Source organism: Pleurodeles waltl, chromosome 7 (genome assembly GCF_031143425.1).
Source record: "Pleurodeles waltl isolate 20211129_DDA chromosome 7, aPleWal1.hap1.20221129, whole genome shotgun sequence".
NCBI classification, from domain to species: domain Eukaryota; kingdom Metazoa; phylum Chordata; class Amphibia; order Caudata; family Salamandridae; genus Pleurodeles; species Pleurodeles waltl.
This window is the reverse complement of record NC_090446.1, coordinates 1,479,119,192-1,479,407,549: the sequence shown is the minus strand read 5'-3', so window position 1 is coordinate 1,479,407,549 and position 288,358 is coordinate 1,479,119,192. Positions and strand designations below refer to the sequence as shown.

The 288,358-nt window shown below is 45.3% G+C and overlaps 1 protein-coding gene across 2 annotated transcripts; it reads right to left on the bottom strand.

Annotated features, from left to right (window-relative positions):
- Positions 1-74,440: 74,440 nt before the first annotated feature.
- On the bottom strand, positions 74,441-219,823 carry LOC138246544 (lens fiber membrane intrinsic protein-like). 2 transcript variants are annotated; one of them, XM_069201209.1, is made up of 6 exons: positions 219,719-219,789; positions 200,658-200,720; positions 162,674-162,898; positions 115,862-116,008; positions 79,092-79,226; positions 74,441-76,570 (listed from the first exon to the last, which is right to left on the bottom strand). In XM_069201209.1, the coding sequence occupies exons 3-6, from the start codon at positions 162,840-162,842 to the stop codon at positions 76,512-76,514; spliced, it is 510 nt and encodes a 169-aa protein (XP_069057310.1). In that variant the 5' UTR covers positions 162,843-162,898; positions 200,658-200,720; positions 219,719-219,789; the 3' UTR covers positions 74,441-76,511. The 2 variants fall into 2 exon arrangements, with proteins under 2 accessions (XP_069057310.1, XP_069057311.1); XM_069201210.1 differs by lacking the exon at positions 200,658-200,720 and having other exon boundaries at positions 219,719-219,823.
- Positions 219,824-288,358: the final 68,535 nt, after the last annotated feature.

Genomic DNA, 288,358 nt, shown 5'->3' with positions numbered 1-288,358 from the left:
CCTCTAGGCATCTCATTCCTTAATCCAACTACCAGTCATCACACAGGAGCAACATGCAGAATTGGATGAACCCATTACACTTCTCGAAATACGTGAAGCCATTAGAATCTTAGCCATGGGCAAGATCCCGGGGCAAGATGTCCTTCTGGCTGAACATTACAAAGCCTGCACCCCTGTTTTGGTTCCCCAGCTGCCCTTTCAGCTTCCTGTCTTCCCAAGTTTCTATGTGAAACTCTGCTTGTTCCCTACCCAACCTGACAGAGACCCCACAGTGCTAGGTTCCTACACCCTCTAGCCCTACTTAATACTGATTATAAAATATTAGCTAAAATACTAGCCACCAGACTGGCACCCCTGCTCCCTTCTTTGATCCATGCTGACTAGAATGGATTTCCCCAGCACTCAGGACCTCACTGAACTTGCACCACTTCTTCTGAGCCTCCAAATACTTAGCATTGCGCTGGCCCCGCTCTGGATGCCTGGCACTAGATCTTGAAAAGGCCTTTGATTCGCTAGAATGGGGTTACTTGTTTGACATCTTGTCTAGATATGGTATTGGGACCTGTTTTCTTTGCCTGATACAGCTGCTATACACAACACCATCTGTTAGAATTAAGACTGGTTCCTATATATAGGATTCCATAGCGATCTGCAGGGGCATCCGTTAAGGATGCCCCTTATCTCCTTTACTTTTCTTTTTAGCCATACAACCACTAGCCACAGCTATCCGTCCCAAAAGTGCAGACTGGAGCATCAGTTTGGGAGATGAAACACGTGATCTCTCCATATGCTGATGACTTACACTTGTACATTCATAATATTCGATCAGCTCCTGATACACTAGCTCAAATAGACACCCACTTTGCTGCCCTTTCTGGACTACATGTAAACTGGGCCAAGTCCTGCCTCAGTCCGTTTGTCCCATCCTACCCCTATCCAAACTCTGTATTAAGCGGCACCCTTGTGCTCTGGCAACCTAACACATTTCGCTGTCTCGGAGTAGAGTATACCACCAACCAACTGACTTGTTAGATGGCAATCTAGGGAAAGCAATAACAGCAATCCAATCCAAGACGTCCTTCTGGCACACAATTCCGCTGAGAGTTATGGGCGGCACAGCACTTTTCAAAGTGGTGGTCCTCCTTTGTTTGCTCAATTTATTTACCAATCTACCCCCAATATCAGGTCCCCCTTTTTTCTATTCTTTTGAGAGGATAATTAGGGAAGTTATTTGGAACACGCCCCTTTGCAGAGTGGCACTGTCTAAACAATATTTACTTACAAACTAGGGTGGGCTTGTGAGGCAGAACATGGAACAATGTTACTTCACCTCTTTCATTCCTGCTCCTGGGAGAAGCCGCGGGAGCCACTTCTCCCTGGAGTCGCGTATCGGTGCTATCGCCATAGCCTATATCTTACACGTAACACCATACCATACATGCTACTGCTGCCCCTACTGGGTAAACCTAGAAATACCAGTATCACCTCGTCCGCAGAGATCTCAACCTGGCACACTGCTGACTTCCATACCCTAGGGGACCTCTATTGTGAGGGATCATTAATGCCTTATGATACACTCATTAAGGAAGAGGGCCTGGCTGCAGGCCAATTTCTTTTACACACTTCACTAATTGCGGTGTTGGGTAACAGATGGGGAGACATGTCGAGGGGGCGTTCGATACACCTTACAGTCCAATATTGCACGTTAACGGAAAGGCGGGCACCTTATAAAGTGATTTGCAGCATCATTACGCTAACACACAGCAGTATCACTTGAATCCCTGAAGCGACGTTGGGAGGCTGACCTGACCTGAACTTGCACGGACAAAGAGTGGGCAGCCATACTGTAAAGCCCTATCTACATTCCCCACAATGCTCGCTTCCATCTCATACAATACTACATCACCCAAAGAGCCTATCTCACCCCTGATAAGACAAAATCGCTACTTCGCCGTACCAATGCTCAATGTCCCAGATGTCATTTATTAAGTGCTGATTTCCTACATATGTTATTGGCCTGTCCACTTCTAACAGTCTATTGGTGTGGCATAATAACACAGTTGGCAGAATGTACACTTTTTACCATCTGGGAATTATGCATTTTCGGCCTCTTTCGCAGGAGTAAGAGTCACAAAGTCACTTACCACTTCCTCGATTTAGGTCTGCTGACAGCTAAATGATTGATGACAAAATGTTGGAAATCACCTGCGCCGCCTTCCCTCACAGCCTGGAAACAACCTCTACTAGTTTGGGGCCAAGCAGAAAGTATAGCACTACATAAAGAAGACTCATTGGGTCTCCCCAAATTCCCTGTAGCTGCAACTGGGATGCCATCCTACACGACTTCCAACAAGTGTCGTGCCCAGACTCGGACACAGAGGGCGGTCTAGGCATGGCACTGACAACAACTAGCAAAAAAAAGGGCCCCTGAAAATAAGTACCATGAAGGCAGTGAACCAGGGGATATATCAAAACCAAAATCACATAAACTACCTTCAGACTATCAACAAATAAGGAACTTAATTCCTCCTTAGAAATGATATCCCTCATTGCACCAACCAATGTAAGATTAGGGGCAAACATGGATAACACAAAATTGTATTAAATACATAGGGCCTGATTACAACTTTGGAGGAGGTGTTAATCCGTCCCAAAAGTGACGGTAAAGTGACAGATATACCACCAGCCGTATTATGAGTCAATTATATCCTATGGAACTCGTAATACAGCTGGTGGTATATCCGTCACTTTACGTCACTTTTGGGATGGATTAAAACCTCCTCCAAAGTTGTAATCGGCCCATAGTCTCATTACAAAAATCAAACTATATATTCACACAATGAATAATCTTTTACAAAGTTTAATTACATGAATGTATAGACATACGTTTGAGATAATCAAACTCATTCTTACAAATGATGTCCTTATACAAGGCTTCAAAGCTAATGGTTAGAATGTAAGGTTTCAGTTTCAAAGTACCCTTTAGAATTACCGCTTATAACATATGGTAACATGCAGAAGGTAGAGATCTCAGAGGTTTTACTTGACCATCTTGTTCAACATTGCCAAATACTGCCTGCTGGAAAAAAACATTCCTTGGACACCGACCCCTGTATTGTATGTGACTGGCTGTGTGCGTCTGAGGAAAGGGATCTATCTTGAGACTTCAGCACCGATGACACCTTTAACATAAGGCTAACTGATGCATAGGGCAGCAAACGCTGCTTTGGATCTTCATTCTACATTTGAAGACATGATGTTACGTGTGCAACATATAATAAGACTAGAGTGGCTATCTTGGCATCATGAGAACTGCTGCAAGGGCAGCGTGTGGGATGATGACATTAGTATGTTCTAATGTAAAACACTCCATGTTGGGTGTTCCACTCTGCACAAAGGAATGTGAGGAAGTTCTAAGTGTGCAGTTGCTGTGGAGAGTTGCTGATGGATGAGGTGCGATAAAGACCTTCTCTAACTGAATCCCTTGAAGTGTGTCTCCTTTGGATGGTATCAGACACCACAATCTGACGTCGGCGATGGGATGCTCTAATTCTGGTTACTTGCACCTTAACATCATAACCTGCCACCTAAGTTGGCACGCTCTATCATCTGTTAAAGAGATGAGTTGGTTTGAAAACAACTTCTACCCCCTCAAGTGAACAGCCCTGGCATGTGTATGACAATGCACAGTAGTCATGTTTGCTGTTTTGAAGTACAAACTTGATTGTCTTAAAAAAAAATCTATTAGTGTTGTGCAATGCATGTCAGACATTTTAGCGAGCTGGGGTAACTCGCATTGATTTCCATGGTGATATGAGTTCCAGTCAGAGGAGCTGCGTGGCTGTCACATGTTAAGATAGAAACAGTCTAACAAGCTCAGTGTCTGGACATTCGGTGACAGGTACACCAAGTGCTTTAGCTGTGCAAAGTTATCCTGGCACATGAAGTGAATTTTTCTCACAGAGTAATAGAGAGTGAGAGATGGTCTTCTTACATCGGTGACATGGACACAGCATGTTTACAAAATTTCTACAAGTGAGGTAAATTATGCTGAAAGTAACAATTTACCTGCGGCAAATTTGAACATGATTCTGTTGTTTGAGGAGCAGAGTATTACAATTTTCATAAGTATGGGCAGTGACAGCATTGAAAATTCCAAGGGGCTAGTTGGCAAATCGTATAAGGTTAAAGAAACAGACATGCATGTTGGTGTGATATTGAGTAACCCAGGGATCAGGAAATGCAGACTGTCACACCACCTCCATTTTTCTTATGCAATCCAGGAGAACCAGTAATCAAATGTCAGAAATGGAAAATAATATTTGGAAATTATGCAGGGGGTTGTAGCACAAATGTAAGAGCAGAGCGCATTGCATTGTGTTAAAATGAAGTTTGCTTCTTGCTCACACCTCTCTATGAGTTCAAAAAACATGTTTGGTATACACTGTAAAGATAGAGTAAAACTGTGCAAAATGGATATAGCTCTAATAATGGGTTATGGTGGAATGCCTATTGAAAAGTTGAGCTTTTTCATGGCTTACAGTGAATTTGGAGGGAGTATATGTCTCAAAAGGGAGATGGTAATCTGGTTTCACCACATCAAATACTGTTGGGTGTGACTTTCAGTCCCAATGCTGTGCCACAAGTTAAGGTGCAAGAAAAAAGCAACAAAACAGCGTAGTTTGGGATAGAATTTGAGGAGGTGTTCCGTAATGAGTTGGGATGTTGTAAAGGATAGAAACATCACATCAAGATGAAAGTTGGGTCGTAACCTGTTACTTCCAAGGTACGAACTATACCACTCAATGTAGAAAAAGGGGTAAAAAAGGAGATAGAAAGTTTGGTTAAGTTATAGATACAGTGGAAGTGACAGACTTGTTACCTCCAAAGTTAGTGGCAAAGAAAGTGAATGGAGACATTTGTTTATGCATTGACCTGAAAGCACTAAACAGAGAGGTTATGGTGGACAGGTTTCTACTTCCTAACATTGATGAGATTATTTCAATCTTAGAAGGAGACAGTTATTTTTACAAGGTTACATCTAGCATCAGCCTATCATCAAGTTGGGCTAGATAGGGAGTCACACAATTTAACTGCATTTATAACACCCATGGGAACATAACAATTATTAAAAATGTCTTTCAGATTATTCTTTGCAGCCTCTTTATTGCAGAGAATCATAAACATTGTATTAAAGGGTGTCTCAGGGGTGCAATGCTATCAAGATGATCTGCTATTTTTGGTGGTACAAAAGAAGAGCATGACTCTAGAATAAGATATGTATTGAAAAAAATGTGGAAAACAGAATTAACACTAAGGAAAGACAGGTGTAAATTTGGAGTGAGAGAGATGAATTATTTAGGTCATCAGATCTTGGGGAAAGGTGTGTCTCCCATTAAAGAGTTAGTTGAAATGATTGAGAAATGTAAGCAGATGTGCAACAGGAAGAACTTGTTTTTGGTTCCTAGAGGGGGTTGAGTATTATTGCAAGTTCATACCTTCATATACAAGCAAAGCCTCACATTTGAGAATGTTACTGGGAAAAAACTGTGAATTTGTATGGGATGACAATGGTCAGAGGGAATTTATGTTGGTGAAAAGTGATCTTAGGAACACTCCTTATTTACAAGTGTTTATACCTGGAAAAGAATCAAGTATTGTAACAGATGCCACTGCTAAGGGTGTTGAAGCTGTCTTGATTCAAAAGGGAGTTAGTGTAGAACAATTGATTGCTTATGTCTTTAGGTGGGTAAGGGGATCTGAATTAAATTACTCAGTCACTGGGAAAGGAGCATTGTCAATCTTTTGGGCATTAAGTAAATTCAGGATTATGAGTTGGGGTAGTTAAGTTACTGTCAGATCCTAAACCTTTATAGAGAGTTAAAAAAAAAAGTTTTGGATGCCATTTCTTCATGACTAAGAAGATAGGTTATTTTGCTAGAGGAGTATGATTTTGTAATGGAATATACACCTAAAGTGAACAGCTGGTCAGCAGATTGTTTGCCCTGTCTGGTGGATGTAGCTGTAATTAAGAAAGGTTCGGATTCACTGGTGGATGATGAAGTGAGTGTAAGTGAGGTTACTTTGGGTACCATACAGGGAAAGAATGGAAGGATACAGTTGATATAGGCCAACAGATCTAGGAACAGAATGTGTGCCACAAAATAGCTTATATAGGAGACTTCTGGATTTTTCACAGAAAGGTCACATAGGAAAAGTCAAAATGAAGGAAAGGCTAAGATTACATTTTTGATGACGGGGAATGGATAAAGAAGTAGAAAAATTGATGAGAGATTGTCTGCTGTGTAAAGCAAGTGATACAATTTCAGTTAGTAGACAAATGCCATGGTTTATACGGAGCTCTCAAAATTTCCTTGGGATGAGATTGAAATTGACATAATAGGAACTGTACATGGTGAACATCATGCGCCTTTTCTTATTGTATGTTTGGCCCATACTCTAGGTGGATAGAGGTTTATTGCGTTAGAAATATTACATCTTCAAGTGTGATTACATTTCTGGATGAAATTTTCAAGGGGGAAATTTTGCCTAATTAAATTTTATTGGACAGTGGTCCACAATTTTGCTCCAAGGAAATGGAGGATTATTTGATGAACTGTGGAGTTATCGACAAAAAGAGCTCTGTGTACCACCCAGAAATAAATGGTGCCATTGAAAGGATCAACAAAAAACTAAAAGAAAGCATTGGCAAGAGCTAACAGTATTAATTGAAAGATATTTCAACAAGACAGAATATCAGCCTATCATATGTACCCACTTGCCTCTACTGATAAGACACCTTTTCAACTTTTTAAAGGAAGCTCAGCAAATTCAAAGTTCTGCCCAGGATCGATGATGTCGGGCAAAAGTATAATAGATAATGGAATTGGGGGGTGGAAAAAAAGAACTCTGATTACAAGAGTACAAGAAAAAGATATTTAACCAAAGAAAACGTGTTGCAGACAACCAGGTTGCTCTAGGGGATGTCATAAAGATAAGAGCATCAATAGGATGTCAACAAAGATCTAAGTATTCAAGGGAGGCGAAAGTGGTGACAATGTTCTGAAATGTCATTAAGACAGATGATGACAAGATCTAAAACAAAATTCATGTTGTTCTTCTGCCACAGAGCAAAAAAATGGAGAATCAAAAGAGGGGTGTTAGTGTTGCATCCCAGTCTCCCAATGCTGGTTCTGATGCAGCTCATGGGAATTTGTATCAGACTTCCACAAAGGACAACAGAAAGAAAATACATAAAACACCAGTGTATATGAAGGACTATGTGTATAAAGTATAATTAATATTTCCTAGAGCAGAAGAAGTTAACACCCATGTGCACACAAAAAAGGACTATGGTTGTAAAGTATTATCCATATATAGTAGCATAATCTAAGTAAGGTGCACTATAAAATTAATATTTTAATGCATATTTTTGTTGTAAAGGGGGAGAAGTTGATGACATAACAATGTTCTAAGTTTGAATACTCCATGTTGGGTGTTAAACTCTATGTACAAAGGAATGTGAGGAAGTTCTAAGACTGTCAGTTGCTGTGGAAAGTGGCTGATGTATGAGGTGCAATTACAACCTTCTCTACCCTGAATCCCTTGAAGTGTGGCTCCTTTGAATGGTATCAGACACCACACAGTATGTATATTTCTTCATCAACATCTACTAATTAAGTACATGTGGGCAAGTTATTGGAATTACTCTGTCAGCAGTAAGCTTCTTTTAATCTATATTTATTAACATATATTTGGCGAACTGTGTGACTGCTTCAATTTTACCAAGACACATTTGAGATTTATGTTGCCTGTACTGTGACTTTTTGGCTCAAGCATTAGAGGCAGTACTTTCGATCTACATTGGTCAGCATGGCTACTAGTGGTTATGTACAACAACCAGCTTATTTTCTACAAATTCCAGGTAAACCTCCACCCAAGTACAAACATTAGTGTAGACATTTCCAGAATTATTTACTAGCTATTGATGAAACAAAGTTTACACCAGCCAGGAGACTTGCACTCTTGTTCCATTTTTCGGGTTCACAAGCACAGAAGTTCTTTGATACCCACAGAAGCAAAATCTGGAGATGCCAGAAATTGGAATCTCTATAATGAAGGTGTCAAACTTCTTGAATATCACTTTTGAGATGAACCCAGTATTGTTCTGGAATGTTTCAATGTTTACTCTAGGAAGCAGTCTACAGTGGAAAGCATTGATCAATATGTTGCATCATTGAGAGTTTTAGCGTGTACATTTAATTCAGGGATCATATTGTTCTGAATTGTGTTTCAAATAAAGTGCAGGAGCATGTAGTTTGTTGTACCAATCCAACTTTAGAAGAAACTATTTAGATAGCTAAAGGATTTTAAAGATCTGTGGAGTCTGTGTAATTCATTGCTGGTGAAAACACTGACCACATGGGTGTGAATGTTGTGAATAAAGTACACAAGCATGGTAACAGTAGTAAATCAGTAAAATATTTACTAAGAATTGTTTTAGGTGTGGGTCTAATGCGTATTTAGGGAGCAGTGTGAATTGTCCAGCCTAAGGTAAAAATGCAATAAGTGTAAAAAGGTTGGGCATTTCAGGCGTGCATGTAGAGGTGGCAATTCTACAAAAATTAAGCATGTACATCAATCTGAGGTACAGGATATGTTTGAGGATTTCAGTGGTGTTAATGGTTGATGTTGAAGAAAAAAAGGTGTCAGTGGCCAGCACGAAAGGTCCATTTTGTTCAGACATCATTGGTGACACTGAGATAAAGATGATGTCTGATTTTGGATCTTCTGTTACTAGTTAAGTGAGCCCGCATTTAAGTCCTATTGGTCTATCAAAAACCTCACACAGACAGATATCAGAGCAGTGGCTTATTGAGATTCCGAAATAGAAACTTTGTGATTTTTTAAAGACATTTTGAATTTTGCTGGGAGAGTTATAGTCACCAAAATCTTTGCAACTGTTAATGGCAAAGATATTATGGGATGAGTTTATCAAGAAAGGCTGGGGATTATATTAAGATCTGGTACTAACACACCCATAATGCTATCTGAATGAAAGATTGATGATATTGAAGGTATTTATAGAAATTGTGAGAAGATCAGAGAAGGGAAAGGATTTTAATAACAGATAGTACTGAAGGAGAATTCTGTGGCTGTGGCTGATAAAGTAAGTGAGGGATGATTTAAAGAATGACATGGAGGAGTTGTGTACAGATATAATTATTGAACTAATACATGCTGCAGAGTGGGTTAGTACTGTTGTGAAAGCCAAGAAAAAAGGAGGCCAAATAGGAATTTGTGCTGATTTATGTTCTTTACACAAGAACATCGTGTTGGACTGTCACCCGTTACCTAAGATTCAGGAACTACTGACAACGATTGGGGGAGCTTCATTTTTCAGCAACATTAATTTGAGGGCATTGTATCACCAAGTAGTTTGGGAAAATAAATCTCAAATGTTGACCAAATCTGTTTCTCCTTTTGGTGTTTTTAAGTATTTAAGGCTGCAGTTCAGGTTAGCGTCAGTGGCTAGTGTCTTCCAAAAGCTCATGTTTTGCTTATTTAAAGAGGTAAGTGGAGTACAGGCCTTCCAAGATGATATCTTCTTTTTGCAAAAACAGTGGATAAACCTAATGTAATTTTAAACAAAGTACTGAGTATTTTGAAAGACATGTTATGACTGTAACAGAAGATAACTTCAAATTTCTCACAGATTCTGTTGAATATCCTGGACACAGAATAATTTCTGGGGGCATCAAGCCAAATGTGGATCTTCCTAAGACATTGATGAATATGCATTTACCCAAGGATAAAGATGAGGTAAAGTCATTTGTGGGGCTGTGAAATTATTATTCGAGGTTTGTGGGGAGTGGGGTGGTTATGTAGTCATCATGGAACCCCTTAGGAAAATGTTAAGAAAGAGAGAAAGGTTTGTCTAGGGTGATGTGGAAAAATGGTCTTTGTTGACATAAAAAACACATCAATAAAAGTTTGAACCTTAAAAACTTACATTTCAGGTGCTGAATATACCATTGCTGTTGATGCAAGTACAATTGGTATTGGTGCTATTTTCTGTCAAACGGTGGATGGAATTCAACAGACCATTGCATTCGCATCAAGAGCACCTGGGGATGTAGAAGAAGGTATGGCAGAATTGAGTGAGAAGTGTCGGCATGTGCTGGGATATTGAGAAATGTAAGACTTCTTTGTGGGGAACTCATTTTATTTTTTGCATGGATCACAAGCCTTTGACATATTTGTTCAATGAAAAAGGAATGTTAGGAGCATCTTCTGGGCTTATTTGAATTTTATCCAAATTGTAAGAGTAGACTTTTGAAGCGTGCTATATTGTAGGATCATCAAACTATCATGCAGATTGTTTATATCGTCTTCCAGTTGACGGAGAAACAGAAGACTTGGATAGTTTCATTGATGAATGTGTAGTAGCTGGTATAGATGTTTCGAGGCAGTGTTAAGGTATGATAGATCAGATGGAATGGTCAAAAGCATGTCGAGAGGATAGTTAGTTGAAGAACGTGTATGAGAATTGTGAGAAGGGTTGGACTCATCAAGCATTTGCAAGGGGAACTTGAACAATTTTGTTTAAATGTCAAATGAAAACAATATTTTGCTCAGATCGGAAAAGTTTGTCCACCTAATAAGTTATGAATTAGAATAATTTAATTGGCTCATACTGGTAATTTAGGATCCTCTTCTACTACAAAAGTTCAGAGACATTCATTCTAGTGGCCCAGAATGGATATTGATGTGGATGAGGTGGTAAAGAGATGTGACAAGTGTTTATTATCTAATAAGCATTGAAAAGTTTGTAACACACTGATGGTACCAGTAGCATTGCCACACACACCATGGAAAAAATGGTGTTAGACTTCGCGGGATCAATATTTTCCTTACCATATGATCAACATTATATGATTGTGCTGGTTGATTATTTTTCCAAATAGGTATATTATGATTTTAGTTGGTAGTATGACTACTCAGGTGGTGATGGATTTTCTTGTGAATGTCTTTGCTTTAGAAGATATTCCTTTAGAACTGGTTACAGATAATGGTATGCAACTGGTGTCTGACAAGATGGAGTTGTTCCTAAAAGATAAGGGTGTTAAACCTTATTCAGTTTTGTTGTATAGTCCACAATCTAATGTAGCTGTTGAGAAGGTGAACAGGTTGCTGAAAGAGGGTGTACAGACTGCTTTGACATGTGTAATGGATGTGGTTGAGTTGGTTAGAGAGAAAATGTGGGTTTATCAGAACACTCCACATTCAGTAACTGGTGTATCTCCTTTTGTGTTGCTGAGAGGGAGATGTCCTTGTACAAATCTCATTCCGAGTTGGTTGGAAGAAAAGAAAAGTGGTTTGTGTCACAGGAGACTGGTGTGGATAAAGCAGAAGTTCATTCTAGAGTGAGTGAAATGGAGTCCCACCATAATGTAAATAGGAGATTATTTGCTGACTGCTTGGAGGTTGGTACATGGGTCATGTTAAGGAACATGGGGGGAAAAGGCAGTAAAACTGAATTTTATTTCATAAGAATTGCTCAAGTCGAAAGGTATTCTGTAAAACTTGCTGATGGTAGGTGGTGGGCTGTTAGGAACTTAGGGGCACATGCACGTACCATTTTTCCTGTTGCACATGGTCCGATTCGCAGAATCGGACTGTTTGCGACATGAAAAAACCATTTTGGTATGTACAAAGGCTATTTTGCGATTTGGTAATCTATTTACAGAATCGCAAAATAGGTTTGCTAGTCGCAATTAGGAAGGGGTGTTCCCTACCTACTTGCGAGTCACAGAGCTATGTAGCATTGTTTTGTGACCGTGAATGTGGTCACAAAACAATCGCAGTCACCACAAGTTTCAAACTGGTGCTAACCCATTCGCAAACGGGAAGGGGTCTCCATGGGATCCCTTCCCCTTTGTGAATGGCAGAGAAATATTTTTTCGGGGGGAGGGGGAGGGAGGAGAGAGAGAGAGAGTCAGAAAGTCAGAGTGAGAATCATTGCCATTGCAATGGTCTCCCCATGCAAATACTTCACACAGTCAGACTAACAAGTTGTTTGATACGAATGCTTCAGTTACGTTTTGATTTTGAGCACAACAGAGTCACTTCTGGCCTAATGGTCAAGGTCTTGTGTTGTCACTCAGTGGGCTGAAGGTTCAAATCATAGTATTGCTTGGCAGTGTGTTTGTTTATTTTCTAGTGTTTTCACTGTTAAACATTCCTAGGGAATGGAGCATTTGAGTCTTTTTCCCCTCAAAAATATTTGGTTTAATGGCATAGCTACATCTGGACACTGCATAATATGGAGTCACCTCTTGCCAATTGGTTAAGGCCTCAAACATGCAAACTAAAGGCTAAGGGTTCTCGTCTAGGTGAGTCTGTGGTCATTTCCTGCTTTAGTTTAGTTTCAACTATAAATATTTAAGTTACATACCAAAAAGTGATCTCATTCTTTTTAATTGACACATTTTTCTTTTCAATTTGTCTGGAAATATCTCATTTATGTATATCATTAATTAAAGCCTAAATCTCTCTCTCTCTCTCTCTCTCTCTCTCTCTCTCTCTCTCTCTCTCTCTCTCTCTCAATCTGTCACTCTCCCTCTCTCTCTCTCTCTCAGGGTTGGGTGGTTAGGGGAGTTGGTCACAGGGACTGGCCGCAGACCAGGCCCTGCGGCCAACTCCACCATGCACGGCCGAAGGCCATGTGTGGTGCAAGGTTGGGTGGTTTTAGGGGGTTGGGTACAGGGCCTGCGGCCAAGCACCACTGTGCACAGCCAAAGGTCGTGCACAGTGGTGGTTGCAATTAGTGTACAGTAATGAAAATTACTTTATGTTAAAAAAAAACATAGACATTCTCTGAAAAAAATAAAGGTTACAGGGATGTTATAGTTAGGAAACAGAATGAAAAAATCATAGAAATTAACTTAAAAAAATAAACATTACAGGGACATTATAGTTAGGCCCACATTTTAATCGTACAAAACCATAGAAATTCACCTGTTATAGGTGGAGTTATCTCAAGTAACTATAACTCGTACCCTAAGGTAACTGTTAGACCTGGCAGCTTTTTGGCGTGTCTCCCGTGTCTTTTTGCCTTCTGACCTCATGTTTTTATGATCTACTGGACTCTGTTTACGCTGCTTTATTGTCTCTGCACACTTTACCACTGCTGATCAGTGCTAAAGTGAAAGTGCTCCCTAGGTTAAAAAAAATTGTACTGTCAATTGGTTTATCCATCATTGCCATATTTGATTTACTGGTAAGTCCCTAGTAAAGTGTACCAGAGGTGCCCAGGGCCTGTAAATCAAATGCTGCTAATGGGCCTGCAGCACTGTTTGTGCCACCCACACAAGTAGCCGTAGCCCTGTAAAAACGTCTCAGACCTGCCACTGAAATGTCTGTGTGTGCAGTTTTAAACTGCCAATTTGACCTGACAAGCGGGCTCAAACCTTCCCTTTTTGTACACGTAAAGCACCCCTAAGGTAGCCCCTAGGTAGCTCCATGGGCAGGATGCAGTGTATTTAAAAGGTAGGAATGTACCAGTGTGTTTTACATGTCCTAACAGTAAAATACTGCCAAACTCGGGTTTCACTGTTGCAAATCCTATCTCTCTCATAGGTGAACAGGGAGGCTGCTTTTAAATCACTTTAAAGCGAAGATTCCCTTTGAGAGTAGATAGAAATATGGAGATTAGGGTCTCTTAACTCACAATTCAAAAATAAATCTTTTAGTGAAGTTGGTTTTCGGATTGTGTGTTTGAAAATGCCAGTTTTAGAAAGTAGGCATTTTCTTGCTTAAACAATTCTGTGACTCTGCCTGTTTGTGGATTCCTCGTCTGGGACAGTTTGACAGTTGGGATGTTTACACCTCTCCTCTAGACAGTGACACAAAGGGATCTGGGGTGTAGCCTGCATATCTTGATGAGCCATCTGAGATAGAGTAGAGGGAGGAGTGGTCGCTTGCACCTGAAAGGACTGTGCCTGCCTTCACACAATGCAGTCTCGAACCTCCTGGTGTGTGTCTGGGGCCTGGCCTGGACAAGGCAGGATCGTGCAAATACTTGAGACTTTGCTTTGAAGTTTGCCAACCTCAAAGACATAAAGTGGTATGAGAAGAGGACCCAAAACCCCAGAATTTTAGAATTTTTCTGGAATCAAGAGGAACCTCTGCCAAGGAGAAGAGCTGAAGAACTGGAGGAGTAGTACTGTCCCTTTGCTGTGTTGCTTTGCTGGATGGCCTGCAGTTGCTGCTTCTGCCTTAAAAGAGAGAAAAGGGTGAACTTTGCTGTGTATCCTGCTTGAGAAAGTTCTCCAAGGGCTTGGAGTAGAGCTTGCCTCCTGTTAGAAGTCTCAGGGACACCAAAGACTTCAGTTTCCTTGACCTGCAGCACTGAGAACTGTGTGTTTTGTGCTGTTCAAGAGGAGATAGCACTGTGACGCCGCCAACAATGCCGCTGGCCTGCACCGTGACCTACCGTCGCTGCACGGAGTTGCACTGCCCCGCTTCACACCACAACCCTGGTCTCACCGAATGAGCCGCTGCTCGCACCATGATCTGTGGGCCCCACACTCCAACATTGCCTTGCTCACATCGCAACCTGGGTATCCCCGAGCCACGACCCTGGTCTCACCAACGCCATCATCATACAACTTCAATGAGCCGCTGCTCGCACCACGATCTGTGTGCCCCGCACTCCAACATTGCCTTGCCCACACCGCAACCTGGGTATCCCCTACGACACTGCTCCTGCTGACACTGGCGCCGCTGCCTGCACCGTGGCCTGTGGACATCACTTGTGAGGTACACGAAGCACCGTCCCGCACCGCAGCCCCGGTCCACCGACACCAGCACCATCGACAACTTCCACACTTACTCCAGAACTGACACCACGATGCCAGCGACGCCACTCTCCACAGCTCACCGTGAGGATCACAACGCCCTGCAATACCAAAGGTACTGTTTGTGTGTCTTCCCGTGGCTGGTCGGCGATGCCGCGGCTGGCCTGAACTGTTGGTTTTGTTGATCACGACACCGTGATAGTCCCAGGTGGAGCTATCAACTTCAAGGAACTGTATTTTTGAGAAAATTGTGCAGAATTTATATATTTATTAATGTATGCTGGATTTTTATTGTATTTGGTCTTGTTTTATGTAGATAAATATTGGCCATTTTTCCAAAACTGGTGTGGAGTCCTTTTGTAGCGTTTTCACTGTGTTACTGTGTGTTATGTGCAAATGCTTTACACATTACTTCTGAGATAAGCCTGACTGCTTGTGCCAAGCTAACAAGGGAGTGAGCAGGGGTTATCTGTGCGGGTATCTCCCTTATCCTGACTAGAGTGAGGGTCCCTACTTGGACAGGGTGAAAACCGACTGCCAACTAGAGACCCAATTTCTAACAGGAACTATAACTTGTCCCCTTGCCATGCACTTCCAATTACCCCACAAATTACGGCACACATGACATCTTTGATAACATTATTGATAATATCAATGTAATATTTGCAGTAAAGTTTTTGACAAAAAACTGTGCATGGTGGGGGCGTGAGTTATAGTTACTTTAGGGCACGAGTTATAGTTACTTGAGATAACTCTAACAATAACAGGTGAATTTCTATGATTTTGTATGTTTAAAAGGTGAGCCTAACTAATACGTCTCTGGTCTTTTAAGTAAATATATACATGTATATATTCACTTAAAAAAACAAAGGTTACAGGGACGTTATAGTTAGGAAATTGAATTAAAAAAAACAGAAATTCACTTAAAAAATCAAAGGTTACAGGGACGTTATAGCTAGGCTCACATTTTAAATGTGCCAAACCATAGAAATGTACCATAAAAGATGTCATGATTGCTGTAATACCTGGGATAGTTAGCAGTGCATGACAAGGGTGTGACTTATAGTTACCTTAGGGCATGAATTATAGTTACTTTAGATAACTCAAACTATAACAGGGGAATTTCTGTGGTTTGGTACGTTTAAATTGTGAGCCTAACTATAACGTCTCTGTAACGTTTGGTGAAATTCCTTCCAGTGGTTCGGGTACCATCACTTTTAAAAATCCCTATGGAAAAATTAATGAAGAAAAGGTGTTTTGGGACCCTCCTTTTTTCTCAGCCCCCACTTAACGGTTCACACCAAAACTTTCCAGACAGCAGCTGAAGTGACTGCTGTTTTTTGGGGGAAATTGTGTGAAGATTCATCAAATAACGCCAAAGTTATCAGCAAAACAAAAAATTATTTTCGCATAGGAACTACGTCCAAACTATAATTACCTAGTGGCGACCATCACTAGGTAATATATTTATAAGTTATGCAGGTTTGTTGTATTGAAAGTTTTGTGTTTCGTTTGACCAGTTGCACAAGCACGCTCTATTTGTGTTATATACAGCTCCAGATGAGCTCCACTGTGCCTATACTGAATTTCTTCAATAACCCCCCTTTACTATATTCTACAAAGTGTTCCTGCACCTATTCTGAATTGTGCTTATAATAGTGAGGTTGGTTTCCATGATAAATGCAAGTGACTTGGCAATGGATGAAAGTTGGATTTTGAAGGCATCAAAGTGTATGCCATTGAGGCACATTTTTACATTTTCTTAGTTCTTGTTCTTGGTAAATAATAGGCATTCTTTCATGGTGAGTTTGAGCTTCAGATAGGTGATGGACATCGAAGTCCGAATGAGGTGCAGGAAGAGTTTGAGGCAGTGTGTTTCTTTGGTATGGGAAACCTTTAAATATTGTTGTGTATCACTGGCATATTGGTGAATACTAATACTGTTATTGAATAGGGAGTTTCAACAGGCTCTGTGGGGAGGTTGAAGGTAACTGGGAACAAGCTGGAACCAAAGGGTACTCTGCTGGTAGTATTCATCATGTGGAGGTGGCCATGTCAATGAACTAATGTCAAATGGAAAGGTAGGAGGAGAACCAGTGAATGATGTTGGTGGTTGATCCTATTCAGAACTTTATGGTGTGGATGAGGGTGTGGTGGGTTGGCAGTGTTGAAGGTGGCTGAGAGTTCAGCAATATCAGGAGCCAAACACACAGACACACAAACACTTTCTCTCTGTGTCTCTCCCTCCTGCACATTATCTTCCCCCTTCCAGCTGCCAGTGACCGGTTAACAGCCCTGTACTGCTTATCTGCTTTTAGCACTCACCCACCATGCTGAGTTAGGCAGGAATAGCAAGGTATCCCAATCTCCTATACAGTAGGCCATGTGCTCCTACTTGTAAATGTGACTGACTGTGAGGTCTCTGCAATATATGGCCAGTCACAATGTGGTCACACGTTGTAGGCCCTGCTCCGACAACCACGCTCTGCCTGTAACCACAGGGCTTATTTGCCTTGTGGTGGTAGTGCAAACTACCCCTTTACACAAATGATGTCTATAGAACCACTATTTGCTCTCTACATGTAAAACATTTTATCATGTAGATGCAGATCATCAAATACCAATGCAAGATGCACACTAAATGTGCTGCAGCAGTAAGCACTGTCCTGAATTCCAACAGTGATAACATTAGCCCCTTTTCAACAATAAGATTCAACACAATAGATAATGGTTATGTACTAAAGAATGTGTATTGTGGGTGTTTTTTGGATGTGTAAAAGCCTCTTTTTGTTTCTGGCAGACTTGCAGTTGTGTAGTTTTGGGAGGCATTGGGTCTGCTTAAAACGCAGAGTGCAGCTCTCAAAAGAACCCAGACCTTCCTGTCTCACAGCTAGCCAGCTGCCCACTCACTTCCGCTCTATAAATCAGCATCTGTGCTCAACGTTGTGATGGGTGATGCACCTATCCTGTCCCCAATGATGGAAGATGCACATGATCCTGTTCCCTGTGCCACAACAATGGTGGTGCAGCCGATTTGAAGACACCCAGCAAGCCATGCTGAGCTTTCAAACGTTAGTAGGACCTTGAAGGAATTCAGTCTAGGTCTGATTCCAGGGTTTCCATTGCAGGTCTGGCCTCATTCAAATCCCACCAAAATTGAGTCAGCACCCTCTTGAGAGGGCACATTTTTTTCTTCTCGTAAGGAAGACTCACTTCTCTGACTTTGTACAAGTCAGCATGAGGTCATGAGCCCCCAAATCAGGCTAGTAGGTGTGCAGGCACTTCCTGCATCCTCCTTTGTACTGCGCCAGACCTGGCTCAGGGTTAGTTAAAGAGTCACAGTGCAGATGTTTGAGCCTTACCAGAGCTCCACACAAAAGCATCCATTAAGGAATCCTGGTAAGCAACCGTTTCTGGCGTAGATGTTAACAAGGCCGGCTTTTGTGCTGGTGGCGCTCAGTGCAACAGTCTTTGTTGATGCACCAACCCCCAAAAAACATCCTCTATGAATTCCCTCACTGCTACACTCAACCAGAGCCCCTCATCTGGCCATAGGCCCTCTCTCACGTGCATTTCATTTGTTTTATAGTACTACTCATATAAGTACAGGATGTCAGAGCACTTGACATCACACACACATATACAGAGCCAATGATTCATACATGTGTAAATCAGTCTATGGCAAATGTTACATAAGGCAATGAGAGTTACAAGGTCTAGGAGTCAGAATACGAGTAGGCAATACATTTTAAGAGTGTGATCTGGAGAAGCACAAACTCAGAATTTAAAACCTACCTCAGTGGTTAGCTTTACTAATAAGAAAGTACTTCTACCCAAATGAATAATTTTTTAGCAAAAGTAGTATAATGAAAGACTGGGAAAGGTACTGTTCTAACCTATGCCATATAGTTTACATGCAGCTCTTTTGTGACAGTTCATATGTCACTCTGCTATATTAGGGTTGTAACTTATGAACTGCAAGTAACAAGAGGATCTCTGTGACAAAAGCATTAACCTACTGAGCGATCCACACAACATATAGTTCAGTGATTTGCAGGATATTTGTTCTTTGCAGCAGGCATCTTTACCTTCTGCACTACCTTAGCATAAGTGGAAAATGTCACTAGACAATACTCTGATCTCTCTCCAAGTGGAACATTAATCACCAGAGTTATCTTGATATTTTTATTGTTGTCCAAAAAAATCTGGACACACAAGGTATTCTGCAAGCGGTGCTTTTGAAAATCCCTGTTATTTTCAAACCGGTTCAAGGTCAGCTGCACCCGTCGCACCAACCCTAGAACTGGCCCTGGATGTTATTCCTAAACAGTTCATCTAAAATAAGAAACTCAGCGGACCACTGTTTATGGTCCATGGTCTCTGACAGTGGCTGGATCAGGTGGTGCCATTCCAAGCAGTGTCGAAAAGGCAGTGCCTCTTAATTCCAATCCCTATGACTGTCACGTGGGATTTCAGGTTGGGCTGTTCCCTGATGTCCCTGTAAATGAACTGGCACTTAGGCCCTGATTTATACTTTTTTGTGCAAAACTGAACTAACGCAGTTTTGCACCAAAACGTTTAGCACCGGCTTGCACCATTTCTGTGCACCAGCCGGGCACCATATTTATGGAATGGTGCAAGCCGGTGCAAAGGGTAGGCTAGCATAAAAAAAAGGATGTTAGTCGGGTAGGACTGGCTGTATGTAAAAAGGGGGTTTTGCACCAAAAAATGACATTAGGCAGATTAGAGTAAAAAAAAAAAATGACTCTAACCTGCCTAGAGTCATTTTCTGACGCAAAACCATCCATACAAAATGACTCCTGTCGTAGAAAAGACAGGAGTCATGCCCACCACCCCAGTGGCCAGCACAGGGGACCAGGGTCCCCTGGGCATGGCCATTGAACCCAGTGCCACGTAGAGGGGCCCATTTAAGGACCCCCAATTGCACTTTTAAAAAAAATACTTACCTGTACTTACCTATACTTACCTGGGATGGGGTCCCCCATCCTCCGCTGTCCCTCTGGTGTGAGTGGGGGTGTCCCTGGGGCATAGGGAGGGCACCTGTGGGCTTATTCCATGGTGTCCCACCATGAAAATAGGCCCCCAGGTCCCCTAACGCCTGCCCTGACCCAAGCGTTAAAAAATGGGGCAAAGCAAGCTTTGCACCATTTTTTGACACGTCCTCCCTCCAGTGCACCATGTTTGTACGGGAGTATAGATATGGCGTTAAGGCCATAGAGTCATTTTTTGCATGGGAACGCCTACCTTGCATCTCATTAAGGCAAGGTGGGTTTCCACGTAAAAAAAAAGACTTTAACTCCATAAATTTGGCGCTAGACTGGTCTAGCGCCAAAGTATAAATATGGAGTTAGTTTTGCACCAAATTAGAGTAAAACAAAATGATGCTAATTCGGTGCAAACAGAGAATGAATATGCCCCAAAGAGCTTTCAGAGCAGAATCCAGGAATGTAAGTAGTCCGATGAAAGGTGAATAAAAAATTATGGGTCTTTAGCTTTCCCTGAAATGAAGTAGAGAGGTAAGTAGTACAATGTGGCAGAGAAGATGATGCCAAAGCATTGGTCGAAATACGGAAAAGAAGTGGCTGTGACCAATGAATGCTGTGCAGGGATATTCATTTCTTGCCTCCCTGAATCTGTGCCCTACCTGTGTGGGAGACAGAAGCAGCTTTGGAGTATGATGCTTGGCTGTAGGGTTCTTCACTCATGATGTCATGTTAATCTTTTGAAATACTTCTTTGAACAAGAAGGTTCTGTGCCTTCACAGTTTGCTTCTGGTGGCAGAGAGGTAGTGGTGTTTTTTTAAGTTTCAATAAAACCAATATTAAAGGCCTAGATGTCTATGACTTTTCATTGACATTTGTAATAGCAGCAAAAACCAACCACTATTTCATAAACATTAAAAACAGATCCTCCAATGTGCTGTAGTCTTGCAGAATCAACAGATTGGCAATGGATGTCTAAAAATAAAGACTAAAAGCTCTGACATATCTTCAGCTTCTAAAATGTGGGATTCTAATTGCCTGATTCAGAGTTGCAGGCTAATCTTTTAACTTCTGTAGAAGAAGCTAGTTCTGGAAGAGATTGCTTTGGTGGGATTTTCTTCACCCAACTCAACTGGTCTGTTGTTAAAGTGTCTCAGTCTGAATGAAACAGTTGAAAGGGAAGCCCAGGATTTCTGTGGGGCAGACATTCCTTCAAACAAATCTGTATCCTAATCCATTGTTATTTTCCACACCATGACACCTCAGTTTGGGTCTAGCCACGTGCAGAAGTTCCCTTTAACTAAGAAAACTTTCTCCAGGCATAAAGAAGTCTTTACCAGCAACGTGTATAATAAAAATCCACATTGGAGAGGTGTTCCTCTGAACCGTAAAAATCTTCCCAGTACAGCTGTTCCTCAGACATGAGCAACCTTAATCCAGATCAGAGAATAGTGTCTCTCTCTCTCTGCTGATGAACATTTTCCGGAGATAAGTCAAGTGTTCCCTATTCTGTGACCAGAGTTTTTTTCAAATCTTAAGTACTTTTACAGCACTTTAACCCCTTTGCTGCCAAGGCTTTTCCCCTCCTGTGCCGAGACTTATTTTGGCTATTTCGGGCAGTGAGCACTTAGGCCCTCCAAACCTTTTCTCCACATAAGCTACCCAGGCCAAATTTGCGTCCTTTTTTCCCAACATCCTAGGGATTCTAGAGGTACCCAGACTTTGTGGGTTCCCCTGAAGGCGACCAAGAAATTTGCCAAAATACAGCAAAAATGTTGTTTGTTTAAATAAAATGGGAAAAAAGGGCTGCAGAAGAAGACTCGTGGATTTCTCCCTGAAAATGGCATCAACAAAGAATTTATGGTGGTAAAATCACCATCATCCCAGCTTTCAGGAACAGGCAGACTTGAATTAGAAAACCCAATTTTTCAACACAATTTTGACATTTTACAGGGGCATACCCCATTTTTTATATTTTTTGTGCTTTCAGCCGCCTGCCAGTTAGTGACGTAAATGGGTAAGAAAGCAATGCTGGATCGCAGAAAGTTAAACATTTCTGAAAAGTAGATAAAATTCTTAATTCAGCAAGGGGTCATTTGTGTAGATCCTACAAGTGTTTCCTACAGAAAATAACAGCTGAAATAAAAGAATATTGAAATTGAGGTGAAAAAATAGCCCTTTTTCTCCACGTTTTACTCTGTAACTTTTACCTGCGATGTCACATGTTTGAAAGCAATATACCGTTACGTCAGTTGGACTTTTCTGGTTACAGGGTTATATAGGGCTTGTAGGTTCATCAAGAACCCTAGGTACCCAGAGCCAATAAATGAGCTGTACCTTGCAATGGGTTTTCATTCTATACCGGGTATATAGCAATTCATTTGCTGAAATATAAAAAGTGAAAAATAGGTATCAAGAAAACCTTTGTATTTCCAAAATGGCCACAAAATAAGGTGTTGAGAAGCAGTGGTTATTTGCACATCTCTGAATTCCTGGGTGCCCATACTAGCATGTGAATTACAGGGCATTTCTCAAATAGACGACTTTTTTACACACTGTCTTACATTTGGAAGGCAAAAATGTAGAGAAAGACAAGGGGCAATAACACTTGTTTTGCTATTCTGTGTTCCCCCAAGTCTCCACTTGCGTGGGTAGGCCTAACACCGTGACAGGAAATGCCCCAAAACAGAACGTGGACACATCACATTTTCACAAAGAAAACAGAGCTGTTTTTTGCGAAGTGCCTAGCTGTGGATTTTGGCCTCTAGCTCAGCTGGCACCTAGGGAAAACTAGAAAACCTGTGCATTTTTAAAAGCCAGACACCTAGGGGAATCCAAGATGGGGTGACTTGTGAGAATCTGACCAGGTTCTGTTACCCAGAATCCTTTGCAAACCTCAAACTTTGGCCAAAAAAACACTTTTTCCTCTGATTTCGGTGACAGAAAGTTCTTGAATCAGAGAGGAGCAACAAATTTCCTTCCACCCAGCGTTCCCCCAAGTCTCCCAATAAAAATTGCACCTCACTTGTGGATCCCCCAATGTTTTCTTACCCAGAATCCTCAGCAAACCTCAAATGTAGCTAAAAAATCTAAATTTTCCCACATTTTTGTGTGGCATCACCGCACCAGGACAAATTTAATACCACCCATCGTTCCCCTCAGTCTCCCTGGTAAAAATGATTCCTCATTTGTGTAGGTGGGCTAAGTGCTTGTGACAGGGAAGAGCCAAAAACATGTCGAAATTGAGGGGGAACCAAAGCGAGTCCAAAAGGGCAGTTTGAAAAAAAATAATTTTAGGCTGACAAGTGGAGCAGAATTTTTATCGGTATAGATGAGACAATGCTGGGTGGTAGGAATTTTGTGGATTCCTGCAGATTCCGGAAGGTTCCATCACAAAAATGTGGGAAAAATTTATGATTTCCATCAAAGTTGGAGGTTTGCAGGGCATTGCGGGTACGAAAATGGTGCGTGGTGCATGTGAAACACACCACCCTGGAATCACCCAGATGTTTAGTTTTCAGATGTGTCTAGGTCTTGTGGATTTTTCTACATGGCAGCGTCCCAAAGTCCATAAAGTGAAGCCTTCACCATTCCAAGTGGGACGAATTTGAGAGTTAGCCAACCTCTCATGGCCCAAATGTAAAACCAAAACCCAAAATAATCAAATGTCTTCTTACTTGCTGTGGGATAAGATGTTTTAGAGTGCAGAGAGAGCTAAAAGACTGTTACCCCCTTCAGTTGGGGTGGGGGCATAACCAGGCCCATACTGGTTGGTAGCCACCACCCCACTATTTTGTTTTTTAATTCCCTGGTATCTAGTAGACTTTCTGCTCCCCCCCCCCTCCCCAGGGTGTGGATCAGGGGTGATTGCCCCATCTGTCCAGTGGTGAGCAGAACAACTTTGGCCCCATTTATTTGGGGTGGGGATATGGCCATACCCCCACCCTCTTACTTTTGAAAAAGAAACTTCCTTGGTCTCTGGTGGGCTTTCTGCTCCCCCTTGGGGGCAGATGGGCCTTCCAAAAATAGGCCAATCTGCCCCCAAGGGGGGCAGATATGGCCAACAGTAATGTGCCCCCATGGGGAGCGACCCTTACCCAAGGGGCTGCCCCCCTAAAGAAAACACACACATACACACACACACCAATCCCTTGTGCCTAAGTGGTTTCTGCCCCCCCGGCCTAATAGAAATACACCGATCTGCCCCCAAGGGGAGCAGAAATGTCCAAAAATAAATTTGCCCTCCTAAGGGGTCGCTTCCCACCTCTAAAAAGCTGAACCAAAAAATGATCACTGGTGTCAAGAGGTTTTTGCCCCCCCGGGGGCAGATCAGACTATTTTTATTAGAAATGGCCTAAAATAAATTTGCACCCCCCCGAAGAGCGACCCTTGCCTAAGGGGTCGTTCCACTTGAGAACTTGGCGCAAAAATAAATTCCACGGTGCCTAGTGGTTTCTGTCCCCTTTGGGGGCAGATTGGCCTAACACAAATCGGCCGATCTGCCCCCAGGGGGAGCAGAAATGGTCTAAATACAATTTCCCCCCCAGGGGAGCGACACTTGCCTAATGGGTCGCTCCCCACGTCTAAAAAACAAAAAAAATTATCCCTGGTAAATTTGCCCCCCCACCACCGGGGAGCGACCCTTGCCTAAGGGGTCGCTCCCCACCTCTAAAAAACAAAACAAAAAACAAAAAAAACAAAAAAATGAATTATCCCTGGTAAATTTGCCCCACCACCCCCTGGGAGCGACCCTTGCCTAAGGGGTCGCTCCCCTTCCATGAATTCGCCATAAAAGAAAATCCCCGGTGCCTAGTGGTTCCTGCCCGCCTTGAGGGCAGATTGGCCTAACAAAAATCTGCCAATCTACCCCCGAGGGGGGCAGAAAGAGCCTAAATAAATTTTGCCCCCTACGGGAGCGACCCTTTCCTAAGGGGTCGCTCCCCAACTCTAAAAAACAAAAAAAACACACACAAAAAAAAAAGATCCCTGGTGCCTAGTGGTTTCTGCCCCCCCCCCCCCGGGGCAGATTGGCCTAATAGAAATACACTGATCTGCCCCCAAGGGGAGCAGAAATGGCCTAACATAAATGTGCCCCCCCTGAGGAGCGACCCTTGCCTAAAGGGTCGCTCCCTATGAGTGAAATTGGTGAGAAAAAAAATCCCAGGTGCCTAGTGGTTTCTGCCCCCCTTGGAGGCAGATTGGCCTAACAAAAATCGGCTGATCTGCCCCCAAGGGGGGCAGAAATGGTCTAAATACAATTTGCCCCTTGCCTAAGGGGTCGCTCCCCACCTCTAAAAAAAAAACAATAGGCCATTCTGCCCCCAGGGGGGGAGGGGGCAGAAAAGGCCTTGAAAAATATTGCACCCCTGGGGAGTGACCCTTGCCCAAGGGGTCGCTCCCCTTATGCCAATTTAATTTTTTAGAAATGAATCCCTGGTGTCTAGTGGGCATTTCAGAAGCATTTTAGAAGGGCTTTATGATCCGGCTTCTTAAATGCTCTGAGGGACTTCAAAGGTAAGGAAATTCCTTTCCTTCCCTTTGAAGCCTCTTAGGCCACTTCCCCATCACATGATCGGAAGAGAAATGCTTTGCATTTCTCTTCCGATCACTGTGATGGGGAAGTGGCCTCTGATGAGGTCAGCTCGCAGTCAGACGTCACTGGGGGGGTCGGGTGTGCAAGGGGAAGGTCTTCCATCCCTGCCTTGGTGGGGTGGGAGGGAAGCCCACAGAGGGAGCGCTAGCACTCCCTCGGAGCTCCGTGCCGAGGACGTAATGGTTACGTCCTCGGCACATGAGCACTGTGCCGGTGTACGTAACCATTATGACGGCACGACACAGAAGGGGTTAAAGAAAGTGTTTTCTCCCACCTGTAAAAAACTTCCCCACAGTGAAAAACAGAATAGCTTTGTATGTGAAATGCAAACAGTAAAAATGTGTTGCAAGCTTTGGTGTCTATATGTAGACATTTTGATTTTGCAAGCAGCGTTTTACAAATTGACTTGAGTTTCAATCAATCATCTATCAATCAGTGCTTGTAAAGCGCAACTACTCACCCGTTAGGGTCTCAAGGCGCTGGGAGGGGGAAAGAGTAGCGTATACCGAATTTCTACCTGAGAGAATGTAACTTAGAGTCATGTTCTGCTGTGGAGCCTGTTGCTAGGCCCAGAGGTGCCTGCACTAGAAAGGCCTTCTGCTTACTAGATGGAGCCCTACATGATTAGCGAAGTACTGGGAGATCTGTGGGATATGTTGGAGAGAGTGCAGAGATCCCCATACAACTGTTTTTGATTTGGACTGTGCATGGTGGCAGAAGCACAGAACGTGGCAGTGGATCCTAATGCAAGCATGTAAAAGGGCCCCATGTCCTCAATTGGGTGGTGAGATACAGTCATAGTTGAAGTGCATAGGGCCAGCAACCCCGTGGACCCCAGTAAAACTGCACCTGCCACACCACTGGTAGCTACCATCTGTTTGTTGCACGTAGTACAGGAGAATCAGAATAACCTCTGATGTTAAAACAGCCACCCTCTGGAAATCTCTTTTGTGTGGTCCGAAGGTGTGCTCCAGCAGCATCCATCAATGCTCCTAGGTAAAGTCCCTTCACCAGGGAAATGTTTCTCACTAAAGCTACTTGTTCTTAGAAAGAATGTGCAAGTATCCACACTCATGATTGCCACCCTCTTTGTCTGATCCGGGTGGACTGATTTGACCTCCAGAAAATGTTCAAAGCCAGAAGGTAAAATCCTTGGCTGAGCAGTTGCCAGCATCTATTTAACCAAGTGCACTTGCTGAGTGGCCTCACTTTGTGTCTTGGACCTGCCAGGGCTTCCGTATGGAGATTTCACCATTTATTTGGCTGTTGACAAATAGTCAATTGGCTTATTTTGTATTGCTCCTTACACTAATAATTTTTGAAGCTTAATAAATCCTAAAATACTTTCATGTTTATGCACTTTTTATGCCATTTATTTTATTAAATAACGTATATTTTAATTCAGTTTATCTGACATATAGGTGTTTCGTTAGTTTCACTGTACTGTCACTTGTTTGGTTTGTCACACATCATACCCTACACACATTTTTCAGGAGGTCTTCCTTATTGCTCAGGCCAAACTTGCAAGCTACCTATATTTGTGGGTCCCTAAGTTTAAGCAGTGTGGGGGCTCAGTCATAGCTTACATCAAGGCTTATGTGATCTCTGCCCCATAGAATGTGGTGCAGTGCCCTGAATTACCACAACTTTTTGGGGACGTAGTTCTCATTTTGGCTGAAGCCTGCTAGAAATAATGGTCTCTTTGGCTTAGATCAATGGTTCCCTATACATATAATACTGCAGAACACACGACAATGTAGGCTAACAAAAAGAACAAGCATTGGCAAAGCCAAAAGGTCTGGCATCTTCCGCCAGCCTTTTGGCAGTTCTTGTTTTGTTTAGTCATGGCTTCTGCAAACCTTTATAGTTTGGGAAGCAGCCAGGCATTTGCCAATCTAAAAACAAAAAAAACATTGAATAAAGATGCTGTAAGTGGTAGTGGAGTCAGCCAGTGGTGAAGTGGTGTGACACGTTGCCCCTTGATTAATGCTTTAGTGGGTTGGAGAAAGGTGTGAATGACACAATCACAGACAAATGGATAAAGTGTGGCTGAAAACCTCTATAAGTAATTATGTCACACACATACTTTTAGTAAAATCAAATGGTATTTGTTGGAAAATGGGTTATTGGTAGGGCAGGTAGGTACCTACACCTAGCAACAAGCCACAAACCTCCACATAAGTACAGTTAGGTCTCAGTAAATTAATCCCAGCTCTACCCTTGGTAGCTTGGCATCGAGCGTCAAGGCTTAACTTAGGAGACAAAGTGTAAAGCATTCAAATATCACAAAACAGTAATTAAATAAAACACAGGAAACAGTTTAAAAATCCAAAACCAATTTATAAAAATAGCTTATATTTTTAGCTTTAAAATGACACAAAAACGATTAAAATCGGTTCAGGGGAACCGGAGATATGAATTTTTAAAGTATTATTATTTTCTAGCGCTTAGAAACAAAAAGCGCCAATCGGGTCATCTGGTTGCACCAGGACCGGGGCAAAGTCAAACTTTCAGGCCGACCGCGATGGAGCCCTGCTCGGCTACAAGTCGCGGGAGGCCTCGGTTAAAAAGTTACCTTCTGACTTAGTCTCTTTTTTGATGTTTTTCTTCCCCGGGACGAACCTGCCAGTTGAATCCGACCTCCTGGAGACCTTGTCCGGATACGCGAAGTCGGTTTCCTCGGTGGTGATTTTTACCTTCGGACTTAGTCGTTTTTTCGAGATGAAAATCCTTCGACCGGGGTAAACCTGGATCTTGATCCGACGTCCGTGGAGCCCTTCTCGGATACGATGGCTGGAAGGTCCCGGTCAACTTTTTACGTTCGGACTTAGTCTCTTTTTTGGATGTTTTTCTTTACCGGGACAAACCACGAAGTCAGGCCGGGTCGCGGTTGAGGCAGGCCGGCTAGAATTTCCGCGTCGGGTCGGTCACTTTATGGAGCTTTTTTTCAAAAATTCTCCAATCTTTTCCAAACTTCTGGGGCTTCACCCAGATGTTCTTTTAAGGTTCTTTTGGGGTCCACAGCTCACCCCAAGGGTCCAGAAGTTCTGTGATGGTCCTTGGGAAGTGCGGACTTCAACTCCCAGAATGCACCTGGCGCAAACTCCTTTTTGGCCACTGGACAGTGGTCAGCTGGTCACTTTTTCAGGAGTTGGTGCAGGGGACTCTGGATAGCAATTTTTCACCTGTAGCAAACAGGGAGTCCCTCCTTGAACCAGTTGAAGCCAGGCAAAGTCCTTCTTGTGGTGAAGCCCAAGTGTGCAGCTGGTGCAGTCCTTCTGAGTGCAGGTTCCAGGTGCAGGCCAGGGGTCCAGCAGGGCAGTCCTTCTTCTCCTTAAGTTCCTTTCTTGTTGAAATCTGGTAGGGATCTGAGGCGTGGGTGCAGGTCTGCCAGTTTTATCCTTGCTCCTGGGTGAAAAGCAGGGGGGCCCTGGTTCTCCAATCAGGGACAGGGTCGTCCCCCTGTGATGACCACTTCCTGGGAAGTGTGGCAAAAATCCATCCCAGAAGGCAACAGTCTCTAAAAATCCAAAATGGATGAATCTGATTTTTGGAGGAGAGATCTGGCTGAGCCCACCCACTGGTGTGGCTAAAAATCATAAACACACCCCTCTCCTGCCCTCTCATAATCTAATCAAGGGGGCACCTAGCTGTCTGGGGTTGCAGGATGTGGGGTTGTTGCTGGGTGCTCCAGATGTCCTTCTCTGCCTTTGAAGATCAGTTTGGCAGCCCTCCCCCTTCCTGCCTCACCATCTGCTGAGGGGAGATTCTCTCCCCCAAGCACATTCCTTTGTGTGAAGCCAGGCCACTTCACACCTCATTAAAGTAGCCTGGCAGAAGCTGCTGCAGGCTGGCCAATCAGAGCACAGCAGCAAAAACAATGCAGAGCTGAAATTGGCAACTTTTTAGGTAAAGTCTAAACTTTTTACCTGAACTGGTTATATTAAATCCAACAACTGGAAGTTGTGGGATTTATTATAACAATCAATTTGATACCAAATTCTTGGTATGTAACATTTAAGGAGACTTTAAAATTTAAAATAAAGTCTGCCCATTCTAGCCTATGAAGGCCATTTACTTCAATGAGGGAAAAACGAATTTGGCTGTTTTTACCTCACCAGGGCTTATAAATCTATTTTTATAATGTCCCTGCTTATAGTTACATGGCACCCAGCCCTAGGGGCACATAGGGCACACCTTAGGGGTGACTTATATGTAAAAATAAGGTAGTTTAAGACTTTGGAAGTACCTTTAATTCCAAAGTCGAATTTGCATATAACTTTAATTTAAAAGCAGCCAGCAAGGCAGGCTTGCTTTTAAAATGACACTGGGCACCTCAGCAATGCACCTAGGTGTGCACCACCTATGCTGTGGTCCCTAAACCTACATGCCCTACCATATACTAGGGACTTATAGGTAGGTTAACTTAGCCAATTATAATTAGCCTAATTTGCATATCCATTTTACACAGAGCACTGGCCCTGGGACTGGTAAGCAGTACCCAGGGCACAGCCAAGAGTCAGTAACCACCAGTACCTATCCAGAAAGAGTGGGGGTGATCAGGCAAAAAAAAGGACTTTCCTACAGTATTGACTAACACAGACCTAAAAAAGCAAATTGCTGTGCCATTGACTGTCAGCCTCTTGCCTTTGAGAAAGAAAGGAAGAAGGAAAGAAAGACAGAAAAAAATAAAAAGGAAAGATAGAAGGATAATACTAAAGAAAGAAGTCAATAAGGAATAAAAAGAAGGTACGAAAGCAGGCATAAATAAAGAAACAAAAAAGACAGAAAGAAATAAGACAAGGAAGAAGGAAAGAAGGAAGGAAAGAAAGCAGAATGAAAAGAAAGGAAGTCAAGAAAAAAGAAAGGATGCTAGAAAGAAGGAACAAAGACCGAAAGAAGGAAAGAAAGGATAGAAAGACAGAATGAAGGAAGGGAAGAAGGAAAGAAAGACAGATGACAAGAATGAAGGAATGCAAGAAAGAAAAAAGAAATTAAAGCAGGAGAGATGGAAAGAGAAATAATGGAAGAAAAAAGAGATAGAAAAAGAAATAACATGAGAAAGAAAGCAAGAAAAAGAAAGAAAGACAATAATTAAGGAAGCAAAGAAGGGAAGAAGAAAAGCAAGAAATACGGATGGAATGAAACCAAGAAAAAAATAATGAAAGAAAACAAGAATGGCAGAAGAAATGAAGGCAAGAAAGAAAGGCAAAAAAGCAAAAGACAGCTAGAAAGAAGGAAAGAAAGAAGGCAAGAGAGAAAGAAAGCAGCATAAAAGGAACGAAAGAAAAAAGAAAGCATGAAAGAAGGAATGAAAGAAAAAAGGAAGACAAGAAAGGAGAAAGATAGTTATAAAAGAAAGTATGACAGCAAGAGCAAAAGAAAGAAGGAATTAAGGAAGAAAGGAAAGGAAAGGAAGAAAGAAGGAAAAGAAAGAAAAAAGAAAGAAGAAGGAATGAAAGCATGGAAGAAGATGTGAATAAAGAATGGAAGAAAAAGGAAGGAGAGGTAAAGAGGAATAAAAGAATAAAAGAAAACAAGAAAGGAGGAAAGAAAAAAATAACAAAGAACAAAGGCAATAAAAAGTGATACAAGTGCTGCTAAAAAACACAATAAAGGCTGATTTTATTCCTGGCCAAAGTTTATTAAACAACCATTAGTGAAACTGAGACCAGAATAAGGGTGTTCTGAAGAATTACCCTCTTAGAAATTCACATGTATAACACTGAATAACACTGAAGCTTTCAGTAACTTAATACAGAATAGTTTCAAAGGGACACAATCTGTTATGCTGTGAAATATCAGCATTCCAACAGTAAACAAGACACTTGAAAAGTAAGTTGCACCAGCATTGGCAGGAGACAGGAACTGATAAAGCATGGGATGTGTCCTGTGCTCACATCTCCAATAGTGTCCTGTCAAATCAGACTCTAAACATGGAGGGTGTGATTCACAAAGGTAACTTACACATTTCCGTAAATTTGCACTTTTTCGCTATTCACAAAACTGCATTTAATAGTATCTACAAACAATGAAGTCAGTCAAACTACGGAACACACTAGAAACATCTTATACTGCTTACATTGCACAGTGACCTTGCAGCTGCTTCTACATGAGTCCAGCGGAGGCCACTAAATACACATTTAATTCTACCATTTATTTTAGTTAAGAATCGCACTCTCTTATAAAGACAAAATAATTTCATCAGCTTAAGTTAGCTTGGACAAAATATAGGCCTTACATGAAATGGTGGCCATTCAGTTACTCACACTTTTCGTAAACACAGTATTATCATTAAATTAATTCACACATTAATCTGTAAGTATAACTATGTAAACACTAAACATTCATCAAGAAAATCTCATCTCTCACACTACTGCCCAACAAGATCACACTGCTTACGAAATAGAGAGAAAAAGTAGTCCAGAAACCATACGGAAAACATGGAGCCTCGTATGTTTTCAGTAGTTGCAGGTTCAGGTGCGTTGGAGGAGGGCTAAACACCGGAAAAGGCATGACGTATGCATACATTTCGCTAATGAAGTAAAGAGAATTTTAAAAGGCAAGCCCACAAACCAACCAAACTGATGAGCATGACATGGGTGTGGTTAAAAGCCCACAGAGAGATTACAACAGGGACGGGGCACTTGCATGCTCGACCCTAAAAACATTGGCACGAGTGGGAACTAGCTTGTGTGTGGATGTGCACCCTTGAAAAGAGCAAAATGCATTTTCTCAAAGTGAAATTATCCAGTGTCTGAAGTGGGCTGATCCCCTGCCCCTTGCTGTATGCAAACCAAAATGTGAATGACTAACAGTCCAATGAATTAAGAAAGCTGACTCAACAGCTCCCTCTAAAAAATACACATATTTTTTTTTTTAATCAAAGAATGCAGGAACAGCCTCGATAAAGGCCAACTCCCAGCATGCACTGCTGTTACAACTACAGCTCTTATGTGGCATTCCATGAATAATTCGAATCTCCCACCAGGGCCATTGCATCAATGTCTTTGTCTCCCTACAGCCTTCAAGGCGCCATTTAGTACCTCTGGCTTGCGTCTTCCATAGGAGAGCCCTCTCTCCCCAGAGGACACATCCACCGCAGCGTAACTGTTAATAAACAGCATCAGGAGGCCGAGCCCTGCAATGAGCATTGCGCCCCAGGGATCCACGATTTCCATCGTCAAACAGGAATTATTGGCGCGCGCAAACATCCCTGCTCGTCAGTATTAAATCGCAATGGATTAGATCAAAAGGGACTACGCTCCCCTCCTCTGCCCTTACCACCCTCAGATCGCTGAGCCGGGGCTTCCGTCTCCCTTGGTAGCAGATTCAGGTATGAATAATCCATGCTGGCCCCACGCAGCCCCTGTGTTTTCGGATGCATTTGACTTAACATGAATTTTTGAAAGCACATTGGTAATTTAGAGTTATCTTGCCGGAAGCGCGTTCATTTCTGATTTAACCATTTCCTTGCATCAGAAAGAACTGTCTGCGCGATTTTTAGGGTCAAGCAAAGCCCTCTGTCCCTGGTGTAATCTCTCTATGGGCTTTTACCAATGCCCATTAGTTTGGTTGGTTTGTGGGCTTGTCTTTTAAAATTCCCTTGATTTCATTACTGAAAGGCATGTACACGTCATGTCTTTTTTGGTGTTTAGCCCTCCTCCAGCGCACCGGCCTACTGAAAACATACCAGGATCAATGTTTTCCGTATGGTTTCTGTACTACTGGGCAGTAATCAAGGACTTTCAATAACATCAATCCTGTTACATGGATAATTGCACTTTTGCCGGTTACATGGATAATTTGTATGTCTGCTTCGTGCTCATGGGGGCCTACGGCTCGCTTATGTGAAACTGTTTTACTTTTCAGTCTATGTGGCAAGAAAAGTTTGATTAGGAGTTAAAACTTTAATAGCTCTAACTCGAGCACACACAAGACCCATTGCATTGCAAATGCTTGTTTTGAGTTCTCACGATGCCATACACCTAGGCAAAGATGACCAGCTTAGTGGTTGCTCAGGAAGGATATTCCCTCATAGTACCCTAAAGGGTTAACGACTAATCACACTATACCAACTAAAGCGGGGGTCCTACTGGAGCCGATTACATTGTTTATGTCCCTTTTTAGAAAGCTAGAAAAAGGACAGATGAAATGAGAGAAGAGAAGACAGAAGGAAAGAAAATTGAAAAAAGAACTACAGGGAGTGCAGAATTATTAGGCAAATGAGTATTTTGACCACATCATCCTCTTTATGCATGTTGTCTTACTCCAAGCTGTATAGGCTCGAAAGCCTACTACCAATTAAGCATATTAGGTGATGTGCATCTCTGTAATGAGAAGGGGTGTGGTCTAATGACATCAACACCCTATATCAGGTGTGCATAATTATTAGGCAACTTAACAAAAAACAAATATATACCCATTTCAATTATTTATTATTACCAGTGAAACCAATATAACATCTCAACATTCACAAATATACATTTCTGGCATTCAAAAACAAAACAAAAACAAATCAGTGACCAATATAGCCACCTTACTTTGCAAGGACACTCAAAAGCCTGCCATCCATGGATTCTGTCAGTGTTTTGATCTGTTCACCATCAACATTGCGTGCAGCAGCAACCACAGCCTCCCAGACACTGTTCAGAGAGGTGTACTGTTTTCCCTCCTTGTACATCTCACATTTGATGATGGACCACAGGTTCTCAATGGGGTTCAGATCAGGTGAACAAGGAGGCCATGTCATTAGATTTCCTTCTTTTATACCCTTTCTTGCCAGCCACGCTGTGGAGTACTTGGACGCGTGTGATGGAGCATTGTCCTGCATGAAAATCATGTTTTTCTTGAAGGATGCAGACTTCTTCCTGTACCACTGCTTGAAGAAGGTGTCTTCCAGGAACTGGCAGTAGGACTGGGAGTTGAGCTTGACTCCATCCTCAACCCGAAAAGGCCCCACAAGCTCATCTTTGATGATACCAGCCCAAACCAGTACTCCACCTCCACCTTGCTGGCGTCTGAGTCGGACTGGAGCTCTCTGCCCTTTACCAATCCAGCCACGGGCCCATCCATCTGGCCCATCAAGACTCACTCTCATTTCATCAGTCCATAAAACCTTAGAAAAATCAGTCCTGAGATATTTCTTGGCCCAGTCTTGACGTTTCAGCTTGTGTGTCTTGTTCAGTGGTGGTCGTCTTTCAGCCTTTCTTACCTTGGCCATGTCTCTGAGTATTGCACACCTTGTGCTTTTGGGCACTCCAGTGATGTTGCAGCTCTGAAATATGGCCAAACTGGTGGCAAGTGGCATCGTGGCAGCTGCACGCTTGACTTTTCTCAGTTCATGGGCAGTTATTTTGCGCCTTGGTTTTTCCACACGCTTCTTGCGACCCTGTTGACTATTTTGAATGAAACGCTTGATTGTTCGATGATAACGCTTCAGAAGCTTTGCAATTTTAAGAGTGCTGCATCCCTCTGCAAGATATCTCACTATTTTTGACTTTTCTGAGCCTGTCAAGTCCTTCTTTTGACCCATTTTGCCAAAGGAAAGGAAGTTGCCTAATAATTATGCACACCTGATATAGGGTGTTGATGTCATTAGACCACACCCCTTCTCATTACAGAGATGCACATCACCTAATATGCTTAATTGGTAGTAGGCTTTTGAGCCTATACAGCTTGGAGTAAGACAACATGCATAAAGAAGATGATGTGGTCAAAATACTCATTTGCCTAATAATTCTGCACTCCCTGTAAGTATATATAAAAACAAAAGAAAGCATTTATGAATAAACATAAACGGAAAGAAAGAAGATGGAAAGAAGGAGCAAGGGGATAGAAACAGTGGCGGCCCTCCGCTATGGTGGAGGAGCGTCACCCCACTGCTGAAAGGCAGAAAAATAAAATGATACTAAAGGTATTTTATTATCATTTTATTTATCTCCTTATGGAGGGCAAGCCGGGCCAGCAACCACCACATCACCAGGAAGGAGTAGTGGTGGTGCGCTCTAAGTGCCCTATGTCAGTTTGGCCAGCCGTCTGAGACCGACCAAGTTGACATTCACACTTAGAACTCTCCACCGAGCTGTATTCACAGGTGGGTGGAGACAAAGCGCAGGGTCCCGCTTCCTCCCTGAGTGGCATTTCAGCACGCTTAGGCCAATCCCAGCTCTTGTCCCATGCTGTGTAACAGCATGAGAGAAGCGTCTGGAGGGAGGGGAGCAGAAAAGCACTGAGGCGGCAGGAGCACAGAGGCGGCGTCCGGCAGAGCAGGGAAGTATGTTTTTTTGTAAATTTAATATTCCTAACCCCCTTGCCACCCACCGCTCTGCGCGCTGCCCCTCTGGCCATCCCTGGCAGCGGCCGCCACTGGATAGAAATATAGAAAAAAGGACAGATGAAATAAGAGGAAACTAGGCAGAAGGAAAGAAAGTTGGAAAGAAAATTTGAAATAAATAAAAACAAAAGATGATAGAAAGCAGGAAAAGAAAGAAGATGGAAAGGATGAATGAGAGAAATAAGTCAATAAAGGTAAATTAGTAGTTTTGGACCAAATTCCTTTAAAGTCATCCCATAGTAAAATGGGGGGTATTTTATTTTTATGGCCACTCCCTTGCATTTGATTTGTCGTTCAGTGAGATTAAATGTTGCATAAAATACAATTTGGCCCCTAAAATATGTTTTTGTGCATTTTTTATAAGTGCTTTATTAGGCACTGGCTAAAAAAGTCTGATTATTATTATTATTATTATTTTGTGAAATACATGCCTGCACAGGCCAGACACCGTCATTTCACAGGTGGGACCATCCTTTCATATAGATTTGTGAGGCATCTTGAGGTACTGCATCTTTTGCTAAACTGGGCAGTGGCGACCTCTTTATTAGGGCCGAAGTGTGCCGTCCCCCTGCTGCCAGCACCACAAAGATGAAAAAAAATGGTATTAAATTGAATTTATTGTCATTTTATTATTCCCTTTCCCCAGCCGAGACGTGTTTCGGGGCGGGCTGCTGCTGCTGACTGCGAGCAGAGGAGTGGTTTTCACTCCACTAGCTTAAAGGGCGCATGTCACTTTAGCTAGCCATTTTGCGACAGCCAGCCTGACAGGTGCACTTTAAACCTCTCCGCCCGGCTATCTTAATTGGGTGGAGAGCATGCACAGGCTCCCAGTGCCTCAGTGAGCATGGAGTCAGTTTGCTCCAGCCAATCCTGGTGCTTCTGTCATGCTGCCTGTGGAGTATGAGAGCAGCGTCTTGATTGGAAGAGGGGAGTTGGCTGATGCTCTGTGCTGGTGGAGCCACTGACGATGAGACAGAGAGGAGCACTGAGGGCAGAGGCAGAAGGTAAGTGAATCTTTTCAATATTTTTTAAAATATGCCAGGCACTGTGGAAAGTTCGCAGTGACTTCACCCTCAACACCAGAGCTCACAATCGTGCCCCGTTAAAAACATTGCTTAAAACAGACTGTTAGACTTTTAATTCTGGGCGTGATCTCCCTTAACTTTTTTCCTCTGTTTCCCAAGTTGTTGATGTGTGCTGGACTCTGTTTTTGCTGTTTTTGTTACTCTGGGCACTTTACCACTGCTAACAAGTGCTAAAGTGCAAGTGCTCATATACAAAATGTGTATGTAATTGGCTTAGTCATGAGTGACATACTTGATTTACTAGTGAGTCCCTAGTAAAGTGCTCTAGAGGTGCCCAGGGCCTGTAAATCAAATGCTACTAGTGGGTCTGCAGCACTGGTTGTGCCACTAACATAAGTAGCTCTGTAATGATGTCTCAGACCTGCCACTGCAGTGTCTGTGTGTGCAGTTTTTAACTGTAAATTCGACTTGGCAAGTGTACCCACTTGCCAGGTCTAAAACTTCCCTTTTCCTACATGTAAGGCACCCCTAAGGTAGGCCCTAGGTAGCCCCAGGGGCAGGGTGCAGTGTATGGTTAAGGTGTGACATATAGTAATGTGTTTTATATGTCCTGACAGTGAAATACTGCTAAATCCGTTTTTCACTGTTGCAAGGCCTGTCCCTCTCATAGGTTAACATGGGGGCTACCTTTAAATATGATTAAAGCGTAGATTCCATTTGGGAGCAGATAGACGTGGAGTTGATTTTAAGATTGTGTGTTTGAAAATGCCACTTTTAGAAAGTGAGCATTGTTTTGCTTAAACCATTTCTGTGACTCTGCCTGTTTGTGGATTCCCTGTCTGGGTCAGTTTGACAGTTGGGCTGGTGGCACCTCTCACTAGACAGTGACACAAAGGGAGCTGGGGTGTAGTCTGCATTTCCTGATGAGCCATCTGTGCTAGGAAGGAGGGAAGGAGTGGTCACTTACACCTGAAAGGGCTGTGCCTGCCCTCACACAATGCAGTCTCCGACCCCTTGGTGAGTGTCTGGGGCCTGGCCTGGGCAAGGCAGGATTTCACATTCAAAAGAGACTTTACTTTGAAGTAGGCCTACTTCAAAGGGCAAAATGGGTATAAGAAGGGCACCCAAAACCACAGACTTTAGAACAATTCTGGAAACCAAGAGGAACCTCTGCCTGGAGAAGAGCTGAAGAGCTGAGGAAGAAGAGCTGCCGTGCCTGTGACTGTGCTTTGTGGAGCTATCCTGCAGTTGCTTCTTCTGCCTGTGAAAGAGGACAAAGACTGGACTTTGTGTGCCTTCCATCTTGTGAAGAACTCTCAAAGGGCTTTATTTAGAGCTTGCCTCCTGTTGTTTGAAGTCTCAGGGACAACAAAGACTTCTCTCTGCCAACACCTGGAGCCTCTGCTGAGACTCCTACTCTGCCAAGCGGAGCACATCCAGTTCCTGGGACCCTGAAAGGAGAAGTTGGCAGCCCAAGAGTGAGAAATCCACGCACCGACCGCTGTGCAGGGAAAAGATCGACGCAACTCGGATCTGTGGCTGAAAAATCAACGCGCTGCTGGCTTCATGGCTGAAAATTGATGCTCGTCTGCAACGCGACCGGAAGACGACACCCGTAGCTGGAGAAACGACACGCACCATCGCTGACGGCAACCGGTGAGATCGCAACCCGTGCTGCGTGGTTTTCGGATCATCGTGTGGCAGGATTTCTGATGCAAACATTGCTGGGCGTGCAAAAATGATGCAAGGCCTGCCCGGACCTGAGAGTGCTGACCGGATCGACGCATCGCTCTCCTGCGGAGAGAAGAAATGGCGCACGCCGACCCGACTGAAGGAGAAATGGCGCATGGTCACACTCGTGAATGAAACTGACGCATCACAAAACCTTTTTGATGCACACTCACCCGTGCGGTTTTATTTTTGATGCGCCCAAGGTACATTTTCACGCTAACAGTGTTAGCGTTGTGTTTAAAATTACATGAAGACTCTTTTTGCATTTTTAGTGAGAACTTGACTTGTGTATTTGGTCTTGTTTTGTTTAGATAAATATCCTCTATTTTTATAGACCTGTGTTGTGTCATTTTGTAGAGTTTTCATTAAGTTACTGTGTGTGTTGGTACAAATACGTTACACCTAGCACTCTGAAGTTAAGCCTACTGCTCGTGCCAAGCTACCAAGCTACCAAGGGGGCAAGTAGGGGTTAGCTGAGGGTGATTCTCTTTTACCTTGACTAGAGTGAGGGTCCTTGCTTGGACAGGGGGTAACCTGCCTCCCAACCAAAGACCCCATTTCTAACACAGACCATGATTGAGGGCTTTGGCTTTAAGGCTATGGGCACTGCTGCTTTGTTTTAAGTGCCATGGCCTGGCAGTGCCTTAAATGTTCACCCCATCAGTTCTATTGGTCAGGAGCCGCCACTGAAACTTGAAGCTGATTAATAAGCCATACTGCGCACACAAACACAAATTAAGACACCTGAGGCCAGATGTACTATTTACAACCCGCCACAATTTGCAACCCGTGAAGAATTTTAAAAATCAATGTATGCATTTATAGGTCGGTTTGGTTCTGAAAATTTCAGATCGTAGTAGTTCATGATCTGACCTACCTCATCAGTATGACTGAGGTAGGTATTAAATGGCAACTCATTATGATTGGAGTTCATTCCAGTGGACCACTGTCTCTATTTACAACAAACATTCATTTACATTTACTAAGTGGAAGGGTCCTAAGGAGACCGCTACCCTTTTGCAAGTGCATTATTTAAATGCAGATTAGGCCGGCATTATTTGCGTAGGTTTGCGAATGTGGTGTTCTACTTGTTCCGCAACATTTCTGAAATGATGTCATTATGTCACTTTGCATAATTACATGCCATTTGTGGTAAAAATGTACACACTGGAGCAAGTGTAGTCTGCTGTTGTTTATGGTGTTTTTTTGCACAATTCTTTTAGTGTGAAATGTGCTCTCGAGTCAAGAAGGATGTATTGCTATAAAACGGTGACTGGCAGATTTGTGTTTTGCGTAATTATGTCACTTTACAAAATGTTGCCTTATTGTGTGAAAGCAAAATACTCCTTTGATGCTCCGTAAAATATCAATGTTTTGTGACCAGACAGATTGATAAATAAGATATTGATTCGGTATTCGGAAGAGATGCCTAGAACATGCCCGTAACAAACACGAAATCAGTATCCATTTGAAACCCATTTTAGCAGTCAGATACATATTCTGACTCCTAAACTGGGATTAGTACATAAGAAAATACATTTTAAAGGTCACAAATGCCGAACTGGAGCCTTTCCGACTGTTTAAATTCTTAGTACAGCGGACCCTAAAAGTTCCTTGTTTTGCCCTACCAAATCAGGATTTACTGAATTGTATAATCCTAAAGTACAGTTATGATGGTGTAAAATCTGGCAATATGCTTGATTTTTGTGGGGTGCATTTTTTATTTGTGTCCCTAGCATGGCACAGACCTTGCTGTGGGGCAGTGGAGCGCTCTACAGCGATGGCGATGGGAGGAGTATGTGGAGAACCCGGGCCCTTTGTGCTGTGTACACTGTTTAACTTGTTAATTTGACCAGACAGCAAATGATGCTGGTTACTTTAGGTGAATCTTTTCATAGAGCAGTTAGAATGAGATACATCTTTTCACAAGCATCTAGTTTTCAATCATGGAAACACTTGGAAAACTAATCTAAAAGTGAGAACTAAGTGCCTCTCGAGTATCAAAGGGAAGGAAACACTCATGTTCAATGAGGATGTGCAGGGACAGAAGAAAAATAGGTTACATGTGCACATTTCCCATCATTTACTCTTTCAAATTTATTACAGACTGAAAATTTCAATATAATGCACTTGTGTAATTAGGAATAGTCTCAGAAACCATTGATTGTTAAATATTTCCTGGAGTACTGCTATGGTTATTTGTGTGTAGCCAAACGTTTGAAAATGTACCCCAAATGTAGGAATAGAACTACAGGAGTAGATCTCCTCCATTTTAAGTCTTGTTTGATAATCTCGTCATCAGTGAGTGACATATTTGTAATGAGACTTAGCCCTACTGTGTGCATTGCATCCACACATGATATTATTAAGCTTGAAATATTTTGGACTTCTGCGGTAGTCATGAGTGTGTCTTTGTTATGTTGTATCTATGACAACAGCAGTACTCACCAAAGGGCCATCAGTGGTAGGATGCTGTAGAAAGGATGACCATGATGTAAACTTTTGCCGGTTTGCCATGGATACAATACTTCCATAAGTCATTGGGATACACAATATTGGTGGTGATATTAAAGCTCTTTACAATGGTACTTACCCAACACAAAGTACTGGTAAAATGTTTTTTTACCTAGGACCAGTGATTGGTTACTGGAAAGTTTCCCCCTACAGATTGTACATACACTCAATAAAACCAGACCCCAATTTATAAACCACTTGTAAACCTTAGTTATAATTTGGTGCTAAAATAGCTTAATCTATGAGTAAACATACATTGTTTAGATGTTCAAAACGTGATTTACACCAGTTAAAAGATGTATTCTTACTTACTTATTTTTGTGAGTAAATCTTCTCCAAAGGGCTTAGAGTGGGTGCTCAGTGTAGTTTCTGGGACGTTTCACCAAAACATTTATGTATCATAAGCCTTTTCACGGTTCTTTCTCAATGTGGGCACATTTACATAAGTAAATCCATGCCCAATGTAGAAATGAGAAGAAAGCACAATTTGTTTCTTTTTAGCCATGGAGAAACAATTTCTCAAACTTTTGGCAGTTCAATTAAAGTACTGCATTATATTTGTACATGTATTCATGTGCACAAAGGTGGTAATCAGGTACAACCTATATAATCTGGCCAAAAATGCATCAGGCCCTTTCAATATGGCAGCGTTGTATGTTTTGTCAAGGAGCATAAGGACTTTTGCTTGTACACGAGGAGATGACAGGAGAAGATTTGTAGGCTTAAGGTAGCCCTATTTGATGAGGAGGAGATATTTGAGAAATACTGGCTCAGTAGTCAGGTCATTTCAGAATTGATTACTGATTTAATCAATCAGGGAATTTGTAGAGCGCACTACTCACCCAAGAGGTTCTCAAGGCGCTGAGGGGGATGAGGGGGCTGTCCGAACAGCCAAGTCTTGAGAAGTCTCCTGAAGGTAAGGAGGTCCTTGGTCTGGTGCAGGTGGGTGGGAAGAGATTTCCACGTCTTGGCGGCAAGGTGCGAGAATGATCTGCCACCGGTGTTTTTTCTGCGGATGCGTGGGACGGTGGCGAGGGCAAGGTCGGCGAAGCAAAGCAGTGGGGTCTGGGTGTAGAAGGAGAGCCGTCTGCTGAGGTATTCTGGTCCAGTGTTGTGCAGTGCCTTGTGAGTGTGGGTGAGGAGTTTGAAGGTGATTCTCTTTTTCATGGGGAGCTAATGCAGGTCTCTTAGATGGGCTGTGATGTGGCAGTGGCAGGTGATGTCCAGGATGAGGCATGCGTATGCGTTCTGGAGGTGTTGCAGCCTTTTCTGGATTTTGGCCGTGGTTCCTGCGTAGAGGGCATTGCCGTAGTACAGACCCCACAGATAGAAGCAATGCTATTCCACCAGATGTGCAGGTACTGTGTTGCCCACACCTTTTAGCATCTGGAAGTTACCCGGGAGTGACAGCAGTAGCAGGTGGAGTGTCCCAAAGTACTTTATCATGTTTTTTTCCCATAGTTTTCTTGATTTTATGGTGTCATTACAGTATACAAAACTATAATTTTATCATCTGACACATTTTCCTAATGTCATAGGGTGTGTTGATGGTACACATATTGCTATTTGTCCACCATGCGTTAATGAATGTATTTGTTTAAAACACAAAAATACTCACTGCCGCAATTTCCAGGTTGTATGTGATGCATCCTGTATAATAACAGTCATTGTACCCTGATTTCCAGCCAGCACTCATGATTCATATATGTTCCGCCACAGTGGGATGTATAATAGGCTGTCTCGAGTTGATTTTGGTGATAGTTTTCTACTTGGTAAGCCCATATAAAGTATTCTACACCCAGTTTAGCATGCAAGCTAAAAAGCCATACTAATGTCAGCTTTCGTAACGTTTTAGGAGACAGTGAATATGCATTACAACCTTGGATCTTGACATTTATTTAAATCCAAGTACAAGGCGAAGATACAACCGTGCTCACAAAACTACACATTCAGTTATAGGGATGACATTTGGAATCCTAAAAGAATGCCTCAGGTGTCTGCACAAGAGTGGTTAAGCCCTCCAGTATCATCGCCAAACATGTTGCCAAAGCCTATCTACATGTGCAATACTGCACAATCTTGCTCTTGGGGGAGTCTGCAAAATGTGGAGATTGAATCAGGTACTGATGATGGAAAACCACCAATACAACACCAAAAGGATTGAACGGCTAGTAAGATGAGGACCCACATACATCAATTGCGACAGAAATGTCTTTAATTAATACTCCATAAGTCCAATTGAATTACGATCACTGACTTGCATGACCTTCTTGCATGCCCAGACTTCTACTATCTGAAATAAATTAGAGCTCACAGGTCTACTAGTGACCTCATTATATTTTTTCTTAATTTTGTTTTCAGCCTTGAAAAGGCCCCAGGTGAAATAACCATAGGGGGCGAAACACATGTTGGCTGTTCTCATTCGATCCTATGTATTGTGATTTTATTGGATCTACCTTATTACATTTCTTATCATTCGACGTGTCTTTGTGTCCTTTGCCTTCAATTGGACTTATGGAGCATTAATTAAAGACATTTCTGTCAGAATTGATGTATGTGGGTCCTCATCTTTCTAGCTGTTCAATTATTTCATGAAAGGGGTTTTGGTCCATACCCCTTAATTCGTGAGCACCACTTAATTTAATTTGTCTCTCTAAATTGGGCATTCAACATGAAGGGAATATTTTGGACCTAACGATAGAGGAACACCAAAAGGATGCCTCTCGTGCTGCAGAGGAAAAAGCACATCCTACAGAGATCACTGCTAATCATTTTTAATGTAAGTAAAAATGGAATATTGAAAATGAAAACAATATCACATGTTTGATTATGCTTTTAAATCAATCACTGTCCCTAACCCTACTTCTGCAGGCCATGATATTATACTGATTTGAATATTTTTTAAGGCAGATGTAACCTGCACTAAGCCACGGGCTACATGACTAAAGCAGTGACCCATCTGAGTTTTATGTTACCAGCGTACCCAGATAAACTGCTACTAGCTTTTTCCAGACAGTTTATGGATCAGTTTAATGTATCAAACCTCAGCAGGTGCTGGTGATGTCTACGCCTTTGTGTTGAGTGGTCATGTTGCATTGTTGTAACAAGTTTATCTGTAGATCGGCAGATTCAGTGAGTCTAGAAGAGTTGGTATGCATCATGATCCCACCATCCGTAACTGTTTTGCTGGAACGTTCTTGCCCATCAAGCAATTGTAACATTGTGCAATTCATATACTTTAGTTGGTGAATTATAGTTTTTTTTTTTTTGTGCAGCTGCTACAGACAGCATAGATGCCTCAAATACCCCAAACAATTGAGATGTCTCAGAGTGTGAGGCATTTTCCGCTGCAAGAAGACCAGCATTACAAGAAGCTGTGGCATGACGAGGACACTTCAAGAACCTGTGACGCATCTCTCAAAGATGTTGCAGTGCTTTCCATGAGTGGGGTTGGTTCATCTCCTATATCTGGGAAACCAGGTAGTGGTAAAACTGTAGTTCTTCTTCCAGTTGTTACTTGCTCTGTCTCTGTGGCAGGTATGTCTGTGGATTGCTCAGTTTCACAAGGACTTCCATCAGTGTCATCTAGCAATGTGTCTTGCTCTATCTGTTGAGATGCATCTGAGAAAAATATATAGATGCACTTCAGTATACTCTTTCTTTTCCCATAAAAATTAAAGATATTTGGTAACTATAAATTCACTTCTCTCATTCTTAGTTTCTTGTCATACCAATGTTTTTAAGGGCAAACTATTTTACTTGTTTACTTGTAAATTAATGATTATTGTTACTACAACTCCAATAATGCATTTGAAACTTAAAACAAAAATTAAAATGGAGTGCAGTTTCTAAAATACATTAATGTAAGATCTGTATTTTTTATACTATCATAATTTAATGAAAATCTTATGAAACCTTCCAATGTAGATGGTGGACTTGAAGTATCCATGTTATACACACTAACAACACTCTCTGACTGAATTGTTGCCTTAATCATGGTTCCATTGGATGTTGGTGGTGGTTGCTGAGATGTTCCTCCGCCTGACCTACATGCTTCCACCAAGCTACTTGCTACCTTCTCATTTATACACAATTTTAATTCATACCATATTTTCCTGATTTCTGGGATGGTACATTGCATAACTCCAAGGGAATTGATTTTCAGTCAGTCCAGATTTTAAACAGCTTCTCATTATGGGCAACTAAATAATCGGTGAGGACCTCCAGCTCCTTCTCCAAAAACTTCAGCTTGCGCTTTCTAGCAGCAACATTGTATATGCCTCTTCCCTGGACACATTTGTAATTTTTTTGCAGCCAAACATTCCCACAAGGGGTCTTAGATAAACTCCTGCAACAGTAGTCACTTTCTCTGTGTTACAGAACATTAGGAGGGACACGCATGTAAACACGTCCTCATAGTGATGTTGCTAGAAATGGGGTTTCTGGTTGACTAAGCTTTGCACCCCAGCCAGGCAGGACACACCACACTAGTCAGTGTAAGTGAGATACACACCCAAGATAACCTGTGCTCACCCTCTGGCAGCTTGGCGCAGAGCAGACAGGCTTATCTACAGAGGCAATGTGTAAAGCATTAGTGTGACACACTCATACAGCAACACAATGAATACACCACAAAAGAGACTCCATACAGGGTTATATAAAAATATCTTTCTATGTTTTGAATAACACCATAAGTAGATCAAAACAACACGAATCATACATATACTTTTGGAGATATGCTGATATCAGTTTAAATGCACCTAACATATAAGTAATTCCTCAGGTATGCAATTACAACGTATCCCATTAGATGCAGCAAGCAAATGTTGCATAAATATCACTTTACATGCACATAGCACATAAGTACTTTCCCAGGTATGCAATTTTAAAGTACAACATTTGAAGTATGAAGTAAACATCGGGAACAGAAGCACCTGCACTTCTATTAGAACCTTTACAATAATGTCTGTCCCCTGAAGCAGTTCAGATTCTGCTGGCAGGCCTATGCCACTCTTGGGGTCCTTCCGCAGAGGTTTTACCCCACAATGCAGGAAATAACATCTCCCTCAAGCTCCTGTACAAGGTAAAAAGGAAGGGCACAAGCTTAAGGACACACAAGAGACCTCACTCGGTCCCTCATTACCGTATGCCCAATCCAGCTGCTTGCAAGCACGTGGAGCAGCTACAGAGTTCTAATACCTGGGTAATCCGGCGCTAGTCGGGTGATGATGGCCATGCTCCTGTAATCCTCTCCACGGAGGGGCTTCTAAAAGGAGCAGGCAGTGTGCTATCGGGCCATACGGGCTAGTCAGAAGTGTTGTCTCCTCACGCACAGGCAAGAGAGTAACACCACCACACAGTTTAGGATTGGCTGGTGCGTCGGCTCGAAAATCTACCTCTGGCGGCCGGGCCCCACCCACAGCATGACATCAGCAGAGTTTCTTCACATCACTGGACAACCTTCTGGCCCATGAAGTCAGAACTTTCCTCATTGCTGCAGCATCTCTCTCCCATTGGAGAGTGCGGCGCTGGGGAAGCACAAAACACTGGAGGCACTTGTTGCTCTAGCGAAAGATGAAGCGCTCACCATGCACGAATGAAAGGCAAGATGCCTCACACACGCTGGCTTTGGAAATAGGGAAAGCAAGGAGTGGTCAGACACGGCTCCTTAGACTGTGGCTGCCAGACTACCAAGTGATGGAGTCCCAGGTGCTGAGGGGCGCAAAATCCAGTAGCAGGCAGCAGACTAGCTCATTCAGATAAGGTGCAGAGTGGTAGTCCCTCGTGTGGCCCAGCAATCAGCAGGCAGCAGGGGAACACAGCAAAGCAGTTAGCAGGAATGGTGGTTTCCCCTGGCAGCACAGCAGTCCTCCTGGCAATGTGAAGATACCATATCCAAGAACACATTATATTTCATTTTTTGATATAGTTTTATATACATCAGTATTAGTCCATATTGACTTAGATTACACATGCATGTAAATATGCTGACATGAACACACAAACCAAAACACCTACAGCTGCACCATGCACATAAATCTGGAAGTATGAATGTATGGGTGTCCAGTTAAAACTTAAACCCTTTGCTGACAAAATCACATTAGAGGTAGAACAAAGGTTGCTTTGAATGTCTAATCAATTCTTAGCCTTTCATACTATATTCACTTTTACTGGGGGATGTATTAACTCAGTCTTTATGCACACTTAAGCACTACTCTCTTAAAAATGATCACATCATGAACATGCATATTTAGCATGCATACATATTTAGACCTAGAACTGAGTACCTTAATTTCTAAATTTCAAACTTATGACACGCATACATATATCTGACCATTCCATCGTCATCAAATGTGTATGCAGTCCTGGACTTTTCCTTTCAAAACAGTTTTATCAAATTACTTGTTTTTATTATAGCACATAAAGACTACAAATCCCAGAATGTACTAAATTGCTGAATAGAATACCAGGGCCAAGAACATAGTACCCATCATACATTATACAAGGTGTCTGAAAATCTTTTTTTTTCATATTTATGATTCCAAATTGAATGTGTCTTGTCATTTTCCAATGAAAAAATGCAAACAATTGCTACGCATTAATTTGGGAGTTTTGAATGTGCTAGATAAAAGATTTGGGAGTTATCATATCTTATTTTTTAGTTCATGCTTTGATTTGAATGATGATGCTTTTTTCAACCACTTGAAGAGTTTGTGTGTATGCTTTTGCAATGCCCAACTGGCTGTATCTCTTTATTTTACTTGTGGATGACTGCTTTCAAATGATTTAGCAATCAGACTTCAAAATGAGAGTCAAGTCTGCTCTGCAAAGGAAGAGTTATCATGATCCAACCACACCATGATATGACTTGAAAGTTCTCTCTATGCAATCTCACTTTCTTCCTTCTAACGCTAGCCTGCCACCAACAAAAATAACAGATAATGAATGATCATATTAGAGATATAGGCTTCCTCTACAAGCCTTGAAGCTGGGATATGTCATTCCCCTAACCATTGAGAGGGGACCATCAGCCCCTCTAGTCCCTTATCTTTTCACATTGCATGCAAATGTTTGCCACAGATTTCACATTATGACGTTACGTCTTAGCTAAAAAGGCTATGGTGGCACCTTCTCGGGCTGATGCACAACCTAAAAAACTATTGAGTTCTCATGCACTGCAGAACCAAACAACCTGGTCCCATAACCAGCATTACTCTAGCAGTGACTCATTTACCGGTTGAACACATTGTGATCACTGGCTCGGAGGTTATAAGTGACCAGAGATCTTAGTGAATGCGGCTGAGGTGCCATCTACAAAGGTATATGTATCTATCTTCATACATTACATCTGTCCTCTCTATGTGTTTCTCAAGCATTTGAGGGAAAGGTTGGACAACTCAATACATTTGCACAAGCATGACTGGGCTTCGAATGAAAGCAGTCTGAACAAACCAGTAAGCTCCATCCATCCTCCACCCAAACTGAAATACGGATCCCCAAAAACTGAAAGTAAAACAAGGAGTCGAAGTCCAGTATATGAATGATTCAATTTCCTGCTCTCCTACCTACCTTAGATATTTCAGTAAATTTCCACGCAAGATGCAGTACGACAGAGACCAGTTAGCGGCACAGATGATCAGAACGTAGTAAAGAATAAGGGCTTTAGTTGGGCTATCACCCATAGGAATGCCAACCAGGTTTTCCATATTCCAGGGTTCCTGTTTCAGAAGAGATCAATGGCAGTCAATACTGGTTTGCAACATGCCGTCCATCCAGTGGCCCTCACGGGTGACAAAGTGTTGATCAGTATCCGGGACTGATCCCCCTTTAATGCCCCCAAAAGGAGTCTCCACATGTCCCCTGTCTGAGCAAAACACATTTATATCCTTATTTATGTGAGCCTCCAATTAAAGTAATGTGCATATTTTGGGAACGTTGAGCCATATGTACGAACACATTTTCCCATAGACACAGAATGGGCAAAACTGCTTGCTACATCTGGCCCTTTGTGGCCAGGTCTACAAGGTTTAGCTTCCCAAGCCACGGGTGCCGAGACACTGAGATCAGTGCATCTTCACTTGAGCAGGGAATTCCAGGTTTCTGTAGCCCCATACAAAACACTGAGCATACCTGCCGATAAGAGTATTTGCATTCTGGGATACTAACGGTCCCTTAAAAGGTTCAGGGACGCAGTGGTAATACACACTCAAGGATCACTAGAAACGGAATATGCATTTTGACATATTTCTTGTAAAATAGTTATTTTAAAACTCCTGCTTCCAGTGCACATACTATTCTTTGGTAACATCATAGAAGCTGTCATGTAGCTTGTAGCATACTTGTGACGCCTCATGTGTTAGCAAAGTCATTGTTTAGATGACTTGACAGTCACAAGTCCTGTGAAACATAATGACATGCTGAATTTGGACCAGAGTGCAGGCAGGCCAACTAAAATGGAAACTGCAGCTAAAATGGGACCTGTCCTGTCTGTGTTTAAGAACCTAAAGAAAGAAGCCTAAAAACAAGTGATTAATATAAAAAAAAGAATTATGAAGAAGAAAGTTCATAGTGTTTATAATATTCCTGGAATAGCTTCTAAACTAAACAGTCACTGTGTTTTTTCATGATCTTGTTTATCATAACTTCATGACATGTTTACGGACCATAAGCATGTGCTAGAAATGTGCATTTGATGGAATCAGAGTTTCTCACTTGCTGCATGTTGAATAACACATGATTTCATACTGAAATGAAACAGGTGTCTGGATTGGAAGACATGAGTTTATGACAGTAGTTTAGCCTCAAGTGCTGGTGTTCATTTAGAAGGGATGCATGAAAAGTGAAGCTCACTTGTAGACTAAGAAACAAGCTTTACTAACACGTCAAAGATTTGAAACCCTAGGCACATTTTCCAGCTCTATTTAACATCTACCTTTCAGCCTGCATTTTGAGTGTATTAAGTTTCAATTTAACTCAACTTTTGGCTCTCTGTAGAAGTAGTTTGGGTTGTAAAGTTTCATGTATAGTTAAATGATTAGGTATATATATATTTTATAAAATAATTGTATTTTCTACCCAAAGTAGAAAATGTGTTCACAGATACATATCCAATATCTGAGTTACATAATGAATACAGAACAACTGAACATCAATTAGAAACATGGTAAGACACTTCATTAACACTGTTAAGCAGCAATGATCACCCTTGTAATGGTAACATATTTCACGTGCACAGCATTAAATTACAAACATTTGTTTACTATCATTCACTATCAGGTGTTTTTCCAACCAGTCTTTAGTGAGCCCTATTTGACTTGCCTGCAGTTTTTTAAATTCTGCACAGATGCTATGACCCAGATTTACTAACATTTTGCGTCTTGGTTGTGCAACATTTTTGGTGCAGTCATGATGCAATATCCTGGCCGGCATTCACAAAGCCACACTAAGGGCTATTTGCATTGCCGTCTGTGGCTTTGCATAAAAAGGTAACACAGCCCAAAACACTTCTTCAGATCGTTGTTCCCATGCATCCATCCATGTATTTTTGTGCAAATCCAGATTTACAAAGGGCATTAAACCTAGCTTTGCGCCAAAATAGTGTGCCTACCCCAGAAAGGTGTAAGGAGAAGCAATATATTCATTTCTACTAATTACTTCATCTTTCCATATGTGCTGCTTTCCTTCCTGCACAAAACCAATCCTGTGCGTAACAGGAAGCCGTACACAAGAGTGCCTGCATTGGTGCCAGGTTGCCTGAAGTGCACCAGCGGAGTGACGGAGTAGAAATGTGTCATATCTTGGTAGATGTGGCACTGCTCTCTCCCTTTTACACCCTAACGAGGGCAGAACTGATCTCAGATTGTTTGTGTTTCGGTTCAGGTAAGATCTAGCCTAGCAGTTCAGGCTGGACTTCTCCAATTTGAGCTGGGTCAAGACTGATTTGCATATGGTTGGATCCAAACTGAGGAAGAATAGTGAGCAAACGAATAATAGGTTGGAATGGTACCCCAAGCAATTGCTTGTATTTAGACTTATTACAAGCATTTCTCCCTTCACCTTTTGAGTGTCTGATGTACCACCCTAAGTGGGATGTATATGCCCAGGTATGTGTTCTGTGCTCCCTGTGCCACCCGAACCAAGCTACTTTTGACTGATGAGCCACCATTAGTACAAGCCAGTCTTGGACTGCTTGTATAATGGATCAGGAAGGGCTCGGCCTCACAGTTTGGGCTGGATTGTTCCTATTGGAGCAGGGTCAAGACTGATTTGCATATGGCTGGGTCCAAACTGAGATGGCCTGTTGGACAAAACATCGATGTTTTGGAATGCTACTCCGGTGTTAGCCTTATTGCAAGCATTCCTCCCATCACCTTTGGTGTGCTACCTGATTGTGTACATTGAATGCTAGATGCCACCAGAAAGCTCCCACTGGCATTTACAGTGCCCTGCGTGGTTGGCATTTCTTCTCAAGGCCATCTCTTGAGCCTGGCTGTCAGCCTACAGGATGCATCAAAACTCAATGGCATGTCTGCTTTGCTGAATGCTTAAAGCTGAGCCACATTATTACATTTATTTGCTATGCTACATGTCAGGTCATCTGTTTTCCTCATGAAACATTGATGGCATGTGTCATTTGTTAATTGGTTGGCTGTGGATGTTGGAAAATGTTCACTTTTCATTCAAGCATTCTCAGTAGGGAACATCATCAATAGATCCTCAGCTTTGATCTATAGGTTCTCAGCTTGGGGTATCATGAAAAGACTTCTAGAATTTTTCTTTTAGCTCGAATGATACATCTGCTTTCAGGCCAGTTGTCCAGGGTCTGGACAACTCAAGGGCAGATGAACAATGTTTATTACAAGTGTTGTCACGCTCGCTTCAAATGCAAACAGCTGATACTAAAAGATACCATGGGAGAGCAATCTTGAACCCTCAAAGCTTACTCTTGCAGGGGTGTTTGGAGTAAGAACTTATAGTTCATGCGGCACACGTGTACCCCACAATAATTAGTGTGTTACTGGCTGTGAAAAGATGTATGGAATACACTACCTTAAAGAAAGGTACTCTGTAATGTATCTTCTGGAGCAGTTTCTTGGAATACTCTGTAACTGGGTTGCATCTGTGCTTTACAAACAAGCATCTATAGTTTATATTTACTACTGGCCAACCTTCTCTTATAGTAAAATCCCGGTTCAACACTTTTGTCTATGTCAAATGTATTTTATTACTCGACATGCTGCCATGTTCATATGGTGTTGTTGTCAGCGATCAGCAAAAGTACCATTTTTTTTTTCTTTTTTCTAGTGTTGCCCCTTGAACATTTGCAGGTTTTTCACTTTTCCACTGATTTTCCACGAGGAGTTTAAAGTAAATGGCAGAAATTAACGAGGATAACAGAACCCCTCGTAGTCCCTCTAGCTATAACTGGGGCTCTTGATTTACTCTGTGTTTTACATACCATTCATTAGAGAAAAAAACACTGCAATTGATTAAATAGGCTTCATGCATTCATGGCAGAAGCACTCAATGAGATTCTTTGTTGAACATTTTAATTTGAACTTCCTATCCTGTGTTGACTAAGACAACTGACACAGAACTCTTTTTACTATGATCAACTAAGTACAAATTCGTATAAATCGTTCAGCTCTCAGAGCCACCTTGCTAGAACCTTTGTGAATGTTTTCATCTGTATTTATTAAAGATATTGGGTTGTAGGATCTGGAGTGCAGTCAATGTCTTATTTCTGAGTAATTGTTTGAACCCACAGTTAGAAACATCCCCAGTCCCTACATAGGTCCAAAGCAAAGACAGCATACTTCTAGCCACACACCCACACGGTGCAGCGTGTTCTCCATGTGGATGAGCGCTTCAGCGCCCCACATAGTTGTAGTAAGCCTTATACCAATGCTAGAAAATACTGTCTCAAATACAAATAATGTTTACTTGTTTAGATTCCATGCTATCTGAAAAAACTCCCCCCTCTATATTTTTTAAATGTGGCATGAAATATTGCCCTTGACTTAAAACCATCGATTATTCTCATCTCTTTCAAATGATCCTCTCCTTGGCTATCATCCTCTGGACGACTCTTCTCTCTGAGTACAGCCACCTCTAACTCACATGGCTGTCTTCCCTATTTTCTACTACTGTATCTCTAAAAATGGTCCAAACCTTCTTTCATAGATCACAACTTATCCTTCATTAAAAACATATCCCTGCAACCTAGCAATATATATTTTACTGTAGCCTATTCATTCCACAAACTCTCATATCACCCACTAATGATTGCACCTAACTCCTATTAACATAATCTACCACAAACTGAAAAAAAAATGCCTGGGATGGTTTCCCTGGGACTGCAAGAGTAATTGCAATAACTTAATAACCACTGGATTTACCACTAACCTTAGATTCCAGAGCAATGTGCTGCCCCACGTAAAACATTTCAGCACATGGTTAGAAGTAATACGTGCTATATAAAACCAATCATAATGCAACACATCGTTTGGTCTTTATGTACCAGTGTCTTTAGTTGAGCTGCTCTGACCGGTATCAAACCAAAGACTCTGAGTTTTATACTTGCGATAATACTGCCACCCAGCGGCGTGTCATGAGAACACATGTAACACCGAAGTTCTACTGAAAGGGTACTTTGCTGTTACTTAAAAGGTGGTACACATTTTGCTTCCTACGACTTGAGTTCGTAGTTGTCCCCAGACAAGTATGTCAGAATAACCAAGAGGGCGGCTTTGGCTGCACCCAAATGTTGGGAGCAAGGGGTAAGTGTTTCAATTAGGCAGAAATTGTGTGCTAGCACAAAGAAAGTGTGTGCCTTCAGCACAGCTACGATCATTTTGTTTATTTATCTAGCTGTCTGAGCTTGAACATTCAGGGGCACACACATGGCACTGTAATGCTATTCAAGTGACTTAGATAACTGGATAATTTAGTGTTTCATTTTCTCTGGCAGCAGCACCGATGGGAGAGGAGTAGTCATTAACCTAAATGTACTTTTAGGTCTGATGTACAGTGCAGCTGTCACTTGATCTTATATGACCAACAAAAAAGAGCTTCAATAGTCCTATTGGTAGAGGAGTTTAGGCTCCACCCACTTGATAAAGTGCCTCTGATCATGACATCCTGGAGGGGCGCTCAGACCCAGTGGTGGCTGGTGACCTTGGAAAGTGGTGGAGCGCAATTCTTTCCTTAGTCTGGAACAAGTAAGCTAGAGGAGTAAGTGAGCCTGAACCCCTTGTAGCATGTTTGGAAGTGAGCGTAGTTCTGCCCTGATAATATTTGAAAAGAAACAGAACACAATGGGATATTCACACACACATTTTTGTAAAAAACAGCTCAGTGGTTGTCAACGGGATCCTTGGTGTTTTGTCAAGTAAGCCTTACTTTCACTAAGGGGTCTTGAAACTCCCCAACACAAGCATCACGCAATGGAGGCAAAAGAATGAGCTTTGTAATGTAATTTCAAATAAAACTAGGTTACAGCAATGTTCATTCCAGGCAGTAGAGACAAACAGTGTATGGAAAGTCACCCCGGCCTATCGATTTTCAAAAGGATCTTTCTCCACTACATTTCCCCATCCAATCCCTTTGAAGCAGGTTATATTATGGCTGAGATTCTACTCCTCCTGTCCCTTCCACGCCTGCCCTCTAGCTCAGTCATCCTCATGTCTGTCTTTCCCAGTCTTCCGTGGAAGCGGGTAGGGTGGCCAAGTCAAAAGTTGTTAAAATCTCAAGATGAAAGTCCATAGATAAATCAGCTACTACCATGATCAGACAGCAAAAATATTACATCACACATACAGGCTCATGACTCACAGAGTGGTGCTGATAAAATAAAACAAAACCTTTATCAATAAAGATAGTAAAGTGCTTCTACCCAAAATGTCATGAATAGGCCACAAAGGTGAGTCCACTTACCAGTGATCAAATACATACATACAAGTGCACATACATTAACACCTAGGCATTTACAAACCGAGATTCACATCCACTCACGTTTGAGCAGAATTATGGAAATCATATAGCTAATCAACAAAATAACATGGGTCCTATATGAGACAGAGGTTTCTATTACTTTACTCAGTGATAGGTAGCTCTCTCAGAAATATGAAAAGGTTGAGTGGTCTGCTGGCATTCTAAGCTAGGGACTGCACATAGTTCTATACAGCAACAGCTACCTTATTCTTACTAGGTCCATAGGATAATTTCACTACTTTGGTTTACTTTGGCTGCACCTACAATGGAATTGTTATAGGTTAAAATATCACACTCAAATTCTTTATCAAGCAGATAGCCATAAAATCCGCCAAAGCTATTTCAGGCGGAGATGCAAATCTGAGGCCTGGAATGAGTCTAAATATCACACCAAGAGCTGTGTGCCTCCACGCTTTGCACTCTCACACTTTAATTTTTTCACATGAAGCACACACATTATGAAGAGTTAGGAATGTATACATATTGGAAAAGTGACATGATATTATAAAGGCCAAATGTAATTCTAAAACCTTATTTTTGCAGCACAGTGTGCTTATTCTTCTCAAACACACTGGCAGACAGTGTAGGCAATCAGGCATTTAGATGCGGCCCACAGTACAGTCAGCTCAACAACAGTTGTGTGTGTGTGCATGTGTGTGTGTTGGTATGAGAGTGAGATGGGGCTTTGCTGCCTCTTCAGTAATTTTAATGAATTAAAAACTTAGTTTTGCTGCTATTGTTAAGAGGCATGCAAAGTTGAAACTAAATAACTTCATAGAAGCAAGTGCCAACAGCCACAAAGCACTGTTCAATTACAGAGGCTTTTCCTCTTTGGAAATCAGATCTGCTTTGTTTCTGGGCTACCTTTTCCAATACGTTACTTCCTGCTGTCTAAAGTCTTACCTGGGACAGCTCTGGTAATGTATCCTCTGTCATCAAACTAGGGGCCATATTTATACTTTTTGATGCAAAACTGCGCCGGTGCAGTTTTGCGTCAAAAATATTACCGCCGGCTAACGCCATTTTGGTGCGCCGTGCGGGCTTCAAATTTATACTTTGACGCACGGCGGCGCAAACCACAGGTGGGAGTCATTATTTTTGACGCACACCACAGCGTCAAGTCGTAAAGCAAAATGACGTTAACCTGGCGGAAATGAATGTGGGTTGATTTACGACCCCGCAAACCGGACATGCACCATTTTTTAAAAATCAATAGCGTCAAAAAACCCCGCGAACACTACCATTTCACCAGAGGAGAGCCAAAATGGACCCCAGATGCCATTACAGACCCCAGGAAGATGACAACAGACCAGGAACCAGCCAGGAGGACCCACACAAGAACCAGGACACTTATAAGAAGAAAAGAAAGTGTTGCTTCAGTGCAGAGGAGCAGGAAATTCTGGTTAAAGAGGTGACGGAACATCAGCACCAACTGTTTGTCACCTCAAAGTTGCCAATCAGTAGGAGAGAGGCTATATGGCAACAAATTGTTGACAAGATTAACAGTGTGGCAGAAGTACGCAGAACTCTCATCGAATGCAAGAAACGCTGGCATGACTGCAAGCGCAGGACCAATGAAAAGATGGCCAGGAACAGGAAGGCAGCACTGCAGACTGGAGGGGGGAGTCCAGCACATCAGGAGGCCCTGGACCACAAGGAGGAGATGGTCGCAGCCGTCATCCCTGAGGAGATCGTCACAGGGATTCAAGGACAGGACAGCGCAGACTACCAGGAGACAACGCACATGCAGGGTAAGTCACATGGGGAATTAAAATGCAATAATGTCATCTACAACCGGGGGGGGTACCGACTAGAAAATGCATGGAAGTCATCATTTACATGGGGTGGCATGGGTAAAGGGGGATGGCATGGGGGCATGGCCTGCACAAACAGAAGCTGGAGCACACCATTACACTACACCAACAACAGTCCCATGGGGGCATGCTGCCATGCCAACGATGGAGCAATTGGACAGCCACGCCAGGAGGGAAGGCCACAACGTCAAACTGACATCCCGGCACACGTCAGCCTCCATACCCCATACAATAACTAGGGCCCTATTAACAACCTCTAGCCATACCGACAACTGGAATGTAACTGCGACAACAGTTGCCACTACCACTTCTGCTCTGTGTGCAGCTCAAATAGCCAATGGCAGTAACTTCCCCATGGATCATACACACCTAAATTTGGGGGTTGAGGATGACAACTTCAACAATCCCCAGAAACAAGACAAAGGCCCCAGTACTGTCATATGTCAATTCCCATAGTTGTTGCAAACATCAGCCAATGTAAACAACAATAGGAGCTACACAGCACTGAGGACATACCCATGCTGCATATGTCAGGGTCCATCCTGTGCCTAGGTTACAATGTAACATCCCAAATGTCATACTGCTCAGACAACAGCATTGGGGGGGGGGCACATGTAACTGGTCACTGACATACACCTGCACAGTCAGAGGAGGAAATAGGACACTGATATGACAATCAGGTCAATCCAATGTACCACACATTCCCCAACATCAGCAGTACACATTACCAATGCCAACATCCATATTGTGTCAAAACATTGCTATGCATAGGATATGCCACATGTCAAATACATTTAAGTGGATATGAAAGATCATAGATTGGGGCAGGTCCAGATTGTTAAGTGTGCCTCCAGTGCCATCAGAACACCCACAGCCAGTGAAAGGTCTCACCATGAGAATGGATGTAGACGGAGGCTTGAGTAGGACAAGAAGGTGGCAATTCTCTATTTGGCCAAAACCAACACCTAGAAGAGATGATGCCGACAAGTCTAATAACTCAATAACATACATGTGACATGCAGGTGGCCGTAGGCCTGGGAGAATGCCCATCTGAAGGACTGGAGCAATGAAGACGAAACAAGATCACAATGTGAATTTATCACAAGGCAGGCATGTCACATCACTCATGCCACAACACAGACACACTAATTGTACCCTGTTTCATTGCAGAGGAAGATGGATCTCCTGCGGATATGCCTGTCCCAGATTACCCTGATGACAAGGATGACGAGCTGATAAACATTCCCCAGCAGACTATCCAAAAGGTCCTTGAAACTCTCCAGACACCACCTTCAGTCACAAGGAGGAGCACAGAACAAGCAGCCATCGCAGAGGATCCACCCACCACCCCAATTGTAAGACCTGCCAGCTCCAATACAGCTGAGGACTCAGACGACACAGGCACCAGCTTTGAGAGAACTGTAGTTGGAGTACAGCTGGAGCTGGCCAAGGAGGTGCGGGTGGGGATGCAAACTATGGCAGCCAGCCTTGAGGGGGTGCGCTCGTGCATGATGTCATCTGCAGATCAGGCAGCAGCTATGCAAGCCCTAACATCTATCTTACAGGAACAGCAACAAACCCAGAAGGAAATCAGCACAGCTGTAATACAGTTGACCCAACACCTACAACAGCAATCCTGTCAACGCTTGCACAAATGCAACATTGAACCCCTCAGGGCCAACCTGGCTGCCTACCATCGTGATGTGGCTGCCATTCTCAAAAACCAGCAGATCCTCCTTGCTGCAGTACTGCCCTTAAGACCTTCACAGGTGGCAGCGACCGGAATGTCTGACTGCACGTCTTCTAACACTGAGGTGTGTGTTGCCCCTTCACAACCGCTACCACCAAGAACAGAGGAGGCAACACACACATCAGAAGAAGAAGACATGGAACAGATCACCTTCACATGGAAAAGTACCCAGAAGCACTAGTCCCTGCCACACGGCCAGCTATTACCAAGGTCCTGCGCTTTGTAACTTGCCAGTCTTGCAACAACTCTACTTAATGACTTCTGCTTACCACTGTATATCTTGTCAGCCTGCCCAGTGATTGTCTCTCTCCTACTCATTGGCAAATCCTGTCCCTCTGCACTGCCTGAAACATCACCCCAGCATGTCAAAAGCATTTCTGTAACCCCTTGTGTAGGATCACAATGTAAGATGTCACTCTAATGGACTCACAATCATGGACAATGTACAGATAGCACTACAGCACTTTTCAATAAATAGCACTTACACAACAAATCTGTCTCTGGGTAATGTGACATATCAACTGTGCAGTAGATACCTGAAAGGTGCCTACAGTCTGCTATTGGCCTTCAAAGGAGAAATGTACATGATATATGTCATTTACAGTGTGTGTGTATGTGACCATTGTATGTTACGCATCATATTAGCTCTGGGATTTTCAGTGTCCTAATCAGTATATCAGCAATGCTCCATGAGGCAACACTCTTATTCTGATAGTTAGAGATGAAGATGTGCAAAAATGATTAGACAGACCATGATATGGTGATTATTATAGGTGTTTATTTAAATTAGTTCATTAAAGTGGTGATGGTGATTATATTTAAAAGAAATTGTTCACGATATGTTGCCGCCTGCGTATACCAGCGGCCGTGTTCTGTAGTTCCCCCTCATGTTGCAGACCAGCATCATCCTCTTCCTTCTCTTCAGGCATGTGTGGCTCTGGTTCCAGGAGGGGAATGCTCCTTTTGATGCAAATGTTGTGCAATATTGCACATGTTAGGATGATCTTACAGACCATCTCCGGGGAATATAGGAGGCTACCACCAGTGATGTCAAGGCACCGGAACCTTGACTTGAGGATGCCGAAGGTCCTCTCGACTATGGTCCTCCTGCAACAACACGGAGAGAACACTGCAGGGGCATCAGGTTGAAAATAGACAGGCACCTCAGGGGGACGGGGAATGGGGGGGTACCTCAGTCAGAAGATGGTACAATGTCATTGGTCCTGGAGGGGCCAACATGCCCTGTGCTTGGTCCTGGGGAGTGCAAGGCCACAGTCTCTCAAGTGGGCGATTGCCCACTGCTTGGTCCTGGGGAGTACAAGGCCACAGTCTCTCAAGTGGGTGAGTTTCCCACTGCCTGGTCCTGGGGAGTGCAAGGCCACAGTCTTTCAAGTGGGTGATTTGCCCACTGGCTCTGGCGGGGGCTACATGCCCTGTGCCTGATCCTGGGGAGTGCAAGGCCACAGTCTCTCAAGTGGGTGATTTGCCCACTTTCTGGTCCTGGGGAGTGCAAGGCCACAGTCTCTCAAGTGGGTGAGTTTCCCACTGCCTGGTCCTGGGGAGTGCAAGGCCACAGTCTTTCAAGTGGGTGATTTGCCCACTGGCTCTGGCGGGGGCTACATGCCCTGTGCTTGATCCTGGGGAGTGCAAGGCCACAGTCTCTCAAGTGGGTATTTGCCCACTGCCTGGTCCTGGGGAGTGCAAGGTGTCAGAGTCACCAAATCCTCGGGTTCTGTGCACGTTCCCAACACTTCCACTGGAAGACAGCTCCAATACTCTGGTTAGATTTGTCACAGAGTCTAAGAGAGTCCAAGTGGGGAAAAGGGAATTAGGAAGGGAACAGCGGGGAAGGAGACCTGTAGGAAGCAAAAGGTTAAACCACACATCAAAATGACCTCTCATGAAATCAGTACTATGCTATAACTCTAAACTTCGTCATTCTGAAAACATGAACAACCTTAGAATAGTCTTAAAATGACTATTCATTTAGGTGACTGAATACCTGTGAAGGAAACAAGAAAAGTTAGATAAAACTTTCAGATTCAAGTACTTTCTTTAGCATGAGAATCAGGAAAACCATCTGAGTAATTTCTGAACCATCATATGAATCTTATTTTAAGAATACATATCAGGAACACACAGCATTACATCTAGAACTCTGGACTTGTTGTTTTTCTCTCAAAACATTGATAAGTGAATTGCGCACATTGCAGGTTTTTATATAAGTATTAAACACCATAAAAGGATTGTGCACCATGAAATCACACCACGTAAATTCAAGGAATAAATCATGTGACTTGTCAATTCGAATGCTACTAAGGAAATGTCTTAGAATGGTAGCTCACAGTAAATAACATCATTTATACACGAGGAAAGAATTGTGCATCTTGCCGATTCGAGTGTTATCATGTAGCTGCCAAAAAATGGTAGTGCACTATGAATAACATGAATTAAAACGTGAGGAAGGAATCGTGCGTCTTGCCGATTCGAGTGTCACCATGTAACTGCCAGAAAATGGTAGCACGCACTGTAAATCAAAGGTTAAGTCACTAGGAAATTAATTGCGCGTCTTGACGATTCGAACGCCACCATGAAACTGCCAAGAAATGGTAGCGTACAATGAATATCATGAATTACACACAAGGAAAGAATTGCGTGTGTTGCCAATTCAAATGCCACCATGAAACTGCCAAGGAATTGGTAGCGTACAATGAATATCAAGAGTTACACACAAGGAATGAATCGCGCGTGTTGCCGATTTGAATGCCACCATGAAACTGCCAAGGAAATGGTAACGTACAATGAATGTCAAGAATTACTCACAAGGAAAGAATTGCGCGTGTTGCTGATTCAAATGCCACCATGAAACTGCCAAGGAATTGTAGAGCACAATGAATATCATGAATTAATCACAAGGAAAGAATTGTGCATCTTGCCGATTCGAATGCGAGCATGCAAATGCCATGAGAAGTCCAAACGCACAATAACATGTGCAAAAAGCAGAAAAGTTTTAACATGAAGAATTAGGCCCAAGAATTTGAGTGTCTTTGATTACAGGGTCGGGGGCCAGCCCAAGCTCCGCCTTACTGCCCTGACTAAGGATCACCACTGTAGAATGAAGCACAGAGGCCTGGAAGGTCAAGGTAGGCCACCGGAACAGGAGCTCAGGAAGTTGCTGCTGCTCTGCACCGGGACCTCTGAATAGTGAGCACGTGGAGCTGGGCTAGGGCTCCCTTTTATAGAGTCTTGGCCCAGCCCACAACCACACCCAGGCATGCTGCAGGGAAAGCTTCTAGAAGGCCCTGGAAAGGGACCACACCCTGACTCACTCTGAGAGCCTGCAGCAATACATTGCAAATGGACACTATTTATAAGCACCTTAAGAATGATTCTTCAGGATTGAATTCTGCAATGCAAAAGGTTAAACAATAACATATCATCACCATGCATAAATTACATTATCTTGAGAGTGTTGAGTTTTTGCATTCTAGTCGCCCGTAGAGCGCGCACTGTCCTGGTGTTGACACAAGGCCACAGTCTCTCAAGTGGGTGATTTGCCCACTTCTTCCATTGGTTCTGGAGGGGGCATTGTGCCCAGTGAGCTTCTTCCTGTGGAGGATAGGGTGAGTGGATTGATTCTTCCACTGGTTCTGGAGGGGGCATGGTGCCCAGTGAGCTTCATCCTGTGGAGGATGGGGTGAGTGGATGACTTCTTCCACTGGTTCTGGAGGGGGCATTGTGCCCAGTGAGCTTCATCCTGTTGCGGATGGGGTGAGTGGATTGCTTCTTCCACGGATTCTGGAAGGGGCGTTGTGCCCAGTGATGCAGATCTTGGGGAGTGCAAGGTCACAGTCTCTCAGCTGGGTGTCAGACCAACAGGATGTGCTGGGGCCAGGCTGCACAACAGCCCATTGCCGCAGGACTACACACTGTCTGGCGGCAGTGATGGCTGCCCAGTGGTGGTAGTGGTGGTGCAGGTGGCGGTGCTGGCAGTGATGGGGGGAGATTCCAGTCCTTCCCCTGCACCCTCGGATGGCTGCCCACTGGGGCTGCTGCTGCTGGCAGTGGTGCTGGTGGCGGTACTGGTAGCGGTGCAGGTGGCGGTGCTGGTGGCGGTGATGGCAGTGGTGGGGGGAGGCTCCAGCCCTTCCCCTTCAGCCTCGGACGGCTGCCACTGGGGCTGCTGCTGCTGGCAGTGGTGCTGGTGGTGGTGCTGGTGGTGGTGCTGGTGGCGGTGCTGGTGGCGGTGCAGATGGTGGTGCTGGTGGCTGTGCTGGCAGTGGTGGGGGGAGGCTCCAGCCCATCCCCTGCAGCCTCGGACAGCTGAACCACCATGGTTGGTGGTGGGGGGTCCGACTGAGTCCCAGCACCAGGCCTCTTGTCCTTTCTGCCTGCTGGAGCAGGCCCCTTGCCCTTACCTTCAGAAGCCGGGGATTGCTCCTTGCCCTTCCGTTTAGCAGCTGGGGTGCCTCCTTGCCCTTCCGTTTACCAGCTGGGGGTGCCTCCTTGCCCCTCCTTTCAGAAGCTGGGGGTGCCTCCTTGCCCTTCCTTTTAGCAGCTGGCGGTGCCTCCTTGCCCTTCCTTGCAGCACTTGGTGCAGGCACCCTTTCATTGTGGCTGGATGGTGCCTGGGATCCTCTCCCACCTGGAGTAGGTGTGGACACTACTGTGCTCTGTGGACTAGGTAGCTGTCAACACCAGGACAGTGCGCGCTCTACGGGCATCTAGAATGCAAAAACCCAACACTCGCAAGATAATGTAATTTATGCATTGTGATGATATGTTATTGTTTAACCTTTTGCATTGCAGAATTCCATCCAAAAGATTCACTTTTAAGGTGCTTATAAATACTGTACATTTGCAATGTATTGCTGCAGACATTCAGAGTGTGTTAGGGTGTGGTCCATTTCCAGGGCCTTCCAGAGACTTTCCCTGCAACATGCCTGGGCGTGGTTCTAGGCTGGGCCAAGACTCTATAAAAGAGAGTCAGCCCAACTTCCAGTGCTCACTATTCAGAGGTCCCGGTGCAGAGCAGCAGCTTCTTCCTGAGCTCCTGTCCCAGCGGCCTATTTGGATTTTCCAGTCTTCTGCGCTCATCTCTCATTGGTGATCACTGTTTCCAGGCGGTAAGACGGTGTTTGGACATTTCCCAACACCGTAATTGAGAATTTTCATATTCTTGATTTTAATTCTTAAATGAATAACAGATTATTTGTGTGCTGCCATTTTTTGACATTTGTATGGTGGTTTGCAAATAGGGAGGACGCGCAATTTATTCCATAAAGATTTGACTTCGTTATTACATTGTTGCTCATTGCGCGCTGATATTTCTTGACATTTACATGATGTTTTACGAGTTGGCAAGACGTGCAACTCGTTTCATGAGCATTTAACTTTGTTGTTCATTGCGCTCTACCATTTTCTGGCATTTACATGGTGGCATTCGAATCGGCAACACGCGCGATTCTTTCCTTGAGTGTTTTTTCATGTTATTCAATGTGCGCTACCATTTCTTGGCATTTGCATGGTGGCATTTGAATCGGCAAGACGCACAATTCTTTCCCTGAGTGCTTTTCATGTTGTTCATTGTGCGCTACCATTTCTTGGCATCTGTATGGTGGCATTTGAATCGGCAAGACGCGCAATTCTTTCCTCATGTATAAATAATGTAAATTACTGTGCGCTACTATTCTAAGACATTTTCTTGGTAGCATTTCAAGTTGACACGTTGCGTGATTTATTCCTTGAATCTACGTTGTGTGATTTCATGGTGCACAATCCTTTATGGTGTTTAATACTCATATAAAAATCTGCGATGTGCGCAATTCACTTCCCAATGTTTTTTCTGAGATGAACACAACAATACCAGAGTTCTAGATGTAATGCTGTGTGTTTCTGATATATATTCTTAAAAGGAGATTCATATGGTTGTTTAGAAATTGCTCAGAGTGTTTCCTGATTAAAAGTACTCGAATCTGAAAGTCCTATTGAACTTTTCCTGTTTCCTCCTCAGGCATTCGGTCATCTAAAGCCTAGTCAGTTTTAGGACTATTCTAGGGTTGTTCATGTTTTTTCGGAAAAGACGAAGCTTAGAGTTGTAGCATGGTACTGATTTCATGAGATGTAATTTTGATGTTGTGTTTTAACCTTTTACTTCCTACAGGTCTCCTTCCCAGCTGTTCCCATCCTAATCCCCTTTTCCCCACTTGGACTCTCTTAGACTCTGTGATAAATCTAATCAGAGTATTGGAGCTGTCTTGTGGTGGAAGTGTTGGGAACGTGCACAGACCCCGAGGATCTTGTGACTCTGACAGTGGCTGAGGTGCTTGCCTCGGTTTTGACCGCCCTGGTGTGATGTGAGGGGCGGGAGGAGGGGTAGGAAAGAGGTCAATGGTGGAATGGACCTTGGGGCGGGAAGAGGGAGATGGTTTGGGAGTGGAGGAAGAGGGAGTGGTGGTAGGAGGTGTCTGTCTGCTGTGTTTGGGTGCAGGTGCATGGGCTGGATGCTGTTGTGAGGTGGATGGCTGTTGGGTGTCTGAGTGCTTGCGGTTGTGTACTTTGGGAGGAGTGGGCACAGACACGACGGGAGAGGACACAGGGGACGTGTGCATTGAACTGGGGGTGGTGACTGCCAGTGAGGAGCGTGTGTTGTTATGTGTGCTGGTGATGGGGGTAGTGGATGAGGATGTAGTGCATGCAGGTGTGAGTGGAGACGCAACTGGGAGGGAGGTGGATGACGAGGAGGAGGGGCCACAGTGGAGGCAGTGGATGTTGGTTTTGTCTGATTCTGGATGGTGTTTGTGTGAGGGCCTGTGTGGTGCTTGTGTTTGCCATGTCCACTCTTGTGTATTGTCCTGGGTGCATGCTCGTCTGACTGTGTGCTAGGGATAGGTTGGGGTTGAGGGGAATGGGATTGGGTATAAGAAGTTGAAGGGGGGAGGCTAGAAACAGGGACAATGGCTGCCATCAGAGAGGAGGCCAGAGCCTGGATTGATACATGTTGGGCCGCCAGGCCAGAGTGAATGCCATCCAGGAATGCATTTGTCTGTTGCATTTGGGCTGCCAGCTCCTGGAAGGCATTCACAATGGTTGACTGCCCAACAGAGATGGATCGCAGGAGGTCAATAGCCTCCTCACTCAGGGCAGCAGGGCTAACTGGGGCAGGGCCTGAGGTATCTGGGGCAAAGGAGATGCCCACCCTCCAGGGTGAGCAGGCACGGGAAACTTGCTGAGGAGCTGCTGGGAGGGCAGTGCTGGTACAGGGGGTAGCAGCTGTACCTGTAGATGGGGTGGGCACAGAGGTGTCCGCCACCACCAGGGAGCTTCCATCGTAGGAGGAATCCGTGTCTGAACTGTCCCCTCCTGTCTCCGCCTTGGTGCTCCCCTCGCCCTCCGTCCCACTGGTGCCCTCACCGTCGGTGGATTCGGCATCCTGGGTCCTGTGGGATGCAGCTCCCTCCATCACCGGTGCCTCTGCTCCTTCCCCAGATGATGCTAATGCGCATAAGGAAAGGGTGACAAAACAAAAAGGTGGGGAGACACAAAGGATACACTTGGTCAATGGCACCAACAACACCACTGTTGGTGAATATGAAACACTCACACACAGGGAACAGCCCTACCACTAGGCAAAGCACTACCAGTCACAATACTAGTCACCAGGCCATGGATAGGGACACCTAACGCCAACTGCAGCATACATGAGACCCACAGTCCCCTGACCAGTAGTGGATGCCTACTAGCTTGGTTCGAGTACTTTCACATCAGAACCCTGCCCAACATGGGACCAACTCTGCTATACCAGGCCTGGCCTAGGGGCACCCACAGGGCCCACACCCCCCACCCGGATCACACCCCACCATGCGAAAGTTGTATATTGAGGCATTGTACTCACCCCCTTGTCGCTGTTGTGATGCCTCCAATCGCCCATCCAGCTCCGGATAGGCCACCGCGAGTGTGCGGGCCATGAGGGCGGCAGGGTTCAACGGGCACCCCTTCCTCGTTGGGAGGCCATCTCCAGCTGGGCCTCCGCCGTCTTCCATGCCCAGCGTCTCAGGTCCTCCCACCGTTTCCGACAATGGGTGCTCCGCCTGCCATAGACCCCCAGGATCTGCACGTCCTTGGTGATGGCACTCCATATACCCTTCTTTTGAATGGCACTGACCTGCACGGAAATGGACACAGGGAAAGGTATTAGTCCGACCGTCCTGCCTGGTACACTCATGGGCCACCATGCCCCTTCCCATCTCCAGTAGCACAGACATGGCCCACCATACATGCTGCACGCTCCCCAGGGCCCATCAACCACCCACCCCCTACATGAGGCCTTCACACACAGGACTCCATGCATTTGCACCCCATGCATCATACTCACGGTGTACTCACCTGTTGGTCTGGAGGTCCATACAGCATTCGGTACTGGGGTAGGACCCCATCCACCAGTCACTCAAACTATGCCGAGGTGAAGGCAGAGGCCCTTTCCCCAGTCACACGAGCCATGGTCAGTTCCAGACACAGGTCAACAGCAGCACATGCAGTGTAGGTCCTCTCCTGTTGAAGGTCAGGTAGCAAGTGAGTGAACTGATAGAAAATGGCAGTGACATCCACGGCGGTGCTTACCGTCACCAAAGGCGTACATCACCATTGGCCACTGTGCCCCATAAGGCCCAATGTTAACCAATGAGGAGTTGCACAGCGGTTTTCGACTGCCTCCCGCAATGGCACACAACGTCAGTGGAATGACCTCATATCCACCTGTCCCTCCGTACAGGACAGGCGGATGCCATTTCAGGTGGGGGGCAGATCATGGATCCTAACTGTGTCATAGTACACAAATGCACCATTTTGCCCCCTAGATTGCAACCACTGCGGATGAATAGGAGATGGCGACATCCCCCTGTGTACAGACCCCTGGTGGACTTGGAAACAATGGAGGACAGGCACATTATCCTCACCTATAGACTGGACAGGGCCACAATCACAGAGATGTGTGCCCCATTGGAGCCTGACCTAATCTCGTTATCCGTCAACCCACCGGGATCACCCCTCTTGTGCAAGTGCTATCAGTGCTCCATTTCCTGGCAGCTGGCTCCTTCCACGTGAGAGTGGGCTTGGCAGCAGGAATGTCTCAGCCAATGTTCTCAATAGTGCTGACCAGAGTGTTGTCTGCCCTGATTAATGTGAAGCTACATCGTTTTCCCCCAGGTGGAGGATTTGATCACAGTGAAAGCTGATTTCTATGCAATGGGACATATCACCAACATTATTGGGGCAATTGATAGAACACATATTGCATTTGCCCCCCGGTGAAATGAACAGGTGTTCAGAAATCGAAAGAGCTTTCACTCCATGAATGTGCAGATGGTGTGCCTAGAGGACCAGTACATCTCCCACGTCAATGCAAAATATCCTGGGTCTGTGCATGATGCCTTTATCCTGAGGAATAGCAGCATTCTAAATGTGATGGCTCAACTCCAGAGGCACAGGGTGTGGCTAATAGGTGAGCCCTGGTTCCCATCAAGTATTTGTCAGTGTATGGGTATAGTGTGGCCCTAAGGGTTCGTGTGTGGATAACAGTTGTCCCTCGATATTTGCAGGTGACTCTGGTTACCCCAACCTCTCATGGCTTCTGACCCCTGTGAGGAATCCCAGGACAAGGGCAGAGGAACGTTACAGTGAGGCACGTGGGCGAACACGAAGAATTATAGAGAGGACCTTTGGCCTCCTGAAGGCCAGGTTGCGTTGCCTCCATCTAACAGGTGGATCCCTGTGCTACTCACCAAAGAAGGCCTTGTGTCACCAGGTACCTTTTCTGCAGAAGGAGGAGGCTGGAAATGGCCATGTGGCAGCAGTGGACCCTGTGGACAGTGAAGATGAGGAGGCAGAAGATGAGGACAACGGAAGTGCAATAATTCATCAATACTTCCAATGACACACAGGTAAGACAGTATAAATTCACATTTAATTGACAGTTTTGTTTTTGACATTGTCACTGGCAGGCTGTTTTTCCGACTTCTGTGGCCACTCACTGTAACCTTTGGCATCTCTATTTGCAGATATTTGTGGCCCACTGTCGCTCCTGGTGTGTTGACTGCAGCCAACTACAGGTCTTTCCTATGTATACATTGCTGTACAGTTAAATTGCAATGTTTAAACCTTGTTAAACTAATACATACTTAAATTATTAGACATACTCCATACCTTTTTTCAAAGGGTGTTTATTTAAGTGCTAAGAAGTAGAGGAGGTAGTGGAATGGGCTGGGTTGATGATGGAGGAAAGTCTAGGATAAAGTCCAGTCTATTTGTATCACAGGTGCATTGTCCAAGGGGGTATAGGAAGGGGAGCAATGGCAGTTCAAGGTGGACAGGGTGACAGAGTGGGACACAAGGGTGACAATCAAGAGAGTCTTATTTCCTGGCAGAGGTCTTGGCAATAGTCTCTGGCTTCTGCCTGGATCGCAGGGAACGTTTGCGGGGTGGTTCTCCTTCTGCATGGGGAGGGGTGCTGGTGGCCTGTTGGTCCTGTGGGGGGGCCTAATGTCCACTAGCGGTAGCAGAGGTGGAGGGCTGTTTATCAGTTTGGCTAGTGTCAGGGGCCCGGTGGTGTGCCACTGCCTCCCTCATAGTGTTGGCCATGTCTGCCAGCACCCCTGCAATGGAGACAGGGTGGTGTTGATGTCCTTCAAGTCCTCCCTCATCCCCAGGTACTGTCCCTCCTGCAGCCGCATGTTCTCCTGCAACTTGTCCAGTATTTGGCCCAGCATATCCTGGGAATGTTGGTATACTCCCAGGATCGCGGTGAGTGCCCCCTGGAGAGTCAATTCCCTGGGCCAGTCCTCCCCATGGGGCACAGCAGTCCTCCCAGCTTCCCTGTAGTCCTGTGCCTCTGTCCCCTGAACCATGTGCCCATTGCCACTGACCCCAGGTCCCTGATCGTCCTGAGTTTGTAGGGTGGCCTGGGGTCCCTGTCGAGGTGGACACACTGCTGATTGATGTGTCCTGGGGAGAGAGGTATGGGCCCGCTGGGTGGGTGCTGTGCTGGTGTTTCCTGAGGGGGAGACTCTGTGGTGGTATGTGACTGTGCCTTGGTAACCGACTGTCCGGATATCACTGATGGGCCAGGTTGGACATCCAGATCCAAGCGACCAGAGCTTCTGTCATCACTGTGGGCCTCCCCTGTGGGGGGACTGGATGTTGCTGGCACCTCTTCTCCGGTGACATTGGCAGGGGTACCTGTGGGAATGTGAATGCAGTGTTATTGTTCCTGTGTGTGACATATTGTGCATGGGTGTGTTGCCCTCTATGGTTGTTGATGCCCTGGAGGATTTGCCTTTGTGTGAGTTGCTATTTTATGGGCTAGGTCATTCTCTCCAGTGTGCATGCAGTGGCGATAGGTGTCCATGCAGGTCTGTGTGGGGTGTCCATGCATTGGTGTTGCATGCAGGGCTTGGTATTGGGATGAGGGGGTTTTGATGGAGGTGGTGAAGTGATGGGAGTGAGGGTGAGGGTGGGGGTTTGTGATGGCATGCAGGTAGTGGGGGTGATGGGGTGATAGTAATAGAGATTTGACTTACCAGAGTCCAGTCCTCCTCCTACACCTGCCAGGCCCTCAGGATGCATGATTGCCAAGACATGCTCATCCTATGTTAGTTGTGGGGGAGGAGGTGGGAGTCCACCGCCAGTCCTCTGTACAGCTAGTTGGTGTCTTGCTGCCAAGGAACGCACCTTCCCCCGTAGGTCGTTCCACCTCTTCCTGATGTCATCCCTTGTTCTGGGGTGCTGTCCCACGGCGTAGACCCTGTCCACGATTCTCTGCCATAGCTCCATCTTCCTAGCAATGATTGTGTGCTGCACCTGTGATCCAAATAGCTGTGGCTCTACCCAGATGATTTCCTCCACCATGACCCTTAGCTCCTCCTCTGAGAACGTGAGGTGTTGTTGTGGTGCCATGGGTGTAGTGTGAGTGGTGTGGGTGAGGGTGTGTGGGGTGATGCATTGGGGTGTGTCATGTAAGATGCGTGGATGGTGTATAGGTGATGATGTTATGTGGCTCTGGTTGTGTGGGTGCTCTTGCTGGTGGTGTGGGTGTGGTGTGTGTATGGGTGTCAGGTGTGTGTAGTTTGAATTGTCCAATGTGGTGTAGTTTTGTTTGAGTGTATGTATTTTGAGCGCAGAGGTATGTACCGCTAATGGTTCACCGCCATTGAATGTCCGCCGTGGTGATTCGTGGGTCATAATGTTGTGGGCGTAGTTCCGTTGGCGTGACGGTGTGGGTTTGGATACCACCAGTTTCTCACTGACCTTTGTGCTGGCAGACTTGTGTGTGATGCTGTATAGTGATGGATTGGTATGTGTGTGTCATAATATGCTTGCCTGTTAACCGCCGTGGCAGCGTTGTGTTGGCGGCAGTCGGCATGGCGGTAAGTGGGATTTACCGCCAATGCCATAATGAGGGCCAAAGAGTCTTAGGGGGTCATTATGACCCTGGCGGTAAAAAACGCCTACCGCCATGGCGACAGCCGCCAAAAGACCGTTGCCGTTTCTACCAGCCATCTGCCAGAAGGATGGCGGAAATCTTGCTGTGGCCATGCCGTATTATGAGAATTAATATGGCCTGGCAGTGTTCTGCTGGCGGATGCGGCTGTTGGCGGAGCTGGATTGCTGCCATCCTTCTAGAAGTGATCTAATTTTCATGGGTTTTGGGTCCTCTTCTTATACTCCTTTCTGCCCCTGAAGTAGGCAAACTTCAAAGGAAAGTCTCTTTTGTTTGTAGGATCCTGCGTTGCCCAGGTCAGGTCCCAGACACACACCAGGGAGTTGGAGACTATTGCAGGAGGACAGGCACAGCCTTCTCAGGTGTAAGTGACCACTAATCCACAATAGCACAGATGGCTCATCAGGATATGCTCCTTTTGTGTCACTGTCTAGAGAGAAGTGCAAACAGCCCAGCTGTCAAAGTGACTCAGACAGGGACTCCACAAACAGGCAGAGTCACAGAATGGCGTAAGCAAGAAAATGCCCACTTTCTAAAAGTGGCATTTTGAAACACACAATCTAAAAATTACTTCACTAAAAGATGTATTTTTAAAATGTGAGTTCAGAGACCCTAAACTCCATATTTCTATCTGCACTCAAAGGGAATCTGCTCGTTAATAATATGGGGTAGCCCCCATTTTAACCAATGACAGAGAAAGGCCTTGCAACAGTGAAAACTGAATTTGGCAGTATTTCACTGTGAGGACATGTAAAACACATAAGTATATGTCCCACCTTTAACATACACTGCACCCTGCTCATGGCGCTGGGAGGCCTTTGGGTAGCCATGCGCTCTATAAATCCTTATAACATAACATAACATGGGGCTACCTAGGGCCTACCTTAGGGGTGCCTTAAAGGTATAAAAAGGGAAGGTTTATTTGCCAAGTCGAATTGGCAGTTTATAACTGCACACACAGACACTGCACTGGCAGGTCTGAGCCCTCTTTACAGGGCTACTAATGTGGGTGGCACAACCAGTGCTGCAGGCCCACTAGTAGCATTTGATTTACAGGCCCTGGGCACCTCTAGTGCTTTAGGCCAAGAGATTTTTTTCCATTGAAGTTAGCAACAAAACATAAAAAGCAATGAAGGAATATTGAAAGAACTATACGAACAGTCACTGGAAAAGCAAAATTAATTTTGTACAAAATATTCATTGTGGGATGGATAGATTTTCTTTACAAAAGTGAGAAAACACTACCTTCATGTTCGCATGTACAACTTCATACTTCAAAAGGCTTCCTCTCAAAAGTGTGGCCGTTTCCTTCAGCTGCACCATATCACAAAACAATTAACCTAAGGCCCCCTGTCACTGGTATTTTCCCTCCTGGAGTCCTGAGTCAAGAGGACTAACCTTCTGTTTTAGCCAGAGCAACATTTTGCCCCAGAGGAACTCTGGGGACAACTTTGTCACTGCTCTGGGTACCTTGATGTTATCAATTTTCCTTGAGTCATTTACAAGGGTCAAGCTCTGATTGGCGTCATAGATAACCTGAGCGTCACTGGAGGTGGTTCAGACAAAGTATCCCCCATGTACTGAAAAGCACTGAATGTATTTTGAGTTTAACAATAGTGTGGGGCAAGTCTCCTGGGGATGGTGTTGAAGACCAGAGTTATCCCTAATCTCCTTCTCTGCATGCTCCTTTTCACTAGATTATGCATAGTTGATTTCCTACCAAATATGAGGGGTAGCTGAGCGGAAGCAACAAGATGGGGTTGGAAAAATATGAAGACTTTTCCTTGTTGTTTTTTCTCTTGGAGTGCAGGATATCTTTAGTAGGCAGTAGTGTGGGAGATTTGTTCGATCCAGAAGAAGTCACTCGAATTAACTTGGTGTGTGTGTTGAGAGGCTCTGGCCTTCCATAGAAGCTTCTACACGTGTCTGACGGCCTATATTTTCGATTTTGTCCATCAGCGACTTAAATTCTTCCACACGTTCCTCAGTCATTGCCTTCTGCACCAAGACTGCCTCCAAGAAATCATTATGGAATAAAACAAGCTAAGAAATGAATTATAAATATATTGTTTAGAGGTTTCATGTGTATGATTACATTTCCTTGGAAAAGTTTAGAAAAAAGTTGAATTGTTCTGCATAGGTATGTAAGCAGCTCATATTAGCATTCCACTTGGAGGTACTCTCCTATAATATAACTAATAGAGGCTGCCCACTAAGGTGTACAAGCTCTATCTACGAAAATGTTTTTCTTCTTAAACAGCATGAACAATATAACTTTCAAATCAGCTCTCTACAGAGGCCTCATCTGTGAGTCTGAAGATTAGAGGAGCTCTTAGAGAAGCACTGGCTGGTGCTAGATTTATACAATTATTAATTGTTTGATTGTGATATCTGTAAACAGGAAGAAATAGTTGTTCCTGTTAAAAAACAGGAAAAGTTTCAAGTAAGAAATATTTGCTCCTTTATTAAGGTAATTGGTAGAAATGTGCCCAATTGAGGGCAAACACAGACATTTCCGCCCACTGGGCTCTTTCATTCTCAGCTACTTTCTCTGTAAACTACTTTCCAGTATACATAAAGTAGGCTTAGGATCATGATCAGTTAGCCTTTTTTGGTCTCACTTCCCTGCTCCTAGTCTAATGGCTTTTATCCCTAGTCTTGTGTTTGTCCCACCTAGGAGCTGTTCCCTCTCATGTTGTTCTGATTCAATGAGTTTTATCTAGCTGCTACATACCTGAGGGGACTCTTGTCATCTTTGTAAAGAGCACTCATTCCACACCTCAGTGAGTTCTCTTTTTGTCCGCCCTCCTTTCCCTATCCTCTTGCTTTATCCCACTCCTGTGCTTATAGACTACTTTCATCACCCCTGTCCCCATCACCCTATCCCACCCTCCGCTGCCGGCCCATCCCACTCCCTGTCCATCTCCCCATCTGGGTTTCATTTTTTAGGGTCAATCCTGCGAGTGAATGCGCTTGCTCATGCGTCTCGCATGCGAGGCACTGTTGTGTTCAGTAAAGGGCTTGGAGCCCCCGTCACTCACCATTTATTAGTTTACATAGCACTCTTCTCTACTGTCTCGTAATTCGTCAAGGCACGCCTGGCATAATTTCTGTTCCTCTGTGTGGAGTAGGGATCAAGCACTATTCGATTTCAACTTAATTAGTTCCCGTCCACAGCTCCAGATGTGATCGAGGTACTATTTTCCTCTAACTTCCAGTGCCCCGCAAGCAGAAGGCTTAAGACTAGCAAAAATGTGCTCAGCAGGACAAACAAAATGGCAAACTTTTATTTTTTTAAGCTAACTTTATTTTATTGTCTTAAGTCACCTTTTCTCAGTTTCCACTCATGTTTTTTTTTTGTTTTTGCGTGTGGGCGCTGTTGTCAAATGATGACAATTAACTGGATCGAAATGTGCGAGACCTATTGCATTGCAAATGCTTGTTTATTTTTTACGATGACCTAGCAGCCAGAAAGCCTGACAGGCTGCTTCCTTGTTTTTCACTCATTTCACAACATGCATCCTCTTTGTTTATTTTTTATTTACTGATCTAACATGGTCATCCACCATGATAAGTTTGTAAATGAAAATTATGGCTACTCATGGAGACATCTCAAAGTCACTTTTATTACCAAGGAGAAAGTTATCAAAATTACTGGAAACACCTGAGTGCAATGCAGACCCTAATTGTAACACTATTTTAATAAAACAGACACACACATCCTAACTGACACAAATCTGTCCCTTACTCCTAACCCTAGGCCTAAAGTGGTTAAAGCCACAAAAACCTAAAAAATGAATTTCCGGGATCAAATTTGTTATATTCACTATTTACCATTAAACTGCAAATATTGTAATTTTCTTCAGGTTTTTATTTTCACATAATGCCAGGCACAGTACAAGCAACTCTATGCAAACCCATCTCCAGGGTAGAGGGAGAAAGAGAGTGGGGCAGAGAGGAAGGGAAAGACACATAGGTGGTCATTCCAACCCTGGCGGTCCATGACCGCCGGGTTGGAGGACCGCGGGAGCACCGCCGACAGGCCGGCGGTGCTCCAATGGGCATTCCGACCGCGGCGGTAAAGCCGCGGTCGGACCGGCAACACTGGCGGTCTCCCGCCAGTGTACCGCCGCCCATTGGAATCCTCCAAGGCGGCGCAGCTAGCTGCGCCGCCGAGGGGATTCCGACCCCCCCTACCGCCATCCAGTTCCCGGCGGTCCGCCCGCCGGGAACCGGTTGGCGGTAGGGGGGGTCGCGGGGCCCCTGCAGTGCCCATGCCTCTGGCATGGGCACTGCAGGGGCCCCCGTAAGAGGGCCCCTAAATGTATTTCACTGTCTGCTGCGCAGACAGTGAAATACGCGACGGGTGCAACTGCACCCGTCGCACAGCTTCCACTCCGCCGGCTCGATTCCGAGCCGGCTTCATCGTGGAAGCCTCTTTCCCGCTGGGCAGGCCGCCCGCCCGCCAGCCCAGCGGGAATGTCAGAATTACCGCCGCGGTCTTTCGACCGCGGAACGGTAACCTGACGGCGGGACTTTGGCGGGCGGCCTCTGCCGCCCGCCAAGGTCAGAATGAGGGCCAGAGACAGGAAAAGAGACAGAGAAAAAGACAGAGGGAGAGAGGGAGGGAAAGAGAGCGTGAGAGAAAGGGAAAGACAGAGAGGGAAAGAGCCAGGGAAAGAGAGGAAGGGAGAGAAAGAAAGTGCTAGAGAGAGAGATGGAGAGAGAGATTGAGAGAGATAAATGAGAACATATCCAAAAATTAAGTTAGATTTTAAGAAACACTTAAGTTTGTAGTCCAACGATTTCATGGCTTTCAGTCACTTCCCAAATACATCTTTAAGTGAAGTTGTTGGGAATCAACCGTTTTGGTAAAGAAAATGCCCCTGGAACATATTGTCAGTGTTTGAGAACCTCTTGGGGCCATCTGGGGGCTGAATTATAAATGTTTGTAGTTAATCGACTCAGTGGAACTCAGTTTATCGACCTCAGAATAATGAAAGGCTGAGCTGGCCCACAGGGACTTGTACTTGTGACCATCTAGTCAGGCTCATATCTCTAGTCCATGATGCCCCAGATCTGGGATACAAAAAGAGCCACAGCTACTAATAGGTAAGATTTATATTTCACTTTTAGGCCATTGTTAAAGGTGTCTCATTCTATGGGCGATGGAGGGAAAGGCTGGTTTAAGTGCATTTTGTACATTGACTTAGTGACACTTTGCTTTTGCATTGAGGTTTATCCATGAAAGCTCTAAAATATATTTGTTTTTCTTTAGGCTCAGCTGTTAGGAATGAATAGGGTGTTAAGGAGCAGGTCCTAGGAAAGCATAGCTGGAAGCAGTGGGGCGACGAGATGTATGAGCTGGTTAAACAGAAGTGAATTTGGGGCTGGTCAGTTCAGATGTTTTGGTAACCAGCAGCTGGCAATTTCCTGAAGGCAATGAAGTGACACAGAGCTGCAGAGAGAAAAACATAATTATTACTAGGCTTTAATACTCGCACAATACATTCAGAGCTGTACATACGGTTGAGTCGAAAGAGAGAGGAATACAGATGGTGAGGTATAAAAGACCATAGGAGGTAAAAGGAAAAAGAGAGGTTAGTGTAAGAGGTGAAGGAGAGGGGGGAAAAGAGTGCAAAAGAGCATGAAAGAGGAAAATAGGGTGAGAGGGGGACAACAAAAGAAATATATAAGAGAAAGAAAGTAATAAAGGCAGAAGAAGAAAGATGGAAAATAACAGGGAGACTGACAGATGATGGAGGGACTGAGAGAGAAATGAAAATATTAATCATATCCATTGTTAGATTGCAATGTTACCAAAAGTTATGAACACCGATATGTACAGTGACGGAAGAATTGTGAGGAATAGACAGGATGAAACATTAAAAAGTGAAAGGGGTTAAAAAAAAACAAAAAAATATAAAAAAGAACGAGACAGATGGGCAGAGCAAGAAAATCTTGAAGTAACTAGAGGTCAAAAGGGTGTTTTAAAGGATTTGTGTAACCATCTATACAATTGTTGAGAACTAAACTGATTAGACTTATGGAGTTTAGCAAATTTGTGTTGTATGTGTTCTTCACATGTGTGTGTGTTTGCTAACGTGCTGGAGTTGTTTTAGAATGCCAATGTATTTAATAGCTTGGCTTAAGCAGCAAGGCGTCTGCAATGGCTAGCCTTTCAGAAAACATAAAGAGCATAAAGGTGTAAGCCACGTTTGATAAAGGTTTAATAAGAATGAAATACATTACAAACAGAATACACCTGTTCGAAAAGGTATATGGTAAAACTACTAAGATTCTTCAGAGAACCTAATTGACCAAACACAGTCCAAGTAATTAGTGAGATGAACCACTCTCTCTCACACAGTCATGTGATGTTAGATCCGAGCTAGCTTGATGCCTCAAAGATAAAAGAGTTGGTGCTTTAAGGCATGGGCAATGTGGGCATTTGCCCAGGGCCCTCAGCTTCCAAGCGGACCCCTGGGAAACTGAACTTTCTCTATAATTCACATCTGTCTATTACTGTGTCTCCTCTCAACCTTTGATATAAAAAATCAATATTGTTTGAAATCATAGAACCTGAATTGGCAGGAAATGGAAGATAAAATTTAGTTGTTTTGAGCAGGGGCTCCGAAAATATTTCTTGCCCAGGGCCCCCAAAAGCCTTAAAGTGACACTGAAAAGATTGTTGGGTTTGTAGATCCGGGGTCATAAGTCTATGAATGAAGCATCTGGAAACCAAGGGTCTCATTATGACATTGGTGGGCGGCCTGGACCCCGCCGGCCCTATTTTGACTTCCCCACTTGGCCGGCAGATAGAAACAGTGTTTCCGCCTGCCGGCCCAGCGGGGAACAGGGCCTTAACATTGTAGATGGCTCCTAATGGAGCCGGCTGCAATGTGGCGGTGCAGCGGGTGCAGCAGCAACTGTCGCACATTCCACTGCCCGTAATTCGGGCAGTGGAATGCGCGATGGGGCTGTGCAAGGGGGCCCCTGGACTTCCAGGCAAAGTGCATGGGCAGTGCAGGGGCCGCCACAGGCCCCCGAGTCCCCCACTGCGCCAGCCTTTCCATGGCGGTGTAAACTGCCATGGAGAGGCTGGCGGGTGGGAACTCCGCCATCCTGTCCATGCAAGCAGTGCTGCACTGGCGGATTACAGTCATAAAGTTCAACCGCCAGAAGTGCAGCGGTCCAACCGCCAGGATCACAATGACCTCCCAAGCGTCAAGTAATTTGGTGGGAACAGGGGAGAAAAGCCTGTTTAATGTCTTGCGTCTGTGGCTAGAAATGGCTTGATCATGTTGAAATTCCTGAGATGAAACTCTGAAATGCATGTTGAATTACAAGGGGCAGCGGGGCGATGTGGACCAGGTCTAGAGACATATGATGAAGTCGAAGCCAAAGTAAGGGCACCTGTCCCTGCAAGTCAGTGCCACGTCAACAGGGATTCTTTTTGAGGAAGCAAGGAAGGCTTCTTTCTCCGTAAGCATATGACTGAGAGAAAGGGCAACAGCAGCACCAAGCCAGGAAGGGTCCTCTACCTTCCTCATTCAGGATGGAAACACACAAATAATTTCTGACAGACTGAGTTAAAGTTTAGCAACACAAAAGGATGATGGACGGAGTGCTGAACAATGCAAACACTCACCCCCAGCCACAGATCTGGGTTTAATCCATCGTACCCTGAAACCGGTCCCAGGATGCTTGTTTCTGGTCCAGGGAAGCCCTAGCCTGGCAGTTCGGGCTGGACTGTTTCCATGGGGAAACGGGTCAAGACTGATTTGCATATGGCTGGGTCTGAGCTGGAATGGAATGGCAAGCAAAAAAACTAATGGATTAAACCCAGATCTGTGACTGGGGGTGAATGTTTGATTTGTTCTGCATTCCGTCCATCTTCTGTTGTTTTTGCAGACTGAGTTAAAGTAGCAGCCAACAAGGAAGATTAGTAATTGAGTGTCAGACTTCAGCATACCCACCTGTGATGCATAGAAAGGGAAAAGTAGCCCATCCAATGTAGAAAGACCAGCCGTACGTAAAACTGGAAAGGTCACGGTTGACATTTCTCACAGTTTCCCCAGTGTAGACAGCCATTGCAGTGGTTAGGCACACCACTGGAAGAAGAGAAAAGAAAGATATGTTCACAGCATCTATGAATCAACCCACATTTTCTATAAGTAGAAGATGCCTGAGCTCTGGGACAGCACAGGAGGGACCTTCTGATCAGTCTGTAATGACAGTAGGAGATATGCAGACAGGGAATGCCTCTGAACATGAGAGAAGAACGGTGTCGCACATCTGACAAGTGACTGACTTTACCCTAACTCCACTGGCCTTATAGGCACCACCCTGTTGGAAATTGTGATTTACTTAAAGTATAACATTATGGGCCTGATTCTAACTCTGGAGGACGGTGTTAAACCGTCCCAAAAGTGGCGGATATACCACCTACCGTATTACGAGTCCATTATATCCTATGGAACTCGTAATACGGTAGGTGGTATATCCGCCACTTTTGGGACGGTTTAACACCGTCCTCCAGAGTTAGAATCAGGCCCTATATCTGCTCAGCCATCAACAGCCCACAACCTCCTTCAAGCCTTCCTTCAAGAACATTCTTAGCACCACGCAACATTACATGATATCTCTGTTACATCACATGATTCTAGCAGAAGGCTGTAATACATGAGCAGCTACCACACATCTCCCCTTTCACAACAAATTAAACAAAGAAAATAATAAGAAAACAAACTCCCACATAGGATAACATTGTATCTGAAAATACAATAAAAACAAATTCCCATGTAGTATAACAGCATACTTCAACATACAATAAACAAGTTCGGTTTAACACTATAATAACATAAATAAATAAAACAAACAACATCAGATGGATTTTGAAACTGTCAGAGCACTGACAATCCATTAGCTAAAATGATACACACAGCTATTACACAAAGTCTGGAAGATGTTTGGTTTTCGGACACATTACACAAAGTCTGAATAATGTTTTGGTTTTCTGACAAACCCGAAACGTTTGCTCAAATTAGTTTGAGGATTGTTAGCCTGAGTGACCATTGCTATGTAATTTGACAATCCAATTCAGAATCCATATTCCATGATTGTCAGTTTTTACTGCTTTCTGAAACACTTTAATAACTTTCATGGGAGGGGAATATTTAGACAAAGCGAGACCAAGCCCAGGTGGTTTAGTTTTCACCACATCACCACACTTCACTGTAATGTCTCTGGTTGCACTTCTCAAATCATACCACTCTTTCCTTTTTTGCCTTTGCCTTTGTTTGCTTCACTCATCCTCTGTTTCACCTCCTTCAAAAAGGTACTGAGGCTCTCACAATCCTGGGTGTCCATGTTTTTCACCCAAGATGAACACACAAGAGAGTGAACGTTTCTTCTCCTAAAACTTCAAAAGGAGTGGCATCAGTGGATGATTGAGAGGTCAGCCGATACACCCTGATCTTCTTTTCTACTTCAGCTTCCCACATAAGTGATTGGCCAAATACGTCTGAATGGTTTACTTTTTACCTTTTTGAGCTTCTCAACCATGCCACTAGTCTCTGGATGGTAAAGAGATTACCTCTTGTGTTTGATTCCTCTTTCTGAAATACATTTCTTCATCTCTTTTGAGACCAGTTGTACACCATTATCAGTCAACATAGTATCAGGAAAATCTTTTTGGCTGAAAACCTCATCCAAATATTCAATAACATTCTTAGATTCCATAGTACGGGAAAAAAGTATATTCTGCCCAAACTCTATGAGAATTTTTCTCAGGCTCTTGGGAACAAGCCTTGCACCTCACATCAACAAATCATTCTTGTGAGACTGCTCATCCTTAACCTGCCAAAACCCCTATGTAACTTCTCACTTTTCTTGTCATTGCACCATCCATTTTTTAAACATCCTATTACCACCTAAAGAAGAGGAGTTATTATTCAGCTTAGTCACCTACTTATTTTCTTTTATAACAGATTCCCTGAAACTGTAAACATCAATCTCCTCCTCACCCAGGAAGCCTATGTCTTCACCTCAAATCTGCTTCCCGAAATAAATTTCCTCAGCTTTCTTAGAGCCTAGTGTGCAGCCAAAACCTCTTTTTCTATAGCTGGGTAATTGACCTCTGCTTCATTGAGGCTCCTAGAAATGAAGAGAATGGTGTGTTCACTACCTCCCATGTGCTGCAAAACAACTGCACCTAATCCCTTTGAGCTGGCATCTATCATCATGACTGTGAAGTCACCCGGTTTAAAGCTCTTGAGACCCTGGTCACCGGTAAGACATTTCTTTAATACTTTCAATTACTCTTATGAAGCAGTCCACTAAAATGCACACCCTTTTTAAGAAGGCTTTTAATTTTACTTGCCTTGTCTGCAAAGTTGGGGAAAGTTTTCACACATCTCTAAAAATGTGACTGCTTCTTCTATGGAACCGAGAATAGGCATTGCACAGAAGGCATTGACTAAACTGGCTTTAGGCTCAACTCCACAAGATGAGATCTTGTGACCAAAATACTCTATTTGAGTGAGATTAAATGTACATATTTTAACTCTTACTGATAGATCACATTCTTTCAATTTTTTTTAACACCTCTCATGCTTTTTGATTATGTACACTAACATTTCTTCAAAAAATGAGTACATCCTCTCGATAGATTTTCACACTGTCTACATCCCTAAGAATATCTTTCATAAGTTGCAGAAAATTCTACTCCTGTCCAATGCACCACACTACCTCAGTCCTCTCCAACTACCTCCACCCCATTCCAACCCAATCCACTCCACTCTACGATACTCTCTGGCCCTGAACTATACTTCCCTCTACTCAACTCTACGACACTCTACTTCTCCTACTACACTCTAGGACATTCAAACTAATCCACTCTCCGAAATACTACTCCCCCACTCCAGTCTGACACTCCACAGCATTAACATTTAGCCATGATGAACAGGAGTCACACTACTGTAGAACATGGCAGAACACATTGCCAAAGCCAATAGCTCTTGCACAGGTGAGACCTATTGGCTTTGCCAATGCTTGTTTCCTTCGATATGCTTAAATACACTGGTGTTACTCCTGCTTGTGCTGACTCCCGCAAGTTCTATATCAGAGCGCGAGCTGATGACACTGCTCGCACAGGCTCTACGTCACCTCGCCAGCGTCCTGCGACGCTAATGCTGCTCCCACAGACTTCAACACAACGCTGTCCCTTTTCCAGAAAACCGAGGCTCGGGCTTTAGGAACAGCTTGGAAATTAAAATAACGGTACCTCTGGCTTGTGTCACTGTGACACATAGAAATCCACTAGGGGAAAGCGTATCCTCCTGTGAGCGACGTCACAGCTCCAGAGAGATAGTGAGCGATGTTAAGGCGAAACGAGAATGGCAGGAACAGATGAGCTGGTCGCCAGAGTAATATCTGTGAATCAGCTGCCTTTACATAAAGTGTGCATCTTTATTTCAAGAATGGCCTAGATCTTCAAATGATCATTCCTCCATGCAGCAGCATACATCAGCAGTGCCTAGAGACCCTCACTGGTGTTTTGCTGCACTCTATTAATGTCTGATTGAATGACTGAGGTATAACAGGATATCTCCTCAGCAACCAACTGCCCTCCATCAAGCCTTCCTTCAGCAGCTGTCTCACTACCACACAACAATCCTAAACAGCTCTATTACATCGCATGATTCTAACAGAAGGTTCTACTACATGAGCAGATACCACACAAGTGCCTGCATTTTTCAACTTCCTTGTAAGACTCTGTGAACAGGGAATCTGTGACATTCATCCTTTTGAATCAAGTTACCAGGATCAGGGAAAATGACATTATCAGTGAAATGGACTACCAAGTGTCTCGCCCACAGTCAAGCACTCACACATTCTACAACTTACTCAGAGTCTTGACCTCACTCACCCACAGTCACAATCTTCAACCAACTCACTCACAATCACACACTCTATAGACCGGCTCTCCCACCTTCACACAGTTGCATAGTTCACAGACCACTCAAGCCGACCTACACTGTCCGCAAGTCTCACTACAGTCAAGAAGTCACACAGTTTAAAAGATCTGCCCATGCTCACACCATCACACAAACTACAAATGTCTCACCTACACTTCCTCTCCAAGTGACTCACCTACAGTCAATCAATTATCAATGTTTTTAGAAGGCACTGACTTGTGAAGAAGTGCACAATCTTCAAATGAATCACCCACAGTAAAGCAATCGCAGGCTGCAACAGGCATGAACATAGTCATGCAATGAACCACTCTCCGACACACTGACCTACCCTAACACAATCAGTTTTAGTAATTTACCCAAAGTCACACAGTCTGTGAGTGACCAATCCACAGTCATGCAATCACATAAACTGCAAGTGACTCACCTACAGTCAAGCAGCCTGTCATGATTACTTTACACTTTGCATTATTTTAACAGCTTCACATGATGACAGTCACACAGTCTCCAACAAATTACCCATCATCACACAACCATAACAGCATCAACTGACTCACTTGATGTCAGTTACACAGTCTGCAAATGCTTCTTTCACAGTGATCCATCCACACAGTATGTTTGTATGTATGTATGTTTGCATGTGTACTAAATATGTACAGCATGAACCTAGCAAAAGGCAGCAAAGCACTGCACAGGACCAAAGGCAAGATACAGTCAACGAGTGATTGAAAGTGTAGCTGAGTGCGGAGCATGGAAATGAACGCTTACTGTGTTGTGATGTAGTGTTCTTTAAATTCGAGCAAGGATAGATGCAAGAATCTTTTTCAATATGGAGAAGACATGATGCCTTATTTTTTTATTTTTGCACCACTTCTTCTTCAGTCTTGCTGTGGGAGATGGTAAGGTTGTCTATAGATCAGAGTGTCAGGGAGCAGGGTTTTTCAACTGTTCAGATACAAGTGTATAAGGGCTTCGACAGCAGTTCTGAAATTGCTTTCTGGAAGAAAGTGAGTCACTTCTCTAACAGAGACAGCTGGAACCAGGGCGTTTTTGTTTTCGTTGTGATGTGTTGTTTGAGTGCGAGTTTGCTGTTCTAGGGTGAAACCAAGTGACTTGGTATTGTTGGAAAGTTGGGGTTCGAATCATTCTAGTTTCATGTTATTGAGCCAGCTCAGCTTTGAAATGGTAGCTTGTTGTTCTTGGCAAATAGCAGGAATTCTGTTTTGATGGAATTACATCTGCAAGATGTACTGTCTAGGTGTCTTTAGATGTTGTGTTATGTGGCACATTGAGCTGTGAAGAGTGGGATGTTGCATGTGTTGAGCTCCATGGAGTTTTCTTGCATAAGATGCAGGACCAGGAGAACTTAAGGATAACTCCCAGTCATGCAATCTTGCATTTAGGGCTCTGTTCACACAGTCAAATTTACTACAAGTAAATTTATCCTTACACTTCTGAGTAACTTTTCTAATTTAGCTATTCACCAATTACAAGTGTAAAGTTACTCAAAAATGTTGACTTACGTGTCCCCAACCCCTGAATTTAGGGGGTGGAGCTTTTCGCGCATAGGCAGAGGTCCCTGTCACAGGTTTAGAGATCTCCCTATGGTAAATTATTAGTGTAAATTATTTCTAAATACTTTACATATAGACCAATATAAAAAATGCGACAGAATTATTAACTTAATTTTTAACTGAATATGTAAATATCTGTTATGTAATAAATTAAAATTATATTTCCTAAGATTTAAATAACAACATATTTTCTTCCGAAAGGATGCAATATATGTTTATTTATTATGTGGTACAATTATTTAAAGTTATGTATAGAATAAATTATTTGAAAATAAAGTTGAATTTTTTATTCCACACACTCATTTATTGGAATTCTAACTTTACGTACGAATTATTTCACTTTTATGTCCTTTTTTCTTGGCAACATTTATTTATGATTTTAACACAATCAAACAAAAAAGTTCATATGTACAATCGTATATTCATGCAGACCACCACGTAATGTCATGTCAAAAAACAGAAAATAAGAACAAACGTCCATCTATTAAGGCTACAATCACAAACAAAATCACCAAAACACTACACGAAACTGAACCTCTCATTATCAGATGAGTCTTAGATCCTTGCAATCGGATGGACAGATATCGCATACATAGTAAAAGAGAAAAAAGAGACAGGGTAGGTAGAAAGGGGAAGGATGGAACAGGAAAATAAGAGAAGAGGGATGGGGAATAGGAGTAAAATATGGGATAGAATGTACAGAAAAGTCTGCAGTACATATAACAACCACAACATCTGTCATCTAACACTGCTATATCTTGGCCATCTCAGACCCTTGGGTACTCTTTCCAATATACAGCCATTGGTGGTCACTTTGGATATGGGGGGGTGCTTCATATTTCAGAGGGAGGAGGAGCCATTGATGATTAACATGACAAGCTCAACAGAGGATGTCAGTTGTGAAAACAAGAGCAAAGTTTCGTCTGCCTACAGGAGAGCCCGTACCTTTGTGTCCCCTATCCAGATACCCTCAATGGAAAACAAAAGGTGGTCAGCAGTGGACCGAAGTTCCAGGGCCAGTAAGAAAGGGAGTTGGTAAAGGGGACATCCCTGCTTGGTGCCCCATGGGATCTTAAACACCCACATGCGTCAGAGCAAAGAACTCCTTACCTTCAGGCGACTTCTCAAGACCTGGCTGTTCAAGCAGTAGCAGCCCCCCCCCCCCCCACCTTAGTGCCTTGAGACCCTCACGGATGAGTAGTGCGCTTTACAAATTCCTGATTGTTGATTGATGTAAACAAGTCAGACAGGAAACCTCCACACTTCACTTCGGCCATGGTGGATTCGAGAAGGTGTGCCTTGCTGATAAAACTATCACCCACACCCATTTTCATCATTACACAGAAAAGGTAAGGCCACTGTGGGAAGCTGGCCCTTTATGTGGTATGTGAATGCCGTGTAAAGTGTCCAGAGGCCCCAAGTGAGTGGGCAGGGCTTGCTGTGCAATCCCAAAGTGCTCTATTTAGTTGCAGTGTGGTTGAGCAGCCTTAGGCTTTACACAGAGGAGTGCAAGACATAAACAAATACACATAATAGTTAATAAATGAGTTGCACAACTCAAGAAGGAGATCCACACCAATTTATATCAAGCATTTGTAATGCAAGAGGGTCTCGCATAGCAGTTGTAAACTCCCAACCGGATTTTTCTTGCCACATTGAATGGAAAAAAACAGCACAATCGCGCTGCTACAGTTCACTCATAGTGAAACCTATCGGCAAAAGTGCAATTATCTACGTAACCGGCAAAAGTGCAATTAACTATGTAACAGGGTCAATGTTATGCAAAGCGCTTGACTTCTGCCAAGCGAGATCGTGCTGCGAACAAAAGATAAAAAAGTAGTCCACAAACCTTCCGGGAAACAGCGAGCCTCGCATGTTTTCAGTACTTGGTCGCTGCACTCGATGAGGGCTAACCAACAGAAAGAGCATGACGTATGCGTGCCTTCCACTAATGAAAGCAAGCAGATTTTAACAGGCAAGCCCACGAGCCAATGAAATATACTGACGTGACATGGACGGGGCTCTGAGCCCTTTTCTAACTTCTAAAGCGTCTCGCAAGCGAAACACATGCACAAGCGCATGCAACGCAGGCTCGACCCTAAAAATAGCAAGTATCTTTATATATGTTTAGGCATCAGAGAAAAATCGTTTAGGTAAGTATGTTTTTAACTAGGAATTCTTTTCACTTTAAAATGTGAACACAGTGCAAGTTATAAGTTCTGCAATGTTATCCAATGGGAGGAAAAACAAGTTCTGCATTCAGGTACTGTTTGACGACTTACGGGACTAATCTCTGAGACTTAAGGTGAGTATTGAGCAAGGGTCAGGACCACACCAACAGGTCACTCTAGGCGGCATTGGGGTGGCCGGCTGCAGAGGTGTAGTACAGCTTCAGGTGCCCAAAGAATTTCAATGGAGATTGGTCTTTGTGGTAAAAGGCTGCAGGTTCTGGCCAGGGGGCAGTCGAGGTTAACCAACAGGTAGTTTACAAATGTGGGGGGCTCGGGGATGTTAGTGCACCTTTGGTCCTCTTCTACACAGGTCATGGGCAACGGGGGGCAGAGGTGTCCTTTGGAGTCGGATTTTTGTGTCGGGAGCACTCGCAGTTGAGGGGTCCTGTGGTCTGAGGCTGCAAGCTTGGTCAGGGAGTCCAGGAGGGGTGAAACCACAGTGGACTCAAGCTCAAGAGAGCTGGGGTCTTTGTTGACACAAGGGGGCCGGTGGAGCATGTGCAGTGATTGTTTTAGGCATTGGGTTTCTCTCACTACAGAAGCCACAGGAGAGGGGGCCTACGTGCAGAGGGTGCAGGCAACTTCAGGCGGTACCGGAGGGCTGAAATCACAATGGACTTAGACTCTGGGGAGCTGGGAAACCTTGTTGGCACAGGTGGTCCACTTCACCTCGGGTCGGGGAGGGACGGCGGGTGCAGTGGTGACTTCAGGTGTCGACTTTTGGAGGTTCCAGAGGATTCAGAGTCCCTTCTTTGGAGGTTTTTGGAGAACAGGCCTGCTGTTCATGGGAGGTGTTGAGTCTTTATTGAAGGCAGGTAGTCCTCCTGGGTTTTTGGAGTAATAGCTGCAGGATGAGTTTACTTTGGTGCAGATGGGGAATGCCAGCAGCGCTGGTACCAGTTCTGCTGCTTCTTTTCTCCTCTTCTGCTGTTGCCTCTCTTTGGTTCACTTTGTCTTCTTAGGTCATCAGGATCTGCTTCTCTGGGGCCGGGGGCCCCCTTAATTCTGAATTTAATTGTGCTAGGGGTGTGCAGGTTAGTAGCCAATGGGCTACTTACTCATGGGGTAACTACACCCCCTATTCAACCACTTCCTGTGCGAAGTGGGCATAACCCTGTCCCAGAATTCCTAAGTATGCCATCACCAAGATGCCTACTTCTGAAAAATTGTGTCAACCTCACAGTAGCCCACCTTAGGGGTGGTACTAGCCTGTGGGTGGCATGTCTGCCTGACTAGCTAATTTTCCTGCCTGTCCAGGTGCTAGATGGACTCTGGATGAGGTGTGGCTTTCTCTCCTGTGAGAAGAGCCAGATTTGCATTTCATAGGTGGCAGCCCTTCGAGGTGTGCTGCCTTAGGAAGGCTAATCAGCAGGTCATGCTGTGGGAGGGGGTGTTACACCCTCTTCCTGGACAGGCTTTTCTTCTGGACCTCCTGAGAGCAGAGGGCTCTCAACCTAGGGGTCCAGAATGGTGCCTCAGGTGGAAGGCTGGCAGGAACTGGTCAGCGAGCACACCAGAGGTGGGTAGGGTTTCAGGGGTCACCTCTAAGGTGCCCTCTGGGTGCATGCATTGGTAAATCCAACACTGGCATCAGTGTGGGTGCACCAATACAAGTTGTGTGATGTTTGATACCAAACATCCCTGTCTTCAGTGAAGCCATCATGTAGCTGAGGAACTCGTATTGACCCGTTCCACCACATGTATTCAAAATGGCTCCCCTGGTCACTTGCTATGTCTGAGAATCAACAAAGACATAGCAGGGGCAAATCTGCTCATGCAGATATACCCTTACATGTAATATAATGCACCCTGCCTTAGGGCTGTGAGGCCTGCTAGAGGGGTGACTTACATACATTCTATGTATTGTTAGGGGACATGGCACACAGGTTGTGTGCCAAGTTGTGTTTTCACTTTTGTCTGCACCAAGACACCCAGCCTGCAATGGCAGCCTGTAATGTGCTTGTTGTGGGGTCCCTCAGGGTGGCACAATGTGAGCTGCATCCCTTAGGGACCCTCTTTAGCACCTCAGGTCCTAGGTGCCAGGGTACCATTTACTAGGGACATTACCATTACAGAGGGTGCTAAAGAATTTGCTAATTGGAAAGTTTTGGAGAAAGAAAGAACACTGGCTGTGGGGACCTAGTTGGCAGGGACCCAGTGCACCTCAGTCAAAGTTGCATCGAATACCAGGCAAAAAGTAGGAGGACACTGAAACAAAAACCCTGTTCCCCACAGCCACTCTACATAGTCAAATTCCTCCTTGGCTTCCATGGAGAGGGCCAGCATCTCCTCAGGGTGATCTCTCACTTGCCAAAGCCCATCTGCAAATGTCCCTAAATAGTTGGGAGGGCATCAGCCTGCTATAACTCCCACCTGTGTAGGATGTACCAGCTGAGGGATCACTTTACTTAGTATGGATGCCAGAGTCATATCAATTAGTTTGAGGTTGACATTAAGTAGTGAAATAGGACTATAACTGGTACACTCTAAGCAGTCTTTCTTGTCTTTAGGAAGAAGGTTACAGTGGCCTTGTTGGACATGTTCCCTAGTGAATCTGCCTCAACAGCTTCTTGGTAGGCCCCTGTCAGGAGAGGGATCAAGAGTGGTATTTTAAAGCTCACCTGAATACCCATCATCACCAGGTGATTTACAAATAGGTAATGCCAAAAAGGCCCCTTCAACCTTGTACTCTGTGAACTCTCCCTCAAGAAGCACCCTACCCTCCGTATTGAGAACAGGTTGATTTAACAGCCCCATAGAATCATCTACTTATGCTGTGAAAGGACAACTCTAAGGGCCAAAAGTTCCAGGTAGGAGTTTATTAAATAATTGGCACTTAGTAAGGGACCACCAGCACTTCGTCACAGCTTCCCCACTCCAACTGCCTTCTTCCAAACACCCAGCACCCTTCATTCCACCAACACTCCCACCCTAACATTTCTCATTCTACTGTGGCAGGACCCAACACATCTTCCTTCTTAGAAACAAAACAACCAGCTTGTCGAAACAAGCAATTCCTCTGGAGACAAGTGGTTTGCCTAAAGAAACTCAATATCAACATATTTCATAGATAGTTCAAAACTTTTTTCTGCTTAATATAGTGGGATATGCCATTGTCATTCAAGGTGATAAGTGAGAGGGGTTTTAGATATCTAACCGTGCAATCTGTGTGTGAAAAATTATTAACAAAATGAGCGACACTGAGAGCTGGATATCTGGTCAGATCCAAGAACTTTTCACACTAACCCAAAGTGACAACACCAAAGTTGCCCCAGGGAGGCGTTCATGGGGTGGGGGCTGAGACAGAGCCGCAGTGTATCCTAAAATGTGGTTAATGTCTGAGGCCTATAACATTTAGGAGGGACCAGTCAATTGAGCCAGTCCTTGTGATAGCAAGAATTGCTAGCTGGAAGGAAAGGGAAGAGGGGTGGTCCAGTAGTGATAGGGAGAGAGGAGGAGGAGGGGGAGGTGAGGGTGCTAGGGCAAAGGGGATGAAAATAATCCTTCAAGTCTGGAGCTACCTCCTGTGGCTGTCCACACCGGCAAACCACCAACTCAACCAGTAAGAAGTGAGATAACTGTCCATATAAGTTGGACTTAGTGTGTAGGAAGTTGGCTTTGTATCTGCTATTTCAAAGTAAGGAATAGCATGCACAGAGTCCAAGGGTTCCCCTTAGAGGTAAAATAGTGGTAAAAAGAGATAATACTAATGCTCTATTTTGTGGTAGTGTGGTCGAGCAGTAGGCTTATCCAAGGAGTAGTGTTAAGCATTTGTTGTACATACACATAGACAATAAATGAGGTACACACACTCAGAGACAAATCCAGCCAATAGGTTTTGTTATAGAAAAATATATTTTCTCAGTTTATTTTAAGAACCACAGGTTCAAATTTTACATGTAATATCTCATTTGAAAGGTATTGCAGGTAAGTACTCTAGGAACTTTGAATCATTACTTTAGCATGTATACTTTTTACATAAAACACAATAAGCTGTTTTAAAAGTGGACACAGTGCAATTTTCACAGTTCCTGGGGGAGGTAAGATATTGTTAGTTTTAACAGGTAAGTAAGTCACTTACAGGTTTCAGTTTTTGGTCCAAGGTAGCCCACCATTGGGGGTTCAGAACAACCCCAAAGTTATCACACCAGCAGCTCAGGGCCGGTCAGGTGCAAAGGTCAAAGAGGTGCCCAAAACACATAGGCTTCAATGGAGAGAAGGGGGTGCCCCGGTTCCAGTCTGCCAGCAGGTAAGTACCCGCGTCTTCGGAGGGCAGACCAGGGGGGTTTTGTAGGGCACCGGGGGGACACAAGTTAGCACAGAAAGTACACCCTCAGCAGCGCGGGGGCGGCCGGGTGCAGTGTGGGAACAAGCGTCGGGTTTCCTTCAGTTTTCAATGGGAGACCAAGAGGTCTCTTCAGCGATGCAGGCAGGCAAGGGGGGGCTCCTCGGGGTAGCCACCACCTGGGCAAGGGAGAGGGCCTCCTGGGGGTCACTCCTGCACAGAAGTTCCGTTCCTTTAGGCGCTGGGGGCTGCGGGTGCAGGGTCTTTTCCAGCCGTCGGGAAATGGAGTTAAGACAGTCGCGGTCAGGGAGAGCCTGGGGATTCCCTCTGCAGGCATCGCTGTGGGGGTTCAGGGGGGACAACTTTGGTTACTCACAGTTGTAGAGTCGCCGGAGGGTCCTCCCTGAGCTGTTTGTTCTCCACCAGTCGAGTCGGGGTCGCCGGGTGCAGTGTTGCAAGTCTCACGCTTCTTGCGGGGAGTTGCAGGGGTCTTTAAATCTGCTCCTTGTAACAAAGTTGCAGTTCTTTTGGAGCAGTGCCGCTGTCCTCGGGAGTTTCTTGTCTTCTTCGAAGCGGGGCAGTCCTCAGAGGATTCAGAGGTCGCTGGTCCCTTGGAAAGCGTCGCTGGAGCAGGGTTCTTTGGAAGGCAGGAGTCAGGCCGGTGAGTCTGGGGCCAAGGCAGTTGGTGTCTTCTGGTCTTCCTCTGCAGGGGTTTTCAGCTTTGCAGTCCTTCTTCTTGTAGTTGCAGGAATCTAAATCTTTAGGTTCAGGGAAGCCCTTAAATACTAAATTTAAGGGCGTGTTTAGGTCTGGGGGGTTAGTAGCCAATGGCTACTAGCCCTGAGGGTGAGTACACCCTCTTTGTGCCTCCTCCCAAGGGGAGGGGGTCACATCCCTAATCCTATTGGGGGAATCCTCCATCTGCAAGATGGAGGATTTCTAAAAGTTAGAGTCACTTCAGCTCAGGACACCTTAGGGGCTGTCCTGACTGGTCAGTGACTCCTCCTTGTTGTTTTCTTTGTTTCCTCCGGCCTTGCCGCCAAAAGTGGGGGCCGTGGCCGGAGGGGGCGGGCAACTCCACTAGCTGGAGTGTCCTGCTGGGCTGTGACAAAGGGGTGAGCCTTTGAGGCTCACCGCCAGGTGTTACAGCTCCTGCCTGGGGGAGGTGTTAGCATCTCCACCCAGTGCAGGCTTTGTTACTGGCCTCAGAGTGACAAAGGCACTCTCCCCATGGGGCCAGCAACATGTCTCTAGTGTGGCAGGCTGCTGGAACCAGTCAGCCTACACAGATAGTTGGTTAAGTTTCAGGGGGCACCTCTAAGGTGCCCTCTGGGGTGTATTTTACAATAAAATGTACACTGGCATCAGTGTGCATTTATTGTGCTGAGAAGTTTGATACCAAACTTCCCAGTTTTCAGTGTAGCCATTATGGTGCTGTGGAGTTCGTGTTTGACAGACTCCCAGACCATATACTCTTATGGCTACCCTGCACTTACAATGTCTAAGGTTTTGTTTAGACACTGTAGGGGCACAGTGCTCATGCACTGGTGCCCTCACCTATGGTATAGTGCACCCTGCCTTAGGGCTGGAAGGCCTGCTAGAGGGGTGTCTTACCTATACTGCATAGGCAGTGAGAGGCTGGCATGGCACCCTTAGGGGAGTGCCATGTCGACTTACTCATTTTGTTCTCACTAGCACACACAAGCTGGTAAGCAGTGTGTCTGTGCTGAGTGAGGGGTCTCTAGGGTGGCATAAGACATGCTGCAGCCCTTAGAGACCTTCCCTGGCATCAGGGCCCTTGGTACCAGGGGTACCAGTTACAAGGGACTTACCTGGGTGCCAGGGTGTGCCAATTGTGTATACAAAAGTACAGGTTTAGGGAAAGAACACTGGTGCTGGGGCCTGGTTAGCAGGCCTCAGCACACTTTCAATTCAAAACATAGCATCAGCAAAGGCAAAAAGTCAGGGGGTAACCATGCCAAGGAGGCATTTCCTTACACAACCCCCCCCCCCAAACGAAAGAGGATGAGACTAACCTTTCCCAAGAGAGTCTTCATTTTCTAAGTGGAAGAACCTGGAAAGGCCATCTGCATTGGCATGGGCAGTCCCAGGTCTGTGTTCCACTATAAAGTCCATTCCCTGTAGGGAGATGGACCACCTCAACAGTTTTGGATTTTCACCTTTCATTTGCATCAGCCATCTGAGAGGTCTGTGGTCAGTTTGAACTACAAAGTGAGTACCAAAGAGGTATGGTCTCAGCTTCTTCAGGGACCAAACCACAGCAAAGGCCTCCCTCTCAATGGCACTACAACGCTGCTCCCTGGGGAGTAACCTCCTGCTAATGAAAGCAACAGGCTCGTCAAGGCCATCATCATTTGTTTGGGACAAAACTGCCCCTATCCCATGTTCAGAGGCATCTGTTTGCACAATGAATTGCTTGGAGTAATCTGGAGCTTTTAGAACTGGGGCTGTGCACATAGCTTGTTTCAGGGTGTCAAAGGCCTGTTGGCACTCTATGGTCCAGTTTACTTTCTTGGGCATTTTCTTGGAGGTGAGTTCTGTGAGGGCTGTCACAATGGATCCATATCCCTTCACAAACCTCCTATAGTACCCAGTCAAGCCAAGGAATGCCCTGACTTGAGTCTGGGTTTTTGGAGCTACCCAGTCCAGAATAGTCTGGATCTTGGGTTGGAGTGGCTGAACTTGGCCTCCACCTACAAGGTGTCCCAAGTAAACCACAGTTCCCTGCCCTATCTGGCATTTGGATGCCTTGATAGAGAGGCCTGCAGATTGCAGAGCCTTCAAAACCTTCTTCAGGTGGACCAGGTGATCCTGCCAGGTGGAGCTGAAGACAGCAATATCATCAAGATAAGCTGCACTAAAGGATTCCAACCCAGCAAGGACTTGATTCACCAACCTTTGGAAGGTGGCAGGGGCATTCTTTAAACCAAAGGGCATAACAGTGAACTGATAATGCCCATCAGGTGTGGAGAATGCTGTCTTTTCTTTTGCTCCAGGGCCATTTTGATTTGCCAGTACCCTGCTGTTAGGTCAAAGGTACTTAAGAATTTGGCAGCCCCTAATTTGTCTATTAGCTCATCAGCTCTAGGTATGGGATGGGCATCTGTCTTGGTGACAGAATTGAGACCTCTGTAGTCCACACAAAACCTCATCTCTCTCTTTCCATCTCTGGTGTGAGGTTTGGGGACTAAGACCTCTGGGCTAGCCCAGGGGCTGTCAGAGTGCTCAATTACTCCCAACTCCAGCATCTTGTGGACTTCCACCTTGATGCTTTCCTTAACTTGATCAGACTGTCGAAATATTTTGTTTTTGACAGGCATGCTGTCTCCTGTGTCCACATCATGGGTACACAGGTGTGTCTGACCAGGGGTTAAGGAGAAGAGCTCAGCAAACTGTTGCAGGACCTTCCTACAATCAGATTGCTGTTGGCCAGAGAGGGTGTCTGAATAGATCACTCCATCCACTGAGCCATCCTTAGGGTTTGATGAGAGGAGATCAGGGAGAGGTTCACTCTCAGCTTCCTGGTCCTCATCTGTTACCATCAACAGATTTACATCATCCCTATCATGGAAGAGTTTTAGGCGGTTTACATGGATCACCCTCTTGGGGCTCCTGCTGGTGCCTAGGTCCACCAGGTAGGTGACCTGACTCTTCTTTTCCAAGATTGGGTAAGGGCCACTCCATCTGTCCTGAAGTGCCCTGGGAGCCACAGGCTCCAAAACCCAAACTTTCTGCCCTGGTTGGAATTCAACCATTGCAGCCTTTTGGTCATACCAAAACTTCTGGAGCTTTTGGCTGGCCTCAAGGTTTTTGCTTGCCTTTTCCATGTACTCTGCCATTCTTGAGCGAAGGCCAAGTACATAGTCCACTATGTCTTGTTTAGGCTCATGAAGAGGTCTCTCCCAGCCTTCTTTAACAAGAGCAAGTGGTCCCCTTACAGGGTGGCCAAACAGAAGTTCAAAGGGTGAGAACCCTACTCCCTTCTGAGGCACCTCTCTGTAAGCGAAAAGCAGACATGGCAAGAGGACATCCCATCTCCTTTTGAGTTTTTCTGGGAGCCCCATGATCATGCCCTTTAATGTCTTGTTGAATCTTTCAACAAGGCCATTAGTTTGTGGATGATATGGTGTAGTGAATTTATAAGTCACTCCACACTCATTCCACATGTGTTTTAGGTAAGCTGACATGAAGTTGGTACCTCTGTCAGAAACCACCTCCTTAGGGAAACCCACTCTGGTAAAGATACCAATGAGGGCATTGGCTACTGCAGGGGCAGTAGTCGACCTAAGGGGAATAGCTTCAGGATACCTAGTAGCATGATCCACTACTACTAGGATGTACATATTTCCTGAGGCTGTGGGAGGTTCTAGTGGACCAACTATGTCCACACCCACTCTTTCAAAGGGGACCCCCACCACTGGAAGTGGAATGAGGGGGGCCTTTGGATGCCCACCTGTCTTACCACTGGCTTGACAGGTGGGGCAGGAGAGGCAAAACTCCTTAACCTTCTGGGACATATTGGGCCAGTAGAAGTGGTTGACTAACCTCTCCCACGTCTTGGTTTGTCCCAAATGCCCAGCAAGGGGAATATCATGGGCTAAGGTCAGAATAAACTCTCTGAAACTCTGAGGCACTACCACTCTTCTAGTGGCACCAGGTTTGGGATCTCTTGCGTCAGTGTACAGGAGTCCATCTTCCCAATAGACCCTATGTGTTCCATTTTTCTTGCCTTTGGACTCTTCAGCAGCTTGCTGCCTAAGGCCTTCAAGAGAGGGACAGGTTTCTTGTCCCTTACACAACTCTTCCCTTGAGGGTCCCCCTGGGCCCAAGAGCTCAACCTGATAAGGTTACAGCTCCATAGGCTCAGGTCCCTCAGAGGGCAGAATTTCTTCCTGAGAAGAGAGGTTCTCTTTTTGGTGTTGTGTTGCAGTTGGTTTTCCAGCTGACTTTCCTTTTCTCTTGGTAGGCTGGGCCATTCTTCCAGACTCCAGCTCTACTTTTTCACCCTGTGCCTTGCACTGTGCCCTAGTCTTGACACACACCAGTTCAGGGATACCCAGCATGGCTGCATGGGTTTTCACTTCTACCTCAGCCCATGCTGAGGACTCCAGGTCATTTCCAAGCAAACAATCTACTGGGATATTCGAGGAGACCACCACCTGTTTCAGGCCATTGACCCCTCCCCACTCTAAAGTTACCATTGCCATGGGATGCACTTTAGTTTGATTGTCAGCATTGGTGACTGTATAATTTTTTCCAGTCAGGTATTGGCCAGGGGAAACCAGTTTCTCTGTCACCATAGTGACACTGGCACCTGTATCCCTCAGGCCCTCTACACTTGTCCCATTAATTAAGAGCTGCTGCCTGTATTTTTGCATGTTAGGGGGCCAGGCAGCCAGTGTGGCTAAATCCACCCCACCCTCAGAGACTAATGTAGCTTCAGTGTGACACCTGATTTGCTCTGGGCACACTGTTGATCCCACTTGGAGACTAGCCATTCCAGTGTTACCTGGAGTGGAGTTGGAAGTGGTACTTTTCTTGGGACAGGCCTTGTCTCCAGCTTGGTGTCCAGACTGACTACAGCTACGACACCAGGCCTTCTTGGGATCAAAGTTTTTACCCTTGTACCCAGGATTGTTTTGTGAAGAGGCTCTGTGCCCACCCTCCTGTGCAGGTTTTTTGGGGCCTGTAGAAGACTCTTTACTATTTTTGTTTTTGGCTGTCTCACCACCCTTCCCCTGGGGAGGTTTTGTGACCCCTTTCTTTTGGTCACCCCCTGTGGAAGTTTTGGACACCCTAGTCTTGACCCAATGGTCCGCCTTCTTTCCCAATTCTTGGGGAGAAATTGGTCCTAGGTCTACCAGATGCTGATGCAGTTTATCATTGAAACAATTACTTAATAGGTGTTCTTTCACAAATAAATTGTACAGCCCATCATAATTACTTACACCACTGCCTTGAATTCAACCATCTAGTGTTTTTACTGAGTAGTCTACAAAGTCAACCCAGGTCTGGCTCGAGGATTTTTGAGACCCCCTGAATCTAATCCTATACTCCTCAGTGGAGAATCCAAAGCCCTCAATCAGGGTACCCTTCATGAGGTCATAAGATTCTGCATCATTTCCAGAGAGTGTGAGGAGTCTATCCCTACACTTTCCTGTGAACATTTCCCAAAGGAGAGCACCCCAGTGAGATCTGTTCACTTTTCTGGTTACACAAGCCCTCTCAAAAGCTGTGAACCATTTGGTGATGTCATCACCATCTTCATATTTAGTTACAATCCCTTTGGGGATTTTCAACATGTCAGGAGAATCTCTGACCCTATTTATGTTGCTGCCACCATTGATGGGTCCTAGGCCCATCTCTTTTCTTTCCCTTTCTATGGCTAGGATCTGTCTTTCCAAAGCCAATCTTTTGGCCATCCTGGCTAACTGGATGTCCTCTTCACTGGAGTTATCCTCAGTGATTTCAGAGGTGTTGGTCTCTCCTGTGAGGGAACCAACATCTCTGACTACTACTTTTGGAGTCAGGGCTTGAGAAGCCCTGTCCTCCCTAGATAGGACTGGTAGGGGGGAATCTTCCTCCAGTTCACTATCATCTTCATCTGTGTTGCCATCCACAGAGGGGTTGGCTTTCTCATACTCTGCCAACAGCTCCTGGAGCTGTAGTTTGGTAGGTCTGGAGCCCATTGCTATTTTCTTTAGTTTACAGAGTGACCTTAGCTCTCTCATCTGGAGATGGAGGTAAGGTGTGGTGTCGAGTTCCACCACATTCACATCTGTGCTAGACATTATGCTTCTAAAAGTTGGAATACTTTTTAAGAATCTAAGACTAGTTCTAGGTTCTAATTCAAACTTTTACAAACTTTTAAACTCTAAAAGAAATGCTAACAGGGACTAACACAAGGCCCTAGCAGGACTTTAAAGAATTTAGAAAAATTTCAAATTGCAAAAATCAATTTCTAATGACAATTTTTGGAATTTGTCGTGTGATCAGGTATTGGCTGAGTAGTCCAGCAAATGCAAAGTCTTGTATCCCACCGCTGCCACCAATGTAGGAAGTTGGCTCTGTATGTGCTATTTCAAAGTAAGGAATAGCATGCACAGAGTCCAAGGGTTCCCCTTAGAGGTAAAATAGTGGTAAAAAGAGATAATACTAATGCTCTATTTTGTGGTAGTGTGGTCGAGCAGTAGGCTTATCCAAGGAGTAGTGTTAAGCATTTGTTGTACATACACATAGACAATAAATGAGGTACACACACTCAGAGACAAATCCAGCCAATAGGTTTTGTTATAGAAAAATATCTTTTCTTAGTTTATTTTAAGAACCACAGGTTCAAATTTTACATGTAATATCTCATTTGAAAGGTATTGCAGGTAAGTACTCTAGGAACTTTGAATCATTACTTTAGCATGTATACTTTTTACATAAAACACAATAAGCTGTTTTAAAAGTGGACACAGTGCAATTTTCACAGTTCCTGGGGGAGGTAAGATATTGTTAGTTTTAACAGGTAAGTAAGTCACTTACAGGTTTCAGTTTTTGGTCCAAGGTAGCCCACCATTGGGGGTTCAGAGCAACCCCAAAGTTATCACACCAGCAGCTCAGGGCCGGTCAGGTGCAAAGGTCAAAGAGGTGCCCAAAACACATAGGCTTCAATGGAGAGAAGGGGGTGCCCCGGTTCCAGTCTGCCAGCAGGTAAGTACCCGCGTCTTCGGAGGGCAGACCAGGGGGGTTTTGTAGGGCACCGGGGGGACACAAGTTAGCACAGAAAGTACACCCTCAGCAGCGCGGGGGCGGCCGGGTGCAGTGTGGGAACAAGCGTCGGGTTTCCTTCAGTTTTCAATGGGAGACCAAGAGGTCTCTTCAGCGATGCAGGCAGGCAAGGGGGGGCTCCTCGGGGTAGCCACCACCTGGGCAAGGGAGAGGGCCTCCTGGGGGTCACTCCTGCACAGAAGTTCCGTTCCTTTAGGCGCTGGGGGCTGCGGGTGCAGGGTCTTTTCCAGCCGTCGGGAAATGGAGTAAAGATAGTCGCGGTCAGGGAGAGCCTGGGGATTCCCTCTGCAGGCGTCGCTGTGGGGGTTCAGGGGGGACAACTTTGGTTACTCACAGTCGTAGAGTCGCCGGAGGGTCCTCCCTGAGCTGTTTGTTCTCCACCAGTCGAGTCGGGGTCGCCAGGTGCAGTGTTGCAAGTCTCACGCTTCTTGCGGGGAGTTGCAGGGGTCTTTAAATCTGCTCCTTGTAACAAAGTTGAAGTTCTTTTGGAGCAGTGCCGCTGTCCTCTGGAGTTTCTTGTCTTCTTCGAAGCGGGGCAGTCCTCAGAGGATTCAGAGGTCGCTGGTCCCTTGGAAAGCGTCGCTGGAGCAGGGTTCTTTGGAAGGCAGGAGACAGGCCGGTGAGTCTGGGGCCAAGGCAGTTGGTGTCTTCTGGTCTTCCTCTGCAGGGGTTTTCAGCTTTGCAGTCCTTCTTCTTGTAGTTGCAGGAATCTAAATCTTTAGGTTCAGGGAAGCCCTTAAATACTAAATTTAAGGGCGTGTTTAGGTCTGGGGGGTTAGTAGCCAATGGCTACTAGCCCTGAGGGTGAGTACACCCTCTTTGTGTCTCCTCCCAAGGGGAGGGGGTCACATCCCTAATCCTATTGGGGGAATCCTCCATCTGCAAGATGGAGGATTTCTAAAAGTTAGAGTCACTTCAGCTCAGGACACCTTAGGGGCTGTCCTGACTGGTCAGTGACTCCTCCTTGTTGTTTTCTTTGTTTCCTCCGGCCTTGCCGCCAAAAGTGGGGGCCGTGGCCGGAGGGGGCGGGCAACTCCACTAGCTGGAGTGTCCTGCTGGGCTGTGACAAAGGGGTGAGCCTTTGAGGCTCACCGCCAGGTGTTACAGCTCCTGCCTGGGGGAGGTGTTAGCATCTCCACCCAGTGCAGGCTTTGTTACTGGCCTCAGAGTGACAAAGGCACTCTCCCCATGGGGCCAGCAACATGTCTCTAGTGTGGCAGGCTGCTGGAACCAGTCAGCCTACACAGATAGTTGGTTAAGTTTCAGGGGGCACCTCTAAGGTGCCCTCTGGGGTGTATTTTACAATAAAATGTACACTGGCATCAGTGTGCATTTATTGTGCTGAGAAGTTTGATACCAAACTTCCCAGTTTTCAGTGTAGCCATTATGGTGCTGTGGAGTTCGTGTTTGACAGACTCCCAGACCATATACTCTTATGGCTACCCTGCACTTACAATGTCTAAGGTTTTGTTTAGACACTGTAGGGGCACAGTGCTCATGCACTGGTGCCCTCACCTATGGTATAGTGCACCCTGCCTTAGGGCTGGAAGGCCTGCTAGAGGGGTGTCTTACCTATACTGCATAGGCAGTGAGAGGCTGGCATGGCACCCTTAGGGGAGTGCCATGTCGACTTACTCATTTTGTTCTCACTAGCACACACAAGCTGTAAGCAGTGTGTCTGTGCTGAGTGAGGGGTCTCTAGGGTGGCATAAGACATGCTGCAGCCCTTAGAGACCTTCCCTGGCATCAGGGCCCTTGGTACCAGGGGTACCAGTTACAAGGGACTTACCTGGGTGCCAGGGTGTGCCAATTGTGTATACAAAAGTACAGGTTTAGGGAAAGAACACTGGTGCTGGGGCCTGGTTAGCAGGCCTCAGCACACTTTCAATTCAAAACATAGCATCAGCAAAGGCAAAAAGTCAGGGGGTAACCATGCCAAGGAGGCATTTCCTTACACAACCCCCCCCCCCAAACGAAAGAGGATGAGACTAACCTTTCCCAAGAGAGTCTTCATTTTCTAAGTGGAAGAACCTGGAAAGGCCATCTGCATTGGCATGGGCAGTCCCAGGTCTGTGTTCCACTATAAAATCCATTCCCTGTAGGGAGATGGACCACCTCAACAGTTTTGGATTTTCACCTTTCATTTGCATCAGCCATCTGAGAGGTCTGTGGTCAGTTTGAACTACAAAGTGAGTACCAAAGAGGTATGGTCTCAGCTTCTTCAGGGACCAAACCACAGCAAAGGCCTCCCTCTCAATGGCACTCCAACGCTGCTCCCTGGGGAGTAACCTCCTGCTAATGAAAGCAACAGGCTGGTCAAGGCCATCATCATTTGTTTGGGACAAAACTGCCCCTATCCCATGTTCAGAGGCATCTGTTTGCACAATGAATTGCTTGGAGTAATCTGGAGCTTTTAGAACTGGGGCTGTGCACATAGCTTGTTTCAGGGTGTCAAAGGCCTGTTGGCACTCTATGGTCCAGTTTACTTTCTTGGGCATTTTCTTGGAGGTGAGTTCTGTGAGGGCTGTCACAATGGATCCATATCCCTTCACAAACCTCCTATAGTACCCAGTCAAGCCAAGGAATGCCCTGACTTGAGTCTGGGTTTTTGGAGCTACCCAGTCCAGAATAGTCTGGATCTTGGGTTGGAGTGGCTGAACTTGGCCTCCACCTACAAGGTGTCCCAAGTAAACCACAGTTCCCTGCCCTATCTGGCATTTGGATGCCTTGATAGAGAGGCCTGCAGATTGCAGAGCCTTCAAAACCTTCTTCAGGTGGACCAGGTGATCCTGCCAGGTGGAGCTGAAGACAGCAATATCATCAAGATAAGCTGCACTAAAGGATTCCAACCCAGCAAGGACTTGATTCACCAACCTTTGGAAGGTGGCAGGGGCATTCTTTAAACCAAAGGGCATAACAGTGAACAGATAATGCCCATCAGGTGTGGAGAATGCTGTCTTTTCTTTTGCTCCAGGGGCCATTTTGATTTGCCAGTACCCTGCTGTTAGGTCAAAGGTACTTAAGAATTTGGCAGCCCCTAATTTGTCTATTAGCTCATCAGCTCTAGGTATGGGATGGGCATCTGTCTTGGTGACAGAATTGAGACCTCTGTAGTCCACACAAAACCTCATCTCTCTCTTTCCATCTCTGGTGTGAGGTTTGGGGACTAAGACCACTGGGCTAGCCCAGGGGCTGTCAGAGTGCTCAATTACTCCCAACTCCAGCATCTTGTGGACTTCCACCTTGATGCTTTCCTTAACTTGATCAGACTGTCGAAATATTTTGTTTTTGACAGGCATGCTGTCTCCTGTGTCCACATCATGGGTACACAGGTGTGTCTGACCAGGGGTTAAGGAGAAGAGCTCAGCAAACTGTTGCAGGACCTTCCTACAATCAGATTGCTGTTGGCCAGAGAGGGTGTCTGAATAGATCACTCCATCCACTGAGCCATCCTTAGGGTTTGATGAGAGGAGATCAGGGAGAGGTTCACTCTCAGCTTCCTGGTCCTCATCTGTTACCATCAACAGATTTACATCATCCCTATCATGGAAGAGTTTTAGGCGGTTTACATGGATCACCCTCTTGGGGCTCCTGCTGGTGCCTAGGTCCACCAGGTAGGTGACCTGACTCTTCTTTTCCAAGATTGGGTAAGGGCCACTCCATCTGTCCTGAAGTGCCCTGGGAGCCACAGGCTCCAAAACCCAAACTTTCTGCCCTGGTTGGAATTCAACCATTGCAGCCTTTTGGTCATACCAAGACTTCTGGAGCTTTTGGCTGGCCTCAAGGTTTTTGCTTGCCTTTTCCATGTACTCTGCCATTCTTGAGCGAAGGCCAAGTACATAGTCCACTATGTCTTGTTTAGGCTCATGAAGAGGTCTCTCCCAGCCTTCTTTAACAAGAGCAAGTGGTCCCCTTACAGGGTGGCCAAACAGAAGTTCAAAGGGTGAGAACCCTACTCCCTTCTGAGGCACCTCTCTGTAAGCGAAAAGCAGACATGGCAAGAGGACATCCCATCTCCTTTTGAGTTTTTCTGGGAGCCCCATGATCATGCCCTTTAATGTCTTGTTGAATCTTTCAACAAGGCCATTAGTTTGTGGATGATATGGTGTAGTGAATTTATAAGTCACTCCACACTCATTCCACATGTGTTTTAGGTAAGCTGACATGAAGTTGGTACCTCTGTCAGAAACCACCTCCTTAGGGAAACCCACTCTGGTAAAGATACCAATGAGGGCATTGGCTACTGCAGGGGCAGTAGTCGACCTAAGGGGAATAGCTTCAGGATACCTAGTAGCATGATCCACTACTACTAGGATGTACATATTTCCTGAGGCTGTGGGAGGTTCTAGTGGACCAACTATGTCCACACCCACTCTTTCAAAGGGGACCCCCACCACTGGAAGTGGAATGAGGGGGCCTTTGGATGCCCACCTGTCTTACCACTGGCTTGACAGGTGGGGCAGGAGAGGCAAAACTCCTTAACCTTCTGGGACATATTGGGCCAGTAGAAGTGGTTGACTAACCTCTCCCACGTCTTGGTTTGTCCCAAATGCCCAGCAAGGGGAATATCATGGGCTAAGGTCAGAATAAACTCTCTGAAACTCTGAGGCACTACCACTCTTCTAGTGGCACCAGGTTTGGGATCTCTTGCCTCAGTGTACAGGAGTCCATCTTCCCAATAGACCCTATGTGTTCAATTTTTCTTGCCTTTGGACTCTTCAGCAGCTTGCTGCCTAAGGCCTTCAAGAGAGGGACAGGTTTCTTGTCCCTTACACAACTCTTCCCTTGAGGGTCCCCCTGGGCCCAAGAGCTCAACCTGATAAGGTTCCAGCTCCATAGGCTCAGTTCCCTCAGAGGGCAGAATTTCTTCCTGAGAAGAGAGGTTCTCTTTTTGGTGTTGTGTTGCAGTTGGTTTTCCAGCTGACTTTCCTTTTCTCTTGGTAGGCTGGGCCATTCTTCCAGACTCCAGCTCTACTTTTTCACCCTGTGCCTTGCACTGTGCCCTAGTCTTGACACACACCAGTTCAGGGATACCCAGCATGGCTGCATGGGTTTTCACTTCTACCTCAGCCCATGCTGAGGACTCCAGGTCATTTCCAAGCAAACAATCTACTGGGATATTCGAGGAGACCACCACCTGTTTCAGGCCATTGACCCCTCCCCACTCTAAAGTTACCATTGCCATGGGATGCACTTTAGTTTGATTGTCAGCATTGGTGACTGTATAATTTTTTCCAGTCAGGTATTGGCCAGGGGAAACCAGTTTCTCTGTCACCATAGTGACACTGGCACCTGTATCCCTCAGGCCCTCTACACTTGTCCCATTAATTAAGAGCTGCTGCCTGTATTTTTGCATGTTAGGGGGCCAGGCAGCCAGTGTGGCTAAATCCACCCCACCCTCAGAGACTAATGTAGCTTCAGTGTGACACCTGATTTGCTCTGGGCACACTGTTGATCCCACTTGGAGACTAGCCATTCCAGTGTTACCTGGAGTGGAGTTGGAAGTGGTACTTTTCTTGGGACAGGCCTTGTCTCCAGCTTGGTGTCCAGACTGACTACAGCTACGACACCAGGCCTTCTTGGGATCAAAGTTTTTACCCTTGTACCCAGGATTGTTTTGTGAAGAGGCTCTGGGCCCACCCTCCTGTGCAGGTTTTTGGGGGCCTGTAGAAGACTCTTTACTATTTTTGTTTTTGGCTGTCTCACCACCCTTCCCCTGGGGAGGTTTTGTGACCCCTTTCTTTTGGTCACCCCCTGTGGAAGTTTTGGACACCCTAGTCTTGACCCAATGGTCCGCCTTCTTTCCCAATTCTTGGGGAGAAATTGGTCCTAGGTCTACCAGATGCTGATGCAGTTTATCATTGAAACAATTACTTAATAGGTGTTCTTTCACAAATAAATTGTACAGCCCATCATAATTACTTACACCACTGCCTTGAATCCAACCATCTAGTGTTTTTACTGAGTAGTCTACAAAGTCAACCCAGGTCTGGCTCGAGGATTTTTGAGCCCCCCTGAATCTAATCCTATACTCCTCAGTGGAGAATCCAAAGCCCTCAATCAGGGTACCCTTCATGAGGTCATAAGATTCTGCATCATTTCCAGAGAGTGTGAGGAGTCTATCCCTACACTTTCCTGTGAACATTTCCCAAAGGAGAGCACCCCAGTGAGATCTGTTCACTTTTCTGGTTACACAAGCCCTCTCAAAAGCTGTGAACCATTTGGTGATGTCATCACCATCTTCATATTTAGTTACAATCCCTTTGGGGATTTTCAACATGTCAGGAGAATCTCTGACCCTATTTATGTTGCTGCCACCATTGATGGGTCCTAGGCCCATCTCTTTTCTTTCCCTTTCTATGGCTAGGATCTGTCTTTCCAAAGCCAATCTTTTGGCCATCCTGGCTAACTGGATGTCCTCTTCACTGGAGTTATCCTCAGTGATTTCAGAGGTGTTGGTCTCTCCTGTGAGGGAACCAACATCTCTGACTACTACTTTTGGAGTCAGGGCTTGAGAAGCCCTGTCCTCCCTAGATAGGACTGGTAGGGGGGAATCTTCCTCCAGTTCACTATCATCTTCATCTGTGTTGCCATCCACAGAGGGGTTGGCTTTCTCATACTCTGCCAACAGCTCCTGGAGCTGTAGTTTGGTAGGTCTGGAGCCCATTGCTATTTTCTTTAGTTTACAGAGTGACCTTAGCTCTCTCATCTGGAGATGGAGGTAAGGTGTGGTGTCGAGTTCCACCACATTCACATCTGTGCTAGACATTATGCTTCTAAAAGTTGGAATACTTTTTAAGAATCTAAGACTAGTTCTAGGTTCTAATTCAAACTTTTACAAACTTTTAAACTCTAAAAGAAATGCTAACAGGGACTAACACAAGGCCCTAGCAGGACTTTAAAGAATTTAGAAAAATTTCAAATTGCAAAAATCAATTTCTAATGACAATTTTTGGAATTTGTCGTGTGATCAGGTATTGGCTGAGTAGTCCAGCAAATGCAAAGTCTTGTATCCCACCGCTGCCACCAATGTAGGAAGTTGGCTCTGTATGTGCTATTTCAAAGTAAGGAATAGCATGCACAGAGTCCAAGGGTTCCCCTTAGAGGTAAAATAGTGGTAAAAAGAGATAATACTAATGCTCTATTTTGTGGTAGTGTGGTCGAGCAGTAGGCTTATCCAAGGAGTAGTGTTAAGCATTTGTTGTACATACACATAGACAATAAATGAGGTACACACACTCAGAGACAAATCCAGCCAATAGGTTTTGTTATAGAAAAATATCTTTTCTTAGTTTATTTTAAGAACCACAGGTTCAAATTTTACATGTAATATCTCATTTGAAAGGTATTGCAGGTAAGTACTCTAGGAACTTTGAATCATTACTTTAGCATGTATACTTTTTACATAAAACACAATAAGCTGTTTTAAAAGTGGACACAGTGCAATTTTCACAGTTCCTGGGGGAGGTAAGATATTGTTAGTTTTAACAGGTAAGTAAGTCACTTACAGGTTTCAGTTTTTGGTCCAAGGTAGCCCACCGTTGGGGGTTCAGAGCAACCCCAAAGTTATCACACCAGCAGCTCAGGGCCGGTCAGGTGCAAAGGTCAAAGAGGTGCCCAAAACACATAGGCTTCAATGGAGAGAAGGGGGTGCCCCGGTTCCAGTCTGCCAGCAGGTAAGTACCCGCGTCTTCGGAGGGCAAACCAGGGGGGTTTTGTAGGGCACCGGGGGGGACACAAGTTAGCACAGAAAGTACACCCTCAGCAGCGCGGGGGCGGCCGGGTGCAGTGTGGGAACAAGCGTCGGGTTTCCTTCAGTTTTCAATGGGAGACCAAGAGGTCTCTTCAGCGATGCAGGCAGGCAAGGGGGGGGCTCCTCGAGGGTAGCCACCACCTGGGCAAGGGAGAGGGCCTCCTGGGGGTCACTCCTGCACAGAAGTTCCGTTCCTTTAGGCGCAGGGGGCTGCGGGTGCAGGGTCTTTTCCAGCCGTCGGGAAATGGAGTTAAGACAGTCGCGGTCAGGGAGAGCCTGGGGATTCCCTCTGCAGGCGTCGCTGTGGGGGCTCAGGGGGGACAACTTTGGTTACTCACAGTCGTAGAGTCGCCGGAGGGTCCTCCCTGAGCTGTTTGTTCTCCACCAGTCGAGTCGGGGTCGCCGGGTGCAGTGTTGCAAGTCTCACGCTTCTTGCGGGGAGTTGCAGGGGTCTTTAAATCTGCTCCTTGTAACAAAGTTGCAGATCTTTTGGAGCAGTGCCGCTGTCCTCAGGAGTTTCTTGTCTTCTTCGAAGCGGGGCAGTCCTCAGAGGATTCAGAGGTCGCTGGTCCCTTGGAAAGCGTCGCTGGAGCAGGGTTCTTTGGAAGGCAGGAGACAGGCTGGTGAGTCTGGGGCCAAGGCAGTTGGTGTCTTCTGGTCTTCCTCTGCAGGGGTTTTCAGCTTTGCAGTCCTTCTTCTTGTAGTTGCAGGAATCTAAATCTTTAGGTTCAGGGAAGCCCTTAAATACTAAATTTAAGGGCGTGTTTAGGTCTGGGGGGTTAGTAGCCAATGGCTACTAGCCCTGAGGGTGAGTACACCCTCTTTGTGCCTCCTCCCAAGGGGAGGGGGTCACATCCCTAATCCTATTGGGGAAATCCTCCATCTGCAAGATGGAGGATTTCTAAAAGTTAGAGTCACTTCAGCTCAGGACACCTTAGGGGCTGTCCTGACTGGTCAGTGACTCCTCCTTGTTGTTTTCTTTGTTTCCTCCGGCCTTGCCGCCAAAAGTGGGGGCCGTGGCCGGAGGGGGCGGGCAACTCCACTAGCTGGAGTGTCCTGCTGGGCTGTGACAAAGGGGTGAGCCTTTGAGGCTCACCGCCAGGTGTTACAGCTCCTGCCTGGGGGAGGTGTTAGCATCTCCACCCAGTGCAGGCTTTGTTACTGGCCTCAGAGTGACAAAGGCACTCTCCCCATGGGGCCAGCAACATGTCTCTAGTGTGGCAGGCTGCTGGAACCAGTCAGCCTACACAGATAGTTGGTTAAGTTTCAGGGGGCACCTCTAAGGTGCCCTCTGGGGAGTATTTTACAATAAAATGTACACTGGCATCAGTGTGCATTTATTGTGCTGAGAAGTTTGATACCAAACTTCCCAGTTTTCAGTGTAGCCATTATGGTGCTGTGGAGTTCGTGTTTGACAGACTCCCAGACCATATACTCTTATGGCTACCCTGCACTTACAACGTCTAAGGTTTTGTTTAGACACTGTAGGGGCACAGTGCTCATGCACTGGTGCCCTCACCTATGGTATAGTGCACCCTGCCTTAGGGCTGGAAGGCCTGCTAGATGGGTGTCTTACCTATACTGCATAGGCAGTGAGAGGCTGGCATGGCACCCTTAGGGGAGTGCCATGTCGACTTACTCATTTTGTTCTCACTAGCACACACAAGCTGGTAAGCAGTGTGTCTGTGCTGAGTGAGGGGTCTCTAGGGTGGCATAAGACATGCTGCAGCCCTTAGAGACCTTCCCTGGCATCAGGGCCCTTGGTACCAGGGGTACCAGTTACAAGGGACTTACCTGGGTGCCAGGGTGTGCCAATTGTGTATACAAAAGTACAGGTTTAGGGAAAGAACACTGGTGCTGGGGCCTGGTTAGCAGGCCTCAGCACACTTTCAATTCAAAACATAGCATCAGCAAAGGCAAAAAGTCAGGGGGTAACCATGCCAAGGAGGCATTTCCTTACATAGTGTGTCCAAGGGACAAAAGCATGAGGGAGGGCAGGGTCTAGTATTAACTATTTGAGGAAAGACAACAGAGGCTTGTTACAGGACATTCAACACATATAAAATGTATCTAGGAATGAAAGGTATATAAGTCCCACTCCCATGTATATGCATCAACGCCATGAACAAGCAGAACAACTGCCATGCAGAACAGAATGAACACTACTAAAACCAATCAAAGCAATGAGTAGGTGAGTAGTACAACCGGGGGCATGATACTGTTAAAGTATAACATATTTACACATATTCATACAAACAAGTTATATATGATATGGTTCCAATTAGCGTCCCTGTAGTAAATCACCCTCTCCCATTCTCTGTTTATTCTCCAATTCTAGCTTAAGGGTTGAATTTTAATGGTGAGTGGCTCTATAACCTGGTTAAGTCCAGTTCTTACAGATCCTCAGCGGGACAGACCCCTCAGTTGCTGAGACTTTGGATGATGTCTCAGTGGTTTCTAGGGTGCTGCAGTGGACATCATCATGAAGGGAAGTGGTGCACCAAATCAGGAAGCAGTGTCTATATTAGAGTCGTCAAGGGATTCCAGAAATTATCCTACTTTGTCAGGGTCGAAAATGTCTTTGGTCTTTCCTTCCACGCTTACGGTCCTATGCACAAGATTCAGGAGACCATACTTGAGGTCCTAGCGCCAAAGTCGAGGAAACAGTACCAGAAATTTCTTGTGCCTGATATTGGTGGGAGAGGAATAGTCGGCTGAGAAAGATCTCAGCTGCCCCACAAACAGCAGGGGTTCTTTTGAGTGTCATGTTGGCTTCAGGAGGGACTGAGCATGTTGTTGATGAAATGCATGTGTTATTATTGGATGAGAAGAGTGTAAGGTGGTAGCAATGTGTGCATGGACATGTTGTGCCCTCTGGAACTCCAGAGGCTGATTGAGGTCAAGTAGCTCAGGCAGTTTATCATGCAGCAATAATAATATATCTCCTTTCTCAACTTCCTCTGGGCTACAAAAAAATCCAGAAGTTAAAGCGACATGCCCTATCTTCCAGGTCGGTGATCTTGTGCCAAAAGAATTCAATGTCGTTGCCCCAATCCAGCAAGACCTCACATTGGGACTCGACTCAACCCACCCTCTGGTCCACTTTATCCAATCAAGTCTGGAAAGTATCTAGACCTCTGCCATGAGATCTCAGATCTTGCTATCAATAGTGTAATCTGCTTCAAGACAGCATCCGTAGCAGGGTTTGTTTCTGAGTGGATTTGGAGCTATCCACAAAGTTGCTGGATCGCAGGTTTATGCAACACCATGATAGGCATCCTTTGTGAGGCGGTCCTAGAGTATTCCTGCCAGTCCCCGCCCTAATATACCAAACGAATTCTGAAGGTGTTGAAAAAGATGCACACAGGTAACAAGTCAGGCAACAGTAGACCCAGATAGTCACTTCACCCAACAAACAGCCATGCATCCAACACAGGAGATGAGCCCAAATGAGGGTGGGTGAAGGAAGACTGCCCGACTCCTGCATTCACAGTGCAGCGGGTAGCAAAAGTATATAAACAGTAATCCTGGGTCAGCACAAATCTGATATCTCTGCAATGGGCGATTCATGTGTAGCACTTCCCTGTAACGCGAGTCATAACAGCACTGGAGAGGCCTACAGAGAGACAGTCATTTCTATCCTTCACCCGGGCCACTGTAGGCCACACAAATTGTCAGTTCAAACGCTGCGCAGCAGCTACATAGAAGGTATGGCTGGCTGATAAAAATTAGAGCTGGTGATGCTCTATGAATATGAGGACCTGGTGGCCAGGGCTCTTTCATGTCCTCTAGGAAAGGACAATGTTATATAGGTCAGCAGTCTAGCAGCCCCGGACAGAAGTGAGATGCCAGGAACTTCCTGGGGAGGAGACAGGAAGCACTGGTTTTCCCTCTCACTACATTGAGGGAAGCAGAGAGAAGAGGGAGTGTGGAGAGTATCTCCACATTAGTAGGCCATATTAGAATCAGGCAATTCAGGATAACTCATTGAAGCCTACTGAAATAGCAATACTAAGGCCAAACACCAAGCGAGGTTGGCTTCTACAGGGAATACACGTAGCTGGAGGGCAGCAAAGTCAGAACAGCTCTACAAGGAAAGTGTGAAGCTGCCAGAAAGAATACAGCACTCACCTTTTGGTGAGCTCTCCCAGAATCGAAAGAAAAGCAACACCAGTGGGATAAGCAACAAAGCGAGATGTGCTAAGAATTGACACACCGCTGAAACACAAAAAAGACACATAGCACACAAGATCCCTACCTAAGAGGGCTGACAAACAATACATAACAAAGTGTACACTTGACAAACACCACAGTGAGCTGTCTTCTGGCATCATCATACTAGCACATTCCACAATCATGCCGGTGGGAAAAGGAATAGACAAAAACGAATCCCTGTATTGAAGTGCCACCCCTAATGACACAGACCGGCACCCAGAGTTTGCGTCCTAAATGGAATCAGTGGAAATATGTGGATCAAGAATGCCTCCTATTCAACTCAACATGCCAGGAACCAAGTGAAAGCTTAACAAATGTCATTACAAGGTTACAAAGTCTGGTACAATACTGTGATTTCAAAACATTTACAAATGAAGATGCAATTCGACTCAGAGTAATTGAGGGATGTTCCACACCAGACACAAAGCACAAGATCCTCCAAAAGCAGCGCTCACTAAAGCAAATCATCAGGAAGGCCAAAGCAAGATAATTACACCTCAATGCAAGAAGGGAGGGCAAGAGAAATTATATGTTTCTGATGTCTGTGAATAAAGCCCAAGAAACAGAAAGAGAGGGAAAGAGCGAGGGCAAAGACAGACCAGAGACAAGATATCACAATAGCCGACGTGGCACAAAATACTCAGATTCAACAACACACTCGGCAGAGGAGGATGGCAAACGAAAGACCTGGACAATCCAGGATCGAGACAGCCAAATTGAAACAACTTCAAAGAGGGATTCATCAAACTTCCTAGATTGTTCCAAAGAAGCATAAACAGTCGGACAGATTGCACAAATGGGATAGACGACAGTGTGCCCAACAAGCGAGAAGAAGAAACAAACTACAGAAGATTGGGCAATTCACACAGACTCCAGAAACCAGTATAGAAACACACTTGAGACACCCACATTAATGAGAAAACTGAGAGGCGACAGTTAACATCACATGAGAGGAGCAGAGACAAAATGCACAAACAAAGAGGCGAAACACTCAGCTACCAAATGACTCCCCTGGTGCAAGAGCACATGAGACACTTCAAGAGGTGAACCCACAGGAACATATCAAAAAGATTTCCGTCTCAATGAGAAGTTCATCACAGTCCATCAGCTCAAAAGACTCACCAGTCAGACCACACATATAACAATTTCCTCAAAGGAAACCACCAGAAGACATGTCTGACTCAGAAAGCGTGTCAGCACAATCACTCAGGTCAAAGGAATCATGTGTCACATCAAGATCAAGAAAACACCCATGCTGTCAATCACTCAAATGCACAGTGGATTCAGAGAACTTTCTACCTGTTCAGAGCAATTCATCACATGCCGATGACTCAGAACAATCACCTACCCTGCAACGCAACCTGTCAGGTCAGTTATATTCACATCAAGACACAAACTTTACACCTTCACCTGTGATGGGGGCGGCCTGGCTGACTCAAGGAACATGCGGAATAAGAACAAACGTATGGGAAATTACCCAGAAATGTTGGGTAAATGTTGTCTCATCCCTCCGTAAGAAAGGCAGAAACCTGTTAGCTGTGGCATGTCATTCTCAAGGGAAGGGGTATAAGAAAAGAACATGCAGATGCCCAGATGGCCAAAGACTTCAACATTGCCACAGGTGATTGTGTGATTGAGGCAAACAAGTAAACAGGTACAATAGAAGACCCCTGCTTTCATCAAGCCGTTGAAAGGGAAAAACACTCACCTCACCAACAAACACAATTTGCACCAGAAACCACTCTCAATATCCACCGATTGAAGAAACCAATCAAGGAGCACAAAGGATGCTCACCTCACCAATGAACACACCCAACAACAGACATCATTCTCAACATCTGCAGAACCACTCTCAACATTTGCAGAGCGAGGAAACCAACTAGAGAGCCCAAACGAAGCACTGAAGAGGCTGACTGAATTTCTTTGTAAGTGGGTGGGGGGATCACTGTTATATAAATAGGTCAGCTGTCTAGCTGGCCTGGACAGACGTGAGATGCCAGGAACTTCCTGGGAGGAGACAGGAAGCACAGGTTTTCCCTCTCACAACATTTAGGGAAGCAGAGAGAATAGGACGTGTGGAGAATACCTCCACATCAGTAAGCCATGTATAAGAGCTGAGGAATTAATAAAGTTGAGTCTTATACCAGATGCTGTCTTTTATGCAGAGTGTTATGCTTGCCAGTGCTTTGCAGAGAATACAATCCAGAACAGGACAGGCACATGCCGGAGGAAGGATGGTCATAGGTATTCATCCTCCCAGTTGTAGAATGGCCTGGGAACAAGTAGAAGACAACCTGGGCCTTCAAGTGTCTGGAGCAGCCGTCGCACCTGCCAGATTCCGAGCTCCTGCAGTGAGAGTGGGGCAACTCATGTCTTTCATGCTGGGAGATCTAGGCACACAACTCTAGCAGGCCGCAGAGAAGAATTGCAGGCAGAATGGTTTCCAAAATTCCAGCTGCGATAGGGACTGTATTGCAGGTAGTGGCATCCATAAGCATTCTATTCCCCAAGGCTGCAGAGAGAAAGCCCTGAAAGGTAGACGGGCATCCAAGATGTTATGTGGACCGGGCTGCACAGGCTCAGTGCATCATAGAGTTTTTCTAATCTGGGGAGACGAGGAGCTTCATCGGCTAAGGGGTCTCCACCATCTCTGTCGCCAAGCATGGAGTCGGGCCTGTCCCATGCAGTCAAGGTGGGCTGAGAAGTACCAGCGCTGAGATGGAGCTGTACCAGGGAACAGCCACCTTGTGTGTCTCCAAGCTCCATTCTCTACATTCATTTTTTAATTTAAAGAAGGTTATTAACATATTTTATAATTAACTAATAATTATGGTTGCTTTATACTTTTTAACATTACAAATTACATTTATTTCTATTTTTCAAACGTTTTATGAAGTTAAAATAAGTTAATTTAATTTAACATTAGTATCTATGTTTTTTTTTTGTTTAAAAAGTAAGCCCATGCCTGCCTTATTTTTATATAGCAGGGTATTACAGTTGGCCATGTGTGGTGCTGGTTTACTGCTTTTTGTGTCCTTCTTGGCTGTAGTAAGTACAGAAGTGCAGTTTGTGGGTAGTAACGGGTGTTATCTTTTGTGGGTGAGAGCATGCTCCTTACTGAACCCCTCCTTAAACTTTCTTTAACTCCTCTTTATGCCTCCCAAACACCCTTCCTTTCGATTTCCGCTAACATCCAGCGTGTTCCCCTTTCTCTCCCATTTTTAATACTAAAACATATACCTACTTGTGCCATGATCTGTGCAGCTGGGGCAGAGATCTCTACAAATATACAATAGGAGACGCAGAGGTCTTTACCTTCTAATGTAGGTTAGTGAATAGTATATTGTAGTACGTTAGTAGTACGTTTGTTGTAGTACTAATGTACTACAAAATGCAGTTTGTGAATTGGTCCCATAATCTGTTAATTATTCATCCACAACCATATAGTTTATGACTCATCCAGTCTCATAGTACAGGAACAGGTTTTGAATCCACTCACCCAGTCAGCAATTCTAGAACTTAACCACTGGCATGCAGACACCAAGTCTACATTCACTCACCCACATTCCCAGTCACTCTGTGTGTATCTGACTCACCACAGGCATTCATTTTTATAGTCTATCTCAGACTCAGAGCAACACAGACTTCAAATGAATCACCCACAACCACAACGACAGTAACACAGTCATCACAGTCCTATCTTCCACAACCGACACGCAGATAGTTAAGTCACGCAAACTGTAACCAACTAAGACACATTCGTTGGTGTCTAAAATGGACTCCCACAGAGTCAAAAAGTCTGTAATCACTCAGTCTGTAGTCACTCAGCCCAAAACAGGTTCACTAACTCTGCCACAGACATGCAGTCTCAGAGTCACACAGTCACAGAGACTACAACCAACCCCTGTCACACAGGCTGCAACCTGTGGCACAGTCTATAGTCAACCCTACTACAGTCACACAGCCACAGTCTACAGCTCACTCAACAACAGTGCACAACTGACTCATCTATATTCATAGTCACTCTGTCTCACCAAAAGCAACAGTCTTCAACTGTCTCACCCACAATCACACACTCTACAACTGCCCCACCCACAATAACTCAGTCATACCTTGCACAACAGGTGCACAGATAGTTGTTAAATCACACATTCACAAAGACTGTAACGGCTAATCCAAGCTTAAGCAATCTAAAAAAGACTACCACAGAGACAAACAGCCACGTGGTTTGTTACAGACTCACCCAGAGTCACACAGTCACACAGTCACACAATCTAAAACAGACTCACCATAGTCACACACTGTCCATAACTGCCTCAACCACAGAGAGATGCAGTCACATGTTGACAGTCACACAGTCTGCAACCAAATCCTGTCACAGTATATAAACTGTGACACAGTCTACAATAACCTCCACTAAGGTCATGAAGCCGCACAATCTACAACCGATTCACCCACAGAATACAACCGACTCACCCGCAGTCATGCAATCACATTGTAAGACAATCTACAACTAACTTACCCAGAGTGATGCTGTAACGTTGTCATGCAGCCATCAACAGACTCACGCAACATCATCTAGGGGCAAATCTGCAACTGACTTACCTACAATTATGCAGTCACACAGTTACACATCCTACACACAACTCACAAATATGCAGGTATGCATTCTGCAATCACCCCCCACAGTCATACAGTCACATGGACCCAGAGCCTACAAACTAACATATCCAAAGTCTCATAGCCACACAGTTTACAAATGAGTCACCACATTCACTCTTGAGCAAGATACCATAAACACTGGACTCACCAACTTGGCAGACACATATTTAGGGTCTATGAAGTGTAATGAAATCTAGGCGTTGGAACCACAGGTCACTTTAGTCTCCACCTTTCAGGATGAGCATAGCATTTACCTGCAGAAATGCTGGAGACCACCGCCCCAATAGATCCAAAGCGTTTGGCCGCGTCATGGCTAGCAAAGGAGGCACAGGATGAACAGATGGAGATGAAGCTGGCTGACATAGTGAGAATCATAAAGGCTCTGGTGGCATCATTATACACTGGAAAAGAGAGAGAATGTTCAACTGTTACAGACAATGGGTTTAAGAGTCAGGATACAGTTGCAATTGCACAGTTCACTAAGTGTGCCAGTTTCTCACAGCAGGTCTACAGCTGTCTCTGCACCAGCTTTCTACTGCTCTCCTAAAAGGTTTGCACTATACAAGTACCAATATATACAAACATAAATGCAGGGTCAGGTATACATGTAGGTGAAGGGAAGAGATGATGAAACTGTAGAAGATGAAGGTAAAGGTAAGTTTAAAGTATCGTAGAGCGACCACCAACACATCACCGCTCTCAGCTACTTCCCAACCACCTCTCTCTGGAATTTTCAGATTATTTCACATTCTACACTCAAACGAAGTACATTCCAAGTAAACCCGCAAATCCACACAGAGCAAACCACGTGACAGAAACAGCAGGCGTTAGGTGGTGGTCGGTTGATAGGAGATCCCATCCTCCTTGCGAATAAGAAGCAAAGAGATGACCAAACTCCAAAAGATGACGGTAAAGGTAAGTTTAATTCAAGTATTGTAGAGCGACCACCAACAAATAATCACACCCAGTTCCGTCCCAACCACCTGTCTCTGTACTCTTCATATGATAGTATTCCAGATGCAACACTCAAATGAAATACATTCCAAGTAAACCACATAGCATATAAAGGAGGGCATTTCTTAATAGACCCTTATTAAGGTTGTTACGGCGGCAAAAGTTGGTCAGATATCAGACCTTCTAGACCTGTTAAATGTTTTTCAACATTCTGGTTACATTTTCCAGGTGGCTCTGTAGATAAGCACTCCTGTGTGACACATCCATTTTGTAACCAGTAACGCCTATTTCATTGAGTGCCCCGGGGCTTCAATGGGCGTGTGCACCTATTTTCTGTGCCTGAGAACTTGGAATTGCAGAAAGGACTGCAGATGCTTGCACAACCCTCTCTATAATATATATTCCACCAGTGCTACATGTCTACTGGCGCGATTTCAAGGGAACGGCACATGCACAGTTTCATGAACACTGGTGCAAAGTCAAAGGCCCTGTCAGTGGGCATACTGACTTGGTGATACAGAGTGGTGGCACAAGATCCATACTCCCCAGAGGGTGAAACTTGAAAGGGGGGAAAGGTGGTCTCCCCTTTCATTCTCATGCAGGTGACTGCTGTCACTTCCTACTAGGAAATCTCTGACCCACTTTGAAATGCAGACCACATTGCCATCTGCAAAGTGAACCATGAACCAGCTGCTCCTAACAACTGGTTTGTCTATGCTAATGTCCTACCCACAGAGCAGGCACAAGTTTATGGCTGCCATGGGGACAATTTATTAACCATAAAAGTGTGTACTGACACAGTTAAATGTGTGCCATGGTGCAGACCAGGCAGTGAATCCTATATATGTAATATGGCCCCCAGTACTTTTTATATCTGGCTTCATAGCACAGTTGTGACCAGACATTATGGGCCTCATTATGTGTCTGGCGGTCTACTAACCACCAGACTTGCGGTGGAGGACCGAGCGTCACATTATGAACGCAGTGGTCGTGCTGCGGTCGGACTGCCAGCACCGCCAGGATTAGTTGTCCCGGCGGTGTGTCGGTCGTGGTGGTCCTAATCCGTCAGGGCAGGTCTGCAAGCAGTGTTGCCCTGGGGATTATGACTTTGTTCTCTGCCAGCAGTTTTATAGCGGTAACACTGCCATGAAAAGGCTGGCGGAGGACAGGTGCACTGCATGGACAGTGCAGGGGCCCGTCTGGCCGGCACCCTCGCAATGTTCACTGTATGCTTTGCAGACAGTGAACATTGCAAGGGTACTGCTGCTCCCTACATCCTACAGCTTTGCCGCTGGCTCGATTACGAGCTGGCGACAATGCTGTAGGGTGTTTCCCGCTAGGCCGGTTGGGGGAAACTCTGGTTTCCACCCGCCGACCTACTGGGAAACTTGTAATGGGCCCAGTAGGGAGGTAGCCACTATGGCGGCAACCTCCCTGTTGGTAGTTCGGCAGAGAGATTAAACCGTCCACCAAACTCATAATCAGGCCCTATGCGATTAACTTTAAGAAACATACCAGGAGGGAGGCTTTGGCTCTGCCCACATGTTGGTAGCCTGCAGTATGTTTTGACTGGACAGAAGTGTGCTTTCACAAAAAAAGAGCTTACCCTCCACACCGCTGTGATTATTTTGTTTATTTATCCAGCTGCCTGAACCAGCAACATTATGTCTGATCTTGAACGTTCAGGGGCACACACATGATGTAGTAATGCTATTAAAGTGACTTAGACAAATCAATTATTTGCATTTTTCTGGCAGCAGCATAAATGAGAGTAGGGCAGTCATTAACTTTAGGCTTCAGTGTGCAATTTTGTCTTTGAGAGTGAGTCCAGGGCTACACAAACACCTACATGGATTTTTAGGTCTAGCTGGGACCATATGTGATCAGCAAAAAAAGAGGTTGATAAGCATTTGATGAAAGTATGTATTGATATTGGTTTATATGTTATGTGCTGACACTGAATACTTTGGAATGTGTAAGGAATGTGGAGTGTGGAATGTGTGGGAAATTCTGTGGGAGTTGGGGTATTGTGACGATGGAGAGCTGAGGAGGAAGCTGTGTACTGTGCTGTCGGACAATAAACTCTACATATTTTACCACTGTTGTGTGGATCTCTACATTATATTAAAGCCTACAATTATGTATTTTGTTACAGGGAATCTCACAAATTACCATATTAGGAAATGGCTTTGGTGTGACAACCCAAGGATACAGAAGGATTGCTCTGCGAGAATCCTTGTTAGGCTATTTTAGGAAAGAAGGTAATTTGCTTAGCCATCTATAATTTTGTATAGTTTTCTAATTTTATGACTGTGTGTCTAATGGTTATTTTAGGGGAAAGCTTACACTCAAAACTGTTCGCCTGATTTTGTTATGGTGACAACCGATAGGCCTGATTGGCGCACTGTCCGATGCCACAGAGGCCATCTGGTCTGGTTATTATGACAAAGTTAGTTGGTGTAGCTTATTAAATGTATAAAGTATATGTTAAAACCAGTAAGCCTTTAACAATCGGTTGAATACACATAGTGTTAAATATATAGGCTATGAACAGGTATTATTGTACATGTAATCTCGTAGTGGGTAAGGGTTTTGGTGTTGGCCACCCCTCTCAGACAAACCCTTGGGGCTTTCACTGTGATGATTCATGTTAAGCACTATTAAGATAAGTTGTTTATTGTTTTCCAAGCTGTATTCATCTACATATCTGTAATTTTATAACTGTATCCATGCCAGTTTATGTGCAATTGAGTAGGCTGGTGTTGGTTAAAGTGAAAGCCACTTTCAAAGGGTAAAGTTTTCATTGGTTCATTGGGAAGAGTCATGCAAGATTTAACAGGTTTGATCTGTTTATTATGAAACATTGTGACAAAGCCAGAAAGCCTAACCTACCTATTGTGAAAAGCATGTGTTAAAGACAATAGACTTTTAAGGATGGATTTCAATTACACTGTGCTAAAGCCTTTAAGCAGGTATTGGAATTTCACAGATTACTGTTGTAGGCAAGGGTTTTGGGGCCAGATGTATCATATTATCCAATAGTGATTACCTAATTGCAATTTTTTGCTAATCGCAATAAAGTAATTGCTATTGGAATATATGAAACTTCAGGAGTTTCATACTGCGATTCCCAAGGGCTTGCAAATGGACCTACCTCATCTATATTCATGAGGTAGCTCGCAATTTGCGAGCCACTGTGAATAGCTACAATCACAGGGATGGTGGCCTGCTGGGCTCAGCAAACCACCATGTCTGTGTTTGCTTTTGAATACAGCAATCTTTTTTTTTTTTTAAATGCAGCCCGTTTTCCTTAAAGGAAAATGGAATGTGTTTAAAAATGAAAAATGAAAAGTTTTCTTTTCATTTTTTAAGAGTAGGCAGTGGTCCCATGCATTCACAAAGGGGAAGGGGTGCCACAGGGACCCCTTCCCGATTGTTGTGCGACTGCATTCATGGTCACAAAACAATCATCCATACCTCTGCAATTCGGTATTAGGAAGGGACACCCTTGACACGCCCTTTCCTAATACCGAATCGGTATGTAGTCGCAAATCCAATTTGCGATTCGGTAAGAAGTTACTGAATCACAAATTAGACTTGTTACATACCAAAACACATTTTAGCGATCGCAAAAATGTTTGATACATCTGGCCCTTGGTGTTGGTGACCCACTTGAACAAACCCTGGGAAGAGACAATTTGTACTATGGAAATACATTACACTCTATTAGGAAGAGTCTTTATATTGTTTTGACAACTGTATGTTGGACATATTTGTAATGTTATTACAGTATGCCTGATGGTTGCCTAGTGGGAAGACTCGTGACCAGCACAGTTAGTCTGAGTTGGTTAAAGTGGCAAGGCAAAGAAAAAGGTCGTAGGCCTAATTGTTTATGATGAACAGTTACAATAAAGACAGTAAGACTGAAATATTGATTGTGAAAAGCATATGTTAAACGCAATAGGCATTTAAGGGTTACATGGGATATCAGAGATTACCATATTAGGTAAGGTTTTGGTACTGGTTATCACTATAGCGAACTAGGGCATAGAAGATTTGTACTGTCAGAATCCTTTTTATGCCCTCTTAGGAGAGACATTATTTTTATTTGCCACAGTAATTGTGTGTGCTATATAATTGTATGACTGTTTGCCTGATGGCTGCCTTGTGGGGAAGCTTATGCTCAGTATAGGAGGCCTCGCTTGGTTATGTGATAAGCCAATGATAACAGATACAGGGCTTAATTGGTTCACTTAGAAAACGTTTCTGTTGCAACAAGTTTGATCTGTTTATTATGAAAAGTCAAGATAAAGCATTAGGCCTGACACATGACATATTAATTGTGAAACGCACATGTTAAAAGCAATAGTATGCCTACAGATAGGTTTTTCGTGAGATGAAATGTCACAGATGACCTTCTTGGGGATAGAGTTTGGTGTTGGCTACTTCCTCTGACAAACTCTAGGGGTAGAAGATATGTTCTGTAATAATTCTTGATAAAATCTCTTCCTGCTGTCTGCCAGGATCCTCTAATTAAAAAAGTAATAAATGATACATACATACATATTTATAAATATATATCTGCATATATACACAGAGGGCCATTGGGTCAGGTCTGTTTGCCATTTGTCTGCCTAAGTGTCATTTTTGCCCTACGTCCAGCCAGGACAGAGAATTGCATGGGGTAATGGTTCAGTCTACATCAGTCATTGGCTCTCCTGTCCTGCGAATCACCGCATTTTCTAATCACATGTACATCTACCTGGAAATGAGTGCCCTTCAGTGTCATGGCTGACTGGCCAGTCCTTTAGGTTTTAATTTTCTTCTTTTATAGTTTCCTTTTGATTTATTTCCTCCTTCTCTTTTTAATTTAATGATACTATATGTTTACAGGCGGTGCTAACGGGTCGCTTGCTTGCCAATCAATTCACACAGTGTGTGGTATCCCACGTGGGTGCTTCCTCTAAACCAGGAGACCATTATGGAATGCTGTTGTCCATAGCCTATCATTGTTTTACTATTCCAAGATGACTAACACGTTGGTTCTAAATGTGGTGGGCATGCTTGAATTTTGAAAATAGAATATACAATTTACAATACCTTTAGAAGAAGGACACCCAGGACTATGTTGAGTTTTGTAATTTGCAACATGTGCTCTTCATGTTTGGACGGCAGCAGGTTTTCTTTTTTCTACTTATATTCTTTTAATTTGCCTTGCATATGTTGTTGCATTTGTGTGTGTATTTAATTGTGGTTGTGTCAGAGCGTGAAGGCAGCAGTGACTCAGTGGATAGATTAATGGATGTGTGGGTGTAAAGATGAGTGACCGTGAATGTATGATGACTTAACGAGTGCCAAAACCCACTTTTTTTTACACAAAATGCCAGCCAATCAGTCACAAAAAAGTTTATGTGCACCTTAATCTCTAAACAACATTAAAGCAATATTACTAATAATTACCCTTATGCATATATATATGTATAACTTAACTCCCCATTAATACCTTAAAAATCCATACTAAAAAACAGATAACAACTGCCTAACAGCAAGCAAGAATCTTCCTAAAGCACGTCACATCTAGATGTCTCATATCTATTAAAAGCACCACAGCTGGCCTTCCCTTCTCAAATACTGCATTTCAAACAAAGCATTGACACTTTAACCTATTTCTAGCAAACCTCCCCCAGGGCCTGTCTTGGGTCAAATCGCACCTTCCAAAACTAGGGTCAGTACATCTGTCAAATCTTCTTTACGCTGATGACTTGTTGCCACTTAGCCATACCAGGGTTGGCATGCAGCACCTTCTGATAGTAACCCAGGAATACTCTCTGGCCAACGGCCTGAAAAACAATAGCAAAACACTAAGATCATGATCCTGGCTGGACACAGTCATAAAGGGGCAGCCAATTGGTATCTTGTTGGGAACAACCTCAAGGAGACAAAGGTCTATAAATATCTTGGCCTCCTATTTGACAACAGAGGATCTTTCAAAACCCATAAGGAATAAGTCAAAAGAAAGGGGATTGCTCTTGTTGCTGGTCTTTCTGCTATTTTGAAGCACTTGAAAGGGCACTCGTTTAGCCCTGTTTTGGAAGTCGCCAGAGCTCAAGTTGCACCAACACTTGCATATGGTTCTGAGGCCCTCTGTGGGTGAGAAGCAACAACCCTGGACACAACTGTTACACACATATGTTGAGACATTTTCCAGCTCCTAGGATACTCATCACCAGCCCAGATCAGGCTAGAGTTTGGGCTAGTAAAACAGTCCCTGGCAAGGCAAGCAGCATTCATTCTCTTCTGTCAAAAGCGCAAACTTGCAGCGGCACACACACACTAAATTTCCATATAGGGGATGACATTATGACAAAGCCACGCCCATCAGCAAGGGTCTACCAGGAAGAAACAATAGCTCTGTTTGGAAAGGCCAACCAGTGGCATGCTGCTGCAAGACTGTAGGAAAGTACCATCTTGCCTGGCATGTTACCCCCATTTTTACTTGTATGTATGTTTGTTTTTGCCTGTGTCACTGGGATCTTGCTAGCCAGGACCCCAGTGCTCATAAAGTGTGCCCTGTATGTGTTCCCTGTGTGGTGCCTAACTGTATCACTGAGGCTCTGCTAACAAGAACCTCAGTGTTTATGCTCTCTCTGCTTTTAAATTTGTCACTGCAGGCTAGTGACAAATGTTACCAATTCTAATTGGCACACTGGAACACCCTTATAAGTCCCTAGTATATGGTACCTAGGTACCCAGGGTATTGGGGTTCCAGGAGATCCCTATGGGCTGCAGCATTTCTTTTGCCACCCATAGGGAGCTCAGACAATTCTTACCCAGGACTGCCACTGCAGCCTGAGTGAAATAACGTCCACGTTATTTAACAGCCATTTAACACTGCACTTAAGTAACTTATAAGTCACCTATATGTCTAACCCTCACTTGGTGAAGGTTAGGTGCAAAGTTACTTAGTGTGAGGGCACCATGACACTAGCCAAGGTGCCCCCACATTGTCCAGGGCAAATTACCCAGACTTTGTGACTGCGGGGACACCATTATCGCGTGAACTACATATAGGTCAATACCTATATGTAGCGCCACAATGGTAACTCTGAACATGGCAATGTAACATGTCTAGGATCATGGAATTGTCCCCCCAATACCATTCTGGTATTGGGGGGACAATTCCATGTATCTCCGGGGCTCCAGCATAGAGCCCGGGTACTGCCAAACTAGCGCTCTGGGGTTTTCGCTGCAGCTACCGCTGCTGCCAACCCTCAGACAGGTTTCTGCCCCCCCGGGGCCTGGGCAGCCCACTCCCCGGAAGGCAGAACAAATAATTTCCTCTGAGAGAGGGTGTTACTCCCTCTCCCTTTGGAAATAGGTGTGAAGGGCTGGGGAGGAGTAGCCTCCCCCGGCCTATGGAAATGCTTTGAAGGGCACAGATGGTGACCTCCTTGCATAAGCCAGTCTACACCGGTTCAGGGATCCCCCCAGCCCGGCTCTGGCACGAAACTGGACAAAGGAGCTCCTCCAGTGTGTCCCAGACCTATGCCATCTTGAATGCAGAGGTGTGAGGGCACAACGGAGACCTCTGAGTGGTCAGTGCCGGCAGGTGACGTCAGAGACCCCTCCTGATAGGTGCTTACCTCTCTCTGTAGCCAATCCTCCTCTGTGGGCTATTTAGGGTGTCTCCTGTGGGTTTCTCATCAGATAACGAATGCAAGAGCTCACCAGAGTTCTTCTGCACTTCCCTCTTCGACTTCTGCCAAGGAAGCCAAGAAGAAATCTCCTGTGGGTCGACGGAATCTTCCCCCTGCTAACGCAGGCACCAAACTTCTGCATCACTGGTCCTCTGGGTCCCCTCTCATCTCGACGAGCGTGGTCCCTGGAAAACAGGTCTGGATCCAAGTGACCCCCACAGTCCAGTGGTCCCTCTTCCCAAAGGTGGTGGAGGTAAGTCCTTGCCTCCCCACACCAGACAGTAATCCTGTGCACCACGTGATCTTCAGCTGCTAGGGCTTCTGTGCACTTTTGCAAGGATTCCTTTGTGCACAGCACAGCCCAGGTCCCCAGCACTCCAGCCTGCATTGCTCAACTCGCTGAGTTGACCACTGCCTTCGTGGGACCCTCTTTGGTTGTGCTGAGGCGACCGTCGTGTTCACCTTTTTTTTACACCTGTTCAGGTGCTTCTGCGAGTGCTGCCTGCTTCTGCGTGGGCTCTCTGTATTGCTGAGCGCCCCCTCTGTCTCCTCGTCCAAGTGGCGACCTCCTGGTCCTTCCTGGGCCCGGGCAGCACCCTTTACCTCCAACCGCGACCCATGCAGCTAGCAAGGCTTGTTTGTGGTCTTTCTGCGTGGAAACAATTATGCATCCTGCAGCCCCCCGTGGGGCATCTTCTCACCAAAGGAGAAGTTCCTGGCCCATTCCGTTGTTGCAGAATCTTTGTCTTCTTCCAACCAGAGGCAGCCCTTTTGCACCTTAGTCCTGGGTTTAGTGGGCTCCTGCCCCTCTGGACACTTGCGTGACTCTTTTGCAGTCAGTTGTTGCCTTTGCAGAATCCCCTATCTCGACTTTACTGTCTTTCTGGGGTAGTAGGATAACTTTACTCCTACTTTTCAGGGTCTTGGGGTGGGGTATCTTGTGTCCTAATGCATTCTATTGTGTTCGACAGTGTTTGCACTACTTTTCTAACTGATTACTTACCTGATTTTAGTCTGTGTGTATATTTTGTGTATTTTACTTACCTCCTAAGGGAGTATATCCTCTGAGATACTTTTGGCATATTGTCACTAAAATAAAGTACCTTTATTGAGTATTGTGTTTCATATGATGTAGTGCCAAGTGACATAAGTGGTGTAGTAGGAGATTGCATGTCTCCTAGTTCAGCCTAAGCTGCTCTGCTATAGCTACCTCTATCAGCCTAAGCTGCCAGAACACTACTAATCTACCAATAAGGGATAACAGGACCTGGCACAAGGTGTAAGTACCACTAGGTACCCCCTATAAGCCAAGCCAGCCTCCAACAAAGACAATGAGCAAAATCTCCTAACTAGACAACAGAGCTGCATTAGAAATTGCTTGCATGCCTGGGTCATATTAAATAGTTATAAAACCTTTAGACGGCAGGTATATCTTGGGATTGTCCTAAAATGCAGGGTCATGAGAGGGTATCTTACCTATCATTTAGGGATTCAGCAGTCATATATGCACAGTAGCCCCTGGCAAAGGACAGCAAGGGCAAAGACCTGCTGATTATGTGGCTCTGGAACTGAAGACCAGATGCACACCTTCTGCCTTTGCAGTTCTACTTTACAAATTCAACGAAAATGGCTACGCTCCATCTGGAATCAGCTAGGGATGCGTTCCTGCAGACAAGCCGTCTTGGTATGCCTTAACTCAGCCAACCCAAGAATAATTGGACAAACAGTCAGATAGTTGCTGGGAGCTGAGAGGACCTTAACACATGCACATATTATCTGATTGCCAGCAGGTAATGACTAGGACAGCCTGCCACTTGATTTGTTAGTCAATTAGCGAAAGCCTGCTTGCAATTCCACCTACTATGCATTAAGGAAAGTTGGTCCCCATTCACCAAGCTTTGTACCCCCACTTCATGATTTTCTGCTTCCGGGCTGCTTGCCGGAATTTGAAATTTTAGTGTTAAGTGTGTGTGACGTTAGCCTGCGGAACCCTATTTTCAATTAATCTGATAATTTTAGTGCTTTATAACGCTAATATCTCTAGTTAAAATTTTTAAACTGCTGCTATTTCTATGCATTTGCACTCTGCCAAAGGGACAGGCTTAAACTGGTTTGTTGTTTTTAAATGATACTAATTTTATATGCATTTCTTTGGTACCTATGTCAGCTTAGTCTGATAACTCTGCGACTACAATGTTAAATGTCTTTTGTTGAATGAAAAAAATGCTTCTATCTGTTTTGCTTTTGGACTTCACTAACTGCACTTTTCCCAATTAACTTGGTCTCCTTAATCAGTGGTACCCTTTTATCTGCTTGTATCCACTACTCGTCATGTTTTAATTATGTTTCAGAAATTTGGTAGTAAATGTTATTGTATAAAGACAGATAGTGTAAATATGTTTTACTACGCTCTGGCGTAATTTACTCACCCTTTTACAATAATTCTAAAATTGTGATGGTTTTAATTAACTGAAACAATAAAGTGAATAAAAACAAATGAAAAACTGCTCTTTGTACTGTCCAAAACTTTAGACAATCTATAAGGATATGCAAGCCGTCACAATTTACCTTTAATCTGCAAGTTCATTTTAGATGTACATCTATCATTGCCATTTTTACCTTATGGTTTATGTAACACAGATTTAAACCAATTCTTAATCTTAATACCTAAGATACAAGCATGGGTTTATGCAGGACATCTACATGTGGAGACCATTCCTCATTTTGCCATGAATTGTGTAGAAATTAGACAGATGCCTTACTCCTTAGATACCACATATAGGCCCTCATTACAACCCTGGTGGTCTTGGACCGCCAGGGTTGTTGTGGCAGATTTCAACACCAGCAGGCTGGCGGTGAAATCCCTAGAATTACGACCGCGGCGCCGGGACCGGCGGTTTACCACCATGTTGGTCCCAGCGGTTTCCATCCCCCAGGGCAGCCCTGCCCAGGGGATTACGAGTCCCCCTACCGCCAGCCTTTTCCTGGCGGTTTGAACCGCCAGGAAAAGGCTGGCGGTACGGGGAATTGCGGGGCCACTGGCATGGGCAGTACAGGTGCCCCCTGACACGGGCCCGTGCAGCTTTTCACTGTCTGCTATGCAGACAGTGAAAAGCTCGATGGGTGCAACTGCACCCGTCGCACGGCCGCAACACCGCCAGCTCCATTTGGAGCTGGCACCTGTGTTGCAGACGAGATCCCCGCTGGGCCGGCGGGTGGAAACCAGGTTTCCGCCCGCCGGCCCAGCGGGGATCTCTTGATGGCCGCGGCGGGAGTGCGGCTGCATTGGCGGCCGCCCGGCGGTCCGATCAGGTCTTAATGACGGCCATAATGTTTTCTGGTGCCATTTTGTATTAGTAAAGGGAGTTTTGTCTTAGAGATCCCGGTTTGTAGGTTACGACTCATTGGATTTATTACCAGTTTCTGACATATTTTTTCCAGGTTCTTTCTAATTCCTGTAGTCAATTTTAATTCACTATGTATGTTCTAATTTTTACAGAGTGTAACATTTACCATTCTCCTGTTTCCAGTTATAACCAGAATATTACAGCCTCAACATATGCTAAATAGCTCCAAGATAATATACTGATTTCCATTATTATTGCCTGGGTCATTGTTGATTTAGATAATGACAACAATCTTTTTAGACATTTCCACTCTTGATTCTTCATACTGAGTACAATGCCCTTACTTTGAGTGATTCAATATGTTTTTTCTACACTAATCTTTTCTCAAACTACACCTCAAATATTTATATTTATTTACTATCTCGATTGTATTGGATCTTAGGTGCCATTCATAGTTTACTAGTTTTTCCCAAACCCTGTCACTTTGGTCTTATCCATATTTACTACTAGCATGTTCTTGCTACAGAACTTCTTGAATATGTCCAATTTCTTTTGTAAGCCTATTTCAGCAATATCCATTATGAAAAGATCATCCACATATAAAAGGCATGCAATATCTGTATCATTCATTTTTGGGCTTAGGCCCATTGATAGAGCTAGTACTGACGGTCAGTGTGTTATAAACAGAGAGAAAAGCAGAGGGACCAAGACACAACCATGTTGCAGCTCTGTACAGATTGGGATCTTCCAGGTCAGTCTTCCTTCTGTGTTAATGGTTACCTGAGCCCAATTCCAAAAGTGAAGTTGTTTTACAATAATAAGGAGACTCCTAAGGATTTCCAATGTTGTCAATGTTTCCCAAAAACATTTACGATCTACTAAATCAAATGCTGCACAAAACTCAACAAAACATCAAGCAAATTACCCCTTTGTTCAACAGGCGTCATTGATAGCGACCATAGACTAAAACAGTGGTGTACTGTAAAGTTTCCCTCCTTAACCCCCCCCTTTTCTGATGGATCAGTATTATGTAATGCTGTCCATTCCTTAAGCCTGCCTAAAATTATTTATGAAAACAATTTTTCATCCACGTCGAGGAGTTTCATAAACCTATATTTGCTAGGGTTTTTAATTCCTCTTTCTTATATATCAACCTCATAATTTCACTCTTCTAATTTTCTGGGAACAGGCCTGTATATAGTATTCTCTGGAGCACAGCCCACTCATCTGCATTTGTTTTAACTATAACAGCAGGTAAATTATTGAGAGTGGGTCCTCCTTTTAATACCAGTATAATGTCTTTAATACTCTGTAGGGAGTACTCTACCCTAATTTTCTAATTTATAATGAATCATCTTTTTTCTCTTTCTCACATCCAGCTCCATACATTTCCTTTATATGCTTTGCCCATCATGTTTCTTCTACTATGCTCCTCATTATCCCCTTTCCCTTCCCTGATCCTTGCGAAGAAGCAGCCAAAACCTTTTTAGATTTTATTTCAATAGCTTTCAGTATATTTTTTCAGTAGCTCTCCTTATGAACCCTGTTATTTATTATCTTTTAATATTTTCTCTTGGTGCTGAGAATGAGGGAATATGTCCCATAATCATATTTTGTTAAGGCTTTTCTCCCATTTTGTTATCTGGCATTTTAATATTCTAAAGTCCCTATCACACAATACATTTTCTGTTTTCATATCTACCCAAGCAGTTTTCTGTTTATTCCTATTAATATTTAACTCCAACTTTAGACATTGGATCACCTGGAAAATTATTTCACTATACCATTCTATGAATTTAACAGGTACATCTTCCCACTGTATCCCATCTTGCCCCAACAAGTGTTTCTCATTATTCCAGGTAGTAAATCATTTTGGGTATTCTCCTGTAAAGTGAGTACCTTCATTCGATTACTGATCACCCCCAATAGTTATTTTCAGATGCAAATGGTAATGTTCACTGCTTTCCATTTGCTTTACCTTAAAGCTTCCATTTTTAGAAAAAAAAACAAGCATGCATAAAAATATAAATAATTGGACACAGATGATTTCCATTTGTAAAGATCTGTCTTGATGGACTATAAAATCAAATCAAATTTTATTATCAGTGTGCCTAGTTAATGAAAACCATTGCACTTATGCACAATAAAATGCATAAAATCAAACCATTCTCTTAAAAGAAATAGATCGATAAAAATAAAACCATGGGACTTGTATCCCATTCAAACAGGTGTCATTGATGCTGAGAGGTTATTTTGTTTGCTGCTTGGCAGAAGGCTTGTTACAGAGTCTTGTTGTAAGGCGTGAATGCATTGGCCAGGACACGCTCTACACCATCCAGATATCTAACATTATGGGCGATCAGTTTTTGGTTGGTGAAATTTAAGACAGATTACTGTTGTGTGTCTGCATGTACGGAGCCCCAGATGAACCCACAGCGGTATCAGAAACCTATGGCGCTCCTCCAGGGTCCTGGGGCACAGACAGAGTCCGTCTTTTAGTGGCCGTCGCCATGGACGCTCATGTCTTACTACTGGGAGAACCCCCAAGCGATAGAGCAAGTACTTCCACTTGATACTGTACGTTAATATTTCACCCAGATGTGACTGGGGAGCTAGGACCTTATAGCTGTTTAGAATTAGCCAGGCATGGTGCCTTTTTTCAAGGGCTGTCTTGTCTTCAATGAGAGACAGAAGCTTAGTTGCTTTCTTGGTTAAAGTTTGTAAAAGTTTATGGTTAACCTCCGATGTCCATGGGCTCTCAATGTTGAACTGCTTTATTGAGGTATCAAGGTATATTCTTGCCGGTGAGCGGGGTTTCATCATTACTTCTTCTCAGATGTCATGATTTATGGTGTTCGTGGCCGTAGCCCTTGTTTTGTGAAAAAGTTATAAAAGCTGCTCTCTTTGCTAGGGACTGTTTGAGTCGGCTGAACTACAACCATATCTGAGCTGGTGATGTATGCCTTGGAAGCTTGAACATTTTCCTGTAGATGCTCACTACTGTGGCATTCATGACCTTTGCGTCCCTACCGCAGAGGGCAATACTGCCGTAGGATAATGTTCGAACCACCTTAGCTCTTGCTACTTCTATCAATGGGCTGAGCGTGTACTTGTTCAGTTTTGTTGACAGTGTCCGTAGCCCCATGGAGAGTGCACCCCCCTTCTGTCCTATTTCTTCTTTATGTTTCAGAAAGGAACCGTGATGGTTAAGCAAAAGGTCTAGATGTTTGTAGGTTGCTTTTTCTTCAAGCATACTTCCTCTCGAATAGCATAGGGGTCAAGACACAGCCCTGTTTTAGCCCTCTTGTTGTTGGGATCTTTCTGGATAGGTTTGATCCATTGCCCAGTTTAATCCTAGCCAATGTGCTGGTGTACAGGGTCTCAATGGCTTTCAGCAGTTGCTGTGGGATTTGCTAGCATTTAAGCTTCTCTCAGAGTCTGTTTCGATTGATGCTGTCAAAGGCTGCTTTGAAGTCAATGAAGCACAGATAGAGTGGGAGCTTTGTGGCCTTTGAGGAGTCTAATATGAGAGATAATGCCATGATGTTGGTGTTCATGCCTGAGTTACTCATAACCCTGTTTGGTTTGGAGGGATTATTGATTCTTGACCGGCCCAGTTGACGAGATGTTCAAGGAGAGTGCTGGTGTGGTACTTTGCTTTGTTGTCTGAGTGCGATCAGTCAGTAATTGCTGGGATCTGACTTGTCAATGCCTTTGTGTATTGGAGAGATTATGGATACCCTACAGGATTGGTTTGCCGGTCAGGGCGTGGTTGAAGAGGGGATCCATGACTTCAACCCACATGGGCGGATCCAGTTTATAGATAGCCTGAGGAACTCTGTTTGGGACGGGGGCTCCCGTCTTTCTCCCTTTGTCTATTAGCCGTGGATATCTGCAAGAGGAGATGGCGAGTTCGCTGTCCACGTTACTGGAGCTACAGGTGGCTGGGTTGTCGAGCTTGGTTGGCCTGCCAAGACCACTGATAGTAGCTTGAGCCTCGACCCCTTTGGTTTGCTGGAAATGGAGTTTCAAAAAGGATGCCCAGTCTGCCGGTGAGATGTTTGAGCCAAAGACTGGACCTTGTGGGTTTTTTGGGGCATTTACAGTACTCCAGAATTTGCGGTCATTCTTGTGTTTAATGCCCCAGATGAGTTTGGCCCCAAATGTTTCCGTATGTAGCCTCCTAGTTTCTCATGCCACCTGTTTCAGATTTTCTTTTTGCTTGTTTCAATTTGGTGAGGTGGCATACTTGATCAGGTAAACCGGTGGACCACCCGGAGTGCTCGATTAACTTTCCTCTTTAGCTGTTTCAAACTATGCGAGGTGTGGGACTTCTTTGTGACTCGTGGGGTTTGGCACCTAATAACTGTGACATTTCTGGCGAATTGCTGGGTGTATGAGTGAATAAAATCCTCCCATTTGTCCTTAGTTGACCCTTCTTTTATTTGGGAGGTTTTTAGGCGCTTGTCAGCTTCCTCAGCCAGGGAAGCTAAAGAAGTAGCTGTCCATTTGATTCTTTTCAGCTGGCTCAGATGTTCGGTGGCAGCAGGTTGCGGGTTGGTCATGTGTAAGGCTGGGGTCGAAGTGAAAGCCACTTCCTGTGATAGGTGATCACTTTCGGACCTTAGACCCAGTTTGAAAGAAGAGACCATTTGCAAAAGTGATAGGGAGACCCAGGTGAAATCGATTAGTGAGTTTTCTTTTGTGACATGGAAAGATAAGGGGGGGGATACTTTCGTTGAATTGGCCATTTAGTGCTCTGATACCTAAGTGCTCAAGAGAGCCAACTAAGGTTGTTCCTATGTTGCTTCTGTTTTAATCAGTGCTTGTTCCAGAATATACCACTGGCGTTCCTGGGCATCGATTACCTCATTAGTTTCTGACCCTCCCAACAGGTTCATGTTGAAGTCCCCTGTTACTACTAGTGGAAGGAATGGGTGGGAGTCAGCCACTTGAGTGATGTGGTCCACAATCGAGTTTCACATTTCCTCTTGATTTTTCCATCTCAGAGGCATATATATGTTGACTAGGATTAGTACTAACTCCTTCCTTCTGTGTTGATAGATTATATGCACAGTGAGAACTTTGTTGGTGCCCAAAGAGAGCATCTTGCAGCTGGCCTTTAGAGCAGTTGATAGATATAGCCCCAGGCGCCCTTTCCCGTGCCCGAATTTCCCTTTCTTAATTGTGGGAAGGAGGGCACGGGAATAGCCCGGGATGGGGATTGGTTCTAGGGCTCAGGTTTCTTGTAGGGTGATGATCAAGAAGCCTTGAAGATAGATGCGTGTGTCAGGATCTTGCAGTTTGTTCTTTAGGTCATGAATATTCCAGGAGAAGAGCCTTAAGCAGTGACTGCCAAGAGCCTCCTTACCCCCGGGAGTGGAGATTCAGTTTGAAGCTTGCATCTGGTTAAGGATGCAGGCTACCCACCGTCAATCATCTCTCTCGCTGCTATCCTTCTGTTTCAGCACATGATGTGTGGACCAGGCACACCCTGTGGTGTTGGAGTCAAGGTCGGACCTGTCGCGCCCCTCAAGGACCATGTGGGGAGCCACAGATGATCTCCGTTTGACGTCCAATGTGCTTTTTCATGGCCTGAGAGGTTATGGATAACCGGGGTCTTCTACCCCTTCCTGGGTGATTCCGCACTTCTTGAAGTGTTTGCTCTCCTTGAGAACAGCCCCAGCAAGGGATCCGGACTGCCAGATGACTTTGGTGGATTCGTTGGCTTTCCCTGATCCTCGCTCTATGAATGCCATTGATTCGATCATGTCTCACGTGATGTAGGGGAGTCCTGGAATCCGCCCTAGGAGTTTAAGTATGTTTCCCCTCTGAGGGTGTCCATATTCCCAAGTGATCGGTATTCTGGGTGGAATAAAATTATGCAGCACTGTCCTTCCCCTGGGGTGTCCTTAGTGGGGCAGTATATTGTGTTGAAATTTGTATCCTCCGTTAGTGAGGACAGCAGGGTGTAACGTTTGTCTGAGGGACATGAGGGGTGGTTTGAGGAGGTTCCATTGAAGCCAGATCTGGTCATTCTCCTAACCAGAGGTTGAGTTTCTGGCTGAAGGATGGTTATGGGCCACCTCACATATTTGTTTGAGGAGAACTGTTCTGGCTCCTGGGCCTGTGACAGTCCGTTCGTGAGTGGAGTAAGCGTATGTACTCTCTGAGGCGTGGGGCCTTGCATCCCCATCACCTCTTCGCTGTCATCGGATGTTCATTGCCTTGTTGAGCAGACTCCCTGAGCTAGGATGTCCTACCACTTATTTTCAGGTGGTAAGCCCCCTCAGAGCTGGTGTTGTGAGTGGCCTTACCTTGGCTACGGGGCCACCTCGGAGCTGCTCATCTTCCTCCATGGATCCTTGAACTCAGTGGAGTTTACTGTGAGTGGCTCTGTTTCATGCTAGGTGAGGTGAGACGTCTCTGGGGCAGCTTCGTTGTTGGTTGATGGGGTGTTGCTCCCAGTGTTGCATCCATGGGCTGTCTGGTTAGATGTCAGGTTTGCAGCCATGTGGTTCTGGGGTAGATTTCTGCTTCTGAGCCCTTTTGGACTTGGCTTTTTTCCACTGATTGTCCTGGCTGGTGTATAGTGTTGTCAGTGCTCTTTATGCCTTTGGTTGGCTCCGTTTTCAGGCTGCTCGATAATGGTCTTCTCCCCTCACCTCCCTGGCGGTTTTTGGGCTTTTCCTCAGAGGGGAGGGGTCCTGACTGTTTGAAGCCGCTTCTCCAGGTGCCCTTGATTTCAGACTCACTGTTGTATTTGTCACCATGTGCAGTTTTGAGTCTTCCTTGTGGTTGCGTGGTCGTATTTGCTCCCTTCTTGTCTTTCAGCTCTTTTACTATGCTCCCTAATGCTCCCTAATGCGCTTGGCAGCTGGCTTAGTTTGTCTAAAGATGAAGAACAGCAGCATCTTAGAGCGAGGTCGCTTGTAACTTCTTGAGCCCTGTTGATGAGGCTAATGAGGTAATGATGATGATTGCTGCTTGACTCCGATTATCACCAGAGGTGTCAGTGGGACAGGGAGACCAGTGGCGGGCTGGAGAGGAGGAATAAATGGCAGCTCCTCCGTCTTTCAGAAATTGGAACATTGTTGTTATTTTGGGTAGGCCGGTGATTGCTGCCCCTGCCGCAGGACCCTTCTAACCCATATGGGCACCCGTTGGCTGGATGTCTGCTGTCTGAATATCCACCAGGGGGGATCGCTGTGGCATGCCCTCTTTTTCTTAATGGGCTGCGCCGGAGATTTCCGCAGCCTCCCCAACCTCATTGCCTTTGGTGTTCTTTTGTCTGTAGCAATGTTTGCAATATTGATGCACGCAGGAGAGGTGGGCCTAGGCGAGTGGGGCTCACCAAGCACCTTGTAAGCCGCACTCAGTGCGGCCCGAGCCGTTTCCGCAGAGTGCGGGGACACACGCTCACAGCAGCTTCTGAAGCTGCCATGCTCATCAGGCTCAGGTTTCCAGGTTCCAGGCTCTAGAGTGGTTACAGTGCGATTATCTGGTGATTTACACATTCCAGAACATCAGCACAACTGACCCTCTAGATATGTAAGCATTCCAGCAATAACAACTAGAATAAAAGCCATACATGTATGACACAATACATTCCCCTTTCCTTACTGTTAAAAATGATTAAATGAAAAGCAAGCAAACATGGAAACTATAGGATCACTAAATTGAACAATGTAAAATGATGTACCAACCATCTTGTTGTCTGATTCCTCACTATCTTCATACCACTCTCGGCTCTTGACCTTACACTCAGTTCCCCACTTCTGTCAAACAAAATGTCTGACACTCGAATCACCTTTCTCATATTCCGTTGGTTTTCATCAGACAATTCCAACACATGAGAACCTACCCTGTGCAGAAATATGAAACAATCCTTTCCTCACTCTCTGTCCAAACTTCACACGCATCCAATCATTCACCCTGAATCAATCACCTGTCCTATCTTTTTCATCACAAAGCTCATCTCTCTCACTGTCACAGTTTGCACCTTTCTGGGTGAACATCCAGCATAATTTTAACTCTGAGCAGAAATCCTGTTTGTGTATCAAGTTATACGAAGTGTCACATTTGGCCACAATGAGTTTGGTGCAATATGCCCAGAACAAATGCCATGCATCAAATCCCACTTTTAGAAAGTTGCCATTTTCTTGACGCAACCATTTATGCCTTTTACCCGAGTCCTGAGTCACATGACTGTGAATGGTGCTGCTGTTGGGGTTTGTGTATTTCTTCTAGACAATGACACAAAAGGAGCTTAACTGCATGGTCCGAGACTGGCTTATAGGGCAATCAGACAGTGCTGAATGAGCTGGCCTGACAGATCAGTTTTTGAGCCAGTTTTGGAAGCTTGTGGGCCTGTTTTATTGGCAGGTGGGCAGTTTTTTTTTGCTGTTGATTTTCCAGATATTACCACACAAATTGCTTGCAGCAAACACAAATGCATGCAGTCGTCCATGCCTTGGCAAACACCCATACCGTGTGTCTATACAAATAAAAAAATGGCCTCAGGTCCAAACGTGGGCCACCTTTTTTCAGCAATTCGGTTCACTAATAAGGGCCACTTTTAGTTTGGTGCCGGGCCTATTTTTAGTCCCAGTCTGACCCTGCTTAGGTGAGGACAAGATGGCCAATCCTCATAGGGTGATTGGGGAGGAGCAGTACCCAGCCCCACTTGCACTTCAAAGGGCTCTGCCTCACACATACACACAAAAAAGAATCTGACTCCAGATCTGCCTGCCTTTTGTCAACCCCAGACAGTTTGGAACCTTGATAGGGGAAGGGAAGAACATTCCAGAACCAAATGTTTGGGGTGGAGCACGGCCTCCCCACACACAGAAAGGCTGGCACCAGCTATAAATTTTGGACATCCAGAGCCACCCATGAGAACACTTCTGGGCCTGTGGAAGTTATAGAAGAAGGACTGGCCTATTGTCAGAGGACTACCCTGCTGTTTGAGGAATGCCTTGCTGTTTGAGAAGCAAGACTTTACCTGCTTACCTTATCCTTCACCCCAGAGTGTCTGTCTCTAAGGGTCAGTTGGCTGACCTGTGTGAGTTACAGGGACACAACAAGCTTCAGAGGCCTCGCCTGCAACTGCCCAGCTGACCTACTGCAACATTGACCTACCTGGACCTTCAACTGGACCTGCCTGAGCCCTGCTGGCCTCTGTTGGAGTGAGACCCTAATTCCTAAGAGGTGCCTCTGCAGGTCCTGGACCCTTGCCCGGCATCAGAGTGCACTCCTCCTGAAGTAAAAGTGAGAATCCTGAAGTTTGGGCTCCTCAAGAGTGCGGAGGGCCTCGTTCATGCCAAGACTCTGCCGCCCATGACGACTGGCAATGTGAAGCTCTAGTGAGAACTGCTGTTCATGCTTCAGTGACCACCAGCGATGGCCAGCAAAGTGAGAGCCGCACTTCGTGCTACAGCAATAACAACCCACTGTGAATGCCAAGGCAAAGCTTCAGCAATGACTATCCAGGATGCTCGGCCTGCTATTCAGGATAGAGCAACGATCAAGCACAATTTCTACCTGCAACTTGTGGCCCCCTCCACTGTGAACGGAAGTGAACTCTTCATGTCGGGCTCAGAAGGCAACCCTTCAGGGGAGTTAACCTAGTCCCTTTATCCGACCTGTATGCCATTGCAGTTGGCATTAACTTGTGACTTTTCCCCAGTCTAAGTTGTGCTTTGTGCTTTTAAGTGCTATTTTAACAGAAAACTTTAAAACTGAATATCTGCGTTCTAATGATTGAAGTGTTGACGTACTGGTGTAATTTTATTTATTAAAATTGACTCTATTATCCAAAGTTGGTTTGGGATTTTTCTTGTTAGTGTTTTCTCTTTATAACTGTTTCTGTGCTGCATAAATTCTTCACACATTGCCTCTAAGTTAAGCTTGACTGCTTTTGTGCCAAGCTAACAGAGGGTTAAGCACCGGTTAATATAACAACTTTTGTGGTTCTCTCTTGGTTGTTGCCTTAGTAGAGCATCCACCCACTCAACCAAAAATCCAGTTTTATTCCTCCCAAAAACTTTAATTTCTCCCAACACTAACTGCGCACCATTACTTGTTACAACTTGCATTGGTACACTTTCCCTGACAAATAGCTGTTACAGAAATTCAAAGACAACTTTCATATTCACATGAACTACCGTGAAAAGTAGTTGTCTATGGTCATCCGAGGATATATAGGGGGTTATTACAACTTTGGAGGAGGTGTTAATCCGTCCCAAAAGTGACAGTAAAGTGACGGATATACCACCAGCTGTATTACGAGTCCATTATATCCTATGGAACTCGTAATACGTCTGGTGGTATATCCGTCACATTTGGGATGGATTAACACCTCCTCCAAAGTTGTAAAAACCCCCCTAGTGTCCTTTCCTCAAGTATGGAATGGCGCAGAAATGATCAATTCTACCTTTACCCACAGACCAACTGACCTACCTACATCCCACACAAAGCACACCACAGTGTATTGAGATTTATTACTTCAGGTATGGGGAGTACACATTTTCATATGCTCTTCAAGATCTTTTTTAAGCTCTGGCCACCAAAAATGGTCCGTAACCCTCCTTTTCATGACACTCATTTCAGAATGTCTTTCATGTGCCATTTCTAATATTATGATCTCTGTCCTCTGGGTATGACTAACAACTTTATTCACCTCGAGGTGCCCTTGTCCAACAACAATTTCCACATGTACACTTCTGTAGCTGCACTCCTCATCATTCAACATCTGCTTTCTTGGCTAACCCGCTTCTATATATATTATGCTACCTTATTCAACACCTCATCCTGCAGTACCTGCTCATTCCATTCATCTACTGCCCTGACTGTGAAATCACTCACCTTAGCAAGCACATAATCTTTGTTGTTCTCTACACTCCCCTTAACATTCAAAGATAGACAAGATAGAATTTTCTGGCATGTTCTTAACACCAGGCACATATGCTGTCTCAAAGTTGTATTCCTGTAGCTTAAAAAGCCATCTAACCATTAAATGGTGCTGCCCTACCCACTGCTTTGGTAGTTCCAGAGGTTTATGATTCATCCCTGCAATGAACTTAGGGCCAAATACATGGGGATTTGCCATACGACAAGTCACCTTGCTGTGCTGCCCTATGCCAAAGTGGAAGGGCAGCGATGCACTGTATTTATGCATTACAGTGCACTCCTTTCCTTTTCCCCTGCCCTGGCACGGTTTCGTCAGCCAAGTGCCAACGCAGACACCCTTGCACCTTGGTGCAAGGGTGCCTGCATTGTAGGCAGGATTGCTCTTGTGCAGAAAGGGGCAGCTTCATACGGAAACCATCCTTAGAGGTGGTTTCCTCTTTCTATATGTGCTGCAGAATGCAGCACACATGGAAGGAGGAAAAAAGACAAGAAGAAATAAAAATATTTTTCCTGGTTACACCTGCCCTTGGGACGCATTAGGTTTTGATAGTTCCCAGGTTCACAAATCCTCGTAAATCTGGGAATGTGTCAAAACCCAGAATATGTGACGGAACAACTAGGTCCTAAACAACGATAGCCTAAACCACTACTGCTAAAAAACTAAAAAGTCTCTCCAACGAAGTACTGAACTACTACTGTCTAAACAACGATTTTGCCTGAATAACAATTGCTTGAACAATGAATTTTAAGGTAAGTTTTTCTTTTTTTTATGGTTTATTAGCTGTTTATATATAAATATTCTAAACAATCCTGAAAGGGACTTGTTTTGACTTATACTGGGTGCTCCCTTGTGTCTGGACAAAGCTAAACCCCTCTGAAGAGCTCTAATGAGAGCGAAACACGTGTCAGGGGTTGCTTTACTCATTCACAGACACTGTGTTAATCCTATGCTTAAAGATTTTGCTGTACAAATGGAAAAATACTTTGTCCCTATCTAGCTCGGCATGGATAGCACTGTGCTGATCCTATGCTTCAAAACTTTGCTAGATAAAAGACATTTGATGCGAGCAAATCTAGAGTGTCGCTGGTGTTGTAGAGTGGTCCTTACTGGAGCTGCTCGCCACCTAAATTTGGGAACTACCCAGAGTTCTCTCTTGTGTTTTGCATATATATATATATATATATATATATAAAGTCTAAACAATAAACCATAAAAAAAAAGAAAAACGTACCTTAAAATTAGTTGTTCAGGCAATCGCTGTTTAGACCGTAGTTTAGACCGTAGTTGTTCAGTTCTTCGTTGTAGGGACTTTTACTGTGGAGACAGTAGTGGTTCAGGCAAGTAGTGGTTTAGAACTCGTTGTTCAGGATGTTTCCCCCAAACCCATGGAAGTTTTGTGGGAAAACCCACTGCCATTAAAAGCCATGCAAAGTGGCTTTGCATGGCCTCATAGATGTGATTCTGTAGCCTGCGCCACTGGAGCATCAAACAAATGACGCTCCGGCAGCGCACTGGGATCATAAATATGCCCCTTAGTTCCCCACACATACTGTCTGAAACATGCACTGCCCCACATACATGCCAATGCTTTCTTCTATACAATAGAATATATGACTTTGGCTGGTCTCAATGTTGTTGATTCACACATGCTTTTCATACTCCGAACACCAATAACCTGTAAAAGTGCTGCTCCTATGCCACAGTTGATTGCATCTGTGACTACTGTGGAATGCCACTTTGTATCCTTTGAATGTAAGCACGATGCCACATATTTCTTCCCCTCTAACACATTAAATGACATCTTGCTTTACTTATACTGTTGATAATTGGCATTTTTTAAAGTAATTTCCTCAGCAAATTTTTCAGTGAATTTGGTGTAGCATTGCATAGAGGCCAAGGCCAAACCATAGGGCAGCCTACAAAACCTAAAAGATCCTTCTATTGTTAAAACGCTGTTAAAGGTTTGGACCTGCCATCGAAAGCTACCTGTTGGTATGCTGATGAAAGGGGCCAAAGTTTGAAAACTATATCATCTTTCAATTAGTACTGGACAAAATTCAAACTAAGCCTACTTATTTCAGTATTTTCGGGAATTTCACATTATGTTTCATTTGCAAATTTTCAAAAATTATACAATTATGCCACTTTATGTAACTACGCTCCATTTGGGGCAAAATTTACCGTGAACACACAGGTAGAACAGAATGCAAGTTACTATTGTTTGCAGTGCATTTGTAAGTTGCACAATTGTTTTAGCATGAAATGTGTTCTCACTTCAAACATGTGATGTGAATATGCAGGTTGCGCTAAACTATAGCACTGAATGACTGATTTGCATTTTGCACAATTATGCGTAATTTCACATAATTTTACCAAATTTCACATAATTATGCAAAAGCAAATTTTGCAAATTTTTCACACCCCCATTTTCAATGTGCCCAACATTTTGTTACTATTTCATAATGGCTGTTGATCCACTTAGATGCATTTGGTCAGCACTCTTAAATCGATTCATATCCTTAAGTTTTCTCCAGGTTTTTCCCAAAGCTATGGAGGATATCCATTTAGATCCCTCTATAGTTTCTATTATACCCTCCGTGCATAGTTTTTGCAATTTCAAATTCAATTCTGGTTTTAACGCCAATGGAACTGGTTTTACCTTAAGCACATCATTCGATATCACTTCTTGTCGCAAAATGGTCTTGTGCTTAAATCATTCTAATAATCAATGGTTATCAGAGACCACCTCTGGATACCTCCTCTCTCAATCTTGGTTCTCATTCCTGATTTTCCATACATTTAAAGATTGATCAAGATGACTTGCGTCAACTGTCATGCCCTTTTTGCTGTGGTTATCCAAATTTACAACCTCCATCCTTGACAACGTATACCTTGGATGATGTGCATCTTTCCCTAATCTCTGTTTGCTGATCAAAGCAGCCTACTTCCTTTGTTTCTTTCTTAACATATGCTATTAGTTTTAATTTTATGTTAGATTTCTTTTATGTCTCCCTGTGGAACACTTGAATGATATCTTCACCAATTAACCTGTATCATGCCCCTGAGTCTGCAATAACCATTGCAGATTTATCATGTACCCTGATCTCTTAAAGTGGTGCATCATGTCCTACAATGATGCACCTTCCTGTTTTTTGGTGTGTGCATCATAAGGAAACTCTTTCTTTCATTGCAGATGGTTGACAGTCAGAAAGGCTGAGGAGTGAGCGCTCATCTTTACTCCCTCATATGCTTAGTCAGGCAAAACATTCACTGCTTATCGTAGTAGCAAACTCCAAAAAAAAGATTGTCATCAGTGCCCATGTCATGACCAATAGTCTGCACATGTTCCAGTTCTCCACAATCATGCTGCATCTGGTCAAGAATAAGGCCTTCCTTATTTCGACTTTGTCTTTCACTCTTCTTGCCTCTTGAATGAGCCTCTTCCCAAATCATCACCACAGTGAAGATCTCCCCTTGGCAGAAATTGAGGCAGGAAACATCCAGGTAATTATGAGCAATTTACTCTCTCCTAAGAGGACACATCTTATCATATCAAGGACCATCCTGCAACTGCCCTTTCTAAATATGCATAATCATAACTCCAGTGCAATTAGAACTCTAAATATATAAGCTAACCAGCATTATTAGCTAGAGCGTTAACCTCAATAGTATGGCACAATAAGACACCAAGGCCTAAGAGGAGTGATTGTGAGACAGGAAAAGGGCACCTGTGCACCACCCAACAAACCTGAGCCTGAATATGCAATCTAGAATGCTGTCATTGGCCTATCCACTGGGGTGGCACTCATGACATTCTGTGGCATCACCACTTCCTTCAGGTCAGACAGTTGCAAACATAGGAACTATATTCACTGGGCAAGGTAAAAGTGCTACAAGCCAGGAGAAAAGATGGCACAAGCAAAGACAAATTGAAGCCCCCTCTGGATCTCCACCCTAACAAGAGGACTCAAACTAAATAAAATGGAGACCCCAAAATAGCCATGCCTGGCAAGCCCTCGTCCAGAGGCAGCAACAGAGCGCAGGACTAGATAACCTCTCACCGCAGGGCACTAAGAGGGCTGCATAGCTATAGCCATAGAAATAGCATTGACACATGGGAGGACAACAGTCATGGGGGAGTCTGACCCACACTAGTGGTAAAGGTGGCTGGGTCAGGCTGCGTTAAAGGTTTGAGGTCAATCCCCTGATGACACAGCGCCAGTCCTCACAGGTGTTTAACTGCTGCGCTATAGGTGTTCACATACGTATTGAAAACAATCCCTAAAGGTAAAACTGAGCTTCAAAAGAAACAGTTTGCAAGACACCACCTGTGCTGAAGCTCCACCATTTACCTTGTAAACAATGTCGGCCTCTCACAGGCATCTCTGTTGATGTATGTTCACAGTGTGAAGGTCAATTAGAAGGACAAACTGGACAAGGACACCAGGGCCCCTTCACGCCGTGGGGGGAGGGGTGCTAAGCCCCAACCAAATGAATTCTGTGCCTTACCTCTCTCCAGAGGAAACAGAGGAACAGACAGCCTGGAGTCCTCATAGTGTGGCGGCCAGACAATTAGATATAAGCACACTCAAGGTGCAATGTGCAATTGCATTTGTCAAATAGAAATGTGGGTAGTATGGAGCATGCAATTCTGCAGCCATTCAATATACTTCAGACTTTAACACAGGGTGGCTGGCCTATTGGAGCGACCTTGATGTGACTGGGATTGAGTCAGGCTGGCAGCCGGTCTCTGTCTCCATGATTTAATGACTCAGCTCAGACCTAAATACGACTTAATAGGGGTAACTCAGGGTTGTGGTCTCTAATTGCTTCATTGGTCTATTTGTGTTACCTGTGGACAATGCTCTGCTCAGCAATGCCAGGCCCAGAGTCAGGCAGGGCCTGGATGAGACCACAGTCCTGTAGGACAGGTAACGTTAGCAGAGCAGGAGGTCAGGTGAGTTTGTTGCATAGACTAGACAGATTTGGGCTAACGTTCACACAATATGACTCAGAGGTACACAGCAGCAAGGGATCTGCATTCTGCAGGGAATCCAGGAAGAAGTTGCAGGAATCAAGAGCTGAAGGTATTAATATAAAACCATCACTGGCAATTTACTCTATATCAGGAGCAGTAGTTTGTCCAGTTCTGATTTTAAATTTTTAAGGTCCTTAAGGTCTTGCATTTATAGTAGAAGAAACACAATTACAGTTACTAAAATACTAAAATACAAAGCACAATGCACGTTAGATGCACTATGTGATTCCTAGCTTTTATCCTTCAATGGAGCCCTCGTGCCAGCAGGCTCCAGCATTTCTAACTAACATTGTGTCAACCCTGTTTTGAGTTTTTTTGGGAAATCTTTAGCTTTTGATTAATTAGCCCAGATTTGTAGTTAGAGCATTGAATAATCTTCCTGGACTATTTTGGGGAAACGTGGTGTTTCCCCAAATAATGAAAAGGCATTCATTAAATATTGCAATACTTTCATGGTGTGCCAAACCAGTGAAACACTTATGTTCCCCAGAACCTGACCCCATTTTTTGATGTGGTATTGGTGCCCACATATGTTAAAAATGACCTGTGGTACCAGGACCAGCATTTTGTCATGGGTGCCCCAATATTCCGTGGGCCCCCCTATATACAAAATTACATGATATACCAATGAAAGTATTTTGCAATGTAAGCCGTTCACATACCAAGAGTGACTCATATGGTTGCAACCCTCCCACGTGCCCGGTTACTCACCTTTATGCTAAGAATTACCACCATTGTGGAAGTACTAGTATTTTGCCACAGGTGTCCGCATGTCAAGAACTTCATCAAGTATGCTTGTATTTTCCATGAATTGCCTCTAGCATGCAGGTAAAAGTATTTTATTATTGGTGCCCTTTATCCTAAGAATTAACCTCAGTGTGCCAGTGCCAATATCTTGCCACAGGTGTCTGTCATGTTAAGAATTGCTGCCAGTATGCCAGCATGAGTATTTTTCCCTGTGTGTCTCTGTAAGAGAATAGTTACCTTTTGTGTGCCATGGCCAACAACAAACTTGCAAGCATCACATCAAATTCTCACTCATGCTCACATTTACTTACTCACACTCATTCTCTCACTCACACTAACTCTCACCCTCTTACTCCTGCTTACCTTATTTATTCTCACTCACTTGCATCCAATCTCAATTGTAATCACACTCGTTCTCATTCACTGATACTTACCGACATTCAGACAAGGTCACTTCAATGGGCGCAAAGCGTTATAGTGGAATTTACTATCAAATACAAGCCAGTATTCACGTTGGATTTGATCCCAGAGTAATACAAAGTTGTGCTATGGGCTGCTTTGTGTTACTTTCCATCACAGCGGCGTTCTGTGGGCGGTGAATGGGCGTTCCCATGCAACCACCCATGGATTTTGACATTAGTCCCTATCTACACACTGGACTGGAATTAGCCCCAAAATCGTATGCCTCCTCGAGGCATCACAACGATGAGATTTGTTTTATTTTCTTCTTGTTTTTCCAACTTTGCATGTGTGTTGAATTGTACAGCACACATACAAATTGAAGAAAGCCTTATAGCACAGTTTTTTGTACTGGACCAGTACAAAACCTATGCTTCGGAAAATGCACATACCTTTGCACTACGGTACAGGGGTGTGTGCATTGGTACATGGCTGCCAAAAGAGCGCCAGTGCATGGGGAAAGAAAAATTGCACCCTATCGTAGCAGATATGGCATGTTTTTCCTTTCTCCCTTTGGTTCCACTTTGCCTTGCATCAAAGAATAGTAAATCTGGTTCTCAATCTCACACAATCTCACTCACTACCTGTCACAGACTCTCACTCACTTTTACTCACACACACATGCTTACACATACAGACGCATATGCTTACACATGCACTCTCTATCACATAAACACACTCTCACCCACAAGCATGCACACAACATACAATTAAAACCATTTTCACTTACCATAGCTCCTACCAGAGGATCCGTTCCAACTAAGTGCCCTTCAATTTATATTGCACTAGTAGTGAATTGAGGAATATTATTCACAATTAGTATAATGAAAAATTTACATAAAATAATTGATGCACAGCTGCCCCTGAGTTCTTAGCACTGATTTTGCCACCTCTAAGGCAGGGGGTCCAAAATGCAGTGTCAGGGATTGTGAGGGACAAACCAGAGGTCTCAGCTGTGACCTCTAAATTCCGTCCATGCAGAAACCCGGAGGTTCAGCGTGCCATCAGGCTCACGTGAATGCACAAAACTCAAGTCTGGCTTGAGCAATTCATGCCTGGCATTGGTGTATTGGAAAGGTCTGCAGGGTAGGTCCCTAAGGGAGCAGAGGAGCTGCATGGATCCCTCAAACTTGGAACTTAAGGGAGCCAAGAAGAGTTGTGAGGATCAGGGATGCTAGAACTTTGCTGTTGATGAAGCAGAAAATGAAGGTTTTGATTTATTAACGCTTAAACGTAGTGCTGAAATAATCATGTGTGACATTAACCGAACTAATAAAGATTGTACGGGGACAAAATGTGCCCTCAGAGTAGTTTGCCATCATTTATACGCGTGCTTTATATAACGTGGTGAATTAGAATTGCACTAATCCGACATAATCATAAACGTGTGCTACGATTTGCTTGTTTGAAATGTTTTAGCTTAGCATTACTTTAGCGGAGGCTTTGGCCTAGTAGCCTGGTCTCACGGTTTAGATGCTCGTATTTTTCCACTGTGCTATTAAACGTGTATTCTTGCTTGAAGCTGTACTTTTCCACAGAAACTGTTCACATGCTTATCTTAAAGTTTCGTGCCAGCTTGGCATATTTTCTCTTTAATTCAAGGTCGACTTGCAGGTGCGGACAATGGAGGCTCTGAAAGTGAGCTAAGTGGGAGACAATGTTGCGATTTGCGTACCCATCTCCAAGGGTAATGTATGCTTAAGTAAAAGCTTGAGAACTGTCGTTTTTGATTGGTCAATTTGAATCTAACCTATGAACCCTCCAATGGAGACCCTACTGGATTCGAACTGATGTCTATAAAACCCAGGTGCACGAGAGGAAAGCTCTCTCCATTTTGGACAACCCGCCATTTTGCAGACTTCGTAGCTATTATGGCCCACTTTGCTGCGACGCCATTTTGAGAGACTTTTGATTCTTTCTCTAATCGAGAGAAAGAGACTTTAAATGATTCTTGCCCTAGAGACTGTAACTTTGATTTGATCCCTTTGCATGAAGTAATAGTTTTACCTTGCCGCCGTGAGGCAATTGCCCCGTCCACCCCTGCCCCTTTGCCCGGTCCCATGCCAATCGAAATTGGTACCCATGCTGACCGAAGAACGGTACCTGTGAGACGAAGACTTCCTTGTATGCTGATCATAATTGGTAAATATGAAAGGAAATTGTAAAATTGCATTGTGTTTCTTTTAGGTAACCAACTGCTGATTTTTGGTAAGATCCCTAGCTAGGAGTTTTCTAAATTAATGTCGCTAAATTGTTTTTGCATGAAGTCCCACATGCTGATGCTAATTTGAGGTTAGATGAGGATTCCATATGTTGCACGATGCAATTTGAGATCTTGTTATGCTGACTAAATGTATGCCATTAGTTCATTACAGATTATCGTATTAGTGCTTTGCATTGCCATTATCGAATGCCTTGTGATTCAGATGCTTCATAGATTACACTTGTTTCGACGTTATGGACAGCTATTAATGTTCATATATGTTTATCATTTGGTGTTAAGACACATTTATATTCTGCTAGCTTTGTTAATATAGGGAAATAAATTCACTAACTTCGCAATAAACTGGTGTGGTTATTCCTGACTGAAAGGTTAGGGTTCGCCGAAATGTATTCTGGGTTAATTGTAAAGTGTTATGTTGTTCAAGGTGTTGCTTATGTTCGTTATTGATTATTGATTTGATGCGACTGATCGAAATAATAGTACAGAGAGTTCCCACTTAGTCAAAAGATTCATCGGCCTAAGGAGCGTCCGAACGCAGGTAAAATTATTACTACGGACCGCTCTATCAGTAGATGGTAGCAGAGGACGGTTTCGTCTTTTGGGACCCTGTACTATTAGAGTACATGGTGTTGAATTAACGGTTACACATTTTGAGACCCCACTCGAGAAGTTGAATTAGATTTTCTTGGGTAGAACGGATTGACAAGATGATGATGGGCTAGGTCCACCGCGACTTTCCCGGGATCTCGGAGCTTGCGGATGGAGAGAACGGAGGTGTGGAAACAGAGTTGGCGGTACTAGTGATGGTATGAGTGAAGCTAGGGTTTTGCGCTTGCACAGCTTATTGCCGCAGGGTGTGTGAAAAGGTTGCGAGGATTTTTCTTTTAAGGATAGCGGAGGTGCGACTCCGAGTGTAGAAGTAGAGAAGTCGTCGAACTTCATAGAAACAACGGAGGTGCGGCTCCGAGTGTGAGAGTAGGGAAGTCGTCGAACTTCATGTGCGTGTGGCGCTTTGTGCATAAAAAGGTCCACGTGGTTGTTGTTGTTGAGACGGGCCCTGCGAGGTCAAGAGACTCCGGAGTATGTTGATCCATGTTGTGGTCTGGGCGGTTTAGTAGGTTGATCGGGCGTGGTCAACGAGTCGGTACGTGTGTTAGGGAGTGAAAGAAACTTCGACTTCGGGCTTTGACAAGATTCTAAGTGCACTAGAACAGATCATTGACAAGTTGAGAGTAGGTCTGCGGGTCAGATTTGCTTGCGAATGTGGGGACTGAGAAAGACGGAATAGCGGCCAGAGGCTAGGGAAAAGTCCCGAGGCTAGTGAAAGGTCCCTAAGGTCCTGAAGCGACTGTGTTACCCTTCCTGTAGTAAACCGACAGATCTGTTTTAGTTTTTGGTAGCTCGCGATACATGCCAAAAGTTGTTACGAGAGGAGGTGGGTGAAGGAAGACTAGCCGCGAGGCTTTGTCAGCCGCAGTGTGTGTGAGTGTGACGTCACTAAGAGCCGCGCTGGGATAGGTTGGTTGCAGAGAAGGGTCGCGCACGGATTGGACGCAGTCCGTGGGACTCGATTGGAAGGGGAAAGGCAGGTGAAGAGTATTCCGGGAATTAAAGTCACCTATTGATTACAAATTTTGTGGAATAAAAGTTACCTATTGATTATAAACTTGGTTAAATAAAAGACGAGAAAAATGAAATTCCTTAAAGCGTTTAGAAGTGCGATGAAGGGGGAGTCTTACATTAAAGCGAACGTAGGAGAGGAGACTCCGCCCGAATGTACACCAGCTTACATTGTAATGGAAGAGAAGGGGGTAGCTCCGTGCCTTTGGCTAAAGCAATGGCACAAGTTGACAGAGAAACATGGGAGCGTAGCGTTCCCGATATATGGGACATTCAATATAAAGATTTTAGAGAATTTGAGATTCACGATGTACGACATGAAGGTGCCTCCAAGGCCAGCACAGTTTGAGGCTCTAGCAATTTGGGAACTAATGGCCAGACAGCAACAGCAGAAGAAGTTCGAGACCAGAATGAGGAAGGTAGAAAAGACACTAGCGGATGCTAGGTGGGATAATGCACAGAAGGTGTGGAGGTCAGATGTATTGCAGGGGATAAAATTGTTCCCCGCGATTACTAAGGAAGGAGAGGAAACAGGTAAGAAAGCTACCTGTAAGACAGACAGGAAGTGTTCCAAAGATAGAGAGGACGAGGAAAAGTTGAGAAGAGAAGAGGAGTTAGAGGATGAGGAGTTGATAATGCAATTACTGAAGGACCGTCCACCGCCTTATGCCGAGAATGGACAAGGTCCAAGTACCAGTTCAGCCCCTCCGGCACCGGTACAGAACAGTGAAACCCAGAGTTCAGGAGCATCATCGGGACCAAAGGACCCGAGTCTGCTGTTCACCCCGCAGATACCGCAGGTTAGGAGAATATATCCAGATGTGCCCGTGTTGAAACCAGCAGAAAATTATCAGCCGCAGATGCCAGGGTACTACAGCAGTGAAAATGGTGGAGGAATGATTCTAGATCCAACCGTAAGGGGAGTACAGAATGGTTACAACCCAACAATGGCACAAGCTGAATCAACTCAGTTTTCGATGCCTCAAAAGCAGATGCAGGGAGGAAACGTACATGCTCAAATGATGGGGAGCCAGATGGGCATGCCGGCAATGATGACCCATGGTGTGGGAATGAACATGCCTCAGAACATGGGGAATGGACAGAACCCAGACGCGATATCCTTACCCATTACCGTAGGTCCAGCGGTACCTCTGTACAGTCAGCCCAATTCGGGTCTGAGCAGTCAGGGATCAATGCTGCAGAATGGGACAGAAAGAAGGTGCATAGAAAACACTTCAGGGATAACTCCGATAGCGGCTCAGCCAACTGGGTCTGGGTCCTTGATGGAGTTTAGTCCCATATGTGCTCAGTCAACACTGGTGAGGTCGAGCCCCCCACTGATAATACCTCTCACATCGAACACTGAAAAGCTGCCGCAGCCATCAATGGCAGTCGATGTGAATGCTACACTGATGGGAGTAAATGCGCAACAGCTAACCCAGTGGTTCAACAGTCTAAATTCCACACAAAGTTCAGACAGTGGGAAAGGAGAAGATTACCTGAATAGGATGAGGCTGAACATGGAAGCACAAGAATTGGTGGAAGGGAATATGGGTGTGAACAGGTTAGAGTCCTACACGGAAGAAGAGCTGAGGTATCTATGTCCAAAGATCACGAAGGAAGTAAACAAGGTACATAAAAGTTTGCAGGAAGTAGCGGACAGAAATGGGATTGACATAGGCAAGACGAAACACTTGAGCAGGAGCTATAGGTTGGATTTTGGGACCACAGATTTTGAACACATGAGATCAGCAGGCATGAAGGCACACCTTAGAGAATTGTTGCAGAGTGCACAAGTGTGGAGGTGCTTAGACAAGTGGGAAAGCAGGTGGGTAAAGAGGAAGGATAAGAGGAGGGACAGTGCTACAGAGCACAATGAGAAAAGACCGCAGAGTAGTGATACAGTAACCATGTTACCAATGAGGGAGACAGCAGGGGGAAAATTAGTACATGTACCATGGCACAGAAGCGACATTCAGTCCTTTACGGACGATTTTCCCAAACTAAGAGAAAAGCCGATTGAATGGTATCAGCAGACTGATAGGTTTGTGAAGCTTGCAAAATGTCTCTGGGAAGACCTGAACACTCTGTTTGAGATTGTGGTTCCGGCGGATTTATGGGAGGATTGCAAAAGAGCTGTAGGTTAGCCGACAAGTGAACCAGAGAGAGACAGGGAGACAGGTGCACCATCACCTTTGGTGATGAGCTTGTACTATAAGGTGATTGAGCATTTGAAAACGAAGGTACCCGCGAAAAACGTGGATTGGCAGAAGATTGACCGAACTGCCCAAGAGACTAAAGAATCGATTCATAGTTACTATGAAAGGTTGTTGAAGGCGTTCAAGAATTACAGTGGCACGGAAACAATAGAGGCGAAGGACATGCTCCATTTTGTGTTCAGATTTGTGGAAGGGCTGAGACCAGAAATAAGCCAAATGATAAAGTCACATTTGATTTGTTGGCAGTCTAAACCGATTGACGAAGTCTTGACTTATGCGAAATACTGTAGCGACGAAATTGAAGTGAAACAGAAAAGGCTGAAAGAAAAGGTGATGATGATGCAGCTTAAGGCAGCTCAGACAGGTTTGCAAGGTCTGCAAGGTTTGCAAGGGATGCAAGGGTTCCAACAGCAGGTATTGCAACCGCAGCCACAGTTGCAGGGAAACATGGCGTTTCAACCACAGGCCAGAGGCAGAGGCAGAGGAGGTTTTGTGAATAACGGTCCGGATTTGAACACTGTTGTGACGGGTGTGCAGGCAATGAAGAAGGTGATGCCGTGTCACACGTGCGGAATTGTAGGTCATTGGAAACGCGAGTGCCCGATGGTGGTGCAGGAAGGTGCAGGTGTAGGTGCAGGTGCAGGTGTAGGTGTTGGTCAGCAAAACAATGATGTCAATGCATTGCAGACAATGCGGGGACCGAAAATGAGAGGTCCAAACTCAAATTTTCAGACCATAAATCAATTGCAGGGATTACAACCTATGCAGCCGCAGCAGGTGCAGATGCCCCGTATGCAGATGACGCAAATTCAGCCGATGCAACAGCAGTTACCTATGGTACCTAATCAGCAAATGCAAATACCCTTGGCACCAATGAGTCAGCAGCAAGTGATGGTTCCTCCACAGGTAACGGGTCAGGTAATGAGTACAAATGGCACAGTACAACAGTTTCCATTACATAGTGAGAGTGGAATAAACAACGTATGGGAGAGCGAAAGTTCAGGAGAAGAAGGAGATTGTGTGCTTGCGGCATCCTTAGAAGTTGACCAAAGGGGTCCGTACGTAGAGGGAAGAGTAATGGGTCATCGTGTCTCATTCTTGGTTGACACGGGAGCCACACGTTCAACAGTTAAGAGCAGTGAAGTACCAAATTTGCCACTCTCAGGGAGGACAGTTCAAGTGGTGGGAGTAGCAAACAGACATCTGACGAACCCAATTACAGATCTGGTACCAGTCAACATTGGTAACTATCAAGGGGTACATCAGTTTGTGGTGTGTGACTCAAGCCCGATAGCACTATTAGGAAGAGACCTATTGTGCAAATTGGGTTGTTCGATAATGTGTTCAAACGAAGGAATAACAATACCGACGAGCAATGATGGGGAAGACGAGGACAGTGTAGAGGGGGATGAGATGGAAACAGTCGACGAAGAGTATCCTCTGATTTGTCTTTTCCCAATGATAACTGAAGAAGATATCCCAGCAGAATTACGGGAAACAGTCGGAAAGGAAGTGTGGGACATGACAGGGAAAGAGGTGGGATTGATGAAAGGAGTGGAACCAGTAAAAGTAATGGTAAAGCCCAATGCGATCTTTCCCCAGACCCCACAATACCACATGCCACAAGATACTCTCATGAAAGTTGCCCAACTTATTGACGAATTTGTAAAGCAGGGGGTACTGAAAGAAGTGTTAAGCAGCCCATGTAATTCACCGATAATGGGACTAATAAAGCCAAGTGGGAAAGTCCGACTCGTGCAGGATTTGAGGAAAATAAATGACATCATAATAAAGTGCTGCCCAGTAGTACCGAATCCAGCTGTGATAATGTTTCAAGTCCCTTGCGATGCTGAATGGTTCTCAGTCATCGATTTGTCACAGGCATTCTTTTCTGTGCCTCTTCACGAGGACAGCCAATTCCTCTTTTGTTTCAAATTCCTAGACAGAGTGTACAGTTGGTGTCGAATTCCTCAAGGGTTTTCTGAGTCACCGTCAATATTCAATCAGATTCTAAAGAAAGACCTGGAAGCATTAGAATTGCCATTCGAGTCAACCCTAGTACAGTACATTGATGACTTACTGGTTGCATCCAAAACGGAAAGTGGCTGCACAGCTGATACCATTGCTCTGTTGAATCATTTGGGAAGGAATGGACATAAAGTGTCCCCTTCCAAATTATAGTTTTGTCAGAAGAAAGTGAAATACTTAGGTCACCAAATAGAGAAAGGGTCACGGAGAATAATGAAGGAACGAGTTACAAGCATACTCCAAATGAGTCCACCAAAGACAAGGAAGGAGGTGAGGAAGTTTTTGGGAATGGTGGGATATTGTCGCCAGTGGATTCCCAACTTTTCGTCTCTAGCGAAGCCCCTACTGAAATTGACCCAAAAGGATGCCTTGGATGAAATTGAGCTGAAAGGAGACGAGATGGATGCTTTTGTTGAATTGAAAGAATGCATGTGTAGGGCTCCAGCTTTAGGTATGCCTGACTACACGAAGCCTTTCACATTGTTTTGTCATGAACGTGATGCATGTTCTTTGTCTGTCTTGACCCAAGCCCATGGTGGCGTGAACAGACCAGTAGCATATTTTTCAGCTACTTTGGATCCGGTCGCAGCAGCACTCCCAGGGTGTTTGCGCGCCGTAGCAGCAGTTGGTATCAGCCTCACTCGGAGTGAAGGAATAGTGATGGGACACCCAGTAACAGTCATGGTCCCTCACTCAGTTGAGATACTTTTGACCCGCTCCCGAACGCAGCACATGACTGGAGCAAGACTTACAAGGTATGAAACGATAATTCTGGGCTCACCGAATGTGCAGCTGAAAAGGTGCACTACGTTGAATCCAGCTACCTTGCTTCCTGGAGAAAATGCCAAAATTGAGAACGCTGAAGACGTCGAGCATGACTGCCTTCAGGTGACTGAATTTTGCACAAAACCCCGACCGGACATCCAGGATACCAAACTTGATGAAAATGACCAAATTCTTTTTGTTGATGGTTCATGTCTAAGAGATGGGATGGGGATTTTGAAAGCAGGATATGCTGTATGTACTGTAACAGGAGTCTTGGAAGCGGGATGGCTTCAAGGAGTCTATTCTGCACAAGTAGCAGAACTTGTAGCCCTCACAAGAGCATGTCAATTGTCTGCATTGATGAAAGTCACCATTTATACTGATAGTCAATACGGGTTTGGGATTGTGCATGACTTTGGACAACTATGGTCACAGAGAGGTTTCCTGACTTCTTCAGGGTCCCCAGTGAAGAACGGGGAAAGAATAAGGGAATTGTTACATGCCATTCAAGTACCAGCCGAAGTTGCAGTGGTAAAGTGCAGTGCTCACACGAAAGGACAGGACTATGTGTCTCTGGGAAATGCATATGCAGATCAAGTCGCAAGATTTTGTGCTTTGAACTGTATATTGCTAAGGGATGATTGGAATACCATAAGTGAACCAGAACTCGAACCAGCTGAAGCATTTGCCTTGAAGGTTGTAGATACAATAGAGGAACTAAAAGCACTACAGAATAATGTCAGGGAGGATGAAAGAGATTCCTGGATTAAATCACAATGCATAAAGAGACAAGACGAGTTATGGGTCTCACACGAGGGAAAATATGTTTTGCCAAATAGTCTCTTATCACAGCTTGCGCGGTTCTATCATGGGCAGGCTCACCTAGGGAGAGATGCCATGATAAGATTGTTCAAAACTGATTGGTTTAACCCCAGATTTCGCCAAGCTGCAGAAGCAGTTTGCCATCGATGTGTCACTTGCCAGCAGATGAACCCAGGAAAGCGAACAGTTGTGAGCGCGAGTCACATTGGTAGGGCAAGCGGTCCTTTTAGCCGTATGCAGATGGACTTCATTGAGATGCCTGTGCATGGGGGTCTGAAATATGTGTTGGTGATTGTGTGCATTTTTAGTCACTGGATTGAGGCATACCCTACACGTAGAAACGACAGCCTTACAGTTGCCAAGCTATTGTTGAGGGAGTTAATACCACGTTTCGGATTCCCGATCTCTTTAGAATCAGATAGGGGAAGTCACTTCAATAACGAGGTGATAAAGTTACTTTGCGAAGCACTGAACATTGAGCAAAAGCTGCATTGTAGCTATCGCCCTGAAGCATCAGGACTGGTGGAGCAGATGAATGGTACGCTGAAATCGAGAATGGCAAAAATATGTGCATCGACAAATTTGAAATGGCCTGACGCATTGCCCTTAGTGCTAATGTCAATGAGAAACACTCCTGATAGAAAAACTGGATTGTCTCCGCACGAAATTCTCATGGGCAGGGCTATGAGACTTCCTGCAGTTCCCGCAAACATGCTTTTGAATATTACAGATGATATGGTGTTAGACTACTGCAAAGGACTGGCTGACGTGGTTCGCTCTTTCTCTCAGCAGGTGGAAGCGACCACCTTGCCACCGATCCAAGGTCCAGGACACGCACTGAAAGCAGGTGACTGGGTCGTGGTGAAGAAGCACGTGAGAAAGTCGTGTCTGGAACCCCGTTGGAAAGGCCCTTTCCAAGTGATCCTGACGACAACTACTGCTGTGAAGTGTGCGGGGGTTCCCAACTGGATTCACGCCAGTCACACAAAGAAGGTGTTGTGTCCCACAGATGAGGAAGTGGAAGCGCTGAAAATACCAGTGCCCGATAAAACAGTGCCGAGTGCTGAGAAAGAACAGAAGCGAACTGAAAGCGAACAAGCAGAAGTAGGAGAGAAGGAAATATTATTGGAAGGTGAAGAGTCTGACTCACTTGGGGAAGACCAAGGAGAAAGTTCAGACAGCGACGAAGAAGCTGCAGGCGACAAAGAACCTGAAGCAGCTGAGGGTAGCAAAAAGCCTGAAGCAGCTGAAGGTGACAAGGAGCCTGAAGCAGCTGAAAGTGATAAAGAGCCTGAAGAAAGTAACGGTGACGAAGGGCTCGAAAAGGGTGAAAAGGCAGGAGAGCCTGATCAGAGGAAGGCTTTCCCAGAAGCAGACGACACAGAAAAAGAAAAGGAGAATGTGATCGATTCCCCGGAAGAAGGGGATAAGGGAGAAAAGAACGAAAAGGTTCAAGCTTCCACAGAAAAGATCGCAGGTCCATCGAATGGACATGGTGCAAAGAGAAGGCTAAGTATCTCACCGATAAAAGAAAAGGGTAAAGAAGGTTTGAACGAGGGCGGGAGACCAAAAGTGAAAGAGAAAAGAAAGGAAGTGAGTGTTGTGGAACAATCGTCAAGTGAAGAAAAGGACATGACAAAAGAGGAGAGTACCAGCGAAGGAGAGTCGAAAAGAGAAGCAAAATTGAAAAGAAAAAGGATACCAAACAGGAGGTATTCCGGTCCTGAATGGGCGTATGCAGTAAATGATGATTGGACTGACGAGTTTGTATCTCTGAGCATCGAGAACGAAGAAGAAGAAGAGATACCAATAGAAAAGAAAAGTTTCATAGACTCGGTCGATTGAAAGAGTAAATGATATTGCTTGCTACAATATAACGTGAAAGAAAACAACCAGCTGAGACATTGCTAAACCGGATGAGACATTTGCTAAACCGATAAAGACTGAGTTATTGCCGAATTGAGACAAATGCTGCTAACCGATAAGCGACTGGCCTTTTGAAGAAGACGGTGTAAACATTGTGCTCGTTCAGCTTTGTAACTGAATTGCTAAATAGTTTCATTTATAAGTGCTTCTAGCTCTCTGATTCTATACAGATCATGACGCGAAACAATAGAAAGAAATATTGTAAATACGTGTGTATAGGCTTGGTAGTAGCATGTGTAATAATAATAATGGCAATTGTGTTTGGAACGCATGGAAAGGGTGAGAATGAGACTATCGCTGCTTCTACCATTGCTCCTGTTACTGTCACTGAACTAACACCATTGAAAAGACTGGCATTGGATGAGAGACTCTTGCATGATAAGAAGGAGCTTTCGTATAACGTTTTCTATCGCTTACTAACAGAGTATGTTGAAACTATGGATGCGAAAGATTGTTATGTGTGTACGCAGATACCGACATCAGTAAAGGAAGGGGTAACTTATCACCACATGCCTCTTACATATGGGATTACATGTAGTATAGTAATGTCTAGGTTTTATGGTCAAACTAACATACAGTATTTTTACTCGAATTATGATGTTACCTTTGCTTATGTTCCTATAATAGCGCAGCTGAGCCAGACTGCAAAATATTGGGATTATAAAATTATGAGGGACTTTTTCGAGCCAATGCTACCTTTTGAAACGGCTCATGCTCATAGGGAGAACCTTACTTGCTCAGTCTCTGCTGTAGAAATAAGCTTTTTAGATCGCACAGATGATAGAAGGGCTCAAATGAAAGCGAAATTAGAAAAGGAGCTACATAAGAGGACTTCAGTAGATAATTATGATTTTGCTGCTATAAAGACGCAAGGGAAAATAGCTTTAGATGCTTGGCATGTAGGGAAGTTTTGTATATATCGAGGTGAATCTTATTATGACAATATTTTTGTAGGAGCGAGTGAGTGTAAACATACGTTTATTTTTAAGGCCAAATGGACATTCATGATGAACGGACTTGACCCTGTCATTCCAGGTGTGTATTACATTTGTGGGCATAATGCCTATTATCGTCTTCCAAAGGGATGGTGGGGGAGATGTTATTTGGGTATAGTGTTTCCAAAGGTTTATCAACTGGATGACGTATCGATGATTCAAAAGACATCTGGATCCCATCATATCCAGAAGAGAGAGACCGCAGCTGCTGTGGTAGGTGATATATTTGGAGCCATGATTCCTTCATTGGGAGTTGTGTTGAATTCCATCAAGATACGAAAGTCGTCTACTATAGTGGATAACATGTTGACAAAGTTTTCAGGTGCTATAATCCTGATAGATGCTGAACTTGCAGCGGAAAGAGCTATGACTCTTCAAAATAGGCTTGCTTTAGACATTCTTTTAGCAAAGGATGGAGGCGTTTGCAAAATGATTGGTGCACGTCACTGTTGCACCTATATACCGGATAATAGTGTGAAGATTAAAACTATGCTTGCTAATCTAACAAAAGAAAGTGCAGATTTGAAAGAACTGAAGGAACCAGGAGTGTGGGAGAAGGTTGGAAAGGGAATAGCTTCAGTGGGACATTGGATTGGGGGAATTTGGAATGGAATATTATTGAAAATAATAGAAGGAATATTAATAGTAATAATTTGTGTATTTGGAATTTGGGGAATAAAAAGGGGAATAATAATGATTATGGAAAGAATTAAAAGAAGAAAGGAGGAGAAAATTATGAAAAGAATGGCAGAAGAATACAAAGCGCAAACTAGGGGAATTAAAAGGAAAAGGGAACTGACAGAATTTTAATGGAATAAAATTTGTGGGGATGATTTGTGTGATGACAAGTAGTCATCAGAGGAGGGATTGATGAAGCAGAAAATGAAGGTTTTGATTTATTAACGCTTAAACGTAGTGCTGAAATAATCATGTGTGACATTAACCGAACTAATAAAGATTGTACGGGGACAAAATGTGCCTTCAGAGTAGTTTGCCATCATTTATACGTGTGCTTTATATAACGTGGTGAATTAGAATTGCACTAATCCGACATAATCATAAACGTGTGCTACGATTTGCTTGTTTGAAATGTTTTAGCTTAGCATTACTTTAGCGGAGGCTTTGGCCTAGTAGCCTGGTCTCACGGTTTAGATGCTCATATTTTTCCACTGTGCTATTAAACGTGTATTCTTGCTTGAAGCTGTACTTTTCCACAGAAACTGTTCACATGCTTATCTTAAAGTTTCGTGCCAGCTTGGCATATTTTCTCTTTAATTCAAGGTCGACTTGCAGGTGCGGACAATGGAGGCTCTGAAAGTGAGCTAAGTGGGAGACAATGTTGCGATTTGCGTACCCATCTCCAAGGATAATGTATGCTTAAGTAAAAGCTTGAGAACTGTCGTTTTTGATTGGTCAATTTGAAGCTAACCTATGAACCCTCCAATGGAGACCCTACTGGATTCGAACTGATGTCTATAAAACCCAGGTGCACGAGAGGAAAGCTCTCTCCATTTTGGACAACCCGCCATTTTGCAGACTTCGTAGCTATTATGGCCCACTTTGCTGCGACGCCATTTTGAGAGACTTTTGATTCTTTCTCTAATCGAGAGAAAGAGACTTTAAATGATTCTTGCCCTAGAGACTGTAACTTTGATTTGATCCCTTTGCATGAAGTAATAGTTTTACCTTGCCGCCGTGAGGCAATTGCCCCGTCCACAACTGCCCCTTTGCCCCGTCCCATGCCAATCGAAATTGGTACCCATGCTGACCGAAGAACGGTACCTGTGAGACGAAGACTTCCTTGTATGCTGATCGTAATTGGTAAATATGAAAGGAAATTGTAAAATTGCATTGTGTTTCTTTTAGGTAACCAACTGCTGATTTTTGGTAAGATCCCTAGCTAGGAGTTTTCTAAATTAATGTCGCTAAATTGTTTTTGCATGAAGTCCCACATGCTGATGCTAATTTGAGGTTAGATGAGGATTCCATATGTCGCACGATGCAATTTGAGATCTTGTTATGCTGACTAAATGTATGCCATTAGTTCATTACAGATTATCGTATTAGTGCTTTGCATTGCCATTATCGAATGCCTTGTGATTCAGATGCTTCATAGATTACACTTGTTTCGACGTTATGGACAGCTATTAATGTTCATATATGTTTATCATTTGGTGTTAAGACACATTTATATTGTGCTAGCTTTGTTAATATAGGGAAATAAATTCACTAACTTCGCAATAAACTGGTGTGGTTATTCCTGACTGAAAGGTTAGGGTTCGCCGAAATGTATTCTGGGTTAATTGTAAAGTGTTATGTTGTTCAAGGTGTTGCTTATGTTCGTTATTGATTATTGATTTGATGCGACTGATCGAAATAATAGTACAGAGAGTTCCCACTTAGTCAAAAGATTCATCGGCCTAAGGAGCGTCCGAACGCAGGTAAAATTATTACTACGGACCGCTCTATCACTGTCTAACCAGGTTAATGGGTTCTTGGGTTCAGAGTGGGACGCCTCTGGACTCAGTGTGTGTGTGTACCATGGAAGGTCAGGGTCCTTTCATGCAGTTTCTTTGTCTGATCGAAAGTGTGTGATTTGCTTTACGTGTAAGATTCTATGATTGATGGTGAGTAGGGAATACAAAGGGAATCAACAGAAAGCTCAAAGTTAGATTGGATTCATGGCTTTAAATGGGAGAAGTGCGGAGGCGAGGGGGGGGGCATCACATTGAGTCCGGCTAGGGGCAAGGATGGAGCATAATGATACAGGACATTTCTACCTTCTTCACTGTATTCTTGTTGCCCTTACTTGAACAAGAAGATACATTTAAATGACAGTTTTACATGTTTAACATGAACAGACTGACTCTGCACACGTGTCACAATATTAATCAATTAATAACTAGTTTGCTGTTGTGACCTTCTGAAACGTACTCAGCCCATTGCTTTTAAAGAGCTGTGTTAAGTCGCTCCATCATTTCTATGTTATGGGATCTTCAGCACAATTTTGCGAGGTTTGTAATATTACATGGACCTTGGTCAAATGCTATTTGGTCCTGTAAGCAGGGGCGTAGCTTCAGGGGGGATTGTTGGGGGTTACACCCTCCTACATAAATGTGCTTTCTAATAAATAGATGGGTACAGACAGTGGTGGCCCGTCCTTTAGGGCGGAGAGGCCACGCCCCCCCACCTTTTGCCCCTCATGAAGAGTGTCTGTCAGGCTGAACAAAGGCCAGCCTGACAGACACTCTTCATTTTCAGCTCAGGCAGCCAGGAGTGAGCCATGCGCGATTTGGGCAGACTCCTGGCTGCCTGAGCTGAACTTTGCTGGGCTGAGGAGGTCACAGCTCCTATGGGCGTGACCTCCTCGGCTCTGCAAAGGTGCCTCGAGGCCCTTCCCTCGGTGACGAGGAAAGCGTCACCCATTGACACTCGCCCTGGGTGCTTCAGGTTTAAGCCCTGAAGTGCCCAGGGCGAGTGTCAATTAGTGACACCTCGTCAGAGAGTGGGGAGGGGTCAGCAGTCTCACTGACCCCATCCCACTCTGTGACGAGGCTGGGACTGCTGCCTTCCCTCACTGGCTGACCTAAGGTCATCCAGTGAGGGAAGGCAGCAGTCCCAACCCTCCTGGGACCTAGAGGCTGAAGGTAAGTGTGTGTGTGTGTGATGTTTTAAATTGAATGTTTGGTGCGCACGTGCATGTTTGAGTGTTATGAGTGTTGTTAATGGATGTGCGTGTGTGCGTGCATGTGTGTGTGAAAGAATGAGTGTGTGATCTTTTAATATGAATGTTTGGTGCATGCGTGCATGTTTGAATGTTATGAGTGTTAATGGATGTGCGTGCGTGAAAGAATGAGTGTTTGGTTTGTGATGTTTTAAAATGAATGTTTGGTGCGTGCGTGCATGTTTGAATGGTATGAGTGTTGTTAATGGATGTGGGTGCGTTCATGTCTGTGTGTGCAAGAATGTGCGTGTGTGTGTGCTTCCCAACCACCCGCCCGCCCCGTTCCCTCCTAAAGCTGCCGGCCGCCACTGTGTACAGGTGCTTTCAGTCGGCAGGGTGAGATGTCTGTCGGATTACTCCAGGAAGTTGAACACACACACAGACGAAAACGCGCGCACACTCTCTCCCTCTCTGTTTTACAAGTCCTCAAAAATATTGGTTATTTTACAAAAAACAATATTTCTCTCTTAGTACTCGTACGAGTCCGCATTCCTCTCCCTTCCCACTGCCGCTTAGGTCCCTCTCATGCGCCCTGCTTGTATAAAGTATTTAAACATTATGGCCTGTATTTATACTTTTTTAGCGCCGCATTTGCGTCATTTTTTGACGCAAAAGTGGCGCAAACTAACAAAATACAATTGTATTTTGCAAGTTTGCGCCGCTTTTGCGTAAAAAAATGACGCAAATGTGTCGGTAAAAAAGTATAAATATGGGTCTATATGCCTGTGTGACCGTCGGAAAACTTGGAGCTCACACCCTCTCAATTTTACCGACCAAGCTACGCCCCTGCTTATAACTACGACAGTCAGACGTAATTGTAAGACGTTGCCCTTTGGGAAGGCGGGAAAGGTTTCTGGCTGTCCACTGCGCCTAAGTCACAGTGTAAGCCAGCTCTGATCCCGGAAGCCAGATGTCCTACCTGGAAAAGGAAAGGCTAACAGGCTGCAGAACTTGGCAGCCAAGGGGGTGCATGACATGTGAACAGACATGGGGGGCAGGCTCTGTGCAGATGCTTTCACCTGACTCTGAACAGGAGGGGTACACTTGTAATATGATACAGGAAACTCACAGTTCTATAGCTGGTTAACAGGTTGGTGTAGTCTGGCCTTTGGTATGGGCAGCAGTGCATGGCACACTGGGCCATCACCTTTGGAGAACTCAGTTAAGTGCCTAAAAGCTACAGCGCTCTGTAGTATATAGAGTAAAGACCAAAAAGAAGAGCATTACTTATCATGGGCCTCCATCAGGGGTTGTTAAATTGGGTCTCTTCCCAGTAGTAATAGGCACAACTCTTACCAGAGTATTGTTCCCTGTGCCACGTGGGGTGCAAGCCCCTCACCTACCTTGCAGAAGTAGTGGCAATCTGCCTACCTAGGCAGTGATTCGATGCCATTTCCATTTGTGAAGTGCTACCAAGCAGGCATTCATACCTCTGAATTCCCCATCACAATAGGAACTGACATCCTTCTCAGTTGGCATTCTCAACAGAGGCCTAGAATCGAAAGGGCGGGGAGAATGAAGTGCCAGCTCCCTCTTGAAACTCTGGCTTGAGGCTCATGTGTTTATGCACTGACAGCACTATTGCTTACCTGTGCCTGCCTTGACATCAAGACACTCTCCATTACTGCAATAATGCCAAAGACCCCAGTGTGCAAGCGCTTTGTAATCGATTATCCAGAAATCAGTCACCATGGAGACCAGTACCAAGGCAATGCTGCAGGAGGCGAAGAAGATCCCCAGTATCCTGGAACACGACATCCTCCGGCGCAGAAGTCACTGCTTCTCACTGCGAACTATCTGGGCAGACCAAAAAGCTGTGGACATGAAAACAGGAGATCAGGAGCAACCAACATTTGTTATATCACTACCTTCCACTCCCACCTTTCATCCACCAATAGAAGAGACCCGAGCCCATATTACCTACAATCAACTCACAACCAGACCGTGCAGACCCCTTCCTCACCAACCAAAATGCCTTTTATTATAAACTGGATTACATTGAGGCGCTGTGCTGGTGCATCAGTTCTGCATAGTGGAGAAGGCCACATTGGAAGCACTAGCAGCATATCTGACTCCAATTGTGAGAAGGTAGCCTCTTTCTAGCATTGTTACCCCCACTTTTAGCCTGTTTGTGAGTATATGTCAGTGTGTTTTTACTGTCTCACTGGGACCTTGCTACCCAGGACCCCAGTGCTCAGAGTAAAAACCCTATTTGTCAGTGTGTTTCATATGTCTCACTGGAACCCTGCTACCCCGGACCCCATAGTTTGTGGCCTGAATGTGTGTACCTGTGTAGTGTCTAACTGTGTCACTGAGGCTCTGCTAATCAGAACCTCAGTGCTTATGCTCTCTCTGCTTTTAAAACTGTCTCTACAGGCTAGTGACTATTTTTTACCAATTCTAATTGGCACACTGGAACACCCTTATAATTCCCTAGTATATGGTACCTAGGTACCCAGGGTATTAGGGTTCCAGGAGATCCCTATGGGCTGCAGCATTTCTTTTGCCACCCATAGGGAGCTCAGACAAACCTTTACACAGGACTGCCTCTGCAGCCTGAGTGAAATAACGCACACGTTATTTCACAGCCATTTTCACTGCACTTAGGTAACTTATAAGTCACCTATATGTCTAACCTTTACTTGCTGAAGGTAAGGTGCAAAGTTATTAAGTGTGATGGCACCCTTGCACTAGCAAAGGTGCCCCCACATAGTTCAGGGCCATTTCCCCGGATTTGTGAGTGCGGGGACACCATTACACGCGTACACTACATATAGGTCAATACCTATACGTAGCTTCACAATGGTAACTCCAAATATGGCCATGTAACATGTCTAAGATCATGGAATTGTCCCCCCATGCCAAATCTGGTATTGGGGTGCCAATCCCATGCATCCCCGGGGCTCCACTATGGACCCCGAGTACTGCCAAACCAGCTCTCTGGGGTTTTCTCTGCAACTACCGCTGCTGCCAACCCACAGACAGGATTCTGCCCTCCTGGGGTCAGTCCCAGGAAGGCAGAACAAAGAATTTCCTCTGAGAGAGAGAGTGTTACACCCTCTCTCTTTGGAAATAGGTGTTAAGGACTGGGGAGGACTAGCCTCACCCAGCCTCTGGAAATGCTTTGAATGGCACAGATGGTGCCCTCCTTGCATAAGCCAGTCTACACCAGGTCAGGGAACCCCCCAGTCCCTGCTCTGGCGCTCAGCTTCTTCCATCAGGAGGCAGCCATTTTGCACCTTCATCCTGGGTTTAGTGGGCTCCTGCCCCCCTGGACACTTTCACGACTCTTGGACTTGGTCCCCTTCCTTTACAGGTCCTCAGGTCCAGGAATCCATCTTCAGTGCTTTGCATTCTGTTGTAGTCTTTGCAGAATCCTCTATCACAAGTTTAGTGTGATTCTGGGGAAGTAGTAGCACTTTACTCCTACTTTTTAGAGTCTTGGGGTGGGGTATGTTGGACACCCTTAGTGTTTTCTTACACTCCCAGTGACCCTCTACACTAGGCCTGGGGTCCCTACGTGGTTCGCATTCTACTTTCTTAGTATATGGCTTGTGTTGCCCCTAGGCCTATTGCATCCTATTGTATTCTACAGTGTTTCCACTACTTTCTGACTGTTTTACTTACCTGAATTTGGTTTGTGTGTATATTTTGTGTATTTTACTTACCTCCTAAGGGAGTACATTTTTGGCACATTGTCACTAAAATAAAGTACCTTTATTTTTAGTAACCCTGAGTATTGTGTTTCTTATGATCTAGTACCTATATGATATAAGTGGTATAGTAGGAGCTTTACATGTCTGCTAGTTCAGCCTAAGCTGCTCTGCTATAGCTATCTCTATCAGCCTAAGCTGCTAGAACACTACTAATCTACTAATAAGGGATAACTGCACCTGGCACAAGGTGTAAGTACCATCAGGTACCCACTATAAGCCAGGCCAGTCTCCTACAGCAATATTTATAAGGCAGGATTATTTCTGCAAAGTCTTGTGAAATGCTGCAAATGCAGAGGCAGAAAGAAGTCTGCATGCGATGGCAGACCTCTAGGCCTGGGTCTCCAATCTAGACCAGTCCCAGGAAGAGTTTCATTACAAAAGGGAAATGGGAGAGAAGACTGTTGTCAATGGGACTGACATCTGGATCACAGCTGACATCTGTGCTATGCTCATGGACAGTTAGCATGGATGGTCAACGACTAACATGGGTAACGGGTACTCATTCGGTGCTTTGCACTTATGGAGTGATCCCAAACCACTGAGATATTACCTTGCTAGTCACAAAGAAGAGTGGGACGCCGTTTTGCTTCTCCATGTTTCTAGTGATTCACAAAGAATGCCAATGTTGACCTTGGGATTCACAACCACATGTGCAACTCACAATGTGAAGGTGAAAAACATATGATACATAGGCCCAGATTTACAAGAATCTGGTGCATCAGCACTCATGCGCCAGGTTTCTTGCGCCAACGCCCCCTAACGACACCATGAGTGCGCTATATTTATAATACAGCGCACCATGGTGTAGGTTAGGCCAATAGTAATAATAATTGACGCTATGGTGGTGCTTTGCTGCACTAGGGTGAAAAATGTTGATGATAGTGCAGCAAAGTGCAAGGAGGCCCACTGATTTCAATGGGTGGGTCCTTCTGACGCCTGCTTGAGCAGGCATTAACAATTATGCCAAAAATTGTGCAATAAATATTTCATTTTGCCATTTGTGCGGGCCTCCTAATGTTGGAGAGCCCCCCTTGAATACTTTATGCCTGGCGCAGGCATAATGTAGCGCAAGTGGTCGCAAAGTGTTGCAATGCATGCATTGTGCCACTTTGAAAATTTGGCGCAGTGATTTTACAATACACAAAATGATGATAATGTGGCACAAGGAGGCGCTAGGGCCTTGTAAAACTGGCCCATAGGGTCCCAGATCTACTGTCAAGTGGTCAAAAACTCTAGAGCAAGACCATCACCTAAAGTTTTGCTCCAAACTTCATTGATATAGACAGGCTTTAGTTAATAAAGTTTTAATAAATAGTTTTAATAAAGAAACATACTAATTCTCGGTAAACAGGGCCTCATTTATGAGGTCTTAATGCAGGGCAGCACTGCGAGGAATCTTACTGTGTTGCCTTGCGTCAAAAGGAAAGGGAAGGAATGCATCATATCTATGATTTACATCGCATTCCTGTCCTCTCCCCCTGTGCTGGCGCACAATTGGTTGCATTGCGCCAATGCAGGTACCCTTGCACCATTGTGCAAGGGTTTCTTCATTGTGGAGATGATTGTTTCTGTGCGGGAAGGAGCACCTTCCTGCACATCAACAATCATTAGTCAGCACACACAGAAAGAGGAATACACTAGCAGAAATAAAGTTATTTCTCCTCATTGAGCCTCCCCTGGAGAGGCATACGTTTTTGACATATTCTCAGGTTTACAAATCCTCGTACACCTTGGAATGTGTCAAATTGCATGGGTGTTATGTTGGAACACCCACCGTCTAACGCCCTTAGCACCTCTCACGACCACAGGGTGAGGCAACGCAGCGACTTGCGTTGCGTTTTCTTACTCCACATCTACAGGGACATGTAAAGTCATGCAGGGTGGCTTTACGTGGCCTTGTAAATATGGATCTGCAGTGTCCGCTGACGGACCGTCATAAAAGTGACCTTCCGGTTGCACAGAGAGGCTTGTAAAGAAGCCCCACAGTCTCTGCACCTGGGTTCAGTGCCTACAATTCACTTGAGGTTCCTGGTAGCTACTTTATTCTCAATTCGCAAAGTGCACCAACTCAGAGCACTTTAGCTAAACCTGTCCCAGGACCACTGAGCTCCCAGAGTCAATTCAGTTTACAGTCCCTCTTTAAACAGTCTGGTGGATATTGTTTTTTTTAAACCAGAGCAAGAGGATTTGCTATTCAAGCACCTGTGGCAATAGCAAGGACATGCAAAAAGGTTTTTTAATTCCCTCATAGAAGGCACCCAGACTAAGTGCAGAGAAGAAGCCTCCTAACTACCCTCACCAAGGTGGCTGCTGAGGAAAGAAAGTCAAGCAAGAACAACAAACTATAACCTCTATTTTTTAAAAAGTGGAATACAGGCATTTTTGTGTTAAAGCACATTCATTAATTATATGTAAATAAAGGCAACAAGACCTGCTTCAACGATTATGCAGTCTATTTAGGTAGATGGTTTCAAGCAATAAATCGAGGCTTCAAGAACCATTTTTTTTTTTTTTTTTTAAAGATACGCTCCCAAAGAAGAGGAATAATCATAATAAATGTCTCAGTAAGTAAACAAAAAACAAGAACTCGGATTCCTATGGCCATATTGTAGAAAATGTGACCATAGCCCGTGGGAGGGAGTGTTGTGAGAGGTACGGAGCGCCAGGAGGTCTTCTTGACAGGCATATTAAAGAGAACTAGACGCACTTTCAGCTTTAAAAAGTGAAGGAACTGATAACGCGTCCTTATGTGTTAATTTATATACATTAGGACTCGTTTTAGGCCGATGAATCTTTTGACCCAGTGATGAGACACTGTAAGACGAGATAACCGATCAATATGTCAAGTAACACACCAATAATATTATCAACATAAATCACCACAATATATTTCACCTTAGACATTTGTTATACCTTTGACGCAAACCATGACCTTTCAGCCATGAATAACCACACCTTTGTTAGAAGTTTAGTGAATTTTATTCCCTATTGATTACAATCTAATATCAAACGTATTAATCCCAAAACCAAGAAACATAAGAACACAATCATAATATGATAGCGGCAACAAGCTTTAGATAATGCGAAGATTATAACCATTAAGACATCAAACAAAGTTCATAAGCAGCATGTATGCCAGTTCAGCATTAGTGCAACGTCAGTCAATGTCCGTTTGTCAGTCAAATGAATTTTCTATCTAACCTCTGATTAGCATTAGCATGTTGGGCTTCATGCAAAACAATTTAGAACATCAATTTGGAAAACATCTAGCTATAGAACCTAATCAAAATATACAGCAGTGGTACCTAGAAGAAAAGGCATATAGGTGAGTAAACAGTATAGTTACCCTCCTCTGAATGAGTCAGCATACAGGATCAGTCTTCGTCTTCAGGACATCAGATGAATCGCCGTCAGTCTATCTAGTCCAAGAGCATCGGGGACACTTCCCTCTTATGGAGGTAAAGTGAAATGGGGCGACTAGGGACAAGGATGGTTCATTAAGTCTCAAATCACCAAACAGAGTGACAGAGTTTCTGGATGCAATCGATATCATTCCCTACCTAGGTCTCTCGAGTCTTCCGTGTCATTGGTTTTTATCCCCTTCTGGGAATACCTTCCCCCAAATTTCTATTGGTCAAAAACTACACCCCATCATCTATAACCTATCAAATTATACATTAAGTAATGCTCTTGTCCTTCATTTTGATTCTTCTTCGTTGTTATTGGTCTTCAGGATTGACGCCTTCCGTAGGTGGCATCCGGGGTTACTTCAGTTTCTGGCACCTTCTTCGGGTCAAGAGTTTTCTTGTGCATGGATAAATGTCCTTGAACGTTTCATTTCGAGATACAAAAGTGTACAATTTTATATAATAAAGCAGCTAGCATGCGGATGGGAAGATTCTGCAATGTTGCAGAATTAAGAACAAGAACAATTGCTGGGTCATAGTTTTCTGCAAAAGTCAGCTTTACTGCAGAAATGGAAAAATACACTTTTAATGAAGTTACACAAACAGCTCTTCGACTCACGCTAAGTTAAGGCCTACAGATTCTAACGAGTGTAGTTTGTACATGTTTAACATATTCAATTAATAATATAAGCAAGCCCTTTTATGTATGGTATTAGTGTACACGTATATGGTAATTCGTATTCTATGCGTCTTATCGTATAATATTATTAATACAGCGTTTGTTAAGTATAAGCAGTTTCACATCTAAAATATGTAATGTTTAGATTACGCTCTCTCAGTCCCTCCTCTGATGACGCTCGTCATCACACAATCTTTTCCCTTTAATTTTTCACCTTGCGCATAATGCGCATTTCAACATCTTGCCCTTTATGAGAACTTTCCCATATTTCATTGAACATTTTCTCTCTTTCATGTTCTTCATTTCTTCTCGATCTTTTGGTCCAATTTCTTTTAATTTTGTCGTTTATTTTGCATGCTCCCCACAATCCCAGTAAACAAATTAGTACAATTGATAAACCCAGCATTATTTTTGCAAGTACCCCATTCCAAATGTTGGTAAACCAGCTTCCCACTCGGGCAATTCCTTTCCCAAATTTCTCCCATACCGTGAGTCCTTTCAAATCCCTCAAATCCGTGCTATCTCGAGTAAGGTTAGTCAACATGCTTCTAATCTTTTTACTATTATCAGGTATGTACGTGCAGCAATGACGCTCATTGAGCATCTTGCAGACCCCTCCACTCTTTGCTAAAAGAATGTCTAAAGCAAGACGATTTTGAATAGTCATAGCTCTTTCTGCAGCTAGTTCAGTGTCCATCAGGAGTATTGCCCCTGTGAAATTTGTTAACATGTTATCCACTATAGTAGACAACCTTTGTATTTTCATAGAATTCAAAACAACTCCTACTGAAGGAATTATTGCTCCAAATATATCACCAATGACAGCCGCCACTGATTCTCGTTTTTGTCCAGAATGTTGTAATTCAGATGTTTTAGGTAATTGTTTTAAGTCATCAATTTGGTATATCTTTGGGAAAACTATTCCCAAATAACATGTCCCATACCATGCTCTAGGTAGACGGTAATAGGCATTTAACCCACAGATGTAATAGATTCCTGGAATCGCTGGGTCTTGTCCATTCAACATAAAGGTCCATTTGCTCTGAAACAAAAACACATGTCTACATTCACTCGTTCCCACAAACAAGTTGTCCTGCTCAGATTTTGGCCTATATATACAAAGCCTACCTACGTGTAATGCATCTATAGCTAATTTGCCTTGTGTTTTGATTGCAGTATAAGCATAATCATTTGCATAAGTGTGTTTTTCTAATCCTTTTTCTAATTTCTCTTTCAGTGCTTTGCGTCTATCATCTGTGTGATCTAGAAAGCTTTTCTCTACAGGAGATAGCAAACAAGTCAGATTATTGCGATGTGCATAAGCAGTTCCAAATGTGAGAGTTGGCTCAAAGAATCCTCTAACTATTTTGATGTTATGCTCTTTAGCTAGTCTATTTAAAAACTCAATCACAGGCACAAAAGAAAACACAACATCCAGGTTTGAATAAAAGTATTGTACATGCTCTTGATTATAAAATCTTGTTAGTAGCAGACTACAACTTATTCCATAAGTGAGAGGAAGGCTATGATAGGTAACCCCCTCCTGTACAGATGAAGGAATTTTAGTACACACATAACACTCTTTCGCATCCATAGTTTGCACATATTCATTTAATAAGCGATAGAAAACATTAGTAGAAAGTTCCCCTTTTGCGTTAGTTCCCTCATGCATGTGTTTTGCATCCTGCTCAAATCTTTCCCACGGAGTTAGTTTAGCAGTAGTAGTTTCAGGTTTAGAAGTTGCGTTAATAGTTTCTCCCTCTTTCCATGGCATTCCCACAATCACTCCCACAATCATTATTGCACACACAACACCAACTGTAAGACCTAACCAACCACACACTTTACTTCCTTTGCTACTATTATAAGCCATGTTTCTACAGAATCAGAATAGCAAATTAACAAGCGAGAAGAATAATAACTCTTTTTTTTTTTTTCACGTGTGCACAATTATAGCGTCTTCACTCACTCCAGGACCTCTTTTCGTCAATTCAGGTTCAGCAGCTTGGCATAATCAGGTTTTAAGTCGGATTCGGTTTTAATGTCACTTCCGGCAATTTTTTTTTATAGTCTCTTTTTCTTTCTTTTAATTTTCAAAATTTAATCGATCTTTTGTTGAATTTTAATCAGGTACCGTAATACTGGCCTGGCACTTCTCGATCAAAACAGAATGCTAGGAATTCTTGTTGCCATTCAGATGTTGTAGCATATGCCCATTCGGGACCTGTGTATTTTCTGTTTGCGACTCTTTTTCTTTTTACTCGACGTTCTCCTTGTTGTTCTCCTTCACTTAATTCATCAGCTAGTGTAGTATTGCTTTCTTCCAATATAGTATCAGTTGATATTTTCCTTAACTCAAGATGTGACTTGTCTGGCCATTTATCACCTTTGTGTGTCTTTTCTCGAGTTTTCCTTTCAGAACCTTGGATAGCACTCTGCTCTTGTGATATGGTATTTTCTCTTGATGGACCCGCAACTGGTTCTGGTGAATCTGTTATACTCTGATTTTCTTCTTCTCTTTCTTCTTCTGATTCACCATTCGGTTCAGACTCTATTCCGTATTCGTCTACTTCTGGGAGAACCTCTCCTTGGCTTAGTTCTCCTGATGCCTCTACTGAGATAGGCAATTCATCACCTCTATCGAACTCATTGATTGTTTGAGGGACGAGGCTGTTCTCAGTGGGCTCTCTTTCAGTCTCAGTTTCTTCTTGGCTTGCCTCTGACCCTGAGACTGATCTTCCTGAATTTGGTGTACCGGAAACTTCAGGTTCCTCTTCAACAGGACACGACACTCTTTTGGTATGGCTAGCGTGTATCCAGTTGGGAACCCCAGCACACTTCACAGCAGTGGTAGTTGTCAGGATTACCTGATGTGGTCCTTTCCAACGTGGCTCTAGACACGACTTCCTCACGTGCTTCTTGACAACTACCCAGTCTCCGGGTTGTAAGGTATGACCTCGATCTCCAATTGGTGGCAATGTGTTAGCTTCCACCTGGTGAGAGAAAGAGCGAATGACGTCAGCCAAACCTTTGCAGTAGTCCAATACCATATCATCTGTAATATTCACTAGTGCATTTGCAGGTACTGCTGGTAATCTCATTGCCCTGCCCATGAGTATTTCATGGGGTGATAGTCCAGTTTTCTTATCTGGTGTATTTCTCATAGACATCAGCACTAGAGGTAAGGCATCTGGCCATTTCATGTTTGTTGCTGCACACATTTTTGCCATTCTTGATTTCAATGTACCATTCATTTGTTCAACAAGTCCTGATGCTTCTGGGCGATAGCTACAATGCATTTTCTGTTCAATGTTGAGTGCAACACACAGGAGTTTAATCACCTCGTTGTCAAAGTGTCTTCCCCTATCTGATTCTATAGAAACCGGAAACCCAAACCTTGGTATCAGTTCCCTAAGCAGTAATTTTGCAACTGTAAGACTGTCATTTCTTCGTGTGGGGTATGCCTCAATCCAATGACTGAACACGCATACAATCACTAACACATATTTCAATCCTCCGCAAATGGGCATTTCAATGAAATCCATTTGCATCTTATTAAATGGGCCCCCAGCTCTTCCAATGTGGCTCAAAGTTACCACAGTCCCTTTTCCTGCATTCATCTGTTGACAGATGATGCATCTGTGGCAGGTAATTTCTGCGGCATGCCTGAATTTTGGATTGAACCAATCAATTTTGAAAGACCTAATCATGGCATCCCTGCCCAAGTGTGCTTGCCCATGGTATAGTCGAGCAAATTGTGACAATAAACTATTTGGCAGGACCAGTTTCCCTTCTTCTGAAACCCATATATCATCAGCTCGTTGTATACACTGCATTCTCTGCCATGTGCGTTTCTCCTCTTTGTTAGCACGACTTTGTAATGCTTTCAGTTCATCCAATGTGTCAACTACTCGCAATGCCATATTTAACTGTACATCATTTTCAGTTTGTGGTAACAATTCCCATTGTTCTTTAAACGATATGCAATTCAAGGCACAAAACCTTGCAACTTGATCTGCATAGCTGTTTCCCATTGACACAAAATCTTGTGATCTGAGATGAGCACTGCATTTTACCACGGCAATTTCCTGAGGTAACTGAATAGCATGCAACAAATCTCTGATTTGTTCACCATTCTTCACAGGTGAGCCAGATGAGGTCATAAAACCCCTCTGTGACCAAAGTTGACCGAAATCATGAACAATTCTGAATCCATACCTGCTGTCAGTATAGATGGTGACTCTCAGATTTACAGCTGCGTGACATGCTTTGGTAAGGGCAATTAATTCTGCCACTTGCGCTGAGAACACTCTTTCGAGCCAGGAGGCTTCGACAATGCCAGTTATGGTACATACTGCGTATCCAGCTCTTAAGGTACCTGTTGAATCTCTTAAACAGGACCCATCAACAAACATAACGCAGTCATTTTATTTTAATTGTGTGTCCTGAATATCGGGACGAGGTTTGGTGCACAATTCGGTAACCTCTAGACAATCATGCTCAAATTCTTCCCCATCTTTAATCTCAGCATTTTCATTGGGAAGCAAAGTTGCCGGGTTCAGCACAGTGCATCTTTTAAGGATAACATTTGGTGACCCCAATATGACTGTTTCATATCTAGTCAAACGTGCATTCGTCATGTGCTGTGTCTTAGTCCGTGTCAGAAGAATTTCAACTGAATGTGGCACCATTACTGTCAGAGGATATCCCATTACTATGCCTTCACATTGTAAAAGACTTTGACCAACTGCTGCAACTGCTCGCAAACAACCTGGTAAGGCTGCTGCAACAGGGTCCAAGGTAGCTGAAAAATATGCTACGGGGCGATTTGCATCTCCGTGGACCTGTGTTAAGACAGACAAAGAACAAGCATCACGTTCATGACAAAACAACAGAAATGGTTTCTCATAGTCTGGCATTCCTAGTGCTGGTGCCCTGCACATGCACTCTTTTAGCTCTATGAATGATTCAAGCTCTTCTTTTGACAAGGTTATTGTGTACGGCTCATCTTTGATTTCCTTTCCTGTCAATTTTATCAGTGGCTTTGAAATGATTGAGAAGTTGGGTATCCACTGGTGACAGTAGCCCACCATTCCCAAAAACATCCTGACATCTCTTTTTGTTGTTGGAGGATTCATTTGCAAAACAGCTGTTATTCTTTCTTTTGATATCCTCCTGGATCCTTTCTCAATCAAGTGTCCCAAATATTTCACTTCTTTCTGACAATATTGCAGTTTCCGAGGTGACACCTTGTGCCCATTCTTTCCCAGATGATTTAGTAATGCAATTGTATCGTACCTACAGCCTTCCCTGGTTTTGGATGCAATTAGCAAATCATCTATGTACTGCACAAGAGTTGAGTTGAAAGGTAGCACAAGGGGTTCCAAATCCTTTTTCAATATCTGATTGAAAATGGACGGTGATTCTGAGAACCCTTGAGGAATTCTGCACCAACTGTACACTTTGTCCCAAAATGTAAAACTGAATAAAAACTGACTGTCCTCATGAAGTGGGATTGAAAAGAAAGCTTGTGACAGGTCTACTACGGTAAACCATTCAGCATCACAAGGAACTTGGAACATGATTACCGCTGGGTTAGGTACCACAGGGCAGCACTTTATTACAATGTCATTTACCTTCCGTAAATCCTGCACAATTCGAACTTTCCCACATGGTTTCTTCAAACCCATGATGGGCGAGTTACATGGACTGCTCAAAACTTCCTTTAGGACTCCCTGTCTGAGGAAGTCGGCAATTATTTGTGTCACTTCAATAAGGATGTCTTGAGTCATGTGATATTGTGACATTTGTGGGAATACTGCATTTGGCTTAATCTGCACTTTGACTGGTTCTACTCCTTTGATTAGCCCTACTTCTTTTCCGGTCAAATCCCACACTTTCTCTGTCACAGTTCCCTGTAATTCAGCGGGCAATTCAATCAGGGTTTGCATCGGGTACAAAGTAATCAAAGGGTAATCTTCATTTGTCTCTGTTTCTTCTTCAACAAACTGCTTCTCATCTCCCTCATCATCACTGTTTGTCTGAACTTCAATTCCATCAATGGAACAGGTAATCATGCATTTTGTCTTGCACAATAAGTCTCTCCCTAATAAGGAGACTGGACTTGAATCGCACACTACAAATCTATGCAGCCCCTGGAAGTTGCCAATTTCAACCTGCACTGGATCTGTGATCGGATTGGTCAGGTATTGATTTGCTACTCCGACTACTCGTATAGTACGCCCTGAGAGAGGTAATTTTGGTACTTCTACACTTCGGACTGTAGAGCGTGTGGCTCCTGTGTCAACCAAAAAGGAGACCCTAAAACCCATCACTTTTCCCTCTACATATGGGCCTCTTTGATCTACTTCTAAGGATGCTGCAAGTCTGCACTCTTCATTGTGTGAGCTGTCGTCTGACCAGTCTTCGTTCATGCCCTTTTCTCCCCGTAATGGAAACTGTTGTACAGTGTTATTTTGACTTGTCACTTGACCCGTGACCTGCTGAGGAAGCATCACCTGTTGCTGTCCCATTGGAGCCATCTGTATTTGCATTTGCTGTCTAGGCACCATGGGAATCTGCTGTTGTACTGGTTGTAGTTGTATTGACTGAAAACGTGGCATTTGCGTCTGCTGCATGGGCTGTACCCCTTGCATCTGAACCATGTTATTCTGAGCATTTGGGTTTTGGTATCTCATTCGCGGACCTCGTGAATTCTGTAAAACACCGACATTTGTGCTCTGCTGAACTGCACCATCTTGCACCATATTTGGACAATCTCGCTTCCAATGCCCTACGCCCCCGCACGTGTGACATGGTGACATCTTTTTCACATTCTGCACATCATTTTGAACAACAACATTATTCATGTCCGAACCGCAGTTTATAAATCCTCTACCTCTACCTCTCGGCTGAGCCTGAAACACACCATTCATTTGCGGTTGCTGCTGTATCATCTGCTGAACTCCATTTCCCTGTATTCCAGCCTGTGCAGCCCTTATCTGCATCACCATCACCTTTTCTTTCAGCTTTTTCTGTTTCAACTCAATCTCGTTGCTACAATATTTTTCATACTGCAACACCTCGTCGATCGGCTTAGCTTGCCAACAGATCAAATGATTCTTAATCATCTGGCTAACTTCTGGTCTTAATCCTTCGACGAATCTAAACACAAGGTGATTCATGTCCTTTGGTTCAATAGTTTCTGTGCCACTGTAATGTTTGAATGCTTTCAACAATCTCTCATAATAGGCATGTATTGACTCTTTAACCTCTTGAGAGGTCCGGTCTATTTTCTGCCAATCGGTCACCTTCGGCGACACCTTTTGTTTCAGAAACTCAATTACTTTATGATAATATTTCATTACCTCTTCTGAAGGTGCTCCAGTCGCCTTGTCCCTTGCTGGCTCTTTTGTCGGCCAATCTACACCTCTTTTGCACTCAAGCCACAAATCCGGCGGAACAATAATCTCAAACAAGGTATTCAAGTCTTCCCAAAGACACTTTGCAAGCTTCACGAACCTATCCGTTTGTTGATACCACTCAATTGGTTTCTCTCTTAACCTAGGGCAATCGTTCGTAAAAGAGAGAATATCCCCTCTGGACCATGGCACATGTACTAAAATAGCACCTGCTGTCTCTCTCATAGGTAGCATTTGTACTGATTCCACGTCTGGCGGAGTCCCTGTCTGAGTTGTACCTGGACTATTGCCTTTTCCCTTATCTCTTTTCTTTGCCCATCGGCCTTCCCATTTCTCCAAAGCACCCCAAACTTGTGCACTCTGCAACAATTCTCTCAGATGTGCTTTCATGCCTGTAGATCTCATGTGTTCAAAATCTTTTGAATCAAAATCTAATCTATAGCTTCTCTTCAGGTGTTTAGTGTTTCCGATATCAATATGGTCTTTATCCGCTAGATTGGCTAATCTCTGGTGTACCTTTCCCACTTCCTTAGTAATCTTGGGACACAGATATCGTAGCTCCACTTCTGTGTATGATTCTAATCTGTTTACTCCCATTGTTCCTTCCACTAATTCAATAGCTTCTGCTCCTAGTCGCACCCAGTTTAGACATTCTTCTTGCTTTTCCTTTTCAGGTTCAATTGTAGTCACTGTAGTCTTTTGTGAAGTATGTGTTTTTTCTAACCACTCATTTAGTTGTTGCACGGTAAAACCCTGCAGTGAAATGTTTCCTGCATGTATCATGGGAGAGTGTGAAGCATTCGTACTTAAAGTCTGGGGAGTTAGAACTCCTAACCCTGCCTGTCGCATTGCTTCGAGCGGTGCCCCCATTGGACTAAGGTCCATTAGGGGTCTGGGTGGTATATTTACTTGCTCTCCTGAAGCCATTATCTGCGGAGTCATCATGGGCCCTCCTCTTATCGCTTCCTGAGTCATTATTCCCTGATCACACGTCCCTGACTTGCCCTGTGCATATAGCGGTACTGGCGGACCAACAGTAATTGGTAATGATATAGCAGCCGGTGTTTGCCCTGGACCCAGGCTTCTCGGAGCGGCGACACCATAGGTCTGCTCCAGTGTTCCCGGAACAGGTACTAATGGTGGTCCCGCTACGGGATTGTATCCTGGTATCAACTGTGGTGGCTGAGACACCAGTTTCGGAGTTGATTCAATCTGTATCAGTTTTGGCTTTGTATATATTGGGTCTGGCGGCACAATCAGATTCGTAGTAGTTTCAAGCACTGGGACATCTGGATAGATTCTTTTTATCTGCGGTGGAGGCTGTAACTGTATCTGCATGTCTGGTACAGTGGGTACATTGGTACTTTTCTGTGTCAATTCTGTATCACTAGCCTGTACTGTATCAGTAGCTCTCTTGTCCTGCGTCTGGTTCCCAAGATCAACACTAGTACTTGGAGCACTATCGCTCACCGCATACGGGGGCGGACGATCATGTAACAATCTATCCATGAACTCTTCATCATCTGACTCATTGTCTTCTTCCCAAGATCTTTTATTCTCTTTAGATTTGCCTGAATCTTTGTCAGTCTTGCAAGAGGCTTTCTTTCCCTGTGTCTCTTCTCCCGAAGTTATTGCTGGAAATAATTTCAGCCCATCTACGATTCCCCTTCTCCACATTTTACTCTCATTGTCCCACCTTGCCTCTGCATAGGATTTTTCTGCTCTTTTCAGTCTTCTCTGAAACCTCTCTTGTCTGTGTTTAAGAGCCATTAAGTCCCAAATCGCTAAAGCCTCATACTGTGCCGATCTAGGAGGTGGTTGCTGTGTACTCAGCATCCATCCCAAGATTTCTAGCACCCTCGTATTGAACGTTCCGTGTTCAGGAAACGCTAGACACCCCTCTTTCTCTGTTAGCTTTCGCCATTGTTTCATCCATAAACAAGGCGCAACACCTTTTTCTTCCATCACTATATAAGCCGGTGTACCCTCAGGTGGTGTAGGTTCCCCATCAGTCGCTACAATGTACACATCTCCCTTTAAAGCACTCTTAAATGCTTTAATAAAATTCATTTTTTGCAATTTCTTATTTGTTTTGAACATAAGATGGCTTAATTCCCAGGACACTCTTCACCCGCCCTTTTCTCAACCTATTGTCTTCCACGGACGGCAGCCAATCCGTGCGCGACCCTTCTCGACATCTGACCTATCTCAGCGCAGCACCTCTGACGTCACACTCACTCACACAGCAGCTGACAAAGTCTTGCGGCTCATCCGCTCCTCACTAACACTTACAACTTCACACAAACTAATGCCAAATTATTGCAAGCCCTTAAAATAACACAAATCTGCCGGTTTACTACAGGGAAGGTAACACATTCGCTTCAGAACTTTACAGAGATTTCACTTGAAGCCTCGGCCGCTACTCTCTCTTTATTGGTTCCCGCATACGCAAGCAGAGTTCGACCCGCGAATTCTACTCTCGACTTGTCAATGACTCGTTCTAGTGCACTTTAGAATTTGTCAAATCTCCATCGAAGGTCTCATTCATACATTTATAACTCAAACTCGATTTGTCAACCGTACTCGACTGACCTACTAAACCGCACAGATTACAACACAAACCATATTTATCTTCATACTCCGGAGTCTTAGACTTCAATAAGTCCGTCCAATAACCAACCACGTGGATAATTTTAGCAATAAGCGCTACACTCACATGAAGTACGCCGACTTCCCTACTCTCATACCATGGAGTACACCTACTCCTGCTAAACAACATATAGTTTGACCTAATTCACACACATTTTCACAATCACCTGCATAATTGCATAAGCCTTAAGCAAGCACAAAGACCCTACCACTCATACTATGGCGCCAAGAACATTCCCCAACCCATTTAGGCAGGCTCCGAAATCCCAGGAAAGCCATGGCAAGTTTAGCAACGCATCATATCTCCAAATTGCATTATTTCAGAAAAACAAATTAAACAATGAAACTCCGTCTTAGGGCCCCCAAGGGCCAAGCCATCCTCTGCTACCAGAACTGATAACGCGTCCTTATGTGTTAATTTATATACATTAGGACTCGTTTTAGGCCGATGAATCTTTTGACCCAGTGATGAGACACCGTAAGACGAGATAACCGATCAATATGTCAAGTAACACACCAATAATATTATCAACATAAATCACCACAATATATTTCACCTTAGACATTTGTTATACCTTTGACGCAAACCATGACCTTTCAGCCATGAATAACCACACCTTTGTTAGAAGTTTAGTGAATTTTATTCCCTATTGATTACAATCTAATATCAAACGTATTAATCTCAAAACCAAGAAACATAAGAACACAATCATAATATGATAGCGGCAACAAGCTTTAGATAATGCGAAGATTATAACCATTAAGACGTCAAACAAAGTTCATAAGCAGCATGTATGCCAGTTCAGCATTAGTGCAACGTCAGTCAATGTCCGTTTGTCAGTCAAATGAATTTTCTATCTAACCTCTGATTAGCATTAGCATGTTGGGCTTCATGCAAAACAATTTAGAACATCAATTTGGAAAACATCTAGCTATAGAACCTAATCAAAATATACAGCAGTGGTACCTAGAAGAAAAGGCATATAGGTGAGTAAACAGTATAGTTACCCTCCTCTGAATGAGTCAGCATACAGGATCAGTCTTCGTCTTCAGGACATCAGATGAATCGCCGTCAGTCTATCTAGTCTAAGAGCATCGGGGACACTTCCCTCTTATGGAGGTAAAGTGAAATGGGGCGACTAGGGACAAGGATGGTTCATTAAGTCTCAAATCACCAAACAGAGTGACAGAGTTTCTGGATGCCATCGATATCATTCCCTACCTAGGTCTCTCGAGTCTTCCGTGTCATGGGTTTTTATCCCCTTCTGGGAATACCTTCCCCCAAATTTCTATTGGTCAAAAACTACACCCCATCATCTATAACCTATCAAATTATACATTAAGTAATGCTCTTGTCCTTCATTTTGATATTCTTCTTCGTTGTTATTGGTCTTCAGGATTGACGCCTTCCGTAGGTGGCATCCGGGGTTACTTCAGTTTCTGGCACCTTCTTCGGGTCAAGAGTTTTCTTGTGCATGGATAAATGTCCTTGAACGTTTCATTTCGAGATACAAAAGTGTACAATTTTATATAATAAAGCAGCTAGCATGCGGATGGGAAGATTCTGCAATGTTGCAACAGAATTAAGAACAAGAACAATTGCTGGGTCATAGTTTTCTGCAAAAGTGAGCTTTACTGCAGAAATGGAAAAATACACTTTTAATGAAGTTACACAAACAGCTCTTCGACTCACGCTAAGTTAAGGCCTACAGATTCTAACGAGTGCAGTTTGTACATGTTTAACATATTCAATTAATAATATAAGCAAGCCCTTTTATGTATGGTATTAGTGTACACGTATATGGTAATTCGTATTCTATGCGTCTTATCGTTTAATATTATTAATACAGCATTTGTTAAGTATAAGCAGTTTCACATCTAAAATATGTAATGTTTAGATTACGCTCTCTCACAACTACAACTGAGAGTGGTGGCAGCGAGTTGAGCATCTGGACAACGGGAGGAAGCCTCGGGAAGGTGCACTAAAAACAGTGACATGAGATTAGCATAGAAAGGGGTCTGCCACGTCATCCAGCTTCTTCACCTTTGGAGAAAGATGGCACAAGGAGGGCACATGAGGTGCACTGGATTACAGAGTAGTGTTGGGAGCCTGATGTGTTGGGGAGACCGTTGGTGGTGGAGTGTGGTTTTCGGAGAAGTGGACCAGGCACACACCAACTGTGGGAAGGCCAAAGTAGACCCCTGTGGGCGTCATGCAAAAAATCTCCACTTGGCTTTGTACCAGTGTGAAGGATGTAATCCTGAGGGGTAACAACAGGGGGCAAATTTGGAGAGGGCTGAATATGACCTTTTCCCTATTTCTGGGAGTAAGGGCTCGGGAGTGCTCAACATCAATTACAGGAATATCTCATTCCCACAAGTGATGAGTGTAAACTTGGGGTGCAAGTGCATACACATTATAACATTCAAGACACTTTTTGGTGGGTCCCCATATTTGTGGCTACAATACCTGAGCTGTGCAGATAGAGCAGCCTCTGACCTTGCTAAGGTTCAGTTCAGCCCAGTTAGGAGAGCTACAGCCCCAGCAGCAACCTGTGACTGGCTTTGATCCCTGCAGAGATCCCACAACATGCAATGGATATTATGGGATGCTCACACTGACACTACTAATGTTATGGAATGCTTCATCACCATGGCACTGGACACAGAAAAGAGGTTACACGAGGATTTGATTGACCCCCCCCCACCACCACATAAGTGAGTGCATTTCAGCACCTAAGTCATTTGTCACTCACTTTCACAACCTCTGGACACATTCTGGTACCTGACAACCCACTACCAGTCCACATCAAATTCTACAATATGGCCCACATTAAACCAGAATTTTCTCAGAAAATTCAGTTTCTAAATTAACTTATGTCATTTATTATATAGGAGTGGACAAAAGTCACCCCAAATACACCCACACCGAGGAAAGATAGGAGAGAGCAGAACACCAAGCTGCTCTTCTGCTGGTGATATGTATTCAGGTGTTCTTTGCAATGAATAAAGCAGATGTCTAGCAAAATTCCATCAAATATGCTTTTCACAAGGCATAAATAAATGGCAACGTTTTTAAAGTGTCGGGGGCACGTTCTAGGATTATAGAAAAGTCTGCTGCTGTGGGGGCTGAAGATGGAAAAACTGTCCCAAACTCATCATTCAAAACCACAAGGCCCACCTGCTGTGCACCTGCTGTGAGAACTTGTTAACCCTGAGATCATGGACTTTTGTGTTATTGTTGCAGGTTGAGTTCAGTGCTCTTTATTCACCTTTTTCACAGATCCCTTTGGCTATTCCCATCCACTAAAGACCAGCATATCTTTGTGACAGATCCCACCCAAAGATGTCCAACATGAAGGTCAGGATCAGATTGGGACCGAAAAACAAGTCCACACAATAGAGTACAAGTGACCCCCACTGCACATCAAATAGCTTACAAAGTGTCCCACATTCTGCAAATAAGGGCAGTTTTGAACTTGTAAAGACACACTGTATAGGTATTTTGCAAAGTATGGGAGACTGCGTGTATTAGTGCTTGCAGCAGGCAATGTTTGTGATCGTACCAAAGAAATCATAAGCAAAAACTGGTTCGCAGACCATAAACCAGGCACAAAATACAGCTCACACACTGACCCATCAGACCAACCCTTCTGGCATTGCCAGATTGCCCTGTAGGCCAAACCGGCACTAATGATGGTCACATTATGGATATTTTGTCAATGGCTGGTCATTGAGAAGTTAAAGCTGCATCTCCTCTTTCATTCCTTGTTCCAGAATGTTAACACAGAAGTAGGAGAGATAGAGAAATGCAAACTGAAAAAACGAAGACATGTCAGGAGCAAGAAGCACCAGTGGTGTACAACGACAATATGGTTGCAAAAATACTGTTAGACAGAAATCTAGTCTCAGACAAATTGCGATGACAAGAATTATCATGGGGTATAATATGATATGGTTGAATATCCCTTTCTAGGTGTTTAATATCCTTTTATTTGTTGTTGTTGTGCTAATTATCAATTTTAATTATTATGCAATCTTTTTAATATTGTGGCTAAAATCTGTTACACACTTTCCATATGTTGCTTCTTGTGACCCTAAAAACCAGACATTCACTATAATGCTTTTTCAATTAACAAAAATGGTGGTGCCTTATTACAAAACAAGCTTCAACGGGTATGCTTCCATCTAATCAATCAATCAATCAATCAATCAGGATTTACAAAGAGCTTGCTAATCACCCGATAGGGTATCCAGGTGCTAGCAGGTCCCGGAGGCTTATTCAAACAGCCAGGTCTTGAGGGCCATTTGGAATTCTGGAAGTGAGGTGATGGTCCAGAGGTGCATGGTGGGTTGTTCCAGGTTTTTGCAGCAATGTAAGAAAAGGAGTGTCTTCTACTTCTGCTTCAGTAGATGCTGGGAGTATGGGCAAGTGAAAGGTGGTGGTTAATGTGCCCGGGCCTTGGTTGTGTAGAGCCTTGTATGCATGGGTCAGCAGCTTGAATTGGCATCTCTTCAGTATGGGGAGCCAGTGAAGTTGCCTGAGAGTTTCCTGGTAGGGTGTGATGTGGGTTCGTTGGGGAAGGCCGAGGATGAGTCTGGTGTGGCGTTCTGTATGGTCTGAAGTCTCTGTAGGAGGTGTGCAGTGATTCCTATATCGAGGCTGTTGCCGTAGTCCAGGCAGCTGGTGATGGAGGGCCTGTGTCACGGTGTTCTCATGTGTAGGGGTAGCCACTGAAAGATCTTACATCGCATGCGCAAAGTGAGGAAGCAAGCAGAGGAGATAGCATTGAGCTGTGATTTCATGGTAAGCTTGTTGTCAGTGATGACTCTGAGGTTTCTGGCATGGTCGGAGGGAGTGGGTGCGGCTTTTAGGTCTGATGGCGATCAGGAGTCATTTCATGTGTTGCTGCTTTTGCCAAAGATCAGTGCTTCCGTCTTGTCTGGGTTTAGCTGCAGGCAGTTGTTCTTCACCCAGTCAGCAACGCTTGTGATGTATCTGTGGAAGTTGGGTCTGGTGGTGGAGGGTTGTCGGTGAGTGAGAGGATTAGTTGGGTGTCGTCTGCGTAGAAAATATGTTGAGTCCATGGGATCTGACGATGTTGGCCAGCTGGGTCATATATGCGTTGAAGAGTGTGAGGCTGAGGGGTGAGCCCTGGGGGACACAAAGGTGAGCTCCTTGGGTTCAGAGGTGAAAGGTGGGTGGAGGACGCTCTGGGTTTTTCCGGTGAGGAAGTAGGTGATCCAACTGAGCATGTCCCCTTGAATGCCAATGTGGTGGAGTCTTTCAATCAGCATGTGTTAAGATATGGTGTCAAAGGCTGCCGAGAGGTTGAGGAGGATCAACGCTGCTGTTTCTCCTCGGTCGAGGAGGGTTCAGATGTTGTTAGTGACTGGGATCAGGGCAGTTTCATTGCTGTGATTGCTGTGGAAGCTGGATTGGGAGGCTTTGAGTAGTTGGTTCTGCTCTAGGTATGTCATGAGCTGCTTGTTGATGATCTTTTCCAGTACCTTCGCTGAGAAAGGGAGCAGGGAGATTGGCTAGTAGTTTTTGGGTTCGCTGGGGTCAGCGGAGGAGTTTTTGAGTAGTGGTCTGACTGCAAGTATCCAGGCATTAGGAAATGTTGCAGTGGTGATAGAGGAGGTGAGCAGGATGGTGAGTTTCTGGCCGATCCTTTGGTTTCCAAGGTTGAAGATGTGGTGCAGGCATGGGTCTGTGGGAGCTCCAGGGTGGATGAATTTCATGGTGGAGGTTATGTCCTGGGTGGAGAATATGTTCCAGTTGGTCAGTGTGTGGTTCAAGTTGGTTACGGTGGTGGCATATCTATCGAGGAAGTCTGTAGTTGTGGGTTGGGGTTCAAGGTTTCTATATATGGTTGCGATCTTGTCGTGGAAGAAGTGGGCGAGGTTGTCGCAGAGGTCCTGTGAGGGTTTGATGTTATTTTTGCTAGCATCTGGGTTGGAGAATTTCTTAACGATGTTGAAAAGTTCCTTGGTGTTGTTAGAGCTGATTTCGATGTGTGCGGCAAGGGATGTCTTCTTTGTTGCTCTCAGCAGGTGGTGGTAGAGGTTGAGGGAGGTCTTGAAGGCTGCTCTGCCAGAGACATCCTTGCTGGTGCGTCATATCATCTCCAGCTGTTTGCTGCCTTGTTTAGCTGTTCTTAGTTCTTGGGTGTACCAGCTGGCCTTTTTGGAGGATTTGCCCTGGTTTTGATGGGGACAATGCTGTTGGTGATCCAGACGTTGACATTTTTCACTCCCTGTTTGAGGTTGGTGGCAGTAGCGGGGTTGGAGGTGCTGATGGCGTCTGCTCAGCTCGGCTCTGAGATTTTATTCCACTTCCAGTGGGTGGCACTGATCATCTTGGGGGTGGAGGTGCAAGGGCTGGAAATGCTCAAGTGGACGATAGAGTGATCGGTCCATATGAATTCTGTGGCATAGCTGTATTTGATGTGGTTGCAGGAGGTGAAAATGGGGTCCAGCGTGCATCCTACAGTGTGTGTTGGGTTATGGACTAACTGTGTCAATCCGAGGCTGTTCATATCATCAAGGAGGTATGCAGTATTGTTGTTGTTGGGGTCGTCGATGAGGAAATTTAGGTCGCCGAGGAAGATGTAGTCCTTGGAGTCTAAGGCTAGGGTTGCATGATATCTGAGATGGTGTTGCAGAAGCTGGTGCGCAGGCCTGGGTGTCTCTGACTGTTGTTTTGTTGTCCATGTGGAGCTTGAAGTTGAGATATTCCATCGGGCGTGGTATTCTCAGTGGTGGTGACGCACTGTATCATCTCTTTGTGGATGATGACTGTTCCTCCTCCCACCTTGTTGGTGCCATTCTGGTAAGTGATTTTATATCGCTCGGGGATCATTGTGGCAATATCTGGGGCGGATGTGGGATTGAGCCAGGTCTCAGTGAGGAAGGCGATGTCGGGTGCAAGGGTGGCGATGAGGTCCCATTATTCGATGCTTGCATAGTGAGCATGTGTTGAGAAGAGCACATATAAATTGGTGTTTTTGTTCAGGTAGTATATGTGGCGGGCTTGGGGTGGGGCTGGTCGGTGGGCTGGTGTGTGTGTGTGGCAGGTGAAGTGGCAGTGGATGCAGTGTCCTAACGTGAAGCATGGGTCAGCATGAAGACAGAGTTTGTAGCAGCGTCTGGGGTTAAGGGTGTAGAGCTCAGCGATGGTGTATCTTTGAGGGGGAGGGAGGACTAGCTGTTGTGGTGCTGGGTGTGGTCCAGGCATGGGCAGGTGCAGATGGGTCTGCCTTTGGCATGCCTTTGGCCCACCAGTGGCATGCCTGCTGTGCATGTCCGCTCCGTGGTCGCATTATGGCCTACATTAAGTAGATTCTAGGATGGGCAGGGCTTCTGTTGGTGGGAAGAACGGTGAGTGGGAAAACCTGGTTGGGAAAACTCCGTCGGGAAACGCCAGGCAGCTGCGGTGTCACTGGATCAGTCTAGAAAAAGCAGGGACTGGAAGCCACAGGCCAGTGGCAGGCAAGGTGCCCAGTTGCCTACTCCATCCATTTGCCTATCTAAACATCTATTGGTAATTGGTGCCCAAATTTGAAATGATTGATTTATAATAGTAATATTTAGTCTAAAACTGTACTATGTTTTCACACAATGCAGCAACCAAAGTTACTGGCCTGTGTTGCATGAAAGGGAGAGACAGCACTATAGCTACAGAGATATGGCACTGCTGCTCTCTTCAAAAGGGCTGGTGCATTTTCCCTCTGCCTAGAACCATGCACACATGTTGGCACTGTAGCACAAACATGTCTGCGTTAGTCTAGCATAGGATTTGTGCTGGACAGGCACCCTTCCAATAAAGATACTATGGATTGACTTACGTTTTACACTTTCCCCACATTGTTTGTTTTGCACAACAGCACAAGTGCAAAGTTAGTAACAGTTGGAGAAAAGAAAACTTTTCTCCTTCTTTGTGCTAACCTCAAGGAGACGTAATTGTTTGGTGGAAACCCCTGCTACAATTGTTAGTAGTTGGGGCTTTGTGTCAAACGCCATGGGTGGAAGCATGTGAATGCTCCTGCGTCACTGAAAGGATGCCTTGTTAACACAAATAAGTACAAAAGTGCTACTCTGCGCTTCTTTAGGCAACATTAGGAAAAGTAAAAAAACAAGTTTTGTGCTGAAAGGTTATCCACAAATCAGCACTGTGTGCTGCGTTGCCTCATTATTGGTGAAATTGCACCATTGCAAAGTGTGGATACATTTGGTCCTTCTCATTTATGGATGGGCCATTGAAATAGCACTCTGATCGGTATTTACTAACTACAGCACTCTCAACAGTATATCCCAACCAAAGTAACACTATGCATCATGTGCATCATTGGTTCACCACCATGTAGAGTGTATTTCTATTGGGACATGGCCCTGGGTAGTATGCATCAAGTCAGACAGCACTGTGCACAGTATTTGCCAACTCTTACAATTCACTGAAATATATATATACTCACTAATAAAGCACCTCGGTTGTATGCAATACTCAGGCAGCTCGTCATATCAGTCCTAGTCAAGCACTATACCAACATCATCAATGAAGCTGCCAACAGAAGTAAAACACTCTTCAAGACAATCAAGTACTACTCTTTCACTGACCCTCTAATCTCATACTCCACATACAAGTGTAATGCCTTCAACCACTTCCTTAGCAGAAAAATAGAGAAGTCAGGTCAGCTCATTGATAATACCGGCATGTAACGTCTCTCACACCCACCGCTCTGCAGTGCATCCACACTGGGCATCCTTCACACCCCTGCCTCTCACAGCTTCCTCCACTTCCTCATCTCCCTCAAATAACTTCCTATGAAGTTGATGCTTTACCCCTGTCCTTCATCTTAGCCTTCTCAGAAAGCAGCTGTCACATCTAATTACTATTATTGATGCCTTCCTCTCTTAAGGCATCTTCCCAGAGGCTCTCATTACAAGCAATATCCTCCCACACCCAAAGAAAACCATTAGACTGAGAATGACCTCTCCAGCTACAGGCCCATCAATCACCTTCCCTTCATGAATGTTGAGATTTTTAAAGCATGCGGCTACACTGAAGGAGTGTCCTGGCATTAGAATGGAAGTAAGAGAGAGGAGGGATGCTTTAAAGAGTAAAAAGCCAGGTTTTAGCTTTCTTTCTGAAAGGCTGTTCATTTTCTATTTGATGCAACTCAGCAGGTATGCTGTTTCAGGCTTATGGACCTAGAAGTCAAAAGAATCTGCCTCCAGATTTTGCTCCTTTAACCCTTGGCACTCTGGCAAAGTGACCAAATGATGATCACAGAGTTCTAAGGGGGGAGTAGAATGAATCCTGGAGGACAGATATACAGGTCCATACAGGTGCAAGACCCTATACATATGGGTCAAAATCTTAAAGTGGATCCTTTTGTAACCATAAGCCAGTGTAAGTTTCTAACATGAGCCGAGATTGAGGCTCAAATGGTTTATTGAACAGCCAAATGAGCTGCTGCATTCTGAACATTTTGTAATTTCTGCAGCAGGTACTGTGGAAGTCCTGCATAACGGACGTTGGCGTAATCCAATCTGGACAGCACCAAGACCAGGAGGACAGTGATCCTAACAGGTAGGGAGAGAATTTGCAAACAGTTTTTGGCTGTTTGCAGTGGACCGAAAGATGTTCCAACCACAATGTTAATTTGAGTTTGTAGAGTCAGTTGTTGGTCAATTTTAACACTCAAATTTTTACTACTTCTACTTATGAGTTGGTTGGAGGAATCTCATTCAGCCAGGTGGCTTGTAAATTGAAAGTGAAGTTGTGCCAAAAGCCGAGAATCTCAGTCTTATCAGTGTTGCATTTTAGATGATTAAGACCCATCCACTGGAAGTTGGCAGATAGGCAGGGTTTGATGGCATCATAATTGATTGGCTCATCCTTCTTAAAGGAGAAGAGTAGCTGGGAGTCATCATCGTAGGGAACTAGCTTGGTCCTAAAAGACTCGAACGGTGTCACCAAAGGAGTCATATAGATATTTTTAAAAAGTTGGACTGAGGGCCAAATCCTGGGGCACGTCCACCGAGACCCTACTATTACTAGAGGAGAAAGGTGGTAGCCAGATATCTTGGTATCCGTCTTCAAGAAAATATCTCAGCCATTTTAGCACCGGCCCCCGATTCCTTCACCATGAAGACAGGCAAGCAGTCGAGTGCGGTGCCATATTAAAAGCAGCAGAAAGGTCTAGCAAGACCAATACTGCTTTACTGCTAGCAGCTAAAGTGAGTTTAATCTCTTCAGACACTTCCAAGAGAGTGGTTTCAGTGCTAAATTTAGGTCTGAACCCTGACTAGCTAAGAAGAAGAAACCTATTAGTAGGTAGTAGGGAAACTGCTGATTTGCAAACTTCTCAACAGTTTTAGATGAGGCTTACAAAAGCGAGATAGGTGCATAGTTACTTAAGGTCTTCGGGTCAGGTTTAGTTTTTTTTTAAAGAGGCTAAACCTTGGCCTGCTTTCAGACAGAAGGGGCGATCCCAGATGCCGGAGATCTATTAAGAAGAGAGTTCAACACATGATTGATGGCATCCACTCCCTTCGCAAAAATGGCCGGGGAGCAGCGGCCACGGGGAGACCATGAACTGAGACTTAGAATGTCCAGTCTGGAATCCTTCAATGGAATCGGATCAAAAGAAGAGAGTACACAATTAATGGCTTCAGGGGAGGGAAAACAGACATCTTGTGGATTCGTTTTAGTTAGGCTACTTTGAATTTATGCAATTTTGTTCTTAAAAAAAGCACCAGTTGTCCGCACCACCATTTAACTGAATGATCTCCGCTATAATGACATGAGGAGGGTCGAGGAATTTTTCACAACTTTAAAGATCTCAATTGGCTTGTTATCTGCCTTATGAAGATTAGAGTAGTATAGTTTTGAGGTGCCAACATATTTAATTGTATCCTCCCATCTAAAGTGGCACCGCCAAGCTCTTTCAGCCTTCTTACAGTTTTTTTTCCCTGTCTGATGGGTTAATTGAACGAAGGGCAAAAACGTTTCACCCTGCCTACAGTACAACTAGGGAGAAGGGTGACTGATTGCTCCATTGAAGAACAAACCCAATTGTCAAAGACCTGAATGTCTAAGTCAAGTGGATCAGATAAAGTGGGTGCAGTATTTTCCAGAATGGTTAGCAAACTGCCCTGAGAAATCCTGGAGAGGGGCAAGATTTGTCAATGAAGGTGGAAGTTTCCGACTTACATGTGAAGTTACCTCCCGACCAAAATGGATTAAATAATGATCAGTCCGTGGGAGAGGGAAGGGGTCAGATGTGCTTACATTTTTATTTGAAAAAATCAGGTCAATAGCATGTCCCCCGGTGTGCATGGGATTAACGAATGATTGAGAAAAGCCAAGAGGGGCCATGACATCCATAAAACTAAGGGGCATATTTACAAAAAAGTGGCGCATCGGTCCCGATGCACCACTTTTTTTGCGTCGCCCCTGAACCAACTAACAACACCATGGTTGCGCCAGATTTACAATATGCAGTCTTTAGGACAATAGCGTCAACATTTAAAAAACTTTTGTGACACTTTGCTGCACTAGTGTCACAAAATTTGACGCTAGTGCTGCACTAGCTCTTTGATTAAAATGGGTGCGTACTTTTAGTGCCTGCTCTGAGCAGACGTTAAAAATGACGGAAAAATGGCGCAGTGAAATCTTGCAAATTTCACTGCACCATTTTTTCGGGCCTTACTGCATCGGAACGCCCCCCCTGCATACATTATGCCTGGTGCAGGCATAATGTGATGCAAGGGTTTAAAAAGTGGAGCAATATAAGCATTGTGCCTCTTTGTAAATACCGCGCAGGAGAAAGCACTCCTTAACGCCGCCTTAGCTTAAAAATAAATTATGCTAGGGTGGCGCAAGGTGGCGCTAGGGGCTTGTAAAAATGCCCCTCAGAGTGTCTTTACTAGAGGGGAAGTCCCAATGGATTTTAAAATCCCCAAGTATAATGCAGTGAGAGACGTGTGTCAAGACTTATGATGCTAATTCCTTGAGGGAGTTAACAAATGGGCCAGCAGGGCCTGGGGATCAATAAATCTATTGCCCCCCCTGACGACTGTTGGGCATTGAGAGTTGAGAAGCCAAAGGCTTCCCCTCTACTAGATGCTACTAGATCATTGACCAGAAATGTTGTACAGATGTACATGCTCAGGTGCATAATGGCTGTGCCTCCTCCTCTATCACTGGTAAGATTCAGATTCAGACTGGGATAGCGGTCTCCAAGGAAGGATTAAAGGAGGCTGACATCCAGGTTTCATTAATGAAGGGGACGTCAGGTCTCTCGTTAGCAAGAAGGACTTTGAAAGGTGGTTTCTTTAGATAAGTAGAGATGTTACCACATATGAGACTAGAGGGGGGCACTTTGGACTTCCAACTACATAATGTGCAGGCAAAAGGAGTATCTGCCCCAGAGCGGATTGAAATGTAGGGGCAGGGAATAGGTTTGCTCAGGGCAAGATGCTCCCTTTTAGAATACTCCTAGCTTACCGGGGAGTTTTTCAAAAATGGGGCAGAGTGGCTCGCTATTTCTGGGTCACTGATGGACGCAGATGGGCTTGCCTTAGGCAAGCATTCGGCACACCAGCAGTGAGCCCGCTACGCGTGTCCATTGCGCGTCCGCCACAGGCCTATTTTCAATGGCACGGGGAAAGCAGAGCAGACTGCCCCACCTACAAACAGCACTAGAGCGGGGAAGACAGAAAAACAAGGCAGCACAGATGAATTACACCAAGGCCATTAACATTTCAAATGCAGGAAGGCAGTGGAAACACTGCTCTATTAACACAAAAAGATGAAACCCAACTTGTGCAAAAAAACACAACCACCCAGACACATACATTTAGTTAAAACAGTTCATAATCATTTCCCATCAAAAAATACCCAAAGGCCAAAATTAAAATTGATAAATTAAAAGTGAGGCTTTGAAATAGGCTGCTTTAAAAGGCTGATAAAACGATACACAAATTCAAAAGACCTCTCTTACTATCAGCTGTGCATTCACCAGAGACCCATTTTAAATGGTGTGGGGAGAGTCAAGCAGACTGCCCCACCCACAAACACCACTAGAATGGGGAGGACAGAAAAACAAGGCAGCACGGTGGCAATACATTGCTACCATTAACATTTTAAATGCATGAAAGCAGTGGAAACAATGCTCTAAACACAAAAAGATGAAACCCTGCTTGTGCAACAGAGCAAACCCACCCAGATACAAATATTCAGTAAAACCAAATTCCAAGTTTGCAAATGTTACCCATAAAAAAATACCAAAAGTCCAAAAATAAAATCAATGAATTAAAAGAAAGGGTTTAAAAAAGACTGCTTTAAAAGGACAATAAAATGAAACACAAATTCAAAAGAAATCTCTGACTATCAACAATATCATTGAAAAAGCAGTCTACACACAATCCCAAAATGGCCAACCATCTCCTGCATGATTACCAATCCATATTCAGATCACACTGGGGCACAGCAAAAGCTCATAGACAATGCCCTCCTGACCACCGATAAAGGTGACCATTGGATCCAGATGCTCTTAGAACTCTTAGCCACCTTCAAACCTATTGATTATCCTACTCTTATCTGCATTTCGAAGTCTTGAGTGGAACATACTTGAAATATCCTTTCCTGGTTCTCATCCTACCTATCCAGCTGATACCAGCTTATTCACAAGGGCACCTCTAGGTCCCAGAAGATTTCTAGCAAGTGTTGTCTCCGAGGGTTACATCATGACCTCTGCCATCTCCAACCTCTGGATGAAGCCCCTTGGGATCAATCATCATTAGACTGATAACACACATCTCTAAAGATACCCAACACTTTAAATATTGCCTATACCACATGTAGATTTGATTGAAAGCTCAAGCAACAAAAGTGCCTAACTAGTTTTTCAAAGTTGAAAACTCTGAGAGCACTTTTGTCCTTTTATTGAAGATCAATTTCATATTCCAGTGGGGGGCGTGGCTGGAGGTCACGCAAGATGGCCTCTGCTCTTTAGAGCTCTGTTAGGCTTCAGCACTTCCTGGAAAGAAGGAGATGTTTTCACATCAAAATGATTAATTTCTTCAGCACCAAGGGCCTGAGGTAATTATTTATCTGCCTCATTTGCATTTCACTCTGTAAGCCTCTGCACAAACCTAAACTTTCACAGAGATGTTTCTATTTGACTTTTATCTGCTTGCCTGGATGTGATTCTACAAACCTAGGGCCATATTTATACTCCGTTTGCGCCGAAATTGCGTCGTTTTTTTTGACGCAATTTCGACGCAAAACTAACGCCAACTAACGCCATATTTATACTATGGCGTTAGAGGCGAATAGCGCCAAAGTTCCCGGAATGTGCGTCATTTTTTAGCGTGAACCCCTTCCTTGCGTTAATGATATGCAAGGGAGGCGTTCCCGTCTAAAAAATGACTCCCAGGACTTTACGTGGTATTTATACTCCCGGGCAAAAGAGACGCCCGGGAGTTGGCGTGGCTAAAAACGGCGCATTTGCGCCACTTTTTAACGCCTGCTCAGGGCAGGCGTTAAGGGGCCTGTGGGCTCAAAATGAGCCCACAGGTGCCCTCCCATGCCCCCAGGGACCCCCCCTGCCACCCTTGCCCACCCCAGGAGGACCCCCAAGGATGGAGGGACCCACCCCAGGGACATTCAGGTAAGTTCAGGTAAGTTTTATTTTTTATTTTTTATATTTTATTTTGGTGGCATAGGGGGGCCTTATTTGTGCCCCCCTACATGCCACTATGCCCAATGACCATGCCCAGGGGACAGAAGTCCCCTGGGCATAGCCATTGGGCAAGGGGGCATGACTCCTATCTTTCCAATGATAGGAGTCATGTTGATGGGGGATGGGCGTCGTTAAAAAATGGCGCAAGTCGGGTTAAGACGATTTTTTCGACGTAACCTGACTTGCCCCATTTTAAGACGCCCATGCGCCATTTTCCCCCTACGCCGGCGCTGTCTGGTCTACGTGGTTTTTTCCCACGCAAACCAGGCAGCGCCGGTCTGATTGCGCCGTCTAACGCCATTCCATAAATACGGCGCCCGCTTGGCGCTTCAGAATGGCGTTAGACGGCGCAAAACTTTTTGACGCTAAACTGCGTTAGCGCAGTTTAGCGTCGAAAAGTATAAATATGGGCCCTAGTTTCCTCTGCAATGGAATATTTATTATCTTCTGACAGCCAGCTGAACTTTTGACCTCTCTCTTCAAACACATTTAGCTGAGGTTTTCAACTTTCACTGGCAGCTCTTGTCAAGGAGCTCTTTCAAATTGCTCTTCATAACATGGTAAATGCTTTCCTTTGACGGAGGGGATTTTTTAGTTTCAGAAGGTTCCCTTAAAACTAGTCACCAATTGTTTGACTGTGCATTAAAGTGCTTTGCTCTTGTGGTATTCTGTCATGCCTGTTAAGAGAGAATAATTTAGGATTTTATTTTTATATATTATTTATTATATTTTGCTCTGTTGTTGGAAACTTCGGGCAGCAGCTTCTCATTGTAATATAATTTCATCAACACCTCACATTGCTGGCTTCCTATTACCAAATTGCTGCTGGCTTTTATGGGGAGACCACATAATTCTCAGAGTTGCCAGTCATCCTCTTTCTCCAAGTCTAATAATCCTCTTCGAGTGGTGCGCGCACATATAACAAAATCTTCTCTACCATCAGGGTTAACAATGGATAGTGCTGCAGTCTTTTTAAAGGATAGCGCCCCTTCATCTCATGCTGCTGGCACAATTGCGAAAAAAACATCTAATACCTCCTCTGCCAAGCGGCCAAAAAAAGACCTTGATTCTCCCTCAAAATCACCTACACATCTTACTCTAGATGATGTCATGGAGGAATTGCGTGCACTAAAGCCCTTTATGATGGACACTAATGCCTCTTTGCAACGTATTGAGGAGCAATGGTCCCAACATGTCAACAAATTTGTACTCTGGAACAGAGAGTCAGTGACCTTGAAGATTATAGCACTGTCACTCCTCAGATCTCTAAAGACAAAGCTCAACTTAAAAGGCTTACTGAAAACTTAGAAAACAGAACTAGGAGAAATAATCTTCGCCTTTTTGGGATTCCAGAAGGCTCGGAAGGCTCTAACATGATTGCATTCCTTCAAAAAGCAATACCTTCAATTCTTCGCTTGCCTCCTACCTCTCCCCTCTCTATCCAATAGGCACATTGTTTAGGTCCACAGACTTCAACTGGCCCTCGTGAACATCCTAGAGGAATTATTATTCTCTTTCTCCAATTTACTGACTTAATGCAAATACTCTCGGAAGGCAAAAAGATGGGCTCTTTGCTATGGTCAGGTCATAAAGTGTTTTTCACACAAGACTTCTCTCCTGCTACAGCTGCACGTCGCAAACAGTTTTTGGACTTACGTCCACAACTCAAATCCTTGAATATTCAATATGGTCTTCTCCACTCATGCCTTTTCAAAATTACATTCAAGGACAAATCTTACTCATTTGAGGAACATTCAGCACTACAAACATTTATTAACCAACACAAAACAGAAGCAATTGAATTAGGAGCATCTGCAATTACTTGAAGATATCATTTAATTTGTCTTTAATGTCCTTTCTTTTTTTTCTGAACAGTTTAATAGTAATGTTTATGTTTAATATTTATATCCATGGTTTTCCTTCTCTGCATCTTCTTATTTTCATATATATATATATATATATATATATATATATATATATATATATATATATATATATATATATATATTTTAGATAGTGTTCTTTGTGCAATCCTCATGTTCCTTTCCCAACCATATCTCTTTCTCACCATCCAAACTGTTCTCCTACACGTTCCACTGGTAAGCTTTGATTTTTATTGTTTTTCATGTCACAGTCCTTTACTGTAGTTATTACGTTATTTGGTCTCCTGAATGGTACATTTTTCGTTTGTATGTTTTTATTTTCCTCCCGGAAACTCGCCTTTATATGTTTTAATATCTAATATCACTTTTCTTGTGCTGAAGCCACTGTTGCCTGTCTTTTCAGGTTCTCCGCTGTCCCTCTATCTTTCGGGGTATTCACTTTCTATCTTGTTTTCTTTAGCTTTCGTGGACTTTAGTCCCTGCATTGCCACATCCATGTAAATACAACTTCTGGAGGTCATCTTCCTCCTTTTCTTTTTCTTTACTAGCTTGCTTCTTTCCCATTTCTTTGCTTTTGCAAAATTGATATGCCTAGTTTTTTCCTTGTTACAGCAGTTGTTTATTAATACTTCTTGTTATGCAACTTAGAACTGTTAATTGGAACGTTAAGGGGCTTAAACACCCCATTAAATGTCAGCGTGTCTTATCTCACCTAGCTCGTTTGAAATGCCACATTGCTTTGTTGCAAGAGACTCACCTCAACGACTCTGAGGCAATTAAGCTTAAAAAACAATGGGTAGGGGACATTTTCTACTCCCCTTCCATCACAAACAAAAATGGGGTAATTATACTCTGTCATAAATCTCTCAAACCTACCATCATTTCACAGCATCAAGATACAGAAGGTCGCTGGGTACTTGTTACATTTACAATTGACAATATTTCTCTTACTATCCTAAATATATACGGCCCCACACATCCAGATCCAAATTTTTGGAAGAATTTTTCACATACTGTCTCTGAACATTCCTCAAAAATTTACTAATAGGTGGTGACTGCAACCAAATTGTCGATCCATTTTTGGACAGACGTTCCACATCACGTTTCATCCCACATGCCTCCCACAAAGCTTTTAAAAACTTTGGCCCGTATTTATACTTTTTTAGCGCCGCATTTGCGTCGTTTTTGACGCAAAAACGACGCAAACTTGCAAAATGCCATTGTATTTTGTAGGTTTGCGCCGTTTTGCGTCAAAAAGCGGCGCAAATGCGGCGCTAAAAAAAGTATAAATACGGCCCTTTATTTTACAGCATTCTCTCTCTGATTCCTGGAGAGTATGCAATCCCGACCTCTTGGAATTCTCTTTTTATTCTCCTACCCACCATTCCCATTCCAGGCTTGATTAAATCTTTCTGAGTAAAGGTTTACTGCAACATATGGTCAACTCTGAAATCGGTGTTATTTTGATCTCAGATCACGCACCTGTGATTACTGACCTTGATCTTTTTCTTAATGGTTCTAAAACATCTTCATGGAGGTTTAATAACTCTCTACTTGCAGATGCTAATTTTATTGCTGCCTACAGTAAGTTTATAGAAGACTACTTTCACATCAACGATAGTGATCAACTATCATTTCATTTTGTGTGGGATGCATTCAAAGCAGCCTCTAGGGGTTTCATCAAAAGTTACGTTCACTCAAAAAAAAGTCTGCTCAACAAAAATCAACTTCCATCCTTGAAAATATAAAGTCCCTAGAACATGAATACTATACTCACAAAACTAGTAAATCACATCTTGAAGCACTAGTCTCAGCTAAAATGGAGTTTAACCAATTTACCACTGAACAAGCATGCGGCACCCTCTTGAAAATAAATGCCAGATATTATGGTGATAACAATAAAGCTGGTTCTCTTCTAGCTAGATATTTGAAACAAAGAAAATAAAAAACAACTATTAAATCTATCACAGATAACAATGGTGTTAAACACTTTAGAGATAAAGATATAGCATTGTGTTTTGCTTCTTACTAAAAGGACCTGTACACTCCAGAACACATACCAACAGTTGAATCTCTCAACCAATATTTCTCTAGTCTCAAGCCAAGAGACCCATTGCAGATTGACCTCTCATCTTTAGACCAACCCCTACAACTTACCAAACTATATACAGCTTTACAATCTCTCCCCAAGGGTAAGGCTCCAGGCCCAGATGGCTTCACAGTAGAATTCTTTATTCAGTTTGCTAAGTCTATTTTCCCCAAACTCTTTCAATTACTTAATCATTTTATAATGTCAGGTTCTGCATCTGGCTCATTTACGGAGGCCATTATTTGTCTTATTCCCAAAAAAGATCAGGATGCGACTGACTGTAAAAATTATAGACCCATATCTTTAATTAATACTGATTGTAAACTCTGTGCCAAAGTTTTAGCTCTCCGTTTACTCCCATATATACCTGACCTTATTGATTCTCATCAATCTGGTTTTATCCCTCATAGAAATGTAGCAGATAATTCCTGTACTTTTAAAAATATTATTAACAAGGCATCTAAACTTAAGATTCATCTGGCAGCTTTATCATTGGATGCGGAAAAGGCCTTTGATAGGGTCTACTGGGGTTTCTTGTCGAAAGCATTGGAATGGCATGGACTGGGTACTAAATTCCGACATTTTATATCCATTCTTTATTCCTCACCATGTTCCTCGGTTATAACAAACGGTATCCCATCTCCTTTTTTCCCTCTTAAAAGGGGTACTCGTCAGGGATGCCCATTATCTCCTTTACTATTTATTTTGGCTCTCGAACCTTTTCTATACCAATTAAAAACGTCTGAACAATTTACGGGGTTTCAAATTAATAATGCACACATCAAATTTATGGCATATGCTGATGATATTCTTTTGTTCATGTCTCACCCTAACACTTCTCTTCCTGCATTCCTGCATGAGCTCAACTTATATTCTGATGTATCTGGCTATAAACTTAATATAGACAAAACAGTGGTCTTACCACTTAATGCTCATTGCACTGGCTCTGTATTCCTTGATGCAGGATTACCTTGGAATTCTTCTAAGATTAAATGCCTGGGGGTATGGTACTGCACTACTCTCAAGGATACATTAAGGACTAATTTAGAAATCTTATCTGCAAAGCTTGTAGATCTCACACAGAAATGGTCTCCGTTATATCTCACATGGTGGGGCCGCTTGGACACCATTAAGATGATGCTTCTCCCTATCATTAACTTCTTCCTTATGATGCTTCCTATTAAGATACCTAAACTATTTTTTAGTTCAATTGATGACATTCTATCCAAGTTCCTGTGGAACGGTAAACAATCCCGAATCTCTCTCTCGAAATTAAAACTTCCTGAAGTACAAGGTGGAGTTAATTTCCCTGACTTTATAACTTATCACAAATCTTTTGGCATTAAGCAAATACATCCCTATTTATCTACACTCAATCATGCCCCTAAAAAGCTATTGTTCTCTTTGGAAGAAACATTTTTTTCTCCCTTTTCCCATAAACACATTATATTTATGTCTAACCCCCCAAAATTCTGGTTGCCCATCACTATCTCCCATTCAGTCAACTTACTGAAACCTTTTTTTATTTTGCATCTTACCCTCATTAATCAATTCTTTAATAGTCCTATTTGGCACAATAGTTCGCTTAGGAAACAGGCAAAACCTTGTGTTGGAAGGCTTGGATGACTAAAGGTATTCTTCTCATTTCCCAATTATATCAAAAAGACTCTATCATCCCTTTTACTACTCTCTCAGCAATTTATAATCTCCCTATTCGCATGAAATCCCAATATATCATTCTTTCTACTCTAGTCCAAGAGGCCCTCAATAAAATTATAAATCATTATCATTATTCTCTTGCATCAACTCCACACCCGTTTGTAACTTCTAATTATCCTATGGCAGCTGGAATTTATAAACTTTTAAGAACATCTGTTTCACCTAGACTCAAATCACCTATTGAGACATTGTGGGAATCAGATCTTGGTGTTGTCTGGCCAACTTCTTTATGGGATAGAAAATGGTATAAGATACATTCCACTGCACGCACTGCAAGCCTCACAAAGACCCTATTTATTTTTATAATAGACTTTTCTACACTCCTGTACGCCTTTACAAACTCAAACTTGCACAAAATGACAATTGTTGGCGCTGCCACACTCAGCAGGGTACTGACTTTCACATATTTTTTTCGTGTCCACCCCTATCTACTTTCTGGTCCTCAATATGGTCTCGCATTTCAGCAATAGCTCAGATCTCCTTACCAATGTCATATGAATTACTGTTTTTGGGTGGCATACACGATATCTGGAGTTCATTCAGGCCTCTTGGAAAATTGGTGGACATTTTGCTTTCTATTGCAATCTCTATTATTACTTCCAACTGGAAATCTTCGGAGAACATTACTCTCAGACAGTGGTGGAATTCTGTATGTTATCATCATAGACTTGACAGCTACAAGCTTGATTCAACAAGAACTTTCTTCAAACGTCATCAGCTATGGTTGCCATTAAGTAACTATCTCTCACGCACTGCGAAGGAAATCGATTTTTCTCCTACGTTTTAAAAATGTAAATATATTTCCTGTTTTTCTTCTTATATATACTTATTTCATCTTACATTCACTGAAACTAATGTCTATTACCTCTCTCTCCACATGGCTATCACTTGATTCCCTTTTCTATCCCTATAGCTCTTCTCCCTCTCCCTCTCTCTTTCTTCTTTCTTTATTCAAACTTGGAGTCTTTGATACTATATTGCTGTATATGCCTAATTCATGTACATGTTTAATATGCATTAATAAGTATAATATTCCTTATGCATATATATTCACAACTGCACATCTCTGTCCTGGCAATGTTAAGTTAATGTTCTTGTACTTGACTCCATAAAAAACGTCTTTTAAAAATAATTTCATATTCCAGTGATAACTTTTCTTGTCCAGTCTAGGTTGGACTATGGTACTCTGTTTACTTTTCTCCTCCTGAAGCAAATATTCATCAACTGCAGTTGATCTAGAAAGCTGCAAATTACCTTACTGCTGTGACTCATACAGGCACTCATATTTCGCTGGTATTACAGCAGCTCCATTACTACCTACAAAGAATTGAAAGTCTATAAGTCATTGATAATACTTACAACTCTTTTGCAAAAAAAAGCTGGTGCTTCTTGATAAAGAGTTCTCAATACGTTATTATATGTGCTTTCCAGTCAAACCATCAATCACTGGTTCAGTGCCTAAAACCTGAACAGTCGGGGTCAGTGACAAAGCATTTTTTGTGACAGGATAAAAAAATGTGGAACTACCTGCCGATTTATCTTGGGCTAAAACAAATATTCGGTTTAGAAGACTTCTAAACACTCATCTCTAGAACTGGTAATTGTCTTCTTTGTGGACTGTGCATTTACTTTAGCTCCAAGAAGCTCTGGCGAATGTAGAACAGTAACACATCATAGACCATGCTCCATACTCTCCAATACTCAAAACTGGTCTCTCTTAAGAGCATCCCACAGTAACAAATGCATTTAATATGTATTTATTTTTGTTAAAAGTTATGTTTTTAATTATTTTTGAAATGATGGTAGTTTTAGGATTATTAATTAATTTATTATTGAATATGAATGCATATAAAGATTAGCCATCGTGGGGGCTAATTAAAGTTCCGGTGATCTGAAGATATAATTGTTACACTGATGATATTTTGGTCATATAGTAAGATGATGAAGCTAGCAGTTACACCTTCTGAAATGCATAATTTGATCTACAAAAGGTGGCTTTTTAAAGATGGATCATGCTGCCCAGATTCAAATCAATACTTTATTTGTATCTGACATTGTGCTACACAGCACAACCCCACATACTCTCCATGGTCTCCTGTTTTAATCTGGCAAATTGATCCACCGGTTACATCATATGCTTCAAATCTAAACATCAGGTTAGTCATTTCTAGCTTACATGCCATAATTTACCTTATATCCCAAAGCCAGATTCACTCCTTTATTACTCTCTGATGTTACTGATACCATCATCATACACACTTCAGAGGCAGCTCTGTTTTTTATGATAGATACTTGAGTAGAGTCTGTGCCCCTCGATGTCGAAAAAATTTGTGAACTAACAGACATCCACAACTGTAATCTGTCCAACTTCTCAAACAGTTCTTATGGTGACAAACTAAATAAAATGTTTTTTAAACACAATCTAGCCTTTTGCAATGAATTTTGTGTCCCAAATGTTGCTTTTATGTGTACTTCTAATGGTAGAGGGGAAAACACTGTCACCAACTTTATACTTTCTTCCCACAGATATTATTTCTTGATATCTAACTTTATAATGCATAGCACTGCCTTGAGTGATCATTATCCCCAAAGTATAGACCTTAATTCCAAGCACTTGCCCCCACTAGTCAAACGGCTATCTTATGTATTGTGTATAATATTCAGATTGGCATTCACAATGGTCTCTCTTTGCGTTGGTCACAAATTAAACCTGACGACTTTATGAGCAGATTGATATCCTTACATAGAACATCTTTCGAAATAAGACTGGACGACAAAGCTAGCCCCAATGATATTATCATGACCTTCCTTGACATCTCAAAGGGGATCAAGGAAGGTCTATCCCCCATGAGACAACGTCCTTTCCGGGCGCAACAAGGGCAGTTTGATTCATCCTGCACCAAGGCCCACAAACGCCTTAAGGAAGCCCTACACAAAACTCCTAAATGCTCACAGGAAGTGGAGGCTAGGAGACGTGAGTATAGATCTGCCCATGAGGCAAGGAAATTAGCACTGAAGATTGAAGTGTGGGAGGCCTTGATCAAAGCCAGCCCTACCAAAGACAGAGCAGCCTTCTGGCAAGTGATTAATTGCCCTTTCTTGAGAGATGAGGCCACCCCCTGTTTGGAGTGGGTGACCCATTTTAATAACATTTATTCAAACCCAAACAATTACTTAGTGGAATCACTACCCCTGCAGATGACGGTGTCACCATAAAACCATCTAGCAGCCTTTCTTCTCTTGCTTTTTCCCTGGAGGAGGTTAACTGGTCCCTTAAGGCTAGTAAAGGGGGGAAAGCCCTAGGTCCGAACGGCATTTCATCAACCTCTTTAGAGTTAATGTGCCACTCTGGTGCCCCCTTCTGACTCTAGTTCTGACCGCATCTTGCACTGTTGGCTTCCTGAGCTCCCAGTCAGAATCCCTCATTATCCCAATTTTTAGGGTCGAGCCTGCGTCGCATGCGCTTGCGCATGCGTTTCGCTAAGCAAGACGCTTTAGGAATTTAAAAGGGCTCGGAGCCCTGTCCATGTCACGTCAGTGTCTTTCATTGGCTTGTGGGCTTGCCTGTTAGAATCTGCTTGATTCCATTAGTGGAAGGCATGCATACGTCATGCCTTTTCCGGTGGAGAGCCCTCCTCGAGCGCATCGACCAAGTACAGAAAAACATGCAAGGCTTGCTGTTTTCCGTCCGGCTTGTGGACTACTTTTTCTCTATTTTCCCAGCGCGATCTCGCTTGGCAGGAGTCGAGCGCTTCACATAATATCGACCCTGTTAATTTTACCCAGAGAAACAACCAGTCCCTTTGGTGCAACAGAAATGCCGGTCCAAAGAGATAATTCTGCATTCCTGAAACTCTTCACCTCTAAACCCCCTGAAAACAATAGATTCTGTTTTTTAAGCATGTGTTTTCACTAGGACGCCAGACGCAATCCTTCCAAAAAGATGTTTGCGTTTTGGTTTAACCCCTTCGCTGCCAGGCCTTTTCCCCCTCCTGTGCCGGGCCTTTTTTTGCCTATTTGGGGCAGTTCGCGCTTAGGCCCTCATAACTTTTTGTCCACATAAGCTAACCAAGCCAAATTTGCGTCCTTTTTTTCCAACGTCCTAGGGATTCTAGAGGTACCCAGACTTTGGTGGTTCCCTTGAAGGAGGCCAAGAAATTGGCCAAAATACAGTGAAAATTTCGTTTTTTTCAAAAAAATTGGAAAAAGTGGCTGCAGAAGAAGGCTTGTGGATTTTCCCCTGAAAATGGCATCAACAAAGGGTTTGCAGTGCTAAACTCAGCAGCTTCCCAGCTTTCAGGAACAGGCAGACTTGAATCAGAAAACCCAATTTTTCAACACAATTTTGGCATTTTACTGGGGCATACCCCATTTGTGCAATTTTTTGTGCTTTCAGCCTCCTTCCAGTCAGTGACAGGAATGGTCATGAAACCAATGCTGGATCCCAGAAACCTAAACATTTCTGAAAAGTAGACAAACTTCTGAATTCAGCAAGGGGTCATTTGTGTAGATCCTACAAGGGTTTCCTACAGAAAATAACAGCTGAAAAAGAAAAATATTGAAATTGAGGTGAAAAAACCATCAATTTTTCTCTACGTTTTACTCTGTAACTTTTCCCTGCAATGTCAGATTATCGAAAGCAATATACCGTTACGTCTGCTGGACTCCTCTGGTTGCGGGGATATATAGGGCTTGTAGGTTCATCAAGAACCCGAGGAACCCAGAGCCAATAAATGAGCTGCACCCTGCAGTGCGTTTTCATTCTATACCGGGTATACAGCAATTCATTTGCTGAAATATAAGGAGTAAAAAATTGCTATCAAGAAAACCTTTGCATTTCCAAAAAGGGCACAAGATAAGGTGTTGAGGAGCAGTGGTTATTTGCACATCTCTGAATTCCGGGGTGACCATAGTAGCACGTGAATTACAGGGAATTTCTCAAATAGATGTCTTTTTTACACACACTCCTATATTTGGAAGGAAAAAATGTAGAGAAAGACAAGGGGCAATAGTACTTGTTTTGCTAATCTATGTTCCCCCAAGTCTCCCGATAAAAATGGTACCTCACTTGTGTGGGTAGGCCTAGCACCCGCGACAGGATATGCCCCAAAACACAACGTGGACACATCACAGAAAACAGAGCTGTTTTTAGCAAAGTGACTACCTGTAGATTTTGGCCTCTAGCTCAGCCGCCACCTAGGGAAACCTACCAAACCTGTGCATTTCTGAAAACTAGAGACCTAGGGGAATCCAAGGAGGGGTGACTTGTGTGGCTCGGACCAGGTTCTGTTACCCAGAATCCTTTGCAAACCTCAAAATTTGGCTAAAAAAACACATGTTCCTCACATTTCTGTGGCAGAAAGTTATGGAATCTGAGAGGAGCCACAAATTTCCTTCCACCCAGCGTTCCCCCACGTCTCCCGATAAAAATGATACCTCACTTGTGTGGGTAGGCCTAGCACCCGCGACAGGATATGCCCCAAAACACAACGTGGACACATCACAGAAAACAGAGCTGTTTTTAGCAAAGTGACTACCTGTAGATTTTGGCCTCTAGCTCAGCCGCCACCTAGGGAAACCTACGAAACCTGTGCATTTCTGAAAACTAGAGACCTAGGGGAATCCAAGGAGGGGTGACTTGTGTGGCTCGGACCAGGTTCTGTTACCCAGAATCCTTTGCAAACCTCAAAATTTGGCTAAAAAAACACATGTTCCTCACATTTCTGTGGCAGAAAGTTATGGAATCTGAGAGGAGCCACAAATTTCCTTCCACCCAGCGTTCCCCCACGTCTCCCGATAAAAATGATACCTCACTTGTGTGGGTAGGCCTAGCACCCGCGACAGGATATGCCCCAAAACACAACGTGGACACATCACAGAAAACAGAGCTGTTTTTAGCAAAGTGACTACCTGTAGATTTTGGCCTCTAGCTCAGCCGCCACCTAGGGAAACCTACCAAACCTGTGCATTTCTGAAAACTAGAGACCTAGGGGAATCCAAGGAGGGGTGACTTGTGTGGCTCGGACCAGGTTCTGTTACCCAGAATCCTTTGCAAACCTAAAAATTTGGCTAAAAAAACACATGTTCCTCACATTTCTGTGGCAGAAAGTTCTGGAATCTGAGAGGAGCCACAAATTTCCTTCCACCCAGCGTTCCCCCACGTCTCCCCATAAAAATGATACCTCACTTGTGTGGGTAGGCCTAGCGCCCGCGACAGGATATACCCCAAAACACAACGTGGACATTTCACAGAAAACAGAGATGTTTTTAGCAAAGTGACTACCTGTAGATTTTGGCCTCTAGCTCAGCCGCCACCTAGGGAAACCTACCAAACCTGTGCATTTCTGAAAACTAGAGACCTAGGGGAATCTAAGGAGGGGTGACTTGCGGGGCTCGGACCAGGTTCTGTTACCCAGAATCCTTTGCAAATCTCAAAATTTGGCTAAAAAAACACATGTTCCTCACATTTCTGTGGCAGAAAGTTCTGGAATCTGAGAGGAGCCACAAATTTCCTTCCACCCAGCGTTCCCCCACGTCTCCCGATAAAAATGATACCTCACTTGTGTGGGTAGGCCTAGCGCCCGCGACAGGATATGCCCCAAAACACAACGTGGACATATCACAGAAAACAGAGCTGTTTTTAGCAAAGTGACTACCTGTAGATTTTGGCCTCTAGCTCAGCCGCCACCTAGGGAAACCTACCAAACCTGTGCATTTCTGAAAACTAGAGACCTAGGGGAATCCAAGGAGGGGTGACTTGTGGGGCTCGGACCAGGTTCTGTTACCCAGAATCCTTTGCAAACCTCAAAATTTGGCTAAAAAAACACATGTTCCTCACATTTCTGTGGCAGAAAGTTCTGGAATCTGAGAGGAGCCACAAATTTCCTTCCACCCAGCGTTCCCCCACGTCTCCCGATAAAAATGATACCTCACTTGTGTGGGTAGGCCTAGCGCCCGCGACAGGATATGCCCCAAAACACAACGTGGACATATCACAGAAAACAGAGCTGTTTTTAGCAAAGTGTCTACCTGTAGATTTTGGCCTCTAGCTCAGCCGCCACCTAGGGAAACCTACCAAACCTGTGCATTTCTGAAAACTAGAGACCTAGGGGAATCCAAGGAGGGGTGACTTGCGGGGCTCGGACCAGGTTCTGTTACCCAGAATCCTTTGCAAATCTCAAAATTTGGCTAAAAAAACACATGTTCCTCACATTTCTGTGGCAGAAAGTTCTGGAATCTGAGAGGAGCCACAAATTTCCTTCCACCCAGCGTTCCCCCACGTCTCCCGATAAAAATGATACCTCACTTGTGTGGGTAGGCCTAGCGCCCGCGACAGGATATGCCCCAAAACACAACGTGGACATATCACAGAAAACAGAGCTGTTTTTAGCAAAGTGACTACCTGTAGATTTTGGCCTCTAGCTCAGCCGGCACCTAGGGAAACCTACCAAACCTGTACATTTCTGAAAACTAGAGACCTAGGGGAATCCAAGGAGGGGTGACTTGTGTGGCTCGGACCAGGTTCTGTTACCCAGAATCCTTTGCAAACCTCAAAATTTGGCTAAAAAAACACATGTTCCTCACATTTCTGTGGCAGAAAGTTCTGGAATCTGAGAGGAGCCACAAATTTCCTTCCACCCAGCGTTCCCCCACGTCTCCCGATAAAAATGATACCTCACTTGTGTGGGTAGGCCTAGCGCCCGCGACAGGATATGCCCCAAAACACAACGTGGACACATCACAGAAAACAGAGCTGTTTTTAGCAAAGTGACTACCTGGAGATTTTGGCCTCTAGCTCAGCCGCCACCTAGGGAAACCTACCAAACCTGTACATTTCTGAAAACTAGAGACCTAGGGGAATCCAAGGAGGGGTGACTTGTGTGGCTCGGACCAGGTTCTCTTACCCAGAATCCTTTGCAAACCTCAAAATTTGGCTAAAAATACACATGTTACTCACATTTCTGTGGCAGAAAGTTCTGGAATCTGAGAGGAGCCACAAATTTCCTTCTACCCAGCGTTCCCCCAAGTCTCCCGATAAAAATGATACCTCACTTGCGTGGGTAGGCCTAGCGCCGGCGACAGGAAACACCCCAAAGCGCAACGTGGACACATCCTAAATTTTGGAAAAAAACAGAGGTGTTTTTTGCGAAGTGCCTACCTGTAGATTTTGGCCTCTAGCTCAGCCGGCACCTAGGGAAAACTACCAAACCTGTGCATTTCTGAAAACTAGAGACCTAGGGGAATCCAAGGAGGGGTGACTTGCGGGGCTCGGACCAGGTTCTGTTACCCAGAATCCTTTGCAAACCTCAAAATTTGGCTAAAAATACACATGTTACTCACATTTCTGTGGCAGAAAGTTCTGGAATCTGAGAGGAGCCACAAATTTCCTTCTACCCAGCGTTCCCCCAAGTCTCCCGATAAAAATGATACCTCACTTGCGTGGGTAGGCCTAGCGCCGGCGACAGGAAACACCCCACAGCGCAACGTGGACACATCCTAAATTTTGGAAAAAAACAGAGGTGTTTTTTGCGAAGTGCCTACCTGTAGATTTTGGCCTCTAGCTCAGCCGGCACCTAGGGAAACCTACCAAACCTGTGCATTTCTGAAAACTAGAGACCTAGGGGAATCCAAGGAGGGGGGACTTGCAGGGCTCGGACCAGGTTCTGTTACCCAGAATCCTTTGCAAACCTCAAAATTTGGCTAAAAATACACATGTTACTCACATTTCTGTGGCAGAAAGTTCTGGAATCTGAGAGGAGCCACAAATTTCCTTCTACCCAGCGTTCCCCCAAGTCTCCCGATAAAAATGATACCTCACTTGCGTGGGTAGGCCTAGCGCCGGCGACAGGAAACACCCCAAAGCGCAACGTGGACACATCCTAAATTTTGGAAAAAAACAGAGGTGTTTTTTGCGAAGTGCCTACCTGTAGATTTTGGCCTCTAGCTCAGCCGGCACCTAGGGAAACCTACCAAACCTGTGCATTTCTGAAAACTAGAGACCTAGGGGAATCCAAGGAGGGGTGACTTGCGGGGCTCGGACCAGGTTCTGTTACCCAGAATCCTTTGCAAACCTCAAAATTTGGCTAAAAATACACATGTTACTCACATTTCTGTGGCAGAAAGTTCTGGAATCTGAGAGGAGCCACAAATTTCCTTCTACCCAGCGTTCCCCCAAGTCTCCCGATAAAAATGATACCTCACTTGCGTGGGTAGGCCTAGCGCCGGCGACAGGAAACACCCCACAGCGCAACGTGGACACATCCTAAATTTTGGAAAAAAACAGAGGTGTTTTTTGCGAAGTGCCTACCTGTAGATTTTGGCCTCTAGCTCAGCCGGCACCTAGGGAAACCTACCAAACCTGTGCATTTCTGAAAACTAGAGACCTAGGGGAATCCAAGGAGGGGTGACTTGCGGGGCTCGGACCAGGTTCTGTTACCCAGAATCCTTTGCAAACCTCAAAATTTGGCTAAAAAAACACATGTCCCTCACATTTCTGTGGCAGAAAGTTCTGGAATCTGAGAGGAGCTACAAATTTCCTTCCACCCAGCGTTCCCCCAAGTCTCCCGATAAAAATGATACCTCACTTGCGTGGGTAGGCCTAGCGCCGGCGACAGGAAACACCCCAAAGCGCAACGTGGACACATCCTAAATTTTGGAAAAAAACAGAGGTGTTTTTTGCGAAGTGCCTACCTGTAGATTTTGGCCTCTAGCTCAGCCGGCACCTAGGGAAACCTACCAAACCTGTGCATTTCTGAAAACTAGAGACCTAGGGGAATCCAAGGAGGGGTGACTTGCGGGGCTCGGACCAGGTTCTGTTACCCAGAATCCTTTGCAAACCTCAAAATTTGGCTAAAAATACACATGTTACTCACATTTCTGTGGCAGAAAGTTCTGGAATCTGAGAGGAGCCACAAATTTCCTTCTACCCAGCGTTCCCCCAAGTCTCCCGATAAAAATGATACCTCACTTGTGTGGGTAGGACTAGCGCCCACGAAAGGAAAGGGCCCAAAACACAACGTGGACACATCACATTTTTTTATAAAAAGCAGTGCCTACCTGTGGATTTTGGCCTGTAGCTCAGCCGACACCTGAGGAAACCTAGCAAACCAGTGCATTTTTGAAAACTAGAAACCCAGGGGAATCCAAGATGGGGTGACTTGCGGGGCTCTGACCAGGTTATGTTACCCAGAATCCTTTGCAAACATCAAAATTTGGCCCAAAAAACACTTTTTCCTCTCATTTCGGTGACAGAAAGTTCTGGAATCTGAGAGGAGCCACAAATTTCCTTCCACCCAGCGTTCCCCTAAGTCTCTCGATAAAAATGGTACATCACTTCTGTGGGTAGGCCTAGCGCCCACAAAAGGAAATGGCCCAAAACACAACGTGGACACAACATATTTTTTCACAGAAAACAGAGGTGTTTTTTGCAAGGTGCCTACCTGTGGTGTTTGGCCTGTAGCTCAGCCGGCCCCAGGGGGGGGGGGGGGGGGCAGAAATGCCCTAAAATAAATTTGCCCCCCCAACCCCCACCCTCCCCCGCCGGGAGCGACGCTTGCCTACGGGGTCGCTCCCCCTGCGTGACATTGGCACCAAAAAACAAATCCCCGGTGCCTAGTGGTTTCTGCCCCCTTGGGGGCAGGTTGACCTAAACTCAGCCAATCTGCCCCCAAGGGGGGCAGAAATGGCCTAAATACAATTTGTCCCCCAGGGGAGCGACCCTTGCCTGATGGGTCGCTCCCCATCTCTAAAAAAAGAAACAACAAAAAAAAAAAACTCAAAAAAAAAATTGCCCTGGCGCCTAGAGTGTTCTGCCCCCCCCCCGGGGGCAGTTCGGCCTAATAATAGGCCGATCTGTCCCCCGGGGGGGCAGAAATGGCCTAAAATAAATTTGCCCCCCCAACCCCCACCCCCCCCCCCGGGAGCGACCCTTGCCTACGGGGTCGCTCCCCCTGCGTGACATTGGCGCCAAAAAACAAATCCCCGGTGCCTAGTGGTTTCTGCCCCCTTGGGGGCAGATTGACCTAAAATTGGCCAATCTGCCCCCAGGGGGGCAGAAATGGTCTAAATACAATTTGCCCCCCCAGGGGAGCGACCCTTGCCTGATGGGTCGCTCCCCATCTCTAAAAAAAGAAACAACAAAAAAAAAAAACACAAAAAAAAAATTGCCCTGGCGCCTAGAGTGTTCTGCCCCCCCCCCCGGGGGCAGTTCGGCCTAATAATAGGCCGATCTGTCCCCCGGGGGGGCAGAAATGGCCTAAAATAAATTTGCCCCCCCAACCCCCACCCCCACCCCCGGGAGCGACCCTTGCCTACGGGGTCGCTCCCCCTACGTGACATTGGCGCCAAAAAACAAATCCCCGGTGCCTAGTGGTTTCTGCCCCCTTGGGGGCAGATTGACCTAAAATTGGCCAATCTGCCCCCAGGGGGGCAGAAATGGTCTAAATACAATTTGCCCCCCCAGGGGAGCGACCCTTGCCTGATGGGTCGCTCCCCATCTCTAAAATAAGAAACAACAAAAAAAAAAAACACAAAAAAAAAATTGCCCTGGCGCCTAGAGTGTTCTGCCCCCCCCCCCCGGGGGCAGTTCGGCCTAATAATAGGCCGATCTGTCCCCCGGGGGGGCAGAAATGGCCTAAAATAAATTTGCCCCCCCAACCCTCCCCCCCCCCCCCCGGGAGCGACCCTTGCCTACGGGGTCGCTCCCCCTGCGTGACATTGGCGCCAAAAATCAAATCCCCGGTGCCTAGTGGTTTCTGCCCCCTTGGGGGCAGATTGACCTAAAATCGCCCAATCTGCCCCCAGGGGGGCAGAAATGGTCTAAATACAATTTGCCCCCAAGGGGAGCGACCCTTGCCTGATGGGTCGCTCCCCATCTCTAAAAAAAAAAAAAGAACAAAAAAAAACAAAACACAAAAAAAAAATTTGCCCTGGCGCCTAGAGGTTTCTTCCCCCCCTGGGGGCAGATCGGCCTAATAATAGGCCGAAAGGCCTTCCCAAAAAATTGCCCCCCCTGGGAGCGACCCTTGCCAAAGGGGTCGCTTTGTTGCGTGACATTCGCGCGCAAAAACAAACTCCCTGGTGTCTAATGGTTTCTGCCCCCCTTGGGGGCAGATTGGCCTTATCAAAATAGGCCAATCTGCCCCCAAGGGGGGCAGAAATGGCCTAAATATATATTGCCCCGTAGGGGAGCGACCCTTGCCTAAGGGATCGCTCCCCACCTAAAAAAAAAGAATTCATCACAAAAAAAAAAATAAAAAAAAAATGGTCCCTGGTGCCTAGAGGTTTCTGCCCCCCCTGGGGTCAGATCGGCCTAATAATAGGCCAATCTGCCCCCAGGGGGGGCAGAAAAGGCCTTCCTAAAAAAATGCCCCCCTGGGAGCGACCCTTGCCCAAGGGGTCGCTCCCTTTTGCCAATTTCAAGAAAAAAAAAAAATCCCTGGTGTCTAGTGGGGTTTCAAAAGCCGGATTGCAAGCAATCCGGCTTTTGAAACCTGTGAGAGACTTCAAAGGGAAGGAAATACATTTCCTTCCCTTTGAAGCCTCTCGGGGCCTCCCCCATGGGATTGAAAAAGAAATGCAAAAGCATTTCTTTTTCAATCGCGCTGGAAGCTCTGCTTCCAGCGCGATGGGGGAGACCCTGTGACTAATCAGCGCGCGCTCGCGCGCTGACGTCACAGGGGGGGTTGGGGGGGTCGGGGGTGGGAGGGGAAGGGCTTCCCCTTCCATCCCTGACTTGGGGGGGTGGGGGGGAACCCCACAGAGGGAGCGAGAGCGCTCCCTCTGGGCTGTGTGCCGAGGACGTAGTGGTTACGTCCTCAGCACAGCAGCACTGTGCCGCAGGACGTAACCACTACGTCCGCGGCACAGAAGGGGTTAACTGCTGGAGGATTGCCGTACAATATACAGAGAACGTTGTTGTAACCTAAGAGTTGCAAGTTAAAATCGCGGCTGATTTTAGATGAAATATAATATTCCCATTTACAAATCCGGGATGTGCAATTTGTGCTCACATGTCTATGCATGGGAAAACAGCTTACAATGTGACTCATATATATTACTAATGTACTTTGTACGTTAGTAAGGGGTCATAAAAAAATGCGTAATGAATATTAGCAGGTTGCAATTTGCGCTCCTGTGATTGGTTAATTGCAAATGCAGAGAAGGAGTTTTGCAATGCACTTATCTATAGTTGGGGTCTTAAATTGCTTGCAGTGGCTAAGAGGCCCTTGATTTGGAGGGAAGCAGGGCTTGTACGTAAGAGTTGGGATTCTTTCACTGTCCACTTGGAGGCGGTATATATTGTATGAAACTGTTCACTTTTGAGCACAGTTGTGCACTGGGTTGACCAAGTTTTAAGAATTTTGCGACTACTCCTGTTGAGTGATGTCTGCCTGAGTGATGAGGAGGCCTGGTGACTGCAAGGTGTAGTGAACTGTATGTACTTGCTAGAGGGGTTGGGGGTCAAAAGGCTGCACACAAAGCATTTACTTGCCAATTTGTATTACTCTGGGTAGTAGAGCAATGATTGACCTGGACTGCCAATAGAGCAGTGTAATTGCACGCAATGTCACGTGGCAATTATTGACAAAAATACGCTGGCGTGGAGCATGTTTGGAAGTACTGCGAACAATCTTTGTCAACTGATGGTAGATTCTGGTGGTTGGCTGAGATGTTTTGCACTTTCTGCTCTACAGGATGTAAAAGTGTGACCCGATTTCTCTGGGGAAATCATTTGTGCTGCACACCACACATGAATGTTTTAGCATGTAAATGTCAAACCGACATTTCTTGTGCGGTTTCTTAGGGTCGAGCCTGCGTCACATGCGCTTGCGCATGCGTTTCGCTAAGCGAGACGCTTTAGGAATTAAAAAGGGCTCAGAGCCCTGTCTACGTCACGTCAGTGTCTTTCATTGGCTCGTGGGCTTGCCTGTTGGAGTCTGTTTGATTTCATTATTGGAAGGCAAGCATACGTCATGCCTTTTCCGGTGGATAGCCCTCCTCGAGCGCATCGACCAAGTAAAGAAAGCATGCGAGGCTCGCTGTTTTCCGTCCGACTCGTGGACTACTTTTTCTCTATTTTCCCAGCACAATCTCGCTTGGCAGAAGTCGAGCGCTTTACATATTATCGACCCTGTTACACAGTTAATTGCACTTTTTCCGGTTACGTACATAAATGCACTTTTGGCGATAGGTCTCATTACGAGTGAAAAGTCGGGTTAGGAGTTTACAACGCTATCAGCTCTAACACGAGCAAACGCAAGACCCGTTGCATTGCAAATGCTTGTAAAGAAGTGAGATCGCTCTTCACTGGCCTGCTATCACCCAATTTCACTGCTTGACTCCCTTGTGAATGTGGCTGGCAGTATTATTCTGGTCAGATTAGAAGCTTGGGCTGCAGATCACGGGATTCTTTCTGATCTGCAATATGGCTTTCGTCGCAGGCTCGGGACAATTGAGCAGGGACTTAACTTGAATCTTATAATTGGCAAATATATATATATATGACAAGCTTGGTGAGGGCCCGCCCTTTATTCAGTTTTTGAGAGAGTTGCACTCAGGGACCAGGGCCAGTGTCCCATATGGGCTGAGAGGGGAATGCACTAATTCCTTTGGTGTGAAGAGGGGCTTTAAGGGTGTGTACTTGCTTCTTTCCTGTTTAAACATTATATATTAATAATCTAGGCAAGGCTTTATTAGAGAACTGTATGGACCTCCCCCAAATTGGCCATCACCCGATTCTGGCTCGTCTGTATGCGATGACACTGTTTTAATAAAGCGCACTCCCCTGGCCCTCCAGAGGATTTTAGCATGTATTGTAGCCTACATGCAGAAACTAGGGCTGCTGGTTAATACAGAGAAAACCTTTATTATGAACTGCAGTAGGAGGCATGTTAAGTGCTGTGACATTATGATTGGGGGCACCAAGCTTAATTTTACTAACGTTGTCTCATACCTGGAATTCTTGACACAGACAGAACCTGGAAACTGGTGATTAATACCAAAAACCTACACTTTTGAAGGCCATTGCTGCGCTCATAAATTTCACTATTAAACTAGGGAGGAAGGCACTCAAGAAAATATTAGCTATTTATAGGGCAAAATACTTGTCGACTGCCTTATTTGGGGCTGGGGTGTGGGGTTATACTGACCGCCAACCTCTCCAAATGGTGGAAAATTCCATCCTTAAACTGTAAACTTCATACTTGTATAGCGCACTACTCACCCGTTAGGGTCTCAAGGTGCTGTGCGCATACCGCTGTGGAGCCCCTCCTGGCTTTTCCCTGTGAGGCGCCCACTCCTAGGCAACCTCCAAGGTGAAGCCAGGCATCCCAGCACTGTTGGGGCCGTTGTGGAGATTAAGCAAGCTATTGCCCAGAGTTACAGAGTGGGACCCATGAATTAGATTAAACACCGATGTGAAAATGATCAGGTCCGAGGAAATTGAGTCCAAGACCCACCAAGGCAGGAATTGAACCCTGGTCCCGGGCCAGATTTCTGCATCAGGGTCTGCTGCTCTAACCATTAAGCCACACTTCTCCACTTGTCTGTTCCCCAAGGTAGCTCTGTAGCAATAGTGGCTGGTGTCCACTAAAAGGGGTGGGGCATAATCCTCGGCTTGAATTCCAGTGAACGAGACTGACTCACTTACTTGGAGGGTTCAAGGGGCTCGCTCGCACTTGCTGCAGTCAGTCTTAATCTCTCACTTATTCTAACTCGGACTTAGTCATCAGTGACTTTTACTTACTCTGACTCAGTTTCATTGTCTCACCCATTCTCACTCTGACCCACTCAATCGACTCATTCTGACTGACTCAATCTAACTCTGACTCATTTAGTCTTACTTAGTTTCACTCAGACTCACTCAGGCTCACTCATTCTCACTCATTCTCACTCATTCTCACTCATTCTCACCTAGTTTCCCAGAGTCTTCCCATGACTTGCTCATTCTCCCTTATTCACTCAGTCCCACTTGCTCAGATTCCCTTGTTGGCCCAGGGCCCTAACGAGAGAACTGCCATGTCTTATGTCAAATAAATATGACTTTTTGAGAAACTCTCCCTGTTGCAACTTCAGAAACATTTTGACACTATTGTATATAAAGTTCCATAGTAACTTATTGTTGATATTTTGACCCTCCCAAAACATCTGCTTTTAACTACTACATAGGGGCAGATGAAAACTGAGAAAGCCACAAATAACTTGGACTTTCCTACTCCTCCCAAATGAAAACAAGCATTTGCAATGCAATGGGTCTCGCGTTTGCTCGAGTTAACGCTATTAGCATTGTAAACTTCTAACCGGACTTTTCTTGCCACATAAAGTGAAAATGAAAAGTAAAACAGTTTCACATAAGCGAGCCGACGGCCACCATGAGTGCAAGCAGACACACAAAAGGAAACAAGTTCGCTCGCAGTGAAACGTATGACAAAAGTGCAATTAACCATGTAACCGGCAAACGTGCAAACATAAATGTAACTGTCAAAAGTGCAAATATCCATGTAACAGAGTTGATGTCATGCAAAGCGCTCTACTACTGCCCAGCGAGATCGCGCTGCCTACGAAATAAAGAGAAAAAGTAGTCCAGGAACAAGGCAATTTTTGAGGCCCTATACTGCTACTCCACTCCTCCGCTGGGTGGATCTCTTTCCTAGCCATTAGGAAAAGAAGCCCTGAGTGCAACCTTGCTATCACCTGAGAGCTCGTGAACTCCACTCACTGACTGACATGTAAGAGTGAACAGCGGCTTAGGGGCTGTAACTGCATTGTGATCTTCGGCCAGAGAGATAAGAAGAACATCTCCAGGACTCACAGGAGCCGTATTTGTTCCTCTGGTGGGTCTTAGGGTGTGAATATGGCATTGTTTGCACATAGTTCTGATGTTTTGTGGTTCACTTGCCAGAAGTGGTCGACTGCAGTAAGCCAGATTTCGAGTGCACCCTGGGGTCTCTGGTGGATTTCTGCATGGGAGGGAGGGTTGATAACTGCATGCCGCACTGGTGACAGACCTCAGCCCAAAAGGAGGGGCAGGTTCAGAGGCACTCTAAAGCCATAAGCCTCGGTTAAGAAAATGTAAAACACACAACCATCACACCAGCTTGGCAGGGCCACATCTATTGTATTTGCAATAATAGTGTTGTAAACTCCTAACAAGACTTTCCTTGTCACATAAACTGAAAATGAAAAGTAAAACAGTTTCACATCACAAGTCTTTTCTTGCCACATAAAGTGAAAATGAAAAGTAAAACAGTTTCACATAAGCGAGCTGACACCCGCTATGAGCGCAAAGCAGACACACAAAAGGAAACAGAAGTTTGGTTACAGTGAAATGTATCGGCAAAAGTGCAATTATCCATGTAACCAGCAAAAATGTGCAATTATCCATGTAACAGGGTCGATGTCATGCAAAGCACTCAACTACTGCGCAGCAAGATTGCGCTGCCTACGAAATAAAGAGACAAAGTAGTCCAGAAATCATATCGAAAACATGGAGCCTCGTATGTTTTCAGTAGTTGGCCGGTGTGCTCGAGATGGGCTAAACACCGGAGAAGGTATGACGTATGCATGCTTTTCACTAATTAAATCAAGCAAATTTTAAAAGGCAGGCCCACAAACCAACCAAACTGAGCAGCGTGACATGGGCGTATTTAAAAGCCTACAGAGAGATTACACCAGGGACAGTGCGTTTTGTGCTTGACCCTAAAAAGTACTTGGCATTCTGCCACGCATCCCCACCACGCTTTAGGTATTTCCTCCCCTCCCAACTCTCTGCTCCCCAGAGAACCAGTGCTGTACAGACAGACTTGAATTCCTTTGTGACATTGGAACAGGGGTAAACATTGTTGCTACAAAATAGCAGCCAACAACCAGACATTAATATAATCTAAAATTCATGATAGTGGCTCAGACATACCTAACAATTTACTCCCCTTGATTCAAGCCCTTGGTTTATATGTAAACACATATTAGAGCCATTAATTCCCTTGTCGTAACATTCTATGTCGTGACATAACACACCTACAATATGACATGAATGCATATTCCCAGCCTCATAGCCTATGTATTCATGCATTTTGAAGCTTTCATGTACATTTGCATTACACACACTGAGTCACTTTCTTGGCAGCCTCTAAGGTGATGTCCTGAATTGACACCTGAGTCGTATCTTTCATTTCACCTGCCTGAGAAGACGCAATTCGAGATAGTGGCTTAGTTCAGCCATTATGATTGTGCCCACATCGGGAGCCCCTGTTTTGAGGTAATTGCTACACACCCTGATTTTTTGCCCACACAGATTTCGAAAGGTAAAACAGACCGATATTTGCAGACAAAAACGCACATTCTGAGTTTGTGCAGCTCAGGACAAGGGAAAACATTCACAATCTCTCTGTGTTATGTCCATTCCGAGGCTTGAACTTGGAAATAATGGATCTGTGTTTACCGTCTGCGGTATTACCTCACCTAGGGGCCAGATGTACGACCCTGAGTTTTGCGACTTGCAATTTGCAACTCATTTGTGAGTCGCAAAACCAAATGCACAACAGTGAGACTCACACTGTTCGTGATTCCCAATGGGTCACAAATGACCTACCTCATTAATATTCATTAGAGAGGTCACGATTTGCGACCCCATTGGGAATGGCTGCACTCACAGGGATGGTGGCCTGCTGGGGATAGCAGACCCCCATGTCTGTGACTGCTTTTAAACAAAGCAGTTTTTTTCTTTAAATGCAGCCCATTTTACTTAAAGGGAATGGGTTACCTCCAATTCTAAATTGGTGGTAACGGCGATTGTTTTGCAACCGCAATTGCAGTCATAGAACAATCATACATCCCCCTGCGACTCGCAATCAGGACGCGCCTTCCTAATTATGAGTCGCAAATCCCACAGGACTTGCAGTGAGCCCTGTAGAACTTTGTACTGATATAGTGACGTTTATGCCTCAGCGCTCACATGGGCTCACATTCCTGCTCTAACCTAACACTCACCCAGTGCTTAATTTGTGCTGGTTGTTTCCGGTGCTGAGCACCGGCATGCCGGTACTTAGGCCCGTATTTATACTTTTTGACGCAAAACTGCGCTAACGCAGTTTTGCGTCAAAAAAATTAGCGCCGGCTAACGCCATTCTGAAGCGCCATGCGGGCGCCGTATTTATTCAATGATGTTAACCGGCGTTAGCCGCCGGCGCTGCCTGGTGTGCGTGAAAAAAAACGACGTACACCAGGCAGCGCCGGCATAGGGGAAAATGGAGTTTGGGCGTCCAAAAATGGGGCAAGTCAGGCTGAGGCAAATTTTTCGCCTCAACCCGATTTGCGCCATTTTTTTACGACGCCCAACCCCCATTAACATGACTCCTGTCTTAGCAAAGACAGGAGTCATGCCCCCTTGCCCAATGGCCATGCCCAGGGGACATGTGTCCCCTGGGCATGGTCATTGGGCATAGTGGCATGTAGGGGGGCACAAATAAGGCCCCCCTATGCCACAATTTTTTTTTTTTTTTAAATACTTACCTGAACTTACCTTAATGTCCCTGGGGTGGGTCCCTCCATCCTTGGGCGTCCTCCTGGGGTGGGCAAGGGTGACAGGGGGTGTCCCTGGGGGCATGGGAGGGCACCTGTGGGCTAATTCCGAGCCCACAGGTCCCTGAACGCCTGCCCTGACCCAGGCGTTAAAAAACGGCGCTAATGCGGGTTTTTTTGACCCGCCCACTCCTGGGCGTCATTTTTGCCCGGGAGTATAAATACGACGCATATGCATCGGAGTCATTTTTTTAGACGGGAACGCCTACCTTGCATATCATTAACGGAAGGAAGGTGTTCACGCAAAAAAATGACGCAAACTCCATGAACTTTGACGCTAGACGCGTCTAACGCCAAAGTATAAATATGGAGTTCGTTTTGCGTCGAATTTGCGTCGAAAAAAACGACGCAAATTCGGCGCAAACAGAGTATAAATATGCCCCTTAGTCTTTGCCTCAAGCATTTGCTGCGAGCATAAGCCACATATGGGAAAGACGGAGGAAGAGAAAAACGAAAAAGCGTCACAATGGGAGCAAGCAGCAAGCTGCAAGAGTGAGCTGAAGGGGACAAGAATGGCTATAAATGGATTGAAGAGGCCCGAGATGGCTTCAGGTTTTCGCTGCCTCAGTATTCCGTGCTGGCACATTTAATTGCAGCAGCCGCGTGTTTAAGAGGAGGGCTTTGGGCACCGGCACGTTTTTATCTACAAATTAAGCACTGCACTCACCCTGCCCTACCAAATGGGTTAAGGCGGTTCTGTAACCCTCGCTCACTCATACAAAGTTGATGGGTTTTACCTTCGGAGTGATTCAGCCGGATGCACCTCGGGCAAGTGTTCTCAAGTCTCTGCGAGGGAGGAAATGGTCTCCTCGCTGAATTCGTCTCTTCTTAAGTGTGAAAGAGCTTGTGACACCAGGTCTGGGCCACGGAGGATGTGGCCACGGACGAATGTCACTACACATTCCGCCCGATGAGCGGAGAACGTGAAGTGAAGCCACCAAGGAAAGGTCGCGCGAAGAGTCTTCACACAGAAGTCTGTAAAGCAAAAATAATTTAAAAAACTGACGCAGGCTCGTGTTAGGAGACCTGGAGCTGTGCAGAACGAGCCGAGCCCTCTGCGAGGTCGGGGGGGGGGGGGGGGGGGGGGGGGTGTCGTGTCAGTCAGGTACTTGTGAGGCTGACAAGGACTTGGCTGCCTAATATGCCCCTACGTCATTTTCTTGGCGGTCCTCACTCTAGGAGGCTGCTCTCAGGTTAGCCTGGACTCCCACGACCCACTAGGCCCCAGAGGCCTATCTAGACCTCCTGCAGACAGGGGCTGGTTTCAATACTTTTTGTTAGGACTGATTTTGGGGTGCAGCTCAGCACAGAGGCTGCCACGTGACTGAGCCGGTCCAACTGGGCTCTCATCCGCTTCTAAATCGCAAAAACTCCTGCCTGTAGGACAGTACAAATTATTTGAATTTCCCTACCAGCGCTTGCATGAAAGCCCTTTGTCATACGATTTATGAAAAAGGGCGTTGGGTTTGGCAGGCCTCAAGAGAGATCAGTGCTCAGAGAGCGATAAACAAGAAAACAGAAAGCTGTGGGGGAGAAAGATTTCATAGACCTCCTGTACCTGAGCGGTCACTGAAAAAAACATAAAGGTTAAAGTAAGTTTATAGTTAGGTGAATATGGCAGTTGCAACAAAGTTTTGAACTAAAAAAACACAGAAATTCACCAGTTAGAACTATAATTTGCTCCCCCGCCATGCCATGTGAACAACCTCACATATTACATCACTCATGACATGCTCTATGACATTCTTTATGACATCATTGATGACATCTCATGCAATGTATGATACAGGGCGCATGAATGTCCTCATAACTTTCCGAAAAATTGTTTAAGTTGGCTAGAAGGGTTTTGGTTTTGGACATGAAGTTGATACAGTGAGAGATGAGTTCAAGCACTAGGTTGTTTTTCGAGAAATCTTTGAAGGATCTGAAAGTTTGGCTTTCTCTTTTTTGCTTTCCTGGCCATGGATAATGGGATGGCAAAATGGTTTCTCCAGTCCAGGGGTTTGTGTGGCTTCCATAGGTTTGTTGGTGACGTTGGGAAGACAAAGCGGAGGACGTGGCCTTTTGAGTATGTTGGTTGTGTGACACGCAGTACCACGTTGAGGGTATCAATGAAGTTGAAGATGGTGTCTCTTGTTTTTTTGAGGTTGTGATATTTGGGAGGTTGGAGACACTCAAGAGGGTAGTGTGGGCGAAGTGATGAGGAACCACGAGAATTCATCGGTTAAGTCCCTTTTCTGCTTGGGATCCGGATCTCTACAGATGTGATGGAAGGTGGTGGACTGAGCTGCAGCAGGAGGGAACACAGCGAACAAGTAAGAAGTTGGTTAAATGTTTGTATGCACAAATAAAAGCAATCCTCTTGGGACACATAAATAAAGGAGTAATTATTTGCTAACACATTTTCATATAACAAGTTTACACCATAAGACTTGTGTTTCAACTTAAGACCATGGTGGTGGTTTTGTAGAGCCTGTAGCCTATCAACTTATGTAGACCCCTGTCATATTTTTGAGCAATTTATCTTGTCAACGCACTTCAGTTCCCCTCTGGTGAAGACCCATTGAGCTGCCCCCTGAGGAGCTCACATTGTCACAATTCTGGAGACAATCTTCCAATGACCTGTCAGGGGCAAAACCTGTCAAATTGAATACAGTCAGACGCTTGGCCCTTTTCTTTTGTTTCACACCAAATAAGTGTCCCTTGTGGGGTTACTTTACAGATAAAAGGAAACAAGGTTAGTTCAGGAAACCTTGTAAACTATTTCATAGATGTTAACATAGGCATGAAGTGCAGTTCATGACATTAAGGAGTGCACAGGCCTGTTTGTTACATCTTATTGGAAAGGCAGAAAAGAGAGCTCAGTGCACTTAGGGGCTGCTATGGAGACGTGTATAACTGTCGGGTCAACCATTTAACACCTGCCTTAATATAAGCATCACAGCACAGATACGGGTCAAGGGATATCAAGGAGATGAGCAAGTGCATTAATACTGCAACATGCAGTGGAATAACTAGCATCACACTAGTACCTGCGCACTTCATCTTTGCAGATAGGATTTTACTGCAGCATCTCCATCGGACTGAAAGAAACTGTAAACTGCAACGAGGCCTGCTTACCAGACCTCACTGCCACTGTTTTAACCCTATACAAATTGCAGGTTAAATTATATATATGTAATGGGCAAGGACTGACTTACTTATAAGCCCCAAGTATACGGTACCCAGGGTATGCAAGGCATAGCGTTCTCTCAGGGCTGCATCACTGGCTGTGCCACTATGTGTGCCACAGTACAAAATGGCTCCCAGCCTGCCACTGCAGACTGTAAGGGCAGCCTTGTCACTGCCAGTTCGACTTTGCCATTTAAACCAATGACAAAGCCACTCTATCCCTTAAAAATATATATGTCTCCCCTAAAGAAGGCATATAGAATCCTATGGCAGGGAGTTGTACTTTGTTAAATAAGACATATTTTTAATATGTCTTAACAGCAGCACTTCCAAATTATTGTTTTGTTGTGGGTAAAGTTAGTAGCCCTATTGGCTAACATAGGGTTACAGGCTAGCACCCCAGCCTGGCTAACGTCTGAATGTGACTACCTAACTTGGTCATGTAAGGTAGTAAATTAACCATGGCATTAAATGCGACTTGATGGTCAAGTCAAAATTATTATCACTTTTAAAGTGAAGCAACTTTTAGAAAGTTGCCACTCTGTGCCTCTGCTTGCCCAGCGGACACTCAAAGGCACAAACACACAAACAGCTTTCTGCCTGCCTGGGGAGAAGTGTGGACAACTCAGGGGCTCAGGAACAAAGGCAGTTGTTGCAGAGCGAGGTGGCACCTCCTCTCCCAGGATGGCCACTTGGAGGGTTAGCTCATCATGCTGGAATCAGAGAGAGAAACAAAGAAGGACTGCCGTTCTGCTCTTGGATTCGCAAAAAGAAAGGCTGCACCATCAGTAGGACTGCACCTGATGCACTTTGGGCTACCAAAGTTTGGGCTGTGCCTACAGCTCCTGGCTGAAGAAAATGTTGATTCCCAGTCCCAACCTACAGCAGTGACTCCAAGAGTCAGTCGGGCGATCCCTTGGAATCAGCTCCAGGGGGACAAGAGCTGAAAGAGCCAAAGCTGACATGTTTGTAGGCACTGCAGACATTTTGATGCTGCCAGTCCCCAGGCGCTCAAGAGGACAAATCCATGATAGCCAAAAGCTGCACCCATATCTGTCAGACCTGGGAGTGCTACCCCTCTAAACCTTTGTCCTGCTGGACTTCATCTCACAACTTGTGCTGGAGTTGCCAAACTAAGGGGCAGATTTATGAAAGTGGCGCTGCACCGAGTGCACTGCCACTTTCCCTGAGCCCTTTAGTGCCCCCTACCCCCACCATGTGTGCGCCGTATTTAAAATACAGTGCACGATGGCACAGGGTAAGGTGCAATAGCATCATTCAATGTGATGCTGTTGATGTACTCTGCAGGAGTAGCGCCAAACTGTTGACACTACTCCTGCAGAGTAGAAAGGGGCCCATTCTAAAGAATGGAAGACCCATTTTAATGCCTGCTCTAAGCAGGCGTTAAAGTAAAAAGTGCTGCACCATTTTTTTCAGCCCCCCTAACGGGGGAATGCCCCCTTTGTATACATTATGCCTTTAATGTGGCGCAAGGTGGCGCGAGGAGACTCTAAATATGTCCCTTAGTGTTTCAAACGTTTTGTTGGCCAGTGCTTGTTTGCGGTTAATACAAAAGGTATTTATTTCTTCTAAAATTTGTCTCTCCTGAACCATCCTGTAGATTCATAAAATTATGATCTATTTTTATAAATTGGTGTCTTGCTTCTTTTGTGTCATGTGACTTTCGTATTTCATTGTTTGGTGCTGTTAAATGCTTTACACATTGTTCCTTTGCTAAGCATTACTGCTCGCAGCCACAGCTACTCAGGGTTGAGCTTAAGGTTAAGTAAACATACTTAACTCATCCAAGACAGTATTTGTGAATGTACTGCACAAAAAAGGCCCAGCAGCCATATATTATAGTACACCCAAATCCTCACAGAAAGAAAGACAGTACGATGCATATTAATTTATTTAGGGCCGATTCACTAAGGGGACTTTGGATCATGTAAAGTAGTACAACATCCCTTACTACAAAACGCAATTTACAAACCTATGGCTGGAGATCTCCAGCTGCTCTGTCTTTTCTTCATAGAGACCTCTGCCATATTGGCAGAGACAGCCACACAAATAAGTATAAGATTAGTTCTAACTGATGAGAGAACGAGGGAGAGTGATGGGGAAATGGGGAATAAAGTCTACGAAATGTGTGGAGTCATGGGAAATTTAAGGAGGGTCTCAGAGAGGCACATGTTAATATAAAATTTAATATTCCAGTGATGACTTATCTTCTACAGTCTTGGCAGGACTATGGTACTCTGTTAACGTTTGTTCTCCTGAATCAACTATCAACCAATTGTAATTAGTTTAGAATGCTGTAGATTACCTTATTACGATGGCTCCTAGAGGAGTTCAAATTTCACTAGGATTACAGCAGCTCCATTACTTCCTATAAAGAATAGGAAGTCTATATTTCATTGATAATTCTACAACACTTTATCAAGAAGCAGCAGATTTGTAGACTGTGCATTTACTTTAGATCCAAGAAGCGTTGGTGAACATCTAATGGTAACACATCATAGACCATGATCCATGGTCTCCCAGATTCAATGCTGGACCCTCTAAAGAGAATCCCACAGCATATTTAACATGTATTATGTTTTTTTTTTAATTATATGTTGCATTATTGGTGAATTTATGGTAGCAGTGCTTTTTTAGAACTATTTATTCAATAATTATTGAATATGGATGCATAAAAAGATTAGCCACGGTGGTGGGGCCAAAGTACTGCCCATTGAAGTTCTGATGATCCGAAGATATAATTGTTCCACTGATGATATTTTAGTCATATGGGAAGGTGATGAGGATAGCACATAATATTTATGTGTGTTATAGTTACCATAGAGCACAAGTTATAGTTGATTGAGATAACAATAAACTATGGGGCATATTTATACTGTGTTTGCGCCGAATGTGCGTCTAAAATGTTGACGCACATTCGGTGCAATCTTAGCACCATCTTTAAACTTTGACGCTCTTTGCTAAGACGGGAGTTATTTCAATGGGGGTTGTGCGTCAAAAAATGGCGCAAGTCCGGTTTGAGGCATGGTTTTTGCCACAAACCTGACTTGCACCATTTTCTGACGCACAACCCCCATTTTAACCATCGTCAGCACTGCCTGGTTTGAGTAATTTTTTTTTACTCAGACCAGGCCGGCTAACATCATTCCTTAAATAAGATGCCTGCATGTCGTGTAGGAATGGGGTTAGCCGGTGGTAAAAATTTTGACGCAAACCAGCGCCGCCGCTGGTTTGCGTCAAAAGTATAAATATGGGCCTATAACTGGTGAACTTCTGTGGTTTTGTGTGAGTACAATCTGAATCTAACTATAATGTCCCTGTGACCTTTTTTCAGTGAATTTCTAAGCGGTTTTTAATTCTATTTCCTAACTATATTATCTCTGTAACCTTTGTTGTTTTCAAGGAATTTCGACAGGTTTTTAGATTTAAGACCTCTCTCATTATATTTATTAATGCAATCAACAAATTTAACAGTCCTCCCACCTACATCCAGACGCCGGTTGGGAAATGTCAACTAATTGCAACAAGGAAGAAAAAGTGAACTTGTCGAAAAGATTACAAGGGATGGGGAGGATAAGGTTTAATAATCAATGACAACTACTCAAGTAAAGTAAGGCATCAAAGAATATTTGAAGCAGAGGGAGGAAGCCTGACAGAGGGGCAGCCGTCCAGCCACAGACAATCAACAGATCTCCAGTTATGTCTGATCTCCCTCGGTGTGTGTCAAGCAAAGGATTCACAAGTATATTGGGCACATCAATTCTCGGAATACATCCAAGAGGTAACAAATACAAGGTCCCCATGTTTTATCAAATAATGGCAATGAGGACATCGCACCCGCCGTCAGTTTCTCCGATACCAGTAGATCCCACAATTTATGGAGCCAATCCGTGAAGGTCGGGATTGAGTAAGAGCACCAGCGAGAAAGCAAGAGATGCTTAGCCACCCCCAACACCACTATGATGGCGCGTCCTTTCGTGGATTTTAAAGAATATGTTAGCGATATGTTCAGAAGTCCCAATAAAACATCACTGGGAAATTGTGGAAAGCCTGCGTCATATACGTCATTTATTGCAGCTAATACTTCCTGGCACGAAACACTAATTCAGGACATTGCCATAAGATATATGTAAGTGTACCTGTCTGTGCACATTGCAGCCAGAATGCACTGTTTCCACCTGGTTTCCAACGTGCAGCCCTTGCTGGAGCGTAGTACCACTAGTGAGCTATCTTAAGGAACATCTCCTTACTGGATGTGCTATGCACCGATGACCAGGTGTGGTGTAGTATATCATACCACTCTCTGTCCGTAAAAGTGCATTCACATTCCATCTCCCACCTAGGTTGTGCAGGTGTTTTGGCTAGTTTTGGTGGTGTGACTAGGAAAGCATATATATCAGCGAGGAGACACTTATCAGAGGTGCAAGTGAGAAGCCACTTTTCAAATGGGCTAAGAGGCCCACTGGCATGATGATGAACTGAGGGGAGAGGTGCCCAGTGTCGGACCTCTATGTACTGCCAGTGGGCCATCAGTGGTAGTCCATAATCTGACTGAAGCTGGAAGAATTCCATAAGGCTGTCTGCGTCAAAGAGGTTGCCTATCCTTTTACACTTAGCGACCTGCCACACACCATAGTTAGGGGTCAGTCAGTGCGGGTGGGAAGTCAGGATTCCCTATTATTGGTGTCTGAGGAGAGATAAGTGTGGATAAACCTTTCTACATTTGTACCCTGTCCCACATCCCCACTGTGGCCCGCAGTATAGGAGAAATGTACCAGCCAGGTGGATGGTGTGCCCTTGGCATCCTCTGCACTTTTCAAATGTGGATGCCTGCCACAGCCTGATCGATAAAGCACCAATGTTTTTTGGTGTTCGGATGAGACATTCCACCATTTAGCTCAGGTGTGCAGCGGAATAGTAGCCCATTAGTCGGAGGACCCCCAGCCCTCCCTCTGCCTGGGGTAAATAAGCCTGTGCCTTCGCCGTCCTCGATTTCTTTCCATCCCATAGGAATTCCCATAGCAGGCTTGTAGTTAATCTAGGGTCTGCGGGGGAGGTGGCAGAGCTAGTTTTTGCATAACATATAATATTTTAGCCAAGAGTGTCATCTTGACCGCTGCGAGATGGCCTAGCGAAGAGAGGCCATATCCCGTCCATCTGACCGTGTAGTTGACACGACTGAGGTGTAATTGTGATCATCAACACATGGGTAGGATAGATCTGCAAGCCTAAGTATCTCACCCCCTGTGTGGCCCAAGTGAATGCAAAATCAGTCGTTAGTGAGGTCATGTCAGCTTCGGACACAGTGAGATTCAAGACAGATGACTTTTGAAGATTAGTTTTGAACCCCGAGTCTACCCCAAAGTGCGCCAATTCCTGTATAACCGCGTGCAGAGAAACCTGTGGTTATGATAAACATAGCAGGACTTCACCTGCTTAGAGAGCAAGTTTATGTGACCTGCCTCCCATGGTAATGCCAAAAATGTGCACATATCTGCATATGTATTCAGCAAAGGGCTCCATGTACAAGCCAAACAAAAAGGGTGATGGGAGTGTCCCTGGCTCGTACCCCTAGCAATGAGGAAGTGTTGAGACAGGAGACAATTTACGTGCACCATCACCTTGGGAAAGGCATAGCTACATTGAATCCACTTGCAGAACTGTAGCCCCAACCCACAGCAAGTTGACACTACAAAAAGGTATGGCCAGGGGATCCAGTCAAATACCTTCTCTGCATCAATGGACAGAAGGAGCGCAAGTACGTGCGAGCGCTGTGTCTAGTCCAGAAAGTGGCATAAGCACTTGGTGTTGCCGCTACTGCTCCTTTCAGGGATAAACCCAGTCTGGTCAGGGTCCACCAGCCCTTGCATGAAGGGAGCTAGCCTGTTGGCCAGAATAACCGTAAATACCTTTGTGTCGACATTTAAGAGTGATGTGGGGTGGTATGAGGAACAATATTCGGGGTCCTTTCCTAGTTTGGGGATAACCGCAATCATTGCCAGTTGCATCTTGGAGGTTAGGGATCCGGTTGCACTAAAATCATTGTACAACCATGCCAGTATGGGGGTTAGGAGTGTCCCGAAAGCTTTATAAAACTCCACACTGTACCTGTCATGGCCAGGTGCTTTACCAGGCTGGAGGCATTGTATGGCTATGAGGACCTCATTGGGTCCGCCCTCTTTGCCGGGGCTTTGGTGAACAAGTATCTCAGAGTGCCATCTTTTTTAGAGCTACGTTAGGAGGCCATTGCAGTGCCCGGCAGGTCTCCTGTGTCGCCAAGGAAATGCAGGTGAAGGCAGCGGGTGAGGCGTTAGGTCCCCTACTTTCTCAAAGGTTGGTAAGCCCGGGCACCCGTGTGTTGCTCCCTACCATCCAGTGGATTTCGCGCCAGCCATCCAGAGACAAGGAGATCTCTCCCATTGAGTTCATCACAGCAGTGCTAGTTGCTCCAGGGGCAGAGGGCCTCCACCAAATATGTTTGTCCCTGCTTGGGGGAGCCCAGCAGCAGTGCATGGTCACACACAGTGGGCCCAGGCAGGCAGGCCGGTCCCAGAGAAGTGGGGGGCCCAGCACACCGCTTTGGTGTCTAAATGGGCCCAATCTACTTTAGACAAACCTCCCAGCAGGCAGTGGTGCACGTCTTCTTCTCTGACACTTCCCAGCCGGTACCCGATGCCCAGGCAGACCTCGCTCCAGAAAGTCCCCCAGCAGCTCGGAACTGCACCTGATTCAGGGTCCAGGTGGCCCGGCAGACAGGCACTCAGGGGTCCGGAGCTGTTTAGTGTTCACAGCCTGCTGGCATGTGCTCCAGGCCACAGGTTCACCTACCATCTCCTGTGCTCCATCAGGAGGACAGGTAGGCCGCTGCGGTTATGCCAATGCGCAGCCACTGCTCCGGAGTCAGCACAATAGGTGTTAACAATGACTCCTGCCGATGCTGCCTCTCCTTATTCCTTGCAAGGCCTTTGGATGATCCAAAGCCTGCCTGGTCAGGGAGCGGCTGTCCACCCCCAGGTCTGCCGCGCCCACCATCTTGAATGTGGTACAGTTGTATTCCACCAGGCTGTACCCTCGCGCCACCACCAGCATCAGCGCAGGGGTTCCCTCAGGGATCAGTCTGCATGATGGGGGGAGCGTGTTGATAAGTCCGGCCCGAAGAGTGTCTTGGACGGCTGGATCTGCTCCAGGTTGAACTGCAGGCAATGGAGCTCCTGAAAGATGCTCCTACGCGGGCACCATCTTAACCATGCATCCAGGTGTTATCTTAACCAACAACCTTCTACAGGTTTTTAATGCTATATCATAACTACAACACCCTGGTAACCTTTGTTTTTTTAGTGAATTTCACTGTATAGTGTAAATTGTACTACAATCTGTAACTGGGTGTGCGATTGGCTCTATGGGTGTGTGAGTGGTTGTGTGGGTATGTAAGTGGGTGTGTGAGTTGTTTTGTGGGCCCTGAGTGGGTGTGTGAGAGTGTGAATGGGTGTGTGAGTGGCTTTTGTGTGTCTATGAGTGGGTGTGATAGCAGTTTGGTGGGACTATGAGTGGCTGTGTGACTGTGTGAATGGGTTTGTAAGTGTGTATGTGAGTGGCTGTGTGGGTCTGTGAGTGGGTGTGGGAGTGATTTGGTAGGTCTGTGAGTGTGTGAATGAGTGTGTCAGTGCAGTTCAATAAACAGTTCATTATGTATATTAAGAATGGGAATATTAGTGTAAGAGCAACCTTCATATTTAAACAGGTGTAACACAAAAAGGCCATAGATCTCCGAATTCTGTTTCAGGTAGATTAGGCACCGGGACTGAAGCACATGTATTGTTTTTTTGCCTGGAATATCGGGGGCTACGCCGAAGATGAATACGCCCAATCTGTCTGAATCTTGAGGTATCTAGGTATCAGGTTGCTTTGAGAACCCAATTTTCTTTGCAATCAGTATATTTTTAAAGAACTTTTGGTACAAACGACAAAAGTTCGTATCATAGACTGTGTCCTGATTATTATAAGTTATGTTTTAATTATGGTATTTATTGTATGTGTATTTTAGCTGTTTTTTTAATATAATTTTTTAACAATGTATATGCATTTCTTAGGTTTTTTTAAGGAATATAATGAGATTTATAATGGTATATTTAACTGATGTTACTTTAATGGTTGCTGGATAACCTAATAAAGTATTTCTGACTGACTGAGTGTGTGAGTGGGTGTGTGAGTGGCTTTGTGGGTCTGTGACTGGATGCAGTAGTGGTTTTGTGAGTCTGTGACTGTGTGAATCGGTGTGTGGGTGGGTGTGTGAGGGGCAGTGTGGGTCTGTAAGTGGGTGTGGTAGTAGTTTTGTAGGACTGTAACTGGCCATGTGAGTGTATGAATGGGTGTGTGAGTGGATGTGTGGGTTGGTGAGGGGGTGCAGTACTGGTTTTGTGGGTCTGTGAGTGGGTGTGTGAGTGTGTGAATGGATGTGTGAGTGGCTTTGTGGGTCTTTTAGTGGATGGGGTAGTGGTTTTGTGGGTCTGTGAGTGAGTGTGTGAGTGTGTAAACAGTTGGGTTAATGGCTTTGTGAATCTGTGAGGGGGTGTGGTATTGCTTTTGTGGGCCTGTGAGTGTGTGTGTGTGCGAGTGTGTGTGTGAATAGGTTTGTGAGTGGGTGTGATTGGCTGGGTCTGAGTGGGTTTGGTAGTGGTTGTGTGGGTGTGTGAGTGTGTGAATGGGTGTCTGAGTTGGTGTATGAGTGGCTAAGTAGGTCTGTCAGTTGGTGCATTAGTGGTTTTGTGGGTGTGTGAGTGAGTGTGCAAATGGTGGTTGGTAGGGGCTGTGTGAGTGTGTGAATGGGTGTGTTAGTGGTTGCGTGGATCTGTGACGGGGTGTGGTATTGGTTTTGTGGGACTATGAGTGGGTGTGTGTTGGAAAATGGGTTATTGGTAGGGCAGGTAGGTACCTACACCTAGCAACAAGCCACTAACCTCCACCTAGGTACAGTTAGGTCTCAGTAAATTAATCCCAGCTCAACCCTTGGTAGCTTGGCAACGAGCGTCAAGGCTTAACTTAGGAGACAAAGTGTAAAGCATTCAAATATCACAAAACAGTAATTAAATAAAACACAGGAAACAGTTTAAAAATCCAAAACCAATTTATAAAAATAGTTTATATTTTTATCTTTAAAATGACACAAAAACGATTAAAATCGGTTCAGGGGAACCGGAGATATGAATTTTTAAAGAATTATTACTTTTCTAGCGCTTAGAAACAAAAAGCGCCAATCGGGTCATCTGGTTGCACCTCGACCGGGGCAAAGTCAAACTTTCAGGCCGACCGCGATGGAGCCCTGCTCGGCTACAGGTCGCGGGAGGCCTCGGTTAAAAAGTTACCTTCTGACTTAGTCTTTATTTTGAAGTTTTTCTTCACCGGGATGAACCTGCCAGTTGAATCCGACCTCCTGGAGCCCTTGTCCGGATACGCGATGTGGGTTTCCTCGGTGGAGACTTTTATCCAAAAATTCTCAAATCTTTTCCAAACTTCTGGGGCTTCACCCAGATGTTCTTTTAAGGTTCTTTTGGGGTCCACAGCTCACCCCAAGGGTCCAGAAGTTCTGTGATGGTCCTTGGGGGGTGCGGACTTCAACTCCCAGAATGCACCTGGCGCAAACTCCTTTTTGGCCACTGGACAGTGGTCAGCTGGTCGCTTTCTTCAGGAGTTGGTGCAGGGGACTCTGGTTAGCAATTTTTCACCTGTAGCAAACAGGGAGTCCCTCCTTGAACCAGTTGAAGCCAGGCAAAGTCCTTCTTGTGGTGAAGCCCAAGTGTGCAGCTGGTGCAGTCCTTCTGAGTGCAGGTTCCAGGTGCAGGCCAGGGGTCCAGCAGGGCAATCCTTCTTCTTCTTTAGTTCCTTTCTTGTTGAATTCTGGAGGGGATCTGAGGCGTGGGTGCAGGTCTGCCAGTTTTATCCTTGCTCCTGGGTGAAAAGCAGGGGGGCCCTGGTTCTCCAATCAGGGACAGGGTCGTCCCCCTGTGATGACCACTTCCTGGGAAGTGTGGCAAAAATCCATCCCAGAAGGCAACAGTCTCCAAAAATCCAACATGGATGAATCTGATTTTTGGAGGTTACATCTGGCTGAGCCCACCCACTGGTGTAGCTAAAAATCATAAACAGTCCCCTCTCCTGCCCTCTCCTAATCTAATCAAGGGGGCACCTAATTGTCTGGGGTTGCAGGATGTGGGGGTGTTGCTGGGTGCTCCAAATGTCCTTCTCTGCCTTTGAAGACCAGTTTGGCAGCCCTCCCCCTTCCTGCCTCACCATCTGCTGAGGGGAGATTCTCTCCCCCAAGCACATTCCTTTGTGTGAAGTCAGGCCACTTCACACCTCATCAAGGTAGCCTGGCAGAAGCTGCTGCAGGCTGGCCAATCAGAGCACAGCAGCACAAACAATGCAGAGCTGAAATTGGCAACTTTTTAGGTAAAGTCTAAACTTTTTACCTGAACAAGTTATATTAAATCCAACAACTGGAAGTTGTGGGATTTATTACAACAATTAATTTGATACCAAATTCTTGGTATGTAACATTTAAGGAGACTTTAAAATTTAAAATAAAGTCTGCCCATTCTAGCCTATGAAGGCCATTTACTTCAATGAGGGAAAAACGAATTTGCCTGTTTTTACCTCACCAGGGCTTATAAATCTATTTTTATAAAGTCCCTGCTTATAGTTACATGGCACCCAGCCCTAGGGGCACATAGGGCACACCTTAGGGGTGACTTATATGTAAAAATAAGGTAGTTTAAGACTTTGGAAGTACCTTTAATTCCAAAGTCGAATTTGCATATAACTTTAATTTAAAAGCAGCCAGCAAGGCAGGCTTGCTTTTAAAATGACACTGGGCACCTCAGCAGTGCACCTAGGTGTGCACCACCTATGCTGTGGTCCCTAAACCTACATGCCCTACCATATACTAGGGACATATAGGTAGGTTAACTTAGCCAATTATAATTAGCCTAATTTGCATATCCATTTTACACAGAGCACAGGCCCTGGGACTGGTTAGCAGTACCCAGGGCACCATCAAAGTCAGGAAAACACCAGCAAAAAGAGGAAAATGGGGGCAAAAAGTTATGGGGCCTCTGCAATCAGCCCTGTTTTCTCACACAACCCCCCCCCCCAGCCCACACGCCCAGGAGACTCAGCCCAACCCTGGGAGAGTCTTCCTGGCTTGTTAGGCGAGGAAGACAGTGAAGAAAACTGGCTGTCCCTTTGCAGGGCCTACTCTGCCTTATATCCTCCTGTCAGGGTCACTCCCTATGGGTAGTGAAGCCATCCCAACAGTAAAAGGACCCAACTCAAACTGAAACTTTCCTCTAGGGGGGTCTTCCTCCTTTCTCTCTGCCAACTTGGGTAGTGAGGTGCCCACCTCCCCTACTCCAAACTTTGCTAGGGCAACACCTAGCTTACCCAAAGAGGTCACCCAACACTTGAGCAACCCCACCATGACCAATAGGGTCAGGGGGCCTACTTTGCTATTGGCCCTGGGGTCTGCCTCCCAGGCCAAGTACAGTGCTGCCAGGAAGGCTAGCACCCAGCAGAGGCTACTGACAGCTGTCAGTACCCAGAACCACACCCTAAGCTCTCCACTGACAGGTGGCTGAGCTGCTTTAGGGGCATCTTTGGGGTCCTGGCACCCCTCTTGCTGTCTAGAGTGGGGGGCTACCACCTCCTTGTGGCAGACACCCTCCTTCCACTCTCCCTTCTGTCAGTGCAGGGGCAACACCTTGCATCTGGACAGCTGCCTGACTACTCAGGACTTCCTTAGGGTCAGGGGAGGCCTCACCAGTGCCAACTCTGGGCTTCCCCCCTACTGGGGCAGAAGGCCTTTGGCTCCCTGGAACCCTCTTTAAGAGTGGCCTACCCTTCCTTTTCTTCTTTCCTTTTCTTGGGGACCCCTGTCTCCTAACTGTAGGGACTGACTCCCCAGGACTTTGGGTTGGGGGGGCGCCCTGGGCGACCACCCCATCTGTGACCAGACTCACCTCTGGGAGGTCATTGCCCAGGATACAATCTAGGGGAAGGTCAGCACTGACTACCACCCTAATCCAGTCAAGGATACCCTCCCTCTCTAGGGGCACAATGGCTACAGGTTTGGAGGTGACCTCCCCTGTGGCTATCCTGACTTTCTTTGTCTTTCCTGGGACATACATGTCTGGGGTCACTAACCGGTCACTCACTATAGTGTGACTGGCACAGGTGTCTCTCAGGCCAGTGGTAGGGATCCCATTCACTTGAATGTGGTGGAAGTGCCTACTCCCACCCTCAGGGATCACCAGCTTACCATCTGGTCCTGTCTCCCAGCTCAATGCTAAGAGGACTTCATCATCTGAGGAATCCTCCTCTATGGCTACACTGGACAGCCCAGTGCTAACCACCTTCTTTGGACAGGCTGCATCTCCTCTGAAGTGACCTGTCTGCTGACAGTCAAAGCAAGCCCTACTGTCCAAGAGCTTTTGTAACCCTGGGTCTAACTGTCTCTGCTGGTCAGAGTGGGATTTACTCTCCTCCTTCTTAGGGTTCTGGGGTACAGAGGGAGTCTCTGTGGTGGGCTTACCACCTCCCTCCTTAGGTTTTTGGGGACCTGTCCCCCCCTTCTTGGAGTCTCCCCCCTGGGACTTGACAACCACCCTGGTTCTCAACCACTCATCAGCTGCCTCCCCTAGCTCTGTAGGGTTGGTCTGCTTAGAGTCCACTAGATGCTGGCGTAACCTTTCTTGGATACAATTGGTCAAGATGTGCTCTCTCATGATCAGATTGAATAACCCCTCATAAGTATCTACTTTGTTACCAATAGTCCAGCCCTCTAGTGCCTTTAGTGAAATGTCCACAAAGTCAACCCAAGACTGGGTACTGACCTTCTGGGTGTCCCTGAACTTCATTCTATATTGCTCTGGGGTCAGACCAAACTTCTTGGCTAAGCACCTCTTCATACTAGGGTATGAATCTGCCTCCTCCCCCCTTAAGGTCAGAAGCCTATCCCTCCCTGAGTTGGGGACCAACTCCCACAAAAGGGAACCCCAGTATTGAGGCCTAACCCTTCTCATTTGGAGTGCCCTCTCAAAGGCCCCTAGCCACTTATCTATGTCATCCCCCTCTACATAAGCAGGAACTACCCCCTTGGGTAACCTGGGGCAAACTCCCCCACCCATGGACACCTCAGCTTCTTTATCGCTGCTTCCATCTCTTTTCTCTTTGTATGCCCACTTTTTCTTTTCTAGGGCCAGCTTCTCTGCTTCCAAAGCTATGTATGCTAGCTGGGCCTCCAGCTCTCTTTCTCTGATGGATGGGTTCTCTCCTCCTGAAAGGACCCCCTTCCCACCACTAGCTTTGGATCTGCCCCTAGTGACTGTGTTTACTGAGGACCGTTCTTCCTCATCCTCACTTAGGCTCAGATACCTTCCCTCCCCTGAGTGGTTAGAGCTTGCATCCTCCCTTCTTTCTCCCTCCTCTGGAGCTTCTTCTGACTCTACCTCTTGGGCCTCAGCCCATGCTGTCAGGGATGTGATCAGGATTTGCTTCCTGAGATCAGTGGTTGCAGGCAACCCTCTTTCAATACACAACCCCCTAAGCTGGACTACTGTCAGTGTGGGTAGGCTAGCCAGATCAAGCTCAATGGTTCCCTAGTTTTGTGTCAACAAAAACTTTTTGCAAAAATTGGAAACAAGAATTTAGAAAAATTACAAAAATTCAATATTTGAAATTAATCCAAATTAAAAATTAAAAACAATTTTTGCACTAGGACAATTTAAAGGATTTTTAATTTGTTTTACCTAAAACTGTAACGTGATATTGAACACAAGTACAGGATCCCGTCGCTGCTTCCAATTATGTTGGAAAATGGGTTATTGGTAGGGCAGGTAGGTACCTACACCTAGCAACAAGCCACTAACCTCCACCTAGGTACAGTTAGGTCTCAGTAAATTAATCCCAGCTCAACCCTTGGTAGCTTGGCAACGAGCGTCAAGGCTTAACTTAGGAGACAAAGTGTAAAGCATTCAAATATCACAAAACAGTAATTAAATAAAACACAGGAAACAGTTTAAAAATCCAAAACCAATTTATAAAAATAGTTTATATTTTTATCTTTAAAATGACACAAAAACGATTAGAATCGGTTCAGGGGAACCGGAGATATGAATTTTTAAAGAATTATTACTTTTCTAGCGCTTAGAAACAAAAAGCGCCAATCGGGTCATCTGGTTGCACCTCGACCGGGGCAAAGTCAAACTTTCAGGCCGACCGCGATGGAGCCCTGCTCGGCTACAGGTCGCGGGAGGCCTCGGTTAAAAAGTTACCTTCTGACTTAGTCTTTATTTTGAAGTTTTTCTTCACCGGGACGAACCTGCCAGTTGAATCCGACCTCCTGGAGCCCTTGTCCGGATACGCGATGTGGGTTTCCTCGGTGGAGACTTTTATCCAAAAATTCTCAAATCTTTTCCAAACTTCTGGGGCTTCACCCAGATGTTCTTTTAAGGTTCTTTTGGGGTCCACAGCTCACCCCAAGGGTCCAGAAGTTCTGTGATGGTCCTTGGGGGATGCGGACTTCAACTCCCAGAATGCACCTGGCGCAAACTCCTTTTTGGCCACTGGACAGTGGTCAGCTGGTCGCTTTCTTCAGGAGTTGGTGCAGGGGACTCTGGTTAGCAATTTTTCACCTGTAGCAAACAGGGAGTCCCTCCTTGAACCAGTTGAAGCCAGGCAAAGTCCTTCTTGTGGTGAAGCCCAAGTGTGCAGCTGGTGCAGTCCTTCTGAGTGCAGGTTCCAGGTGCAGGCCAGGGGTCCAGCAGGGCAGTCCTTCTTCTTCTTTAGTTCCTTTCTTGTTGAATTCTGGAGGGGATCTGAGGCGTGGGTGCAGGTCTGCCAGTTTTATACTTGCTCCTGGGTGAAAAGCAGGGGGGCCCTGGTTCTCCAATCAGGGACAGGGTCGTCCCCCTGTGATGACCACTTCCTGGGAAGTGTGGCAAAAATCCATCCCAGAAGGCAACAGTCTCCAAAAATCCAACATGGATGAATCTGATTTTTGGAGGTTACATCTGGCTGAGCCCACCCACTGGTGTAGCTAAAAATCATAAACACACCCCTCTCCTGCCCTCTCCTAATCTAATCAAGGGGGCACCTAATTGTCTGGGGTTGCAGGATGTGGGGGTGTTGCTGGGTGCTCCAAATGTCCTTCTCTGCCTTTGAAGACCAGTTTGGCAGCCCTCCCCCTTCCTGCCTCACCATCTGCTGAGGGGAGATTCTCTCCCCCAAGCACATTCCTTTGTGTGAAGTCAGGCCACTTCACACCTCATCAAGGTAGCCTGGCAGAAGCTGCTGCAGGCTGGCCAATCAGAGCACAGCAGCACAAACAATGCAGAGCTGAAATTGGCAACTTTTTAGGTAAAGTCTAAACTTTTTACCTGAACAAGTTATATTAAATCCCACAACTAGAAGTTGTGGGATTTATTACAACAATTAATTTGATACCAAATTCTTGGTATGTAACATTTAAGGAGACTTTAAAATTTAAAATAAAGTCTGCCCATTCTAGCCTATGAAGGCCATTTACTTCAATGAGGGAAAAACGAATTTGGCTGTTTTTACCTCACCAGGGCTTATAAATCTATTTTTATAAAGTCCCTGCTTATAGTTACATGGCACCCAGCCCTAGGGGCACATAGGGCACACCTTAGGGGTGACTTATATGTAAAAATAAGGTAGTTTAAGACTTTGGAAGTACCTTTAATTCCAAAGTCGAATTTGCATATAACTTTAATTTAAAAGCAGCCAGCAAGGCAGGCTTGCTTTTAAAATGACACTGGGCACCTCAGCAGTGCACCTAGGTGTGCACCACCTATGCTGTGGTCCCTAAACCTACATGCCCTACCATATACTAGGGACTTATAGGTAGGTTAACTTAGCCAATTATAATTAGCCTAATTTGCATATCCATTTTACACAGAGCACAGGCCCTGGGACTGGTTAGCAGTACCCAGGGCACCATCAAAGTCAGGAAAACACCAGCAAAAAGAGGAAAATGGGGGCAAAAAGTTATGGGGCCTCTGCAATCAGCCCTGTTTTCTCACAGTGTGTGAATGAGTGTGTGTTTGAATGGGTATGTGAGTGGGTGTGATTTGCTGTGTGGTTGTGTGAGTGGGTATGGTAGTGGTTTTGTGGGGCAGTGAGTGAGTTAGTGTGTGAATGGGTGTTTTGAGTGGCTCTTAGGGTCTGTCAGTGGGTGTGGTAGTAGATTTGTGGGTCTGTGGGTGAGTGTGTGAATGGCGGTTGGTAGGGGCTGTGTGCATGGCTATTTGGGTCTGTCAGTGGGTGCAGTAGTAGTTTTGTGGGGCTGTGAGTGGGTGCATGAATGTGTTAGTGGGTATGTGAGTGTCTGAATGGGTGTGTGAGTAGGTGTGTGAGTGGTTGAGAGGGTCTCTGAGTGGGTGTGGTAGTGGTTTTATGGGTCTGTAACTGGGCATGTAAGTGTGTGAATGGGTGTGTGAGTTTATGCGTGAGTGTGAGGGTGTGTGTGCATGGCTGTGTAGGTCTGTTAGTTGATGTGGTAGTGGTTTTGTGGGTCTGTGAGTGGGTGTGTATGTGTGAATGGGTGTGTTAGTGGCTGTGTGAATGGCTGTGTGGATCTGTGAGGGGATGTGGTATTGATTTTGTGTGTCTGTGAGTGGGTGTGTGAGTGTGTGAATGAGTGTGTGAGTGTGTGAATGGGTGTGTGAGTGGATGTGAGTGAGTGTGGTAGTGGTTTTGTGGGTCAGTGAGTGGGTGTGTGAATGGGTGTGTGAGAGGGTGTGTGAGTGACTGTGTGGGCATGTCAGTGGGTGCACTAGTAGTTTTGTAGGTCTGTCAGTGTGTCTGTGTGAATAGGTATGTGAGGTGGTGGCTGGGTGTGTGAATGGGTATGTGAGTAGGTGTGTGAATGTTTGTGTGGTCTGTGATTGGGTGTGGTAGTAGTTTTGTGGGTCTCTGAGTGAGTGTGTGAATGGTGGTTGTTAGGGGCAAGCAGCAAGCTGCAAGAGTGAGCTGAAGGGGAAGGGAATGGCTATAAATGAATTAAAGAAGCCCGCGATGGCTTCAGGTTTGCGCTGCCTCAGTATTCCGTGCTGGCACATTTAATTGCAGCGGCCGCGTGTTTAAGAGGAGGGCTTTGGGCACCGGCACGTTTTTATCTACAAATTAAGCACTGCACTCACCCTGCCCTACCAAATGTGTTAAGGCGGTTCTGAACCCTCTCTCACTCATACAAAGTTGATGCGTTTTACCTTCGGAGTGATTCAGCCGGATGCACCTCGGGCAAGTGTTCTCAAGTCTCTGCGAGGGAGGAAATGGTCTCCTCGCTGAATTCGTCTCTTCTTAAGTGTGAAAGAGCTTTTGACACCAGGTCTGGGCCACGGAGGATGTGGCCACGGACGAATGTCACATTCCGCCCGCGGAGCGGAGAACGTGAAGTGAAGCCACCAAGGAAAGGTCGCGCGAAGAGTCTTCACACAGAAGTCTGTAAAGCAAAAATAATTTAAAAAACTGACGCAGGCTCGTGTTAGGAGACCTGGAGCTGTGCAGAACGAGCCGAGCCCTCTGCGAGGTCGGGGGGGCGGGGGGGGGGGGGTGCTGGGGTGTCGTGTCAGTCAGGTACTTGTGAGGCTGACAAGGACTTGGCTGCCTAATATGCCCCTACGTCATTTTCTTGGCGGTCCTCACTCTAGGAGGCTGCTCTCAGGTTAGCCTGGACTCCCACGACCCACTAGGCCCCAGAGGCCTATCTAGACCTCCTGCAGACAGGGGCTGGTTTCAATACTTTTTGTTAGGACTGATTTTGGGGTGCAGCTCAGCACAGAGGCTGCCACGTGACTGAGCCGGTCCAACTGGGCTCTCATCCGCTTCTAAATCGCAAAATCTCCTGCCTGTAGGACAGTACAAATTATTTGAATTTCCCTACCAGCGCTTGCATGAAAGCCCTTTGTCATACGATTTATGAAAAAGGGCGTTGGGTTTGGCAGGCCTCAAGAGAGATCAGTGCTCAGAGAGCGATAAACAAGAAAACAGCAAGCTGTGGCGGAGAAAGATTTCATAGACCTCCTGTACCTGAGCGGTCACTGAAAAAAACATAAAGGTTAAAGTAAGTTTATAGTTAGGTGAATATGGCAGTTGCAACAAAGTTTTGAACTAAAAAAACACAGAAATTCACCAGTTAGAACTATAATTTGCTCCCCCGCCATGCCATGTGAACAACCTGACATATTACATCACTCATGACATGCTCTATGACATTCTTTATGACATCATTGATGACATCTCATGCAATGTATGATACAGGGCGCATGAATGTCCTCATAACTTTCCGAAAAATTGTTTAAGTTGGCTAGAAGGGTTTTGGTTTTGGACATGAAGTTGATACAGTGAGAGATGAGTTCAAGCACTAGGTTGTTTTTCGAGAAATCTTTGAAGGATCTGAAAGTTTGGCTTTCTCTTTTTTGCTTTCCTGGCCATGGATAATGGGATGGCAAAATGGTTTCTCCAGGCCAGGGGTTTGTGTGGCTTCCATAGGTTTGTTGGTGACGTTGGGAAGACAAAGCGGAGGTCGTGGCCTTTTGAGTATGTTGGTTGTGTGACACGCAGTACCACGTTGAGGGTATCAATGAAGTTGAAGATGGTGTCTCTTGTTTTTTTGAGGTTGTGATATTTGGGAGGTTGGAGACACTCAAGAGGGTAGTGTGGGCGAAGTGATGAGGAACCACGAGAATTCATCGGTTAAGTCCCTTTTCTGCTTGGGATCCGGATCCCTACAGATGCGATGGAAGGTGGTGGATTGGGCTGCAGCAGGAGGGAACACAGCGAACAAGTAAGAAGTTGGTTAAATGTTTGTATGCACAAATAAAAGCAATCCTCTTGGGACACATAAATAAAGGAGTAATTATTTGCTAACACATTTTCATATAACAAGTTTACACCATAAGACTTGTGTTTCAACTTAAGACCATGGTGGTTGTTTTGTAGAGCCTGTAGCCTATCAACTTATGTAGACCCCTGTCATATTTTTTAGCAATTTATCTTGTCAACGCACTTCCGTTCCCCTCTGGTGAAGACCCATTGAGCTGCACCCTGAGGAGCTCACATTGTCACAATTCTGGAGATAATCTTCCAATGACCTGTCAGGGGCAAAACCTGTCAAATTGAATACAGTCAGACGCTTGGCCCTTTTCTTTTGTTTCACACAAAATAAGTGTCCCTTGTGGGGTTACTTTACAGATAAAAGGAAACAAGGTTAGTTCAGGAAACCTTGTAAACTATTTCATAGATGTTAACATAGGCATGAAGTGCAGTTGATGACATTAAGGAGTGCACAGGCCTGTTTGTTACATCTTATTGGAAAGACAGAAAAGAGAGCTCAGTGCACTTAGGGGCTGCTATGGAGACGTGTATAACTGTCGGGTCAACCATTTAACACCTGCCTTAATATAAGCATCACAGCACAGATACGGGTCAAGGGATATCAAGGAGATGAGCAAGTGCATTAATACTGCAACATGCAGTGGAATAACTAGCATCACACTAGTACCTGCGCACTTCATCTTTGCAGATAGGATTTTACTGCAGCATCTCCATCGGACTGAAAGAAACTGTAAACTGCAACGAGGCCTGCTTACCAGACCTCACTGCCACTGTTCTAACCCTATACAAATTGCAGGTTAAATTATATATATGTAATGGGCAAGGACTGACTTACTTATAAGCCCCAAGTATACGGTACCCAGGGTATGCAAGGCATAGCGTTCTCTCAGGGCTGCATCACTGGCTGTGCCACTATGTGTGCCACAGTACAAAATGGCTCCCAGCCTGCCACTGCAGACTGTAAGGGCAGCCTTGTCACTGCCAGTTCGACTTTGCCATTTAAGCCAATCACAAAGCCACTCTATCCCTTAAAAATATATATGTCTCCACTAAAGAAGGCATATAGAATCCTATGGCAGGGAGTTGTACTTTGTTAAATAAGACATATTTTTAATATGTCTTAACAGCAGCACTTCCAAATTATTGTTTTGTTGTGGGTAAAGTTAGTAGCCCTATTGGCTAACATAGGGTTACAGGCTAGCACCCCAGCCTGGCTAACGTCTGAATGTGACTACCTAACTTGGCCATGTAAGGTAGTAAATTAACCATGGCATTAAATGCGACTTGATGGTCAAGTCAAAATTATTATCACTTTTAAAGTGAAGCAACTTTTAGAAAGTTGCCACTCTGTGCCTCTGCTTGCCCAGCGGACACACAAAGGCACAAACACACAAACAGCTTTCTGTCTGCCTGGGGAGAAGTGTGGACAACTCTAGGGCTCAGGAACAAAGGCAGTTGTTGCACACCGAGTTGGCACCTCCTCTCCCAGGATGGCCACTTGGAGGGTTAGCTCATCATGCTGGAATCAGAGAGAGAAACAAAGAAGGACTGCCGTTCTGCTCTTGGATTCGCAAAAAGAAAGGCTGCACCATCAGTAGGACTGCACCTGATGCACTTTGGGCTACCAAAGTTTGGGCTGTGCCTACAGCTCCTGGCTGAAGAAAATGTTGATTCCCAGTCCCAACCTACAGCAGTGACTCCAAGAGTCAGTCGGCTGATCCCTTGGAATCAGCTCCAGGGGGACAAGAGCTGAAAGAGCCAAAGCTGACATGTTTGTAGGCACTGCAGACATTTTGATGCTGCCAGTCCCCAGGCGCTCAAGAGGACAAATCCATGATAGCCAAAAGCTGCACCCATATCTGTCAGACCTAGGAGTGCTACCCCTCTAAACCTTTGTCCTGCTGGACTTCATCTCACAACTTGTGCTGGAGTTGCCAAACTAAGGGGCAGATTTATGAAAGTGGCGCTGCACCGAGTGCACTGCCACTTTCCCTGAGCCCTTTAGTGCCCCCTACCCCCACCATGTGTGCGCCGTATTTAAAATACAGTGCACGATGGCACAGGGTAAGGTGCAATAGCGTCATTCAATGTGATGCTGTTGATGTACTCTGCAGGAGTAGCGCCAAACTGTTGACACTACTCCTGCAGAGTAGAAAGGGGCCCATTCTAAAGAATGGAAGACCCATTTTAATGCCTGCTCTAAGCAGGCGTTAAAGTAAAAAGTGCTGCACCATTTTTTTCAGCCGCCCTAACGGGGGAATGCCCCCTTTGTATACATTATGCCTTTAATGTGGCGCAAGGTGGCGCGAGGAGACTCTAAATATGGCCCTTAGTGTTTCAAACGTTTTGTTGGCCAGTGCTTGTTTGCGGTTAATACAAAAGGTATTTATTTCTTCTAAAATTTGTCTCTCCTGAACCATCCTGTAGATTCATAAAATTATGATCTATTTTTATAAATTGGTGTCTTGCTTCTTTTGTGTCATGTGACTTTCGTATTTCATTGTTTGGTGCTGTTAAATGCTTTACACATTGTTCCTTTGCTAAGCATTACTGCTCGCAGCCACAGCTACTCAGGGTTGAGCTTAAGGTTAAGTAAACATACTTAACTCATCCAAGACAGTATTTGTGAATGTACTGCACAAAAAAGGCCCAGCAGCCATATATTATAGTACACCCAAATCCTCACAGAAAGAAAGACAGTACGATGCATATTAATTTATTTAGGGCCGATTCACTAAGGGGATTTTGGATCATGTAAAGTAGTACAACATCCCTTACTACAAAACGCAATTTACAAACCTATGGCTGGAGATCTCCAGCTGCTCTGTCTTTTCTTCATAGAGACCTCTGCCATATTGGCAGAGACAGCCACACAAATAAGTATAAGATTAGTACTAACTGTTGAGAGAACGAGGGAGAGTGATGGGGAAATGGGGAATAAAGTCTACGAAATGTGTGGAGTCATGGGAAATTTAAGGAGGGTCTCAGAGAGGCACATGTTAATATAAAATTTAATATTCCAGTGATGACTTATCTTCTACAGTCTTGGCAGGACTATGGTACTCTGTTAACGTTTGTTCTCCTGAATCAACTATCAACCAATTGTAATTAGTTTAGAATGCTGTAGATTACCTTATTACGATGGCTCCTAGAGGAGTTCAAATTTCACTAGTATTACAGCAGCTCCATTACTTCCTATAAAGAATAGGAAGTCTATATTTCATTGATAGTTCTACAACACTTTATCAAGAAGCAGCAGATTTGTAGACTGTGCATTTACTTTAGATCCAAGAAGCGTTGGTGAACATCTAATGGTAACACATCATAGACCATGATCCATGGTCTCCCAGATTCAATGCTGGACCCTCTAAAGAGAATCCCACAGCATATTTAACATGTATTATGTTTTTTTTTAAATTATATGTTGCATTATTGGTAAATTTATGGTAGCAGTGCTTTTTTAGAACTATTTATTCAATAATTATTGAATATGGATGCATAAAAAGATTAGCCACGGTGGTGGGGCCAAAGTACTGCCCATTGAAGTTCTGATGATCCGAAGATATAATTGTTCCACTGATGATATTTTAGTCATATGGGAAGGTGATGAGGATAGCACATAATATTTATGTGTGTTATAGTTACCATAGAGCACGAGTTATAGTTGATTGAGATAACAATAAACTATGGGGCATATTTATACTGTGTTTGCGCCGAATGTGCGTCTAAAATGTTGACGCACATTCGGTGCAATCTTAGCACCATCTTTAAACTTTGACGCTCTTTGCTAAGACAGGAGTTATTTCAATGGGGGTTCTGCGTCAAAAAATGGCGCAAGTCCGGTTTGAGGCATGGTTTTTGCCACAAACCTGACTTGCACCATTTTCTGACGCACAACCCCCATTTTAACCATCGTCAGCACTGCCTGGTTTGAGTAATTTTTTTTTACTCAGACCAGGCCGGCTAACAACATTCCTTAAATAAGATGCCCGCATGTCGTGTAGGAATGGGGTTAGCCGGTGGTAAAAATTGTGACGCAAACCAGCGCCGCCGCTGGTTTGCGTCAAAAGTATAAATATGGGCCTATAACTGGTGAACTTCTGTGGTTTTGTGTGAGTACAATCTGAATCTAACTATAATGTCGCTGTGACCTTTTTTCAGTGAATTTTATAAGCGGTTTTTAATTCTATTTCCTAACTATATTATCTCTGTAACCTTTGTTGTTTTCAAGGAATTTCGACAGGTTTTTAGATTTAAGACCTCTCTTATTATATTTATTAATGCAATCAACAAATTTAACAGTCCTCCCACCTACATGCAGACGCCGGTTGGGAAATGTCAACTAATTGCAACAAGGAAGAAAAAGTGAACTTGTCGAAAAGATTACAAGGGATGGGGAGGATAAGGTTTAATAATCAATGACAACTACTCAAGTAAAGTAAGGCATCAAAGAATATTTGAAGCAGAGGGAGGAAGCCTGACAGAGGGGCAGCCGTCCAGCCACAGACAATCAACAGATCTCCAGTTATGTCTGATCTCCCTCGGTGTGTGTCAAGCAAAGGATTCACAAGTATATTGGGCACATCAATTCTCGGAATACATCCAAGAGGTAACAAATACAAGGTCCCCATGTTTTATCAAATAATGGCAATGAGGACATCGCACCCGCCGTCAGTTTCTCCAATACCAGTAGATCCCACAATTTATGGAGCCAATCCGTGAAGGTCGGGATTGAGTAAGAGCACCAGTGAGAAAGCAAGAGCTGCTTAGCCACCCCCAACACCACTGTGATGGCGCGTCCTTTCGTGGATTTTAAAGAATATGTTAGCGATATGTTCAGAAGTCCCAATAAAACATCACTGGGAAATTGTGGAATGCCTGCGTCATATACGTCATTTATTGCAGCTAATACTTCCTGGCACGAAACACTAATTCAGGACATTGCCATAAGATATATGTAAGTGTACCTGTCTGTGCACATTGCAGCCAGAATGCGCTGTTTCCACCTGGTTTCCAACGTGCAGCCCTTGCTGGAGCGTAGTACCACTAGTGAGCTATCTTAAGGAACATCTCCTTACTGGATGTGCTATGCACCAATGACCAGGTGTGGTGTAGTATATCATACCACTCTCTGTCCGTAAAAGTGCATTCACATTCCATCTCCCACCTAGGTTGTGCAGGTGTTTTGGCTAGTTTTGGTGGTGTGACTAGGAAAGCATATATGTCAGCGAGGAGACACTTATCAGAGGTGCAAGTGAGAAGCCACTTTTCAAATGGGCTAAGAGGCCCACTGGCATGATGATGAACTGAGGGGAGAGGTGCCCAGTGTCGGACCTCTATGTACTGCCAGTGGGCCATCAGTGGTAGTCCATAATCTGACTGAAGCTGGAAGAATTCCATAAGGCTGTCTGCGTCAAAGAGGTTGCCTATCCTTTTACACTTAGCGACCTGCCACACACCATAGTTAGGGGTCAGTCAGTGCGGGTGGGAAGTCAGGATTCCCTATTATTGGTGTCTGAGGAGAGATAAGTGTGGATAAACCTTTCTGCATTTGTACCCTGTCCCACATCCCCACAGTGGCCCGCAGTATAGGAGAAATGTACCAGCCAGGTGGATGGTGTGCCCTTGGCATCCTCTGCACTTTTCAAATGTGGATGCCTGCCACAGCCTGATCGATAAAGCACCAATGTTTTTTGGGGTTCGGACGAGACATTCCACCATTTAGCTCAGGTGTGCAGCGGAATAGTAGCCCATTAGTCGGAGGACCCCCAGCCCTCCCTCTGCCTGGGGTAAATAAGCCTGTGCCTTCGCCGTCCTCGATTTCTTTCCATCCCATAGGAATTCCCATAGCAGGCTTGTAGTTAATCTAGGGTCTGCGGGGGAGGTGGCAGAGCTAGTTTTTGCATAACATATAATATTTTAGCCAAGAGTGTCATCTTGACCGCTGCGAGACGGCCTAGCCAAGAGAGGCCATATCCCGTCCATCTGACCGTGTAGTTGACACGACTGAGGTGTAATTGTGATCATCAACGCATGGGTAGGATAGATCTGGAAGCCTAAGTATCTCACCCCCTGTGTGGCCCAAGTGAATGCAAAATCAGTCGTTAGTGAGGTCATGTCAGCTTCGGACACAGTGAGATTCAAGACAGATGACTTTTGAAGATTAGTTTTGAACCCCGAGTCTACCCCAAAGTGCGCCAATTCCTGTATAACCGCGTGCAGAGAAACCTGTGGTTATGATAAACATAGCAGGACTTCACCTGCTTAGAGAGCAAGTTTATGTGACCTGCCTCCCATGGTAATGCCAAAAATGTGCACATATCTGCATATGTATTCAGCAAAGGGCTCCATGTACAAGCCAAACAAAAAGGGTGATGGGAGTGTCCCTGGCTCGTACCCCTAGCAATGAGGAAGTGTTGAGACAGGAGACAATTTACGTGCACCATCACCTTGGGAAAGGCATAGCTACATTGAATCCACTTGCAGAACTGTAGCCCCAACCCACAGCAAGTTGACACTACACAAAGGTATGGCCAGGGGATCCAGTCAAATGCCTTCTCTGCATCAATGGACAGAAGGAGCGCAGGTACGTGCGAGCGCTGTGTCTAGTCCAGAAAGTGGCATAAGCACTTGGTGTTGCCGCTACTGCTCCTTTCAGGGATAAACCCAGTCTGGTCAGGGTCCACCAGCCCTTGCATGAAGGGAGCTAGCCTGTTGGCCAGAATAACCGTAAATACCTTTGTGTCGACATTTAAGAGTGATGTGGGGTGGTATGAGGAACAATATTCGGGGTCCTTTCCTAGTTTGGGGATAACCGCAATCATTGCCAGTTGCATCTTGGAGGTTAGGGATCCGGTTGCACTAAAATCATTGTACAACCATGCCAGTATGGGGGTTAGGAGTGTCCCGAAAGCTTTATAAAACTCCACACTGTACCTGTCATGGCCAGGTGCTTTACCAGGCTGGAGGCATCGTATGGCTATGAGGACCTCATTGGGTCCGCCCTCTTTGCCGGGGCTTTGGTGAACAAGTATCTCAGAGTGCCATCTTTTTTAGAGCTACGTTAGGAGGCCATTGCAGTGCCCGGCAGGTCTCCTGTGTCGCCAAGGAAATACAGGTGAAGGCAGCGGGTGAGGCGTTAGGTCCTCTACTTTCTCAAAGGTTGGTAAGACCGGGCACCCGTGTGTTGCTCCCTACCATCCAGTGGATTTCGCGCCAGCCATCCAGAGACAAGGAGATCTCTCCCATTGAGTTCATCACAGCAGTGCTAGTTGCTCCAGGGGCAGAGGGCCTCCACCAAATATGTGTGTCCCTGCTTGGGGGAGCCCAGCAGCAGTGCATGGTCACACACAGTGGGCCCAGGAAAGCAGGCCGGTCCCAGAGAAGTGGGGGGCCCAGCACACCGCTTTGGTGTCTAAATGGGCCCAATCTAGTTTAGACAAACCTCCCAGCAGGCAGTGGTGCACGTCTTCTTCTCTGATACTTCCCAGCCGGTACCCGATGCCCAGGCAGACCTCGCTCCAGAAAGTCCCCCAGCAGCTCGGAACTGCACCTGATTCAGGGTCCAGGTGGCCCGGCAGACAGGCACTCAGGGGTCTGGAGCTGTTTAGTGTTCACAGCCTGCTGGCATGTGCTGCAGGCCACACGTTCACCTACCATCTCCTGTGCTCCATCAGGAGGACAGGTAGGCCGCTGCGGTTATGCCAATGCGCAGCCGCTGCTCCGGAGTCAGCACAATAGGTGTTAACAATGACTCCTGCCGATGCTGCCTCTCCTTATTCCTTGCAAGGCCTTTGGATGATCCAAAGCCTGCCTGGTCAGGGAGCGGCTGTCCACCCCCAGGTCTGCCGCGCCCACCATCTTGAATGTGGTACAGTTGTATTCCACCAGGCTGTACCCTCGCGCCACCACCAGCATCAGCGCAGGGGTTCCCTCAGGGATCAGTCTGCATGATGGGGGGAGCGTGTTGATAAGTCCGGCCCGAAGAGTGTCTTGGACGGCTGGATCTGCTCCAGGTTGAACTGCAGGCAATGGAGCTCCTGAAAGATGCTCCTACGCGGGCACCATCTTAACCATGCATCCAGGTGTTATCTTAACCAACAACCTTCTACAGGTTTTTAATGCTATATCATAACTACAACACCCTGGTAACCTTTGTTTTTTTAGCGAATTTCACTGTTTAGTGTAAATTGTACTACAATCTGTAACTGGGTGTGCGATTGGCTCTATGGGTGTGTGAGTGGTTGTGTGGGTATGTAAGTGGGTGTGTGAGTTGTTTTGTGGGCCCTGAGTGGGTGTGTGAGAGTGTGAATGGGTGTGTGAGTGGCTTTTGTGTGTCTATGAGTGGGTGTGATAGCAGTTTGGTGGGACTATGAGTGGCTGTGTGACTGTGTGAATGGGTTTGTAAGTGTGTATGTGAGTGGCTGTGTGGGTCTGTGAGTGGGTGTGGGAGTGATTTGGTAGGTCTGTGAGTGTGTGAATGAGTGTGTCAGTGCAGTTCAATAAACAGTTCATTATGTATATTAAGAATGGGAATATTAGTGTAAGAGCAACCTTCATATTTAAACAGGTGTAACACAAAAAGGCCATAGATCTCCGAATTCTGTTTCAGGTAGATAAGACACCGGGACTGAAGCACATGTATTGTTTTTTTGCCTGGAATATCGGGGGCTACGCCGAAGATGAATACACCCAATCTGTCTGAATCTTGAGGTATCTAGGTATCAGGTTGCTTTGAGAACCCAATTTTCTTTGCAATCAGTATATTTTTAAAGAACTTTTGGTACAAACGACAAAAGTTCGTATCATAGACTGTGTCCTGATTATTATAAGTTATGTTTTAATTATGGTATTTATTGTATGTGTATTTTAGCAGTTTTTTTAATATAATTTTTTAACAATGTATATGCATTTCTTAGGTTTTTTTAAGGAATATAATGAGATTTATAATGGTATATTTAACTGATGTTACTTTAATGGTTGCTGGATAACCTAATAAAGTATTTCTGACTGACTGAGTGTGTGAGTGGGTGTGTGAGTGGCTTTGTGGGTCTGTGACTGGATGCAGTAGTGGTTTTGTAAGTCTGTGACTGTGTGAATCGGTGTGTGGGTGGGTGTGTGAGGGGCAGTGTGGGTCTGTAAGTGAGTGTGGTAGTAGTTTTGTAGGACTGTAACTGGCCATGTGAGTGTATGAATGGGTGTGTGAGTGGATGTGTGGGTTGGTGAGGGGGTGCAGTACTGGTTTTGTGGGTCTGTGAGTGGGTGTGTGAGTGTGTGAATGGATGTGTGAGTGGCTTTGTGGGTCTTTTAGTGGATGGGGTAGTGGTTTTGTGGGTCTGTGAGTGAGTGTGTGAGTGTGTAAACAGTTGGGTTAATGGCTGTGTGAGTGGCTGTGTGGATCTGTGAGGGGGTGTTGTATTGCTTTTGTGGGCCTGTGAGTGTGTGTGTGTGCGAGTGTGTGTGTGAATAGGTTTGTGAGTGGGTGTGATTGGCTGGGTCTGAGTGGGTTTGGTAGTGGTTGTGTGGGTGTGTGAGTGTGTGAATGGGTGTCTGAGTTGGTGTGTGAGTGGCTAAGTAGGTCTGTCAGTTGGTGCATTAGTGGTTTTGTGGGTGTGTGAGTGAGTGTGCAAATGGTGGTTGGTAGGGGCTGTGTGAGTGTGTGAATGGGTGTGTTAGTGGTTGTGTGGATCTGTGACGGGGGTGTGGTATTGGTTTTGTGGGACTATGAGTGGGTGTGTGAATGAGTGTGTGTTTGAATGGGTATGTGAGTGGGTGTGATTTGCTGTGTGGTTCTGTGAGTGGGTATGGTAGTGGTTTTGTGGGGCAGTGAGTGAGTTAGTGTGTGAATGGGTGTTTTGAGTGGCTCTGAGGGTCTGTCAGTGGGTGTGGTAGTAGATTTGTGGGTCTGTGAGAGGGTGTGTGTGTGTGAAAAAGTATGTGAGGTGGTGGCTGAGTGTGTGAATGGGTATGTGAGAGGGTATGTTAGATGCTGTGTGGGTTTGTGAGTGGGTGTGGTAGTAGTTTTGTGGGTCTGTGGGTGAGTGTGTGAATGGCGGTTGGTAGGGGCTGTGTGCATGGCTATTTGGGTCTGTCAGTGGGTGCAGTAGTAGTTTTGTGGGGCTGTGAGTGGGTGCATGAATCTGTTAGTGGGTATGTGAGTGTCTGAATGGGTGTGTGAGTAGGTGTGTGAGTGGTTGAGAGGGTCTCTGAGTGGGTGTGGTAGTGGTTTTATGGGTCTGTAACTGGGCATGTAAGTGTGTGAATGGGTGTGTGAGTTGATGCGTGAGTGTGAGGGTGTGTGTGCATGGCTGTGTAGGTCTGTTAGTTGATGTGGTAGTGGTTTTGTGGGTCTGTGAGTGGGTGTGTATGTGTGAATGGGTGTGTTAGTGGCTGTGTGAATGGCTGTGTGGATCTGTGAGGGGATGTGGTATTGATTTTGTGTGTCTGTGAGTGGGTGTGTGAGTGTGTGAATGAGTGTGTGAGTGTGTGAATGGGTGTGTGAGTGGATGTGAGTGAGTGTGGTAGTGGTTTTGTGGGTCAGTGAGTGGGTGTGTGAATGGGTGTGTGAGAGGGTGTGTGAGTGACTGTGTGGGCATGTCAGTGGGTGCGCTAGTAGTTTTGTAGGTCTGTCAGTGTGTCTGTGTGAATAGGTATGTGAGGTGGTGGCTGGGTGTGTGAATGGGTATGTGAGTAGGTGTGTGAATGTTTGTGTGGTCTGTGATTGGGTGTGGTAGTAGTTTTGATGAAGCAGAAAATGAAGGTTTTGATTTATTAACGCTTAAACGTAGTGCTGAAATAATCATGTGTGACTTTAACCGAATTAATAAAGATTGTACGGGGACAAAATGTGCCCTCAGAGTAGTTTGCCATCATTTATATGCGTGCTTTATATAACGTCGTCAATTAGAATTGCACTAATCCGACATAATCATAAACGTGTGCTACGATTTGCTTGTTTGAAATGTTTAGCTTAGCATTACTTTAGCGGAGGCTTTGGCCTAGTTGCCTGGGCTCACGGTTTAGATGCTCGTATTTTTCCACTGTGCTATTAAACGTGTATTCTTGCTTGAAGCTGTACTTTTCCACAGAAACTGTTCACATGCTTATCTTAAAGTTAGTGCCAGCCTGGCATATTTTCTCTTTAATTCAAGGTCGACTTGCAGGTGCGGACAATGGAGGCTCTGAGAGTAAGCTAATTGGGAAACAATGTTGCGATTTGCGTACCCATCTCCAAGGATAATGTATGCTTAAGTAAAAGCTTGAGAACTGTCGTTTTTGATTGGTCAATTTGAAGCTAACCTATGAACCCTCCAATGGAGACCCTACAGGACTCGAACTGTTGTCTATAAAAATCAGGTGCACGAGAAGAAGGTAACCATTTGCCCGCGATTACGAACATTCGGACATCGTAGCTATTATGGCCCACTTTGCTGCGACGCCATCTTGAGAGACTTTGACTCTTTCTCTAATCGAGAGAAAGAGACTTTAAATGATTCTTGCCCTAGAGACTGTAACTTTGATTTGATCCCTTTGCATGAAGTAATAGTTTTACCTTGCCGCCGTGAGGCAATTGCCCCGTCCACCCCTGCCCCTTAGTCCCGTCCTATGCTGATCGAGAAACGGTACCCATGATGACCGAAGAACGGTACCTGTGAGACGAAGACTTCCTTGTATGCTGATCGAAATTGGTAAATATGAAAGGAAATTGTAAAATTGCATTGTGTTTCTTTTAGGTAACCAACTGCTGATTTCGGTAAGAGCCCTAGCTAGGAGTTTTCTAAATTAATGTTGCTAAATTGTTTTTGCATGAAGTCCCACATGCCGATGCTAATTTGAGGTTAGACGAGGATTCCATATGTCGCACGATGCAATTTGAGATCTTGTTATGCTGACTAAATGTACGCAATTAGTTCATTACAGATTATCGTATTAGTGCTTTGCATTGCCATTATCGAATGTCTTGTGATTCAAATGCTTCATAGATTACATTTGTTTCGACGTTATGGACAGCTATTAATGTCCATATATGTTTATCATTTGGTGTTGAGACACATTTACATTGTGCTAGCTTTGTTAATATAGGGAAATAAATTCACTAACTTTGCAATAAACTGGTGTGGTTATTCCTGACTGAAAGGTCAGGGTTCGCCGAAATGTATTCTGGATTAATTGTTAAGTGTTATGTTGTTCAAGGGGTTGCTTATGTTCGTTATTGATTATTGATTTGATGCGACTGATCGATATGAGAGTACAGAGAGTTCCCACTTAGTCAAAAGATTCATCGGCCTAAAGAGCGTTCAAACGTAGGTAAATTGTTACCACGTTCCGCTCTATCAGTAGATGGTAGCAGAGGACGGTTACGTCTTTTGGGACCCTGTACTATTAAATTACATGGTGTCGAATTAACGGTTACGCATCTTGAGACCCCATTCGAGAAGTTGAATTAGATTTTTCTTGGGTAGAACGGATTGACAAAATGATGATGGGCTAGGTCCACCGCGACTTTCCCGGGATCTCGAAGCTTGCGAATGGAGAGAACGGAGGTGTGGAATCAGCGCTGGCGGTACTAGTGATGGTATGAGTGGAGTTAGGGTTTTGCGCTTGCACAGCTTATTGCCGCAGGGTGTGTGAAAAGGTTGCGAGGGTTTTCTTTAAGGATAGCGGAGGTGCGACTCCGAGTGTAGAAGTAGTGAAGTCGTCGAACTTCATAGAGTTAGCGGAGGTGCGGCTCCGAGTGTGAGAGTAGGGAAGTCGTCGAACTTCATGTGCGTGTGGCGCTTTGTGCATAAAAAGGTCCACGTGGTTGTTGTTGTTGAGACGGGCCCTGCGAGGTCAAGAGACTCCGGAGTATGTTGATCCATGTTGTGGTCTGGGCGGTTTAGTAGGTTGATCGGGCGTGGTCAACGAGTTGGTACGTGCGTTAGGGAGTGAAAGAAACTTCGACTTCGGGCTTTGACAAGATTCTAAGTGCACTAGAACAGATCATTGACAAGTTGAGAGTAGGTCTGCGGGTCAGATTTGCTTGCGAATGTGGGGACTGAGAAAGACCGAATAGCGGCCGAGGCTGGTGAAAGAGATCGAATAGTGGCCGAGGCTGGTGAAAAGTCCCTAAGGTCCTGAAGCGATTGTGTTACCCTTCCTGTAGTAAACCGACAGATCTGTTTTATTTTTTGGTAGCTCGCAATATATGCAAAAAGTTGTTACGAGAGGAGGTGAGTGAAGGAAGACTAGCCACGAGGCTTTGTCAGCCGCAGTGTGTGAGTGTGACGTCACCAAGAGCCGCGCTGGGATAGGTTGGTTGCAGAGACGGGTCGCGCACGGATTGGACGCAGTCCGTGGGACTCGATTGGAAGGGGAAAGGCAGGTGAAGAGTATTCCGGGAATTAAAGTCACCTATTGATTACAAATTTTGTGGAATTAAGGTTACCTATTGATTAAAGCTTTGTGGAATTGAAGTCAAATATTGGTTATAAACTTGGTTAAATAAAAGTCGAGAAAAATGAAATTCTTTAAGGCATTCAGGAGCGCGATGAAGGGGGAGTCTTACATTAAAGCGAGCGTAGGAGAGGAGACGCCGCCCGAAGGTACACCAGCTTACATTGTAATGGAAGAAAAGGGGGTAGCTCCGTGCCTTTGGCTAAAGCAATGGCACAAGTTGACAGAGAAACATGGGAGCGTAGCGTTCCCGATATACGGGACGTTCAATATAAAGATTTTAGAAAATTTGAGATTCACGATGTACGACATGAAGGTGCCTCCAAGGCCAGCACAGTTCGAGGCTCTAGCAATTTGGGAACTAATGGCCAGACAGCAACAGCAGAAGAAGTTCGAGACCAGAATGAGGAAGGTAGAAAAGACACTAGCGGATGCTAGGTGGGATAATGCACAGAAGGTGTGGAGATCGGATGTATTGCAGGGGATAAAATTGTTCCCAGCAATTACTAAGGAAGGAGAAGAGACAGGTAAGAAAGCCACCTGTAAGACAGACAGAAAGTGTTCTAAGGATAGGGAGGACGAGGAAAAGTTGAGAAGGGAAGAGGAGTTAGAGGATGAGGAGTTGATAATGCAATTGCTGAACGACCGTCCACCGCCTTATGCAGAGAATGGACAAGGTCCAAGTACCAGTTCTGCCCCTCCAGCACCGGTACAAAACAATGAAACACAGAGTCCAGGAGCGTCATCGGGATCTAAGGACCCGAGTTTATTGCTCACCCCGCAGATACCGCAGGTTAGGAGAATATATCCAGATGTGCCCGTGTTAAAGCCAGCAGAAAATTATCAGTCGCAGATGCCAGGGTACTACAACAGTGATAACAGTGCAGGAATGATTTTAGATCCAACAGTAAGGGGAGTACAGAATGGTTACAACCCAACAATGGCACAAGCTGAATCAACTCAGTTTTTGATGCCTCAAAAGCAGATGCAGGGAGGAAACGCACATGCTCAAATGATGGGGAGCCAGATGGGCATGCCGACAATGATGGCCCATGGTGTGGGAATGAACATGCCTCAGAACATGGGGAATGGACAGAACCCAGACGCGATATCCTTGCCCATTACTGTAGGTCCAGCGGTACCTCTGTATAGTCAGCCTAATTCGGGTCTGAACAGTCAGGGATCAATACTGCAGAATGGGACAGAAAGAAGGTGCATAGAAAACACTCCAGGGATAACTCCGATAGCGGCTCAACCAACTGGATCTGGGTCTTTGATGGAGTTTAGTCCCATATGTGCTCAGTCAACACTGGTGAGGTCGAGCCCCCCACTGATAATACCTCTCACATTGAACACTGAAAAGCTGCCGCAGCCATCGATGGCAGTCGATGTGAACGCTACCCTGATGGGGGTGAATGCGCAACAGTTGACACATTGGTTCAACAGTCTGAATTCCACACAAAATTCAGCTAGTGGGAAAGGAGAAGACTATATGAATAGGGTCAGGTTGAACATGGAAGCACAAGAATTGGTGGAAGGGACTATGGGTGTGAACAGGTTAGAGTCCTACACGGAAGAAGAGCTGAGGTATCTATGTCCCAGGATTACGAAGGAAGTGAACAAGATACATAAGAGCTTGCAGGAAGCAGCTGACAGAAACGGGGTTGACATAGACAAGACGAAACACTTGAGCAGGAGCTACAGGTTAGATTTTGGGACCACAGATTTTGAACACATGAGGTCAGCAGGCATGAAGACACACCTTAGAGAATTGCTGCAGAGTGCACAAGTGTGGAGGTGCTTAGACAAATGGGAAAGCAGATGGGTAAAGAGGAAGGACAAGAGGAGGGACAGTGCTACAGAGAACAATGAGAAAAGACCGCAGAGTAGTGATACAGTAACAATGCTACCAATGAGGGAGACAGCAGGAGGAAAATTAGTACATGTACCATGGCACCGAAGTGACATTCAGTCCTTCACGGACAATTTTCCCAAACTAAGAGAGAAGCCGATTGAATGGTATCAGCAGACTGATAGGTTTGTGAAGCTTGCAAAATGTCTCTGGGAGGACCTGAACACTCTGTTTGAGATTGTGGTTCCGGCAGATTTGTGGGAGGATTGCAAAAGAGCTGTAGGTTGGCCGACAAGTGAACCGGAGAGACACAGGGAAACGGGCGCACCATCACCTATGGTGATGAGCTTGTACTATAAGGTGATTGAGCATTTGAAAACGAAGGTACCCGCGAAAAACGTGGATTGGCAGAAGATTGACCGAACTGCCCAAGAGACTAAAGAATCAATTCATAGTTACTATGAGAGGTTGTTGAAGGCGTTCAAGAATTACAGTGGCACGGAAACAATTGAGGCGAAGGACATGCTCCATTTTGTGTTCAGATTTGTGGAAGGGCTGAGGCCAGAGATAAGCCAAATGATAAAGTCGCATTTGATTTGTTGGCAGTCTAAACCGATCGATGAGGTCTTGACTTATGCGAAATACTGTAGCGACGAAATTGAAGTGAAACAGAAAAGGCTGAAAGAGAAGGTGATGATGATGCAGCTTAAGGCAGCTCAAACAGGTTTGCAAGGTCTGCAAGGTCTGCAAGGCTTGCAAGGGATGCAAGGGTTCCAACAGCAGGTACCACAGCCGCAGTTGCAGTTGCAGGGAAGCATGGCGTTTCAACCACAGGCCAGAGGCAGAGGCAGAGGAGGTTTTGTGAATAATGGTCCGGATTTGAACACTGTTGTGACGGGTGTACAGGCAATGAAGAAGGTGATGCCGTGTCACGTGTGCGGGATCGTAGGTCATTGGAAACGCGAGTGCCCGATGGTGGTGCAGGAAGGTGCAGGTGTAGGTGCAGGTGCAGGTGCAGGTGCAGGTGTTGGTCAGCAAAACAATGATGTCAATGCATTTCAGACAATGAGAGGACCGAAAATGAGAGGTCCAAACCCAAATTTTCAGACCATAAATCAATTGCAGGGATTACAACCTATGCAGCCGCAGCAGATGCAGATGCCTCGTATGCAGATGACGCAAATGCAGCCAATGCAACAGCAGTTACCTATGGTACCTAATCAGCAAATGCAAATACCCTTGGCATAAATGAGTCAGCAGCAAGTGATGGTTCCTCCACAGGTAACGGGTCAGGTAATGAGTACAAATGGCACCGTACAACAGTTCCCCTTACACAGTGAGAGTGGAATAAACAACGTATGGGAGAGTGAAAGTTCAGGAGAAGAAGGAGATTGTGTGCTTGCGGCATCCTTGGAAGTCGATCAAAGGGGTCCGTACGTAGAGGGAAGAGTAATGGGTCATCGTGTCTCATTCTTGGTGGACACAAGAGCCACACGTTCAACTGTTAAGAGCAGTGAAGTACCAAATTTGCCACTCTCTGGGAGGACAATTCAAGTGGTGGGAGTAGCAAACAGACACCTGACGAACCCGATTACAGATCCGGTTCCAGTCAGCATCGGTAACTACCAAGGGGTACATCAATTTGTGGTATGTGACTCAAGCCCGATAGCACTATTAGGGAGAGACCTATTGTGCAAATTGGGTTGTTCGATTATGTGTTCGAACGAAGGAATAACAATAGAAACGAGCAATGATGGGGAAGAAGAGGACAGTGTAGAGGGGGATGAAATGGAAACTGTCGATGAAGAGTATCCTCTGATTTGTCTCTTCCCGATGATAACTGAAGAAGATATCCCAGCTGAACTACGAGAGACAGTCGGAAAGGAGGTGTGGGACATGACAGGGAAAGAGGTGGGATTGATGAAAGGAGTGGAACCAGTGAAGGTGATGGTAAAGCCCAATGCAATCTTTCCCCAGACCCCACAATACCACATGCCACAAGATACCCTCATGAAAGTTGCTCAGCTTATTGACGAATTTGTAAAGCAGGGGGTACTGAAAGAAGTGCTAAGCAGTCCATGTAATTCACCGATAATGGGACTAATAAAGCCGAGTGGGAAAGTCCGACTCGTGCAGGATTTGAGGAAAATAAATGACATCATAATAAAGTGCTGCCCTGTCGTACCGAATCCAGCTGTGATAATGTTTCAAGTTCCTTGCGATGCTGAATGGTTCTCAGTCATCGATTTGTCACAAGCATTCTTTTCTGTGCCTCTTCATGAGGACAGCCAATTCCTCTTTTGTTTCAAATTCCTAGACAGAGTGTATAGTTGGTGTCGAATTCCTCAAGGGTTTTCTGAGTCACCGTCAATCTTCAATCAGATTCTAAAGAAAGATCTGGAAGCATTAGAACTGCCATTCGAGTCAACCCTAGTACAGTACATTGATGATCTACTGGTTGCATCAAAGACAGAAAATGGCTGCACAACCGATACCATTGCTCTGTTGAACCATTTGGGAAGGAATGGACATAAGGTGTCTCCTTCCAAATTGCAGTTCTGTCAGAAGAAAGTGAAATACTTGGGTCACCAAATAGAGAAAGGGTCACGGAGAATAATGAAGGAAAGAATTACAAGCGTACTCCAAATGAGTCCACCAAAGACAAGGAAGGAGGTGAGGAAGTTTTTGGGAATGGTGGGATATTGTCGCCAGTGGATTCCCAACTTCTCGACTCTAGCAAAGCCTCTACTGAAATTGACCCAGAAGGATGCCTTGGATGAAATTGAACTGAAAGGAGATGAGATGGATGCTTTTGTTGAATTAAAGGAATGCATGTGCAGGGCTCCAGCTTTAGGTATGCCTGATTACACGAAGCCTTTCACATTGTTTTGTCATGAACGTGATGCATGTTCTTTGTCTGTCTTGACCCAAGCCCATGGTGGCGTGAACAGACCAGTAGCGTATTTTTCAGCTACTTTGGATCCGGTTGCAGCAGCACTCCCAGGGTGTTTGCGCGCCGTAGCAGCAGTTGGTATCAGCCTCACTCAGAGTGAAGGAATAGTGATGGGACATCCAGTAACAGTCATGGTCCCTCACTCAGTTGAAATACTTTTGACCCGCTCCCGAACACAGCACATGACAGGAGCAAGACTCACAAGGTATGAAACGATAATTCTGGGCTCACCGAATGTGCAGCTGAAAAGGTGCACTACGTTGAATCCAGCAACCTTGCTTCCTGGAGAAAATGCTGAAATTGAGAACGCTGAAGACGTCGAGCATGACTGCCTTCAGGTGACTGAATTTTGCACAAAACCTCGACCGGACATCAAGGATACCAAGCTTGATGAAAATGACCAAATTCTTTTTGTTGATGGTTCATGTCTAAGAGATGGGATGGGGATTTTGAAAGCAGGATATGCTGTATGTACTGTAACAGGTGTCTTGGAAGCGGGATGGCTTCAAGGAGTCTATTCTGCACAAGTAGCAGAACTTGTAGCCCTTACCAGAGCATGTCAACTGTCTGCATTGATGAAAGTCACCATTTACACTGATAGTCAATACGGGTTTGGGATTGTGCATGACTTTGGACAATTATGGTCGCAGAGAGGTTTCCTGACTTCTTCAGGATCCCCAGTAAAGAACGGGGAGAGAATAAGGTAATTGTTACATGCCATTCAAGTGCCAGCCGAAGTTGCAGTGGTAAAGTGCAGTGCTCACACGAAAGGACAGGACTATGGCCCTCATTCTGACCTTGGCGGGCGGCGGAGGCCGCCCGCCAAAGTCCCGCCGTCAGGTTACCGTTCCGCGGTCGAAAGACCGCGGCGGTAATTCTGACTTTCCCGCTGGGCTGGCGGGCGGTCGCCTTCAGGCCGCCCGCCAGCCCAGCGGGAAAGAGGCTTCCACGATGAAGCCGGCTCGGAATCGAGCCGGCGGAGTGGAAGCTGTGCGACGGGTGCAGTTGCACCCGTCGCGTATTTCACTGTCTGCGCAGCAGAGAGTGAAATACATTTAGGGGCCCTCTTACGGGGGCCCCTGCAATGCCCATGCCAGTGGCATGGGCACTGCAGGGGCCCCCAGGGGCCCCGCGACCCCCCCTACCGCCATCCGGATCCCGGCGGTCGGACCGCCGGGATCTGGATGGCGGTAGGGGGGGTCGGAATCCCCTCGGCGGCGCAGCAAGCTGCGCCGCCTTGGAGGATTCAATGGGGCGGCGGTACACTGGCGGGAGCCCGCCAGTGTTGCCGGTCCGACCGCGGCTTTACCGCCGCGGTCGGAATCCCCATTGGAATACCGCCGGCCTGTCGGCGGTGCTCCCGCGGTCCTCCGCCCTGGCGGTCTTTGACCGCCAGGGTCAGAATGACCGCCTATGTGTCTCTGGGAAATGCATATGCAGATCAAGTCGCAAGATTTTGTGCTTTGAACTGTATATTACTGAGAGATGATTGGAACACGATAAATGAGCCAGAACTCGAACCGGCTGAAGCATTTGCCTTGAAGGTTGTAGATACAATAGAGGAACTGAAAGCACTGCAGAACAATGTCAGGGAGGATGAAAGAGATTCCTGGATCAAATCACAATGCATAAAGAGACAAGATGAGTTATGGGTTTCACATGAGGGAAAATTTGTTTTGCCAAATAGTCTCTTATCACAGCTTGCGCGGTTCTATCATGGGCAAGCTCACCTAGGGAAAGATGCCATGATAAGATTGTTCAAAACTGATTGGTTTAACCCCAGATTTCGCCAAGCTGCAGAAGCAGTTTGCCATCGATGTGTCACTTGCCAGCAGATGAACCCAGGAAAGGGAACAGTTGTGAGCGCGAGTCACATTGGTAGGGCAAGCGGTCCTTTTAGCCGAATGCAGATGGACTTCATTGAAATGCCTGTGCATGGGGGTCTGAAATATGTGTTGGTGATTGTGTGCATTTTTAGTCACTGGATTGAGGCATACCCCACACGTAGAAACGACAGCCTTACAGTTGCCAAGCTATTGTTGAGGGAGTTGATACCACGTTTCGGATTCCCGATCTCTTTAGAATCAGATAGGGGAAGTCACTTCAATAACGAGGTGATGAAGTTACTTTGCGAAGCACTGAACATTGAGCAAAAGCTGCACTGTAGCTATCGCCCTGAAGCATCAGGACTGGTGGAGCAGATGAATGGTACGCTGAAATCGAGAATGGCAAAAATATGTGCATCGACAAATTTGAAATGGCCTGACGCATTGCCCTTAGTGCTAATGTCAATGAGAAACACTCCTGATAGAAAGACTGGATTGTCTCCGCATGAAATTCTCATGGGCAGGGCTATGAGACTTCCTGCAGTTCCCGCAAACATGCTTTTGAATATTACAGATGATATGGTGTTAGACTACTGCAAAGGACTGGCTGACGTGGTTCGCTCTTTCTCTCACCAGGTGGAAGCGACCACCTTGCCACCGATCCAAGGTCCAGGACACGCGCTGAAAGCAGGTGACTGGGTCGTGGTAAAGAAGCACGTGAGAAAGTCGTGTCTGGAACCCCGTTGGAAAGGCCCTTTCCAAGTGATCCTGACGACAACTACCGCTGTGAAGTGTGCGGGGGTTCCCAACTGGATTCACGCCAGTCACACAAAGAAAGTGTTGTGCCCCACAGATGAGGAAGTTGAAGCGCTGAAAGTACCAGTGCCTGATAAAGCAGTGCCGAGTGCTGAGACAGAACAAAAGCGAACTGAAAGCGAACAGGCAGAAGCAGGAGAAAAGGAGATATTCTCCGACAACGAAGACACCAACTCACTTGGGGGAGACCAAGGAGAAAGTTCAGACAGTGACGAAGAAGCTGCAGGTGACAAAGAACCTGAAGCAGCTGAGGGTAGCAAAAAGCCTGAAGCAGCTGAAGGTGACAAGGAGCCTGAAGCAGCTGAAAGTGATAAAGAGCCTGAAGAAAGTAACGGCGACGAAGGGCTCGAAAAAGGTGAAAAGGCAGGAGAGCCTGATCAGAGGAGGGCTTTCCCAGAAGAAGACGATACAGAAAAGGAAAAAGAGAACGTAATTGATTCCCCAGAAGGAGGGAACGAGGCGGAACAGAACGAAAAGGTTCAAGCTTCCACAGAAAAGACAGCAGGTCCATCAAATGGACATGGTGCAAAGAGAAGACTAAGTATCTCACCAATAAAGGAAAAGGGTAAAGAAAGTTTGAACGAAGGAGGAAGGCCGAAAGTGAAGGAGAAAAGAAATTAAGTGACTGTTGCGGATCAATCGTCAAGTGAAGAAAAAGACTTGACAAAAGAGGAAAGTACCAGCGAAGCAGAGTCGAAAAGGGAAGCAAAATTGAAAAGAAAAAGGATACCGAACAGGAGGTATTCCGGTCCTGAATGGGCATATGCGGTCAATGATGATTGGACTGATGAGTTTGTATCTCTAAGCATCGAGAACGAAGAAGAAGAAGAGATACCAATAGAAAAGAAAAGTTTCATAGACTCTGTTGATTGAAAGAGTAAATGATATTGCTTGCTACAATATAACGTGAAAGAAACAACAAGCTGAGACATTGTTAAACCGAATGAGACATTTGCTAAACTGATAAAGACTGAGTTATTGCCGAATTGAGACAAATGCTGCTAACCGATAAGTGACTGGCCTTTTGAAGAAGACGGTGTGAACATTGCGCTCGTTCAGCTTTGTAACTAAATTGCTGAATAGTTTCATTTATAAGTGCTTCTAGCTCTCTGATTCTATACAGATCATGACGCAAAACAATAGAAAGAAATATTGTAAATACGTGTGTATAGGCTTGGTATTAACATGTGTAATAATAATAATGGCAATTGTGTTTGGAATGCATGGAAAGGGTGAGAATGAGACTATTGCTGCTTCTACTATTGCTCCTGTTACTGTCACTGAACTAACACCATTGAAAAGACTAGCAATGGATGAGAGGCTCTTGCATGATAAGAAAGAGCTTTCGTATAATGTTTTCTATCGCTTATTAACAGAGTATGTTGAGACTATGGATGCAAAAGATTGTTATGTGTGTACCCAGATACCGACATCAGTGAAGGAGGGGGTGACATATCACCACATGCCTCTTACATATGGGATTACGTGTAGTATAGTAATGTCTAGGTTTTATGGTCAAACTAACATACAGTATTTTTACTCGAATTATGATGTTACCTTTGCTTATGTTCCTATAATAGCGCAGCTAAGCCAGACTGCAAAATATTGGGATTATAAAATTATGGGGGAATTTTTCGAGCCAATGCAGCCTTTTGAAACGGCTCATGCTCATAGGGAGAACCTTACTTGTTCAGTCTCTGCTGTAGAAATAAGCTTTTTGGATCGCACAGATGATAGAAGGGCTCAAATGAAAGCGAAATTAGAAAAGGAGCTACATAAGAGGACTTCAGTAGATAATTATGATTTTGCTGCTATAAAGACACAAGGGAAAATAGCTTTAGATGCTTGGCATGTAGGAAAGTTTTGTATATATCGAGGAGAATCTTATTATGACAATATTTTTGTAGGAGCGAGTGAATGCAAACATACGTTTATTTTTAAGGCCAAATGGACATTCATGATGGACGGACTTGACCCTGTCATTCCAGGTGTATATTACATTTGTGGGCATAATGCTTATTATCGTCTTCCAAAGGGATGGTGGGGGAGATGTTATTTGGGTATAGTGTTCCCGAAGGTTTATCAGCTGGATGACGTATCGATGATTCAAAAGACATCTGGATCTCATAGTATCCAGAAAAGAGAGACCGCAGCTGCTGTGGTAGGTGATATATTTGGAGCCATGATTCCTTCATTGGGAGTTGTGCTGAATTCCATCAAGATACGAAAGTTGTCTACTATAGTGGATAACATGCTGACAAAGTTTTCAGGTGCTATAATCCTGATAGATGCTGAGCTTGCAGCGGAAAGAGCCATGACTCTTCAAAATAGGCTTGCTTTAGACATTCTTTTAGCAAAGGATGGAGGCGTTTGCAAAATGATTGGTGCACGTCACTGTTGCACCTATATACCTGATAATAGTGTGAAGATTAAAACTATGCTTGCTAATCTAACAAAAGAAAGTGCAGATTTGAAGGAATTGAAAGAACCAGGAGTGTGGGAGAAGGTTGGAAAGGGAATAGCTTCAGTGGGACATTGGCTTGGGGGAATTTGGAATGGAATATTATTGAAAATAATAGAGGGAATATTAATAGTAATAATTTGTGTATTTGGAATTTGGGGAATAAAAAGGGGAATAATAATGATCATGGAAAGAATTAAAAGAAGAAAGGAGGAGAAAATTATGAAAAGAATGGCAGAAGAATACAAAGCGCAAACTAGGGGAACAAAAAGGAAAAGGGAACTGACAGAATTTTAATGGAATAAAATTTGTGGGCTAAATTTGTGTGATGACTAGTAGTCATCAGAGGAGGGATTGATGAAGCAGAAAATGAAGGTTTTGATTTATTAATGCTTAAACGTAGTGCTGAAATAATCATGTGTGACTTTAACCGAATTAATAAAGATTGTACGGGGACAAAATGTGCCCTCAGAGTAGTTTGCCATCATTTATATGCGTGCTTTATATAACGTCGTCAATTAGAATTGCACTAATCCGACATAATCATAAACGTGTGCTACGATTTGCTTGTTTGAAATGTTTAGCTTAGCATTACATTAGCGGAGGCTTTGGCCTAGTTGCCTGGTCTCACGGTTTAGATGCTTGTATTTTTCCACTGTGCTATTAAACGTGTATTCTTGCTTGAAGCTGTACTTTTCCACAGAAACTGTTCACATGCTTATCTTAAAGTTAGTGCCAGCCTGGCATATTTTCTCTTTAATTCAAGGTCGACTTGCAGGTGCGGACAATGGAGGCTCTGAGAGTAAGCTAATTGGGAAACAATGTTGCGATTTGCGTACCCATCTCCAAGGATAATGTATGCTTAAGTAAAAGCTTGAGAACTGTCGTTTTTGATTGGTCAATTTGAAGCTAACCTATGAACCCTCCAATGGAGACCCTACAGGACTCGAACTGTTGTCTATAAAAATCAGGTGCACGAGAAGAAGGTAGCCATTTGCCCGCGATTACGAACATTCGGACATCGTAGCTATTATGGCCCACTTTGCTGCGACGCCATCTTGAGAGACTTTGACTCTTTCTCTAATCGAGAGAAAGAGACTTTAAATGATTCTTGCCCTAGATACTGTAACTTTGATTTGATCCCTTTGCATGAAGTAATAGTTTTACCTTGCCGCCGTGAGGCAATTGCCCCGTCCACCCCTGCCCCTTAGTCCCATCCTATGCTGATCGAGAAACGGTACCCATGATGACCGAAGAACGGTACCTGTGAGACGAAGACTTCCTTGTATGCTGATCGAAATTGGTAAATATGAAAGGAAATTGTAAAATTGCATTGTGTTTCTTTTAGGTAACCAACTGCTGATTTCGGTAAGAGCCCTAGCTAGGAGTTTTCTAAATTAATGTTGCTAAATTGTTTTTGCATGAAGTCCCACATGCCGATGCTAATTTGAGGTTAGACGAGGATTCCATATGTCGCACGATGCAATTTGAGATCTTGTTATGCTGACTAAATGTACGCAATTAGTTCATTACAGATTATCGTATTAGTGCTTTGCATTGCCATTATCGAATGTCTTGTGATTCAAATGCTTCATAGATTACATTTGTTTCGACGTTATGGACAGCTATTAATGTCCATATATGTTTATCATTTGGTGTTGAGACACATTTACATTGTGCTAGCTTTGTTAATATAGGGAAATAAATTCACTAACTTTGCAATAAACTGGTGTGGTTATTCCTGACTGAAAGGTCAGGGTTCGCCGAAATGTATTCTGGATTAATTGTTAAGTGTTATGTTGTTCAAGGGGTTGCTTATGTTCGTTATTGATTATTGATTTGATGCGACTGATCGATATGAGAGTACAGAGAGTTCCCACTTAGTCAAAAGATTCATCGGCCTAAAGAGCGTTCAAACGTAGGTAAATCGTTACCACGTTCCGCTCTATCAGTTTTGTGGGTCTCTGAGTGAGTGTGTGAATGGTGGTTGTTAGGGGCAAGCAGCAAGCTGCAAGAGTGAGCTGAAGGGGAAGGGAATGGCTATAAATGAATTAAAGAAGCCCGCGATGGCTTCAGGTTTGCGCTGCCTCAGTATTCCGTGCTGGCACATTTAATTGCAGCGGCCGCGTGTTTAAGAGGAGGGCTTTGGGCACCGGCACGTTTTTATCTACAAATTAAGCACTGCACTCACCCTGCCCTACCAAATGTGTTAAGGCGGTTCTGAACCCTCGCTCACTCATACAAAGTTGATGCGTTTTAACTTCGGAGTGATTCAGCCGGATGCACCTCGGGCAAGTGTTCTCAAGTCTCTGCGAGGGAGGAAATGGTCTCCTCGCTGAGTTCGTCTCTTCTTAAGTGTGAAAGAGCTTTTGACACCAGGTCTCGGCCACGGAGGATGTGGCCACGGACGAATGTCACTACACATTCCGCCCGCGGAGCGGAGAACGTGAAGTGAAGCCACCAAGGAAAGGTCGCGCGAAGAAGAGTCTTCACACAGAAGTCTGTAAAGCAAAAATAATAAAAAAAACTGACGCAGGCTCGTGTTAGGAGACCTGGAGCTGTGCTGAACGAGCCGAGCCCTCTGCGAGGTCGGGGTGGTGCTGGGGTGTCGTGTCAGTCAGGTACTTGTGAGGCTGACAAGGACTTGGCTGCCTAATATGCCCCTACGCCATTTCCTTGGCGGTCTTCACTCTAGGAGGCTGCTCTCGGGTTAGCCTGGACTCCCACGACCCACTAGGCCCCAGAGGCCTATCTAGACCTCCTCCAGACAGGGGCTGGTTTCAATACTTTTTGTTAGGACTGATTTTGGGGTGCAGCTCAGCACAGAGGCTGCCACGTGACTGAGCCGGTCCTACTGGGCTCTCATCCGCTTCTAAATCGCAAAACTCCTGCCTGTAGGACAGCAGAAATTATTTGAATTTCCCTACCAGCGCTTGCATGAAAGCCCTTTGTCATACGATTTTTGAAAAAGGGCGTTGGGTTTGGCAGGCCTCAAGAGAGATCAGTGCTCAGAGAGCGATAAACAAGAAAACAGCAAGCTGTGGCGGAGAAAGATTTCATAGACCTCCTGTACCTGAGCGGTCACTGAAAAAAACACAAAGGTTAAAGTAAGTTTAGAGTTAGGTGAATATGGCAGTCGCACCAAAGCTTTGAACTTAAAAAAACACAGAAATTCACCAGTTAGAACTATAATTTGCTCCCCCGCCATGCCATGTGAACGACCTCACATATTACATCACTCATGACATGTTCTATGACATTCTTTATGACCTCATTGATGACATCTCATGCAATGTATGATACAGGGCGCATGAATGGCCTCATAACTTTCCGAAAAATTGTTTAAGTTGTCTAGAAGGGTGTTGGTTTTGGACATTAAGTCGATACAGTGAGAGATGAGTACAAGCACTAGGTGGTTTTTCGAGAAATCTTTGAAGGATCGGAAAGTTTGGCTTTCTCTTTTGTGCTTTCCTTGGCATGGAGAATGGGATGGCAAAATGGTTTGTCCAGTCCAGGGGTTTGTGTTGCTTCCATAGGTTTGTTGGTGATGTTGGGAAGACAAAGCGGAGGACGTGGCCTTTTGAGTATGTTGGTTGTGTGACACGCAGTACCACGTTGAGGGTATCAATGAAGTTGAAGATGGTGTCTCTTGTTTTTTTGAGGTTGGGATATTTGTGAGGTTGGAGACACTCAAGAGGGTAGTGTGGGCGAAGTGATGAGGAACCACGAGAATTCATCGGTTAAGTCCCTTTTCTGCTTGGGATCCGGATCCCTACAGATGCGATGGAAGGTGGTGGATTGTGCTGCAGCAGGAGGGAACACAGCGAACAAGTAAGAAGTTGGTTAAATGTTTGTATCAACAAATAAAAGCAATCCTCTCGGGACACATAAATAAAGGAGTAATTCTTTGCTAACAAATTTTCATATAACAAGTTTACACCATAAGACTTGTGTTTCAACTTAAGACCATGGTGGTGGTTTTGTAGAGCCTGTAGCCTATCAACTTATGTAGACCCCTGTCGTATTTTTGAGCAATTTATCTTGTCAACGCACTTCAGTTCCCCTCTGGTGAAGACCCATTGAGCTGCCCCCTGAGGAGCTCACATTGCCACAATTCTGGAGATAATCTTCCAATGACCTGTCAGGGGCAAAACCCTGTCAACTTTAGTACAGTCAGACGCTTGGCCCTTTTGTTTCACAAAAAATAAGTGTCCCTTTTGGGATTACTTTACAAATAAAAGGAAACAAGGTTAATTCAGGAAACCTTGTGAACTATTTCATGGATGTTAACATAGGCATGAAGTGCAGTTCATGACATTAAGGAGTGCACAGGCCTGTTTGTTACATCTTATTGGAAAGGCAGAAAAGAGAGCTCAGTGCACTTAGGGGCTGCTATGGAGACGTGTATAACTGTCGGGTCAACCATTTAACACCTGCCTTAATATAAGCATCACAGCACAGATACGGGTCAAGGGATATCAAGGAGATGAGCAAGTGCATTAATACTGCAACATGCAGTGGAATAACTAGCATCACACTAGTACCTGCGCACTTCATCTTTGCAGATAGGATTTTACTGCAGCATCTCCATCTGACTGAAAGAAACTGTAAACTGCAACGAGGCCTGCTTACCAGACCTCACTGCCACTGTTCTAACCCTATACAAATTGCAGGTTAAATTATATATATGTAATGGGCAAGGACTGACTTACTTATAAGTCCCAAGTATACGGTACCCAGGGTATGCAAGGCATAGCGTTCTCTCAGGGCTGCATCACTGGCTGTGCCACTATGTGTGCCACAGTACAAAATGGCTCCCAGCCTGCCACTGCAGACTGTAAGGGCAGCCTTGTCACTGCCAGTTCGACTTTGCCATTTAAGCCAATCACAAAGCCACTCTATCCCTTAAAAATATATATGTCTCCCCTAAAGAAGGCATATAGAATCCTATGGCAGGGAGTTGTACTTTGTTAAATAAGACATATTTTTAATATGTCTTAACAGCAGCACTTCCAAATTATTGTTTTGTTGTGGGTAAAGTTAGTAGCCCTATTGGCTAACATAGGGTTACAGGCTAGCACCCCAGCCTGGCTAACGTCTGAATGTGACTACCTAACTTGGTCATGTAAGGTAGTAAATTAACCATGGCATTAAATGTGACTTGATGGTCAAGTCAAAATTATTATCACTTTTAAAGTGAAGCAACTTTTAGAAAGTTGCCACTCTGTGCCTCTGCTTGCCCAGCGGACACTCAAAGGCACAAACACACAAACAGCTTTCTGCCTGCCTGGGGAGAAGTGTGGACAACTCAGGGGCTCAGGAACAAAGGCAGTTGTTGCAGAGCGAGGTGGCACCTCCTCTCCCAGGATGGCCACTTGGAGGGTTAGCTCATCATGCTGGAATCAGAGAGAGAAACAAAGAAGGACTGCCGTTCTGCTCTTGGATTCGCAAAAAGAAATGCTGCACCATCAGTAGGACTGCACCGGATGCACTTTGGGCTACCAAATTTTGGGCTGTGCCTACAGCTCCTGGCTGAAGAAAATGTTGATCCCCAGTCCCAACCTACAGCAGTGACTCCAAGAGTCAGTCGGCTGATCCCTTGGAATCAGCTCCAGGGGGACAAGAGCTGAAAGAGCCAAAGCTGACAAGTTCGTAGGCACTGCAGACATTTTGATTTTGATGCTACCAGTCCTCAGGTACTCAAGAGGACAAATCCATGATAGCCAAAATCTGCACCCATATCTGTCAGACCTAGGAGTGCTATCAAAGTCTGGATTCACTATACTCAAGGGGCACTAGTCATACCTAATGATGTTGCCCCAACCGCTGTGCAGGCGGACCAGTAGTCCATTATCTGCTGGCCTGCTATTGCAATGTAGAGGACTTTGAGGGACCCCAATCTCTGTGGCAAAGTTTGCCCCACTTCACCCATGGGTTGAGGACAGCCACAAATACACCCCCATCTACTGCACCACAACTGGAGCATCCTCTGAGCATGTGTTTGCCTGCATCCCTCAGGATCAGGACCACTCCATTGGCTGTGGCAGTCACCCTATAAAGTTTGGATGTTGCTTTAAAAACACTCCGGTGGCCAGATAACTATCCAAAGTATCTTTCCTGCCCCTCTAGACCTTTATCCTGCCGGACTTCGCCTCCCAACACGTGCTGGAGTTGCCAAACTAAGGGGCAAATTTATGGAAAGTGGCGCTGCACAGAGTTCAGCGCCACTTTCCCTGAGCCCTAAGCCTACCGCCACCATGTGTGCACCGTATTTAAAATACGGTGCACCATGGCACAGGGTAAGGTGCAATAGCGTCATTCAATGTGATGCTATTGATGTACTCTGCAGGAGTAGCGCCAAACTGTTGGCACTACTCCTGCAGAGTAGATAGGGGCCCATTCTCAAGAATGGAAGCCCCCTTTTAATGCCTGCTCTAAGCAGACGTTAAAAGTGCTGTAAAAAATGGTGCAAGGAAATCCCATAGATTTCCTTGCACCATTTTTTCAGCCCCCCTAACGGGGAATACCCCCTTTGTATACATTATGCCTGGTGCAGGCATAATGTAATGCAAAGGGCTACAGAGTGGCGAGATGCACTCATTGCGCCACTCTGTAAATACGGTGTGGGTATTTCTGCCTCGCTGGGCCACATTAATGTCAAAATAATGACGTTAAGGTGGCGCAAGGTGGCGCGAGGGGACTTTAAATATGTCCCTTAGTGTTTCAAACTTTTCAAAAGTTTAAAAACGTTTTGTTGGCCAATGCTTGTTTGTGGTTGATACAAAAGTTATTTATTTCTTCTAAAATTAGTCTCTCCTGAACCATCCTGTAGATTCATAAAATTATGATCTATTTTTATAAATTGGTGTCTTGCTTCTTTTGTGTCATGTGACTTTCGTATTTCATTGTTTGGTGCTGTTAAATGCTTTACACATTGTTCCTTTGCTAAGCCTTACTGCTCGCAGCCACAGCTACCCAGGGTGAGCTTAAGGTTAAGTAAACATACTTAACTCATCCAAGACAGTATTTGTGAGTGTACTGCACAAAAAAGGCCCAGCAGCCATATATTATGGCACACCCAAATCCTCACAGAAAGAAAGACAGCATATTTATTTATTTAGGGCCAATTCACTAAGGGGATTTTGGATCATGTAAAGTAGTACAACATCCCTTACTACAAAATGCAATTTACAAACCTATGGCTGGAGATCTCCAGCTCTTCTGTCTTTTCTTCACAGAGAACTCTGCCATAGTGGCAGAGATAGCCACACAAATAAGTATAAGATTAGTAGTAAATATGGAATGAACAAGGGAGAGTGATGGGGAAATAGGGAATAAAGTCTACAAAATGTGTGGAGTCATGGGAAATTTAGGGAGGGGTTCAGAGAGGAACATGTTAATATAAAATGTCATATTCCAGTGATGATTTATCTTTTACAGTCTTGGCAGGACTATGGTACTCTGTTAACATTTGTTCTCCTGAATCAACTATCAATCAATTGTAATTAGTTTAGAATGCTGTAGATTACCTTATTACGATGGCTCCTAGAGAAGTTCAACTTTCACTAGTATTACAGCAGCTCCATTAATTGCTATAAAGAATAGGAAGTCTATATTTCATTGATAGTTCTACAACACTTTATCAAAAAGCAGCAGATTTGTAGACTGGGCATTTACTTTAGATCCAAGAAGCGTTGGTGAACATCTAATGGTAACACATCATAGACCATGCTCCATGGTCTCCCAGATTCAATGCTGGACCCTCTAAAGAGAATCCCACAGCATATTTAACATGTATTATGCTTTTTTTAAATAATATGTTGCATTATTGGTGAATTTATGGTAGCAGTGCTTTTTTAGAACTATTTATTCAATCATTATTGAATACGAATGCATAAAAAGATTAGCCACGGTGGTGGGGCCAAAGTACTGCCCATCGAAGTTCTGATGATCTGAAGATATAATTGTTCCACTGATGATATTTTAGTCATATGGGGAGGTGATGAAGATAGCACATAATATTTATATGCGTTATAGTTACTGTTAGAAATGGGGTCTTTAGTTGACAGTCAGGTTACCCCCTGTTCAAGCAAGGACCCACACTCTAGTCAGGGTAAAAGAGAATCACCCTCAGCTAACCCCTGCTTACCTCCTTGGTAGCTTGGCAGAGCAGTAGGCTTAACTTCAGAGTGCTAGGTGTAAAGTATTTGTACCAACACACACAGGGGGTCATTCTGACCCTGGCGGCCGGTGGCCGCCAGGGCCACTGACCACGGGAGCACCGCCAACAGGCTGGCGGTGCTCCCACGAGCATTCTGACCGCGGCGGTTCAGCCGCGGTCAGAAGCGGCAAGTCGGCGGGCTCCCGCCGACTTACCGCTGCTCGGGGGAATCCTTCATGGCGGCGGAGCGCGCTCCGCCGCCATGAGGATTCTGCCCCCCCCCTACCGCCATCCTGGTCATGGCGGGAAAGCCGCCATGAACAGGATGGCGGTAGGGGGGGGTCGCGGGGCCCCTGGGGGCCCCTGCCGTGCCCATGCCAATGGCATGGGCACGGCAGGGGCCCCCGTAAGAGGGCCCCGCAAAGTATTTCAGTGTCTGCCTTGCAGACACTGAAATACGCGACGGGTGCCACTGCACCCGTCGCACCTTCCCACTCCGCCGGCTCGATTACGAGCCGGCATCCTCGTGGGAAGGGAGTTTTTCCCTGGGCTGGCGGGCGGTCTTTTGGAGACCGCCCGCCAGCCCAGGGAAAAACTCATAATACCCTCCGCGGTCTTCTGACCGCGGAGCGGTATAATGGGGGCGGAATTCTGGCGGGCGGCCTCCGCCGCCCGCCAGAATCAGAATCACCCCCACAGTAACTTAATGAAAACACTACAAAATGACACAACACCAGTTTAGAAAAATAGGAAATATTTATCTAAACAAAACAAGACCAAAACGACAAAAATCCACAATACACAAGTCATCAATAAAAATGCAAAAAGAGTCTTTCAGTAGTTTTAAACACACACTAGTGCTGCTAGAGTGAAAATGTACCTGGTGCACGTCAAAAATAACCCTGCACGGGCGGGTGTGCCTCAAAAATAACTCCGCACAGCGGTACGTGAGTCGAAAATCCAGCCGCACGATGATCCGAAAATCCTGTGATCTCCCAGCCTCCGTCAGTGATGCTGCGCGTCGTTTCTCCTGCTCCATGCGTCGATTCTTCTGTCGCGTTTCCCGCGAGCGCCGTTTCTCAGCTGCGGAGCCGGAGGCGCGTCGTTTTTTCATCCGCAGATCGGATTTGCGTCAATCTTTTCCCTGCACAGCGCTCTGTGCGTGGATTTTCTTGTCTTTAGGCTGCCAGCTTCTTCTTTCAGGGTCCCAGGAACTGGATGGGCACCACAGGGCAGAGTAGGAGACTCTCCAGAGACTCCAGGTGCTGGCAGAGAGAAGTCTTTGCTGTCCTTGAGACTTCAAACAACAGGAGGCAAGCACTAGATCAAGCCCATGGAGATTTCTTCTCAAGATGGAAGGCACATAAAGTCCAGTCTTTGCCCTCTTACTCTGGCAGAAGCAGCAACTGCAGGATAGCTCCACAAAGCACAGTCACAGGCAGGGCAGCTCTTCTTCCTCAGCTATTCAGCTCTTCTCCAGGCAGAGGTTCCTCTTGGTTCCAGAAGTGTTTCCAAAGTCTGTGGTTTTGGGTGCCCTTTTCATACCCAATAGGCCTACTTCAAAGTAAAGTCTCTTTGGAATGTGAAATCCTGCCTTGCCCACGCCAGGCTCCAGACACTCACCGGGGGGTTGCAGAAGGCACTGTGTGACGGCAGGGACAGCCCTTTCAGCTGTGAGTGACCACTCCGCCCCTCCCTCCTAGCACAGATGGCTTATCAGGATATGCAGGCTACACCCCAGCTCCCTTTGTGTCACTGTCTAGTGTGAGGTGCAACCAGCCCAACTGTCAAACTGACCCAGACAGGGAATCCACAAACAGGCAGAGTCACAGAAATGGTATAAGCAAGAAAATGCCCACTTTCTAAAAGTGGCATTTTCAAACACACAATCCTAAAATCCACTTTACTAAAAGATGTATTTTTAAATTGTGAGCTGAGAGACCCCAAACTCCACATGTCCATCCGCTCCCAAAAGGAATCTACACTTTAATCAGATTTAAAGGTAGCCCCCATGTTACAGGCCTTGCAACAGTGAAAAATGAATTTAGCAATATTTCACTGTCAGGACATATAAAACACATTACTATATGTCCTACCTTAACCATACACTGCACCCTGCCCTTGGGGCTACCTAGGGCCTACCTTAGGGGTGCCTTACATGTAAGAAAAGGAAAGGTTCAGGCCTGGCAAGTGGGTACACTTGCCTAGTCGAATTTACAGTTAAAACTGCACACACAGACACTGCAATGGCAGGTCTGAGACATGATTAGAGAGCTGCTTATGTGGGTGGCACAACCAGTGCTGCAGGCCCACTAGTAGCATTTGATTTACAGACCCTGGCACCTCTAGTGCACTTTACTAGGGCCTTACAAGTAAATCAAATATGCCAATCATGAATCAACCAATTACATACAATTTTACACAGAGAGCATATGCACTTTAGCACTGGTTAGCAGTGGTAAAGTGCTCAGAGTTCAAAAGCCAACAGCAACAGGTAAGAAAAAATAGGAGGCAGGAGGCAAAAATATTGGGGATGACCCTGCATAAGCAGAAAAGTCCAACACATTACCATAGAGAACGAGTTATAGTTGATTGAGATAACAATAAACTATCACTGGTGAACTTATGTGGTTTTGTGTGAGTACAATCTGAATCTAACTATAATGTCCCTGTGACCTTTTTTCAGTGAATTTCGAAAGGGTTTTTAATTCTATTTCCTAACTATACTATCTCTGTAACCTTTGTTGTTTTCAAGGAATTTCTACAGGTTTTTAGATTTAAGACCTCTCTTATTATATTTATTAATGCAATCAACAAATTTAGCAGTCCTCCCACCTACATCCAGAGGCCGGTGGGGAAATGTCAACCAATTGCAATAAGGAAGAAAAAGTGAACTTGTTAAAAAGATTACAAGAGATGGGGAGGATAAGGCTTAATAATCAATGACAACTACTGAAGTAAAGTAAGGCATCAAAGAGTATTTGAAGCAGAGGGAGGAAGCCTGACAGAGGGGCAGCCGCCGTCCAGCCACAGACAATCAACAGTCCTCCAGTTATGTCTGATCTCCCTCAGTGTGTGTCAAGTGAAGGATTCACAAGTATATTGGGCACATCAATTCTCGGAATACATCCAAGAGGTAACAAATACAAGGTCCCCATGTTTTATCAAATAATGGCAATGAGGACATCGCACCCGCATCAGTTTCTCCGATACCAGTAGACCCCACAATTTACTGAGCCAATCCGTGAAGTTCTGGATCGAGTAAGAGCCCCAGCGAGAAAGCAAGAGCTGCTTTGCCGCCCCTAACACCACTGTGATGGTGCGTCGTTTCGTGGATTTTAAAGGATATGTTAGCGATATGTTCAGAAGTCCCAATAAAACATCACTGGGAAATTGTGGAATGTCTGTGTCATATATGTCATTTATTGCGGCTAATACTTCCTGCCACAAAACACTAAGGGGGTCATTCCAACCCTGGCCGTAAAAGCCGCTTACCGCTGTCAGAAGACTGCCAACATACCGCCGTGGCTGCAGTAAACCGCCACGGTCATTCTGACCCACAACAGGCAAACCGCCAAAATACAGACATCCACAAAAGTCCGCCACACCAAAGGCCAGCGAGAAACTGGCGATGACCAAACCTCCACCGTCACGCCAACAGAAATACTCCCACACTATCACGACACACGAATCCACGCAGCGGTCTCTCAACCGCGGTAATCCATTGGCGGTACACACCGCTGCGCTCAAAATACACACACACTTACAAAACACAACCACATTGGACAATTCAAAATACACTCACCTGATACACATACAAACACCACTCCCACACACCCAACACAATATAAAACACACACCCACATCACCCACAAACCCCCACTCCTACAGAATCGGGACCACGCACTGAGAAAAAGAGAACTGAGCACCCAGACGCGCATTTTACTTTCACCCAGCAATATTTCCACGCACTTCACACAACACACCAATACACATCACCACACAATCCACCCCACACATCATCCACCCCACCCCATGGCACCGCAAAGACACCCCAGGTTCTCAGAGGATGAACTCAGAGTCATGGTGGAGGAAATTGTACGGGTAGAGCCACAGCTCTTCGGGACACAGGTGCAGCACACCACCATTGCCAGGAAGATGGAGCTATGGAGCAGAATAGTCGATAGGGTCAACGCTGTGGGACAGCACCCAAGAAATAGGGACGACATCAGGAAGCGGTGGAACGACCTACGGGGGAAGGTGCGTTCAATGGTATCCAGGCACAACATCGCGGTGCAGCGGACTGGCGGCGGACCCCCACCTCCTCCCCCAGAATTTACAACATGGGAGGAGCAAGTCTTGGCGATCCTGCATCCTGAGGGCCTCGCAGGAGGATCTGGAGGAATGGACTCTGGTAAGTCAAATCATCACTACTTCATCCCCCCCACCCCACCAGCATACCAACTCATACCCCCACCCTCACCCTCACCCTCACCCCCATCACATCCTGCTCCTTGCAAATGTCTCACCATCACAGCCCACCCATCCCAACACCAATCCCTGCATGCGACCACAAAGCATGGACACCCATCACCAAAGCATGCCCACTGCACATACCCATCCCCCACCAAATCACCGTCACAAAAGCCCCCACACAGGAATGCCAGCACTGGGGTACAAGGGCACCCACCCATTACACGCTATGGCACACACAAATGCAATAACCATACTTTTATACCCCTGCAGGACCCGAACGCCACGTCACCGCGCAGGAGGGTCCACAGATGTCCACTCCACCCCCAGAAGAGGCCCACAGTGAGGACAGCACCTCTGTTGACCTGGATCTAGATGACCAGCCCGGCCCATCGGGGACCTCGGGACAGTCGGTTTCCCTCAGACAGCCACAAGCCATAGCAGACTTTCCCCCTCTGGGAACACCAGCACAGCACCCACCCAGCGGGCCCAAACCCTCTGTCCCCAGGACACGTCAATCAGCGGTGTGTCCACCACTACATGGCACCCAGGTTAACCCACCATCCCAACAACAACAGGGACCTGGGGGCAGTGGTAGTGGGCACACGGTCCAGGGGACAGAGGCCCAGGGAAACAGGGGAACTGGGAGTGCTGCTGTGCGACGGGGGGGGACAGGCCCAGGGAACCCACTCTCCACGAGGCCCTCTCCTCCATCATGGGAGCCTACCACCACTCCCAGGAGACGATGGCGACGGTCCTGGCCAGGTTTCATGAGATCCAGCTTCTGCAGGAGGAACAGTATTTGGGGTTCAGGGAGGAACTACGAAACATCAGTTCCGCCCTGGCCACCATTGTAGGGGCTCTGAATCAGGTAGTCACCACATTGCGGGACACTGTGGCAGGACAAAGGGCCCCTGACACTAGCATGGACCAAGAACTGCCTACCACCTCTGCCGGCGCTATTGGACAGGAGGCCCCGCCACAGGACCAACAGGCCACCCCCTGCAGAAGGAGAACCACCCCGCAAGCGGGCCCTGAGATCCAGGAAGAAGACAGAGTAAGATGCCAAGACCCCCGCCAGGAAAGGATACCTCCCTGATTGTCATCCCACTGTCACACATTGACACCCTGTCCATTCTTATACTGCCCATGCTCCACTTTCCACAGGCATTTGGACAATGCACCTGTGATACTAATAGTCTGGACTCTGCCATGGACAATCCTCCACCATCACCCCTCACTGATTTGCAATCACCCACCAATATAGAGCACTGAAATAAACACAGTTATTGCACAAACAATCAGGAGTCTGGCTGTGATTTTGTACTAATGTATTAGACATTACCGTCCCAAAATGCATATTTACATTGTGATGCCAACATACCACTGTCACACAGCTGTAGTCCATGGGGAAACAAAGCAGATGTCATGCAGTATGGCCCCCATCTCTGAAATTGGAAGGGAAAGTCACAACTCAGTTACCATACACTGGGGGAAAAGGTCAGACAGTAGAGAGGTAGTAGGGGTTAAGTATATGTAATATGCCAGGTTGGAATCTTACCTGTGTGTCATTGAAAATACTGCTGTATTACTGTGTTCCTGTTGTCTATGTCATCCTCTTTGGCTTCCTCGTCTTCACTCTCCACAGGCTCCACAGCTGCTGCAACACCACCATCTGGACAATCCTCCTGCAGAAAAGGCACCTGGCGTCGCAAGGCCAGGTTGTGAAGCATACAGCAGGCCACGATGATCTGGCACACCTTCTTTGGTGAGTACAATAGGGATCCACCTGTCATATGGAGGCACCTGAACCTGGCCTTCAGGAGGCCGAAGGTCCGCTCGATCACCCTCCTAGTTCTGCCATGGGCCTCATTGTACCGTTCCTCTGCCCTTGTCCGGGGATTCCTCACTGGGGTCAGTAGCCATGACAGGTTGGGGTAACCAGAGTCACCAATTAGCCACACACGGTGCCTCTGGAGTTGACCCATCACGTAAGGGATGCTGCTATTCCGCATGATGTACGCGTCATGCACTGAGCCAGGGAACTTGGCATTAACTTGGGAGATGTACTGGTCTGCCAAACACACCATCTGTACATTCATCGAATAATAACTCTTTCTGTTTCTGTACACTTGTTCACTCCTGCTGAGGGGTACTAAAGCCACATGGGTCCCATCAATGGCACCTATGATGTTGGGGATATGTCCAAGGGCATAGAAATCACCTTTCACTGTAGGCAAATCCCCCACCTCAGGGAAAACAATGTAGCTCCGCATGTGTTTCAGAAGGGCAGACAACACTCTGGACAACACCTTGGAAAACATAGGCTGGGACATCCCTGATGATATGGCCACTGTTGTTTGAAATTACCCACTGGCAAAGAAATGGAGTACTGACAGCACCTGCACTAGAGGTGGGATCCCTGTGGGCTGGCTCCAGGTGGGCACCCAGTTCATGAATAGTGGCTCGGTCAAGCCTGTATGTCAGTATGACATGTCTTTCCTCCATTGTCGACAGGTCTACCAGCGGTCTGTACACGGGAAGATTCCTCCATCTCCTCGCATGTCCCAGCGGACGGTGCCCATGAAGGACAACAGCGAGCACAGAGTCAATCAACCCACAGGTACGTAACCACAGTTTGCACAAAACACGATTCCCAATGCATTGAATGGTTTGTATGTGTGTTGATGCAAGGCCTAGGTATGTGTGACGCAGTTAAAAGTAAGCCATGTGGGCCCTTGAAATGGCGGCTGCCTGACCTGTGAAGTGTGACAATGGGATGTGAGGTAAATGCGCTGGTGTGGCACACCGTGGCGGTAGGTGGTCGAAGAGCGCGGCGCAAAGCAGCATTGGTTAACATTGATCCCTATGGGTCTCAGGAGCCAATGGCGATGTGCGCCGGCGGTCGCGGTATGCACCGCCGCGGTACGCACCGCCGCGGGCGTGATCGCCAATTTCTGTCTGCTTAATCACTCGATACCTGATCTTCGACAGGAGAGGACCTACACTGCAAGTGCTGCTGTGACCTCGGTCTGGAAGAGACAATGGCTCATGCGACTGGGGAAAGGGCCCCTGCCTTCACTGCTCAGGAACTGGAGAAACTCGTGGATGGGGTCCTCCCCCAGTATGCGCTACTCTACGGTCCTCCAGACCAACAGGTAAGTACACTGGGACCATGCTTTGTGGCCAATGCCTGTGTTGAGTCGGGTGGATGAAAGATGGTGGGGAGGGGAGCGAATGAGGCATGCATCAAACGACGGACGACAGGATGTGCCACTTGGCAAGGGTAGGGATGGGGGGCCACTCACATTGAGGGTGCAGAAGGTGATGACTCTTTTTCTCCCCCTGTACATTTCACATAGGTCAGCGCCCACCAGAAGATAGACATTTGGCGTGCCATCGCCAAGGACGTCCGGGCCCTGGGGGTCCACCACAGACTGGGCACCCACTGCATGAAGAGATGGGAGGACATCTGACGCTGGAGCAGGAAGATGGCGGAGGCTCAGCTGGGGATGGCCTCCCAACGTGGGAGGGGTGCCAGTCGGACTTTGACCCCCCTGATGTCCCGGATCCTGGCGGTGGCCTACCCCGATATGGATGGGCGCGTGAGGACATCACAGCAGACACAAGGGGGTGAGTACACTCTCATTCTGGTGACTTTGCGCGCAGTGGAGGTGTCTGGGTGGGGGAGGAGGGCTGTGGGTATCCCTAGGCCAGGGCGATTTCTGTAGGCTAGGCTCCTCCGTAAGGCATGGCCCTGTGCCCCCGCCCCCCACCTCTGTAGGGTGCCAAGTACAGCTATTCATGGCCCTGTGTCATCTATGTGTGCAGATGTCGTCCATAGGCTTGTAGGCCATGTCACACGGATTGAGTAGTGGATCCCAAGTGCGCGGCGTAGTGCAGGGGGCTTCTGTGTCTGTCCTCTCTGCCAACGGTGTCGCCAATGCATGCACTCAACATGTCTTTATTTTCTCCCCCCACCCCTTTTTTGTGGTCTTCCTGTTCATGTGTGCATTAGCATCATCAGGCGGAGGAGAAGTGGCATCGGAGCACGAGGGAGCTGCATCCCACATGGCCCTGGAGGGCCATGCAACGGATTCCGAATACACCAGTGGGACGGAGGGCGAGGGGAGCTCCACAGCTGGGACTCGGGCAGACATAAGTGACACGGACTCGTCCTCTGAAGGGAGATCCCTTGTGGTGGCGGCAACATCCGTGCCCCCCGCAACAACAAGTACAGCCGCCACCCAGTGCACCAGCACCGCCCTCCCAGCAGCCCCTCAGCGTTTGCCCCGTGCCCGCTCACCCAGGAAGGTGGGCATCTCCTTCACCCCAGACACCTAAGGCCCTGCCCCAGTCACCCCTGCTGCCCTCAGTGAGGAGATCATTGACCTCCTGAGGAGACTCACTGTTGGGCAGTCTACCATTTTGAATGCCATCCAGGGTGTCGAAAGAGAGGTGCACCAGAGTAATGCATACCTGGAGGGCATTCATTCTGGTCAGGCTGCCCTTCAGCGATCGTTCAACACTCTGGCCTCAGCACTGATGGCAGCAATTGTCCCTGTCTCTAGCCTCCCCCCTCCAACTTCCACCACCCATACCCTATCACCTGTACCTCTGCCAATCCCAGACACACCATCAGACCAGCCTGCACACACCTCAACACCCAAGGGAAGCTCATCCAGACATAAGCACCACACATCACACAAACATTCACACAAGCAACATCCACATACAGACATACCAACACCCACTGCTTCCACTGTGTCCCCCTCCTCCTCGTCTCCCTTCTCCCTCCCTGTCACGTCTCCACTCACACTTGCATGCACAACATCTTCAGCCACTACGTCCATCACCAGCACACACACCAGAACCCCCCGCACACGTGCAGTCACCACCCCCACTACCATTTACACGTCCCCTGTGTCCTCTCCCAGTGTGTCTGTCACCCCCTCTTCCAAGATACACAAACGCAGGCAGCCACCCACCCAACAGCCATCCACCTCACGACAGCCTCCAGCCCAAGCACCTGCACCCAAAGACAGCAGACTTAAGACTCCTACAACCACAACCTCTTCCTCCACTCCCATACCCACTACACCTACCCGTCCCACTGGTCCTAAAATGCTATTCCTGTCCAAACTTAACCTCTTTCCTACAACTCCCCCACCCCGTCCATCTCATAGGACTCCAGTCAGCACCTCAGCCACCACAAAACCGGGCTCTGTGATGACAGTCTGCCATGGACTGTGGAGTCCCCCACCCTCAAGGGCAGCCAGTTCAGTACGGAGCCAAGGCATGAGCAGCACACCCCCGGAGAAACACCCAAAGATAGTCAGCGGCCGGCACGAGAGGGTGAAAACACCAGGCACTAAAATCCCTACCATGACTCCGGCATGAAGTGTGGAGACAGGTGGCACACCGCCCAAGGTGGGGAAGGGCCACAGGCGAAGAGGGAAGGCCAGCACGCCCGAGGAGAGCACCATCAGCCCAGCTGGCCAGGAGGGCCCCGCCAGCCCCATCCCAGGTGGGCAGGAAGACACCAACAGGCCCGGCACTGCAGACCAGGAAGGCCCCGCCAGCCACCCGACAGATGGGCAGGAATGCCCCGTCAGCCACAGGACAGGTGGCAAATGACCTGCACGCCATGGCCGGATCCGCTGAACTGGGCCCTTCATCTCAAGCACCGCTGCACCGCCGTCTCAAGCACCGCTGAACTGGGCCCTGCCGTCTCAAGCACCGCTGAACTGGGCACCGCCGTCTCAAGCACCGCTGAACTGGGCACCGCCGTCTCAAGCACCGCTGAACTGGGCCCGCCGCCTCAAGCACCGCTGCACTGGGCCCTTCATCTCAAGCACCGCTGCACTGGGCCACGCCGTCTCAAGCACCGCTGCACTGGGCCCCGCCGTCTCAGGCACCGCTGCACTGGGCACCACCGTCTCAAGCACCGCTGAACTGGGCACCGCCGTCTCAAGCACTGCTGAACTGGGCCCCGCCGTCTCAAGCACCGCTGCACTGGGCCCTTCATCTCAAGCACCGCTGCACTGGGCACCGCCGTCTCAAGCAACGCTGAACTGGGCACTGCCGTCTCAAGCACCGTTGAACTGGGCCCAGCCGTCTCAAGCACCGCTGAACTGGGCACCGCCGTCTCAAGCACTGCTGAACTGGGCCCCGCCGTCTCAAGCACCGCTGCACTGGGCCCTTCATCTCAAGCACCGCTGCACTGGGCACCGCCGTCTCAAGCAACGCTGAACTGGGCACTGCCGTCTCAAGCACCGTTGAACTGGGCCCAGCCGTCTCAAGCACCGCTCCACTGGGCCCTTCATCTCAAGCACCGCTGCACTGGGCACCGCCGTCTCAAGCACCGCTGCACTGGGCCCTGCCGTCTCAAGCACCGCTGAACTGGGCACCGCCGTCTCAAGCACCGTTGAACTGAGCCCTTCATCTCAAGCACCGCTGAACTGGGCCCTTCATCTCAAGCACCGCTGAACTGGGCCCTTCATCTCAAGCACCGCTGCACTGGGCACCGCCGTCTCAAGCACCGCTGAACTGGGCCCTTCATCTCAAGCACCGCTGCACTGGTCACCGCCATCTCAAGCACCGCTGCACTGGGCCCTTCATCTCAAGCACCGCTGCACTAGGCACCGCCGTCTCAAGCACCGCTGCACTGGGCCCCGCCGTCTCAAGCACCGCTGAACTGGGCACCGCCGTCTCAAGCACCGCTGCACTGGGCACCGCCGTCTCAAGCACCGCTGCACTGGGCCCCGCCGTCTCAAGCACCGCTGCACTGGGCACCGCCGTCTCAAGCACCGCTGCACTGGGCCCCGCCGTCTCAAGCACCGCTGCACTGGGCACCGCCGTCTCAAGCACCGCTGAACTGGGTACCGCCGTCTCAAGCACCGCTGAACTGGGCCCTTCATCTCAAGCACCGCTAAACTGGGCACCGCCTTCTCAAACACCGCTGCACTGGGCCCTTCATCTCAAGCATCGCTGAACTGGGCCCTTCATCTCAAGCACCGCTGCACTGGGCACCGCCGTCTCAAGCACCGCTGGCCCATTAGCGGCAGGGGCAGGCCCGCATCTGTGTCGGGCAGGGCTGCACGAAGCACTCTGGGCACCAGTCCCCCTCCAGAACCAGTGGAGACTGTCATCCACTTGAGAGACTGTGGCTTTGCTCTCCCCAGGATGGCACAGTGAGCAACCCACCCACTGCAGGACTTGAGAGACTGTGGCTTTGCACTCCCCAGGATGGCACAGTGGGCAACCCACCCACTGCAGAGACTTGAGAGACTGTGGCTTTGCACTCCCCAGGATGGCACAGTGGGCAACCCACCCACTGCAGGACTTGAGAGACTGTGGCTTTGCACTCCCCAGGATGGCACAGTGGGCAACCCACCCACTGCAGAGACTTGAGAGACTGTGGCTTTGCACTCCCCAGGATGGCACAGTGGGCAACCCACCCACTGCAGAGACTTGAGAGACTGTGGCTTTGCACTCCCCAGGATGGCACAGTGGGCAACCCACCCACTGCAGGACTTGAGAGACTGTGGCTTTGCACTCCCCAGGATGGCACAGTGGGCAACCCACCCACTGCAGAGATTTGAGAGACTGTGGCTTTGCACTCCCCAGGATGGCACAGTGGGCAACCCACCCACTGCAGAGACTTGAGAGACTGTGGCTTTGCACTCCCCAGGATTGAACAGTGGCCATGGAGGCCCCTCGTGGGTCTGGCGTCGTGCACTCATCTGGCTGAGGTGCCCCCCCTTCCCTTCCCCCTGAGGGGCCTGTAGTTTTCCTATCTGATGCCCCTGCAGTGTTCTCTCCGTTGGAGTCAGGTATCCTGTGTGGGCTTTGCCCATGTGATTTGGGCCCAGTGGTCCACGGACAATGCCTGCTACAATGCTCGGACTTGTACATATATGTATATAAGTGTTTTTGATGTGTAGATATATATATATATATATAATTCAGCCAGTAATACATTATATTCCAATGTTTAGAATCATTTCCTTTTGTCTTTGCATTCTTCCGGGGGGTTTGGGAGGGTAACTGTGATGTATTACTGTGCATTGATGTGTGTGTTGTAGTGGGTGAGGGTGGGGGTGGGTGTGTCGCGTATGTGTGTCCCATTAATATTTTCTCCTCCCCCCCTCCCCTGTGTCGTAGGTGCAGTACTCACCGTTGTCTTCTGCGCCGGCGTTCGTGCTCGTGGTAGAGGAGCAGGAAGACAATCGCTGGGAGGATGTGGAGTTCGGGTTCCATGCTGTCCAGATTCCTCGTGGGGTGTATGGAGGTGAGCGTTTTCCATTTGAAATGGCTGTTTCCGCCGTGCTTTTATCGGCGGGGCTACCGCCCCGGAAAAGGTGGCGGATTGGTGTGTTCTGATAGGGTGGGCGGTACATTGACTCCCGCCTGTCTGTTGGCGCTGTTTGTTTGTCCCGCCGTGTCGGGCGGTGTGTTGATGTGGCGGTCTCTGTTGGCAGTTTCCGCCAGGGTCGGAATTCCATTTTTTTTACCAGCAGCCTGTTGGCGGTTTAGCCGCAGGTTTAACACCGACCGCCAGGGTTGGAATGACCACCTAAGTCTGTGCACATTGCAGCCAGAATGCACTGTTTCCACCTGGTTTCCAACGTGCAACCCTTGCTGGAGCGTAGTACCAATAGTGAGCTATATTAAGGAACATCTCCTTACCGTATGTGCTATGCACCGATGACCGATGGTGTGGTGTAGTATATCATACCACTCTCTGTCTGTAAAAGTGCATTCACATTCGATCTCCCACCTCGGTCATGCAGGTGTTTTGGCTAGTTTTGGTTGTGTGATTAGGAAAGCATATATGTCAGTATGTCAACGAGGATACACTTTTCAAATGGACTGAGAGGCCCACTGACATGATGATGAACTGAGGGGAGAGGTACCCAGTGTCGGACCTCTATGTACTGCCAGTGGGCCATCAATGGTAGTCCATAATCTGACTGAAGCTGGGAGAATTCCATAAGGCTGTCTGCGTCAAAGAGGTTGCCTATTCTTTTACACTTAGCGATCTGCCACACATCATAGTTAGGGGTCAGTCAGTGCGGGTGGGAAGTCAGGATTCCCTATTATTGGTGTCTGAGGAGAGATCGGTGTGGATAAACCTTTCTGCATTTGTACCCTGTCCCACACCCCCACAGTGGCCCACAGTATAGTAGAAATGTACCAGCCAGGTGGACGGTGTGCCCTTGGCATCCTCAGCACTTTTCAAATGTGGATGCCTGCCACAGCCTGATCGATAAAGCACCAATGTTTTTTGGTGTTCGGACGAGACATTCCACCATTTAGCTCAGTTGTGCAGCGGAATAGTAGCCCATTAGGTGGGGGACCCCCAGCCCTCCCTCTGCCTGGGGTAAATAAGCCTGTGCCTTCGCCGTCCTCGCTTTCTTTCCATCCCATAGGAATTCCCATAGCAGGCTTGTAGTTAATCTAGGGTCTTCGGGGGAGGTGGCAGGGCTAGTTTTTGCATGACATATAGGGGGTCATTCTGACCTCGGCGGTAAAAGGCCGCGGTCATTCTGACCCACAACTGCCAAACCTCCAAAAATCCAACCTCCACTTCAGTCCGCCACATCAGCGGCAAGTGGTAAACTGGAGATGACCAAACCTCCACCGCCACGCCAACAGAAATACGCCCATGCCATTACGACCCACGAATCCACGCGGCGGTCTTTCAAACGCGGTATTCCATTGGCGGTACACACCGCCGCGGTCAAAATACACACCCAGCACCAAAACACAGCCACATTGGTCAATTTGAAATACACACACCTGAAACACATACACACACCACTCCCACACAATCAATACGATATAAAACACACACCCACATCACCCACAAACCCCTACGACCAAAATTTTGACGAAGGAGAGAGAGAGAGAGACACATCAAACAATATAGAGCTATACACACTGAGGCACACTACACCATCACACACACCACATAGAAGCACAAAGCACCACACACCAACACACTCATCACCACATACACCACCCCACACCTCATCCACACCACCCCATGGCACCCCAAAGGCACCCACGGTTTTCGGACCAAGAACTCCGGGTCATGTTGGAGGAAATTCTAAGAGTTGAACCCCAGCTCTTCGGCTCACAGGTGCAGCACACCACTATAGCCAGGAAGGCGGAGCTATGGCAGCGGATCGTGGACAGGGTCAACGCGGTGGGACAGCATCCCAGAAATCGGGAGGACATCCGCAAACGCTGGAACGACCTACGGGGGAAGGTGCGCTCGATGGTCTCAAGGCACAACATCCTGGTGCAGAAGACTGGCGGCGGACCCCCACCCACCCCTCCCGAATTCACATCATGGGAGCAAGAGGTCTTGAACATCCTGCATCCTGAGGGCCTCGCTGGAGTAGGCGGAGGAATGGACTCTGGTAAGTCGAATCTCAACTACTTCATCCCCCCCACCCCACCAGCATGCCAACCCACACCCCCACCCTCACCCCCAACCCCCCATCACACATCCTCCCTGAGAATGTCTCACCAGCACAACCCACCCAACCCAACACCAACCCCTGCATGCCAACACAAACTATGGACACCCAGCACCTAAGCATGACCACTGCACATACCCATCCCCCCCCACAAACCACCCTCACAACACCTCCCCCAAGGGAATGCCAGCACTGGGGGACAAGGGCACCCATAAATCGCACGCAATTGCACACACAGAAACAATAACCATACTCTCTTACCCCATGCAGGACCCGAACGCCAACACACTGGCCAGGAGGGTCCAGAAATGTCCATCCCACCCCCGGAACAGGCCCCCAGTGATGACAGCAGCTCTGTCGACCCTGAACCTGATGACCAGCCCGGACCATCGGGGATCTCTGGACAGTCGATTCCCCTCAGGCAGCCACAGGCCACACCAGACCCAACCCCCTCTGGCAACACCAGCACAGCTCCCACCCAGCGGGCCCATGCCTCTGTCTCTAGGACAGGTCAATCAGCGGTGTGTCTGCCACTACAGGGCACCCAGGGTAACCCACCACCCCAACAACAACAGGGACCTGGGGGCAGTGGTAGCGGGCACACCGTCCAGGGGACAGAGGCCGGGGGAAACCGGGCAACTCGGAGGGCTGCTGTGCGACAGGGGGGGGAGGAGAGGCCCAGGGAACCCACTCTCCAAGAGGCCCTCACCACCATCATGGGAGCGTACCACCACTCCCAAGAGACGATGGCGACGGTACTGGCCAGGTTCACGGAGATCCAGGCACAGCAGGAGGAACGCTACATGGGGT

Coding starts and splice junctions, on each gene's coding strand:
- LOC138246544 (XM_069201210.1), bottom strand. CDS start 162,842: ATGTCGTGTTCCAGGATACTGGGGATCTTCTTCGCCTCCTGCAGCATT. Junction 116,009..162,673: donor TGATGTCAAGGCAGGCACAG/GTAAGCAATAGT, acceptor TCTCTTTTCCAG/TGTATAATGATGCCACCAGA. Junction 79,227..115,861: donor GGTCTCCAGCATTTCTGCAG/GTAAATGCTATG, acceptor CTCTTCTTCCAG/TGGTGTGCCTAACCACTGCA.